At 40.4% G+C, this 247,617-nt stretch overlaps 2 protein-coding genes and 1 pseudogene across 7 annotated transcripts; 2 read left to right on the plus strand and 1 right to left on the minus strand.

The window, feature by feature from the left end:
• Window positions 1–2,013: 2,013 nt before the first annotated feature.
• LOC311618605 (PDZ and LIM domain protein 1-like) lies at window positions 2,014–2,858 on the plus strand (annotated as a pseudogene). Its single transcript has 2 exons — window positions 2,014–2,058; window positions 2,223–2,858. The product of its transcript is annotated as a PDZ and LIM domain protein 1-like (transcript).
• Window positions 2,859–107,611: 104,753 nt separating this feature from the next.
• Window positions 107,612–165,786, plus strand: SACS (sacsin molecular chaperone). 3 transcript variants are annotated; one of them, XM_084879286.1, is made up of 10 exons: window positions 107,612–107,855; window positions 107,957–108,107; window positions 115,269–115,356; window positions 116,668–116,753; window positions 119,954–120,065; window positions 137,999–138,145; window positions 141,586–143,071; window positions 144,207–144,298; window positions 149,210–149,236; window positions 152,907–165,786. In XM_084879286.1, the coding sequence occupies exons 1-10, from the start codon at window positions 107,845–107,847 to the stop codon at window positions 164,462–164,464; spliced, it is 13,758 nt and encodes a 4,585-aa protein (XP_084735412.1). In that variant the 5' UTR covers window positions 107,612–107,844; the 3' UTR covers window positions 164,465–165,786. The 3 variants fall into 3 exon arrangements, with proteins under 3 accessions (XP_084735412.1, XP_084735413.1, XP_084735414.1); XM_084879287.1 differs by lacking the exon at window positions 149,210–149,236; XM_084879288.1 differs by lacking the exons at window positions 107,612–107,855; window positions 107,957–108,107; window positions 115,269–115,356; window positions 119,954–120,065 and having other exon boundaries at window positions 116,666–116,753.
• Window positions 165,787–167,438: 1,652 nt separating this feature from the next.
• On the minus strand, window positions 167,439–243,469 carry SGCG (sarcoglycan gamma). 3 transcript variants are annotated; one of them, XM_084879470.1, is made up of 9 exons: window positions 243,348–243,469; window positions 227,754–227,948; window positions 219,308–219,409; window positions 215,135–215,222; window positions 206,565–206,684; window positions 197,182–197,259; window positions 180,728–180,800; window positions 171,523–171,646; window positions 167,439–168,966 (listed from the first exon to the last, which is right to left on the minus strand). In XM_084879470.1, exons 2-9 carry the CDS (start codon window positions 227,946–227,948, stop codon window positions 168,793–168,795), a joined length of 954 nt encoding a protein of 317 aa, XP_084735596.1. In that variant the 5' UTR covers window positions 243,348–243,469; the 3' UTR covers window positions 167,439–168,792. The 3 variants fall into 3 exon arrangements, with proteins under 3 accessions (XP_084735596.1, XP_084735598.1, XP_084735597.1); XM_084879472.1 differs by lacking the exon at window positions 197,182–197,259 and adding an exon at window positions 242,744–242,931 and having other exon boundaries at window positions 243,348–243,434; XM_084879471.1 differs by lacking the exon at window positions 197,182–197,259.
• Window positions 243,470–247,617: the final 4,148 nt, after the last annotated feature.

Raw genomic sequence — 247,617 nt, forward strand, 5'->3', positions numbered from 1 at the left:
GGCACTCAGGCCCGTGAAAGGTCTGGTTTCAATTTACATGAGAAATATTTGGTTGGCTAGTGTTAACCAAATGGTAAAGGTATATTCCCATTTTTTATTCTCTCATGTTTAGAACAACCATGTAAGCCATGTTTCTGATTATTATTATTATTATTATTATTATTATTATTATTATTATTACCACCACTCATGTAACACTTTATTTAATAGGAAGCCATGTCTAAAGTTTCTTTTTACCCAATAAAATTATACCGAAAAAAACTTCACGTGTTACCAGTTCAAAGTCCATTTACACAATGCTTTGATAGACCAAAACTCATAGCATCATATGAGTTTAGAGTAAGGAAAAGTTTATTGATTGAGAAAGTGCCAACTGTGAAGATGGGAGACATATATATTCCTCAAATCCACTTAATGAAGTATAGAGTTCAGGTTTCTTTTATGTCAAGAAAAAGGGAAATGGGAGGGGCAAAAGTTGAATGACTACTGTAGACATTTAGGCACCAGCAGGGGTCTGAGGTAGATGTGCTAGTTGATGTAAGTCCGATTAAGAGGCTCCTGAAATTTTTGATATATAATACAATGCATATTTCCTTTATTTTCTCAGAAGAGACACTTTCTGTTAAGGGACTATTTTTTAAAAACTCAAGCTGAAAGCAGAATTCCTCTAACAATTAGCATCTCTACATGCAAAACTAAGAAGAAGCTATTAGCCTGAAAGTCATGGGAGCAAAGCAGGCTTGAGCAGCATGGAGTCAAGATGGCCAAGTATTTCACTTTGTTACACATGCACTTTTAGTGACTTTGGTGCTGAGTATGTTTGCTACTAAACCAACTATAAGGTCATCAGCTTGTCTTCATGATCTACTTTACTTCAGATATCAAAAGCTCCTTAATATTTTATTTCCATAGTCAACAGTCTCTCCTCAGCTACCATATCAGTTTCAGTTCAGGTAAAAAAGGCTTAATGCCCAAGCATATAGATGGTTACTTTGGCCATGTTCTTATATAAACAGATGAAGACAGCTGACAACATTAGCCACTTCACCTGTCATCTTGTTTTTCTAGGGCACTTGCTTCCCTGGAAATTACTTATGTTGATCTATTAATCCATGGCAACCACTTAACACAGCTGCACCAAGTGTCTCCAGGATGGTCAGTTGTTTATTCTCCTTTATACTGTTCTATTTTGGGAGTGGTGTGGACTTTTAACTCTGCTCAGTTGAGCTCTTGCCTCCCTCAAGTAACCAATGGTGGCTTGTAAAAGAGTTGGGCACTTGTCCTTGATCTTTAGAAGGAAAAAAATAAATTCTGCTTATTTACCCAAACTGCATTATTCCTCATCTTTAAATTCTAAAAGATTAAAAATAGGAAACATTAATACCATACTGTAGCAATACATGCACTGATTTTAAAAATCCAAAAAGTACAGAAAAACAAAATATAAACGCAAGACTTCATTTTCCTCTTTCTTACCCTGTCCAATGGCTCTTATAGTTCTTGAAAACATTTCTATTTTTGCTCCCGTTGGTTACCTAAATAACTCTATTATGTTTTTGCATTTATTCTTTGACCTGACCAGGCCAGCCAAGGCAGGTGCGATGAGATTGGTCAGGGGCCTGGCCATTGCCCCATGATCACCCCATAGAGGGAGGCCCAGGCTACCAGCTGGCAGGCTGCAGTAGGTGGGCGGAGCCTCCCTCTGTGAGGAAAGCCCTGTCCCGGGTTCTGGGTGCCTGCTGGCTGCCAGAGGGAAGCCCGAGTCCCAAGTACCAAAGGGAAGCAGTGCCAGTAGCTAGGGGAAGGAAGGCCTACTCTTGCACGATTTCGTGCATGGGGCCTCTAGTTTAATAATAAAACATTTTGGCTTGTACTTTATATGTCTTTGCCTTTGCAATTTCATTTTCCTAGTAATTCTTTTCTATTGTATTTTTCAGTAACAGTCTGTAATAGGTTAAAACATTTTTTGAAAGGGACTGTTCTTCCATCACAGATCATTTGAGTTGCCCCAGCATGACCTGGGCTAGAGTCGATCCTGGCTTCATGATACTGGAAAGAGTACTATGTAATGAAGTACTTATGACATTACATCTTCCTAAGTAAACTGGTAGCCTGAGACCTGAGTCTCTACAGATCTCTCTAGGGAAGATGAGGTCCATCTCGTGTCCACAATTATATTCTGGGCTCCAGCTCCCTTTGCTGCCCTGTCTATCTGCTTTCAGTCCTTTGGAAATTTGTTGGAATTTCTCCTCTACTGTTATCCCTCCTCCTTGCTTACTATATTGTATGAGTTTATTCCACCAAGCTCCCCTCTAGTGACAGACAAAAGGAAATGTCATTCATACAAGATGAATTTAGCCTCTGAAACACAAGAGGTCCTGCACATAGGAAGCACCCGCAACCGAAGTGCCCTGCTCTTTGTGCATCACCTGTTTCCGGCTCTGCCTCAGGGTGATCACAAACCAGTACAACAACCAGACTGGCCTCTTCTCATCTGAAAACATCTCCAGCTTCAACAGCACCTTGGAGTCAAAGGCAGCCAGTGTACCAGAGACCAATGGCAGAGCCTTAGAGCATTCTCAGACTTCAAGTGGACTTGTCATCGACAAAGAATCTGGAGTGCACAAGATGCCTCTGAGAAAACAGGAGGTAAGTGAGCTCCTGAAACAGTCTGCTTCATTCTTGGTTTTGCAAGAAATCCTGGAGTCTGAGGAGAAAGGGATCCCAACAAGCCCTTGGGACTCAGAAGTGTTGAGGCTCCCATCACCAAAGTGGCTGCATGGATTGGAAATGCCCAGAAGATGCCCACATGTGACAAATGTGTTTGTGAAGCTGTGGGACTGTCACCACCACTCTGAGTGTTACATATGAACCAGCTGTAGCACAAACCTGTAACAGAAGGGCATGAGGATGCTGGAGGAAGTACTATATAACTAAGTATTTATGACAGACTTACAGTTTTCTAAGTATTTATGAAACCCACCTTTACTTCTACATGCTCCGGAGGAAGTGGGGAAGGGTCTGGGAGAGGGGTGATTGACACAGCTGTCACATAGACAGATTCAATCATTCTTCATTTCTTTGCAAAAGATAAAATCTACTGTAAAAAGCACCCCCAAGAGTGGATCTCACCACCATTAAGCTATGATGTGGTCACTGTTTTCTCCAAGTGAACCAGTAGAGCTGCACCGAGCACTATCCTCCAACTACTCCCTGCTCAACTTGTTCTCTCATGCTCTGGCCTCTTCTCTTGAAGTTCTTGCTTACTTTGGTTTTATCCCTGCTCATTAAAAGTTGCATCCGCCTATGTTTGCTAATTGACTCGCACTGTTGTGTGATGCTTTGATCATAAATGGAAGATTGTTTTGTTCAGTGCCCTTTATCAGCATCACTGTCTCTTCTCTGCACCTCAGTTTTCTCTACTACAAATGGACAGCAGCCAAATTTGAACTAAACCAAATTTAATATGTTTGACATTAATTTTGTTCCACTCAATAAAATTAGAGACTCTAAAGAAAAGACTAATGAAGTTTAACATTATTTTTCCACTGATTGCTTATGCTTAGGTTTATTTATTTATTTATCATTATTGTTGAAAGTATAACATATATCCCCGCTTTTTCCCTCATTGACCCCCTCCAGCCTGCCCCTGTCCTAGGCCTTCACCTCCCCATTGTCTGTGCATACATGGTCTTTGGTAGATTAGCCCCCCCACCCCCACCCCCACTTTTCCTCTGAGATTCCACACTCTGTTCCATGCTTCCATGTATCTGGATCCATTCTGGTCATCAGTTTATTTTGTTCATTAGATTCCACATATGAATGAGATTATGTGATATTTGCCTTACTCTGATTGGCTTATTTCACTTAGCATGATACTCTCCAGGTCCCACCATGCTGTATCAAAGGGTAAGAGATTCTTCTTTTTTACTGTCACATAGTATCCCACGGTGTAAATGTACCACAGCTTTTTTATCCACTCAACTACTGAAAGGCACTTGGGCTGTTTCCAGATCTTAGCTAATGTAAATTGTGCTGTTATGAACATAGGAATGCATACATTCTTTCTGATTGGTGTTTTGGGGTTTCTTAGGATATATTTTTAAATGTGTTATTACTAGGTCAAATGTCAGTTCCATATTTAATTTTTTGAGGTAATTACATACTATTTTCCATAGTGGCTGTATCAGTCTGCATTCCCACCAGCAGTGTACTAGGTTTCCCTTTTTTCCACATATTCATCAGCACTTATCATTTGTTGATTTGTTGATGATTATGCTTAGGTTTAATACAAATATATACATAAATATGCATTTATAGAGTGTTTGGTCATTACTTGTTTTATAAAGTTGGATTTTAATTAATCTTTCTGTGAATCTTGATTTTATTCACTCAATAAAAGTGTTTAGAATTCCTGAATCAATTGGGAAAATCTGGGATTATTTATTTTGTGGATTTATTTATTCATTTTTCCTGTATGTTTTAGTACAGTCCATCTAGAATGTGAATTATGTATTACTTGGTAATTTAAAGTAACCCACCTCCAAAGCCACCTAACACTAGGATAATGTTTTTCAAACCTAACTGCATACTTAAATTACCTGAAGAGCTTTTAAAAATACCCATTCCAAGCTACATTTCTAATGAATGAAATCAGAATCCCTGGGTTGGGACACAGATAAAAGAAAATTAAATGGAAGATTTAATGTTCATAAAGTTTGTGTGAGGCCTAATATTTCCCGATTTTTGTCCATAATTAGCCCAGTTATAAATATTGATGCATCAATAATCTGCTTACTTCTGGCTAACTGATGGAGTCCAACAGGCATATCAATGACAATAGTATCAAAAGTTAGTTTCTCAGCCTTTATTTTACTTTTAATCTTACACCAGACTAGAAAGGTCAAGCAGGAAATACAATAACTATTTTAAAAGCAGAGTAATCTGAGACTTTAGAAGGTGACGTGGCACACCTCTTAACTCCCACCATTTTATTATTTCAATCAATAATAGAGTCTAAAAACCAAACAATAGAACGATGGTGAATATACAAGAAGAGAAATAGAGTTCATTAACTAATCAGGCCAAAGAATAAATATGATTTTGCTGCTTATTAAAAACCCTTCAATGGATTCTTTATGCCTAAAAGGAAAAAACCCAAATTCTTTTGAGTGGCATGAGAGGCCCTTTGTGTGGCACAAGCTCTGGACCCTCTTTACTTCTCCAGCTGTGCTCTTCCAAAGGGCCCTCATGCTCCCTGCTCTCAGCCACGCAAAATGTTTTACAATTCTTCAAAGCCTCTGGCTTTTTCTGCGACCATGCCTTGGATCAAGTGATTTGCTTTTTCTGAAAGGTCCATCTTCCAAACCCTCTTTCCCTTTTTTTCTCCAACTCTGTTGACCAATTTACCTTTAAAGACTGATTCAGTTCAAAGCCACCCCTTCTGAGACCTTCCCTCCTTCCTTCCTGCTTCTAGAGTTCCCTATAAAGCAGTGACAGCCCCCCCCCCCCAAAAAAAGGCCGTGACCACTTCCTAATCAGCCTATCCCCATGGCCTAGAACCGTGGTCAGCAAACTTCAGCTCACGAGCCACATGCAGCTCTTTGGCCCCTTGAGTGTGGATCTTCCACAAAATACCACGGCCTGGGCAAGTCTATTCTGAAGTGGCATTAGAAGAAGTTTAAGTTTAAAAAATTTGGCTCTCAAAAGAAATTTCAATCATTGTACTATTAATATTTGGCTCTGTTGACTAATGAGTTTGCCAACCACTGACCTAGAACAAAGTCTCAGTTGGCATTTAATAAGTGTTTGTCAAACAAATGAAGGCCAGTCATTGTCAGTCTTTGAAATATGTAGAATATACAAGGAAAATACATTATAATTCTTGATAGGGGCTGATATTAGAGACTCTAGCAGATCTCTCTATTACACTTAAGACCTATTAAATTAAACCTTAGTTGCTGCTGCCTGGTCTTTGTTCCCTGAATTGTCAATGGGTCTCAATGGAATAGGGAAGCTAATAAAGTTGGTAGCCACACTGCCATCAACATATTGTTTTGGTAACTTCAAATTTTACTCTTTTCCTCGACAGTGATGATAAAAATTTGAGAAAATAAAAATAATATACAGTAGGAAAAAAGTAGTGGTTCTTTTCTTAGTTGGTTGTTACATTTTTTATGAGTCAAACATTCCAACAAGATCATAATCAAAATTATTATAATTGTCCTTTCAGAGCTATCCAGCTTGACAGTATGTAGCATGTATGTGTTGTGCATGTGAGTAGTATGTACATATGGGTTAAAGTTTGTATGTACTTGTGCATTTAGACACAAACTAAAAGGCAACCTCATGTATAAACAGATTGTACATCTGTGACATGGCCAGTGTTCCAGCTGTTCATGTAAGAAGCATGGGTCAGGATTCCTCTGCACAGATTTGTATTCTGGGCTGCTTATCTGATCCTATTGCTGTGTGCTCTGTGACTGTACACCTGGCTGAGAACAGGATTAGTGTTAATGAGAAACATGCCTGGTTCTCTGCACAAAAGATGATGTGTGAGTGAAGACTGCCAAGTGAAGGTTAAAAGCAAGAATGCAAGAATTGTGCTCAGGAATCCATGCCTGAGATGAGGAGCTTGTGAGTTTACATAGGTTCTATGCAGTTCCAAGTGTCTTGCTCACGTGCAAGATTTTCTTCCTCTTCATTGATCCTTCAACATTTTTTAAAATATATTTTATTGATTTTTTTACAGAGAGGAAGAGAGAGAGAGAGTTAGAAACATCGATGAGAGAGAATCATTGATCAGCTGCCTCCTGCACATCCCCCACTGGGGATGTGCCCACAACCAAGGTACATGCCCTTGACAGGAATCAAACCTGGGACCTTTCAGCCTGCAGGCCGACACTCTATCCACTGAACCAAACCGGTTTCGGCGAGCCTTCAACATTTTAAACAAATATTTTTTTTAAAGGAAGGTCTGACAGGAAATGAGGAACCACAGTGAAAAATGGAGAGTCAACTTGAATTTGGATAAATATTTGTCAGATGGAGAAGAGCTGAGCACAGTAAGCTACTTAAATAATTCTTATTCTCTTAGGCATGAAGAATGATGTGATAGGTAAAGACCATGAATTCTTCCCTGATCACCCTTTCTCCTGATGGTTCCTCCTTTTTTGAATTTGCACTTGAGATTTTAACATGTTATTATTTACCAGTCCTTTAACTGTAACGTGTGTTTTAGTTTCTCCTCCAATAAGAGTGTGATATTCATGAGAATAGAAGAAATATACTATCTTTTTTTTTTGTACCCAACACAGTACTAGACAGGTTAGAAATTGATACAAAGATGTTGATTAGTTTATTATAAGTGCTTAAAAATAAGAAGTAAATGGCTGTCATATAAAAATAAAAGCAATCTGTGAAGAACTTTTCTCTTTCAGTTAGTGGAGACTTTCCACAGATTTTTTTTTTTTTAAAGGAGAAAGGAGGCATGCTGAGTTTTCAATGGAATACTTTATGCCAAGAAGAGAAACATAGAGTATGAGAAAAAACAAAATCTGAAGCCAAACAAAGCTAATATTTTTCAAGTGTTCATTTAATTTTAAAACCACATTATTTTTCATTACTTTTTACCTTTAAAAAGGGATTACTAGAACATCTGCTTAAAATTCAATCCACAAATTAAATTATAAAATAAAGCTGTGTTACACATGCACATTTAGATGTCTTCTGTTTGTGCACAAAGACTGCTAAAGGATGCACTTAAACAGCCTATTGTCTGTGCTTGAGATGCCTTCCAAGAGGATGTTTCATGAAGGATAAAAATCATTCATAATTTCAAAGCAGAGATCATGAATTTTTGCATACTCCTCTTTTGAACAATTTCACTTGAGATTATATGGCAACAATTTGTCTTCAACATTTACTCCTGGCCCAAAGCACAGAGATGTCAATGAACAGACATATTTCATTCCAGGCCTCCATTTGCAGGAATTCTAAGTTTTTCTTCAGAAGTTTGTGTATGTTACCCTAGGATTAACTTTACTTAATCCTGAGTTGAACTTTAATGCCAATTCTTCAATTTGTGCAAAAGCTCACATAGCCCTAACCGGTTTGGCTCGGTGGAAAGAGCGTCGGTCTGCGGATTGAAAGGTCCCAGGTTCAATTCCAATCAAGGGCACTTTGGTTGCGGGCACATTCCCAGTTGGGGTGTGCAGGAGGCAATTGATTAATGTTTCTCTCTCATTGATGTTTCTAACTCTCTCCCTCTCTTCCACTCTGTAAAAAAATCAATAAAATAAAAAATAATGTAAAAAGAAAAGCATATACAAAATCTAAAAAAAAAAAAAAAAAAGAGCTCACATAGAGGATATTGTCTATCATTTCTTCACTTGAAGCAATTCATTGGAATCTCTTTATATAGCAATTAATTTTAGATTTGGTTTCTAGAGAAAAAAATTTAATGTGCATCCTTTTTTTCTGTCTGCTAAGGATATTACATGTTTCTCTTGTTTCCACTTTTGCATTGGCCTCTGGGAAGCTCAAAGCCATGTTTTATACTCAAATATTAAAACTATATTACATGTTAGCAACATTGTATTTACTGATTTTTTTTCCTTTTGACCGTTTGTTCCCATTAGTTTTTTTTTATTAAGCTTATTATGTGCTGTCTATTATAAATTAAAACCATTTTCAAGAAAGGCAAGATTTTTATGAATAATAAAGCTTAACTATATTTTATTGTTCAGCTAAAATTTAGCTGCTAAATTGTCTTTGTTTTATTTCTCTAGAAGAAATGACTGCATTTATTGAGAGAGAGAGAGAGAGAGAGAGAGAGAGAGAAGAGAAGAGAAGAGAAGAGAAGAGAAGAGAAGAGAAGAGAAGAGAAGAGAAGAGAGGAGAGAGAGAGAGCAGTACATTGCAAGAGAGAAGTTTATCCCTCTTAAGACTGCTTGTCCTGGGAGGGCCCATTGGCAGGGCTCTGTCTTTCTGGGATTAGGTCATAATGACCAGGAATATGGCTGTTCCTGGAGTTGGCACAGAATTTGACTTCCTGCATGAGAGAGGAGGTAGTCTTGGGGAAGGCTGTTCACTTTGGATTCCTTAAAAAGCAACAAAAGAAAGGTGTGTTTTCAAGACAGGGTGTAGACAAGGATGGCACATCTGTGTACGGAGACCCCTGTGCACAGACGACTTCATGTCTGTGTAGCTGCTTTCTGGAAGCTTGCGGGTGTGTAAGAGACGCGGGCAGCCAGGTCGCGGCCCTTCTCTTCCATTGGTGCCTGGCAAACAGGCCCAGCAGCACCATGATGAGGAACAACAGGCAATGCCTGTGACAGCACCCACCGAGGCAGAACTGGGTGTAGGGATTCAGCTCCTCCATCATGTGGGCGGCTGTGGGCAGAGGGAGGACCTCAGCTGGGGGCCTGCTGGTTCTTCAGATCTATGTGGGACCTGGACTCCTGTAACACTAGGAGACTTGGGTTCTGGTCCTGGGCCCAGTCTTTAATTCCTGTAATCCCAACCCCTTACTGGGCCTGTTTCTTCCACTGCCTAAAGTGTGTGTGTGTCCTAGGGAACTCCCCAGGGACAAATGTGATCATGAATGGGAAACAAAACAATGTTTTTTGGGGTATTTTACTGTTCTCTAAAAATAAGCTACAGATAATAATTAATTTAACCTTCCCAGCAGTTTGATGAAATAAGGACTGTTTAATTCTTTCTTTTTCACACATGAAGAAACTGAAAAGTTAGGTAACTTGCCCAACATCAGACAACCAGTAATTGGTAGTGTCAGGTTTCTCACAACTCAGAAAAACTGGACTCAGCCCTTCTCCCTGTTTACTAACTGTGTTTCTTAGATGTGACTTAGAGTGTCCTCAGTAATTGCATCCTCCCCAGAGGACTGTGAGCACCACTGGACAGACTGGCAATAAGAGCCGTGAGTGCTGTACCAGTGCCCACAATTACTGCCCACAAAACCCCTCTTGATATAGGTATGGGATAAAGGGACCATGGTTTTGGTCCCTTTTCTGTCATCTGGGTAACTGTGCCCATTCTTATTTTTCATTTCCTTACAACCAATCTACACAAATAAAAGAGAAACATGCAAATGGACCGTACCTCTGCTACACCCACAAATCATGCCCTCTAGCCAATCAGGAGCAAGTATGCAAATTAACCCAACCAAGATGGTGTGCACCCACAGAGGTGGAGCAAGCAGGAGACTTGGGTTGCCCCAGCGATGGAGGAAGCCAAGTTTCCAGTCCACCCTGGCTGGCCCTGGCCTCCGCTCAAAGCTACAAAGTTTCAATTATAAAAGATAAATAAATCCCAGATACTTGCTTTCAGCTGACCCTGGCCTCTACTCAAGGAAGCACTGGGGGGAAGAAAAAAAAAAGAAAGAAAGAGAAAAAAAAAAGAAAAGGAGGGGCCGGGAGCTTGGATCACTGGGAGGGTGATCAGGCCAGGATAGGATGGCAGTTGTGGGTGATCAGGCTGGTGGGGAGGAGAGTGGGGGCCATTGTGGGGTAAGCAGATCAGCAGGGATTCCAGTTGGGAGTGAGCCGGCCATTAGTGGGGGTCAGTTGGAGATGATCAGGACAGTGGAGGAGGGGCAGTTTGGAGTGAGCAGGCCAGCAGGGGAGCAGTTGTGGGTGAGCAGGCCAGTGGGGAGGGAAAATGGGGATGAGCAGGCCAGCACGGGGGGAGCATTTGGGGACAAGCAGGCTGGCAGGCAGAGTGGTTAGGGGCAATCAGGCTCGCAGGCAGGTGAGCAGCTAGAGCCAGCAGTCCCATATTGTGAGAGGATGTCCGACTGCTGGTTTAGGCCCATTCCCTGTAAATCAGCAGTAGGACATTCTTTGAGGGGTTCCAGATTGGAAAGGGTGCAGGCTGGGCTGAGGAACACCTCCCCATGCACAAATTTTATGCACCAGGTCACTATTAGCAATATATTTTGCTACATGTTTGCAGTTAAATTTTCTTAAAAATAAAAATAAAAAATAATAAGAAGAAGAGGCAAATCACTTGCTTCTTCTTGAGGTGAACCATGGTTGTAGTATCCACAATGATCATAGATGCTTGACACCAAGGATTGCTTTGATAATCAGGAAATTTTTCTTACACATTCTCAGTGGCTTCAGTCTCTTAAGTTCTTTGTCCTATTTATTTACTGCATTGCTCTGGAAAGATACACAAATTTATTATATAAGAAAATATAAAAGTACACAGACAGCTGTTAGAATGATCATGGTTAAATAGAGCAAAACATTAAATTAAAAATGTGAATGTGTGAATGTTAGACTGGCCCAGATAATTAGTACTAAGGCAATGTCTCTTGGTGGGCTGGCTTGAATAGGCTCTAGCATTAACCTTTGATGGTGTGCAGAGCTCCTCAGTATACAGCACTGCCCTGAGGACTCCAAGTTGAAGCAGACTATATTTCTGCCAAGAACAGACACAGAAACTCAGTACTTGAACCCAAGGATTGAATTTACAGCTTGGAATACAGATTTCTAGCTACTCTTTTATGGTTCTTTGTCTCAGAGGGCCACTCGCATCAATCATCTTTCATGGTCCTATGCAGTTTTAATAATCACTTAAATGGGATCTTTTATCAGACTCAGGAGAGAAGAACTGTACTACATCAACTATTAGTGGAGGCCAGGGAGCTATCCATGAAAACAAAAGCAGCCAGGTGAACTTTATGAAGACTTCTTGGAGTGATCTCTGTAGGCACTGATATCATCACACTCAGCTCACTCTTGGGCACTGTCTTGTGTATTGCACAGGCCAGCTTCAATTAGTTATGCACTTCTGGGTTCCATGTGTTTCCATTATCTTCTCTCCCTGTGTTGTGTCATTATTCTTTCCTATTACATCACAAACTCCTCTGACTTTTCTTCTGCAATCTTGATGCACAGTGGGGCTCCTGTGTCCAGAGTCGTCTTTTGTCCTTTTTGAGTTGTGAGTGGTATCCGCCCTGCCTGGCTGGGTCTTTGTCAGATTCTCTGGAGAAACCTGGAGTGATACACTTGGCCACCACCACCTGCATCCCTTGAGCAACTCAAGTCCTCAAGCTCTCTGGCCTTAGTTTTCTCATTTCAAAATAAGGGGATTAAAACAGGTTTCTGTTTTGAACAATCTCATTTGAGCTTATTTTAGAACAGTCTGTTATAAAACCACCTCCCTCATAATCCCGACAAAACAAAAACAAAACAAAACAAAGGTGGCTCCTTCCCTCAAATCAAGTCAGCAGCAGCAGCTTTAATGGTACCATTGCGCCCTCTGGTGGTTGTAAGTAAATTCACCAAACTGTTCACGTGTGAAGATAGCGCTCTGGGGCAATGGCAATGGTATGTCTGGCATATATAAATAGCCAAAGTCCAGAAGATCAGTATGTGTATAAATCAACTACTATTTCAGAAAGCACTGAATCACCAAATATTTTGGTTGCTAAGTATCCTAGGTGTGAGAGCTCCTAGGTGTCACCAGGCCATCTTTCCTTGGCTAATAAGAAATGGAGTGTTTTTCTGTTACTTCCAAGAATCTCAGCATGCTGCTGACTCTGAGAATCATCTTCCCTTCCTACTGGAACTGGTACTCAGATGAACCCCAGGTTAGGAGTACGGCCTACTCCACCAGGACACCTAACAGTCTGCTGGAGGGCCTTAATTGAGCCCCCCATTTACTGGTTTGGATACCTCCAGATTCACCTACCATGTCAATAGGAGTGGTTCCACTAATCACTGCAGATCTATGGGAAAGGGTTTCAACTCTGCCATTCACCACTGTGCTTTGTTGGGAAGTTACTTAATCTCTGTTTTCTCAATTGCAAGCCTTACTTAATCCTGAGGTTTGCTATGAGGTACAATGAAATGACCAAAGCAAAATCTCTGGCACTCAATGAATGTTAAGTTCTTTTGTGCACCTCAAGGTATTCAAACATATTTGTGGATTACTTTCATGGAACACAAAACTGGCTTCTAGTCAGGGTCTAAATAACTTCTGTGGGATGGGATGTGGCAGACATATTTCTAGACTGAGAAGAACGGCTACTCAGCCCACTGTGCCCCTATGGCTACCACTAGGAGAGAGAGAAAGGGTTAAAGAACTCTTTGGGATCTTATCATCACCGTAAATTAACATTTATTGATCACTTACTCTTTATCGGACACTGTTATAGATGCTGGGGAACATTAAGAAGAATAAGTAAGGAAACTCCATATTCCAGATCCTCACTTGTAGGGTTCCCTTTGTATATCTGTACTGCTTAGATCCTGGGCCCTGGCTTTTAGTTCTGAAAGATGCTTTAGAAGTAAGACATGTTTTCTGCCACCTAGGGATTTTTATTTTAGCTAGGAGGAAAAGGCAGATATATAAAAAGATAAGAAATAGTCAAGATATCTTCTAAAACATTTTAAATTGTGCCAAACTCATACTATCGAGACATGGAATTTGGCAAGCTTGGGCTCTCATTATGGGTTCTTGTCCTATGAAGTTTGAAAAATAAAATTTGCAGACACAAAATATTTTTTTAAGCAACTGTGCAGAAGTTTATTGCCAGGGTATACAAACTCCCCCTGGGGAAGGTTCCCCAAATGGGAAAAACCTGCTCTCTCTCTCTCTCTCTCTCTCTCTCTCTCTCTCTCTCTCTCTCAAATGGGGGAGGGGAAAATCTATCCTCAGAGTCTCTTTGTCTACTAGTTTATATATGCTGGTAGCTTCTTTGTCTGAACATGATACTTTCTAATTTGACCCTTTCTTAATTTATGATCCATGTGCTCTCCTAATTGGCTACTTTCCTGCATGCTATCAGTTTCAAAGTTTTAAAGCTCACTCAGTGGCCCCTCTTCTTCTTCCCTTATCTTGTAACATTCCTCCACCCTCTGTGAATGTAAGATAAGCAATCTGTAGGCTTGGAGCTCTCTCTGCCTGTAATGCAGTATGTTTTCCTCCCCCCTGGACCCCACTTCCTTAAAACTACCTTTCCTGTCCCTAAAATCCCTTTCAATATAAAAATTTATCACCTTAATCAGTTGTAATTTCAGCATTGTTAAGAACATACACATGGCTGAAACCGGTTTGGCTCAGTGGATAGAGCGTTGGCCTGCTGACTGAAAGGTCCCAGGTTCGATTCCGGTCAAGGGCATGTACACTGGTTGTAGGCACATCCCCCGTAGGGGGTGTGCAAAAGGCAGCTGATCGATGATTCTCTCTCATATATGTTTCTAACTCTCTATCCCTCTCTCTTCCTCTCTGTAAAAAATCAATAAAATATATTAAAAAAAAGAATAAAAAAAAGAACATACACATGGTTGTGCAATCAATGTCCAGAACACTTTTTATCTTGCAAAACTGAAACTTGATATTTATTAAATTACAACTCTTATTCCCCTCTCCCTATGTAGTAGGCAGTTAGACAGGCATGAACAGAATAGGAATGATAGGCCAGGTATCGAATGTCACCAAGGCAGAAAGCCCTGGGTACCTAGCAATGGGCAGAACTGGGAAAACAAGGACCTCACCTAGCATATCATTGATTGATCATGCAGTGTAGACCCACTAACCTTTTCATATTACTGGTCATTAAGTTCAAACCCTCCCCTGACATTCCTCCCCTTACATGTCTCTAGGCAGATGGTAGACCTCCTTAGAGGAGGAACAAGGGGGACAGAGAATAGCCTCATATGACTCATATTACTCTTTGTCCAACTACTCCATTAAATATTAAGCACTCAAGACATGAAGCTCTGACTGGCATCAAAAAATCTTGGGAAGAAAGCCTCAGGTCTGTTGACACAAAGACAGAGTTTTGGTCAAATTAGAGATGACATTTAGGTTTCAGTTTTGTTTCAGCGCCAGGCCCAGAAAAGCAGCACAGCCCTCAAAACCTTTAGGATAGAGCATGGCCGGGCTTTCACTTCCCCTCTCCTTCCCTATCTTCCCAGTGTGTTACCATTAATGTCCTCACTCAATCTCTAAGGGCCCTTCCTTTGTCTCTATAACTTATTTCCTCAGCCTATTTCTTCTACAAATGACTTCTCCTGTAATTTGGTAAATAAATGTCCTCATATAGTTTGAGTCTTGGCTATGAATTCTTTCTTTGCCAGAACTCAAGTACAAAGATTGCTGAACCTAGTTCAGTTTGACTCTACAGTGCTGTTCCAGCCACCATGGGTCTAACATCTGATGCAGCTCCCAATGCCCTAGAACAAAAGTAAAATGGTGTTTGCCAGGGCAAAATGGCTCCAGACCACGGTTCAACAACCTCGGTACTTGAATTCTGAGCTAAGAAAAAATTCAGAGTCGGAAGTCAAATACAAGCAAAAGTTTATTTAAAAAGTCACAGAGGTAGAACCGTGAAGCCAGCTGGGCAGGGTTTAGGAAACAGTTACAAAAGCAAAAGAAGGAGCTTAGGTGAAAAAAAGGCAGAGCTCCCACCTGGGGGAAGAAGGAGAAAAGGCACCTGCAGTCTCCACATAGAGAGTTCCTGACAGTCAGTCCTTATTCACTCTGTAGAGGCAGGGATCTTAGGTAAGGTTCCATGGGAAGATCTTAGTATAATATTCAACAGTTTTCCAGGTGTGTCCTTTCAGGGTCAGGGTCTCCACTGATTGGTTGGTTGGGGCCAAGGCAGCTGGTCTGAGGTCAGCCATGAGGTCACTGGTCTGGTTATGTTGCTTTTTTGGGACTGGAGCTGAAATACAACTGAGGCCTAGATGTTATCTCTAGGAAGGAAAGGTCAGGGGTTTAAACCACACTACCAGCAATATGCTGTGAGAGGGAAAAATCACCCTGGGGTCTAGGTCCCACCCTACAATTGTCCTTTGATAGGCACCTGGGGCTTTCTGCCCTGGTGACCTTCTGTACCTGGCCCATGTCCTTGCTCTGCTCACTTCTGTATTCTTTTGTAAAGGTGCCTATGACACCTTTACAAAAGGACATTTTGTGTCCTCTTTTTGAGGTGGAGGGAGCAACCTTCTCAGACTTGCTCACTGCATCTATAGCACCTGAAGTTCCAGGATAGGGAGCACTTAGAACCAATGCTTCATTCCCTTCTTGAAACTGGAGGACAGCCTTAACAACCTCCTCCTGTTCTTGTTCATCCCTCTCCTTTTTCTCTTGTTCTCTACATTTTAGTATTATACTACTGGTACCTCATCTTTTCTCTGAACCATCAATTTAGTTCATTCCTTATTTTCATCAGAATCAGAGTTATGCAATGACATAATAGCCTATACATATTGTTTTTCTCCCCATTTCCTGACCCTTTACAAAAAGATTCTAATTTTAGTATAGTATAATAATTCAAAGACTTATGCAGTGGCCACCTTTACCCCAAATCTAGCACATAAACTGTCCAAACAGTATTATTACAATAAAACCTCATTTGTTTCTTTTGTCATTGACAGGTATGCATAAGCAGTCCAGTTGGCTAAGATTCATCCTAGAGGACTATCTTTTGGGACCAAGCTTTCAGCACTCATCTTCAAACAAATTAAACTAAACAACCAAGAGACACTAAGCAGCAACCAACAAAGACACTCTTTTATACAGGATTTACAGGCAAGCACAACCCACAGACAAGAGCTTCACACCATACTCCTTGTCTGTCCAGCCACAGAAACCTCAGAATGCCTTGCATTTAAAACCACTGAAGCAGACCAATGTCTCTCATCCCTGAATAGATCAGACTAAGTGCTCAGAGACCAAGCAAGGACCACTGGGAGTCTCTTGCCACCCGGAGCTGATCCGGCTAGTCCAGACTGAGGCAGTAAAATGCCTCCCATGCCATACAGTGTAAATGCTTCCTTACAAATGTGGATGAAAGGGGCCATATGCTACCCTGAAAAGCTCAGGGAAGGCCTGCATGGCAGTCTTGCAAACTCAGAGACCTAAAGTAACTACAGAGGATGGTCTGAAATTAAACTTTAACTAAAAGCAGTTATGGTGGGTAGTCACCTCCTAGGCGGTATCTTCACTGACAAGGTCAACCTTTACCTTAACTGAGCCTATCTGTCTTTTTGCATCTATGCTAACATACCCTTGAAATGTCTGGGTAACTTGTAACTCCCATTTTTCTGGACCTCTTGGGGCACGACCTAATGTGTTTGGGCATCAGGACAGAGACCACAGATCTCTTCATTATTATCATGTTAATTGTCCCTGCACCCACTTAAGTATGAGTCTATCATTTTACTTCTTACCCAATCTCAGAGGCTTCCTGGTTTTGTTTTCTCCTGCCTCTCTAATCAATGGATTTCATCTAACCCACCTACGTTCCCTTCTTTGATTGCAATGTATAAAGATAGATGAGAAATTCTGGAACATTATCTCAATCCATTGAGTTCTGCTTCCCGGCAATTGTCAACAGTTTGGTTCAAATAAACTCACAAAAATTCTTTACAGGTTTGAATGTTTTTATGTTGACACAAAGAAGCCAGACAAGAGGTAGCAAGTACTTCTTGTGCCATACAAAACGCTTGTTTCCTCTTATGAAATGTTTGATTCAATTTAGGTCTCAGGTGAGACCAGGGAGATGGCGGAGGCTGTGGCTGGGACTCAGAACAGGTAAATTCCTGGCAGCTCCGTGAATAAGAGTCTAGGCCTCAGATCCAGGAACCCCCAGTCCAGGCAGCAAGGGGGAGCCCTGGTACTGACCTCAGAGGAATCCCTCACTTATGTCTCTTCATGGTTATCAGACTATGTAATTGGACAGTCAAAGGGTCTGGTCTGGGAAGTTACAGACATAGGGAAGCAGGAGGCTGGTTGGGACTATTGTTTAGGCAACAAGGTTGTTAATCTTTCCATAAATAATTGGCAGTTCTGTTAGGAGCAAAAATAGAATATTGGGGAACAGCTTTGGTTATGGGAAATATTAATCATACTCTGTTAACAATGATTGCCTTGCATTGGCCAAAGAAAGGACATTCAGACCTGACTGGGCGTTGTACACGCCCAGTACCTGGAAGTCAACCTTGGATCTGGGAGTCAATCTTGGAATCCAGTTCAATCTCAGTCAAGACCTGCTTATTATCATGGGCACATTAACAACCTTGTTTCCCAAACAATGGATTTCTGCCCCACAGAGCATAGCCTACTTCCCCACGGAATCCTTGTCTTACACAATGTGAGCACGGGTTTATGGGGTCCTGCAGAACAGATTATTGTGGATGACTGCTGCTCTCCCATACTGCCAGCAGTATTGGAATAAGCACTCATATATGATTCAACCCTATCTCTGCTTAATTGGCTCAAGTAGTGACAGGCAGTATGGACCCATTGATTGTCCAGTTACAGTTTCTTCTAGGATTTTACCATCTATGTTTATCAGGGATATTGGCCTGTAATTCTCTTTCTGTGTAGTGTCTTTAACTGCTTTTAAAATTAAGATAACGCAGGCCTTATAAAAAGAGTTTGGAAGTGTTCCTTTCTCTTGAATTTTTTTTTTGGAATAGTTTGAGGAGTATAGAAATAATCCTCAACGAAATATTATCAAACTGTATCCAGCAACATATTAAAAAGATTATACATCACAACCAAGTGGGATTTAAGTGTGGTACAGTAGTCACAAATCAATAAATATGATACATCACATGAACAAATTAAAAGATAAAAATCACATGATTATATCAATAGACATAGAAAAAGCATTTGACAAAATCCAACACCCATTTTTGACAAAAACTCTCAGCAAAGTGGGAATATGGGAGCATATCTCAACATGATAAAGGCCATATATGACAAACCTACAGCCAACATCATACTCAATGGGCAAAAACTAAAGCCATTTCCCCTACAAACAGGAACAAGACAGTGGGTCCGCTTTTACCACTCTTATTCAACATAGTACTAGAAGTCCTAGCCACAGCTATCAGACAAGAAGAAGAAATAAAAGGTATCCAAATTGGAAAGGAGAAGGCAAAACTGTCATGGTTCATAGACAACATGATACTGTACATAGAAAACCCCAAGTAGTCCACCAAGAACATGCTAGATTTAATAACATAGCAGTATACAAAATTAACATCCAGAAATCTATGACATTTTTATACACCAATAATGAACTCACAGGAAGAGAAACTAAAAAAAATAAAAAATAAAAAATAAAAAAATTTAAAAATCCCATTTACCATTACACCAAAAAAATTTAATATATTTAGGAATAAACTTAACTAAAGTGGCAAAAGTTTTGTACTCAAAAAACTACATGACACTGAGAAAGGAGAGGAAGATATAAACAAGTGGAATAATATATTGTATTCATGGACTGGTAGAATGAACACCATTAAGATGTGCATACCATTCAAAGTAATTTATAGATTCAATGCAATCCCTATTAAAATGCCAATGGCATATTTCACAGATCTAGAACAAACTCTTCAAAAATTAATATGGAATAAAAAAAAAAAAAGACCCAGAATTACTGCAGTAATCTTGAGAAAGAAGAACAAAGTTGGAGGGATCACTATACCAGATACCAAGTTATACTAAAGAGCCTACTAATAGCACAAGAACAGGTAGATAGATCAATGGAACAGAACATACAACCCAGAAATCAACCCAAGACATTATGCTCAATTAATATTACATAAAGGAGCAAGAATATACAGTGAAGCCAAGACCGGTTTGGCTCAGTGGATAGAGCGTCGGTCTGCGGACTGAAAGGTCCCAGGTTCGATTCCGGTCAAGGGCATGTACCTTGGTTGCGGGCACATCCCCAGTGAGGGGTGTGCAAGAGGCAGCTGATCGATGATTCTCTCTCATCGATGTTTCTAATTCTCTATCCCTCTCTCTTCCTCTCTGTAAAAAATCAATAAAAATATATTTTTTAAAAAAATAATATACAGTGGAGTCAAGACAGTCTCTTTAATAAGTGGCGTTGGGAAAATTGGACAGATACATGCATAAAAATAAAACTAGACCACCAACTTACATCATACAGAAAAATAAACTCAAAATGGATAACAAACTTAAATGTAAGATAGGAAACCATAAAAATTCTAGAAGAAACCATAGGCAGCAAAAGTTCATCTCTCACAGTAATGTGTTTACCAATACATCTCTAGGGCAAGGGGAACAAAGGAGTAAATAAATGGGACTTCCTCAAAATAAAAAGCTTCTGCACAACAAAAGAAACCATCAACAAAATGAAAAGGGAACCCACTGTATGCTAGAACATATTTGGCAATGATACATCTGATAAAATGTTACTATCCAAAATATATAAGGAACTCATACAACTTAACAAAAGACAAACAATCCAATTAAAATATGGGCAAAGGACATAGACACTTCTCCAAATAGGACATACAGATGGCCAAGAGACATATGAAAAAATGCACAAAGTCACTGATCATCAGAGAGATGCAAATTAAAATGACAATGAGGTATTACCTCACATCTGTCAGAATGGCTACCATCAACAAATGACAAATGCTGGCAAGAATGTGGAGAAAAGGGAACCCTAGTACACTGCTGGTGGGAATGAAGACTGGTGTAGCAATTATGGAAAACAGTATGGAATTTCCTCAAAAAATTAAATATGGAACTGCCATTTGACCCAGTGATCCCAATTTTAAAAATATATCCTAAGTGACCTAAAACACCAATCAGAAAGAATGTGTGCAACTCTATGTTCATAGCAGCACAATTGATATCAGCTAAGATCTAGAAGCAGCCCAAGTGCCCATCAGTAGATGAGTGGATAAAAAAGCTGTGGCACATCTACACAATCAAATACTATTCAGCAGTGGGGGGGGGGAAAAAAGGGATCTCTTATCCTTTGAGACAGCATGGAGGGACCTGAGAGTATTATGCTAAGCCAAAGAAATAAGCCAGTCAGAGGAAGATAAGTATCACATGATCTCACTCATATGTGGAATCTCATGAACAAAATAAACTCATGAACAAAACAGATCCAGAGGTATAGAAGCATGGAATAGACTGTTGAATCTCAGTAGGAATGAGGAGGAGGATAGATGGGTGAGAAGAGATCAACCTAAGAACTTGTTTGCATATATGCATAACCCATGGACACAGACAATGGGGTGGTGAAGGCCTTGAGGTGAAGCTAGGGGTCAATGGGGGTAAAACTTTCAATAATAAAGATGTAAATAAAAATATAAAACAAAATAAAATGCTTCCCAGAAGAGAGTCTTGGGGTGTTGAATTTTGGTTTCCCATTTGACAGAGAACAGAGGAGATCATAGGAGAGAATGGACCACATTCTATGTCCTATGTTACCCCCTGAAGAAGGTGTTCCTTCTCAGGTATGGGTTTCAAGGATTTACCAGTCCTTACTGTGTAACCCCCTGGGTGTCCAGACTTAATGGATCCTTACTGTGTAGTCCCCTTGGTTTATAGGCTTAACTAATGCTTACTGTGCAACCCCCTTGCATATTTATTCTCCATTGATTTAAAACCTTCTCTGCCTTTGACCCCTCCTTCCCTGTGCTGCAGGGAGAGGCCTCGTGCCTTCTGGGTGTACTCCTATTCTATGTAGGCAGCAGTGCTACCAGTTTACTGATCTTTCTTTCCTACAGAGGTCCTGCTGGAGTAAGAATTGTAGCCTTGCCAGCGGGACCCTTGTAGGTTTTTATAATGTCCTTATTCCTTTTAAAAAAAAATTGCTGTTTAACATATCTGTCTACTGGAGTGTTTAAAAATCAGACATTCCTGTCTAATCCCCTGCCTCATTGGTCCTGGGGAGCCATGTGTAACAGGAGCCTGATTAGAATGGGTAATATTTTCTTCGTCTGTGTTTAAGCAGGTAGTTTACTGGCATCCCCTAAGTTTTGGTAAGGCTCATCAGGACAAAGCCAAAGTTTCCTGCTGTGCTTGCCAGCTTTTTTCAGAATACTTAACACATTTTCTTTGCATCTCAAAATTAAGTACCAGAGCTACAGTATATATACGAAGAAGATCCTTTTATTTTACCCATTCTACAACTGGAATGGAACTAGTCCCCTAATTAGTAAAGAGCCCTAATCAGCCTGACAAACAGTTTTAAGATCTTTGCCTCAATCTGTTTAACATGTAAAACAGATTGAGGCAAAGATTGCTGAAGCCTTTGTTTACATATTAGTAGTCTGCCCTTGAACAGCCTTTGCTGACAATGTCTGTAAAGACAACCTAAGGAAGGAATTTTTTCTGGGTCTTTTAGATAATATCTCTGAAACTTGAGGGGTCCCCAATTGATTTTTCCTCTTGCTGCTCCACAGATGCAACACTCTCCCTGTCTGCATTTTCTACAAGGGGAGTTCAGATATTAATAGAGTTTCCAAAGCCAAGGGGGACACAAAGGTGCAACAGACTGACAAGTTATTGGTGATTTAAATTTGTTTATCTCCTGGCCATGCTCCAGAGGCAGAAAAGCTTAGGATTTTATGTAATGGGTCAAAGTCAAAGTGTGCTGCTTGTCAAGGCATCTCCCAGAAGCAGTGAACTGCTGGTCGTCTCCACTCCTCTTAAGTGTTTTTGGATTCTCTCCCCGTCTGTCTAGAACAACTGTGAGGACCCAGAGCACTGGGGGACCAGCCCTGGATGCACTCCCCAGACTGGTCACAGTTTCATTACAGTTGTATTCTGGAGTCCCTATGAGGCTCCTGAACTTTGGGTTCAACCCTAGAACCTCTGCAAAGCCCCTACTCATGAAAGGATATTCGAGATTCTTGAGCCAGAAGAAGGAATTTGCCTCTTTGATCTTCAGAAGTTGGGTGGGGACCCAAGCCCTCATTTGGTTTTATTTTCAATTTTATGCCCCTATCACAGGCCTACTATGATTTGCCAATTTTTATTATGCTGAAACCCCCTAAACCAGTGGCAAAACAGAATAAGAAATCCCCAAAGGGACTAAACTCTTTGCAATCATCTGAGGAAGTCAAGAACAACTGTGCAGCCAAGAGTTAACTGGTAGTACTCCACCTCAGATCCCAAGTCACAGCACCAAATGTTAGAGGCACCTCACCAGCACCAGAAGTGTTACCAGACAGACCCCTGAGCAAGTGGGAGAGGCTGTTCCCAACCTCGATCCTTGCTTTTCATATAAATGAATTTATATGAGAGACTTGACTGCAATGGGAAAAGCCAATTTATTAAAGCATCTTTATTGGAAAAGCAAAGCAAGAAAACCTATTCATCTGGCATATGAAGTGCAAACAGGCTCTCAGCTACTCTGAAGAGCAAGTTGGGTGGGGGTCTGAGGAATTCTATACCCTCCTGCCTATATGTTTTAAAATTCCTCTGCTGAATATTTTGGTGCAGATTAATTCTCAAGGTCCCTTTTCACTTTGTTGTGAAATTCCCAGAATTCAAGAGAAGCACCTGGTAACTTTATTTAGCCAAGTCTTGAGACTGCTGGCTTCTCTGTTTAGAGTAAAAATGCCATTTTTTCCTTTCCCCCTTCCCTCTCCCTTTCTGCATTCTCTTGTTAGGGAGGTGTTTAACCATTTATTCTCAAGTGCCCTTAGCTGGGGAAAATGATGGCTTGTTGGTTATAAGCTGGCTGCAAATTGTCCACACTCACCGTTTGGCCTTCTTTTAACTTTCTGTTTCAGTTTCCCTACTCCTACTGCCCTGGAATCCTGTCTCAGGACCCCTCAGTCTCTATGAATTTGACTACTCTACCTCATATAAGAGGAATCATATAACATTTGTCCTTAGTGACTGACTTATTTCACTTAGCATAATATTGTGGATGAAAAAATGGAGTTATATTGAAAATAACCTCACAGGATGATCTGATCATAAATTCCTAACTGGATAGATCATAGTCATTCCACAAGCATACAACTTATTTAGTAAAAGGCTTACTTTTGCCATAAATAAACCCTGTCTATTGTTTCTGTGCATCTAGGTTAATGTCTCTTTGAAATGCCTCTTATCAGACCCTTTCTCTAAGGGTGACCACCTCGTGAGGCACAGAATCTCATTAGCTTTCCTGTTTAATCCTCTCTCGCTTCCATGTAATCTTTCTTATTGTTTCCTCCTTAATTTCAAGTACATAAAAGTAAGAACAAAACTGTTAGTCTTGGGACCATTTGGGAACTTATTCCCCAGAAGATGCCATATGCTTGACTCAACTAATCTCATGTAAAAATTCTCTATAGGTTTGGAATTTTCTTACATCGATAGTATCCTCAAGGTTTATTCATGTTGCAGCATGTCAGAATTTCCCTTTTTTAAAATTGATTTTAGAGAGGAAGGGAGAGGGAGAGAAAAATAAAAATATCAATCATTGATCAGCCACCTCCCTCATGTCCCCTACTGAGTCACACCAGCCAGACCTTCTGCATGTCCACTTAGAGAGTGTCTTTGCCCATTTTTTAATTGGATTTTTTATCTTTCTGTTATCATATTGTATGAGTTCCCTATAAATTTTGGAGGTTAACCCCTTATCAGATATATCATTGGCAAATATGTCCTTCCATACAATGGGCTCCCTTTTCATTTTGTTGATGATGGTTTCTTTTGCTGTGCAGAAGCTTTTTATTCTGATGTAGTTCCATTTGTTTATTTTCTCCTGAATTTTCTTTGCCCTAGGAGATGTATCGCAAACATATTGCTATGAAAGATGTATGAGATTTTGCTGACTATGGCATTTTCTAGAATTTTTATGGTTTCCTGACTTACATGTAAGTCTTTTATCCATTTTGAGTTTATTCTTCTGTACGGTACTAGCTTCATTTTTTTTTTCATGATCTGTCCAATTTTTTCAAAGCCTTTTATTAAAGAGACTGTTTTGTCTCCATTTATGCTCTTCCCGCCTTTGTCACATATTAATTCAAAGTAATGGCCAGGGTCGATTTGGGGCATTTCTCTTTTGTTCCATTGATCTATATGCCTGATCTTGTGCCAGTATCAGGCTGTTTTGATTACAATAGCTCTATAGTATAACTTGATATCTGATATTGTGATTCCTCCAAGCTTGCTCTTCTTTCTCAAGATTGCTACAGCTATTCGAGGTCTTTTATGGTTCCATATAAATTTTTGGAGTATTTGTTCTAGATCTATGAAATATGTTATTGGTATTTTAGTAAGGATTTCATTGAATCTGTAGATTGCCTTGGGTAGGACGGACAGTTTAATGATGTTGTTTCTACCAATCCATGAACATGGTGTATTCTCCCTCTTGTATATATCTTCTTCTATCTCTTTTTTAAATGTGCTGTATTTTTCTGAATACAAGTCTTTTACCACCTTGGTGAAGTTTATTCCTAAGTGCCTTAATTTTTTATTGCAATGGTAAATGGGATTGTTTGTTTAGCTTCTCTTTCTGAGAATTTATTATTGGTGTATAAAAAAAGCCCTCAATTGTTTGGATGTTTATTTTTTATCCAGATACATTGGCAAATTCATTTATTAAATCTAGTAGTTATTTGGTGGAGTCTTTAGAGTTTTCTATATACAATGCCATGATATCTGCAAACAATGACTGTTTTACTTCCTCCTTTCCAATTTTGATGCCTTTTATGTCTTCTTGTTTGATCACTGTGGCTATAACTTCCAGTACTATGTCAAATAATAGTGTGAAAGCAGACATCCCTGTATTGTCCCTATTCTTAGGGAAAGTGATTTTAGTTATTGCCCATTAAGTATGAAGTTTGCTATAGATTTATCATATATGGCCTTTATCATATTGAGATATTCTCCCTCTATTTCCACTTTGTTGAAAGTTTTTATCAAAAAAGGGGGGTTAGATTTTATTAAATGTTTTTTCTGCATCAATTGATATTATCGAGTGGTTTTTGTCTTGTGATCTGTTAATGTGCAGTGCCATATTTATTGATTTGTGGATTTTGTACCAGCCTTTCATAGGCAGAATAAATTCCACTTAGTCATGGTGTATGATGTTTTTAATGTATTGCTGTATCCGATTTGCTAAAATTTTGTTGAGGATTTTAGCATCTATGTTCATCAGGGATATTGGCCAGTAGTTCTATTTCTTCCTTGTGTCTTTATCTTGTTTTGGAATTTGGATAAATCTGGCCACATAAAAGACCTTGGAAGTGTTCCGTCTCTTGGATTTTTTTTTTTTTTTTGAATAGTTTGAGGAGAATGGATATTAGGTTTTCTTTGAATACTTGGTAAAACTCCCCTGTGAAGCCATCTGGACCAGGACTTTTTAAAAAAAATAATCTTTATTGTTCAGATTATCACAGTTTTTCTCTTTTTTCCCCATAGCTCCCCTCCACTGGTTCCAACCTCACCCCATTTCCTTACTCCCCCCACCCCACTGTCCTGATCCATAGGTGTATGATTTTTTGTCCAGTCTCTTCCCATATCACCACATCCCTTTCCCCCAAGAATTGTCAATCCACTTCCTTTCTATGCCCCTGATTCTATTATATTCACCAATTTATTCTGTTCATCAGATTTTTTATTCACTTGATTTTTAGATTCACTTGTTAATAGATATGTATTTGTTGTCACTTTGTTGTTCATACTTTTCATCTTTACCTTTTTCTTTCTCTTCATAGAGAATACCCTTCAGCATCCTATCTAATAAAAGAATAATATGCAAATTAACCATCACTCCAACACACAAGATGGCTGCCCCCATGTGGTCAAAGATGGCTGTCCCCATGTGGACACAAGATGGCCACCACAAGATGGCAGTCAGGAGAGGGCAGTTGGGAGGGACCAGGCCCACAAGGGAGGGCAGTTAAGGGGGGCCAGGTTTGCAGGGGAGGGCAGTTGAGGGAGACCAGACTGGCAAGGGAGGGCAGTTAGTGGTGATCAGGCCAGCAGGGGAGGGCAGTTGGGGACAACCATTCCTGGAGGGAAGGACAGTTAGGGGAGACCAGGCTGGCAGGGGAGGGCAGTTAAGGGAAGCAAGGGAGCAGTTAAGCATTGATCAGGCTGGTAGGCAGAAGTGGTTAAGGGAAATCAGGCAGGCAGGCAGGCAAGTGGTTGGGAACCAGTAGTCCAAAATTATGAGAGGGCTCCCAGATTGGAGTGGGTGCAGGCTGCACTCCCCCTCGCACTCCCCTCCCCGCTCCTATACAAATTTCGTCCACTGTGCCTCTAATTCTATCTAATAAAAGAGTAATATGTAAATTAACCATCACTCCATGACAAAAATGGTGTGCCCATAGACACAAGATGGCGGTGCCCAGTCCTCTCAGGCCCAGGGAGGGCTGCCACTGAGAGCAGGCAACATGAGGCCCTGGCTGTTGGCCTGGGAGGCGCCTTCACACCCCTGGTGCCATCCGCTCCTAGCCTTGACCTGGACAGTGGCCTGGGAGGCAGACTGAACCCCTGGTGTAATCCACTCCCAGTCACGACCTGGGCAGTAGCCTAGGAGGTAGCTGAGCACCCCTGGTGTAATCAGCTCCGAGCCAGAACCCAGGCCGTGACCTGGAAGGCGGCAACCCCCCCCCCACGCCCATGATACCAGCCACACACACACCCCTGGAGTGATCAGCACCCAGTTGCAACCTAGGCCATAGACCTGGGAGGTGGCTGCACCCTTTCCCCCATCCCTCCCCATCCTCCTGTCCCCCCATGTGCAATCTGTTCCTAGCCTCGGCCTGGGCTGTGGGTCTGGGAGGCACCTGCAACCGCCTATCCCCACCCTCCCCACCCTCCCATCCACAGCTGGGGGGTGTAGGCCTGAAGGCAGCTGTGCCCCCAAGAGCTATTCCTTCCCTGGGGCACCTGAGGTGTCAGCCTCCAAAGGGCCTGTACCCCATGGAGTGACCCCCCCCTCCCCCCCCCCCCCCACACACACAGCTATAGCTTTGGAATTTCCCTTGTCCTCAACAGAGTGATTAGAGACAGAAAAGGAATAAAAGGAGAAAAGAAAGAAAGGACAAAAGGTGAAACATCAAGAAAAGGAAAGAGAAGGAAAAAAGGAAGAAACAACCACATGATATCACCTTTTCAAGGTCTCATGAAATTCCTGTTTAAGGAGTTTATTTTATGACATTTTTAGTTTGGGTTTACATTTTTACTTGTTTGTCAAGACCACAGCAGGTACATTGTCCAATATGTCAAAGAAAAAAACCCTATCTAATAAAGAGGGAATATGCAGGGGAGGGCATTTGGGGGTGACCGGGCTGTCAGGGGAGGGCAGTTGGAGACTATCGGGACAGCGGGGGAACAGTTAGGCATCAATCAGGCTGGCAGGGAAGTGTTTAGGGGGTGATCAAACTGGCAAGCAAAAGTGGTTAGGGGTAATCAGGCAGGCAGGTGAGCAGTTGGGAGCCAGCAGTGAAAGGGATGTCCAAATGCCTAAACACAGAGGTCCCAGATTGGAGAGGGTGCAGGTTGGGCTGAGGGACACCCCCCTCCAGTGCACGAATTTCATGCACTCGGCCTCTAGTGATATATAATTGCTACTGGAGAATGAGAAAAGCCAGTGTCTTGATTTATTCTGAATTTGAAGGCTTGAGAACAAGTTCAAGTTTCTAAGGGATATCTAAGGCTTGAGAACCAAGAATGTTGATATATGAAAGCCAGAGAATGATAATGGATGTCCACAGAGAACAAATTTGCCCTACTCCAGCTTTTTTATACCATTCAGGGTCTCCAGAGAATAGGTGATGTCTGTCTACCTTGATGCGGACCATCTTGTTTACTCAGACCAATTCAAATGCTAATCTCTTCTCTAAACACCCTGAACAGACATTCCAGAAATTATGTTTAACCAAATACTTGGGTATCCTTTAATCTAGCCAAGTCGGCATATAAAATTAATCATCACAATGATAAATGAGAGTGGTGAAGAGTATAGAGACCTTGCCAGATAAATCTTGATTAAAAGAACTACTCATGGGAGATATAATGTCTGTATTAAAAAATATCAAGGTCTGTTATATAAAAAAGAAATTGGACATGTATGGTTTATTTCATAGGTTACCCCTTAGACATATGGAAAGAATATTGGAATTTAAACAAAAAGAACCAAGTCTTGCCACTACTTACCAGTTGTATGACCTTGGCTAAGCCATGCCACTTCTCTGAATCTCAATTTCCTCATTTGTAAAGAAGCAATAATACGAAGATTAAATAACTATATTTTAGAAAATTATCAAGTGCTAAACAATTTTGGTATGATAAGCTTCAGATTCAAGTCCAAGTTTTTTATTTGTTTTTTAAAAAGAGTGGAAAGGAAAGGGAGAAACACAAAGAAAAACATCAATGTGAGAAAGACTGCTTCAAGGGCTGCAAATTGAGCCTGCAACTGAGGTACATACATTCCCTTGACCAAAATCGAACCTGCAACCCTTTAGTCAGCAGGCTGATGCTCTAACCATTGAGTTAGCTGGCCAGGGTTCAAGTCTAATTAAAAAAAAAAAATAGACTCAAGTCAAAATGGTTGCTCAGGAGGTGATGAGACATGTAAGTTGGTTGAAAATCACTGGGGATCTCTGGCAAAGATGTAGAGAGGTTTCAAGCACCATGTGAGTCCTCAACCCAATTATCATGAAGGTCCCTTTCACTTCAGGCATTCTGTGATTCTGCTAAAGAAGAAAGACAGTACCAACTGTATAAAGAGAAAGCATTGGTTAGACACTGATCTAATCTGTGGTCTTGAATGGAGATTCAGGACACCAGAATGAATAGTCTAAAAAAAGAGCTGTAATATTATCACCCTGGCAACCTTTAGTGTTATTAGACAATGTCAATACTCTTATGTGAGGGTCTCTCTTAAGTCAGAAATACATGCATTGGTGCTTCTGCTATTTCACTTAAAATGTCACCTTTATTTTCAAGACCCAATCCAGGGGGTAAATGTAAGTGAGAGAAGCAGGTTGGATGACAGTGTGGTGCACAGAAGCCAGTACAACTCATTTAAAAAGGAGCAACCACTTCTAAGTAGGGACTAATTATTGACCGTTGGTTATTTGAGAAAACGGGTTATGTATTCCCAGATATTCCAGTTGGCAACAGAATTCAGAAATCTGGAGTATTAGTAAAATATACCAATGTTGACAATATTTTAAATGCTAAAATTATTTATTAGAATACATTTAAATTTGATGAAATACATATTAAATTAATAATATCATATTATAGATGAGGAAAGCAAAACATAGAGTGGTGAGAAACTTGTCCAGCATCAAGTAGATAGGATTTGAACCCAAGTTGGTGATATTTCAATCTGATCTGTCATTAGACCTTTTTGTTTACTTGACCTCCCAATAAAAGAAAAGCATTTTATTTACAAACTGCTTAGATTTTAATAAAATGTTTTTACATACTTCATCTCACATTTTCTCAGAACTAACATTTGCGTTAAGTGGGCTCATGATCATTCCTAAATAATACTAAATAAATACTAATACTTTAAATTCCTTACATCATAGTTGATTTAGCTACACTATAGCATCACTCGTTCCCTGAAAAAAGATAGGCTAAGTGCTCAAAGAAAGGCTACTTTGTATGCAGAGACGCCCCTGCTGCTTAAATTACACGGTGGCTTTTCTCTCTCATATGTATTGAATAATATCAGTGTCATTTTGTGGGAGGACTGCCATGAGTTCAATGGTTTTGGAGAAAATCAACTAGAAAAACTAACTGTCCAATTATGCTGGGAAAGGAGAGCTACAGGAGAATCTTCAAGTTATCATGTGAATGAAATTTGTGTGAGGGGAGATAATAGTTTTTCTCCCTTTAAACAATCTCCAAACCCACACACAAAAAAACACATTTGATATATAGGTATCCCCCCAAAAAAATGTACAAACACACTTTGAATAATTATAAAGCCAGTGTTTATTAAAATACATTTCATTTTTGAAATTGAGCTATCAGCTGTAAAAGTGTGTATACATTTTCTGGGACACACTGTATTTTGAAACAGAGTATGGAACCCAGATTCCTCACAGCTTGCCTAAGGATTTTACCAAATGTTGGTGCCACATTAAGCTGATATCATGTCTGCTTTTCTTATAAAGGAAAATTGTGGCATTTCATATTTTTATACTGGAAAATAAGTGTATATTGAAGTGCATGTGTTGTTTCTGTGTGCCTAACCTGCTCCTATCTAGATTGCACAATGGCCTTTACTTCTGATTTTCTTATCCTGTAAAATCAGGCTAGGGTGGGGCTATGGCTGCCTTAATCTGAGTTACAATGGCATGCGGAAGCTGAAAAATACCTACTATGTCTTCATAACAATATTTGAAATGGATTCAGTTGGGAAAATAGTACTTAAGAAATTTTTTGAAGGCAGGCTAGATTTCTTGACACTAAATTCTATGAAGTGTGTGTGTGTTTGTTGCCATTTTTGGTAAGTAAAGGGATTCTTGAACAAATATTGGCACTATTTCTGAATCATTTGGGCAACTATAGTCTTAGATTTCTTAATACTTGGGGAATAATTTTAAAAGCATTGACAATAACTTTGTTGTTATTTAAGTTTCTTATACCCTTATTCAAATGATTAAATATTATTTAGCCATTAAAAACTATGTACTTAAAGCATATGTAACTCTAGCTGGTTAGTAGATAGAGTATTGACCTGTGGACTGAAGGGTTCTGGGTTAGATTCCAGTCAAGGGCACGTACCTTGGTTACAGGCTCCTCCCCTGCCTGTGCCCTGGTCAGGACTCCTGTAGGAGGGAATCAATCAGTGTGTTTCTCTTGTATCGATGTTTCTATCTTCCCTTCTCTTCCACTCCTTCTAAAAATCAATGGAAAAATATCCTTGGGTGAGGATTAACAACAACAACAACAAAAAGCATATGTAATAACTTGGGGAAATATTTTATAGTAGTCAAAATAATGTCTATTCAAATTTAAATTAAATCAGATCTCTTTTGTTTGCCAGTAACATTGATTTAGCTCACATTAAAGGAGCTTTACCTTCCTTTCAGAAGTCTCATTAGAATCCAACCTTAGAAATTAAAGACAGTCTCTTGGAAATTGAATTTGGAAAATCACTGAGCATAAGGCTCCTCTCTTGGGCTAATAAATTTCCCTTATCCCTGTATTTCTGCTTTATATTCCTCTCTACCATATCATATACCCTCCCCTTAAACATGGTTGTTGCCTTATGATTTTAATTTGCACATAGTCCAAAATGTTTTCTTAGCTTCTATTATATTTTATATCTGTTTATCTCAAATTTATTATTGATTGGCTTCATCTCTCAGTCTCCCAATTTAAATTTAAGTGGATTTGTTCATCTCATCCTTTTGATTCAGACCACAACTTGTAAGTCCTTAGTCAAAGAATGGGCTTCCATCGAGCCTGGTAGCCAGAGAGATCAGGTCACTTTGGTATAAGGTCTGTACATGTAGGCTGGAGGAGTCATAAGTGAGAAACATTATTAATGTATCTACTTAAATACTTAATAAAAATATTTCTGGATAGAATATAGAATTAGGGAAATAAACCAAAATATTAACAGTATATTTCTAAAGTGGTATTACAAAAATTTATTTCTCTTCATTTTTAAAGTGTTGTTTGTTTGTTTGGTTTTTTTTGGGGGGGGGAGCACTAGGCTTATACATTGACTAGAGGCCCGGTGCACAAAATTTGTACATGAGGGTGGGGGTTGTCTCTCAGCCAGGCCTGCACCCTCTTCAATTTGGGACCTCTGGCAATCTGGGTCTGCTGGCTCTTAACCACTCACCTGCCTGCCTGCTTGCCTAATCGCCCCTAACTACTCTGCCTGCCTGATTGCCCCTAACAGTTCTCCACTGCCAGCCTGATCACCCCTAACTGCTCCCTTGCCAGCCTGATCGCCCTTACCCACCTCTGCCTCAGCCCCCACCACCGTGGTTTTGTCTGGAAGGATGACTGGAAGATGTCTAGTCAACCCTGACTAATTAGCATATTACCCTTTTGTAGTATAGATTTTTAAGATTATGATCAATAATAAAACCAAAAAGACACTAGAGAATTCACTATGAAAAGCTGTATATCAAGACAATAAGAAAAGGTCCACAAAATTAACACTTAAAAAGATCATAATTATGTTTTCATCATCCTATGGAGGAAGTTTTTTCTCTTTACTTACCTGTCACTAGTATGTTAATATGACTGTTGATCTAATATTAGATAAGCCTTTTCCACTAGAAAAAGTAGTACAGAGTTCTATAACACTCCAAATTGGCATAGATAAAAATTGATTAGAAGGAGAAAAAAGTCAACTGATTAGTCTGGAATACAAAGCTTAGCCAGAAAGTTGGCAGGACTGCTTGAGTTATCACCAATGGCACACTGGTAAATGTTTAACAACTGAAAGTCCTGTTCATAGCAAGTGCCTATTTTCACAGTGTAAACCCTCCCACCATGGCCAATTTCAAGCTATCAAAGTGATGTCACTGAACGCAGGATTAGGAAGATATGTGCACAGCAGCTTCCAGCATAACATTGAGCTCTGGACAATGAGCAGAAAGCAAAAATGCACAAGACACCAGAACAATGGTGGAGGAGGTTCACTAAACCTCATTGAGGTGCCACCTTCTCCATGAGGTCTGCTAGGTGTTTTGTCCAATCAGACCACAGAAGGTGTAAACTTTACCAAAGAGGATGTTAAACACAAAATTTAATCAGGGTATGCTGCACACTGTTCATGTAGCAGCTGTAGACCTGCATGAGGGATTTAAAAAATTAGCTAAGGGACCGAAACTGGTTTGGCTCAGTGGGTAGAGCATCGGCCTGCGGACTGAAAGATCCCAGGTTCGATTCTGGTCAAAGGCATGTACCTTGGTTGTAGGCACATGCCCAGTAGGGGGTGTGCAAGAGGCAGCTGATCGATGTTTCTCTCACATTGATGTTTTTAACTCTCTATCCTTCTCCCTTCCTTTCTGTAAAATATCAATAAAATGAAAAAATTAAAAAAATAAAGAATTTTCTATTGGAAGAAAGGAGATTCTTATTTAAAATAAAAAAAGAAATAAAGAAAAAAAGAAAGAAAGAAAAGAAAGAAAGAAAGAAAGAAAGAAAGAAAGAAAGAAAGAAAGAAAGAAAGAACTAGCTAAGGGGATAAGTCAAATTTAGGCCCAAGAATGGGGCCTAAATTATCTAATAAAGGATTAATATGCAAATTGACAATACCTCTGCTACACCCACAAATCACACCCACAAGCCAATCAGGAATGAATATGCATATAAACCCAACCAAGCTGGCTGTGGCCACAGAGAGCAGGAGAAAGGCTTGGGTTTCCTTGGCAATGGAAGAAGCCAAGCTTTCCATCTGCCCTTGCCAGACCAGGCATCCACTCCAGGCTACAAAGTTTCAATTATAGAAGGTAAATAAATCCCAACAAAAATGGCTGTGGCCACAGAGCACGCAGGAGGCTTGGCTCCACTCCAGGCTACAAAGTTTCAATTGTAGAAGGTAAATAAATTCCAGATACCAGGAACTCTGCTTGGGTGGCTGGGGTGTGTGGCCAGGCCCCTTGCACAGGCCACCCCATGCCCCAAGGAAGCCCCCACCCTGATCCAGGACACCCTTCAGGGCAAACCAGCTGGCCCCCATCCCCACACATGCACCAGGCCTCTATCCTATCTAATTAAAGAGTAATATGCAAATTGACCATCACTTCAACACAAAAGATGGCTGCCCTCTTATGGTCAAAGATGGCTGTCCCCATCTGGACACAAGATGGCAGTCAGGAGAGAGCAGTTGGGAGGGACCAGGCCTGTAGAGGAGGGCAGTTAGGGGTGACCCAGCCAGCAGGAATTTGGGGGCAAACAGGCTGGCAGGGGATCAGTTAGGCATCAATTATGCTGGCAGGGGAATGGTTAGAGAGTGATCAGGTTGGCAGGCATTAGCGGTTATGGGTAATCAGGAAGGCAGGTAGGCAAGCAGTTGGGAGCCAGCAGTTCTGGATTGTGAGAGGGATAGGTCCTAAGTGGGCAGTTGGACATCCCTTGAGGGATGGGGCCTATACGAGCAGCCGGATATCCCTCAAGGAGTCCCAGATTGAAGAGGGTGCAGCCTGGGCTGAGGGACACTCCCCCGCCCCCTGCCCCCTGTGCACAAATTTTGTACCAGGCCTCTAGTACTTTCTATAAGGTGCAGAGTCTACGTTTGCATGGCCCAGTCTGGCAGTCAAGGTCAAAGAAAAATATGTCTGGATGTGTGAAGACTCTGAACTCAGGTCCTAGTTCATATCTCTTGTTGTTATTCACCCACAGCAAGATGAAAGTTCTCTCCAAAATCGTTGAGATTATGTAATAGTCTTCTTAGTGGGTAAACATAATTTAATTCCAAGAAGGTTGTGAATTACATATAAAAATATTTAAGGGGATTGGTGGGAGGATCCAAGATGGCTGCTCGGGTATACACCTAGCCGCAGCAGCTCACAACAATTTCAAGGGAATACAACTAAAATGTAGAGTGGACATTGCCCAGAGCTACAGGTAGTCGACTGACTGAAAACTCTACAATAGGAAGGAGGGAGAAAACCAGAAGGAAAATCAGAGGAGCTGAAAAAAAGCCTAAGGTACGGAGACATGCTGCGCGCTCGCACGCACGTGCGCGCGGAGAGGTCGCAGCCGGAGAGGAGGAGAGGGCTGGGTGCTGCCCGGCGTTCCCTAGCAGGAAGGAAATAGAACCCCCAGCCTGGGCTGAACCCCCGAACCGGCAGCGCTGAGCCCCAAGTTATGTGCCAGACCCTGGGGACCCAGGCTCCGGCAGGGGGAGACAATCCCGGGGGACGGCGAAATGCGGGGCCCCCGGAGTCGCGCGCACATGGCGCGTAGGGGACTGAATGTTGACTCTGATGCTGGATTACCCTAGCCGGAAGAAACAAAGCCTCCGGCGGCAGCTCTGAGCCTCAGTCCAGACCGCCCCGAACTCCAGGTCTGGGCCAGTCCCTGGGGACCCAGGCTCGGGCAGGGGGAGACGGAGCTGTGAGGTGGAGTCCTGGGAGTGCGGCGAAAGGCCGAGCCCCCGGAGTCGCGCACACTGTGCACAGAGGACAGTCTGTTGACTCTGATCCTGGACTCCCCTAGTGGGAGGGAGAAAGAAAGCTCCAGACTGGAGGAACGCCACGAGGAGCAGGAGCCCCTGCCGGACACCAGCCAGCCGGGCGCGGCAAGGAGCCGGGCGACGGGGCCCCCAGTGGGGGGGGTGCCCCTGAGCCTTCAACTGCTGAGCGCTGGCAACGGAGCCAAGGATGGGGGCTGCTTCCTGGGCGGCGCCGACCCCAGCAACAGGCTGGAGCAGCGCGGGAGCCCGCGGAGAACAAAGGGGTGCCACAGGCCAACCTGCTGAGCTCCCAGGACAAGGAGGAAGAAACCAAAGAAGTTCTCAATGTGAAGAAATCAAGTGAGAGCAAATGATAGTAAAATTACTTAAGAAAGAATACAAAGAAGATCTTGAAAAATCAAAGACTAAGTCAGAACTCAACGCACCAGCCAACATTGCAACATAAATGCATTTTGTTTTTTTTTTAAAAAAGAAAAAAAAAAAGAGAGAAAAAAGGGACAGAATGTTGGAACAGTGGCGACCAGGCCTAGAGTGGCCAGGCACAAGGCAGTGGCAGCTGGGCCCGGAGCAGCAGTGGCCAGGCCCCAGAGCAGCAGCAGCCAGAACAAGAGCATCAACGGCCAGCACTGGAGCAGCCAGACCTGGGGCAGTGGCAGCCAGGCCTGAGGCAGAGGCGGCCAAGCCCAGGGTGGCCAGTCCAGGAACACCCAGACACGGAGTGGCTGGGCCCGGAGAAGCCCAGCCCAGAGTAGCTGGGTTGGGAGGAGCCAGGCCCAGAACAGCAGTAGCCAAGCACGGAGCATCCAGGCTGGGAGCGGCCAGGCTCGGAGCAGCCGGGTCGGGTGCGGCCAGGCCCGGAGCAGCGGTGGCCAGGCTGGGAGCGGCCAGGCCCGGAGCAGCTGGGTCTGGTGTGGCCAGGCCTGGAACAGCGGCTGCCAGGCTAGGAGCGGCCAGGCCTGGAGCAGCAGCTGCCAGGCTGGGAGCAGCCAGGTCCGGAGCAGCCGGGTCTGGTGTGGCCAGGCCCGGAGCAGCGGCTGCCAGGCTGGGAGTGGCCAGGCCCAGAGCAACAGCTGCCAGGCTGGGAGCGGCCAGGCCCGGAGCAGCCGGGTCTGGTGCTGCCAGGCCAGGAGCAGCGGCTGCCAGGCTGGGAGCGGCCAGGCCCGGAGCAGCCGGGTCTGGTGCTGCCAGGCCAGGAGCAGCGGCTGCCAGGCTGGGAGCGGCCAGGCCCGGAGCAGCCGGGTCTGGTGCGGCCAGGCCAGGAGCAGCGGCTGCCAGGCTGGGAGCGGCCAGGCCCGGAGCAGCCGGGTCTGGTGCGGCCAGGCCAGGAGCAGTGGCTGCCAGGCTGGGAGCGGCCAGGCCTGGAGCAGCGGCTGCCAGGCTGGGAGCGGCCAGGCCCGGAGCAGCCGGGTCTGGTGCGGCCAGGCCCGGAGCAGCGGCTGCCAGGCTGGGAGCGGCCAGGCCCGGAGCAGCAGCTGCCAGGCTGGGAGCGGCCAGGCCCGGAGCAGCCGGGTCGGGTGTGGCCAGGCCCGGAGCAGCGGCTGCCAGGCTGGGAGCGGCCAGGCCCGGAGCAGCGGCTGACAGGCTGGGAGCGGCCAGGCCCGGAGCGGCCGGGACCGGAGCAACCGGTCCCAGAGCAGCCGGGTCGGGTGCGGCCAGGCCTGTAGCAGCAACAGCCAAGTCCAGAGCAACTAGGTCGGGAGCGGCAGTGACCAGACCCAGAGCAGCTGGTTGTGGAACGAACCAGAGCAACAGAGGCCAGGCCCGAAGCAGCCAGGCCTGAAACAGCTCGCTCCTCGCCTGTACCTGCCCACGGCTGCCTCTCAGACATGGCTGGAAACTTTTGCGGGAACTTGAGGGTCTGCTGAATCAAGTGATGAAGGCTTAGATCTGGATGTGTTGAGTTAGTATATTGCTGGGGTGTTGATCTGTGAGTGCCTTGGGTGGGGCCTGGATGAGGCTGGTTGACCTATTTGAAAATGTCTTTTGTGTGAAGTGTATCATTGGGCATGTGGAGGTATTATTGATATGAGAAAATGCTAAGTAACAGATTTACTATCTGAAAAGGGATTTACTATCGGGGAAAGGGAGGGAGGAAGAGACTGAACATAAACTGTGCACCTATGGATGAGGACAATGGGGGATGGGGAGGGGGCAGAGGGTGGGTTGGGAACCTGGTGGAGGGGGAAGAAATGAGGAACCTTTGTAATAATATGAACATAAAGATTGATTAAAAAAATAATAATAATAAAAATAAATAAATAAAAATATTTAAGGGGTAAAACCCATATTCCTGTGAGATTTATAATTTAGTGCTGAGAAATAAATTATGTATATTTGTCAACTTAGTTATTTGTAATGTTTAAAAGAAAATGGCATATTGTAGCAACAGATTAACCTTGTGATTCTACTAAAAGTACAATTTTAAATAGCTCATTTTGAGTTGCTATTTTACATTGAAGTTTTACTAAAATGACATGCATTTAAAATAATATACATTTATTTTTGACTTGTAAGAGTTAAGTACTCAAAAATATTTTGTTTATTAAATTGTAGTACCTAAAAGGAAAATTGAATATTTTACAGTTATAAGTAAATGTGAACCATTTGTGTCAATTTAAGTTGTGAAAGTTTCTTTAGTAGAGATTGCTTAAATTTGCTAGTCATGCGCTAGCCAGTTTGGCTCAGTGATAGAGTGTCAGCCTGTGGACTGAAGGATTCTGTGTTTGATTCCTGTCAAGGGCACATGCCCAGAATATTCCTGTCAAGGGCAAATGCCCTCAATCCCCAGTAGGTGGCGTGCAGGAGGCAGCCAGTCAATGATTCTCTCTCATCATTGATGTTTCTATCTCTCTCCCTCTTCCTTACTCTCTGAAATCCTAATATATAAAAAGCAAGGAGCTGTCATGACCAGATGGATGACTGAATAGCAGGCTGAGTGGTGACCAGGCCAGCAGGGGGGTTAGTGAGAGATGACCAAATGACTGAACAGCAGGCTACGTGGGGCTACCAGGTTGACAGGGGGGTTAGTGAGGGACAACCAGGCTGGCAGAGGGGGTCATTTGGGGGTGATCAGGCTGGCGTGGGGGGAATTTAGGGGCGACCAGGTTGGCAGGGGACAGTAAGGAGTGATCAGGCTGGCAGGCAGAGCAGTTAGGAGTGATCAGGTTGGCAGGGGGGGAAGTTAGGGGCAATCATGCAGGCAGGTGAGCAGTTAGGAGTCAGCAGTCCCAGATTGTGAGAGGGATGTCCTAGGATTGGGCCTAAATGGGCATTTGGACATCCCCTGAGGGGTCCCAGATTGGAGAGGGTGCAGGCTAGGCTGAGGGGACCCTCCACCTTTGTGCATGAATTTTGTGCACCGGGCATCTAGTAAATAAATTATATATATATATGGTTTTAAGATATATATATATATATATATATATATATATATATATATATATATATATATCTTAAAACCATTTTGCTAATCATGCTATTCATTTTATAAAGTAATACAATTTGTAAGTTCAATTAAACACTAAAGAAAATTAGATCTTATAATTTGTAACTTTAATAAAGTAAACATTAATTTTTAAAATAAAAATTCACTTTGAGTAGAATTTGGGTGCACAAAAGCCACTCTTAAGAATATCAATATGTCATTGACATCCAAGTCCCATAGGCAATCATTTTCTCTCCTTTTGTTCTTTTCCCCTAGGACTCTGTAGATGCACCCAATTATGTACGTACCACACTCATTGCCTTCTTTCTCATGAGCCCTGTACTTCTCTGGGAAAAGGGTGGGACATTCTTATTTCTCTTTCTATGCCAGGAACAGTGCAGCCTTGGTAATAGGAGGCCATTTTAAGTTAGTTCAGGCTCCTATAACAAATACCAGAGACTGGGTGGCTTAAATAACAGACATTTATTTCTCACAATTCTGAAGGCTGGAAGTCTGAGGTCAGGGTGACAGCCTGGTCAGTTCCTGTTGAAGATGTTCCTTCTGGTTTGCAGAGGCAGCCTTTCTGCTGTGTGCTCACATGGCAGAGAGACCACTTCTTTTGTATCTCTTCTTATAAGAGTACTAATCCAATATGAGAGTTCCACCCTTATGACCTAATAATCTCAAAGGCCTAATGTCTTAATGCCTTTACATTGAAGATTAGGGCTTCAACATATGAATTCAGAGGAGGGACACAAACATTCTATCTATAGAAGGCCACCTCAAGAAATGTTTGCTAGCCCAGCCAGTGTAACTCAGTGGTTGAGTGTCAGTCTATGTACCACGAGGTTCCCAGTTCTATTCCTGGTCAGCGTACATGCCTAGATTTTAGGCAAAATCCCAGGTAGGGGGCATGCAGGAGGCAGTTGATGGATGTTTCTCTCATCAATATTTCCATTCCTGTTTCTCTATAAAAAGAAAGGAATGTTTGCTAAAGGAATAGTGAAGAGAAGACTGAGTTGGGAGAAAAATGCAGCCCCACGGTGAAGCAGGCATGTGGAAGGAAGGCCAGTGTTGGGCTTTCCTGGCCTGGCCTCTCACATGGACTCTCCCAGGCTCCATGTGATTCTGCAGCTGTTTGGAAGTCCTAGAGCTGGGCTCCACAGTTCATAAATACTCTTCTTCACATTCCGAGCACTCAGTCATGGTGAGGTTATACCAACACTTGACAGTCATCATTTGTAGCAGGATTCCCTGAATTATGACCTAAGGCAGCTGCTCCAGGGCCATCAGAAGTCACCATCTCCCTGACAAAATGGCCTTTGTGGAGTAACAGCTGTTCTCTTCATTTTTTTCAGAGAGCATACCAGGCATCAATCTTTGGGCATCTGAGATTTCTTTTTATTAACAAATGGATTTGTTTTAGCTTGGCTGGTTGTGCCTTCTTCAACTCTGATACCACCTTGAAGCACGGTGCCTGGCACCCACCAGTAATAGACATGTAATTCAACATTTGTTGTATAAACAGACGTGAGGATGGATGTATGAGGAAAACATTCCATAAGAGAATGGGTGAATTCTGTAAAAATATTTTGTAGAAGACAGTGGTGAAGGTGGTAACTGACAACTCATTTATCTGTATACAAGAGCACCCTTTCTTCTTAGCTCCCTTATTTGAGGTTTGAGTAAGAGTTACCACCTTCCCCTTTCTTGCCCTGTCCATAGTGACTGGACAAAGTTGGTCCTGAGCTAATCCAGGAGCCTGAATGAGGAGTGTCTGACATTCAATGTGTCAAGTGAAGAGAATAATACTGGCCAAAGAGAAAAACAGAGACAAAAATACAGTCCTTGAAGCATTTCAAGTCCTGGTTTTATAAATTCCTGAAGACAAATTTTCCCTTTTTGATGGTGCTAATAATTATGGCAGACGTTTTGAGTGTCTGGGTTCAAATCCAGACAGCCAGCCCTATGTGAGCTCCTCCCAGGGTGTCTGTCCTCTAGCACAACATGATGGTGATGAACATAGAGCCTATCTCCCCCATTACATAAGGAGCAGGTTCAAACTCCTTAGAGGGGGGTGCTGTGGAATTCCACATATAACCAACCAACCTGGGAAAGGTGGAACGATGCCAAGCTCATAGTGGCCTTGATGTTTGTATTAATTGTTGTTTGCTGCTAAACTTGATGAGAGGGGATTTTTCTTGGTCACCTGCAGGATATTCTGATAGGTGAAGTCAAGCCTGGGGATAAGGTTCACCTGATCCAGAATAAACTAGTGACAGGGAGTCAACTGATATGTCCTAGGCCTGGAAGAGTCCAGATTCTTGTTCTTCACATTTGTATTGATTCAGTTGGCAAATACAATCCATCTCACTTCATAATCATTATTGCTATCATACAACAGGGGATATCTAAAATAGCTAAATATCTTGCTATGCCAGATGTACCACAAAGCTTTTTAGAGACATTAAAAACTGATGCTCCCTTGAATAGAATGGTCACCCTATAGATACTGCTATACCTGGAAAGTTGGGGAGTCTTAGCATCTTCTAATTTATACATGATAAATAAACCTAAATTCCTGGAAATGTGCATTTTTTGAGAATATACATTTTTATTGCTATACTAGAGGTCCGACAAATGAAAATTCATCCAAGAATAGGCCTTCCTTCGCCTGGCTGCCGGCACTGCCTTTGCTCCCACCGGAGCCACCTTTCCACCTTTGCTCTGGCCCAGAACCACCTTTCCACCTTTGCTTCAGCCCTGAGCTGTCTTTCTGCCTTTGCTCTGGACCAGAGCCACCTTCCACCTCTTGCCTAGTCACATCAATTTGCATATTCCCTTCTTATTGGCTGTGGGTGTCGCCATTTTTGTTGTGGAGTTATGGTCAATTTGTATATCCCAGCTTTATTAGATGGGATAATCCTATCTAATAAAAGAGTAATATGCAAATTAATCATCACTACACTACACCCACCAGCCAATCAGAGTGGGTATGCAAATTAACCATCAAAATAAGGTGGTTAATTTGCATAAGCAAGCAGGGCAGGCAGCACCATGGCCCACTTCTGGGGGTACAGGTCCATCGGGAGCAGAGGAGGCCCTGTGGGCAGTGCCAGACACCACCCACAATGTACCAGTCCATCGGCGGAGGAGGCAGGCTGGGTAGTGCTAGACACCACAGGAGGTGTCTAGGTTCATCGCAGGCCCAGGAGGGACAGCGGCCTGCCTAGCCCTTCCTGGGGTCCCTGTCAACATTGGCGCCTGAGGAGGAATGGCCAAGCCAGCCTAGCCGCCCCTGTGGGGTCCTGGAACATCAGTGCCCGGGGAGGCTCTGCTGGGCCAGCCTAGTCGCTCCCATGAGGCCCTGGAAACATTGCAGGCATGGGGTTGCTGAGACCTAGACAGGACCTCTGGCCACAGATTCACAACTCCGGGGAAGCTGAGGGCAGGGATCTGCCTCATCTGCAGAGAGAGAGGTTCTGCAGTGGCCCCAAGACGCAGGTGGGCCCAGCCAGGGATCAAGGGTTATGGAAGGATTCCAGGGCAGCGGGGCAAGGACTCTCACCCCTGAGGCAGGAGGGGGGAATTTGAGGGGTGATGCCACCTCAGTGGAGGGGTGCTACACTGCAGGGAACTGGACTGTCTGATGTGATTCAGAGAAGCTCCCAGTGCTAACAAGCCTTGCTCAGGTGGCCTTCACACTTTAGAGGCAGCGACTCCTGCTCCTGCCTTGGCCCAAAAACAAGCCCACGCTGTCCTGCTCCAGGGCAGAGCACGCCTAGGCGGTGAGTGCTTAGCCATCCACCTGCTCCGGAGAAGCGGGGGCAGTAAAGAATGGGGGCAGGAGACCGGACTGGGGAGAGAAAAGAATGTGGGGTGTCCGCAATGAAGAGGTGCTTGAGAAAGAGGCTCGAAGCCTGACTGGAAGGTTTGTTCTGTTTGCCCCGCGGCTGCCCCTTAGGAAGGGCAGAGAGCATGGCTCTGAGGGCTCCTGTGCACTGAGTCAAGTTCCACAGCCAACTGGAATTGGCCTCAGTGTCCTGGTCTGTAAAATGGATGAAGCGTGTCCCAGTGCCTTCACTGAGCTTTGATGGCCAATTGAGATACTATGTAAGGAAAATGAGGGAATATGTGAGAAATAAAAGGAAAGGCAAACAACACAAAAGAAAGACTGGGAGGAGCCGAAATTGGTTTGGCTCAGTGGTGGAGCGTTGGTCTGCGGACTGAAGGGTCCCAGATTCGATTCCGGTCAGGGGCATGTGCCTTGGTTGTGGGCACATCCCCAGTAGGGGGTGAGCAAGAGGCAGCTGGTCGATGTTTCTCTCCCATCGAGGTTTCTGGCTCTCTATCTCTCTCCCTTTACCTCTGTAAAAAATCAATAAAATATATATTAAAAAAAAAAAAAAAAGACTGGGAGGTACCTGTAAATCCATTGTTACTTAAATAGGGAATATAGTCAATAGTGTTGTAATGACAGTATGATGCCAGGTGGGTACTGGAAATATCAGGGGACACTTTGTAAAGTATATGATTGTCTAACCACTATTCTGTAGCTAATATAAAACCTGAAACCAATACAAAATAATATTTAATGTAAAGAAATGAAAATTGGAGTGAAATTTTTATAAATTTAAAAGTTTAAATAAAAGCTGTAAAGGAAGGAAGGGGAGAATAAAAATAGTGTTTTTCATTTTACCACTTCATTATCTTTTCAGTACATGAAAAAGACAGTTGTCTTTATATGGTGCTTTTATACTTTTCTAAGTCATTATCTCATTTTAATTTCTGGGCAACTTAAAGACAAGATCATTATTCCCTCCACTATTCAAATAAAGGAAATCTTGGTGTCTGGTCCTAATGATTCAATTGTCAAGCCCTTATTGTAAAGCAGGATTAGTAAAATTTCTGTGCAAGGTCATATCTATACTAATAAAGGCCTTGGGTGATCAGGCCAGCAAGGGAGCAGTTAGATGTCAATAAGGCTGGCAAGGGAGCAGTTAGATGTCAATCAGGCTGGCAAGGGAGCTGTTAGGGGGCAATCAGGCAGACAGGTGAACAGTTAGGATTGTGAGAGGGATGTCGAACTTCAGGTTTAGCCCAATTCCTCAGGGATCGGGCCTAAACATGAAGTTGGACATTCCCCAAGGGGTCCCATATTGGAGAGGGTGCAGGCTGGGCTGAGGGATACCCTCCCCAGTGCACAAATTTCGTGCACCAGGCCTCTAGTTGATATATATTTGTTTCAGGTATACAACACAATGATTTGATATTTGTGTATATTATGAAATGATTACCACAGTAAATATAATTTAGTTGGTTCCACACCACACATAGTTACAATTTTTTTTTCTTATTTAAAATTTACTCTCTTAGCAACTTTCAAATATGCAATACAGTGTTATTAACTATAGTCACTATGCTGTACTTTAAATCCCCATGACTTACTTATTTTATAACTGAAAGTTTGTATCTTTTTATCCCCTTCACTCATTTTACCCACCTCTTCCTCCCCTCACACTCCCTTCCTCTGGTAATCATTAATCTGTTCTCTGAATCTATGAACTAAGATTTTTATTTATTTTTTATATTTCACATAAAGTGAGATGATACAGTATCAGTCTGTCTGATTGATTACACTTAACATAATGCCCTCAAGTTTCACCTGTATATCTATATAATAGAGGGATATGCAAATTAGTCAGGACACCATAACATCACAACCAAACATCAGGGTTCTGAGTCTGCATGGCGCCTGGCCAGGGCAAGAAACCTCAGACTGTGTCCCCTACCCTTCAGAGTTTGATGGGGGACCTCAGTGCCAGCTCAGGGGCCCTCAGGCCATGCCCCCCCAGGTAGTGCTTGACAGGTATGTCAGGCCATGCCCCCCACCCAGTGCCTGACCCGGAGACCTCAGGCCATGCTCCCCACCCAGCAGGGCTTGACAGGGGACTTCAGGCTGTGCCCCCAACCCAATGGGGCTTGATGGGGTACCTGAGACAGCCCCCTCCCTTGCCCAGTGCTGGGTTGAGGGACCTGAGGCTGCACCCCCAATCCAGAGGGTCTTAACAGTGGTGGGCCAGGCCGGGTCAGGGTCTCACCCAATGGGGGTGGGGCCAGCCAGGTCCCAAATTGGAGAAGGTGCAGGCCAGGCTGAGGGACATGGCCCTGCGCATGAATTTCATGGACCAGGCCACTAGTAAATTATAATGTTATAAAACATTATATTTTACAAAAAAACAAAACAAAATTTCATGTCATTTACATTACTCTATAAAATATCTAAATTTATAAAAATATTCATAAATAAATTTAAAAATAATTTTATTATAAAACCAGCTTGTACAGCGGCTCCAGAGATACTCGCTAAGTGGTGGAGGAACTTCGTCCCACTGAACTTCCTTTGGCATTTGGGGTTTGGTTTTTTCTTTCTTATTCATCCTGCTCCTTTTAAACAGTCAATGAAAGCCTTTGCTGACTCCGCTGAAGAGCTGCACCGAGGCTGGCCTTTCCGAGGCGGCCCCAACAGGCCTCCGCGTCCTTCCTCGCCGGCCTCAGCCGGAGAAGTCTAGATGGGTGGGGAGGGTCAGCTCCTTCCAGCGACCATTTATTTTATTATTCTTTTTCATTTTAACCATACTGCACATATCAAGGAAAGTGTCTTTAGAAACAAATGCAAACCCTGAAATGTATATTTGGGATTATGATAAGGCAACTGAAGAAATGAACCTCAGGTATCCTGCTTTAAGTTGTGCCCCTCCCCCCCCCCTCCCTCGGAGATGGAGAATCACTCTGGTGGCTCAGTGTACAGATTTGTATATAGTGTCATTTTTACGGAAACCCTTTTGCGTGCATAAGGAATCACTGTGTACAAATTGGCCAAGTGCTTCTGTAGATAATGTCAGTGGAGTAAATATTTGACAGGCCAAAACACACACACACACACACACACAAAAAAAAAAAACAATTTTATTATAAAACTAAATAAGTAAAAAGTAATTATATAGTTTTATAACTTTTATTTAAATATTACTAATTCTTAAACTTTTTACTTTTCAAATATAAAAAACATTTTTAAAACAATTTAATAAATTATGTATTTCTGTCCCTATCTGTCCCTCCATAATTTAACAATCCTATCTAATAAAAGAGTAATATGAAAATTGGCAATACCTTCATGTCACCCACAAGCCATATATGCAAATTAACCCAACAAAAATGGCAGTGGCCATGGAGCAAGCAAGAGGCTTGGGTTTCCCTGGTGATGGCCCTCGTCTCCTCTCAAGGGTACAAAGTTTCATTTATAGAAGATAAATAAATCTCAGATACCAGGGCCTCTGCTTGGGTTACCAGGGGGATGACCAGCCTGCAAACCACCACAGGCCCCTTGTTCAGGCTGCCCCATGCCCCAAGGGAACCCCCACCCTGATCCAGGCACCCTTCAGGGCAAACCAGCTGGCCCTCACCTGTGTAGCAGGCCTCTGTCCTCCTATCTAATAAAAGAGTAATATGCAAATTGACCATCACTCCAACAACAAGATGGCTGCCCCCATGTGGACACAAGATAGTCGCCATACGATGGCCAGCAGGGGAGGGCAGTTGGGGGCAATCAAGTCTGCAGGGAAGGGCAGTTAAGTGTGACCAAGCCGGCAGAGAAGAGAAGTTGGGAGCAACCGGGTCTGCAGGGAAAGGCAGTTGAGGGGGGGGACCCATGCCTGCAGGGGAGGGCAGTTAGGGGCATACAGGCTGGCTGGGGAGCAGTTAGGCATCAATCAGGCTGGCAGGGGAGTGGTTAGATGGTTATCAGGCTGGCAGGCAAAAGTGGTTAGGGGCAATTAGGAAGGCAGGCAGGCAAGCAGTTGGGAGCCAATAGTCCTGGATTGTGAGAGGGATGTTGTAGATTGGAGAGGGTGCAGGCTGGGCTAAGGAACACTCCCCGCCTCCCCCCCTCCCCCCAAAGTATAAATTTCATGCACAGTACATTTCTTTACCTAAATTCCATAAAACCAATTTTCAATTATAACTATATTAACCAAAATAAAAACTAACAATAGGCCTGCTTATAGCAGCCATACCTATGCCTCCTTTGATAAAACTTAACCCACCCAACATTCCCCCCAAATCCCTTACAATCCACAAAACAGTCCATTATACATACCCATTCAACATTTTAAAACATACTAATAAAACATGTTATTACATGTTTACTAATAAAACAAATTCAAAAACATGGGACTAAAGGACCCAGCTATGATACTATCCAAAGCACTCATTACCTTAATTTTTTAAATTTGAATAATCACTTTCCACCTCCTGTAAAGTGTCACTTTACTTCTTTAATACCAAGTCAGAAACCACAGGTCTTATGACAAAATATGGACACTAATAACTAAAAAGAACCCAATAAATTATTAACATGGGGAAAATCTACACTAATAAAAGAGAAAGATGCAAATTGACCAACTCTCTGCTACGCTACCAGCCAATAGGAGTATATATGCAAATTACCTAACAAAGATGGCAATGCCCATAGCAGCCAGGCACTGGCACCAGCAGCCCCAAGCCCCAGATCAGGGACATAAACCCACAGGGAAGCCTGCCATGGTGGCACTGGGGCTGCGGGGAGCAGGAAAGGGGACACAAACCCACAGAGAGGCTGGCACCCAGTAGCTTTAAGGCCCACAGCCAAGGTGCTGAGACTACCTGGGGGGGAGGGGGTGGTTAAGGGGAGCTGCAGAGACACAAACCCACAAGAAACCTGTGGAAAGGGAGATAAACTATCATAACTTTATCTCCCTTTCTACAAGATGAGAAAACTGCCCCTGGTTTATTTAGTGATGTAGCCCACACCTTCTATAAGTACAGGGTATGCTATGACCACTCCCAGGAAGGTCTGGTCAGAATACCGTCTCCAGGGAATAACTACTGTGGCAAATCACCTGAGAGAGGAAACAAGCTTCTGTTGGGTTCATTCTGAAAGTCAGAGAACATGCCACCCCAGCATATGCCGTGTTGGTATATTGATGATCTTGAGCTGCAGATGCTTGAAAAACAGCAAATGCGTGCAGAGGCTTTCACTGAAGTCTCCTGATCTGCCTAAAATCGGACCCCCAAAAGGAGCTTAAATGTCATAGGTCCCATTGAAGGGAGAAGTGTCATCAGGCAGAGAAAAGTGACTCCTGTCACAGGACAGGAGAGTGGAAGATGACATCACACCCAGACTTTGTTACAAACTATTTCCCCCAACCCCCATTCGTCTTTTCTAAAAATCATTTACTCTCCTCTAAGAGGCCTGCATCTCCCGCCCTCTTTCCCTAGGAAGAAGGTATTTAAATCTGCATTCTAAGCCACCTTGAGGAGTTACTCCTTTTTCCCTGGGATCTCCCACATATACACGAGATACACATGTTAATGAACTTTTGTTTTTCTCTTCGTGATCTGTCTTTCATTACAAGGGCCTCCGCTAAGAACTCAGAAAGTTATAGGAAAACTATTTTTTCTCTTCCATAATTCTCTCAGGAAATCAAATCCCCAGCTGAACAATGAGGTTGACTCAAGTACCAAGCAGTCCTGGCTGACAGGAGGGAAGCTTCTAGGGAGAAATCAATGATATTGTCATCAAAGTGGGATGGAGGGTTGCTGGTGGGAGTTCAAAGTGGTTCAACATTTTTGGAGGATGATTTGGCAAATTCGATAGAAATGTTCAAGGTACATCCAAGAGTCTTCTACTAGGAATTGCATCTGCTGAGACAAAGCACAAGTGCATAAGCCCTGATCAGAACCCAGGATGCTACTGTGGACTCCCCTTCCACGATAGAAAAACCTGAGAACAACCTGCATTTTTAGGACAAGGTGGAATCTATATTAATAAAAGGTTAATATGCTAATTAGACTGAACATCTTCTGGACTTCCTTCCAGATGTCCTGGATGTCCTTCCCGACAAAGCCATGTTGGCGGGGCCAAGGCAGAGGAGGTTAGAGGCAATCAGGCAGACAGGAGAGAACAGTTAGGGCAAACAGGCTGTCAAAGGAGAGCAGTTAGGGGAATCAGGCTGGCAGTCAGGTGAGCAATTAGGAGCCAGAGGTCCTGAGAGGTGCCAGATTGGAGAGAGTGAAGGTCGAGCTGAGGGGACCCTCTTTCCATGCACGAATTTCGTGCTCTGGGCCTCTAGTATATACATATGTTTCTACTCCCACAGGGCCACTATGAATTCCAACTCGTTGGATTAAACCCTATCATGACACGATGCAATGACTATCAGACCAGTATATGTCTCCTCTCACCAGTATAATATAACTTTTACTAATAATCTTACTGACAATACCCTAATTTATACCACTCACCCCTTTGTCTTTGTTATGGGCCCCAATCTACTAATAAACCATAGTTCAACTTTTCTAACACAGATTGAAGAAGGAACTTATTTTACATTCTATTGTATATTACCACCCAGATTATTACTTCATTGAACATCAGCACTATTATGATACTTAAAAAAGAAACAATGATCCTAATACCTGTTAATCTCTCCAGGAAATAACAAGACTCATCAGTTATTGAAGACTTAGAAAGAACATTAAGCCAATTATGGCCCAAAAGATTTTTGGGAATACTCATTGCAGCCATTATCTTGACTGTTATTATTCTTACTACTGCCAGTGTCTCTGTGGCGAACCTTTCTAAGTCTGTACAGATGGCCACATTTATAGACAATATGGCCTATAATATAACTAAAAAGTTCACGATACAACAACACATAAATAAAAAAATATTAACTAGACTACAGGCAATAGAGGCAGCCATTAAATATCTTTTAAAAAAAAAAAGTCAAAACACCATAGCATACAGACAAGTACTTAATTACAATTGAAAACATAAGCACATATATGTCACCCCTTTAAAATGAAACAATAGTCACCATCATTAAAATTAATGTTAAAAACATCTATGAAGTCTTTCATAATAACCTTACTAAAAAAAAATAAACATGTTATAAAAACAAATTAAAAAGTCTTTATTTACTATCAATAAATATAAAGAACAAACTACTACTTAAAATACAATAAAAACACATTTCAAATACTAAATAAATCTCACCACATAGTTTTTTAAAATCAATCTATACCTAATCGGATTAGCCATTGCTGTCATTATAAATTCTCTTTGTTTTTCTTATAGTCTACAATAGGGGTGTCAAACTCAATCAGAGAAGGGGCCAAAATCTAAAATCCAGCCTAAATCGTGGGCCGAATGGTTTACTGAACAGTCATAAACTGACAATGTCATAAACTGACAGCGGAGTGCAGTGATGACAGCGCGGTGCAGGCCACATTGCAAGGCCTGGCGGGCTGGATTTGGCCCGCGGGCCTTGTGTTTGACACATGTGGTACAACATCAAAACTCAAACAATGAACACGCTTTGCAGAACCCAACCTTTCAAAACAGAAAGTTCGCTACCTCCTTCTGTCTTCTACAGCCAGCAAAACAAAAAGAGGAGAGATGAGGGGAGATTCTCTGAAAGGTTGGGGGCCTCTGAGGGAACCTTGCTGAAAGCGTCAGCCCCTATCTTGACTTTTCCAAACAAGTTCGATCCCCTTGGGTGTTTTGCTAGAATCTCTATGTTTAGTCTTTAAAGATCTGGCCTTGTAGAAGCATGTGCTTTCTCAAGAATACTTACCCTGCTAATTTTATCTAGAGGTTAATTTTAGTTCAAACTGTTGTTACAATAAAAAACTAACAAGACTATCAGGGCTAAAGTAAACTAGCCCCTTAGCCTCTCTTTCACAGAAATGTATGTCGAAGTAATCTGTCTGTTGGTCAGCCCATTAGTAAGAGATCAATCAAAGGACTTGTATGTATGCATCCTATATAATAAAAGACTAATATGCAAATCGACCAAACAGTGGAATGACCAGTCACTATGACCTGCACTGACCACCAGGGGGTAGACATTCAATGCAGGAGCTGCCCCCTGGTGGTCACTGCACTCCCACAGCGGGAGTGCTGCTCAGCCAGAAACCAGCCTCACAGCTGATGAGTATAGGGGTGATGATGGGAGCCTCTCCTGTCTCGGCAGCAGCGCTAAGGATGTCCGATTATGGCTTAGACCTGCTCCCCTTGAGACATCTCCTGGACTGCAAGAGGGTGCAAGCTGGCTGAGGGACTGTCCCCCTCCCTGAGTGCATGAATTTCATGCACCAGACCTCTAGTATAAGTATAACCACAGGGCACAGATAGTAGGAGGGTGGTGCCATGTGCTAGGGCTGGGGGAAAAGCAGACATATGCAATACTTTCAACACTAAAGAATTTAAATTTTAAAAAAAGCTACTTCTGTAATTTTAGCCATGATATAGAAACAATAATAGTAACATCAAGAACAACAAAACTAATAACAATAATGACAATAACTACCCCAACAACATTAATAGAAGCTTACACAAGCATATGAAAAGGTCAGACCTGGGTTTAAAATCTGGCTCAGCCACTGAACAGCTAGATTACTTAAATTCTCTGTGCAATGTTTTGCTTACTTGTAAAATGGTACTTGTATCTGAGAGTTGTCTACAAGTAAATTTAAATGAAAGTGAATAAATCATTGGCTGATAGGACACTAATAGGTTCTTTCAGGAGCTGCTGCAGCTATTTGGTTGAAAATATTATTGTGGGAAATAATATGTTCTCTATCTTTGTTGATAGCTTGTAGAGGTGCATGATTGACCCACCAAAGGGCCTTCGGACAGGTGTGTGCTGAGCAGAGGAGGAGATGGGTGTAGCCCCAGGTCCTCTTAGGAAGACATGTGCACTCTAGGCCTTGGAATACCAGGTAATATCATCTTTTAAGAGGAGACTGGGAATCAGGAGGAGGAAGAAGTGTATTTTTAGGAGAATGGTGCTGACAAGGAGTCTGTGATCACTAGAACCTAGATAAGATCAGTGGTAGTGAGGAGCTGTTGTAGACTCTGTCTTAGAAGAGGGAGCAGCATCGGAGGGGTAAATAACAGCTAACCCTTGAGGTGCTCACAAAGCACCAGGTCCTGTTCTTCATGCTTTACATGCCTTAAATTGCTTAATCCCCATACTGGCCCTGGAGGCAGAAACCATCCTATCTCCCTGTATCCTGTATTTGTCAAGGTGACTGAATGATAGCACATAGAGGTCAGTGCCATTGAAAGGCATTCCATACTACACAGGGCCACATGGAGAAGCACCAGGATTAGTAGGGAGGCAGAAGGGGCACAGGAGAATGCATGGCTCAGAGCCTTTATTGTGGGTTCTGCACGAAGGGATGCATAGGGCTAGGGAGACAAGTTTGATAAAATTTAGAATTGGATACTTGATATAATTTTGATGGGCTCTGTGTTACAAAGGTGGTATCTAGTTGTCCAGGACCTGGCCTGTGGGTGATTTAGGGCAGGGGAAATATTGGCTTGGTCTGCGAGAGTTAGATAAAGGAGGTAGTTGGGTATATGACTTTGAATTAGTTGGCTTTCATATGAAAGGCACACTCTCAGGCAAGATGTTCAATTATCTACAGGAATTAACTAGCCCTGGGATGGCAGTCTCTCCCTAACCAACTGGTGAGATCCCCAAGAACTCAAGGCATGATAAAAAATAAAAAATAAAAAATGAATACAAAGCCAGAATAAAGAAATTCTAACAGAATGGGTGATAATGTTCATGAGGCCACATAGTTAAGTGATGAAATTTGACAATCAAGGCATAGTTTCTGTGCTTAATCACTATAACTGCCTCCAGTTAATGTTAATCTTTCTCAGAGTTGTTATTTTGGCAAATAGATCTTTACTAACCAGTAAAGTCTATATAATGACATAACAGATAATGGGAGGCAACTTTCCAAGGTTCACATGAAGTCATATCTGCTATTGCAATTTGAGTAAATGAATTTCATTTTCATGATCCAAGAAAAAAATGCAACCATCATGCACCAGGCTGTCTTCCAGAATTCCAAAGGGCACATACGACTCTGGATGTCAGCCTGATTAATGAGGAACAGGTGACATGACAGGCTAGGCCAACTCTTATCTCCCAGGGGAGGGTTAGATTTAGGCTGGCCTGAAGCAGAGATGGTCTTCGATGACTTTCCAAAGTTCACTAGGGGCATCCTATGATTTTTCTAGCTTCCATATCTAATGGATCTATACTTCCCTTCTGCTTTACACAAAAAGAGCCAGCAAATCAATTGTTCAAAGTCTCTATTTTTCATGGCATTGTGAATATCTCTACAACTTGCTTAATTTCTTTTTCAAAGTTTGTCATTAAATGGAAATGCATATTTAGATGAAAATTGCAAATTCATTAAAAAAAAAAGTGTTCTTTTTTGTGAAAAATAAAACATATCATTGTTTTCCTTAATCAAACCATACAAATATTTTTATCTCAAATACTTCTTTCATTTACTCTTATGTAAGAAAAAGACAGACAAAAACAAGTAAACTGCTTAATGTGTGTTGGGGTCTAATTCAGAGCAATTAAGCACACATTTCTTGGGTAGCTGTTATGTGCAAAGTATTGTATTAAAATATCTTATTTTAGTATCTTGTGAATAGATGTATTAGCTCATTTAACTAACATAACAACCGTTAATATTGGTAGGTCAAACTGTGGTAAGTATTGTTTTTGTCTGACAAATCACAGTTCTTATTCCACAAATAATGGAAAACTCACAAAAACTGGCTTTATCCCAATACAATCTCATTGGCCTTCCCACATAAGCAGAGTTTAAAGGTTAGACAGTGACTGACATTCGTTTGGCTGCTCCATGATGTCTTTTGATACTCAGCTCTTTCCAGCTTTCTGCTCTTCGGTCCTCAGTGGGCTGGCTCTTGTCCCCAGGCTACTGCCACCAACTTGCAACCTCTTGTCTAAATTGCACACTGAAAACGCCAGCAGAATCAACTTTGTTTGACCCCTTCCTCTTGGGCAACAACTCTTTATTTTTAGCCCTGAAGATAAAAATGTTATGATGCTCATGAATCTAGGGTATTTGTTACACAAGCTCTTTGGTCCTGTGAGAAGGGAATGAAAGAGGGTAAATTATCTTTTTGTCCTTTAATTGAAAAGTCTATCCTTATGGAGGGTAAAGGCACCATGGGATTATTTCTACATTCACTTTTCAGTCTACTTTTTAAAAAAATTAAATTTCTCTTGATGTACTATTTCTATTCTTTTTAAAAATTATTTTTAAATATATAAAAAAATTTATACTCTGTACCTGCATATCTGATTTTTTTTTTTTTTTTTTTTTTTTTTTGAGAGTGAGGAAGGGAGAGGGATAGAAAGATAAAAACATCCATGAGAGAGAAACATCATTTATCGACTGTCCCCTGCATGACCCCCACTGGGGATTGAACCCAAAACCCAGGTATGTGCCCTGCCAGGGAATCAAACCCATGACCTCTTGGTCTATGCTCAATTGCTGAGCCACACCGGCCTGGCACTGTTTCTGTCCTTAACCAAGTTTTGTTATGGATTGCATTCTATGGGGACAATGAGTGACAAAGTTCCAGTCAGAACTTTTTTTTTTTTTTTTTTTTAATATATTTCATTGATTTTTTTACAGAGAGGAAGAGAGAGGGATAGAGAGTTAGAAACATTGATGAGAGAGAATCATCGATCAGCTGCCTCTTGCACATCCCCTACTGGGAATGTGCCCGCAACCAAGGTACATGCCCTTGACCAGAATCAAACTTGGGACCTTTCAGTCCACAGGCCGATGCTCTATCCACCGAGCCAAACTGGTTTTGGCACAGTCAGAACTTTTGGCAGAAACTGTGACTTCTGGGCTAAAAAGCCAGAAAACAATGTGAGGACACAGACTTGAGCACAGCAACATTAAGCAGCCCCCCAAATCAGTAGCTCAGGAATGTTGTGTTTTGTTTTGTTTGTTTGTTTTTTGTTTGTTTGTTTTTATTTGTGTGTGTGTGTGTGTGTGTGTGTGTGTGTGTGTTTTCATATGTCATCTCGATGAGGCTCCCATCTCCAGTTACTCAATTAAACACTAATCTAAGGGATGTTGGGAAGGTATTTTGAAGATGTGATTAAAGTTGATTTTGAGATTAATTTAGATAATTTAGATGGGACTGCTTCAAACAATTAAAGTCCCCAACCCCTTCTTTTTATTTTTTCCTTTTCTTTTCTAAACTCTATTTTTTTACATTAAAAAAATTTAAAAATTATTTTTCAATTACAATTTATATTCAATATTATTTGGTATTAGTTTCAGGTGTACAGCATAGTGATTAGACAATCATACAGTTTACAAAGTGATCATCCCTGATATTTCCAGTACCCACCTGACACCATAGATAGTTATAGTTATTACAATATTATTGACTACTGGGGGCGGGGGGGGGGGGGGAAGGGAGGGTGTCCTTTAGCCCTGCCTGCATCCTCTCGCAGTCCAGGACCCTTCAAGGGATGTCTGACTGACAGCTTAGGCCTACTCCCTGCGGGGATCAGGCCTACACTGGCAGTCAGATATCCCTCTCTCAATCCAGGACCCCTCAGGGGATGTTGACCTGGTGGCTTAGGCCCACTCTCCATGGGGTTTGAGCCTACATCAGCAGTCAGACATCCCTCTTGCAGTCTGGGACAAAACCCCCCTCTCCAAGTACGCCTCTTGGTTGGGTAATAAGAATCCAAGAAGGTGATCTAGGGTTTTTCCACCTCACTCTTGGAGGAAAAAGTGGAGGCCTGCTGCTGGAAGGGCTAAGAAATGTCATATCCTGCCCTAGCCAGTTTTGCTCTGTGAATAGAGCCTCGGCCTGTGGACCACAGGGTCCAGGATCGATTCTGGTCAAGGGCACATACTAGGTTTCAGGCTCCTCCCTGTCTAGGGCCCATGCAAGAGGCAACCAATCGATGTGTCCCTCTCATATTGATGTTTCTCTTTGTCGTTCCCTCTCTCTTCCACACTGTCTAAAAATCAATGGAAAAATATCCTCAGGTGAGGATAAAAAAAAGAAATCTCATATTCTATGAAAGAGATATCTTGAAAACGCCTAAAGAAAGTTGTCATTTTTTATGGTGAAGAGACTGGAGACCTTTTATTAAAACACCTTGGCAGCTGCAAGGGTTGAGGGCCAACAGCTGCTGCACCAAGCAGTGGCAGCAGCAGTGAGGTGACGGGAGCAGCATCTTCTCCTGATTGTCCGGTCACCTTCTGCAGAGGGAGGCCATCAGTAGGACATCCCCTGAGGGTTCTTGGACTGTGAGAGGGGCAGGCTGGGTTGAGAAACTCTCCCCAGTGCATGAATTTTCATGCATCGTGCCTCTAATCCAATATAAAAAAAGGCTAATATGTAAATTATCCCTTTGTCTGGGAGTTCAACTAGGGGGTGGGGCCAACCGGCCAACTGCCCATGGCCCCTCTCCCTGTCTGGCCCTGCCCCTGATAGAACTCCAGATAGAGGGTGGGATGGGAAAACCCCACGCATGCACGAATTTGTGCATCAGGCCTCTAGTCCTATATAAAAGCACGTAGTATGGCAGAAACTGGTTTGGCTCAGTGGATAGAGCATCGGCTTGCAGATTGAAAGGTCCCAGGTTCAATTCCAGTCAAGAGCATGTACCTTGGTTGCGGGGACATCCCCATGGGAGTGTGTGCAAGAAACAGCTGATTGATGATTCTCTCTTATCGATTTTTCTAACTCTCTATCCCTCTCTCTTCCTCTCTGTAAAAAATCAATAAAATATATTTAAAAAATAAAAAAATGAAAAAATAAATAAAATAAAAGCATAGTATGAAAATTATCCCCTTGACTGGAGTTCTTCTGGGAGTTCGACCGGGAGATGGGCTGGACAGGGGAAGGGAGGAAGGCCCTGGTGCTGGCAGGTGGCTGGGGGAAGGGAGGAAGTACCCAGCTAGCAGCCACAGCTGATAGGAACCCTACCAGTGCATGAATTTTGTGCACCAGGCCTTTAGTATTTAGATATATCTAGAGACCCGGTACATAAAATTCATATACTGGGGGCATCCCTCAGCCCAGCATGTGCCCTCTTGTAGTCTGGGAGCCCTTGGGGGATATCCAACTGATGATTTAGGCCACATGTGTCAAACACAAGGCCCGCGGGCCAAATCCAGCCCGCCAGGCCTTGCAATGTGGCCCGCACCGCGCTGTCATCACTGCACTCCGCTGTCAGTTTATGACATTGTCAGTTTATGACTGTTCAGTAAACCATTCGGCCCGCGATTTAGGCTGGATTTTAGATTTTGGCCCCTTCTCTGATTGAGTTTGACACCCCTAATTTAGGCCCACTCCCCATAGGGAATGGGCCTAAACCAGCAGTCAGACATTCTTAGCACTGCCATGGAGTCAGAAGAGGCTTCTGCCACCACTGCTGTGCTCACCAGTCATGAGCCTGGCTTCTGGCTGAGCAGCGCTCCTCCTGAGAGATGCACTGACCACCAGGGGGCAGCTCCTGTGTTGAGTGTCTGCCCCCTGGTGGTCAGTTTGCATCACAGCAATTGGTTGTTCTACCTTTTGGTTGATTTGCATAGTAGCCTTTTATTATCCTACTAGGGGCCCGTAGCACAATATTCATGCAAGAGTAGGTCTTCCTTCCCCTGGCTTTGCTCCTGGTTGCCTGGGAGCCTGCAAGTCCCCACTTCCAGCTGAAGCACTGCTCCTGTAGCTCCCTCCAACCCACCTTCCCCCCCCCCTCCCACCTCCATAGCAGGCATTCCACCCTGCCTGGCCACTCTGCACCTGCATATGCAAATTAACCCCCCATCTTTGTTGGGTTAGTTTGCATACTCACTCCTGATTGGCTGTGGGTGTAGCAGAGGTATGGTCGATTTACATGTTTGTCTATTATTAGATAAGATATAATAAAGAGGTAATATGCAAATTGACCATCACTTTAACACACAAGATGGCCACCCCATGTGGTCAAAGATAGCTGCCCCCATGTGGACACATGATAACCACCACAAGATGGCCAGCAAGGGAGGGCAGTTGTGGGTGATCCAGCCAGCAGGGGAGGGCAGTTTGGGGGACCCAGGCCTGCAGGGAGAGCAGTTGGGGGTGCCTGGGTTGGCAGAGGAGGGCACTTGGGAATGAGCAGTCCTGCAGGAGAGGACAGTTTGGGGGCAACCTGGCCAGCAGGGGAGGGCAGGCCTGAGGGGAGGGCAGTTGAGTGTGACCAGGCATGCAGAGGAGGACAGTTAGGGGCAATCAAGCCAGAAGGGAAGGGTAGTTAGAGATAAACAGGCTGGCAGGGGAGTGGTTAGGGGGTGAGAAGGCTGGCAAGCAGGAATGATTAAGGGCAATCAAGCAGGCAGGCAGTAAGCGGTTGGGAGCCAGCAGTCCTGGATTGTGATAAGATGTCTGACTTCCCGTTTAGGCCCGATCATAGTGACATGGGAGAGGGGGCAGCACAGGCCCGTCCAGTGCTGTGGCCCCTTTCACAGAGGCAGTGGGAGAGGGGACTGCACGGCCCAGGTCTTAGTGCTGCCCCTTCTTCAGAGGCAGCCACAGATGCAGTGGCATGGGCCCGGTCCTGGCACCACGCCTCCACAGATGCTGAACAGGGTGCAATTTGCTATGCCTCAACCTCCCACAGCCCTTCCCCCAGCCACTAGTGGATGGGGGGCGGGGCCAATGCTAAGAAGCAAGGACCAAGGAACAGCAGTGGTAGCAGCAGCAGGGTGATGGGGATGGCACCTTCCCCTGATTGGCCCAATCACCTCCCACAGAGGGAGCAGGCCTAAGTTGTCAATAGGACATTCCCTGAGGGCTCCTGGACTGTGAAAGAGGGAAGGCCATGCTGAGGCCCCTCCCCCTTAGTGCATGAATTTTCATGCACTGGGCCTCTAGTATAGGATATAAACCATATATATATATATATATATATATATATATATATATATATATATATATATATACTGTTTTTTCCTATAATGCATACCTACAATAGGATTGAATTTATAAATTAGGCACAATAAAATATTAGCATTAATAACTAATAAATGTTATGTGAATGTGGTTTCTCTCTCAAAGTATCATATTGCATTTTTCACTTATGGGAAGCACTTTATGGCTTCTCTTTGGCATATCTAAATTGCCAGCATTGCCTTAACTGGTTTGGCTCAGTGGATAGAGCGTCGACCTGCAGACTGAAAGGTCCCAGGTTCGATTCCAGTCAAGGGCATATACCTTGGTTGCGGGCACATCCACACTAGGAGGCGTGCAAGAGGCAGCTGATTGATGTTTCTCTCTCATCAATGTTTCTAGCTCTCTATCCCTCTCCCTTCCTCTCTGTAAAAAAAATCAATAAAATATATTTAAAATAAATAAATAAATAAATAAATTGCCAGCATTACTATTGAAGTTTGGGGCCATTACTAAGTAAAAGAAGGTTTACTTAAACACAAGTACTATGGCAGCATTGCTACTGATTGGGATTACTGGTTGGGACCTTGGTCCTTTTTCTCAATGCAGAAAAGATGTTATGGTCAACAAAAACGAAAGTAAAGCAAAGTGGCATTTATTGAAGATACATTCCAAATGAGGAGGGGCCAGTCGAGAGACACAATGGATGGCTTACTCACTGGGAAGTAAAAAAAAAAAAAAAAAAGAAGAAGAAGAAGAAGAAGAAGAAGAAGAAGAAGAAGAAGAAGAAGAAGAAGAAGAAGAAGAAGAAGGGCCTTGAAAACAGGTTCACAGGGTTAGCACAGGATGAGTTGCCACTGCTCATATCTCCCCTGGTTGCAAGTCTCAAGGGGTCATGTAGAGGTTGGTGGATACATTCCTGTGGGGAAAGGGAAGGAGAAAGGGAAGGAGAAAGGGAATGGCACAGCCATGGTCCTTGGAGGTAGAGAGTGTGCTGCGTCCTTTATACTGCTTGTTACTGCTTCTGACTGACATAGCAGTATGCACAGTCAGCTGTTAGGAAGCAGCTGGATGGGTCCACACAGTTGTGTTGGGTTCACCTTGTATTGTCAATGTGGTAAAAATTAAACCACCTACAAAGTTCAAACATGGTAGCACTGTGTAGCTATTAGCAATTGCTATGTTCATAGGCTCTTCTTTTTTGGGAGGCAGGAGGTGCTTTTTTAAATCCTCACCAGAGGATATTCTTTTCTACTGATTTTTAGAGAATGGAAGGGAGGGATGGGAGAGAGAAAATCATTGATGTCCTGACCTGGACCAGGGAACACACTTGCAATTCAGGTACATGCCTTTGACCTGGAATCAAACCTGTGACCTTTCAGTGTCCAGAGCCAACGCTCTCCCACTGAGCCTCACCAACCAGGGCTCATAGTCTTTTCTTTTTTAATATATATTTTTTATTGATTTCAGAGAGGGAGAGATACACACATCAATGAGGAGAGAGAATCATTGATTGGTTGCCTCCTACACACCTCCTACTGGGGATCATGTCCGCAAGCTGGGCATGTGCTCCAACCAGGAATCAAACTGTGACCTCTTGGTTCATAGGTCAATGCTCAATCATTGAGCCATGCTGGCTGGGCCTGCAGGCTCTTCTTAAAGCATAAGAAGGGAGAACTGTCCAGCAGAACACTCTGGGGAAGGCTGGTCTGGTCTGAAACATTGATCCCCACTTACAGGCTTATTAAATGAACCCCCTGGCTGATGGCCTTGAAACCTGGCAAAATATATTCCCCCACAGCTTAATGCACTTTTAGGTCTTATTTTGAAACTCTCCTAAAAGATTATGTGTTTGTTTTGCCTCCCTGGCTTTGCTAGTTCTTGGAGAAAGTCTAGGTAAGAGGCCTGGCTGGCTCCCAGATTTTGTTCATATCCCACACATGGCAGCAGTTCCACACACCAGCCCACCCAGACTGGGACCCATCACTATACTCTAATTGTCAGTTGTGCAACCTCAGCACCAAAAGGGCAAGTGCCCTCAGTGAATAGAAAGGCCCAGAAAACAATGAATATAGATGATATAGGGCACAGAGCTGCATGAGACCCAGAGAGGATCACTTGACAGCACCAAAGCAGGAGAGTCAGGACCAAGATTGAGACACTTTTTTGGACTATTAAGTTTATGAGGGGCCCGGTGCATGAAGTTCATGCACTGGGGAGGGATCCCTCAGCCCAGCCTGCCTCCTCTCACATACCAGGAGCCCTCAGGGGATGTCCTATGGATGGCTTAAGCCCACTCCCCATTGGGAGTGCACCTAAGCCGCAGTCTGGCCTCCCTTGGCTTGAGGTGACCGGCCTGATCAGGGGAAGGCACCAGCCCCATCACCCCACTGCTGCAGCCACTGCCAGTCACCACAGCCACCAAGGTATTTTCATCAACATGGACTCCAGTCCCTTCACCATGAAAAAGGACAACTTTCTTTAGGCATTTTCAAGATGTGTCTTTCATAGGATATGACATTTCTTTTTTTTATTTTAATTTTTATCCTCACCTGAGGTTATGTTTCCATTGATATTTTCCCCTTCCTTCCAATCCCAGGCTCAGCCCCTTCTCAAGCCTAAAGCCTCCGCCCCAGGTTTAGGCTTGGGAAGGAGTGTTCCCGCCCCCCCCCCCCCCCCTCAACCCTACCCTCACACCTCCCATCGCAGCCTCGGCCCCTTCTAGGCTTTAGACTTGGGAAGGGGTTCCTTCCCCCACTCCTGGCCCCTTCCCAAGCCTAAAGCCTCTGCCCCAGGTGAGAAGGGGTGTTCTCTCTCCCCCCACCCCTGTACGTACCTCCCATCGCAGCCTCGGCCCCTTCTAAGCCTAAAGCCTCCACCTCTAGTTTAGGCTTGGGAAGGGGTTCCCCAACCAGCACCTCTGATCACAGGCTCGGCCCCTTCCCAAGCCTAAAGCCTCTGCCTGATGGCCGGCTGGGAGTGACCTGGGTGCCTAGGAGGTTCCCAGGACCCAGGTATGTATGCAAATTAACCACCATATTTGTTGGATTAATTTGTATACTCACTATGATTGGCTCTGGGGGTATCGAAGGTATGATCAATTTACATCTTTGCCTATTATTAGGTAAGATGTCTAACAACTTAGTTGATTTCATAGTTTGTGCCTTACCATTCTTGACCAATTCTTTTTGTTGTCTTCCTGGACCTGAGTGAGAACTCTTCAGGTATGCTTACAGGTAAATACCTGGACCAGGTAGGCTCTTGATGATCAAGACAATGCAGGATAATTATGTTCACCAACATTTGGCTATATGTAGAATGGCACCCATATAAGATCTTTTCCTGTGACCAGTGACCACAATGGGGAAACCCAATGGGAATGGTAGGGACACTCTCATAGGAGACATTCACTCTGCAGAGACCTGTACCTCATCATTCATTATCCTTTTTTCTACAGACATGGATGGATTCCTATTCTATCTGCTTTATTAAAAACAATAACTTTTTATCCCCAAAACTATAGAATAAAAATATTAATACAAGATTTTGCTAAAACTCTATGATCTTTCCACCTTAACACTTATTTTGGTTATTTGGAGTTAATTCCTAGACTCTTGGCATGTGCATATACATAGGTTCTAAATAATTGTAATCACAGTACATTTACTTCATTTGTTCTATTTCCCATTTAGCATATTGTAAACATTTTCTTTGTTTCAGGCCCAACTTCATGAAATTCCATTAGATCTCATGCTCAGAAGAGCAGCTTTAATGCTCTGTTGTCACCATCTTGAAGTTCTTAATAATTTTTAACATGATGCCCAACATTTTCATTTGGCACTGGACCTGCAAATTATGTACTTGTTTTAGTTTTTCTTTTTCTTTTGTTTTTATAACTATACTATTTAATAATTTACTCTATGTTTATTTAAGCTATAATGAATATAGATAATCATAAAAATACTAGATGCCTGGTGCATGAAATTCATGCATGGGTAGGGTCCCGAGACCTGTCCAGTAATCAGAACTAATCTGTAGGCTGGTTGGGGGGCGGTGCCAACCTGCTCACCAGCTGGACCCACTCCCTGGCCAGCCATGCCCCCCACAACCTCCAGTTGCCTCCCTCTACAAGGTGACTGGTGGGGAAATCTGGGAGCCATGCTGGCACCAACCTTGGCTGGCCTAGGTCCTGCAGGATGAGGAAAGCTCTTGCATTGAGATTATGCCCCCTGATGGTCATTGTCCATCATAGTGACCGGCCACTCCACTTGTCATTCTGCCATTCAGTCGATTTGCATATTAGGCTTTTACATATAGGATCTTTATGTTTATAGAGTTTTATATTGTTAAATTATTCAGGACTAGAGGCCTGGTGCATGAAATTTGTGCACGGGGGCAGGAGGGAGGTGTCCCTCAGCCCAGATTGCACACTCTCCAATCTGAGACCCCTCAAGGGATGTCCGGTGGGATCGGACCTAAATGGGCAGTCGGACATCCCTCTCACAATCCAAGACTGCTGGCTCCCAACTGCTTGCCTGCCTGCCTTCCTGATTGCCCCTAACCACTTCTGCCTGCCCTAACTGCCCTCCCTTGCAGGTCTAGTCCCCCTAACTGCTCCCCTGCCAGCCTGTATGCCCCTAACTGCCCTCCCTTGCAGGCATGGGTCCCCCTCAACTGCCCTTTCCCTGCAGGCCCAGTTGCCCCCAACTTCCCTCCTCTGCCGGCCTACTCACATCTAACTGCCTCCCCTGAAGACTTGATTGTCCCCAACTGCCCTCCCTTGCAGGCCTGGTCCCTCCCAACTGCCCTCCCCTGCTGGCCATCTTATAGCAGCTATCTTGTGTCCACATAGGGGCAGAATCTTTGACCACATGGGAGTAGCCATCTTGTGTGATAGAGTAATGGTCCATCTGCATATTACTCTTTTATTAGATAGGATAGAGGCCTGGTGCATGGGTTGGGACCAGCTAGTTTGCCCTGAAGGGTGTCCCGGATCAGGGTGGGGGTTCCCTTGGGGCATGTGGCGGCCTGGGTGAGGAATCTGTGGTGGTTTGCAGGACAACCACACCCCCTGGCAACCCAAGTGGAGGCCCTGGTATCTGGAAATTATTTACCTTCTACAATTAAAACTTTGTAACCTGGAGCGGAGCCAAGCCTCCTGCTCACTCCATGGCTGCTGCCATTTCTGTTTGAATTTATTTACCTTCTACAATTGAAAATTTGTATCCTTGAGTGGAGGCCTGAGCCCACCAGGGTGTGTGGAAAGCTTGGCTTCCTCCATTGCTGGGGAAACCCAAGTCTCCCTTCTGGTAGCCATCTTGGTTGGATTTATTTGCATACTCACTCTGATTAGATGGTGGGCATGGCTTGTGGGCATAGTGGAGTGATGGTTAATTTGCATATTACTCTTTTATTAGGTAGGATACTTTCAAGGTACAGTTTTTATGGATCACAGTGTATAGATTTTTATGTCTCATGTTACCATATTCTGATATAATATCTACATTTCTCCATCCATATTGTTTATAAAAAAGGCATTACATAGCCCACTCTTTTAATCCAAAAAGATTAGTCAACTTTTGGCTCTTGAAAAGAGCCATACTCTTGTCTTCTCACATAGCCTGGGATAAAAGATTTGTAGACAAGGATGTGTGAGAAGAGATCCCATAGTGCTTGCTCCTTAACGAGAAGCTTACCTGAAAATTAATCACTCTGGACATGGGTTTCTTCATCTAATGGGGGGATGATACCCACCCTGAAGGATTACGTGTGCAAAGATTAAGAAAAACATTAGAGCCCTGGATGGGCTTAATCTCTGGCCAGGGCTCATACAAGAATTAATCAATGAATATATAAATAAGTGGACAACAAATCAATGTTTCTCTCTCTCTCTAAATCAATTATTTAAAAAAATCCATTAGAATAACTTTGGTATACTTTCTGCTTTTACCCTTTTTCTGAAACTTCTATATTTGTTTAAAGGACACAGCTCCTGACTCATAACTTAGAATGTAAAATGTTTAAATAAAACTTTATGGTTATATAGCTACATAAAATCTATCCAAAATGAGGTCAATGATAGTGAAATGTAACATGAAAAAAAAAGTATCAAAATGAGAGAGAAGTCAATATACTGAATTAGTAGGCTAATCCTGTCTGTATTATAACTGAGCATTAAATTTTGCTCTGAATTTTCCAAGAACAAAGGCAAAAGGGTAAACACATGTGCTCATAGAATCCCCATTGCTCACAAGAAACAGTGCTTCGTCTAGCAGACAACTTTTCTAAGTAATTTGTCACAAGCTTGAGGATAGTGCCTACCTTATATATCCTCTACCTTACTTATCTGATTCACAGGAAGTTGTTCAATAAACAAGTTAAATGAATATTGAACTTTATGCTGCTGACATTGAACACCATAGGAAAGAGCAATAATCTTTTTCCTCCTAATATTTATAGGAGAGCTGAGTCAGGTGCTATGCAAAAAGCATTATATATGTAGGCTTGTTTATTCCACACAAACATTTGATACAGTGTTTACATTTGAAGAAGCTGAAGTATGAAAAGGACAAGTTGTGTTTCCAGGGCCCACAGTGGTGAGTGGGAAGCCAGTACTGGGACACATGTGGCACATTGTCTTGTCCGTTCAGTCACATTGCCTTATATTGCGGTGCAGAGCCCCTTCCAGAGAAGGGACTTGTACCTTCATAAAGCCCTTCATGACTTCTTCATACCTTGTAAATCCTGAGGAATATCTAAAATACTCACCTAAAAATGAATGTGGTTATTCTTATCCCTGCTGGTGAGAATGTCAACTGGTGATGTCTTTCTGGAGGGCAATTTGGCAACTTGTGTAAAATGCTTTAAAAATGTTCATCCTCTTTGGTTCAGTATTCATTCACTTCAAAGAATAATATATGGAAATTACCCTAAATGCATGTGAATATTACAACTACAACTGGATATATCTGGAATGTGCAACAGTCGGGAAGGTGATTTTAAAAGTACATCCTATATAAGAAAAGGCTAATATGCAAAATGTCCCCTTGATTGGGAGTTTGACCCGGAGTTTGGCCAGGGGAGGCCAATCACTCCTTCCCATCAGCCAGCCCCGACCCCAATGGCCTCCCACCCCAATAAGGGGCGGGGCCAGCTGGCCAACATCCCATGTTCCTTCATCCACACCAGCCCAGCCCAATCAGTCCCAATCGGGGTAGGTCAGTTAGACCCCACCCTTGTAAGAATTCATGCACTGGGCTTCTAGTTATCACATAACTGAGATGAAATAATATGCCTCCATTAAAAATTGTCTTTTAAAAGGACACACATATACAGAAAAAATATTCACATTGCTTTGTTATGTGAAAGGAAATGCAGTCTTAACCAAATATGACTCTAATTTTGCAAAATATACATTTTTGGTGGAGTATTAAAACTAATACAAGTTCTAGCCAAAACTGGTTTGGCTCAGTGGATAGAGCGTCAGTCTGCGGACTGAAAGGTCCCAGGTAAGATTCTGGTCAAGGGCATGTACATTGGTTGTGGGCACATCCCGAGTAGGGGTTGTGCAAGAGGCAGCTGGTCGATGTTTCTCTCTCATCAAAGTTTCTAGCTCTCTATCTCTCTCCCTTCCTCTCTGTAAAATATCAATAAAATATATTTTTTTAAAAACTAATACAAGTTCTTTAAAAGTGGATAGAGCATTGGACAGTATATATTAATTTTTAAATTCTATGATCCATTCCATATCATCTGCTTAAGGAAAATAGTTACATGAACATAAAGAGGCAAATTAGAAATTACCTACTATCCATCAAGAAAGGAAGAGTTAAATATAGTGATATCTCCTAATTGTAGGATACTATGAAATAGGAGGAAAGAATTGGGCACTGACACGGAAATATAAGAATATTTATCAAGAGATTATTAGGTGAAAAAGGCAAGCTGCAGAACAGAAAATATAATTTATGATCTTCTGAAGATTCAGTGCAATATGTTGCTATGTTTGTATGAATATACATTATTGAAAAGATCTAGATTTACTCCAGAAGGGGAAATGTGTGATAATGGCTACTTATTTGAAGATGGGAGATGCTGGTCATAAAGGAAGGTTTATTTTAGCTGTTGTGCTTGAATTATTTATAAGAAGAATGTAATTCTATGATATTTATGTAATAAAAATAAACTAATATTTTGAGTATGAAAGAAAAATATATTAAAATATTGAGTGACTGTCTTTAAATTTTATTTTTTTCTTTTATTATAATAATAAAATTATAATGTCATTATAATTTAATATCATTAAATTAGAAACTGTAGTTCTAGTCCTAAAATTCTATATTTGACTAGGGGCCCAGTGCATGAACTCATGCACTTTAAAAGAAACTGTGGGCCACGAAGCTACAGTGGCTACAGGGGTGAGTCTGGGCCTATCCTTCATGCCCCCACCTGGCCCCTCCTGCAGTAGCCCCGTGGTATCTCTGCCAGCAGGTCAGCTCCCTTTATTGCCACTCTCACACACTGACAGTGCCAGCCCCACTCGCACCTGCGAATGGCACGGGGCAATTGGGGCCAGTGCCATCAGTGTGTGTGAGCTGCAAGTACTGTCCCAATTGCCCCTCAGGAGAAGGGGGAGGTGGGGAAGCCCTTAGGGGTGATTGGGGCTGGCAGCCACCACTCACACCCACTGGCGGCGCCGAGCAATTGGGACCAGCACCAGGCACCAGCAGCGAGTGGAGCTGCAGCTCTGCCACTGGCTACAGGTATAAGTGGTGGCTCTGGTGCCAGCAGTGTGCACGAGCAGGGCTGGTGCCAGCAGCAGGGGTGAGTGCCATGGTGCACAGGAGCAAAGAATTTTTAGTTACCACCAGAGGCTCGCCTCGATGACAGTGACCAGTGCCCCGCCTTGGTCTGGCACCCCCAGTTACTTGCTCCAACATCCCACTGAGGCCGATGTCCACCATGTTCTATGCATGTCCCCTGGTGGTCAATGCACATCATAGCAACTGGTTTTTCAGTTGTTCAGTTGTTCTGCCATTCAGTTTATTTGCATATTCAGGTTAGATAGATAGATAGATAGATAGATAGATAATAACCCTTACATATGGTAAGTGTCCAGTAAATACTTTTGATTGAGTATCTCTCCCGAAAATAGGACCTCTGCATTCCATTACTATCTTTTTACACTGCTTAACTTTCTTCAAAACATTTATTTTACCACTTGGCACATATGTTTATTTGAATATTTTTGGTCACCCCATTGGATCGGAAGCACCACATGCAGAGCTCCTGCTACTGGTTTACTGCAACAAATGTGATGCAGCCTTTCACACAGAGGACATACAGCTAATAAATAGATAGTTGTTGATTGCACACATATAAGTTACACTCCCTTAAATATTAACCGTTTTCACTGACTAATATAATTATGGTTGACTTTTATAGATTTTAAATAAACTATTTTTAAAATTTTTCTTTTGAAATGTGGGAACTGGGAGGCTCATTTGAGACAACTCCTAGCTGTATGTATTCTCCTTTGTTTTGTGGCCTCAGGGAACTTAGTAGGGTTGTTGACAATAGCATTCCTTTTTTAGTGAGTTGATGATCCTGTAAAATAGTGTGCTTTTTTAGGTGATCAGGGTGGCTTCATGCATTACCTTAAAAATTGATTATAGCCGAAACCAGTTTGGCTCAATGGATAGAGCGTCAGCTTGGGGACTGAAAGGTCCCGGGTTCGATTTCGGTCAAGGGCATGTACCTCGGTTGCGGGCATATCCCCAGTAGGGGGTGTGCAAGAGGCAGCTGATCGATGACTCTCTCTCATTGGTGTTTCTAACTCTCTATCTCTCTCCCTTCCTCTCTGTACAAAATCAATAAAAATATATTTATAAATAAATAAATAAATAAAAATTGATTATAATATTGCCTACACTGCATCATGTGGCATAATTGTGTACATTGTAATAAAAATGAACAAAGTTTGCAGATTCTTCATTGTAATATTATATTCTGAAGTAAGCACAAAAGGAACACGATTTTGGCTTTGTACAGAAAGTTACTTAAAGAATTTGTGTAGTGGTGGACTTTGTCTATTTGCCTCAGAAGGCCCAGTGGGACATCACGGTACTAGAAAACTGCAGGGAATATTAAGTCAGAGGTGAACTGTAGAGACTGACTTCTCAGGGAACCAATGGCAAGTGTAACTGTAGAGGAGAGAAAAATCCTTTCTCCTCTATCTCCCTAGGTTCTGCAGATGGGAAATTAAACTTACAAACAAACAGATTAACAAGTGAAAATCATACAAATTTCAATAATGTGGGCAATGTGCATATACACCAAACAATGAGTAGTAACTCAAAGGAATGGTTAGAACTTGGGGCTTATATGCAATCTTAACAGAGAACCCTAAGTTTGTATAGATAAGATAAAGGAGAGGGAAGTTAGGCTTTTAGGGTGGCAAACTGTGGAAACATAAATATATGGGAAAATAATAGAAAATAGGATTGTTTTAACAAGGTTCCTATGTAGATTCCTCTGGTAAGAGTCCAGAGTCCTCTCTGGTGATTAAGAAGATGATCAAGAGCTTTTCTGTGTCTACTATGATATAATCCATATGCTAAAGTGGCATATTTTAGAGTGTCCTATTCTGTTCCTCTACATTATAGAGAGAAGCATGAGAACAAAATTAGCCTGAGGAAGAAGTGGGTTCTTTCCAAGTCTCTTCTGTTCAGCTAACATTGGCCATACACCTTCTACATGCCCACCATGGCTAGAAGCTGTGAGGGATTTAAAAGAAATCTACAACACGGCTGATGCGTTAACTGTGCCAGCCCAGTCATACCAAGCAGCCACAATGCTTATGAGGTCATGTTTTATTAGTTGTTACCTGATGCCCTTCGTATTATCATAGTTAAGGGGTTTATCATGAGGGCACATCATGAGTTCATTTTTCTGCTGCTATTAGAAATTAGGGGATTTCTTGAAAGTCTTGAGATGAGGTTACATAGATAGTTTTTAAGGGCAAGTGTCTTGTTTCCATCCCTAAAGTTATACTTCTTAAATTGGGAGAGTGCCCTAAATCAGGAAAAATAACATATAAAACTAATAACCTATAATTTTAACACATATTATATGCCAAGCATAGTGTACTCCCATATTGGAAGATAAAATTCTGTTTTACAGATGAAGAAACTGAAGGTCAATTAGCATAAGCAATTTGCATAGACATTTACTGGTTTATAAAGATTGAATTCATGTCTGCCTTATCAAACTGTCAAAAGCAGTATTGAGATTAAGAGAGTATACAAGTGAGTTAACAGAATCTGTGACAAGGATATTAAAGCTAAGACTCCAGAATTATGGTGGATGCTCAGACTGAGCTGACATCTCTCAGGTTGAACAATGGTATTTCTGAATTGATAAAAATCTGACATTCATACAACTTTGTGGAAGAAGACCATGAAGGACACGTGGTCTCCAGGCGACACTGAAATAAAAGTAAGGCCACATGATGTGGCTGGAAAGGAAGAGTGGGTCACAGTGAGAGCAACAGCTGGGAGTCATCTAAGAGAAGAAGCCAGAGGGTTGGTGGTGCCAGCTCTTTAAAATCCCTAAAGAAGTGGCAAAGACTTAACCCTCTGGCTAAGCCTTTATGGTGCTGGGCAAGGTGGCACTATATAATATTTTCTTACACCATTTTCTCGGGTCAGCTTCAGGTGATATCAAGACTTGTTGACCTCTAACCTGTGTACATAATTAATAATCTTTAACCAAAACAGAAGATTTGTGATTCCCCACTTATCCAGAAGCCATTGGCTTATTAACACTTTTAGGACAAAGTCTAAATCTTTTTATAACAACATTAAAATACCATGAATAGTACCATGAATTTTACTGAATCCATATGGATTATTGAGTATGCCAGTGTATCCGGACAGTGGCAGGGTTCAAGGGCTTTTGGCACACATGAAACCACCTTCAAAATGGGTATAAAGCCATATATCAGCATATGCAAATTATTGTGGCAATAAAAAGGAATATCATGTGCAATGCTCATGAAAGTATTAAAACTTTAAACTCTGCATTACTAGGCTATTTCTGCATAAACTACATTTTACTTTTATGCAGTGGGACTAGGTGTGTAAGAAGATATAACCTTTCTGAAAACAAAATATATGAACTTAAAAGTTGAACAATATAGAATTGGTGCAATAAGTTGTGGTGTAATTGTAAGAAAGATCATTACGCAGATATTAAAAAATATGTTCTTAAAGCAGTGATTCTCAACCTGTGGGTTGTGACCCCTTTGGGGTTTGAAATGACTCTTTCACAAGGGTCGCCTAAGACCACCAGAAAACACAGATATTTACATTATGATTCATAACAGTAACAAAATTACAGTTATTAAGTAGCAATGAAAATAATTTTATGGTTGGGGGGGGGGAGGGTGTCACCACAACATGAGCAACTGTATTAAAGGGTCCAGGCATTAGGAAGGTTGAGAACCACTGTCTTAAAGAGTGAAAGAAAAAAATATTCTCAGTATAATGCTAATTGGGAAAACCAATACAAAACAGATACACATGTATAATATTATATATATATATATATATATATATATATATATATATATATATATATATATATATATATACTAGTGGTCTAGTGCACAAAATTCGTGAACAGAAAGGGGGGTGGGTGACTGTCCCTCAACCCAAACCTGCACGCTCTCCCATCAGGCCTAAACCGGCAATGGGACAGCCCTCTCACAATTTGGGATCGCTGGCTCCTAACTTGGAGCGTCAGTGGGTCTTTATTTTATTTATTTAATTCTTTTTTTAGGGTAAAAGTCTATGATTTTAAATTAAAACTGAAAAACTGTTAGGGACAGGAATGACAGAGGACCATCCTAGGTGGATGGGATCCTGGGGTGGGGAGTGGGGAACACTGTTGACACAGTTGTCAGAATTCAAATGGGGTCTGTGGATTGAACCTTAACACCGTTTGAAAGGAGATTTCCTCACATGGTTGGGAGGAGCATTGTTATGTAGGAGTGTCTGCTTTTGGGAAACACACAAGGGAGTATCCGGGTATCCTGTCATGTGTGGAGCATGCTCTCAAACAGCTCAGACAAAGCCTGGGGAAATGGGCATATGTGTGTGTATAAATGCACACACACACACACACACACACACACACACACACACACAGTCTAACCTTGCTATTTTCACTCCACCTTTGTGCACCCGTGTGCTCGCTAAGATCCGTAACTCCAGAGCCAAGGCCTGCAGAGCCCCCTCGGCCACTGGGCCACGGCCAGGGTGCAGGGACCTGCAGACAGGCCCGGGGCACAGGCCCAGCTGAGGTCCAACAGGTGCGGCTGTTTCCTTGTTTCCGCTCCAGCTCGTGAACCGGGGTCTGTTTTGGGACGGGTTCCTTGGGGCTTTGGCATTCCTGTGCTCCCAGTGGCGTCCACTGTGGGGTGGCCACGCCGACGCTCCGGTGGCTGCGGATTCCCTGAGCCCTAGAGGCCACCGGGGGGAGTCCAGCCCGCCCAGGTCCCGCAGTGCCCAGGGCCACACCCACAAGCGCTGGGGAACTGACAGTCAGGCCCGTGCCACCACGGGTTCTGCATCTTTTTTTTTTTTTTTAATAGTAATTTATTTTATTGATATGGTCTCACATAATTGTCCTTATCCCCCCATTCCCATCCCAACCCCCTCCCTAGATATGCCCCCACCCCCCTGTTGCCCATGGCCACTGGCCCAGGCCCATATGCATGCACACAAGTCCTTTGGTTGAGCTCTTCTGCTTACCCCCAACCTCCCCTACTTTCCTCTGAGGTTTGAGAGTCTGATCGCTGCTTCTCTTCCTCTGGTCTGTTTTCGTTCACCAGTTTAATGTTGTTCATTATTTCCTCTAGGTGTGTGGGATCATGTGATCCAAGAAATACCCTTTATTAACTTTTGGTCGAGAATATGTTTGTATATTTTCAGAAAACAACTCCGAGACCATTTGGAATCCTGTAACAGAGGGGAATAGACAGAAGCGCTCTAGCCATGAAGAGAGAAGAGACACAATTCAGAGATAGAAGATGCTGACGACACCTCAACATACCAGCAGACAGCAGCTGTGTATTGCTCTCTGCATCTTTATTTTTTTTATTATTCTTTAAAAATATATATTTTATTGATTTTTTAACAGAGAGGAAGAGAGAGGAATAGAGAGTTAGAAACATCGATGAGAGAGAATTATCGACCGGGGATGTGCCCGCAGCCAAGGTACATGCCCTTGACTGGAATCAAACCCGGGACCTTTCAGTCTGCAGGCCGACGCTCTATCTATTGAGCCAAACCGGTTTCGGCATCTTTAAACCACCCGTGTTCTCCAGAAAGAAGGGCTTCTCCAGCTCTGGACGCCATTACCCTGGTGGCGTCCGAGGGCCTGGTCGTGATGTCCTCCCTAGTCTATTATAAGTATAGATTATATTTATAAAAAGGTGAAGAGCAGCTATAGTTATTTCAAATGGTAGGATTATAGGTTGTTTAATAAATACATGTTGTTTTTCTAATTAATATAAAACAATAACTGTCATTAAGAAAAAAAAATCCTACATTTTGTCATTTAATTGCAAAAACATCACCAAATGAGTGACAGCATAAGACCAAGGGACTCCGAATAACTAGCTGCACCATGTGGATATAGGTGGAAGGCTAGGTCCAGGACCCATCTTCCTATCTATATATAGTGCCATAGGACACTCATGGAGCATTTTGAAGAACCACCTTTGATGAAAAAAAGAATATCTTTAAGAGAGAGCAAAGAAGCAATTGGAGTCATTTAGGCCTAGGGTATGTATAAAAGCTTGCCTCTGGGTGGTGGCAAAACTGACACAGGGGAATGAGAAGTTAGAGGACATGGAGGTAGGATCATGAAGAGGAGGCCACACCATCGAGTGGTCTACACCTAGGAGGTCTCTAGCCCAGATAGCAGAGCTCCCTCCGTCCTACAGTGGTTTCTTTGTCACCCAAATATGTCTTCTTGCACCAGAGCTGAATGTACTCAGCACTGTGTCACATTCCAAAGGATCTTAAACCTAGCTACAAAGAGGAGAAACAGGCATTTTTTTACTAAAGGTTTTCTCTTGATGAGGATACTGAAGACAGGATTACATTGCACAGCTATGCTTCCCTAGCATGACTTCTGAAAAATTCATTTTCTAAATCTGTTTCCCAAAATGTTCACTCATTATGGAAACACTTCAGCTCTTCTCTCTTCTCCCTCTGACCTTCTCCAACCTCCCCAAGGCCTCTCAGCTGTATGGGTTTCACTTTTCTCAGGGTTCCTTGCTCCTGGAGAACTTGGTCTAGCTTGGTCAGCACTCTTAAACATCATGATCTAATTCTTTCCTAGTCTTTTGCTGCTTACATCTCAACACCCCTACACTCAGCAAAACAAAATGATCTTTTAAGGGACCAGCTTTTCTAGGAAGGTGGGGGAATTATAAGTTCTCACAATTGAGAACATTTGGCCCTATGGGTCTCTAGTAGTTCAAAGTTATGAATAGATACTATGTGAAGTGAATAAGAAAGTATTACTGTTTCAGTCCCTGGCATCTAGCTGAGTTCCAGTGTTCAGTGAATTTGATGACAAGTTAATGATGTGGATAGAATTGAGGCGGCTGCGGGAGGAGACAGGCTCACTTCCATAGGTGCATGTCACCAAGGGCCTACACAACACCATGGTGAGAATCAGTTAAAAGGGCTCCGCAAAACACTATTTCTTTCTGATAAAAATTTGTTATATAGCAATTTTGTTAGAACAAGACATTGCCCTGCTGTCTCCTGGGAAATTATATGTATATCTGAATCTGTGATTCGAGAATGGGAAGGAAACAGCAATGGATTTGGTGCCTGGTAGGGCTATACTACAGAGAGGCAGAGAACTGCCTCTGAAGAGAATGAAAACATTCGGGGCTGTTTTCACCTTCCCCAGAAAAGATCAGGTTAGCTTTTTCAGGTCTGGAGTTTGCTGAGAGGAGTTAGACATTCTTCTCAGCGGTAACTCAACTGGGAGCTTCAGTGTTCCAATTGATCTAGATAAGCCTCGATTCTAGATTTTCGTTGATGAAATAGGCAGTTCTACAGGGTACTCTCATGAGGAATACAATGTACCCAAAGGGAGTAAGGGGAGGACTGTTTACAAAAACAGCTCTCTTGGTATTACACACCACCATTTGTAGGAAATAAGAACATATAATTTTATTTGATTTATTGTTACACTATTTTTCATTCTGAAATTGGCAATAACAGTGACAACATAGAACAATTATAACTGTATAGCATTTCATAGTTTACAAAGCATTTTGAGTGAATGTCTTTTTTTAAATCTTTGGAACCTCATACCCAAATCCAAATAAAACACAAAAAAAAGGTTTGTGAGCCAAACCCTGCAATGCAAACAATGTTATTGTATTTTTGTCAGTGAGTGTGTAGCTGATATTTTTTAATTTAATTTTGGTAAATTATAGAATTTCCAGATTGTGCATTGCCTGATCACAACTCTTTATTTTCCACAAGTTAAATGAGACCCACGATTGGCTTGTCCAAGGTCACACAGCTGGTATTTAATAGGGCCAGTCTTGTTAGCCACTCCTGTGTCCTAAAATTAATCTTTGCAATATGAAGAGAATAGAAAAATGCACTTACTGTTATTTTATCGCATCACCCTGAGCAACAATGCTGCATTTTGCAGCATAACTGAAATATAAGATTGAGGGTAGTTCTATCTCTTTAAGAAGAAAAAGAAAAGGCCACTGAGTGTGTGTGTGGTGGGGGGAGGGGTGTGTGTGAGGAGGAGGGGGAGCACTGCTGATTGCGGCATCAGTGTGTCCAGTCAGCCTGGACCCGGCAGCTGCAGTGGCAGCGACGCTGGGATCTGCTGATGTGACAAAGGAAAACAAAAGCATGGAGACGTGATGCTGACAGTAAGTATTTGAGGATCCAGCTAGATAGCAAATGAGAAGGAAAAATGAAGAAGCCTATGGAAGTGAGAGGGCTCCACGGTGTGATGGGTCATTCAGTCCTGTGTGGGCTGGGCTGGAACCAGGTGGGTCAGTCACTGCAGTTTGTGGAGACCTTTGACCACTTTCCTAAGATGCTGGCCTTTATTAAAGGGTAGAGAATCTTTAACGTGCTGTATAGCAGTGAGTAGTGGGTCCTTTGCAAAATTTACAGGTTGGGCAGGCACCAGCCATGGTGTTATTAGAGATCCACCGGGTCAAGATGGCTTTGTCATTTTAATTTCCACCCTGGGTTGCCCTGTTTACTCACAATGGGTCAGTCTGCTGCTATAAAAGAGACTGTAGGGTTGAGTCCTATAGAAAAAAAAAGTGGATTCTCAAAGTAGCTTATATTTTATTTTGTAGTAATTGTTCTCATTTTAACAGCATGCCCTTAAATGATTCCATATTTTATAATTGCCTCATGTGCTATTATTTGAAAATCCTGATTTTACTTAAGAGCATTTTACTTATTTAATTTTATTCTAAGTGATCAGTAAATTGTTAGAAAAAATATTCCAGTTTTAACAACTAAGTCTCTTGCTTTTTTTTCCTCTCTCTTCTTAAAACAAAGTTGACACCTCAGTGAAGAGTGCTATACAAGTATTTGCTTCTAACATATCAATTGTTTTGGCTTTAATTTTATCCTTTCTATGGATTGAAAGCCTGCTCTGTTTAAGTTAAAGGTGGAAAGCAGGTTAATTCCCAGCACAGCTATCCGGAAGTTATACTGAAGGGGAGCTTTTTATTTCTCCACCAATGCAGACAAAAGCAATTTGTCACATGAAAAGTGTTAACACAAGAAACATTCAAATATGTGAAGAATTGTTTTGAGTTTATTTGAGCCAGGAAGCAGAATCTCAGTGGATTGAGATAATGCTCTGGAGAATGGCAGTTTTTTTTTATACATTATAATCAGAAGAGAAGAGTAAGTGGGTATTAATATTTAAAAACCATTGAAACCTGTACCAAATTTTGTGAGTTTATTTAAGCCTAACTGTCATCATATGCCAGGAAGCAGAACCTAAATGAATTGAGATAATGCTCTGCAGAATGGTGGTTACATCTGTATTTATACACTAGAGACCCGGTGCATGAAATTCGTGCATTAGGGGGTGGTGTCCCTAAGCCCTGCCTGCACCTTCTCCAATCTGGGACCCTTGAAAGATGTCTGACTGCCCGTTTAGATCCAATCCTGGTTGGATAGGGCCTTAATGGGCAATCAGACATCCCTCTCACAATCCAAGACCACTGGCTTCCAACACCTTGCCTGCCTGCCTGCCTAATTGCCTCTAACCACTTCTGCCTACTAGCTTGATCATCCCCTAACCATTCCCCTGACAGTCTTATCTACACCTAACTGCTCCCCTGCCAGTCTGATTGCCCCTAACTGCCCTCCCCTGCCAGCCTGGTTACCCTTAACTGTCATCCCCTGCAGGCCTCCTTGCCCCCAACTGCCCTCCCTTGCCAGCCTGGTTGCCCCTAACTGCCCTCCCCTGCTAGACTGGTCACCCCCAACTGCCCTCCTCTGCCAGCCATCTTGTGGCAGCCATCTTGTGTCTAAGGGGGCAGCCATCTTGTGTGTTGTAGTGATGGTCAATTTGCATATTGCTCTTTTATTAGATAGGATTGCAATCAAAGCAAAGAGATTTGGGTAGGTTACATAAAATACATTGGTGATAGATTATAAAGCAAAGCCGGGAAACCCCTGGGATAGGGTAAAAAGTGGAAAGATGGACATATGCTTCTTTTACATAGATGAATACAGGATAGCTTTACATAATGAACAGTGGACAATTAACTTGATAATAATAACAATGAGGGAATGTTCTGGTGCCATTTGTTGTGCCTGAGGGGTCTAAAAAAAAGGGAAGTTACAAGTTATTTCATCGATATGTTATCTTAGAGGCAAAAAGACAAATGGGCTCAGTAAAGATCTAAGTTGATCTTTGTCAGGAAAATACTGGCCTAAGACATGACTATCCATTATAGCCTGTTTGTAGTTAAATATTTAATTGTCAGACCATCTTTTGTGGTTATTTTAGGTCTTTGAGTTTGTACAACCGCCATGCAGGCCTTCCCTGAACTAGTCACGTTAGTATATGGCCCCTTTCGTCCACATGGGTTACAAGAAATCCATTGGTGATAGTAGAGTGGTGAGAGAAAGCAAAGTGGAGAAACCTCTGTGATTGGATAAAAAGTGAAATAATAGATACATGCTTCTTCTACAAGGTGGATGCAGGATAGTTAACAGTCAACAATGAACTCAATGACAATGAGGGGATTTGTGGTCTCTGCAGAGCTGTGCCTGTGCTTTGTGGAGTTGGAAAAAGAGAAATTACATTGCTTTTGCAAAGGCTTTTGTTAATCAAGTATGTTATCTTAGGTGCAAAAATACAAAGGAACAGGCTTAGTTAGGGGACAGGTGAAGATTAACCTTTGTTAGGAAAAAATACTGCCTTAGGACATGATTACCCATCATAAACTGCTTTTAGTTTAAAAAAAAAAAAAAGTTTTCATTTCAGACCATCTTTTGTGGTTACTTTAGGTTTCTGAGTTTGCAAGGTTGCCATGCAGGCCTTCCTTGAGCTAGTTACCTTAACATGTGTCCCCTTTTCATCACAAAATTAAACTATGAAAAGTAAAATTTTTACACTATTTTTTTAAACTACCCATTGATAACCAAATACATGGTCAATGCATGGTTATTATGTCACAATGGTTTTATTTATGACTAACCAGCTTCCTTTCCCCAATCTTGCCTGGAAGTTTTACTTCATGCATGGACCAATGACATCCAGATCCTTTTCCTTTTTTCCTTTGTGGCTACTCCTTTCATCCTATCTTTACCTTTTTTGGCTTTTGGGATGGCCAATTTCCTCCCTTTGTCTCTAGATCAAGTCTCCTTTAGTATCCCTTTCAAACAAACTCTAGGTAAATATTCCATATTCCCATATTTTTCTTATATCTTGCTTGGTTTGTAAGATCTTTTCCATGATAAATGTTAGATAGACATGAACAGGGCAAGGATGATGGGGTAAGTATAAAAACTCATCAGGGCAGAAAGTCCCTGATGCAAGGGAAAAACTGGGAAAATAAGAATCTCACTCCAGGGTAACCTAACCTTCCCTAGTATATCATTATCATGTAGTTTGGACTCTGAATTTTCATATCGCTCGTCAGGTGGTTAATATTCCCTAACCTTTTCCTTCCTAAAGATAACATCTAGGCCTCAGTTGTATTTCAGTTCCAGGCCCAGAAAAGCCACAAAACCAGACAAGTGATTTGGCCTTGACTTTCTCAAGAACAGCTACATTTACTAATGACCCCCTTCCTTGGCACTGACCAATCAGTGGAGATCATGACCTTGAAAAAGCACACCTGGGAAGTGGATGAATATTCTATTGAGACACTCACCTGAGACCTCCCCTAAGATTTCCACCTTCAAGAGAGGGATAAATAAGCTCAGGACAAAGAACCCAGTGTGCACTCTCCCTCTAAAAGGCACACCCAGGCCATTCCCTTCTCCCTCTCCTTCCCCCATAGGCCTGTATTCCATAACCTATAAGGGATCTCTTTCTCTAGGAAATCAATGAGCATATCCTTGGGTGAAGATTAGAAAGACACACAAATTTTATCTTTGCAGGTATAAATTGAGATTTTAAAGGTAAACCTAAGACAGAGGAGCTTCTATTTCAGTTCTAGCTGCCCCTAAGCCCCTGCCTCCCTCAGTTAGCTCTGCTGGTTGATATACTGCAAGCTGGGGCTAGGTTAACTCAGTTTAATATATGCTATTAAAATATATGTGTCTTTTTATTACCTGGAAATTGGCCAAAGTGACTAAATTATTCACTATTAAATACTTTCTGCATCCATGGCTCTGAATTTGACCAAGTAGCAGAGTCAAAGATGAATAAGACATCCTTAAGGAAGTTTAGTAGAAAATGAATCCTATATAATAAATAAAGAGGTAATATTAAAATTGATCCTCACACACTTATAAGATGGTCACCACAATATGGCTGCCCCCATGATGTCACAAGATAGCCTGCACGGAAGGGCAGTTGGGGATGATGGGGCTGCTAGTGGAACAATTAGGTTGGCAGGGGAGCGGTTAGGGAGTGATCAGGCTGGGCAGGCAGAAGCCTGTTAGGGGCAATCAGGCAGGCGGGCAGGTGAGTGGTTAGGAGCCAGCAGTCCCAGATTGTGAGAGGGATGTCTGACTGCTGGTTTAGGCCCAATCCTGCAGGGGTCCCAGATTGGAGAGGGTGCAGGCTGGGCTAAGGGAGACACCCCACCTCGCCCATGAATTTTGTGCACCAGGCTTCTAGTATTTGAATACCACAGAAGCCACTTAAAACATTGAGGGAATATATTATACATTTTTTAAATTAAATTTGAAATACAATATCTTTTCTCTTGTACATTTTACATGAATATATTTAATTATACACACACCCCTTTAGCTTCAATTTGGTGCTCTATAAAGTGCACTTATGTGCATATTAAGTTACAGGACAAATAGTGGTTGCAATGATCATGATCTTTTCCACAACAGAAGTTCTTGCTGATTCATGTTTGTCTGGAGAGCAAGATGATTATTCTGAGGGTGAGTCCAGTGGAGTCTTTCTGTGGGCCAGAAGTATGTCTGTATTTGGCTTCTTGTTTTCTAATGTTAGAGATATTCAAGGGTAAATTTTTCCTACATCCCAGAGGATTTAGCCATCTATAAACTTGCTTCATCAAACATGATAAAAAGTAACACTGTTGTTTAATTCCTGCATGTAGGTGAATGTGTATCCCATTCCCAGGGGATACATGAAGGTAGTTCTGGCTGTAATTTATGCTATAAATGGCTTAAAAGACTGTTCTAGGAGAACTAAAGCTACTGAAATAGGTAAAGCCTCAAAGGAAGTGCCTCTGAACCCTGTGGCACTAAAAATAGTGAAAGTGGGAGTGACCACCCAAGACATCCTTGCTTTCTCCAGAACACAGTCTCCTTTCTCCATGGGGCAGGGAGTTTTACTAATTCTAAGTCTATACAGAAAGGATGCATTCTGAAATTTAACAAACATCCGTAAACAAAGCAAGGACACCATACATCATATAGAGATTAAACATTTATATAATTTTGTAAGTGATCATCCTGATAAGTACTCACTTGATACCGTATGTAGTTATTATAATACTAGAGGCTAAGTGCACAAATTTGTGCATGGGCGGGGTCCCTTGGCCTGGCCAGCGATCAGAGGCGATGATGGCTGTCTTGACTAGTCCCGATTGGGGCCAATGAGGGCCAGCCCACATTGGGGGAGGGACCGCGGGAGGTTGGCCATCTGAGTGAGGTTGGCTGTGAGAGTGCACTGTCCACCAGGGGGAAGCTCCTGAATTGAGCATTGGCCTCCTGGTGTGCATCATAGCTATCAGTCTGTTGTCTGGTTGTAACAGACACATAGGCTTTTATAAATATTCCAGAGGCCTAGTACATGAAAATTCATGCACTAGAGGAGGGTCCCTCAGCCCAGCCTGCCTCCTCTCACAGTCCAGGAGCCCTCAGGGGTGGGAGGTGACCCGGTGATCAGGGAAAGGTGATGCCCCATCACACCTCTGCTGCTCCCACTGCTGGCAGTGCAAGCCTTGGCCAGCCCTGGTTACCTGAGCCTCAGGCGGCCCTGGGTGCTGCCATCTGAGGCTTGTTTATGCCTCAGGCCAGCACTGAGTGTCTGGGCAGCCACAATCCGAGGCTTGCCTGTGCCTTTGGCGTCAGCTGTGCAGCCACCATCCAAGGCTTGCCTGTGCTTCAGGCCAGCCCTGGACAGCTGGGCAGCTGACATTTTAGGCTTGCCTGCACCTCAGGCTGGCCCTGGGCAGCTGGGCAGCTGCCATCTAGGGTTTGCCTGCACCTTGGGCATTGGCTGGGCAGCTACCATCCAAGGCTTTCCTGCACCTCGGGGGGCTAATGGGACTAGGGGACCCCGGAGGCAGGCAGGCAAAGCATGCCTGCCACCCTGGCAGGGCTGAGGGGACTGGGTGTCTCCAGCTTGTGGCTATAGGTGCCACTATCTTTGAGGGTGTGGCAATCAATTTACATATTTCTTCCTTATTGACTGTGGGCGCCACCATCTTTGTGAGGGTGTGACAGTCAATTAGCATATTTCCTCTTTATTAGGTAGGATTATTAGAGGTCCAGTGCATTGTGTTTGTGCACTGGTGTGGGTGTGGCCTGCAAGAATTGGCCCGCTGTGGGAGCACCACGCATCCCAGTCAGCCAAGCGGCTATGAACCCAGGCCTTTGAGCAGTGATCCCACAGTTGGAGTGCACTGACCACCAGGGGGAAGCTCATGCATTGAGTGTCTGTCCCCTGGTGGTCAGTATGCATTATAGCAACTGGTTGACCAGTCATTTTGATCATTTAGCTGTTTGGTCACTAGGCTTTTATTATATAGGATTGACTATATTACCATTCTGTACTTTCATCCTTGTGATATAACATCAAGGACATCTTGAAGAGGATCGAGTACTAAGGATAGTTCATAATTATATTTTTATCCCATCCCTACATGAAACACCTTTTCATTCTCTCGGGTGACAGCCAGGCATCTGCATGCTAGTTCCCAGGAATTTTGATGTGCCACCCTTCTCCCTGGTGGGGTCTAATTTCTTTCCCCTTAAAGACCCCTTCATCTCACACTCTTCTCCCTGCCTGCCTCTACCAGTGGATGGCTTTGGGTTAAAGGAACATTACCAATTACTTATATAATGGTTATGATTTAAGCCCTGAGTCTCTAGGCTATTTCTACTTCAAGTAGGATAACTCAAAAAAAAAAAAATGTTCCCTTCACGGAGTAAGTGAAGGTGGCATGTTTTGTTCCTGGTCCCTAAATGAGGTTATATATAGTGCCAAATCTGACTATGGGAAAAGTCCAGGTTGCCAAAATAGGATATTTTCTCTGGGAATTTGAAGAGGTTACTAAATGGATACACTTGCTTCTATTAGCGTGGGTGACTGCTTCAGGTTTCAGAGCCAAATGAACAGATCCCACAGCTGGTAAGATAGCTGGCCTAGGCCCATTCCCTAATGGCAATTACAGAGCATTTATTGTTGAGCCCATGCTGCATATGAGGAGAACATGAAGCCATGTGCGGAGAATATCATGAACACATTTTGTGTCACTGTATGTGTTCAAGAATATCACATGAGCAAAAAGAGTGCCTCCAATATTTGCAAAAACTGTCAATAGTTTACTAAGTTCTTTCTGATGTATTGTAGTTCAAGTTGGTCATTATGAAGATCTGCAGGTTTCGCAGACAAGGAACACTGGGCACAGGGAGCTTATGTGATTGTCAAGTTTTGGTCTCCACCATACCACCCTACCCTTAGAATGATATGATGTGGAGGCAGCTTTCTCTCTCTTGGTGAAGGCCTGAGGAGAGAAAGAAACAATATATAAATGCCTAAATTGTGTCAGGTACTTAATAGCAGAGAATATGGTCAGAGGTGGGAGTCAGAGGACCTGTGCTTAAGTCCCAGTATGGCATGTCACTTGACAGTTCTGTATACCAATTTTCTTACCTATAAAATGGAATTAACAATTTCCTAACAATCACTAGGAACTAATGATATCTATGAAATCACATTAGCAAATTAAAAGTACCTTATCTCTACAAAATCTTACTATACTGCATTTTAATTTTACTGTCAGTAACATATTAACTGTATGTAAAATTTAGGATATACTAATGTTCTGGGCCATGTTAATATACTACATTAATACAAAATTATTGTGAATGCAGGAAAATTGCCAAGTCAATCACACCATGATTAATTTTATGTCTTATTCAGGACTGTCATACAATCAGTAAGAAATAAAAATTATTTTTGTGGTTTAAAATAATAAAAATTAAATAGAACTAAATATATATTTAATTATAAGCAGAGATAATATTTTCATATTTAGAATGTTTAATTAATACCTACTTATTAATCATTAGAATATTTAATATCCATTTTTTGGTGTGTGTGTGTGTGTGTGTGTGTGTGTGAAATCACAAATTAGTAAATAAACAAAAGACATAATATTTCTCTTGCCTATATATTTTTTTATCTTGAAATAGCACATGGTAATTATGAGAATAAATAAAATTATATATAGTAAATACTTTGTGAATATTGATGTGTTCTCTACACATTTCCATACTTTTATATTAAAAAACTAGAGGCCCGATGCATGATATTTGTGCAAGAGGTTCAGCCCTCCCCACCAAGGTGGCTTGCCTAGGCCCTTGCAGCCATGGCTTCTTCCAGTCTAATTAGCATATTATGCTTTTATTCTTATAGATGAACCAGCAAATATAAAGCATAGGCAGCACATATGCTTTATTCAATTGGCTGTCCATTCTAATTAGCATATTACACTTTTATTATTATAGATGGACTGGTTTATTAGAACTGGTGGTCGAGAGCCGTGATCAGCAAACTGCAGCTCGCAAGCCAGATGCAGCTCTTTGGCCCCTTGAGTGTGGCTCTTCCACAAAATACCACGGCCTGGGCGAGTCTACTTTGAAGAAGTGGCATTAGAAGAAGTTTAAGTTTAAAAAATTTGGCTCTCAAAAGAAATTTCAATCGTTGTACTATTGATATTTGGCTCTGTTGACTAATGAGTTTGCCGACCACTAGTCTAGAGCTACTGTTGGAGCTGTCACTTTCTATTTTTTTAAAAAATCTTTATTGTTAAAAGTATTACATATGTTCCCCCTTTTCCACATTGATACTTTCTAGTCTGCCCCTGCCCCCACTCCCAAACCCCTTGCCTCAAGCCTCACCACTCTAATGTCTGTGTCCATGGATAAGCACATACGCATACAAGTTCTTTAGTTAATCTTTCTCACCCACACACTCACCCCTGCCTTATTTCTGATATTCTACATTCTCTTCCATGCTTCTGTATCACTGCATCTATTTTGTTTATCAGTTTATTTTGTTCACTAGAGTCCACATATGATAGATCATGTGATACTTGTCTTTCTCTGACTGGCTCATTTGGCTTAGCTTGTGTCACTTTCTTGGTGTAACCTTGCAATGGCACAGTGCTGCAAGAGGCCTGTGATGGAGTGCACACTGTCTCCCTCTACACGGTGACTGCAGAGGTAGAGTTCACAAAGACTGACATCTTGGTGACATCCCTGTAGACTGTTCCTGGGATCTTCTGTAACCTCTTGCCCTGCTCTATACCCCTATAGTCTGGGCAGTTCCTTTAACCTCTTTGAGCTTCAGTCTCAACCTATAAAATATATAAATTATCTAGTCTACCTCTTTTATAAAGTTGTCTTAAGAATCACATGAGACGATGTATGTAATTATAAAGAATGACATGAATGTAAGGTAATATTATTTAGATACCATGTGCAGAATGGATTACAAAGGGTTTACCAGTACCATTTGGATCATTTGAAGACTAAGGAATACTTTGGAAAGTTAGGGAATAAGTTTTCATGGACTCTTTCATAAGGTGTAGGACACATGTCCTGATAATGCTGAGAGAGTGATTGGTGTTTAGGGAAGAAGTAGGTGCTACTTGGGTAGGCATCAAAAAAATAAGAATATGCAGTGACTATGCCAATCTGTTCTCTCCTTGTCTCCTCTCCATTTCCCATGTCCTCTCTTCTTTCTTCCTTTTAAAAACTTTACTACATAGACTCCATATTCCATTCTTAATTATGGCTATTATAACATATGAAAAATATTAAAGACATTTTAATAGTTACCATAATTTTAATATGTTGTATTTATTTACATATTTATTTGTTATTTTTAAATTTTTATCTTTATTGTTAAAGTATTACAGATGTCCCCTTTTCTTTTCCCCATTGACCCCTTCCTCCCCATTCTTGTCCCCTCCCCAGGTCTTCACCTCATTATTATCTGTGTCCATGGATTATGCACATCTACACTAATAAAAGAGTAATATGCAAAATTGACCATACCTTTGTGACACCCACCAACCAATCAGGAGTGAGTATGCAAATTAACCCAACAAAGATAGTGGGTTAATTTGCATGCGCAGGTGCTGAGCGGCCAGGGGCGGGATGTTTGCATCTTTGTCATGGTGATGACGCAGGGATTCCACACCACTCCAGCCACTCTGGGCCTCTTGGCAGCGTGGTAAGGACAAAAGGCGGCTCTGGCCGGAGTGAAGGCGGTGCCAGCAGCCAGAGGAAGGAAGGCCCATTCTTGCACTAATCTTCATGCATCAGGCCTCTAGTATGAATATAAGTTATTTAGTTGATCTCTTCCCACCTACCCCCTTTCCCTCTGAGAATCCTCAGTCTGTTGCATGTTTCCATGCCTCTGGAGGATCTATTGTGTTTGTTAGATCATCAGATTCCACATATTACTGAGATCATGTGATACTTGTCTTTTTCTGACTGGCTAACAATTCAATCAAAAAGTGGGCAGAGGCCCTAAATAGACATTTCTTCAAAGAAGATATACAAATGGCCACGAGACATATAAAAAAATGCTTAATGTCAGTAATTACTAGAGAGATGAAAATCAAAACCACAATGAGATACTACCTCACATCTGTCAGAATGGCTACCATCAATAAATCAACAAACAAGTGCTGGTGAGGTTGTGGAGGAAAAGGCCATTTCACTTAGTATAATACTCTCCAAGTCCCTCCATGCTGTCTCAAAGGTTAAGAGAGCCTTCTTTTTTACACCAGCATAGCATATCATGGTTTAAATGTACAACAGGTTTTTTATCCACTCATCTGCTGATGGGCACTTGAGCTGTTTCCAGATCTTAGCTATGTTAAATAACGCTGCTATCAATATAGGGGTGCCATTCTTTCGAATTGATGTTTCAGGCTTCTTAGGCTATATTGCTAGAAGTGGGATCACTGGGTCAAATGGCAGTTCCATTTCTTATTTTTATCTTTATTTTTTTTTAATATATTTTTATCGATTTTAGAGAGGAAGGGAGAGGGAGAGAGAGAAACATCAATGGTGAGAGAGAATCATTGATCAGCTGCCTGCTGCATGCCCCACATTGGGATCCTGAAACCTGGGGATATGCCCTGACCCAGAATCAAACCATGTCTTCCTGGTTCATCTATAATAATAAAAGAGTAATATGCTAATTAGATCAGACATCCTTCCTGATGACCTTCTGGACCAAGCTGGGGCTGCAAGGGAAGCCCGTGTTCTGGGTTCCAGAGGGAAGCTGGTGCCGGCAGCCAGGGGAAGGAAGGCCTACTTTTGCATGAATTTACTGCAGTGGGCCTCTAGTAGGTCAATAATCAACCAGTGAGCCATGCCAGCTGGGCCATTTTTTGAGGATTCTCTACACTATTTTCTATAGTGGCTGTACCAGTCTGCATTCCCAACAGCAGTGTACTAGGCTTCCTTTTCCTCCACAACCTCACCAGCACTTGTTTGTTGATTTATTGATGGTAGCCATTCTGACAGATGTGAGGTAGTATCTCATTGTGGTTTTGATTTTCATCTCTCTAGTAATTAATGACATTAAGCATTTTTTTATATGTCTCATAGCCATTTGTATATCTTCTTTGAAGAAATGTCTATTTAGGGTAGGGGTGTCGAACTCAATCAGAGAAGGGGCCAAAATCTAAAATCCAGCCTAAATCGCGGGCCGAATGGTTTACTGAACAGTCATAAACTGACAATGTTAACCAGAAATGTGAATTTAAAATGAGTGGAACAATCTTTTCCTTAACAGTGCTGTTAACCAACTCACATGCTATCAAGCAAAACAGTAATATTGGTATCAAGCAAAACAGTAATATTGGAATGTACCTAAAATGCTCATTGTTTTGTTTTCTGGCTAGATGTCTGACACCGTTTTCCCCGGATCAATGAGTCAATGTTCGGTTTTATTTCTTGGGCTGTAGCAACCCGCAAAACAGCATGGAGGTTGTCATCGGTAATGCGTGATCTGTGCTTGTTTTTGTTCAGATTCATTATTGAAAACATCTGTTCACAAAGATAGGTGCACCCGAACATGGATAGAATACGGGCAGCATGAAGTCAGAGCTCTGGCATTGAGTCAGGGGGCAGTAGAGGGTAGAAGTCCTCAATTTCAACATCCTGAAACCTTGATTTCAGGCCACTGTCAGACTGAAGCTCGATTATCTCCATCTGAAGGTGATGGGGCACATTGTTGACATCAACTGTAAAAGGATTGGCAAAGATGTCAAAGCCTGAGTGCTGTGTTCTAAAGTCAGAGAAGCGCCGCTCAAATTCACTTAGTAAACGGCTAACTTTGGTAGCCAGCCGACTGCAAGGAAAAGTACCAGAAATAGTGGTTGAGATACTCAAACAAACGGGAAAGTGGGCAAGATTGTCCTGTTCCAGTTGGGACTTCCATAGTTGAAGTTTACGCTGGAATGCTGTGATCATGTCAGACATCTTCGTGATGACTTGTTTGCGTCCCTGCAGCTTCAGATTCAGTTGGGCGAGATGCTCGCATATGTCACACATCATAGCAAAATCACATAGCCAGGCGGGATCCGACAGTTCAGGCAAGGGCTTTCCTTTACTTCCCATGAAAAGAGCAATTTGTTCTCTGAGCTCAAAAAATCTTTTGAGGACTGCGCTCTTGCTCAGCCATCTTACTTCTGTGTGGTATGGCACGTCTCCATGCTCTGCACCCACCTCCTGTAAAAACTGCTGGAACTGGCGATGATTCAGGCCACGTGCCCGTATAAAGTTAATAGTTTTAATGACTGTGGTCATTATGTCATTCATGTCCAGAACTTTTCCACACATAGCCTCTTGGTGGATAATGCAATGATAAGTAATCAAGGGTGTGTGGCAGTGACTTTTTTGCATTCTTTCCTTCATTAGTCCAACCAAGCCTTTCTTTTCTCCGCACATTAAAGGTGCGCCATCGGTAGTTAGCCCCACCAACTTTTCCCAGGGTAATTTAAAATTATTTATAGATTTCTCCACAGCCTCAAATATATCTCTACCAGTCGTCGTCCCATGCATGGCAGCTACATCCAAAAGTTCCTCAGTGACAGAGAGGTCGGTCTTCGTAGCACGTATAAAGATGGACAGCTGTGCTGTATCAGTGTTGTCTGTGCTTTCATTGATAGCAAGTGAAAAAGCGAGATAACTGCATGCCTGTTCGGCCAGCTGTGATGATAGATTTCCTGAGAGTTCTTGAACTCTATCTGCAATGGTGTTTCTTGACAAACTGACATTTTGAAAACTCTGTATCTGGTCTGGGCATACTTGCTCACACACTTTTAGCATGCATTGCTTCAAAAAGGCACCCTCTGAAAAACACCTTGAAGTACGGGCAATTTCTTCAGCCACTATAAAGCTTGCTTTCACTGCAGCATCATTTTTCGCTGTAGCCTTTGTAAACATTTGCTGCTGTGATTGTAGTTTGCCTTTTAGTTCTTTAACAATTTTATGCTTTTCTTCCAAAGTATATTTGCCATACTTAACATTATGTTTGGTGTCAAAATGACGATATATATTGTACTCTTTCATCGCCGACACTGTCTCATAACACAATATACACACTGGTTTGCCCTCTCTAAGCACAAACATGTATTCATTTTCCCATTTGTCATTAAATTGTCTGCCTTCACCGTCAACTTTTCTTTTCCTGGACATTTTGGGATCAATATTGGCAGTAAAAGATGTAGTTTATCGGAAATCTGCTTTAGAAGGAAAAAGTTGAAAACTGCACAGGGATAGCTTGATTTGGCAGATGGAGTGGAGAAAAAAAAGTCAGTCAATAAATGCCTGGCTGGGTACAGATAGCAGATTCTGTTGCGATTTTTATGCCTGCACTTTATGCCAGGAACTGGCAGCTTCTGCTGTGTATTTTTTATGCCCGCACACTCACTCTCTCCTCTGCTCTGCCACCCGCACAACCACATCGGATGCCGGACTATAGGTCACGCCTCCTGAATCTCGTGTGACTTGTTATCTATGCGCATGCGTAATAGATAGCAAGTACTGCGGCCGGCGAGGCGGCCGGCGAGATCACAAGCCTATGTCACCGCGCGTCATTGTGATGGAACGCAGCGGAGTGCAGTGATGACAGCGCGGTGCGGGCCACATTGCAAGGCCTGGCGGGCCGGATTTGGCCCGCGGGCCTTGTGTTTGACATGTGTGATTTAGGGCCTCTGCCCATTTTTTGATTGGATTGTTTGCCCTCCTTTTGTTGAGTTGTATGAGAACTTTATACATTTTGGAAATTAACCGCTTATCAAATGTATTATTGGCAAATATGTTTTCCCATACAGTGGGTTTCCTTTTTTATTTTTGATTCTTGTTTCTTTTGCTGAGCAGAAGCTTTTCATTTTGATGGAGTCCTATTTGTTTATTTTTCCTTTTGTTTCTCATGCTGTACCAGTGAAATTTTTGCTATGTGAAACCTTCTGTAGTTTTTCAAGTACAAATCTATTATCTCCTTGGTTAAGTTTATTTCTAAGTATCTTAATTTTTGGTTGCAATGGTCAATTGGATTATTTGTTTAGTTTCTCTCTCTAAGAGTTAATTATCTATAATAATGAAAGGGTAATATGTTAATTAGACCAGACAGCCAAATACTTTCTGGATGTCATTCAAGATGTCCTTCTGGACCAAGCCAATGTGGCAGGGGCCAAGGCAGAAGTGGTTAAGGGTGATTAGGCAGGCATGCAAGTGGTTAGGGGCAATCAGGCAGGCAGGTGAATGGTTAGGGCAATCAGGCAGGCAGGCAGAAGTGGTTAGGGGTGATCAGGAAGATAGGTGAGTGGTTAGGCGTGATCAGGCAGGCAGGTGAGCAGTTAGGGGTAATCAGGCAGGCAAGCAGGTGAGCAATTAGAAGCCAGTGGTCTGGGATTGTGAGAGGGATGTCCAACTGCTGGTTTAGGCCCAATCCTGATTGGTCCTAAACAAGCAGTCAGACATCTCCCAAGGGATCCAGATTGGAGAGAGTGCAGGCTGAACTGAAGGGGGACCCCTCCCCTGTGCACAAATTTCATGCCCTGGGCCTCTAGTAAAGTTATAAGTATAGTTTATATTATAATCTCTATATTACTTTTGTTCTCAATTAAACATGAAATCAGGAGCTGATTCTCCAGTTCCAGTTCATTGAGAGAACTTAAAAACAGTTACCTATGCCCTAGTCAGTTTGGTTCAGTGGATAGAGTGTTGGCCTGTGGACCAAAAAGTCTCAGGTTTGATTCTGGTCAAGGGCACGTACATCGGTTGCAGGCTACTCCCTAGCCCAGACCCTGATCAGGACGCATGCAGGAGGCAACCAATCAATGTGTTTCTCTCACATCAATGTTTCTCTCTGTCTTTCCCCCTCTTTTCCACTCTCTCTAAAAATCAATGGAAAAATATCCTTGGGTGAGGATTAACAGCAACAACAACAACAACAACAACAACAACAACAACAACAAAAACCCAGTTACTTAACTTTCAAGTTTCTTTAAAATATTAGCGATTGTACTTCTCTTGTTCTGTCTCCTTCACAGAACTATTAAATGTGATGATGTCTAAGAGAGCACCTTGAAAGTTATAGAGTATATATAATTATGATATTTGTATGAATGGGTAGGAAATTCAATCTCATGTGTCCCTCTGGTTTATCATTGTAAAAGTCTGACATTTTTTGTAGTTTATTTCTTAAAAAGTTAGACTGTTGCATGCACCAAGACACCAATGGTTACTGAGAATATTGCTAGAAAATGAAGACTTTCTGATAGACACAACTTTTCTTCTTTTGCTTTAAAACATGAATTACATCATATGTAAAGTTTTAGGTTTGGATTTAAGGGTCTTGTTCATGAAAAAAAGTCACATGTGTGAAGCACATGCTCCAGTTGGAAGAAACCAATGAGAAGAAATGCAAGCATGAGAAAATGGAAACTAAATTAAGTAGTATGTTTTTTTATTTATAGAGACCACTATTTCTAGTTCCACACGTGCACTTGTTCGTGTGAGGCGAGGGATAAATGCTGTGGTTCAGAAAGCAGTTTATAATTAGAAAGTCACTGGAGTTAAGAACCATGGCTGTCCTTTACAAGGAATGACATTTTCAGTGCATTTACTTCAAGTACATTCCCTACTCCTTCCTTTATCTTTTCTTGGTTTTTCTTTCAGAAGAGCAGAAGTGATGCTGAGATACAGGAATCACCACAGCAAGAAGAAAGGTGCCTGCCAACAAGGATTTTACATCTGCTGAGATGAGGGTGAGAAACACCAACCCCAAGAACACCTACAACGTCTTGCCCCACTACCTTCAAAAAGTAAAGATAGGAGATTCTCACAGGAAAACAGCTTGTTTTTGTTTGGAAAAAAAGCCAAAAATCATTAGCTGTTAGGTACTTTTTGCCTTATGAACTTTGTTGGATCAGGAGACATAACCCACGGAGCAACCTCTTTCAGACTGGAGAGTCATACTTTAAGGAACACGACACAAAATACAACAATGTTTTTGGATATCAGATGATTAATGGACACTGAGGGGGAAAACAGGCTTTTCTCTGGCTTTGCAGAGCTGAATTTGGAGTACGTGTTTAAAGAAAACACAAACAAAAGACAAACAGAAGAAAGAAATTTTCATGGTTTTCACAGACAAATATTCCTGGAGAAGTGATAATGGAGACCAAGGATAATCGGTAAATGAGTTAATGTTTTAAATTAGAGCCAGTTGCATTGAGATTTTAAGGTTTTGTGGTTTTCTCAAATGAGACATAAGTAGACTTTAAAAAATGAAAGGTCTAGAGGTGAAAGAGAATCAACTGTAGATACTTTAGTTCTAATTGGAATTGCGTATGTAACATTTCAAGCCAAGACTGGGAAATCATTGTCCAGGTGCTTTGGATTTTCTGTCTCCTGTGGTGACAGGTGTAATGGACAGTTGACTAGATTACCACCCTTTCTCTTCATTAAATGTATATGTTAATGCCTCTTACTGGACATATGATTATTTGGAAAGTATTAAATAAACAACTATAAAGTACTTAGAAATTTATCAAATAACCTGAGAAAAGAGAGAGCACTCTGCTTTTCCTTCTTAAACTACAATGATAAAAGGTCATGCTTGCTCCTTTTCTCCAATTTAGTTGCTATTTTATAAGAACATATTTCTATTTTACAATCTTGAGGATTTATGTACAAATATAATATACATTTATAATTACCTCTTAAATTTCTATTGCTCTTTTTTTTTTCTCTTAAGCATATGACAAAAGACTTTTTCATTGATTTTTACTGTAATGCTTAAATATAGAATGTCCAATAATTGAAAATTTGGTGCCATAGACACCATGCTGTTATCTAATGATATTAATAGAAAAGATTTTTTTTCCAAATTTGAAACATTTATTGAAAAAACTCAATAATTGTTCTTCTCTTTACATTATGAAAAACATTTATTAGATAGAGAAAGTAAGTATAACTTTTTCAACAGAACTTGCCTCTTAACAAATCAGAATTAATTTTGTAACTCTTATTTAAATATGTGAATGCAATCAGGTATTGATACTACTTAATATGTTTAATTTTTATTGAAAATGGAATATTTTATTTTTCTATATTTTCTAATATTATAAGTATTCTGAGATGAATTTTCTTCCTATTATTGATACTAAATTGTTTCAAGATGAGAGAAATACATTTATGTATTAGCATACATGTTATATCACAGTATTTCTGTGGATATTCTTTTTTATGTTCTTATGTGCACCTATATAATTTCTCTTGGTTTGAAAGTACATATTGTTTTCTCTTGGTTTGAAAGTACATATTGTTTTCAAATTAGAGTTAAACTCATTTTCATTGAACTTACCAGTAGGCTGATTTGTTAGAAATAATTTCATTTATAACTTATTTTAAAGATCAATGATCTATAGAATCATTGGTGCTTACAATAGTATAAATTTTCAACAAAAATCAAATTGAGTTAAAGCATCTAACATGTTGGAAAAACACACATTAGATTGACTTGGCAATCACTAAATGATAAATTCAATTTATAATTAGTAAAATATGTAAATTAATTGAAAGCATCTTTGCAGAGTTTGCCATTACATAAGTTGGGTACCTTAGAATTTCCTCAAAACTTATAATTTACTTAAAGTTAAAATGTCAGTGGCTGGATATAGCAATATTTATGGATACATAGAATAGAGTTCATGGGTTGAGAGTCAAACTATCAACTTAAGACTATTTTTATAAACATACTTTTATTAAGACCATAACCATGTAAAACTTGATTGCTTGGTCTCCCAGTTCCTGGGAGAAGGTGATAAATTTTAAAGGTAAAAAAGATCTAATGTGTGCTTCTTATCTCTGGGTGTTCTGTCCTGAGTTCTCAGGAGTGTGTAGGGCTAGTAGAGGTTTGCTCAGAGTCACAGCATGAACATGCAGGGCCTTCCCAGGGCACTGTCTTTATGTAACTATTTATTTTGGGGGGAGGGGGCACGCTAGATTATCTAACTGATAAGCAAAATAAAAATGTTGCCAAAATAAAGGCAGCTATATTATTAAATATATCATCTGAATGTTTAAGATAAAAGTTGAGACAATCTCTAGTTGAAATCTACTTTGGGATTGGTTCCCTCTCTACTGCTTTCAGGAAGATTCTGGAACATGAGTATGTGACAGTGCAGAGATCACATTCCAGGATATGGAGGGTGAGTCGGATTTGGGGAAACTGCCCCTAGGATGCCAAGAAAATAGTCCTGGGTGTGCTAAGGGGCTTGGTATATTTGGGATGGGTCCAAGCTATAGCAATATCTAAAGACCACTTTAATAGGTCTCATTTAATAGATGAGAAAAACTTAACTTACTAGTATGTGACTTGCTCAAACTCATAGGGTTGCTAAAGAAACAAATTACTCTGACACTTGTAAATAGTAAGAAAGTCTTTATTTGGGACAATTGCAATAGGTATCAAGACCATTGCAGTAGTGAAGAAAAAGCAGACTTAATTCTGAACGCAGCAAAGACAGCTGGGGATTTATAGCCAAGAAGCAGAGTAAGGGGAATCAGTAGATAATGAATTAATAAGAGAAGACATCAAGGGTAGATGACTTCTGACAATATTAGAAAATAATAAAATATTTCAATTGTCAATAAAAATCAAACACAGCCGGGACCGGTTTGGTTCAGTGGATAGAGCATCAGCCTGCGGACTGAAAGGTCCCGGGTTCGATTGGTTGCGGGCACATCCTCAGTGGGGGGGGGTGCAAGAGGCAGCTGGTCGGTGTTTCTCTCTCATCAACGTTTCTAACTCTCTGTCTCTCTCAATTCCTCCCTGTGTAAAATCAATAAAATATATTTTTTAAAAATCAAACACATTAAGTAGTCAATGTTTATATGTATTTATATATTTAAATAACTATCAGTCACAAAATTAATTCTGATTTGTTAAGAGGCAAGTTCTATTAAAAAGTATGCTTTCCCTGTCTAATGAATAAAAAATTGTGAAAGGTAAAGAGAAAAGCAAATAATGAGTTTTTCAATGTTTCAAAATTGCTTAATGTTTCAAATGTTTAAATCAACTTGACAGGCAGGCCAGAATAATCAAGTGACAAAGTCAAGGGATGAATATATCGAGGATATCATACATTGAGGGTGAGGGATCTTGCTAACTTGACTGAGCAAAATTCTTGCTAAAACTGGGTTTGGCAGGTCAAAGATAAAGCCTAAGGACAAGATCCAGTTGAAAAGAGGGCTCAGAGGAGCCTTCTGAACTTTCGTCAAAGAGAGAGTCTTGGTCATTACAAGCCATCAGGATAGGACCTGCATCTCCTGTGTTCTTCCAGTGTCCATCCAATGTGTCTGACTCTACATCTAACCTGAAATTACAGTACGGCACTTTTACTTAAGATTCTCCAGACTTTGTACTTAAAATCATTCATTCATCTGCATGTATTAAGCATTTATTATGGGGGAGGGGAGTGGAGGGTATCCTTGGAATACATCAGGGAATGAAATTGATATAGATACTGACTTGTAAAATTTATATTCTAGCAGGGGAATATAGAAAACAAACAATAAGTATAATCAACAATTAAACTATATGTTACCTTATATAGTGAAACAAAATGAGTGGTAGGCAAGGAGAATGATTTGGGAGTCCAGTGGGTTATACAGGAACATGTGTCACAAGTTTAAACAGCATGATAAAGATAGACCTCATGGAGAAGATGAAATCTGAGCAAACACTTGAAAAAGGTAAGGAAGTCAATCATAAGCTATTATATTTAGGGGAAGAATGTTCTGGACAGTGAAACAGGTGCAAAGCCCCTAGGTGGAAGCTTCTTGGTAACTTTCAAGGATAAGGAGGAGGATGGCATGCTGGAGTGAAGTGAGTGAGGACCAGAGAAGTTGATATGTGGTTGAAGAGGTATCCAGGCACCAAATCACAGAGAAGGAAATTGTAACTATTGCAGGGTTTTAAGGCATGACATGATCTGATTTATGTTTTTTCTTCAGTTAAAATTTTAAAAATTGGAATATAGTTGGCATATAATATCATATTAGTTATATTAATTTCTATTGTATAATATAGTGATTCAATATTTTTATAGTTTACAGTATGATCACCCCACTAATTCTAGTAATCATCTATTAACATTTTTATTTGTAGTTTTTATTGATTTTTTTTTTTTAGAGAGAAAGGAAATATATAGATAGATAGATAGATAGATAGATAGGTCATCTATCTATCATCTATCTACCTATCTTTATATATATCCTTGTGGTGCGTGGGACAACACTTCAACCAATTGAGCTATACCAGCCAGGGTTGATTTAAAGTTTTAAAGGATCCCTCCAGCTTCCATGTAGAGGTGCAAAGGTAGAAGAGGGAAACCTGTTAGGATTGATATAACCACCTAGAGGAGGGTAGCTCTGGCCAGGGTGCTAGTGTGTTACTGGGATTTAGCTTCTGGCTCTGTGGTAGTTCATGTATCAGTTTCTCAGTGAGGCTGTTAGAATATTCTTATTATCTAGCAGTATTGGGATATTGAATGCATGTAAAATGAGTATCAACAAACTGTTTATGATGGGTGCTGTGTCATTTTTCCAACAATAATTAATACCTTGATTATCCAATATCAACTGGGTATCCAATAATTCAATTCTGACATTAATTATCCAGAGTTGGCATGGACCCCATGGGTTAAAGGCTCAGTCCTTCAAGAATGTCCCTACTTAAGGTGCTAGTCACAAATAGGATCCTCAGGTACCCAACTACAAAGTGAGGATTCCCATGACCCCCTCCTTCAGGTTCAATAATTCACTGGAATGACTCAGAACTTAGAAAACTCTTTACTTACAATGACTATCTACACCAATAAAAGAGAAACATGCAAATTGACCATCACTCTGCTATGCCCACCAGCCAATCAGGAGGGAATATGCAAATTAGAAGGACAAAGATGGCATCTGCCCAGCTGCTCAGGCGACGAGTGGCTGGCTGGGACAGGTTGCCTGCTATGAGAGGGAAGGGGGGGCGAAGGGTTCTACAAGAGTGGCACTCCAGCTGCAGCAAAGATGAAGACTGCAGATTCCGGAATCTGCAGTGAAGATGAAGATGGCAGACTCCAGTTGGTGTCTGCAGCAAAGGCAGCAGACTCCAGCTGGAGCAAAGGCCTGGGTCCTGGTGCCAGAGGAAACCGGTGCTAAAAGTCAAGGGAAGGAAGGCCTATTGCTTGAATCTCTTCGTGCAACGGGCCTCTAGTATTATTATAAAGGTTCAGCTCAAAAACAGGAAAATGGTAGAGACACATAGATCAAGATTTGGAGGCAGATGCCAAAACTAGTTTGGCTCAGGTTCGATTCCAGTCAAGGGCATGTACTTTGGTTGCAGGCACATCCCCAATAGGGGGTGTGCAAGAGGCAGCTGGTCAATGATTCTTTCTCATCGATGTTTCTAACTCTATACCTCTCTCTTCCTCTTTGTAAAAAAATCAATAAAATATATTTTTAAAAAAAGATTTGGAGGCAGGGGTCATGCAGGTCAAGATATGGAAGCAGGGATCTTGCAGAGCTTCTATGCCCTCTCCAGGTTTACCAACTTCTAAGCACTTCGATGTGTTCACCAATCTGAACAGCTCCCTTAGCATCATTTCAGAATTTCTCTCAGTTTCATTACTTAAGAATGTTTGATTAAATTGTTAAAACCATTGGTGATTGAACTCCATGTTTAGCCCCTCTCCTCTACCTGAAGATCAGAGAGTGGGGCTGAAAGATCTAGCCCTCTAACCTGAAGGTAGGGCCCTTTGGTGACCAACCGCCATCTTGAGACTATCTAAGAGCTCTGCCATTAGTTATCTCATTAGCATGCAAAGATACTCCCACCATTCAAATTCCAAGAGTTTTAGGAACTCTGTGTCAGGACATGAAGACAGAGATCAAATATATGTAATTTTATTATACCACATTAGTAGTAACAAAGATTCAGATAAGAGAGCAGAGTCTAGTCTTCAGGAGAACAGGCAGAGGAGCTGAGTCCAAGTGTATGAAAAGTAAGCCCAGACAGAGAAGAGCAGGTGGGCAACAGAGAAGGCCAAGAAAATCAGGCAGCCCTGTCCTTCTGTTCCTTCTGTGAGGGACATGACTGAATTTAGGCTTGGAGCCATGAAATCTACTCTGAGCAGCCCAGAAATAGAACCAGAATGACAGGCATCCAAAGAAAGAACAAGTAGATTTGAAAGTATTCCACATCTCCTAGGTTTCTGTAGCTCATAAGGTCAGTTAATATTTGCACCCATATCTCCATGGTTTCAACCCTTCACTTACTTGAGAAGACCTAACCCTCATGCTCCTCTCTTCCACTTAAATTCTTCCCAGGCTATTTCTGGGCATCATCAGGGCAGTGACATCTCGGAAGGGTTCAGAAATTAATTTGCTCATGTTTTCCCTACTTGAGCCTCTTGGTCAAGGGGACTTATCATGGCTTCTGCAGCTGGTGCCTCTGTCAGATATTATCCTTTCCATCCAACACACCCCTTGAGTCCAAAGCAATGCTGCAACTTGTGGATGGGGTGGTAAGAGAAGATGAATAGCTTCTCCTCAGGCCCATGCTGATATTGTTTTGTAGGATGGAGACTGTGCTGCATGGACTTAGTCCTATCCAATATTTCATGAATACTGTGGCTTCACCTTTTGTCCTCTTAGGCTCAAAACCTGTCTCATGTTCTGTTCCTTCTATTGTCTTCTCTCAGTCTCTCCTCATTTCCTTAAATACCTCTGGATGTAAACAAAAGAGGCATTCTCAACAAATATTCTCCCAGCTCCTTTAAGAGCAAACAAATTGTGTAATTGAAGGAGTATAAACTTTTGAGTCAGACTTACTTGGGTTGAATCTTAGCTTTGCTATTTACCAGTCACTTGGCCTTGAATAAGTTACTCGTTTTTCATAGGATGGCAAATCATGCCTATAATTACATAAGATTAGAGATCATGAATGTAAGACACTTCGTATAGAACTGACACAGAATACACACCTCAAAGGAAACCATTTTTATTAGTCCATTCTCCAAAAACTAGCACAAAGTCTGGCCATCCTTTGATAACTTCCACTTCCACATCTCAAAGTATCTGTCATCATGTAATTGTTACAGGAAAGGTGCTGCCCGCCACTCTCCCAGCTTCATGAGGAGTTGCGAACTTGTCTGTTGGTTGGTTATGGGGATTTTTCTTCCTGCCACTACTGTCCCCTCAATTTGTCCAGTATGCCATGATCTGTCTTTGGGAGAGGCTTGTTGAGTTTCTTTGGCCATCATATAGGAAATATAAGATGCAGAGAAGAGTTTGGGGAGAATCCTGGTGAATATCACACAGTATCTTTACAAAACGAATAATCAAAAGTTGACAGGATGACTCCTGGTAATTGGTGGTCTCCAAAAGTGGCAGTGAAAAGACCAGCTCGGTTTTCCTGTAGCTCCTTCCACAGGCTCCTGAGAAAGGGCAAATTCAGCCCACATGTGAGATGCTCAGTTCTTCTGTGAAGTATTAGCAACTTTGTTCTGTTCTGCAACAGGTGTCTCACTATCAGTGCTGTTAGCTTCAGAGGGGCAAGAAATCCATCTTCAATGTGTTGAGTAAGGAATTTAGTGACATAGGGGAAGAAAATACATTGATTAGTGCTTGTAGTATTTTTCTGCCTATAAGGCATACTGCCTCTTTTTACAATAGTGAGTTTGATTTACCCTTACCTTCATGGATAGGTGATCATGCCTCATTAAGTGGTCTATCACTTAGGGTTCCTACAGACATACTTGTTTTAAATCTTAGCTTTTCTGTTTACCAGTCATGTGGCCTTGAATAAGTTACTTTTTTTTCATAATATGGGAAAAATCAGCTTAGGATAACCAAAGGGATTATACAAAGTGTGAAAAGGAACCGTGAGAAATCACTAAGGAACCTGGAGCTAAAAATAGTGGCTTTTATTACTTCTCAAGACCCAAGGAACTAGGGCTAGGAGAAATTGTCTGACATTTGATGGACAAAGGGTAATACTGTAAAGCAAGACTTCTTGAGAAGGGCTGTAGCCTTTGATTGAAGTATACAGTCAGGCCCTGGTAAGACTGTGTGATGGATGTTGGGGGAAGAAATTCTCTGACCTCACTCTCATCCCTTCTTTGCACCTTCTGAATATTCACTAGGGAAATCTTTCTATTCTTCTGGCTGGGGATTGACTGATGCTAGAAGCCCAATAGTGTTATTAAATTCTTCCCACTTCTGGTGTGATATATATATATATATATATATATATATATATATATATATATATATATATATATATTAGAGGCCTGGTGCACGAAATTCATGCATGGGCGGGGGGGTGTTCCTCAGCCCAGCCTGCACCATCTCCAATCTGGGAACCCTTGAGGGATGTACAACTGCCCTACCTGGATTGAACATAAACGGACAGTTGGACATCCCTCTCACAATCCAGGACTGCTGGCTCCCCACTCTGTCTCTGTATTTTCTATAAAATGTTCCAAGAGACATGTGCTGACTTATTAAACAAAGGAATAACAATGTTCCAAGAGACAATGCTTAATCAAAGGTCATTATAAACTGAAAAGGAATTTAAAAACCATATGTGGTTTTATTATTCCCTGAAATGGTAAATGCAGCTCAAGATGTGTCACTGGGTCCCTTTGGATTATTCAGTTGATATCTGACAGCATGACTACTTAAGGCACTTCTGGTTAATTTTGCTATGGCAAAGCTATTTTGAATAATCTTGGATTTTTGGCAACCAAACAACTATTTCTCATTAAAATTAACAGTAGATTCAAAAGCATCATGTAAATTTTGTACAATGCGATTTTTTCGTAACTATTATAGCACTTTAGGGAATGCATAATGCCCTCTTTGGTAGAAAGCACAGAAATGTTATTTCAGAAATATGACTTCATTTCCCAAAGCATGTTTAATGTAACTAAAAATAAAAGTTAAGCAATTGTGTCTATTTAGCCTAGAGGAAGGAATGTTGTGTCATTTATCTGACTGATTGCTGATTGAATGTGGGATAAAATCTGCCTGGGTCACCACATTTCTGTTTGAAGTGCTGGTCTTCCTTTTAAAAATCTCAGTAATATTTATTCTATATTACTCTATGCTAGATTCTTAAGATGCAAGTAAGAATGCAAAGTGCTCCCTTTGCAATGACTTAACATTAATTATAATTAATAAAATGTGATACATGCTGTAATACTAATGTAAATATACAATGTAGAAGTTGTATAGAGAATGGCACCTGGAAAAGTTGAAGAATCTGGGGAAGTGGTGATTCAGGAATTGGGACTTTGGAATTTATCCGATGAAGAGGACTACAGGTAGATGAGGATGAGGCAGGTACAGTGCATGGGGACAGCTAAAGCAATATGTAGTTGTATTCCAGTCCTTTCCAATCCCTACAATGGACTCGTTTTTGTATTTGTAAAATCTATCTAAGATAATGATAAAGTGCCAGTTCAACCCAATGTAAAAATTCTTCAATCTTAATTGGGCTGCCTTTATTCTGATCCATTCTCAGACCCACACATCATTTCAACTACAGTCAGGAAGCACAGATCAAGGCTGAGAGTTAACTTCCCCTGAAACAATACTTCATGATTTTATGAAACCTAATAGCATGTCTTGGATCATAAAGAGACTATAATTTGTTCCTTCTGGAGAATGTTTGCCAGGGATGTAAAGACCAAAGTCTAACAAATTGTTATTCCTTTGTTTAATAAGTCAGCACAAGGCGTTTATCTTGAAAATGAAATATAAGGATTTTGTATGCATGCTATTCAGTGAAGCCTTAAAGAATGAATTAAAACCATAAGCCAGGTAGAGAAGGAAAAAAGATCTCCAATGGAGAGGAAACAGCACCTGCAAAATCATGGCTTCAAAAAATTGCAGTAGAGCTGAGGATAAAATTCATGTAAAGGCATAGAAAACATGATGTTAGAGGAGTCTGTAGGAATATGGTCATGAAGTCTCCTCTATGCCACATATGGAGTTCTTTGAAGGGGCTGAGGAGCCATTTCCAGATTTCAATTAGGTAAGTGATAAGGCTTACATTATACAAATAATCCTCAAGTGGCAGGACTGAAGATTTTTTGGAAGGAGGCAAGACTTGAAAATAAGAACAAGAACAAGAAAAATGGTATCTGTGGGATTAAGTTAAAAGCTTCAAGAAGGAAATCCTATGTATCACATAGTGCCCATAGGATTTGACCATTGACCACTAGTAGGCCATTGTTGAGTTAGTTCTGTGCTCCAGAACCTACAAGAATTTCCCAATGACTGTAGGATCAAGTTCAATTTATTCTGCATAGCATTCAAGACCCATCACAATTTAGCCCCCGTCAGCCTTGTCAGATTCTTCTGAGGTCCAAATACAATCTGTCTCCATGACCAGTTGAAAATATGTAATATTTATGGGGTACTTCCTATGTGCCATGCACCCTACTAAAAGCCTTATATGATTTATCAATAGCTTTGATCTTCTCAACAACCCCTCCACGTACATAAAACCTCAATTTTCAGGCAGGGAAAATGAAACTAAACACCTTCCTTGTAGATCCACAGCTTTAACTGGGAGAGCCCAAGTTTGGACTCTAAAGCCCAAGCACTATTAAATATTAAGCTACAATATTTACAAAATACAACTTCATATTGCGTTAGCTATCTCCCTGTACTGCCTTGTCCTCATCTACCTGTGGTCCTCTTCATCAGATAAATCCCAAAGTCCCAACCCCTGAATCACCACTTCCCCAGATTCTTCAACTTTTCCAGGTGCCATTCTCTATATAAACAAATGTCACCAGAAAGAATAACATTATTTTTTGCTTCTGTTGTGTTGAGTCCAGCTTGTGCAATAAAACAATTTTCTTTGCCCATCTTTACAACTGAAATAGGCTCAAAGGGTGGTTGTAGAGACTCTTCATTTCTTACGAGTTTGAACTTACTCTAAAAGAAGGGACCGATATTTTGGTTTTTTGCTGTTAAGCGTTTACATTTCTTTTTTTTTTTTTAAATATATTTTATTGATTTTTTACAGATAGGAAGAGAGAGGAATAGAGGGTTAGAAACATCGATGAGAGAGAATCATCGATCAGCTGCCTCTTGCACACCCCCTACTGGGGATGTGCCCGCAACCAAGGTACATGCCCTTGATTGGAATCAAACCTGGGACCTTTCAGTCCATAGGCAAACGCTCTACCACTGAGCCAAACCGGTTTCGGCAGCTAAACATTTCTTAAAACTTTTTCACACTTTCTTCTTAACCTAAATAGTGGTAAACGTTCATGAACGAAGATATTTACTGAAGTTTCTGAACTTCTAAAAAATTAAAATACTCATGTAAATATCAATAGGGTTAAGTAGCCTAAGATATTTCTTCTCAATAGAATATTAGGCAGTTATTAGAAATGAGATTTGTATAGTGATAAAGATGCTAAAGATACTATGTACCCATAGTGTAATTCCATTATATTTAAAAAAAAAACAAAAAACGTATTAATGTCAATTTATAAAAGTGTGGTTTTTTGTTTTTGTTTTTTTGTATTGTGGTGTTAGAATTATGAATAATGTTAGAGCTTCTTTCTACTTTTCTATATTTTTCAGATATTTATTCATTCCTCTTTTCTCCCTCTTACCCTCTCCCTTCCTCTCTCTGTCCCTGCTTCCCTCTGTTTTTCCCTCTCTTACTTCCTTCCTATTTACTGAGCACCTATTCTACATTAGGGCCTCTTTCTGGCCCTGGAAAGCCATAGTAAACAAAATATACACCAATTCCAAATTTGATTTTGTGGAGGGTTGAGGAATGGATTGGATAGGGGATAAGTAGAAGATGTAGAACAAGTAAGGGGCATTGGTACCAAATTCAGGTCAAAGATGGTGGAAGCATGAACTACACCAGTTGCTCTGCCCTGTTTCTTCTCACATAAGCTCTTTCTGGGTAATTTCATCTTCCTGTGTTTCATTCAGGCCTCTGCTCAAATGTAACTTCTTAGAAAAGAGTTCTAACTCCTTTACTCTCTTACCTTGCCCTGCCCCCCCCCCCTTTTATTGTTAAGTGTTATATATGCCTCCTTCCTCCCCTCTCCGTTGACCCTCCCCCTGGCCACTCCCACCCCTGAGGGCAAGCTCCTCAGCCCCAGTGTCTGAGTCCATTGGTTATGCTAATTACATGCATACAAGTCCTTTGGTTGATCTCTAACCCCCACTCCCCAGCCTTCTCTCTGAGGTTAGACAGTCTGTTCAGTGCTATCTTGTCTCTGGATCTATTTTTGTTCATCAGTTTATGTTAATCATTATATTCCACATATGGGTGAGATCATGTGATATTTATCTTGCTTTTACTGGCTTATTTCGCTTAGCATAATGCTCTCCAGGTCCATCCATGTTGTTGCAAATGGTAAGAGTTCCTTCATTTTTACAGCAGCATAGTATTCCATTGTGTACCACAGTTTTCTAATCCACTCATCTGCTGATGGGCACTTAGGCTGTTTCCAAATCTTAGCTATGGTAAATTGTGCTGCTATGAACATAGGGTGCATATACCCTTTCTGATTGGTGCTTCTGGTTTCTTGGGATATAGTCCTTTTTTAAATAGTACTTTCCCTGCCTGGCTCCATACAATGAACTGATATATTATTGGTCCATGTGTTTATACATGTCTTTCTTCCCTAGTGTGTAAGCATGAGATAGAGGGCTTTGCTTTGTTCATGTTGTGTTCCTATTATTTAGAAATGTATCCATCTGGGACACAGGAAAGGTTTAATAAATATTACCTGAATGATTAAACAATTGATTACTGAATCTATTTCTTCAGGTTTGACACCTGATTTGTAGTTCCAGATTTGAAGTTCCCATGCCAACTAACCCTTTAAAATGAATCCTGAGTGTACGTTGAATTCAGATGTTCAAGCTTCTTATGATCAGCCTCCTTCCCCAACCAGATTTGCTTCTTGTGAAATCCTCTCCATTAAGGTCATTTCTTGGTCTCTCAAGTCTTCAACTGAACACCTATGTTTTGTTTTGTTTTTGTCCCTAAGAGTGATGGGAAATCTAGGGCCTCATTCATATCCAAGGAGAGTGAATAAGGAAGCAAGTAGATTTGGGGATTGTCTAAGGAGTTAAGTGTGAAAGATTTCTCCTGGGGTAGGTATGCTGTGACGCTATAGCAAGGAGTGACAGCTCATATTCTTTCCACTTGTTGATATTCAAATGCATTTGTTTGTGCAGTCTTGTCTGATTAAAGAAGAAAATGTTTGTTCATGAGGTTTTCTGGCCTAATATTTTTGTTTAAATAGCATATTCTTTTATTGATTTAATGTGATTATTTGTTCTAAGTAGGAAAGACCTGCATGACTTAAAGCATTCTTCCTTTTAAATATGTTTAGAAGAAAGGGATGAACACTGTAGGGCAGTCGTTTTCAACCTTTCTAATGCTGCAACCCTTTAATACTGTTCCTCATGTTGTGGTGATCCCCAACCATAAAATTATTTTCGTTGCTACTTCATAACTGTAATTTTGCTACTGTTATGAATCATAATGTAAATATCTGTGTTTTCTGATGGTCTTAGGCGACCCTACTAGCAGTTCTCAACCTGTCATGTCCCACAGGTTGAGAACCACTGCTGTAGAGTCTAAGACCATTGGAAAATACACATATTTACATTATGATCCATAACAGTAGCAAAATTACAGCTATGAAGTAGCAACAAACATAATTTCATGGCTGGGGGTCACCACAACATGAGGAACTGTATTAAAGGGTCACAGCATTAGAAAGGTTGAGAACCACTGCTGTAGGGGCATTCTGTATATTTATTACCGATAATGCGTTCTGAGTAATATTTTTTGTGGAGGTGGGGGAGAAGAGGGAATTGAAAAACAGTAGTAATTAATACCATTTTGGGGTAAACATTAAAATGTAATTCTATTTAAGATATAATCAAAACAAGAAGCACACAAATTTACTTGTTCACAACACAGCCTTTGAATTGTTTTAATAGATGTTGCCATTATTTTTGGCAATGTGTGTCATTCATACCTATGAGAAATAAGCCAGAGGAAAGGACATTTTCTGAAACTTCATCAAACCACATACACTTCTAAATTACAAGGCAATATTAGTTACTCCGGGGTGATCCATAAACTCTAAGGCTCAAGTTTCTGATTTCAAAGAGCAGGTGTGATAGAAAAATTTAGGGTACTGACAGTATAATATTGCTAAAATAAATCACATATGTATATTTTTACACGTCATAGGATATGTTTATGTTTATTCTCATCTATTACTTTCCTTCAGGCATTCCTTTCTTCAGCAAACTGAGTCATTGATCCTACTTTTGTGTCTTAAATACTAACAGGAAATGAAACCATGGAAGACTCTATTTTATTAATATATTGTTATTGTTTTCGGAGAGGAAGGGATTTGGAGAGATAGAAACATAATAAGAGAGAATCATTGATCAGCTGCCTCCTGCATGCCCCTTACTGCGGCTGGAGCCTGCGACGCGGGCATGCGCCCTGGACCTGAATCAAACCCGGGCTCTGTGTGCTGAGCCAGCCCGGCTGGGGCCACTGCAGACATTAGTGTTCTGCAGTCACAGCGCTCCCCTCCTTACTTCTTGTTCCGGACGCCTCCGGAGATTAAACGTCGTCAGCATTGGAGGAGAGCAGGCACCAAGTTCTGCCTTTCATAAAACTGTTAAACTCGTCAGGGAAAAACATCTCTAAGTGCCCAGACCCACGTTCGGGGCGCTGCTGGGGCAGGGCGGGCGGGCCGGGCGGGGCGCTGCGGGCCGGGCGGGGCGGGGCGGGGCGGGGCGGGGGCTCGGCTAACGGTCCTGCGGGCGGGCGCGTGCCCGCGGCTCCTCCGCGGCCTGAGCCCCGGGAGCGCGCGCCCCTCCTGCGCTCCGCCCGCGGGGCCGCGGCTCCTCGGTGCTTCCCCCGCGGCTCCGGCGGCCGCCCGGGCTCTGCGGCGGGGCGCCCGGCTGCGGATGAGGATCCGGCCTTCCGGGCCTCTGGGCGCCGCGGGGCCGGCGGGGACCGGGCTCCGGGCACCGGGGCGGGCGCGGGCCCGCGGGGGCGCGGACGATGGGGGACAGGTAACCCCGCCGCGGGGGCGCGGGCCGCCCCGGGGAGAGGGCGGGCGGCTGGGCGGGCGCGGGCCCACGTGGACCCCACTGAGCCGCTTTGCCTCCGCCAGGTGGCTGCGGGTGACCGTGCTCCCCGGCTGCGCCGGCTGCCGGACCCTGGCCGCGCCGGAGGCCTGGACGGTGCGCGACCTCAAGGACAGCATCGCGGCGGAGACCGGCTTCCCGGCGCCGGAGCAGCGGCTGTGGCTCGGGGACCGCGAGGTAGGCCGCCCCCCGCCCCCTCGGGAGGGCGCTGTTTAGGGGCACAGGCTTCCGCGGGTCCGTATGACCCCGGCGGGTCTGTTCTCTCGTCCTGGAAGACAGGAAGCGGTCCCCCTGCAAAGACTGCTTTGCAAATAACTGAGCAAAATGACACGGGTGTGTTCCTCTCACGGTGACTTTTATGGATTTACCATTTCAACTTGGCAGTCCCCCTCCTCCATTTTGTCTGAATCTTCACTTCCTGAAATTAAGATACTTATTTAAAAAAATGTTTTTTATTGATTTTAGAGGGGGAGGGAAAAGGGAAAGAGAGAGAGAGACAGAAACATCAGTGATAAGAGAATCATTGATTGGCCGCCTCCTGCACGCCCCGCAATGGGGGCTCAGCCTGCAGCCTGGGCCTGTGCCCTGACTGGAATCAAACCTAAACCTCCTGGTTCTTAGTTCCAGGCTTAACCACTGAGCACACTGGCTGGCCAAGATACTTTTTTTGATGGGCATTATAACCAGAGGATTTTTGTTGTTTCTGTGTTTAGAGACATCATCATTGAAGTAACTTAATCATTACTTATTTTTTTCTGTTACACATTCAACATTGGTAAATATCTTAACCTTTTTATGGCTTAGAAGTTTCCCCCCAGTTTTGAATCACAGAAAATTACACTGAAAGGATCTTCAGACATACTTTCATGTAGAAGCTATTAGTTTGAGGAGTACTTTTTTTAAAAAATATATATTTTATTGATTTTTGTACAGAGGAAGGGAGAGAGAGAGTTAGAAACATCAATGAGAGAGAGTCATCGATCAGCTGCCTCTTGCACACCCCCTACTGGGGATATGCCCGCAACCACGGTACATGTCCTTGACCGGAATCGAACCCCGGGGCCCTTCAGTCCCCAAGCCGATGCTCTATCCATTGAGCCAAACCGGTCCCAGCTTGAGGAGTACTTTTATATTAAAACTTCTAAGGTATAAATGAATGGTTTAGCAGATCAAAACTATGGAAAATAGGAGTATTTCATATTGTTAAATATATCCTTTAAGGTTGGTGAAACTAAGGGAAGAGTTACATGGAGACATATTGCTGAAAATTAACATTTATTTATGCTAATAAGTATCTTCACTTTTTTTTTTTCTATGATAAAAAAAACCTCCACATCATTTTCAGGATTTAAAGGAGATGATAAAGAGTTGAACAAATATGCAGGGAATACTTAAGCCTACAGAATGCCATTTTTAGTATTAGATTTCCTTATATTCCAATATAATAAAAGCACAATATGCAAATTGACCAAATGGTGGAACAATCGGTTTGGGGGTGGGGGTGCTGGCGAGCAGGTGGTGCCAGGCCAATCAAAGCACATGCCAGCAGGCAGAGGGAGGGGACAGCGAACAGGGGGCAGTGGCAGAGGGGTGATCGGGGCGGGGCAGGGCTGGCTACTCAGTGGCTGGCACTGTCCCCTGATTGGCCTATCTGGTTGCCTCTCACAGAGGGAGGCCAGACTGTGGCTTGGGCTCTCTCTCCATGGGGAGTGGGCCTAAGCTCTCAGTGGTACATACTGTGAGAGGATGCAGGCTGGGCTGAGGGTGCATGAATTTTCCTGCACCAGGCCTCTAGTCCTATATAATAAAAGCCTAATATGCAAATCAACCAAACAGCGGAATGACTGGTGGAACGACCAGTTGCCATGATGTGCACTGACCATCAGGGTGCAGATGTTCAACACAGGAGCTGCCCCCAGCCTGCAGGCTCCAGGCCATCCAAGGTGGGTGCGAGCAGGGCCCCCCAATCACACCACCAATCACCCCACAAATCGTCCCTAATCACCTGCCAGACCTAAGACCCTACCCATGCATGAATTTCATGCACTGGGCCTCTAGTCTAGTATAAATATTGGGGAAGTACTTGGTACCTGTGATTTTAATTCCTCAATGTAATCTTGACCTTCTGTGTACCTGGGGCCAGTCACTGGTCACATGTCCACGTAGACCCAGATTTCCTGTTAGCCTGTTCTTATGTTGCTCCATGGATCAGCCCTCTTTTCCAGTTCCCCAAGGTCTTAGTTGGTATACAGACAGTGACTTTGGATGGAATTGAGGAGCAAAGCTCATCATTCTCACTTCTTTTTCTGTGCCTACTCCTATCTTTTAACCATTCCATGTATATTCTGCTGGTTCTATACCCACTTCTTTGGTTACTCCTCTGGTTCTGCTTTGCCCATTTGTCCCCTAGATGTGGTTATACCCAAAGGCTCGGTTGTGGCTCAGACTTGCCATTGGAAATGTATTTGGAGGTGTCTGCAAAGTATTGGTATGGGATGGTAAACATTTCAGTGATGTGTAGAGGTTTCAGATTGAGTAGTGATTGGTGGAGAGGGTCCAATTAGGAAACTTATGCTAATAATGAGGTAGTGAGGTTCTAGACCAGTGATTGTCAAACTGCAGCTCAAGAGCCGCGGTTTGCCGCTCTGTTGACTAATGGGTTTGCTGACCACTGCCTTAGGGAAAAACACTTAAAAAAACATTTTAATAATGTACTAATGTCTTTAATCTGAAGTCAAAACTTGCCTTATGCAGTGGTTGGCAAACTCAGTCAACAGAGGGGCAAACCGTGGCTCACGAGCTGCAGTTTGCCAACCACTGTTCTAGACTATGATTGTACTGGTTACACTGAAAGAAAAGGTTGTATAGGAAAATTTTAAAAATATAAAATTATGGCAGTTTGGTACAAAATTGGGGGGGTGGGGGTCGCGAGCAGTGTGGGGAGGAGGTGTGATGTAGAATAAGGCAGAAGGATTTGCCAAGGATGTTCAGAAGCTTTGAGTGAGATCAGGAAAATATTGGTTCGGTTAGCAGACATAAACAGGTACAGAAGATACCTAATTTTGGAGGAAAGGCGGTAACCAGTTTGCTTTTGTATACAGTTCAGCTGATGGCAGGACATAAACGAGACATCTAGGTAAAAGCAAAAACACGTAGGTGATATAGATAGATCCTACTGTCAGTGGGTTACAGGGGCAAATTAATTACCATGTTAGAATCTGCTTTCCTGTTTCTACTGGGAATGGGATAAATGAATTCTAACCAATTCTACGATCTCTGCTACATAAGAGTCTAACTAGAGTATATTCAACAGGCAGATGTAAGTCTGAAGCTCAAGGGATAGATGTCAGGGCTAGAGGTACAATTTTGGGAGGTAACTTTTTCAGCATATTTCTTTTTCTGTACTTTATAAATACATTGGGAATATTATTAACATTTATTGAGCTACTGACTGTGTTCCACACACCGTTCTAGATATTTTGTATGTATATCATCTCACTTACTACTGAAAACAAGCTCATGAGTTCATTATTACTACTCCATTTTGTAGACTAGTAAAGCCAAGATTCAGAGAGAAGTATCATACTAGGACTGGAACCCATGTCTGTCTGATTCCAAAGTCTGGACTTTTTACTCTGCCACACCACAGAGAATCTGTCAGGGTGTCGATAAATTTAAAAAAAGCTAAATGTGAAGTTCTTTAAAACAGAGAGAGCTTAAACCATTAAAATGAACTTGAAAGTCAAGGATGGAGTTCCCCCCGAAAACAAGCAGAGGGCACAATTCTCTTGTGATTCAGAGGTGATAGGCTTGTGACCTTTACCAAAATGATGAACTTAGTAAGGCTAACATGTGCCATTAAAGGGCACCTTTATAAAAGTACATCTTTCACAGAGGTGGTTTTACAATATTTTCCTTTTTAATTTAATGCTGTTTATAACCTTTTAGATTTGAATTATTGACAAGAATTCTAAATATTTTAGGGTAGGCAGAAAACAAAAGCTGTTGACAACTCCTTGTCACCCACTTCGGTTGGTATTGGACATAGTTAGCAGTAGGTACTTATGCCTTAGTCTTTCTGGGTCACCTAGCATCCTCTGTTTACTTGTTTCTTTTGCTTTTCCTGGCCTGGAAGCGGCGTTTCTAACTTCTCTACCTCCTGTCCCAGGCAGAAACTGAAGCTATTTGTTATAGCTGTGCATCTTTCTGGTTCGTTTTCCTGATCCATACCAAATGTGTTTGCGTCTCAAGCCAGGTTTGAAGGATCACTTCACTTTCTTCTCTTTTGATCAAAAATGTCCTCCTCCCTGTCAGCTTTTAAATCTGGAAAACCTCCTCGTGTCCTTGACGACTGAACAAAGGAAGAAGTGTTGGGAGATCCAGATTACAATTAAAATTGTATTGTTTGCTTAATAATTTGAAATTAGTTTCATAGTAAGTGAAAATGAGAGACTCGGAGATTTTTAAGGGAGGCTGAAATCCAGATGTTAAAATTATTTTATAATTACTATTTTAAAGACAAATATAAAGACTGAAATGGGCTACTTTTTTGAAATATATTTTTTAAAATTGATTTTAGAGAGGAAGGAAGACAGAGAGAGATAGAGGAAATCATTAATTGGCTGCCTCCTGTACACCCCACCTTGGGACTCGAGCCCACAATCTGGGCATGTGCCCCTGAATGGGAATCAAACCATGACCTCTTGGTTCAGAGATCAGTGCTTAATGATTGAGCCATACTGGCCAGGCTGAAATGGACTACTACTGAGCTTTTATTGCCTCTGGAGGTGAATAGGACCAATGTTGTTTGGTTGGAGCAATTAAGGTCCAAAAAAGAATGAGGCCGGAGCAAAATCCTCAAATCTTGGCACGCTCTGAAGGAGAAAGCAGATTGCACTGCTCAAGTTATCTGCACTGCTTGCTTTCTCTTTGGGAGAATCACTACCTTGTAAATAAGTCACTGATAACATCTGCCAAAAGCATTCATTGTCAAACTCACATAGCCAGTTACATCTGGTTTTATTAATGTGGTGCTAATCTGTGTCTTCTTCCTCTTCAAGTTCCCTTTAAGACCTGGAAGCTTTTTCATGCATTATGGATCTCCTTCCTCCCTCTCTAACCCCTCCCTCGCTCCCTCCCTCCTTCCCTTTCTCCCTCCCTTCCTCCCTTCCTCTCTCCCTCCCTCCCTCCTTCCCTCCCTCCCTCCCTCCCTTCTTCCCTCCCTCCTTCCCTTTCTTCTTTGCCTTCCCTCTTGCTTTTCTTCCTTTAAATGTACCTTGGCCATACTGAATTGAACTAGTAATCCTTGGCTCATACATGGCTCTCTTTTAATAGGTATTTAATTAACTAATAATAGAATGAATAATGACATCACCCAACTGGAGAACTAGAACACTGTTGATAGTTTATATTTACCTTTATGCTTATCCCCAGCCTATATACATGTGTCTCTTCCCTTACCCACACACATATATATACACACTAGAGGCCCAGTGCATGTGAATTCATGCACTAGTGGGGTCTGGCCACCTGCCCCGATCAGGGCCAAGATCAGGCCAGGCTGGCTGGGGGAGTGGCCATAGCTGGTTGGCTAGCCGGCCTCACCCCCTGGTTGAACTCCTGGTTGAGGGGACAACTTGCATATTAGCCTTTTATTATATAGGATGTTTATGTATATATGTGTATGTATGTGTCTATGTGTAACCTAAATATATAACGTAGGTAATATACTGTTTATTTTTAGTTACTTATGAACTTTATAAGTATATTATTCTATATGTAGAAACCTGGAATTAACTTTTTACTCTGAATATTATATTATGAATATTCACCCAAATTTATGTACAGTTTTCTTAGTTCATTTTTTATTGTTGTGTAATATTTCATTGTATCAATATGCCATAAAATTTGGATAGCTTCTAAATTTTTATTTTAAAACAATACTGCTATAATTATTCTTATCCATATTTCCTGTTCAAGGAGTTTTTACAGGCTTGCTTTAAGATTCAGTGGGGATATGTACAGAAAGTGCTTCATAAACTGGGAACTGTAACACATTCAGATTTGTATGTTAGAGATGGGGACTAGAATAAAGATGATGTACGGAAAGTAAGAAGACCATATGGGATTGTTATGCAAATTTGAGATGCGGAGGGTCTGAACAATTGGACGTAGAGAACAAGTTAGCTATGAGAAAAGCTGGGGACGGACATGCTGGTACCCAGAAAGTAAGTAATTTGACTGTGGTTTGGTGAGAGAGAGGACTTTTCCCCCAGCTTTCCAATTATAGTGAGTAAAAAAATGAGCAATAAGTGATGGAAGGAAAGCTAGTGATGTCACCTTTTGATAGGTTGAGCTCTAGGGATCCTGGAAGATATCAGTGTGAAATGGCTAGTAATACTGAATTTTTGACAAGGTAAATTGTGTCCTTCACACTTTGTCAAGGAAGTAAAAGGGACAGTGGTGGTTCCTCAGGTGAGCTTTTGAGGAATGTTTTGCAGACTGCTGACCTGTAAGGAGTCATTCCATAGCAACACTTAAGAGTGGACCGGCAGGGACAAGGTTTATCTGGCTTTGGATTATTTACTTTATTTTCCAAAAAAGGCTCTGTTACACTGCTCCTGTGGCTTATAATCACACATATTGAACCTTACCCTTATGAGAATCAGAACAAACACCAAAAGGAAAATAAACATCAAGGTGTTTTTTAGGAAAGCCAATTTCAGGAAAATTGTAGACCAAAGCAGCTTCAGAAGTTGGAGTTCTTATTTACCCCTTCCTTTTACACCATACCTTTATTGTAGTAACATCTGTAGCAGTGTTTTCCAAAGTATATTTCTGGAAACAATATCCTAGAAAATAAATGAAAAAGAAACCAATGCTAAATTTGTGAAATACTGCTTAGTGTAATCCTTTCTAAGAAAGTTACAATATATATTAACATGCTAAATGCCCTAAACCCCAAATTATTCCAATTAATTTAAAACATTTTTTTTTTGTCCTCTACTATCTGTTGACATCTCATAGAGCTGTGCTCTGAGCAACTTTGGAACTGCTAATTAAAAGAATGACTTTGTTTATGATTCTCATTATTATATAACATTTAAATTATTTTAAAAGCAGAAATATGTGCATCTTTATCTATCTTTGAAATTTTTAAATAAATTTTTTTACTAAATTTTTATTCTTTGAAACATTCACTTCTCCAGAGCAACTTAGTTCCTATAAGAACAGTTAACAAGCATTATATCTTAAGTGAAAAAAAATTATGGTAAAGTTTTGAATTTACAGTATTAGGAACTATTCTGCTTTTCATACATTTTATTTTATTTTTTTCAGTTACCTGACTGGATCAAGATTGGAGAACTGACTTCCAAAAATTGTCATCTTTTTGTAAACCTTCAATCAAAAGGCTTAAAAGGGGGAGGTATGACATTGACTTTACCAGGATATTTTGCCCTTTTTGGTTAAAAAAAGATTATGTTTTAAAAGTGAAATGAAAGTATATAACATTGGAATGTGATGAGTGTATATCAGGGCCAGAGGAAAACAAAAGCAAATGGAGCTAGTGAGTCATAAAAATATGTGGGATATTTTAGCCTGTGAAACAGTTGGGGTTTGTCTTAGTGCATAGTTGTACAAACATGATGCAAATAAATTTATAGTGATGATCCTGTTTCTTAAGCACAGATTTTTTTTTTTTTTTACTTACATACAGTTTTTTTTGTTCTGAAAAATTTTGCATCTTAGAAATTGCTTTCCTCCCCCCATTTCTCCCTGTCACCTATCTGAAGGAAACCTGGTCAGCCAATTCTAAGAATCTCTTAGAATTGCTTAAGGGTATTTGACTGGACAGCCATTTAGACAACAATTGTGCTGAATTTCAGAACAATCAGATCATTAGTTGAGATTGAGAATATTAAGAATGTCATTATCAGCACCATTAGCTCTGGCTTATAATTTTGCAGCAAAGCACCATTTATTTCAGTTGTTTTGGAAAACATCAACCTTTCCCCCCATGCTCTTTATTTTTTAATTAATAATATTTTGTGACATTTAGTATATTTTTAACATGTTTTTAAAACTTAATATGTAGCTAAGGAAAAATCTTGAGATTTGATAAAATTGAATCTGCTTTACTTTTTTTTTTTTTTTTTAATCCACACTTGAAAATATGTTTTCATTGATTTCTTTTTATGGGGCAGGGAGAAAGAGGGAGAGAGAAAGAAGCATCAATGTGAGAGAGAAGCATTGATTTGTTGCCTCTGTCAACTGGGGATCGAATGCACAACCTAGGTATGTGCCCTGACCAGAAATCAAACCCACAACCTTTTGGTGTACAGTAGGGGTGTCGAACTCAATCAGAGAAGGGGCCAAAATCTAAAATCCAGCCTAAATCGCGGGCCGAATGGTTTACTGAACAGTCATAAACTGACAATGTCATAAACTGACAGCGGAGTGCAGTGATGACAGCGCGGTGCGGGCCACATTGCAAGGCCTGGCGGGCTGGATTTGGCCCGCGGGCCTTGTGTTTGACACATGTGGTGTACAGGATGATGCTCAATCAACTGAGCCACACCAGCCAGGGCAGAATCTGCTTTACTCTACTGAATCTGTTTACTAGGTAGAGTTTCATAACCAAGAGCTGCAGTAAAACATGATGTTTTTAACTTGTAGAATTTTACTGTCTTGAAACCAAATAACACATTGGTAACAGGCCATGGGATTTTTATTTTAGGTAGATTTGGTCAAACAACTCCACCACTTGTTGATTTTCTCAAGGACATTTTAAGAAGATATCCAGAAGGAGGACAGATTCTTAAGGTAGGGCATGTGTTGTGTGAATTTACTTTGCTAAAAATGAGGGGGAGTAAAATTACTTAGAAGTCTTGTTAGTGTTTATATGTTTTGGAATTTTGTCTAGATTTGAATGGCTATACTTACTACCCTCTGCACCTGCAGTGCATTCATGGAATGGTGTAGGCTGAGAACACAATCTATATAAATACGTGGGGTTTCAGAGCAAAAGGGACCCACTAAGTTGCTGTAATCAAGCAGTGCTACTCTAGGAACACTTTCTGGTAACTGTATATAATTCTATAATGTAATTTTGTGAATTGCATGTGAAACACTGTATAGTGGCATTACAAATCTGCCAACCGACCAACCACACAAGCAAAATAATACAGAATCTACATAAGGGGCCACAGACATGTGCTCATTTGACTCCTGGTTTTAGAGTTTGTTTTTAGGAAGACTAATTATTTCAGTTATTTAAAGATATTTATGATGTATTCTTTTAGTTTGAATACACTCATAAAAAATTAAGTAACCATAAAAGAAAGCAATATGGAAGATATTGCAAAGATTAGATTTTGTGTTTAAACTTAGCAAGAAATCTCCTTAGTTGTAAAAGATCAGTTATTATGCATTTTCCTTCTCATTAATTTATTTAGTGTTTATTACCAATTTTTTAGTCCTCATATTTTCTAGTTTAGATGGTAAAGTTTTAGAAAATAAGGACTAGGTTAATAGTCATACTCAGATAGATGCTGGAAGAGGATTGCTGCACCTTCAGTGATTTTAATAATGACATATATTCTTTCAGAATAGGAATCATGATTCACAGAGTTAATTTGCAAACCATTTTTATATTGACATATTAGGAAAGTGAAAGGAAGAGTTTGTTTATTGGGTTGTAATGGGGGTAGAGAGGCAGAGAACAAATTTAAATTTGAAGGTTTAGTTGATGGTAACAGGAGTCTTATCAATTCAAAAGTGAGTGATAAATCCTTTCAGGAAACAAGGCCACAGGAATGAGTGAGCTCTTTGTTTTTTTTGTGTTGTTTTTTGTTTGTTTGTTTGTTTTTTAATATATTTTTATTTATTTTTTACAGAGAGGAAGGGAGAGGGATAGAGAGTTAGAAATATCTATGAGAGAGAAACATCGATCAGCTGCCTCCTGCACACCCGCTACCAGGGATGCCCACAACCAAGGTTCATGCCCTTGACCAGAATCGAACCTGGGACCTTTCAGTCCATAGGCCAACGCTCTATCTATCCCCTGAGCCAAACCAGTTTCGGCATGAGTGAGCTCTTTGGACATTCCTATAGCTAGCAAGCAACTGATATTTACTCCTTCCTCTTTGCTTACTGTATAGATTTATGTGCGAGCCAGCTGAATTTAATCTTTGTTCCTTAGAAGTTTTAGTAGAATTCAACCATTTTAGATTTAATTGGAATCTTAGACTTATGCCTTTTGTGATGTTTGCTGGAAGGTCCAGATATTTTAATGAATCGCCCAAGATTCCATGCAGATTGACATATTTATTGCCGCTGCTTCTTAGAATCAGTTTGAGAGAGATCCCCTGAGAAAAAGCATCCCATCCTGTTTTTTGTTCAACTTGAGGCTGATAGTTGGAGCCTGGGAGTTGGGACTTTATCTCCAGTTTTCTTCATCTCTACTTCCTAAAATGCACATAAATAAAAAATAGATATCCAAATGAAAGCAAGATCCAACCTCTGAAGTGCTCTCATTTTGAAAATTAACATTATATTTTGCTCCCTTTTAATTTTTATTTCTCCTTTATATCATAATAGCCTAATGTGAATAAGATTACTAATTTCAGGGATTCTGTGAGACTAAATAGTGTAGGAACTAGTTTAAAAATTCTATGAGAAATAGCAGTTGTGTGAACAGGAGTAATTTGTAGTGAATAAGCAGGTAGATAAGGGCATGTTTGGGGTTGAACAGCAGGTGGGTAAGACTTCCCAACCTCTTGGTGTGTACCCAGTGAACTGCACGTCTTACCTAATCTCAGAGCTAGCTCTTTAGATCTGTGCTAGTCCCTTACTTAGGCTTAGAGTTGCCTCTTCTCATGTGGGCACTGTCACCTTTTTATTCTGATAAAGGCTTTGCTGTTGGCATTGCTGTCTTCAGTTCTTGCCCATTCCCTTGACCTCACCCCAGGTTTAGTAATACCAAGGTGCCAGAAAAGTTAAAATATAGTTCTTCCCAATGTTAGAGGTTTGTGAGTGTAAAAATACAAGATGGGTTACTGTGTTTCTAAAGACCCATCCATTTAAAATGTAACCACCTGATTTGGTTTGGCCTAAATCACAGCTCACCCAGGTAATTGTTACATGTTGACTTTTCTATAGTTTAGATAAGGTCCAAAATAAACTAGGGATAATATCTTTGAAGTTCATTTCAAGTTCTAATGATTATGGGATTGGCTCTAGAAGTTGGACTCTTATTTTAGAGTGTGGAGCTCCCAACATGATTTTGGTAGGTGTGCCGAAGTGGTTATTGAGACTGGGGATTTTATTGAGGCTACTGATGGGTGTAAATCTTGTAGTTTGTCCTTTCCTTTCTCACATTGCAGTGGTTTGATTACCCACTCACCCATCAACTTACTTATTCACTAAACAATATTACTATCTTTTTTTTTTAATGAAAGGAATAAGTCAGTGCTGACCTTCAAAAAACTTTCATCTTAATATAGGAAAAAGACATGCTAATACCTCAAATTTTCAAGATGCAACATACTGTACATAAACTGATTTTTTTTTTCTAAGAGAAAGGTAAGTTTGGTAAGCAAATGATAAATAAAGATCTTTTTAGGTAACTGCTTGAGAATGGGCATTTATGCCAAATGGCAAAACAGTCTGTGCAGGTTGGAACTTGAGTAATTTCTTTTGTATGAAGGCTTTGGGTAGGTTGTAAATAAGAGGCAGAGTTGTAAATAGTCACAGGATTTGTGTTGCAAGCTAAGAGCAGAAAGTTAAAAAAGGCATTGTAAGTATGTGTAATTGAAGAAGGACTCATGGTCTTTTCAACCATACTCATATGTGTGTGACAGTTACTTTCAGTAGTATCATCACCAGATCTTAACGATAATGATGCAAGCAGTGGGTTTTCTTTATTTAAATGAAATTGTTTTTTAAATATTGTAGGTAAATATAAAGATGGGCAGTAGATTACTGTATTATGAAATATTATTTTTGGTGTATATTTTGATTAGGAATTAATTCAGAACGCAGAAGATGCTGGTGCCACAGAAGTAAAATTTTTGTATGATGAAACTCAATATGGAACAGAAACTCTTTGGTCAAAAGATATGGCACAATATCAGGGTAAGAGTCAATATTTAGGAATAAGTTTTTACTAACAGGTGATTTTTAGTGACTTATAATACTCTGTTTAATGAACAGTCTAATTACCACTTATACTTCACTTCTTGGTATATTTCATTCCACTTCAGATGGTTTTCTTTGCTTTCAGTGGGCAGGAATCTCTGCTAGTTGGTATTTCTAAAGAACAAAGAAAAAAATCTCAGCTCAAATTAACAAGCAGTATAAATTCAGTTGGCTCTTGAACAATACAGGTTTAAACTGCACAGGTCTACTTATATGCAGATCCTTTTTAATTAATATATAGTTTTCACTCTGTGTCCCTGGGTTTCACATCCTCAGGTTCAAGCAATTGTGGGTTAAAAATAATAATTTTGATCCACAGGTAGGAATATATGAATACTGGATACATTGTTCTATATTATTTTATATAAAGGACTTGGGCATCTTTTTTGGTGTCTGTGGGTTGTCTTGATACTGAGGAACCATTGAAGTTTTTGGGGAGTCAAAAGTAATTTTCAACTGGATGCACTGGCGCCCCTAATCTCCACCAACTAACATAAGCCTCTTGTTCTATTAAGTCACTTCTGAGTATCTTATATATTTAGCAACACAAAAATACACCTTTTCCATATATTAGGTCTAGTAATAATTAATGTCGTTTTCTAATACTTTTTTTAAATCGAATTTATTTAAACAATACAACAAAATTTAATCAACAATATAGTTGCCGTTGTTTTCTACTACTTGTGCCCAACGCTCAGGAAGCATTTTAATCCCTCTGTTGTAAAATTCTTGTGATTTTGATGCAAAAAATTCGGTCAATGCATTTTTGAGGCATTCTTCATTATTAAATTTTTTTCCAGGAAGAAAGTTTTGCAAAGAACGAAACAAATGGTAATCGGAAGGGGCAATATCAGGAGAATATGCAGGTTGAGGGAGAACTTCCTATTCCAACTGGCGCAGTTTTTCAGCAGTGATTCTTTTTTAATACTCTCCACCTTGCTTTTCTCCTTTAACTGTGAGCACATAGTAGAAATCCCGCCATGTTGGGGTGTAGGCCTAATCAGTCTTTTTTATTTTTTTTATTTTTTATTTTTAAATCAATCTTTATTGTTCATATTATTACAAAGGTTCCTCATTTCTTCCCCCTCCACCAGGTTCCCACCCCACCCTCCACCCCCTCCCCATCCCCCATTGTCCTCATCCATAGGTGCAGTTTATGTTCAGTCTCTTCCTCCCTCCCTTTCCCTGATAGTAAATCCCTTTTCAGATAGTAAATCAGTTACTTAGCATTTTCTCATATCAATAATACCTCCACATGCCCAATGATACATTTCACACAAAAGACATTTCCAAATAGGTCAACCAGCCTCATCCAGGCCCCACCCAAGGCACTCACAGATCAACACCCCAGCCCTATACTAACTCAACACATCCAGATCTAAGCCTTCATCACTTGATTCAGCAGACCCTCAAGTTCCCACAAAAGTTTCCAGCCATGTCTGAGAGGCAGCCATGGGGCAGGGGCAGGCGAGGAGCGAGCTGTTCCGGGCCTGGCTGCTCCGGGCCTGGCCTCTGTTGCTCTGGTTCGTTCCACAACCATCTGCTCTGGGTCTGGTCACTGCCGCAGCAGTGATTCTTGCAGTATGCGGTCGTGCGTTATCGTGGTGAAGAATTGCGCCCTTCCGATTAATCAGCGCGGGTTCTTTTTCTCATAAAGCTTGGGCTAACCTTTCCAATTGGGCACTATATACTGCACTTGTAATGGTTTGGTTAGATGGTAAAAGTTCATAATGAAAAATTCCTTTAAAATTCCACCAAACACACATCACTTTTTTCGCATGCAAGTCAGGTTTTGGCATGGGCTGCGGAGCCTCATTTTTGTCCAACCATTGAGGCCCCCTTTTCAAATTAACATACAGCACCCATTCTTCATCTCCGGTAACAATTTGCTCTAAAAACGGCAAACAGTTTTGATGAGAGGGGAGCGAACTGCAAATTGTGACTCTTTGATTACGGTTGTTGTCAGTCAACTCATGAGGAACCCATTTTCCAAACTTTTGGACTTTGCCAAGTGCACGCAATTGATTGGAAATTGTTTTTTGTGAACAATTTAAAGTTGTCGCAAGCTCTTGTTGGGTAATTTGAGGATTTTGCACCAAAAGAGCTTGAAGAGCTTCTTGATCAAAATTGGACACACAGCCTCTACCACTCTTGTCATCTAACAAAAAATTTCCCTCGCGAAATTTCTCAAACCAACGCTGGCATTTTCTGGTGCTAACTGCATCTTGACCAAGAGCACTACAGATGTTTTTTGCAGCCTCACTTGCTTTTCTTCCTAATTGGAACTCGTAAAGCATGCAGTGCCGAATATGCTCTTCATCAGCCATCTTCTTAGCCCTAGTTTTGCAACAAAAACCAAACCAAACACAAACTTTTTCAAGCAAAACTTGTTAATTGCACTTCACACGTTCTGTAGATACCACGTGTTTGAAGGTTATGTCAATACAAGTCAACGCCAAGCAAGATTTTAAACGAATGTTTAAAAACGACATTAATTATTACTAGACCCGTGTGTGTGTGTGTGTGTGTGTGTGTGTGTGTGTGTGTGTGTATCACTTCTCTACATTTCGAAAGTAGAGGCTTCTGCTTGTAGGATACCCTTGAAATGTTTTGAAGTGAGTTGGAAAGAAATTTTGAAGGAGAGAAAAGAATAAGAAAAACAAAAGACAGTAGGAGAACTATAACCAATAGATTCTAATATCTCCAGTTGTACTTTTTGAAGTGTTTTTGTTCGTTTTTTTAATTCATGATTTTCAGTGCAGCTTTAAAGTCAATAGGATGATTGCAAATGACTATATATTACATAGAAAGTTATTGAGAAAAAAGAGGATCAATTCAGACCTTTTCCTGAACACATTTTTAAAGAGATGTAAGTCATTTATTTTTTTAAAAATATGTTTTGTGGTTCAGGAGGGTAATCAACATTGTTAAATATTTAAACATTAAATATTTAGTATTTCTTATACCTAATAGATTCATTCTTAGATTAAATTTGTGATATGAGAGCTGCATCTTTTTATTCTATAAAGAGATGTGGTGAAACATAATACATCAGTCCTAACTCCTGCCATATTTGTGATCTTGGTCATGTCATTTCACCTCCATTGGTCATGAGAGGATTGAGCCAGTAAGATTTCTTGGGTCTAAGATTCTATGGTTTAATGTAACCATTGTTAAAAAAAATACTGAATGTGGTGATGAGGGGTGTTTGCTTAAGTCCTGATCCTGTACAGTGAGGGCACTGGTATGTAGAGTGGCAGCTCTGATCCTCAAATTTACACCCCCAACAGCCTCCTCCCACTGGCCTGATCACTCACAACTGCCCTCCCCTCTTGGCCCCTAACCACCTCTACCTCGGCCTTGCCACCATGGCTTTATGCAAAAGAACATCCAGAAGGTCTTCTGGAAAAGTCTCCCAGTCAAATTAGCATATTACCCTTTTATTAGTATATGTATATATTTTGCTTCTAGCCTTGACTTTTATTTAAACATATTTGAAACAAATATTTTTACTTAACTGAGTTTGTATATAAGTATACTTGGAGATAGGCTATTTATTTATTTTAATCCTCATTTGAGGATATCTATATATTTCTAGAGAGGAAGGGAGAGAAAGAGAAACATTGATATAAGAGAGAAACATCAATTGGTTGCCTCCTATATGTGCCCCAACTGGAGTTTGAACCTGCAGTCTAGGTATGTGTCCTGAACGGGAATTGAACCTGAGACCTTTTGGTGTATGGGATGCCACTCCAACCCCTGAAAAACCTGGCCAGGGCTAAAGATAGGCTTTTAAAAGTCATACCGGATTAGCTAATTTAAAATAAACTTGGGCACATAAAAGTAGAAATAATCTTTGATATCTTTATTTAACAAATATTTATTGAGGGCCTTACACACTTGCATTTTTAAGAATGTTTTTCTCTTGCCCTAGCTGGTTTTGCTCAGTGGATAGAGCGTCGGCCTGTAGACTGAAAGGTCCTGGGTTCAATTCTGGCCAAGGGCACAAGCCTGAGTTGTGGGCTTGATCCCCAGTAGGGGACATGCAGGAGGCATCTGATCATTGATTCTCTCTCATCATTGATGTTTCTATCACTCTCTCTCCATTCCTCTCTAAAAATCAATAAAATATATATTTTTTTAAAAGAATGTTTTTCTCTTATATTCAGATAAGTATGCTGTCTTTGGTGGCGTAATCTTAGATTACAGAATTTCCTCCTTTATTAATATCTAGTTTTGTAAATGAGAACTCTTTAGTTCAACTTGTTTTTGTTTCTTTTTTACATAATCATGACAAAAAGCTCAATTTGCTACATCAGTTACAGAAGAATAATAGATCTTACCCAGTTTCACATTTTACTAAGGATTTCAAGGATATGGTTAATTAAGAGACAGACACATGTAAAGGCAGCAAGGAGATGTCTTGGATTTCTAGCACCTCCTTCTTGGTTCTTTCATGCTGTGTGAGGACACACCATGGCCTAAGTTGAACACAAGTGACCTCTGAGTGATGCCAGCAGGCCTTTAGGTACCCAAACCAAGTTATTTTAGTCATGAAAAATGTTCGTGTTTTTCTCTGATAATTATATAGTTTGGGATATTTTCAGGAAATTATGCCTTCTAAATCTATAAATTCCAGGTTTATTTTCAATAAGCAACCTTCTAAAAACATTCACTAGATTGCGTCTTTTCTGCTTATAAATATTGTTATTGTGTTTGCCTAGAAATCTGTCAGCAGAGTGTTTATAAGGAGATTTTGGCTTGGGTATTCTCTTTAAGAGGAGAAAATAGAGTACAGCCTGCTGCTTGCTAACCCTTTCCTCCCCAGATAATCCTTTGTTTTTTTTCCTTGGGGGTTTATTCTTTTTTCATATCACTCAGAACCAAGAGCACACCCCTTTTTATTTTATTTTATTTAAAAAAAACAATTTTAAATATAATACTGTTACATGCAATAAACATTAATATTTCAAGAAAAATTATTTTAAGTATAATAATATTACATGCAATAAAATGAATATTTTAATAAAAATTATTTAAAAAATAATGTTACATGCAATGAACTTAAGTATTTCAAAAAATGTTAGGAGGGATGAGGACACATATGCAATACCTTAATCAATAAAAATAATAAATGAAAAATGATTTAGCATAATAATATTACTCATAATAAAAATTAATATATCAAGAAAAAATATTTTAAATATAATAACACTACTAAAACTGTACTAACATAGTATAATGTCACCAAAGTTATAGGAAATATTAAAAATCTGCAATAACAGTATTACTTCTATTATATTCAAAAATATTTTTTCCTCTGGCTATATTTTGGTTCATTAGTTTATGTTGTTCATTATATTCCACAAATGAGTGAGATCATGAGATATCTTTCTCTGACTGGCTTATTTCGCTTAGAATAATGCTCTCCAGATCCATCCATGCTGTTGCAAATGGTAAGAGTTCCTTCTTTTTTACAGCAGCATAGTATTCCCTTGTGTAGATGTACCACAGTGTTTTAATCCACTAATCTGCTGATGGGCTGTTTCCAAATATTAGCTATTATAACTTGTGCTGCTATGAAGATATATCCTTTCTGATTGGTGTTTCTAATTTCTTGGGATATATTCCTAGAAGTGGGTCAAATGGGAGCACCATTTTTAATTTTTTGAGGAAACTCCATACTGTCTGCACCAGTCTGCATTCCCACCAGCAGTGAAGGAAGGTTCCTTTTTCTCCTCATCCTCACCAGCACTTGTCATTCTTTGATTGTTGATAATAGCCATTCTGACAGGTGTGAGATGGTACTTCATTGTCATTTTGATTTGCATCTTTTGGATGATTAGTGACTTTGAGCATGTTTTCATATGTCTCTCAGCCTTCTGGAGGTCCTCTGTCTAAAAGTGTCTATTTAAGTCTTTTTCCCATTTTTTATTGCATCGTTTATCTTTTATTAAGTTGTATGAGTTCCCTGTAAATGTTGGAGATTAAACCCTTATTGGAGATAAAATTGGCAAATATGTTCTCCCATGCGGTGGGTTTTCTTGTTTTGTTGATGGTTTCTTTTGCTGTGCAGAAGATTTTTATTTGATATAGTCTCATTTGTTATTCTCTTGTTAGGAGCTGTATCAGTAAAAATATTGCTATGATATAGGTCTGATATTTTGCTGCCTGTAGATTCTTCTAAGATTTTTATAGTTTCTCGTCTTATATTTAAGTCCTTTATCCAGTTTAAGTTTATTTTTGTGTATGGTATAACTTAGAGGTCTGGTTTAATTTTTTTGCATGTATTTGTCCAGTTTTTCCAACACCATTTATTGAAGAAACTGTCTTGACTCCATTGTACAATATGCTCTCGACTCCTTTGTCAAATATTAGTTGAGCATAATGGCTTGAGTTGACTTCTGGGTTCTCTATTGTGTCAAATTGATCTATATGTCTCTTCTTGTGCAAATATCAGGCTGTTTTGAAAACAGTGGCTTTGTAATATTCTATCTAATAAAAGAGTAATATGCAAATTGAACATCACTCCAACATACAAGATGGCCACCCCCATCTGGTCAAAGATGGCTGCTCCCATGTGGACACAAAATGGCCACCAAAAGATGGCCTGCAGGGGAGGGCAGTTGCGGGTTCCAGGTCTTTAGGGAAGGGCAGTTGAGGGGGGACTAGGCTGGCAAGGGAGAGCAGTTAGGTGTTACCGGGCCAACAGGAGAGGGCATTTAGAGGCAACCAGGCCTCCAGAGGAGGACAGTTAAGGGCAACCAGGCTGGCAGGGGAGGGCAGTTAGGGGCAATCGGGCCAGCAGGGGAGCAGTTAAGTGTCAATCAGACTGGTAGGGAGTGGTTAGGGGGTGATCAGGCTGGCAGGCAGAAGTGGTTAGGGGCAATGAGGCAAGCAGGAAGGCAAGCGGTTGGGAACCAGCATTCCTGGATTGTGAGAGAGATGTCAGACATCCCTCAAGGGGTCCCAGATTGGAGAGGGTGCAGGCTGGGCTGAGGGACACACACCTCACTTGTGCATGACTTTTGTGCACTGGGCCTCTAGTAGTTTAATATCTGGTATTGTGATCCTTCCAACTCTGTTCTTTTTTCTCAGGATTGCTACAGCTATTCAGGGTATTTTTTTTTATTCCAGATGAATTTTTGGAAAATTTGTTCTAGGGCTATGAAATATTCTCTTGGTATTTAAATGGGGTTTGTATTGAATCTATAAATTGCTTTGGGTAGTATGATGTTGATTCTACCAATCCTTGAAAATGGTATAGTCTTCCATTTGTTTATATCTTCCTCTATCTCTTTTTTCAGTGTCCTGTAGTTTTCCAAATATAGGTCTTTTACCTCCTTAGTTAAGTTTATTCCTAAGTATCTTAATTTTTTGTTTCAATGATAAATGGGATTGTTTTTTAGTTACTCTTTCTGTGAGTTCATTTATTGGTGTATAAAAAAGCCTTAGATTTCTGGGTGTTAATTTTGTATCTTGCTACATTGCCAAATTCATTTATTAAGTCTAGTCATTTTTTAAAAATGTATTTTATTGATTTTTTTTACAGAGAGGAAGAGAGAGAGATAGAGAACTAGAAACGTTGATGAGAGAAAAACATCTACCAGCTGCCTCCTGCACACCCTCTACCGGGGATGTGCCCGCAACCAATGTACATGCCCTTGACCGGAATTGAACCTTGGACCCTTCAGTCCGCAGACCGACACTCTACCACTGAGCCAAACCAGTTTCGGCAAGCCTAGTCATTTTTTGATGGAGTCTTTAAGGTTTTCTATATCATCAATAGCAGTTTTACTTCTTCTTTTCCAATTTGTATGCATTTTATTTTTTCTTCTTGTCTGATTGCTATGGATATCACTTCTAGTACTATGTCAAACAGGAGTGGTGCAAGTGGGCATCCCTGTCTTATTCCTGTGCTTAGGGAAAATGGTTCGTTTTTGCCCATTGAGTATGATGTTGGCTGTATATTTGTCATATATGGCCTGTTTCATGTTGAGAAATGCTCCCTCTATTCCCACTTTGCTGAGACTTTTTATCAAAAATGGGTGTTGTATTTTGTCAAGTGCTTTTTCTGCATCTATTGATATGATCATGTGATTTTTGCTTTATAGTTTGTTTATGTGATGTATTATGTTTATTGATTTGCAAATATTTTACCAGACTTCCATCCCTGGGATAAATCCCACTTGGTCATGGTGTATCATCTTTCTAATGTAAGCTGGATCTAATTTGGGAGAATCCTATTGAAGATTTTAGCATCTATGTTCATCAGGCATATTGGCCTTTAATTCTGTTTCTTTCTACTGTCTCTATCTGGTTTTGGAATTAGGATAATGATGGCCTCATAAAAAGAATTTGGAAGTGTTCCTTCCTCTTGGATTTTCTGAAATAATTTGAGGGATATAGGTGTTAGTTTTATCTGTTTCATCCACATTGTCCAGCTTGTTGGCATATAGTTGTTCATAGTATTTTTTTTACAATCCTTTGTATTTCTGTGGTGTCAGAGGTTACTCCTCCTCTTTTGTTTCTGATTTTATTTATTTGGATCCTCTTTGTTTCTTGATGAGTCCGGTTAATGGTTTATCAATTTTGTTTATCCTTTCAAAGAACTAGCAATTGGTTTCATTGATTTTTTTTTTTTTGTCTCTGTGTTATTTATTTTTGCTCTAATTTTTTTTTAAATCAATCTTTATTGTTCATATTATTACAAAGGTTCCTCATTTCTTCCCCCCTCCACCAGGTTCCCACCCCACTCTCTGCCCCCTCCCCATTCCCCATTGTCCTCATCCATAGGTGCACAGTTTATGTTCAGCCTCTTCCTCCCTCCCTTTCCCCGATAGTAAATCCCTTTTCAGATAGTAAATCAGTTACTTAGCATTTTCTCATATCAATAATACCTCCACATGCCCAATGATACACTTCACACAAAAGACATTTTCAAATAGGTCAACCAGCCTCATCCAGGCCCCACCCAAGGCACTCACAGATCAACACCCCAGCAATATACTAACTCAACACATCCAGATCTAAGCCTTCATCTCTTGATTCAGCAGACCCTCAAGTTCCCACAAAAGTTTCCAGCCATGTCTGAGAGGCAGCCATGGGGCAGGGGCAGGCGAGGAGCGAGCTGTTCCGGGCCTGGCTGCTCCGGGCCTGGCCTCCGTTGCTCTGGTTCGTTCCACAACCAGCTGCTCCGGGTCTGGTCACTGCCGCTCCCGACCTAGTTGCTCTGGACTTGGCTGCTGCTGCTCCGGGCCTGGCCGCACCAGACCCGGCTGCTCTGGGCCCGGCTGCTCCGGGCCTGGTCGCTCCCAGCCTGGCAGCTGCTGCTCCGGGCCTGGCCGCTCCCAGCCTGGGAGCCGCTGCTCCGGGCCTGGCCGCTCCCAGCCTGGCAGCTGCTGCTCCGGGGCTGGCCGCACCCGACCCGGCTGCTCCGGGCCTGGCCGCTCCCAGCCTGGCAGCTGCTGCTCCGGGCCTGGCCGCACCCGACCCGGCTGCTCTGGGCCCGGCTGCCCCGGGCCCAGCTGCTCCGAGCCTGGCCGCTCCTAGCCTGGATGCTCTGGGCTTGGCTACTGCTGTTCTGGGCCTGGCTGCTTCCAACCTGGCTGCTCTGGGCCTGGCTTCTCTGGGTCTGGGTGTTCCTGGACTGGTCACCCTGGGCTTGGCCGCCTCCACCTCAGGCCTGGCTGCCACTGCCCCAGGTCTGGCTGCTCCAGTGCTGGCTGTTGATGCTCTGGTTCTGGCTGCTGCTGCTCTGGGGCCTGGCCGTTGCTGCTCCGGGCCCGGCTGCCACTGCCTTGTGCCTGGCCACTCTAGGCCTGGCCGCCGCTGTTCCAACATTCTGTCCTTTTTTTTTTTTTTTTTTTTTTTTTAAACGCATTTATGTTGCAATGTTGGCTGGTGAGTTGAGTTCTGACTTAGTCTTTGATTTTTCAAGATCTTCTTTGTATTCTTTCTTAAGTAATTTTACTATCTTTTGCTCTCACTTGATTTCTTCACATTGAGAACTTCTTTGGTTTCTTCCTCCTTGTCCTGGGAGCTCAGCAGCTTGGCCTGTGGCACCCCTTTGTTCTCTGCGGGCTCCTGCGCTGCTTCAGCCTGTTGCCGGGGTCGGCTCCGCCCAGGAAGCAGCCCCCGGCCTTGGCTCCATTGCCCGCGCTCAGCGGTCGAAGGCTCAGGGGCACCCCCCACCGGGGGCCCCGTCGCCCGGCTCCTTGCTGGCGCCCGGCTGGCCAGTGTCTGGCAGGGGCTCCTGCTCCTCGTCGCATTTCTCCATTCTGGAGCTTTTTTTCTCCTTCCCGCTATGGGAGTCTAGGATCAGAGTCAACAGACTGTCCTCTGCACGCAATGTACGCGTCTGCGCGCAGTGTGCGCGACTCCGGGGGCTCCGCTTTTCGCCGCTCCCCTGGGATTCCGCCTCACAGCCCCGTCTCCCCCTGCCTGAGCCTGGGTCCCCAGGGTCTGGCCTAGGACTGGGGTTCAGAGCAGTCGAAACTGGGGCCCAACACGGCCGGGGCTCCTGTTTCCTTCCCTCCAGGGCAATCCCGCATCAGAGTCAACATTCCTTCCCTTGCAAGCAATGTGCGTGACTCCGGGGGCTCGGCCTTTCGCCGCTCTCCCAGGACTCCACTTCACTGCCCCGTCTCCCTCTGCTTGTGCTTGGGTCCCCAGGGATTGGCCTAGAACTGGGGTTCAGAGCAGTTCAGACTGAGGCTCAGTGCCGCCGGAGGCTTTGTTTCTTCCGGCTAGGGTAATCCAGCATCAGAGTCAACATTCCGTCCTCTGCGTGCAATGTGCGCGCGACTCCGGGGGCCTTGCTTTTCGCTGCTCCCCTGGGATTCCGCCTCACAGCCCCGTCTCCCCCTGCCGGAGCCTGGGTCCCCAGGGTCTGGCCCATAACTTGGGTCTCAGCGCTGCCGGTTCGGGGGTTCAGCCCAGGTGGGGTTTTTTATTTCCTTCCTGCTGGGGAACACCAGGCAGCACCCAGCCCTCTCCTCCTCTCCGGCTGCGACCTCTCTGCGCGCGCGCGTGCGTGCGGGCGCGCAATATGTCTCCGTACCTTAGGCTTTTTTTCAGCTCCTCTGATTTTCCTTCTGGTTTTCTCTTTCCTTCTTGTTGTAGAATTTTCAGTCAGTCGACTACCTGTAGCTCTGGTAGTCGACTCTACATTTTAGTTGTATTCCATTGAAATTGTTGTGTGCTGCTGCGGTTAGATGTCTACCCGAGCAGCCATCTTGGATCCTCCTGCTTTTCTATTTTTGCTCTAATTTTTATTATTTCCTTTCTTCTACTTATTCTGGGCTTTTTTTGTTGGTATCCTTCTAGTTCTTTAAGTTGTAGTATTAAATAGTTTATTGCTAGTATTTTAATTTTTTTTTTTTTTTGAGATAGGCCTGTAGTGCTATGAATTTCCCTCTCAGGACTCCTTTTGCTGTGAACCAGAGATTTGAGGTTGTTGTGTGTTCATTTTCATTTGTTTATAGGAAGTTTTTTGGTTTTTTTAAAATATATTTTATTGATTTTTTACAGAGAGGAAGAGAGAGATAGAGAATTAGAAACATCGATGAGAGAGAATCATCGATCAGCTGCTTCTTGCACACTCCCTACTAGGGATGTGCCAGCAACCAAGGTACATGCCCTTGACCGGAATTGAACCTGGAACCTTTCAGTCCACAGGCCGACGCTCTATCCACTGATCCAAACCAGTTTCGGCTATAGGAAGTTTTTTCTTTCTTTCTTGATCTCATTGGTAACCTGTTCATTGTTTAATAGCATGCTATTTAGGTTCCATGTGTTTGAATGTTTTGGTTATTTTTACTATAGTTGATTTCTAATTTCATTCCACTGTGATCTGAGAAGATGCTCAATATGATTTAAATCTTGAACTTAGCCGAAACCGGTGTGGCTCAGTGGATAGAGCGTCGGCTTGGGGACTGAAGGGACCCGGGTTCGATTCTGGTCAAGGGCACGTACCTTGGTTGCGGGCACATCCCCAGTAGGGGGTGTGCAAGAGGCAGCTGGTCGATGTTTCTCTCTCATCGACGTTTCTAGCTCTCTATCTCTCTCCCTCCCTCTCTGTAAAAAAATCAATAAAATATATATATTAAAAAATAAATAAATAAATAAAAATAAATCTTGAACTTATAGAGACTTTTGTGTCCTAACCTGTGGTCTATCTTTGTGAATGATCCATGTGCACTTGAGAAGACTGTATATTCTGCTGCTTTGGGGTGAAATGATCTATAAATGTCTATAAGTTAATCTGAACCAGTGTGTCCTTTAGAGTCTCTGTTTCCTTGTTAAGTTTTTTTTTCGTTTTTTTTTTTTTTTTTCTGGAAGATCTATCCTGTGAAGTCAGAGGGGTGTTAACGCCTCCTACTACGGCTGTGTTGTTGTTGATCTCTCTATTAAAGTCCTAGAAGTTGTTTTATATATTTAGGTGCTCCGATGTTGGGTGCATGTATGTTTACCAGGGTTCTGCCTTCACAGTTCCAATCCTCTTGTTGGATTGATCCCTTTAGTATTATGTAGTAACCTTTGTTGTCCCTTGTGATGGCCTTCATTTTAAAGTCTATGTTGTCAGATATAAGTATTGCTACTCCAGCATTTTTTCTTTTCCATTTGCATGGAAATTTTTTTTTCCCATTCCTTCACTTTCATCCTGTGTATGTCTTATTTTGAGGTGAGTCTCTTGTAAACAGCATATGGTTGGGTCATGTTTTTGAATCCATTCTGCTACCCTACACCTTTTGATTGGAGCATTTAATCCATTTACGTTAGTTATTGATAGGTACTGATTTATTGCCACTAAATTTTTGTATGGCTAGGTTTCTCTCTCTGTTTTTCTGCTCATTACAGCAGTCCCTTTTAGCATTTCTTGTAATGCCGGTTTGGTGGTGATGTACTCATTTAGCCTTTTCTGGTCTGGAAAGCTCTTTATTTGACTCTCTGTTTTGAATAAAGTTCCTTGCTAAATATAGAAATCTTGGTCTCAGATCCTCGCTTTCCATTACATTAAGTACTTCATGCCATTTCCTCTGGCCTGTAGAGTTTCTGATGAGAAATCAGGTGTCAGCCTTATGGGAACTCCTTTGTAGGAAACAGTTTTCTTTTCTCTTGCTGCCTTTAAGATACTCTCATTATCTTTAATTTTTGGCATTTTAATTATGATGTGTCTGGGCATGGGCCTGTTTGGGTTCTTCTTGTTTGGGTATCTCTGTGCTTCCTTAACTTGTGTGAGCTTTTCCTTAACCAGGTTAGGGAAGTTTTCGGCCATTATTTCTTCAAACACCTTATCTATGTCTTTCTCCCTTTCTGCCTCTTCTGGCATACCTGCTATTCTAGTATTGTTAAATTTTCATTGTCCCACAGCTCCCTTAAGCTGTATTCCTGTTTTTTAATTTTTTTTTTCTTTCTGGTTTTCTGATTGAGTGATATTTTCAACTCTGTCTTCCAATTCACTGATTTAATCCTCAGGTTCCCCTAATCTGCTGTGTTTTCCTTCCAATGTGTTCTTTATTGGTGTTATGTCATTCTTTATCTCAGACTGTTCTTTTTTCATGCTCTATCCTTTTTCGTGCTGTTGAGCATTTTTACCATCATTACTCTGAATTCTGATTCAGGTAAATTTTTTATCTCTGCTTCATTTATATCTTCTACTGGAGAATCCTCTTATTCTTTCATTTGTCGGATTGTTTCTTTGTCTCATTTTGGCTTTCTGTTTGGGTTTGTGACTATGAATTAGATAGATCTCTAGATCTCTTAATCGCTAGTGCAGGACAGTGTTAAAGACTGTTTCTGACTAATTAGATCAGGCTTAAACTCAAAGCCCCCAGGGTCATTTCTGCCTATAGACTGATAGGATTCCGACCTGAGTTGCCCTCACGCAATTGTCCCCAGGTGTGGTGAGAGTTTTATTCAACAGGGTGGGGCAGTTACTGTCTGGAGGCTGATTGTTATTTTTAATCTCTTAAATGGCTGCAGGGCAAGGTATTTTCTAATAGGATGTGTCACCTATCTTCCCCCAAGGCAAGGCAGATGTCTATGTGGGAAAGATGTCCTCCATTGCATGAGGTAGTGACTCAGCCCTGGAAACTTAGGATGGGTGTCTGCCTTCTGAGCTCTATCCCTCCAGTCTCCAGTCCTGGCTTCTGCCTTCATAGTTCCAATCCAATTTACTCTCACTTTGCCAGAGCCCCAGTTGGATGGCTCCACAGGGAATTTTGTTCATTGGCCCTTTAAGAGGGTGCCAGAATTCCAGCCATTTCTCCATGGGAGAAAGTATGCCACTTCTTTTCACAGCCCGATATTATGTGGGTACTCTCCTCCGTTCTGGGGCTCTCTGCTGGGGGGCCCAGCTTGGGGATTAGGTCCCAGAGTTCTCAGTGGCAACCCCCACAACTGAGATATCTTTCCGGGACTTCAGTTATTATCTATGGGTGTCTGGCCAGCCCTTTCACACCTCTTCCCCCACTACCAGTCTCTATGCAGTTTTCACTTTTGGTCCTCAAGTGTCAGGGTTCTCTCCTGAGAGTTTTCCGTTGATTATTCAGGAAGGTTTTTTTTTGTACTTTAGTTGTAAGATCAGTTTGTTCCTGGGAGCATCCACTTGCTCTGCCACCATTTTTATTCTCCGAGCACACCCTTTTTATTAGGATAAATGTGGAATATTTTAAATTGATCTCAGGGATAGAGGCAGAGATTCAGTGAGACTCAAGTAGATTGGAGCAAAGACAAAATATCCAGCTTCCCTCTTCATTCCAGGATGAGTAAGATCGGAATTATACCTTGATTAAAAACCTTAAACAATATCTAGATTTTACCTGCTAGATGCAGAAACCAGTTAAGAAGGCTATGTCTATCTGCCTCTCACCCAGGTCTCTGTTTGCTGAAGAGGGCTTGTGTATGTGCATTGCCTGGTGATGACAATGACAAACCAGGGTGTGAGAAGAGCTCTGACAGCCACAGATAGGACAGTTACACTTACAGAGTATTTTTCACCTGTTCCTTCTTTCTAGAGTTGCACTGATGTGTAGGATAGGGAACAGTAGTTTTGACACTTCAAAAAAACTGTGGAGGGTGGGGGTGGGATGTGAGGAGGAAATTCTTTATTATAGGAAATACTTTTTTATTTGAAAAAAAAGCAAGCATCTATTATTTTGTAATTTAACAAGTGTTTTATAAAAGTAGTCAGGCATTAAAAGGTTGCTGCCCAGTTTTCTAGTTAACACCAGGAAGGAAGGGGTGTGCTTCGTGGCTGGATTTCTAATTCCCTTCCGTGGATCTCATAGCTATGCTATTTTTTTCTAGATTCTGGCAAGAGGTTCATTTTCAGCCCTAGTGTTCAGTGTTGTGAGTTTTTGTGGTTGGTCTTTGTTTCTTTGTTGTCTTATGTATTTTTATATTTTATTTTATTTTATTTATTTATTTTTTATTTATTTTTTTAATATATTTTATTGATTTTTTTTTTTTTTTGCCCCCCTCCCTCCCTTCCAGACATCCCCTCCCTCCCCAGAGTTTTGTATCCATTGGTTGTTCTTATATGCATGTATAAAAGTCCTTCGGTTGATCTGCAGAACCAGGCCATGCTTGCTAGATGCCATTTTTAAACCAGCTCGAATTAGCTGTTGCATTTATTTTATCAATATTTCTATAATGTTTATTTTGTTAATGATAAACACTAACATTATCATATACTACTAATAATATAACAGTAATAATATCTGACTTTTTTATGTGTCTTCGCAATGCTGCATATTGTACCGAGTCCCTCATCTGTATTGTCTCATTTGATCCTCAGCACTTTGCTTTGTGGGCATATACTGTTCTCATCCTTATTTTACATGTGAGGAAACTGAGCCTTAATGGCTTTAGTTTTGCCTGAAGTGATAACATAGACTGGGTCTGATATTCAAACTTACCTGGCTCTAGAATCCACTTTAATAACTTTTTTCTTTTTTTGTCCTTCTCAAAAAAGCCTCAACAGTCTTAGCTATTTTCATATTCCTACTTTGACTATTTTACAAATAGCAGTCACACCATTTTTGTAAAACAACTATGTTGGGCCCACATCCACATATCTGTGCTTGATTTTATAATCACATGAGAAGAGGCTTCTGGGATGCTGGGATGTTCTCTATGATTAATTTGGATGAATGTTACACAGGTTTATTCACTTTGTAAGAATACATCAAACTGTACACTTAAAACTTGGTACTTTATTGTAGGTATAGGCTCTGGCAAAATTAGGTTATACTTCAGTAATATTTTCAAAGAAAAGTATTTATTATTTTAAAGTATGATAAGTTACTATAGTTGAATATATTCAAAGAATATTAGAGATTCTGAATATAAATCTAAAAAAGTAGAGTTCTAAAAATATTTTGTGCAGAATTATAATTAAAACTTTTTAAAGGAACTACTTTAGAGACAGGGTGATATTCTTCTGATGTGCTTACTTAAAAATGTGTCAAATTAAGGACTTTTTAAATTATATAAGTAGTGCCTTGTGTAGAAAAATATAGAAGCTGCCAAAACAAATACTTACAAGATGATTATTGGATTATTGCTCACTTTTTTAAATAATCTACACTAATAAAAGAGAAATATGCAAATTGACCATCATTTCACAATGCCCACCAGCCAATCAGGACTGAGTATGCAAATTAATCTGACAAATATGGTGGTGGCTCTGTCCCCCAGCCTCTCTGGGCAGTATGCATGCAGGCGCAGAGAGGCCGGGTGGGGCGGAACATAGGCTATTAGGAGGAGGGTGGGGGCAGAAGGAGCTATAGGAGCGGTGCTCTGGCTGGAGTGAAGACTGAAGGCAGCTGCCAGGTGGCTCCCAACAAAAACTGTGGAGGGTGGGGTGGGATGTGAGGAGGAAATTCTTTATTATAGGAAATACTTTTTTGTGCAAATGTCAGCAGGACGGATTCAGATCCGAGCTGGCAAGGGTATCTCACTGCCTGCCCGGAGGGCCAATCGGGTCTTGCCCCTTTCCCCCACCGGCCTCGGGATGAGCACCAGACACAGGGCTCATGACTGGTGAGCACCGCTGTGGCAGCATGAGCCTCTCCCTATCAGGATTGACTGGGCGCAAGCCCATGGCAGGCACAGCAGGGCCTGGATGAGCAGGAGTGGCAGACGGCATTGAACTGCCAGTTTCCACCCGATCCCTGCAGGCCACCCCAAAGGACCCTACCTATGCATGAATTTGCACACCGGTTTTAATATTAATTTTAATACGGTTTCTTCAAATACCAGTAGAAAGTCTCCTTAGTTTATTTATAAATAATCTCGCTTGCAAAAAATAACTAATATGCTATTGAGAAACATACTTACAAAGTGATAAATTTCCTTGTTTGCCCTGTATTTTGAGTGTTTACATAAGTACCATAATACCCTTAATTTTTTCCTTAAAAATATTTTTATTGATTTCAGAGAAGAGAGAGGGAGAGAGAGACAGAAACATCAATGATGAGAATAATGGATAGGCTGCCTGCCCCTGCACACCCCACACTGGTGATCAAGCCCACAACCTGGGCATATGCCCTGACTGGGAATTGAATCATAAATTCCTGGTTCATAGGTTGATGCTAAACCACTGAACCACGCCACCTGAGCTAATTTTTCCTTTTTGAATTTTTGGTCAACAGTGCTATATTCCTTCTGCTGGTAATTTTTACCATTAATTTGTTCTTTATTTTTATTCTGAAAACAGTTGGCATTATAGTGCAGAATTCAATCATACCATTCACTTTTCATCTTCCCATCAAATAAGCAACTTTATATGGAGGAATTTCTTAAAAGAGCTGAATACCTTAGCATACTTCTTTCTGATATGTGCATGTGCATTTAACATTCAGGCTCAGCTCTCTATGTGTACAACAATGCCGTTTTCACCCCAGAGGACTGGCATGGTATTCAAGAAATAGCAAGAAGCAGGAAGAAGGATGACCCTTTGAAGGTTGGAAGATTTGGAATTGGCTTCAATTCTGTCTATCACATAACGGGTATAGTATTCGATTTCAATCTTGATATTGAAAATCGTTTTAGCCTGTAGTGTGTCATTTATTTGGTTAACTTCAGAGATGATACTGTTTTAAAAAGTATTTTTTTCCATTTATTTTTCTGTCAGTGGTAAGTGTGTCAATGAAATATCTGTTTTGAGTTTTCAGAAATTACCATGGTAACTATATCAAAGCTTCATCATATGATGCTAAAAGTTAATGTCATTATAATACAGTGTGTAATCAGTGTAATATATTAAGTCATTTTATATGGGGTTTGAAATGTAACTCTTGATATGCTTACATAAAATTGTTACTCTGAAATACTTTACACTGGAAATGTTTTGAGTCAGGCAAACCAATTCTCACATACTCTTATACATATTTTTAAATACCAGGAGGTTAACGAGGAAAATGTAATATTTAATGGTATCAAATAACTGACGGAATAAAGATCTTTGAGGTGATTCTGGTTTCTCTACATTTTTCTCATAAAATTTTTGCTCTTAAACCTATGAGTATTTTAAAGATTACTTTGAAATCATGGTTTGTAGTTACAACAGGAAATACATGAACTTAGGATAGACATCTCTAAGAGTATATAGCTATTCTTCCAGAATAAAAGCTCTCAATATTTACTATAGTTTGTAATCATATATATTATATATATATATATATATATATATATACATACATATATATATATATATATATATGGAATTGGCCCTCATTATACTTTAGTTTCAAATTCTTTTTGCATTTTGAACTTGCAGGAGGAAAGATTGACTTAGCAGAGATATAACTATAGTTAGAATGATAACATACTATATCATCAAAACTGGGACACTCGTGATATTATTATTAACTGGCCTAAACTTTAATGGCCTCTGATGCATGGGACATAAGGTCACCTTCATTATAACCCAATTTTAGTAAGCCTATATTTTTGTATTGCATTTACCTTGTTATATATTGTATAATATTGTATTAAGTCATATTACTCATATAATAAAATTAATTCATAAATTACAATTTTATATTACTACTAAAGGCCCAGAGCATGAAATTCGTGCACTGGAGGGGGGTACTCTCAGCTCAGCCTGCAATCTGGGACCCCTTGGGGGATGTCCAGCTGCTGGTTTAGGCCTGATCCTGGGAATAATCCTGGACTACTGGCTCCTAATCACTCACCTGCCTGCCTGCCTGGTTGCCCCTAACTGCTCCCCCCTGCTGACCTGATTGCCCCTCATTGCCTCTGCATGCCAGCCTGGTCACCCCCAACTCCTCCTTCCCTGCCAGCCTGGTTGCTCCTAACTCTCTTCCCCCCCACCCCCCCACTCTGGCCTGGTCACCTCTTACTGCCTTCCCTGCCAGCCTGGTCGCCCCCAACTGCCTCCCTCTGCCAACCTGTTTGCCTCTAACTGTCCCCTCCTGCCAGCCTGGCTGCCACCCCAAATGCCCCCAACCACCAGCCTAGTCACTCACTGCCCCCCCCTGCCAGCCTAATCACCCCCAACTGCCTTCCCTGCCAGCCTGGTCATCTCCAGCCTCACCCACCCCCACCCCACCCCTCACCCCCCCACCCCCCCACCCCCGTCGCCACCAGCCTGGTTGCCCCATGCAGCCTGCTCTTCAGTCATTTGGTCATAACTCACTAACCCCCCTGCCGACCTGGTCGCCCCACACAACCTGTTTGTTCAGTCATTTGGTTGTCCCTCACTAGCCCCCCTACTGGCCTCTTGTGAGAGTGTGATGATCGATTTGCATATTACCTCTTTATTATATAGGGTTACACATGTCTATTAATGTTTATGTGTTAAACTATTTGAATATTATCCCTCAGATCAGTTTTTAAGTATGGGGCACATATGTGAATGGCATAAGTGTGGAGACTGTTGTACAAAAATGAATTGGTTAGTCAGAGGCTGGCAGACTGCCAATATCTGCATCTCCCTCAGATTTGTTCCCCATTAGAAAATAACCACATTTATGTGCAGTAGTATTAACTGGAGTACTGTTCTCTAATCTAAGGATCTGTGAAGGTCATGGGTCATACTGTAAAATGTCAGGCATAATTTTAATAATGGGAGTGTACATAGTCTATGGATGAGGGTGTCACAGACCACACTTTTGATTGATTTAACAGCTAGGTTTGTGGATATAACATTTCCTGCTTTAAATACTGAGAGTTTAGGAGTTGGTGGTTGTGACAACTGAGCCTGCAGTTGATGACAATAAATATTAAAGGTGGACTTCATTGGAGTTGCATCACGCATGGAGGTTAGGTGCTCAGCCAGCCTGAGAGGCAGACACCAGGTCACCTCGGGCTGTCCCTAAAGGCATCAGGTTGAAGGATTTTTCACATACGGCAGTTCTGACATGTCTGATTGTTCTGCCAGTGTTTACATATCACTTTGCTTCTGGTTAAAGAACAGGTGAAGCAGATCAATTTAGTGATCATGCTATACAAAAAAAAATGTGTCTGGAAGCCGTACCCTTAGATTCAGTGTGGTGAGATGCTCCCAACCTGAGTGACACATCTATTGTGAGGAGCATAGGGATGCACATCAACCAAGGGAACGCATTTCAACACTCACTGAAGGTCAGATGCTTACTGAGTAATTTGGTGGCAGGATTTTTCCTGATATTTCTTGCCTCCTCCCTTCAGAGAATCTACCATTAAAGTTTTCATTTTGAGCATAGATGCAACTCTGTTCTGTTTAATTGGGTTTACATGGCTGTGGGGTTGAGTGTAGATATCCAATGACTTTACATATTTTAATTGTTTAATAAGTGTTGGAAGATATATCTTAGGTTTTCATAATAATCATGTAAAATCTTTATGCTGTTACTTATTGAATCAAGAGAGAAATCATTTTTCATGTTCAAAGAATTATATATTTGTGCTAAATTTAATTTTTTTCTTTAGATAAATCTATTTGGAGTCACTCTATGCCTTATGCTTTTTCATGTGTAATATTTTTATTTAAATTAAAATTTGAAAACTTAGTTAAATTTTTAAATTTTATTTTATTGTTTAAAGTATTACAAATAGTAGTACGTATGTCTCCTTTTTTCCCCTCCATTGACCTCTCCCTGGCCTCCCTTACCCCCTCCCAGCATATGCCATTTCTCCCCCTTCACGCCACCCCGGCCCACCGCCCCAGTGTCTGTGTCCATTGGTTATGCTTATATGCTTTGCCTGTGTATCTATTTATGTTGTTCTTTATTATCCATAAATGAGTGAGATCATGTGTTATTTATCTTTCACCGACTGGCTTATTTCACTTAGCATAATGCTCTCCAGTTCCATTCATGTTGTTGGAAATGTAATATTTTTATAATAATTATGCATTGTAAGTATAATTACAACTTTCCATTAATCTTCAGAGTTGATCATGACTGCTTAATTTTTATTTATTTGTTTGTTTGTTTGTTTACAGATGTTCCTTGTATTTTTAGTGGTGACCAGATTGGGATGTTGGATCCTCACCAAACACTTTTTGGTCCACACGAATCAGGTCAATGTTGGAATCTCAAAGATGACAGCAAAGAAATTAGTGAACTTTCAGACCAGTTTGCGCCATTTATTGGCATTTTTGGAAGCACCAAGGAAATGTTTATAAAAGGCCATTTTCCAGGAACATTTTTCCGTTTTCCTCTTCGCCTGCAGCCTTCCCAGCTTAGTAGTAACCTCTACAATAAGCAAAAGGTTCTTGAGTTGTTTGAATCTTTTAGGGCAGATGCAGACACAGTGCTGTTGTTTCTGAAGAGTGTGCAGGATGTCTCCTTACATGTCCGAGAAACTGATGGAACAGAGAAACTAGTGTTTAGAGTGACTGCTAGTGAGAATAAGGCCCTAAAACAGGAACGGCCAAATTCTGTCAAGATTCTGGAAACTGCTATAAGTAACTATTGTAAAAAGATTCCAAGCAATAGCATAACCTGTGTGACATATCATATAAATATAGTTTTAGAAGACGAGAGTATGAAGGACACACAAAAGACATCTTGGTTGGTGTGTAACAGTGTGGGTGGGCGAGGAATTAGTAGTAAACTTGACTCTTTAGCGGATGAATTGAAATTCATCCCAACCATTGGAATAGCTATGTCTTTATCAAACCGAGATGATGAAGAAAAAGGAGCAACATCTGATTTCTCAGGAAAAGCGTTTTGTTTTCTTCCCTTGCCTCCTGGCGAGGAGAGTAAAACGGGCCTTCCCGTTCACATCAGTGGGTTCTTTGGCCTGACTGACAATCGCAGAAGCATAAAATGGAGAGAGTTGGACCAGTGGAGAGATCCGGCTGCCCTGTGGAATGAATTTCTGATCATGAATGTTGTCCCTAAAGCCTATGCTACTCTGATCTTAGATTCTATTAAACGCCTGGAGTCAAAGAGGAGCTCCGATTTTCCCTTGTCAGTTGACATAATCTATAAACTTTGGCCTGATGTGAACAAAGTCAAGGTGCACTGGCAACCGGTGTTAGAGCCTCTGTTCAGTGAGCTGTTCCAGAATGCGGTTATTTATTCTATTAGCAATCACTGGGTCAAGTTGGAGCAGGCTTACTTCTCAGAACTTGATGAAAGTTTGGAACACACAAAGACTGTGCTCAACTACCTCCATAGCTCAGGAAAGCAGATTGTCAAGGTACCAGCGAATCTGGCTGCAGCCGTGCAGCTCACTGCCTCCAGTGAGAAACCTGTGCGGAAGGTGACCCCGGCGTGGGTGCGGCAGGTGCTGAGGAAGTCTGCACACCTGGGCAGCGCTGAAGAAAAGCTTCACCTCTTAGAATTTGTGCTGTCTGACCAAGCTTATAGTGAACTGCTTGGGTTGGAGCTGCTACCTTTACAAAATGGAAATTTTATTCCCTTCTCCTCATCTGTATCAGATCAAGATGTTATTTATATTACCTCAGAAGACTATCCAAGGTATAGAACACACTTTAAAAAATATGGATTTACTCTTAGAGACTCCTGTCCCTGCTCACATTTACAGTCCTTTATTATGAAATGCATCCATTATCGATGTAGATTTTATAAGGAAGACTTTTGCAGAAATATAGTACTTTTAAAAATATGATTGGATAAATTTTTACATCCTAAAGTGAAACTATTCACTTTTATCAGTTAAATTATCTGAAGCCTGGCCAGGTAGCTCATTTGGTTAGAGCATCATCCCCGTATGCCAAGGTTGTTTATTTGATCCCTGGTCAAGGCATATGAAAGAATCTACCAATGAATGCATAAATAAGTGTAATAACTAGATGTTTCTTTCTCTTTCCCCACACCTTCCTCTCTCTAAAATCAATTTTTTAAAAAGTTATCTTAGCAATTTTTTTCAAAAATTTTAATAACAAAATGGTTATTAAGTCAAATAATAACTGATTTGTCAATGAATTATTTTATGAAATTTAAATGAATTAAAGTACAGTTAAATAATTATAGCTAAGGATGTACATTGGCATTTCAGAAGATAAAATTAATTTTATTAGATCTTTATAGAGTATTTTTGGGTATGCATATGGTGCATGATGCCCTCATGGTTTATAGTGAAGGCTCATTAATATTTGATCAAAAGTATTGCTGTGTGATTTGATATGTGCATTTATATAAAATAATACATTTAATTGGCTTGAAGTTATTTAATTATTTTAGAATTGCAGTGGTGCCTCACACAACGAACTTAATTCGTTCCAGGAGCAAGCTTGTTATGCGAAAAGTTCGTTATGTGAAACGTGTTTTCCCATAACAATACATGTTAAAAAAAATAATTCGTTCTGTAGCATAAAATATGCTAAGATGACATAAAAAAAAATATGCTAAGATGACATATTTTTATTTAGATACATCTAAAAACATAATTTTTTTTTAAAAAAAAACACACATTTTTTTAATTTTAAGACAGACTAAGTAGAGTCTACCGAATCTTGCACATCTTCATCCATTTTCTGCTTTTTGGCCAATGGTTTCATGAAAATCCTGTCCAAAGTTCGCTGTGCGAGGCGTTCATTATGCGAGGCACCACTGTGTTAGAAGATTATAATGTGGTCCTTTTGCTTTTTAGGTCCCTTTTCCCAGGTCTTGAAGGAAGATTTATTTTGGATAACTTGAAACCTCATCTTCTAGCTGCTTTAAAGGAAGCTGCCCAAACCCGAGGTATTATAATCTAGCTTTTAAAAATAAACCTATTTATAAAAAACTAGAGACCCAATGCATAAATTCGTGCATGAGTGGGGTCTGGTCGGCCTGGCCCCAGTCAGGGCGGATTGGGGCTGGGCCTGTTGGGAGGAGGAAATGGTGGGACGTTGGCCGGCCAGCCTGCCCCAATTGGGGCCGATCTGGGCCAGGCTGGCTGGGGGAAGGGGCCACAGGTGATTGGCTGGTGGGACCCACCCCCAGTTGAGGTTAGGGGGCTGATTGGGGGTAGGGCTGGCCATGGGGAGGGGCTGTGGGCAGTGGACCAGCCAGCTCCAGCCCCAAGTGGTGTGAGGGGTGTAGACTGGGGTCAGCGGCCTGGGGGAGGGACCATGAGTGTTTGCCCGGAGGCCCTGCCCCTGATCAGGGTGGGAGGGACCTATCTAGAGAGGGACCTGGTAGGGGGAGGATCTGGCCATCCTCATCCCCTGTTGGTGTAGGGGGTGTGATCAGGGATGGAACAGCCAGGGAGAGGGGCTGCAGGAGGTTGCCAGCCAGCCCCACCCCCTGTTGGGGTGGGGAGCGATCAGGGTCAAGGCCAACCAGGGAAATGCAGACAGATAAAATGAACTCACAACAATGTCAGGGAAAGGGACTCCTAGGGCCCTAGCAAAGGATAGATATCCTTTATTAAAAATTCTTTTTAGGAAAAGACAGAATAGTTTGGGGTAAAATTATTATGGTTCTAAGTTTGATATTATCTTGCAACTTTTGTAAGCATCTTTTCCCTTCTAAGAATATTGCCTAAACTTTTTTAAAGTTAGATATTATCTTGAAAATTCTGGTTTCATTTTACTGGTTAAGGTTATAAAGCATATTATTTGTGATGTGTCTTTTATAGCATACTAGAGGCCTGGTGCACAAAATTCGTGCACTGGGGGGAAGGAGGAGTCCCTCAGCCCGGCCTGCGCCCTCTCGCAGTCCAGCAGCATTTGGGGGATGTCTGATTGCTGAGGACTGTGAGGAGCAGACCTAAGCCAGCAGTCGGATATCCTTAGCACTGCTGTGGAGGTGGGAGAGGCTCCTGCCACCGCCACTGTGCTCGCCAGAGCCATGAGCCTGGCTTCTGGCTGAGTGGCACTCTCCCTGTGGGAGTGCAGTTACCAAGGGGTAACTCCTGTGTTTAGCATCTGCCCCCTGGTGATCAGTGTGTGTCATAGTGACCAGTTATCTGCCATTTGGTAGATTTGAATATTATCCTTTTATTATATAGGATGCTATTTTCAAAGGAAATGACAGAAAGAAAAGTTGTAATGATTGTACATCTTAATTCATTTCAATATAAACTAAAGGAATTGGAATGGGGGAGGCAAATTAAGGGTGGAGTCGAAGTGAGACTAAAGGAAAATGAATATGTGAAAACTGTTAGCCATAAGGAATCTGTAACTATGAGGTAGCAACTGTGACATTGATGGGAATTGTCATCTTCAAGTAGCTTTTTTGGGAGTCTGAATATGCATTCCTATAACTCTGCCATTGTTTGCTCCAAAGTTTTACAAGTTGTTATTTTTCAAATTTGTTACTATATTCTGGTATAAAAACTTTACATTGAAATATAATATGCATACAAAAAAGTATACATATTATAAATGTAAGCTTAATGAAATTTTGCAAACTGAAAACACCTAGATAAAAAAAACAAGATCACCAACACCCAGAAACTCCTCCTATGCCTTTTTCAGTTCTGCTCACTCAGGGGTAACCATGATCCTGCTTTTAATCACACTGACTAATTCAGCTAGTTGTCCTATCTATAAAAGGAATCAAGCAGTATGTACTCTTTGTATCTGCTTCTATTTAATATTTGTGACATCATCAAAGTTTTTGCATGGAGTAATAGATCTTCCTTTATTATTGCTATGGTATTTCATTGTGCAATGTATTACATTCTTTTGAAGAGAATATTTTTGTTAATGGCCAATAGTTTCTGAGGTGGATATGAATTTAGAAATCTGCCAAAAGTTATTAAGAGCTAGTCAGGTAGAAAGGATACAAGGCCAACAGAATAATACTGTGCTTTTACTCAAAGATTTTTAAATGTCCAATGGCACAAAGAATGGAAACCACTTGCTTTTCTAGTCGTAGGTGGATGGGGTGCCTGTTGTTATATTTTTAGGGATGTGTTAAAATATATATAATAACTTAGGTAATTTGACATCTTTATAGAATTGAGTCTTCCCACTTTGTATGTCTTCATTTTCTCATCTACTGTGGATTCTGATTTTCTGTTTTGGGATTATTTCATTCACAGTGTATTTTGTCTCTGACTGTTGGTTAATGTTCTTTGGACTCTTATACTAGATAGGATGTCTTCACTGTTTTGTCATTCATAATGTGTGGCTTAGTTCTCCAGGAATTGGCTTTATGTTCACTTTTTTAAAACCTTGATTTGAGTGTTAGGCTACCATTCTTATGATTATTTAATAATCTTTTTCAATATTTTTATTTGGCTAAATGGGTGACAGGTAACTGTGTCCTGGGCATCTTCCTTGTTATTTTTATACTAGAGGCCCAGTGCAAGAAATCCGTGCATTGGGGGAGTGTTCCCCAGCCCAGCCTGTACCCTGTCCAATCTGGGACCCCTCAGGGAATGTCCATCTGCCAGTTTAAACCAGTAGTCAGACATACTTCTCACAGAGACTGCTAGCTCCCAACCGGTTGCCTGCCTGCCTGCCTGATTGACCCTAACCGCCTCTGCCTGCCAGCCTGATTACCACCTAATCCCTCTCCTGCCAGCCCAATCACCTCCAACTGCCCTCCCCTGCCAGCGCAGTCACCCCTGATAGCCCTCTTTTTCCGGCCCTGTCTCCCCCAACTACCCTCCCCTGCCAACCCAGTTTCCCCCAACTGTCCTCCCCTGCCAGCCTGGTTGTCCCTAACTGCTCTCCCCTGCTGGCCTGGTCACCCCTAACCACCACTGCCTTGGCCCCACACCATGGGCTTTGTCCAGATGGACATCCGATAGGATGTCCGAAGATGCCAGGTCTATCTGGTCTAATTAGCATATTATCCTTTTATTAGTATAGATGTGATGATATCCTGTATAATATAGGATCATTAGTTTAAAAAAAAATTTTATTTTGTTCCAGTCAAAACTTACTTTATTGCCATGAACAATTTTAATATTTTGGGAGCACTATAATAGAGGGGTTGGTGTGGACCCCAAAAAATGTCCCTGACTTTCCTTTTCTGAGATCTGAGTTAGTAAAGATACACAGAAAGAGGTCCAGCAGATGTAAAAATCACCAGTGTGTTACTGATAATTCTGGTGTTGGAGATCATGACTCATGTGAGGCAGTGGGCTTCTATAATTCAACTCCAGAATTAAACCGATTAGCACAGCCATCTAGTCTCAGGCAGCACTAAATACCACAGGCTTCTTTATGGAGGACCTGCCCTCAGAAGGAAACTTCTGAGCAGGCATAGATTCTCTCTGTTTACTTACCAATCAGACATGCCATGCCACTTGCTGGAGTGGTACAAAAGGAGGGATTAGTGAATGTGGGAGAGGGAAGCTAAAAGTATTATATTTACGGAGCTCCCTTCTTATGGTAGGAAACATCACAAATATTGGACATTTTTTGTTCTAATGATTATGCAGTTATTTTTGTTGACACAAAGCACTGTGGACTTCTGCTTACTGATTATCAGTAAAAAACTGGCCAGTTTTGAAAGCAGTGCTGCATAAAATTAAAACCTGTTTTTTTTTTCTCTGCAATAGGTACTTCTCTAATTCTATAGCTCAAACAAAATCTGTCTCATTATTTTGATAGTTTTACCTTTTACTTGCATCACATTAAAAGTTGTAGGCTAAATATTAAGTTATTGCTTGTATTTCCCCCCAAACTCTACTGCTCTTTTCCCTTTAGCAATTAGGTAAGCATATTTTAGTCTTCCTCATTTTGGGGAAAACAAAACAAACCTTGACTTTGATTTCCTTTCTTACATTCTGTCATAGTCCAGCTTCTAGAAGGAGCAGTGTATACTTATGGTCTATGTAGTAGTCTCCTTTATCCATGGTTTTGTTTTACATCGTTTCAGTTACCTATGGTTCAGTAGCCACCTCAGTTATCAGATAGACTATCACAGTGCTGTGTTCAAGTAACCCTTATTCTGCTCTATAATGGCCACACAGCACAAGAGTAGTGATGCTGGCAAGTCAAGCCAGTGGTCGGATGTCCCTCTCACAATCCAGAACCGCTGACTTCTAACCGCTCACCTGCCTGCCTGCTGATCACCCCTAACCACTCTGCCTGCCTGCCTGATCGCCTCTAATAGCCTCTGCCTGCCTGATTGTCCTTAACCCCTCCTCTGCCTGCCTGTTTGATGCTCCTAACTGCTCCCCTGCCATCCTGATAGCCCCTAGCCGCTCTCTCCTGCTGGCCTGATGGCCCCTAACCACCTCTGCCTTGGCCCCACACCGTGGCTTTGTCCAGAAGGACATCCGGAAAGATGTCTGGAAGATGTTGGGTCTATCCGGTCTAATTAGCATATTATCCTTTTATTAATATAGATGTGATGATGGCCTGTACAGAAAGCCCATTGGGAGTTTATTAAATGACTTTATTTCTGTTGTTAAAACGTAATTTGGACATATAAAGTACATATTCCTTTCTTTGCTTTCATTCTCAACTAAGATTTTCTGACCATGTATAGCTGAGATTTACTTTGCATTAAAAATATATCTTTAAATCTAAAATGTAAAATTTGCTATGTTTGGGATTTCGTTTATGGCTTTTGTTTTACATAATGATATATTAAAACAGTGTTAATACAAAACAGTATTATCTTAAGATACAGACTAATTTCTGTAGTCTTCATGTGAAAATTGTGACGATTCTTTTTTTAAGAAAAGATTTAATTACATTCTAGCACAACAACTTCTCTGGGGATATTCAGGTATGATAACTGACTAAATGTTGTGTTCATTTGTAGTCTGATGTTTTTGTTCATTTGATTCTTTAAATCATATTTTTTCATTTACCTAAGTAGACAGAAATTATGTCAACACTTTTTTTTTCTAGTGGTAATGACTATTAAAGGAGAGAGGAAACTATACTGATATAGGTATGGTTATATATACCACAATAAAACCATAAGTAAATGGCTTGGATTCATTCATTTCATAAAAACATTTAGTTTTAAATGAAAGAATTATGCGGAAATATATATTTCAAGTTGTGATGTTTAGTGGGAAAGTACAAGAGTGAACATACCTCTGTTATATGATACCCATAAATACTGAGATTATAAAGGGTTAAGGAGCATCAATTCTGGATCGGTAAAGGGAGGGAACCTTACACTTAATGTCCTGAAGGGGGGAATAGCAGAGGAAATTACAGTGGCTAAGACAGCTTTATTAGGAGCAATTGGCTGATGGCTCTTACAATGCCTCATGTGTCATTTTGTTGACTGTCATTTTTAAAAAATAAAGGATTTTTTACTTAACCTGTATTATTTTTCTCTTAGTTCATTTTTTACTTGGAAAATTAGAGGATACAAGATTTGCCTTACAGAAATTTTTGGTAAAAAATGCGTTTGGAGTCAATCTATTATTTGAAGCAGGCTATAACTATATAACAATTAATTTAGAAAATAAGCTGTTGTTAAACTGATAATTCTTACAAAGATTAAATTTGGTTTCTAGCTTGTATTAAAAAGTAGCTTAGCATTTACAACTATTATTATTATATATTTTTAAACTTTAATATATCATTTTTAAGGTGTAATCAGAGGAAAACAAAATCTCATAGGAGTGGGCTGCATACATAGTTCTCACCTACCCATGGGCTCCGGTTATGTGAGTGAGCTCCCAGTTGTTGCTGTACTTCTATTCGAGACAGAAAGAAGGAAGGCAGCCGTAGTGTGCTGATTTACTAAGATTTGACCCCTGGTGCTGTTTTCTTTAACCACCTCCATGTGCTTCCTCCACATCGGAGTGGAAGTTTCCGCTGGGCCCACCGGGTGTGCCGTGCTGCCCCTACTCTGGTGCAGTGCCAGGTGCTCAGTAGGCAGGAGCTTTCCTTTCCTTCTTTGGTTTGGTCTTTTCCTTTTTGTTTTTTTGAAGATTTGACTTCAAACAGCTAGATTTGACCTACTGTTTACCATTTAATCGAACCTTCACTTTACCTCCTGTGTGTTTAAAAGAGATTTGGGTATCTCTACACAGTGGAGCATTGTTAGAACTCATCAGTGATCAAAGCTGCCATTGCCACTTTCTCTACAAAATAAGTATAAAAAACTTGCTGTACTTATAGCCTTGGGTCATCAGAGTAGTCAGCTGGCTGCAACTCTGAAAGAATCTAGTCAGGTGTAGTAAACTCCTAGCTCATAAAAGTAGTAAGGACTGAGATTTTTCTGATTAAGTAAATTTTGGGGTTTATAGTATTCTGTTTCCATCCATGTTAAAAATCATTTTCAAAATTAGTATTGAGCGTAAACACATAAATAAACATATACAACAAAAAACACATAAATAAACAACAAATAACATCAGTACTTTGATGTTATTGCTTTAAATTGAAAAGTAGTTTAAACAGAAATTACTCTTAGAGGAGTTCTTTCTAAATTAAATAATCATATATAATAATAGTTTAAATATAAGTTTTCTGTCTCTAGGAACACTTTCAGATCTGTATAGTTAACTACTTTTGACAGTACTGATAAATTTAAAGGCAAACCCACAAACGTAAGTCATTTATTACAAAGCTAAAAATTATTTTGCTGATACTGTTAGAGGTGCTTTGTAATTTCATTGACTTTCTAAACCAGGACATGAAGACTTTTTTCTGGTTAACATTTACAATTTAGAGTTAAAAACTTTATAAAGGCTTAAATATAAAATAAATAAAAATTAGAACATCAGATTGAATTGACTTAGGTACTTAGAATTGTGTCTTACTACATTTTCTCTCTCCTTTATTTTCTATTATGTGTTTTAGTTCAGCATGACTGGTGTGTTAATCGCATGTGTGGGGTGTGTTTTTTGTTGGCATTTTGTTTATATGTTAATATTATATAATGTTTCTGATGGTAGGCATGTCTTTTACAAATTGTCAAATTTCATGCATGGATATTGGATAGAATTATTTGTAAAAATGCATTACTTGGCAATTAATAACCTAGAACATAGTGTGGTGAATGTTTAATTTTTTTGTTTTCTGAGTGTTATGAACTTTAACTTTTAACTCATTTTTGTATCTTTGGTGTTATATTTTTGCATTTCCTATGATTTGGATATTCTATTTTGTTAATTCAGTAAGCATTTGTTTAAAACATTATTGTTAAAAATTATTTATAAAAATTATATTTTAATGGGACTTATCAACCAAGGAGGCTATATTAATCAGATTCTTGATAAAACTTTATTTCTCAAATATTACTACTTGATTTACCCTAAATCATACGATGTAGAAACTGAAAATATTCAGAATTTGGGAATTTATAGCTTCCAAAAGTTGTAAGACTGTGCCGTTGCTTAAACTTCCATGGCAGTAATTTTAAAATGTCTATTGTAACATGAAAGGTAACTTTTTGGACAAAGGAAAATTTGTCCTCCTGATGTGTAAGCCTGTGAAATAAAGGTGTTAAAATATGATGATATATAGAAATTTCAAGGTGCTTGATCTGTGCCCTCTTTTACATCTTTTTTCAAAATTAGTCTTTCAAGAGTCAAGAAATTATATGTACACAGGGAGAAAATGATGTTAGTTTTCCATAGGACTGAATTTAAGATATTTCTTATTTCCCTGAATAAGCAAATATATATCTATAGGTAAATAGTGTTATTTCAAAATTTTGTTCCTTCTGGTGTTATAAATACTTTGAAACACAAAATACACTTAGAAATGTTAATTTCTAGACCAGTGGTTAAAGTTATGAATATGCTCCTTACTTCGGCATGTATATATAGAACAGTCTTGAGACCTAGAACCTCATCCTCATTCTTTTTCTAGATGAGAGCATGCAAGTCCCAGAAAGCTTAAGTGACCGTGTGTTTGAAGGAAACTAAGTTTCCTGGCTATCTCAGCCTCAGAGAATGTTGGTCTTACTTCATTGCAACATTTTTGTTCTTACTTCAGGCTCTTCTTGTTATCTGTACAGCCATGTGGCTCCTCAGACATGTAAAAAAAACCTCATTTTGTGGTTGTTTATAAATTACTTATCTACCCTTAAATAAAATGGTGCTTACTTAAACTTTAACACTTTTCTTTGGTACTTTTATTTATGAAAAATAACCATGAAAAATTGTTTTCCGTGTTGATTCCATTTGTAGAACGTAGGATAATTTTTAAAACACACATAAATACATTTTACATATTTATTTAAAATAAGCACTTTCCAGAGAAAATTATTTCTCTCTTAGATTATTATACAATAAATATGGATTTATGGTTAGATTCTCTATTATTAAAAATGTATTATAAGCCCTGTTATGCCGAATTTTTGCATTTTTACAGTGGACCTAAATCTCTCAAAATGACTGGCACTGTCTAATCTGCGGGAATAGAAAGCTAAATAAGTTATAGTGGAATTATATATTTATAACGTGTCTTTATATGATTTACAGGAAGACCATGTACTCAGCTGCAGCTTCTAAATCCAGAACGATTTGCACGTCTAATCAAAGAAGTAATGAATACGTTCTGGCCTGGCAGAGAGCTGATCGTTCAATGGTATCCATTTGATGAAGACAAAAACCATCCATCTGTTTCATGGCTTAAAATGGTTTGGAGGAATCTCTACATACATTTTTCAGAGGATTTGACTTTATTTGATGAGATGCCACTCATCCCCAGAACTACACTAGAAGAAGGTCAGACGTGTGTGGAACTCATTAGACTCAGGATTCCGTCATTAGTCATTTTAGATAACGAATCTGAAGCACAACTTCCAGAATTTTTAGCTGACATTGTACAGAAACTTGGAGGGATTGTCCTTAAGAAATTAGATGCCTCCATAAAACACCCACTTGTTAAAAATTACATTCATTCACCATTACCAAGTGCTGTTTTGCAGATAATGGAGAAGATGCCATTGCAGAAATTATGTAATCAAATAGCTTCACTGCTTCCGACACACAAAGATGCCCTGAGGAAGTTCCTAGCCACTTTAACTGATAGCAGTGAAAAGGAAAAAAGAATAATTCAGGAATTGGCAATATTTAAACGAATTAACAATTCATCTGCTCAGGGAATTTCCTCTTATACAAAACTGAAAGGTTGTAAAGTCTTGCACCATGCTGCCAAACTTCCTCCAGATCTGCGGCTCTCTGTTTCAGTAATAGATAGTAATGATGAAGCTACTATTCGCTTGGCAAACATGTTGAAAATAGAGAAGTTAAAGACCCCTAGCTTCTTAAAGCTTGTTTTAAAAGATATCGAAAATGGATTTTATTCACATGTAGAGATAACACACCTTATGTTATGGGTCCTTGAGAATCTGTCCTCTCTTAAAAATGAGAATCCAAAAGTACTTGATTGGTTAATGCCATTAAAATTCATTCAGATTTCACAGGAAAGAATGGTATCAGCCAGTGAACTCTTTGATCCAGATATAGAAGTACTAAAAGATCTCTTTTATAGTGAAGAAGAAACTTGCTTCCCACCTTCAGTTTTCACCTCACCAGATATTCTTCACTCTTTAAGACAGATTGGTTTAAAAAACGAAGCCAGTCTCAAAGAGAAAGATGTTGTACAAGTGGCAAAAAAAATTGAAGCCTTACAGGTCAATGCTTGTCCAAATGAGGACATTCTCACAAAGAAAGCCAAAACACTCTTATTGGTTTTAAATAGGAATCATACACTGTTGCAGTCATCTGAAGGAATGATGACACTGAAGAAAATAAAATGGGTCCCAGCTTGCAAGAAAAGGCCTCCAAATTATCCAGGTTCTTTAGTATGGAAAGGGGATCTCTGTAGTCTTTGTGCACCACCAGATATGTGTGATGCAGCCCATGCAATTCTAGTTGGCTCAGCACTTCCTCTTGTTGAAAGTATCCATGTAAACTTGGAAAAAGCTCTAGGTATCTTCACAAAACCTAGCATTAGTGCTGTCTTGGAACACTTTAAAATTGTTGTTGAGTGGTATACTTCGAAAACTTTTAGTGATGAAGACTACTACCAATTCCAACATATTTTGCTTGAAATTTATGGATTCATGCATGATCATTTAAATCAAGGGAAAGATGCGTTTAGAGCCTTAAAATTTCCCTGGGTTTGGACTGGCAAAAAATTTTGTCCCCTCGCCCAAGCTGTTATAAAACCATTCCATGATCTTGACCTTCAACCTTATTTGCATAATGTGCCCAAAACCATGGCAAAATTCCACCAACTGTTTAAGGTCTGTGGTTCAATAGAGGAGCTAACATCAGATCATATATCCATGGTTATTCAGAAGGTATATCTCAAAAGTGATCAAGATCTCAGTGAACAAGAAAGCAAACAAAATCTTCATCTTATGTTGAATATTATCAGATGGCTATATAGCAATCAGATTCCAGTAAGCCCCAACACACCAGTTCCTATACATCATAACAGAAACCCTTCTAAACTAATCATGAAGTCAATTCATGAATGCTGTTATTGTGACATCAAAGTTGATGACCTTAATGACTTATTGGAAGATTCTGTGGAACCAATCATTTTGGTACATGAGGACATACCCATGAAAACTGCAGAATGGCTGAAAGTTCCATGCCTTAGTACGAGATTGATCAACCCTGAAAACATGGGATTTGAACAGTCTGGACAAAGAGAACCACTTACTGTAAGAATTAAAAATATTTTGGAAGAATATCCTTCAGTGTCAGATATTTTTAAAGAACTACTTCAAAATGCAGATGATGCAAATGCAACAGAATGCAGTTTCATGATTGACATGAGAAGAAATATGGATATTAGAGAGAATCTCCTGGACCCAGGGATGGCAGCATGTCATGGACCTGCTTTGTGGTCATTCAATAATTCTGAATTCTCAGATTCAGATTTTGTTAACATAACTAGGTTAGGGGAATCTTTAAAAAGAGGAGAAGTAGACAAAGTTGGTAAATTTGGCCTTGGATTTAATTCTGTGTACCATATTACTGACATTCCTATCATTATGAGTCGAGAATTCATGATAATGTTTGATCCAAACATAAACCATATCAGTAAACACATTAAAGACAGATCTAATCCAGGGATCAAAATTAATTGGAGTAAACAACAGAAAAGACTTAGGAAGTTTCCTAATCAGTTCAAACCATTTATAGACGTTTTTGGCTGTCAGTTACCCTTGACTGTAGAAACACCTTATAGCTACAGTGGAACTCTTTTCCGCCTGTCCTTTAGAACTCAGCAGGAAGCGAAAGTGAGTGAAGTTAGTAATACCTGTTATAATACAGCAGATATTTACTCTCTTGTGGATGAATTTAGTTTGTGTGGACACAGGCTTATCATTTTCACTCAGAGTGTAAACTCAATGTATTTGAAGTACTTGAAAATTGAGGAAAGCAATCCCAGCTTAGCACAAGATACAATAATAATTAAAAAAAATATATGCTCTTCCAAAGCATTGAATGCACCTATCTTAAGTGTTTTAAAAGAAGCTGCTGAGCTTATGAAAACTTGCAGCAGCAGCAGCAATAAAAAGCCTCCTACTGATGCACCAAAGTCATCTTGCATTCTTCAGATCACAGTTGAAGAATTTCACCATGTGTTCAGAAGGATTGCTGATTTACATTCACCTCTTTTTAGAGGTCCAGATGATGACCCAGCTGCTCTCTTTGAAATGGCTAAATCTGGCCAATCAAAAAAGCCATCGGACGAGTTGTCACAAAAAACAGTAGAATGCACCACGTGGCTTATATGTACCTGCATGGATACAGGAGAGGCTCTGAAGTTTTCCCTGAGTGAAAGTGGAAGAAGGCTAGGACTGGTTCCTTGTGGTGCAGTAGGAGTTCTGCTGTCTGAAGTCCAGGACCAGAAGTGGACTGTGAAACCACACATTGGAGAGGTGTTTTGCTATTTGCCTTTACGAATAAAAACAGGATTGCCAGTCCACATCAATGGGTGTTTTGCTGTAACTTCCAATAGAAAAGAAATCTGGAAGACAGATACAAAAGGACGATGGAATACCACCTTCATGAGACACGTTATTGTGAAAGCTTACTTAGAGGCACTCAGTGTCCTACGTAACCTGGCCACCAGTGGGGAGTTAATGGATTATACTTACTATGCAGTGTGGCCTGATCCTGATACAGTTCATGATGATTTTTCTGTAATTTGTCAAGGATTTTATGAAGATATAGCTCATGGAAAAGGGAAAGAATTGACCAGAGTCTTCTCTGATGGAACTACATGGGTTTCCATGAAGAATGTGAGATTTCTAGATGACTCTATACTTAAAAGAAGAGATGTTGGTCCAGCAGCCTTCAAGATATTTTTAAAATACCTCAAGAAGACTGGGTCAAAAGACCTTTGTGCTGTTGAACTTCCTGCTTCAGTAAAATTAGGATTTGAAGAAGCTGGCTGTAAACAGATACTGCTTGAGAATACATTTTCAGAGAAACAGTTTTTTTCAGAAGTATTTTTTCCAAACATTCAAGAAATTGAAGCAGAACTCAGAGATCCTTTAATGAATTTTGTTTTAAATGAAAAAATTGAGGAATTCTCAGGAATTCTTCGTGTTACTCCATGTATTCCTTGCTCTTTAGAGGGACATCCTTTGGTTTTACCATCAAGATTAATTCATCCTGAAGGAAGAGTTGCAAAGTTATTTGATACTAAAGATGGACGATTTCCTTATGGTTCTACTCAGGATTATCTTAATCCTATTATTTTGATTAAGCTAGTTCAGTTAGGTATGGCAAAAGATGATATTTTATGGGATGACATGCTAGAACGTACAGAATCAGTAACAGAAATCAATAAAAGTGATCATGCTGCTGCTTGTCTAAGAAGTAGTATCCTATTAAGTCTTATTGATGAAAAGCTGAAAATAAGGGATCCTAGAGCAAAGGATTTTGCTGCAAAGTATCAAACAATCCCCTTCCTTCCATTTCTAACAAAACCAGCAGGTTTTTCTTTGGACTGGAAAGGTAACAGTTTTAAGCCTGAAACCATGTTTGCAGCAACTGACCTTTACACAGCTGAGCATCAAGATATAGTTTGTCTTTTGCAGCCAATTCTAAATGAAAACTCACATTCCTTCAGAGGTTGTGGTTCAGTGCCATTGGCTGTTAAGGAGTTTTTGGGACTACTAAGGAAGCCAACGGTTGATCTGGTTGTAAACCAATTGAAAGAAGTTGCAAAATCAGTTAATGATGGAGTTACATTATACCAAGAGAATATCACCAATGCTTGCTACAAATATCTTCATGAAGCAATGATGCAAAATGAAACCATTAAGTTATCAATTGTTGAAAAGTTAAAAACCTTTAGCTTCATTCTAGTTGAGAATACATATGTTGATTCAGAGAAAGTTTCTTTTCATTTGAATTTTGAAGCAGCGCCATACCTTTATCAGTTGCCTAATAAATATAAAAATAATTTCCGTGAACTTTTTGAAAGTGTGGGTGTAAGACAGTCATTTACTGTTGAAGATTTTGCCCTTGTTTTGGAATCCATTGATCAAAAAAGGGGAACAAAGCAAATAACGGAAGAGACTTTTCAGCTTTGCCGGCGAATAATTAGTGAAGGAATATGGAGTGTCATTAGAGAAAAGAAACAAGAATTTTGTGAGAAAAATTATGGCAAAATATTATTGCCAGATACTAATCTTAAACTTCTTCCTGCTAAATCTTTATGCTACAATGATTGTCCTTGGATAAAAGTAAAGGATACCACTGTAAAATATTGTCATGCTGATATACCCAGGGAAGTAGCTGTAAAACTAGGAGCAGTACCAAAACGGCATAAAGCCTTAGAAAGATATGCATCTAATATCTGTTTTACAACACTTGGTTCAGAATTTGGACAGAAAGAAAAACTCACCAGCAGAATTAAGAGTATCCTTAATGCCTATCCTTCAGAAAAGGAGATGTTGAAAGAACTTCTTCAAAATGCTGATGATGCAAAGGCCACAGAAATCTGTTTTGTGTTTGATCCTAGACAACATCCAGTAGATAGAATATTTGATGATAAGTGGGCCCCATTGCAGGGGCCAGCACTTTGTGTGTATAACAACCAACCTTTTACAGACGATGATGTCAGAGGAATTCAGAATCTTGGAAAAGGCACCAAAGAAGGAAATCCTTATAAAACTGGACAGTATGGAATAGGATTCAATTCTGTGTATCATATTACAGACTGTCCTTCTTTTATTTCTGGCAATGATATCCTGTGTATTTTTGATCCTCATGCCAGATACGCACCAGGAGCCACATCCATTAGTCCCGGACGTATGTTTAGAGATTTGGATGCAGATTTTAGGACACAGTTCTCAGATGTCCTGGATCTTTATTTGGGAACCCACTTTAAACTGGATAATTGCACAATGTTTAGATTTCCTCTTCGTAATGCAGAAATGGCAAAAATTTCAGAAATTTCTTCAGTTCCATCATCAGACAGAATGGTCCAGAATCTTTTGGACAAATTGCGGTCAGATGGGGCAGAACTTTTAATGTTTCTTAATCACATGGAAAAAATTTCTATTTGTGAAATAGATAAAACTACTGGAGCTCTAAATGTGCTGTATTCCGTAAAGGGCAAAATCACTGATGGAGACAGATTGAAAAGGAAACAATTTCATGCATCTGTAATTGACAGTGTTACTAAAAAGAGGCAGCTCAAAGACATACCAGTTCAACAGATCACCTATACAATGGATACTGAGGACTCTGAAGGAAATCTTACTACATGGCTAATTTGTAATAGATCAGGTTTTTCAAGTATGGAGAAAGTATCTAAGAGCGTTATATCAGCTCACAAGAACCAAGATATTACTCTCTTCCCTCGTGGTGGAGTAGCTGCTTGCATTACTCACAACTATAAAAAACCCCACAGGGCCTTCTGTTTTTTGCCTCTCTCTTTAGAGACGGGATTACCATTTCATATGAATGGCCACTTTGCTCTAGATTCAGCCAGAAGAAATCTGTGGCGTGATGATAATGGAGTTGGTGTTCGAAGTGACTGGAATAACAGCTTAATGACAGCATTAATAGCTCCAGCATATGTGGAATTACTAATCCAGTTAAAAAAGCGCTATTTCCCTGGTTCTGATCCAACATTATCAGTTTTACAGAACACGTCTATTCATGTTGTAAAGGACACTTTAAAGAAGTTTTTATCATTTTTCCCAGTTAACAGGCTTGATCTACAACCAGATTTATATTGTCTAGTGAAAGCACTTTATGGTTGCATTCATGAAGATATGAAACGTCTTTTACCTGTTGTACGGGCTCCAAATATTGATGGCTCTGATTTGCATTCTGCGGTTATAATTACTTGGATTAATATGTCTACTTCAAATAAAACTAGACCGTTTTTTGACAATTTACTACAGGATGAATTACAACACCTTAAAAATGCAGATTATAATATCACTACACGGAAAACCGTAGCAGAGAATGTCTATAGACTGAAGCACCTACTTTTAGAAATTGGTTTCAACTTGGTGTACAACTGTGATGAAACAGCTAATCTGTTCCACTGTCTTGTAGATGCAGATATTCCTGTTAGTTATGTAACTCCTGCTGATGTTAGGTCTTTCTTAATGACATTTTCCTCTCCTGATACTAATTGCCATATTGGGAAGCTGCCTTGTCGACTCCAGCAGACTAACCTAAAACTTTTTCATAGTTTAAAACTTTTAGTTGATTATTGTTTTAAGGATGCAGAAGAAAATGAGATGGAAGTGGAGGGACTTCCCCTTCTCATTACACTGGACAGTGTTTTGCAAACTTTTGATGCAAAACGACCCAAGTTTCTAACAACATACCATGAATTGATTCCATCACGCAAAGATTTGTTCATGAATACATTATATTTGAAATACGGTAATATTTTATTGAACTGTAAAGTTGCAAAAGTGTTTGACATTTCCAGCTTTGCTGATTTGTTGTCCTCTGTATTGCCTCGTGAGTATAAGACCAAAAACTGTACGAAGTGGAAAGATAATTTTGCAAGCGAGTCCTGGCTTAAGAATGCATGGCATTTTATCAGTGAATCTGTAAATGTGAAAGAAGAACAAGAAGAAACAAAACCAACATTTGACATTGTTGTTGATATCCTAAAAGACTGGGCATTGCTTCCAGGAACAAAGTTTACTGTTTCAGCCAATCAGCTTGTAGTTCCTGAAGGGGATGTTCTGCTTCCTCTAAGCCTCATGCACATTGCAGTTTTTCCAAATGCCCAAAGTGATAAAGTCTTTCATGCTCTCATGAAAGCTGGCTGTATTCAGCTTGCCTTGAACAAAATATGTTCAAAAGATAGTGCATTTGTTCCTCTGTTGTCATGTCACACGGCAAACATAGACAGCCCCACAAGCATTTTGAGGGCTGTACATTATATGGTTCAAACTTCTACATTTAGAGCTGAAAAATTAGTAGAAAATGACTTTGAAGCACTTTTGATGTATTTCAACTGCAATTTGAGTCACTTGATATCCCAAGATGACATAAAAATTTTAAAGTCACTTCCATGCTACAAATCCATCAGTGGTCGCTACATGAGCATTGCAAAATTTGGAACATGCTATGTACTTACAAAAAGTATTCCTTCAGCTGAAGTGGAAAAGTGGACACAATCATCATCATCTGCATTTCTTGAAGAAAAAATACACTTAAAAGAACTATATGAGGTGCTTGGTTGTGTACCTATAGATGATCTAGAGGTATATTTGAAACACCTCTTACCAAGAATTGAAAATCTCTCATATGATGCAAAATTAGAACATTTAATCTATCTTAAGAATAGATTATCAAATATTGAGGAATTGTCAGAGATCAAAGAACAGCTTTTTGAAAAACTGGAAAGTTTATTGATAATCTATGATGCCAACAGTCGACTAAAGCAAGCAAAGCATTTCTATGATAGAACTGTGAGGGTTTTTGAAGTTATGCTTCCCGAAAATTTGTTTATTCCTAAGGACTTCTTTAAAAAATTGGAACAACTTATAAAACCCAAAAATCAAGTTGCATTTATGACCTCCTGGGTGGAATTCTTAAGAAACATTGGACTGAAATACATGCTTTCTCAGCAGCAGTTGTTACAGTTTGCTAAGGAAATCTCTGTGAGAGCTAATACAGAAAACTGGTCTAAAGAAACTTTGCAAAATACAGTTGATATACTTCTCCATCATATATTCCAAGAACGAATGGACTTGTTATCTGGAAACTTTTTGAAAGAACTGTCTTTAATACCATTCTTATGTCCCGAGAGGGCCCCTGCTGAATTCATTAGATTTCATCCTCAATATCAAGAGGTAAATGGAACACTTCCTCTTATAAAGTTCAGTGGAGCACAAGTGAATCCAAAATTCAAGCAATGTGATGTACTTCAGTTGTTATGGACATCCTGCCCTATTCTTCCAGATAAAGCCACACCTTTGAGTATCAAAGAACAAGAAGGTAGTGACCTTGGTCCCCAAGAACAGCTTGAACAAGTCTTGAGTATGCTTAATGTTAACCTGGACCCCCCTCTTGATAAGGTCATTAATAACTGCAGAAACATATGCAACATTACAACTTTGGATGAAGAAATGGTGAAAACGAGAGCAAAGGTCTTAAGGAGCATATATGAATTTCTCAGTACAGAAAAAAGGGAGTTTCGTTTTCAGCTGCGGGGGGTTGCTTTTGTGATGGTAGAAGATGGTTGGAAACTTCTGAAGCCTGAAGAGGTGGTGATAAATCTAGAATATGAATCTGATTTTAAACCTTATTTGTACAAACTACCTTTAGAACTTGGTACCTTTCATCAGTTGTTCAAACATTTAGGTACTGAAGATATTATTTCAACTAAGCAATATGTTGAAGTGTTGAGCCGCATATTCAAAAGTTCTGAAGGAAAACAATTAGATCCTAATGAAATGCGTACAGTTAAAAGAGTAGTTTCTGGCTTGTTCAAGAGTTTACAAAATGATTCAGTGAAGGTGAGGAGTGATCTGGAGAATGTACGCGATCTTGCCCTTCATCTTCCAAGCCAGGATGGTAGATTGGTCAAGTCCAGCATCTTAGTGTTTGATGATGCACCACATTACAAAAGTAGAATCCAGGGGAATATTGGTGTGCAAATGTTGGTTGATCTTAGCCAGTGCTACTTAGGGAAAGACCACGGATTTCATACTAAGTTGATAATGCTTTTTCCTCAAAAACTCAGACCTCGTTTATTGAGCAGTATTCTTGAAGAGCAGTTAGATGAGGAGACCCCCAAAGTTTGTCAGTTTGGAGCCTTGTGTTCTCTTCAGGGAAGACTGCAGTTACTCTTGTCTTCTGAACAATTCATTACAGGACTAATTAGAATCATGAAGCATGAAAATGATAATGCTTTCCTGGCCAATGAAGAAAAAGCCATAAGACTTTGCAAAGCGCTAAGAGAAGGATTGAAAGTGTCCTGTTTTGAAAAGCTTCAAACAACATTAAGAGTTAAAGGTTTTAATCCTATTCCCCACAGTAAAAGTGAAACTTTTGCTTTTTTGAAGAGATTTGGTAATGCTGTCATCCTGCTCTACATACAACATTCAGACAGTAAAGACATTAATTTCCTATTAGCATTAGCAATGACGCTTAAATCAGCCACTGACAATTTGATTTCTGACACTTCATATTTAATTGCTATGCTAGGATGCAATGATATTTACAGAATCAGTGAGAAACTTGACAGTTTAGGAGTAAAATATGACTCTTCAGAACCATCAAAACTTGAGCTTCCAATGCCGGGCACTCCAATACCTGCTGAAATTCATTATACTTTGCTTATGGATCCAATGAATGTTTTCTACCCAGGAGAATATGTTGGGTACCTTGTTGATGCTGAAGGTGGTGATATCTATGGATCATACCAGCCAACATACACATATGCAATTATTGTACAAGAAGTTGAAAGAGAAGATGCTGACAATTCTAGTTTTCTAGGAAAGATCTATCAGATTGATATTGGTTATAGTGAATATAAAATAGTTAGCTCTCTTGATCTTTATAAGTTTTCAAGGCCTGAGGAAAGCTCTCAAAGCAGAGACAGTGCCCCTTCTACACCAACCAGCCCTACAGACTTCCTAGCACCTGGTGTACGAAACATCCCTCCTCTTTTCTCTGGTAAAGAAAGCCACAAGACCTCTTCAAAACACCATTCCCCCAAAAAGCTTAAGGTGAATTCTTTACCAGAGATTTTAAAAGAAGTGACAACAGTGGTGGAGCAAGCTTGGAAGCTTCCAGAATCTGAAAGAAAAAAGATTATTAGACGGTTATATTTGAAATGGCATCCTGACAAAAATCCAGAGAATCATGACATTGCTAATGAAGTTTTTAAACATTTGCAGAATGAAATTAACAGATTAGAGAAACAGGCTTTTGTAGATCAAAATGCAGACAGAGCCTCAAGGCGGACATTTTCAACCTCAGCAGCCCGATTTCAGTCAGACAAGTACTCATTTCAAAGATTTTATACTTCATGGAATCAAGAAGCAACAAGCCATAAATCTGAAAGGCAACAACAAAATAAAGAAAAATGCCCACCCTCAGCTGGACAGACTTACTCTCAACGGTTCTTTGTTCCTCCCACTTTCAAGTCAGTTGGTAATCCAGTTGAAGCACGTAGGTGGTTGAGACAAGCTAGAGCAAATTTTTCAGCTGCCAGGAATGACCTTCATAAAAATGCCAACGAATGGGTATGCTTTAAATGTTACCTTTCTACCAAATTAGCTTTGATTGCTGCTGACTATGCTGTGAGGGGAAAGTCTGATAAAGATGTAAAGCCAACTGCACTTGCACAAAAAATAGAGGAATATAGTCAGCAACTTGAAGGACTCACAAATGATGTCCATACTTTGGAAGCTTATGGTGTGGACAGTTTAAAAACAAGATATCCTGACTTGCTTCCTTTCCCACAGATTCCAAATGACAGGTTCACTTCTGAGGTTGCTATGAGGGTAATGGAATGTACTGCCTGTATCATAATAAAACTTGAAAATTTTATACAACAAAAATTGTGAAAGTATTTAAAAAAAAAAAAAGTAGAGCTACATCATGAATGAATTGCTATCCTTCCTGACTTCATTGCCACTTATTGAGGAATTGTAGATTGTTTGAGAAGAATTTTGGAGTTCTTAGGAATATCAATATTCATAGAAGATTTTGACAGAATCTAAAAGAAAATTATTTTTAAGATGATGGTGAACTGAAAAATTGCTAGATGTATTTGAATGACTAGGATCGTACCATATAGAACTGCACTTTACATCATCAAAGCTTAGCAGTTTGTTAGAAAAGAATATGTCTGTTTAGGATGAATTTTATGTTTTTAACATATTTTGCAAAAGTTACTTTTGAAGGGGCTAATGAAACACTGGAATATCATTACTTTAAACAAAAAAGGGGAATTAAGTCTTGGAATTTTATCCTTTATTTAAATGGATCCTCTTGGATGTGCTGTTTTCTTATCAGCTGGATCTGATTATGAATTTGTTGCAATTTTACATCCTAAATACTCAGTACATTTGAAAAACGGTACCATATTCTAATCCTGAATATTACTTGATTTAGAATAGGCAGATAGTACTTCTAGGGTTCACTGAGTGCATATTGCATCTGTATTCTAAAAGTTTTTTACACCTTATGTTTACAGGTTTCCTCTTTCATGAAGATAGCATATGGGAAACTCAAAATTGTGGCAGTTCTTATCACCAGATGTTATTATATTGCTTCCAAGAACTGCTTACCAAAACATTTATCAACTGGTAGATTTGTTTTAAGTTTGTACGTATTTTCCACAAATGCCATAATTTATGTAGTGTGGTTGAATAGGATGCAATCTTTTGTTGTCTAAAGGTGCTGCAGTTAAAAATCTTATGTCTTGGATTTTACTTTGAAAAACATTGAAAAAAATGTATTGTGACAATATTCAGTAGTTTATAAAAGAGTAATTATCAGCTTGTATTTTCCCTATGAGTGATTCTAAACTGACAGCTAAATTATTTTTGAATGTCCTACCATAGGTATTTACTTAACATATTTCTTTTGGCGAATGTAAAAGAAAGGTAACAATTAGTTTAAGTATGTGTGCTGGCTATAAATGATGCTAAATATAATATTTTGTGCAATTAAAGACTTATAGAACATTAAAACGTTTTTACTTTTATTGGTAATAAGGAATGCACCGCAACAATTCTATTGTTTCTGGTTGTGAAGCCCTGTAATTATTTCTGCTGTTATATTAAGTGCCATAATTTTAATAAAGCAAATGTATATATGAAATCATTGTGACTGGTATTTTCTGAGAAATAGTTCATTGAAAATCAAACTTAATATATCCCTATATTAAGTTTTGATATGTGTATTATGTATATGAGTTTATAGGAAATATTACAATTAAGTTTCCCTATATTTTTATCCTAGAATTTTAGTAGGTTTCTTTTGTATGATTGAATATAAAGTACTAGGTTTATAAGGTTGTTATTGAGTAAAAAGTTTATTTTACTTTATATTTTAGGAAATAAGATTAGTTGTTTTATATAGTATATTTAGATGGGGCAAAAGTAGGTTTAGAGTTGTGAATATGTAAAAGTTTATTCTGTATTATTATTTATTAATAGTATTATTTTCCATAAAAACAACTATAAAGCTACTTTTGCCCCACCTATATATTTATGGATTTGGAAATAGATACTTTAAATATGGTTCTTCTGTAGGTAGTGGCTGAATTGATATTTTCCTTATCTCAAGAGAGGGGTTCATGTTTGGGGCTAATTCACACTTGAGCCCTCACAGGTAGGAAATGTTCATCTTTATATCTGAGATGCAAGTCTTCAAAGTTAGACAGAGCAATGCTGCAAGTTCTGTCTTCTAGGACTACCCAGATTCTGGATCTTCAGCTTTCTGGGCGTTTTTAAAGAAGTATTTGCTACTTTGGAATTCAGTTTCAGCACTTAGAATGTATTTTATTGCTTTAAGGTATTAAAACTTACACAGGAAACCTTGTCTGGCCTTTATGATAGTTGATCCAGTTGGAGTTTTATGGGGATTCTTTTTTTAGACTTTCTTTTAAAAAATATTTATTGTTGATAGTATTTTAGAGATCTGCCATTCTACACCCACTCTTCACCCAACCCAAACCCCTACACACCCCTTAATGTCTTCACTAACCTATTGCCCGTGTCCCTGTATACTTTCTTTTTTTAAAAATTACAGGGTCAGCCCTAGCCTGTGTGACTCAGTTGGTTGGGTGGGTGGTTGGGTGGGTGTCCTGTGCACCAAAAGGTTGCCAGTTTGATTCCTAGTCAGCACACATGCCCAGGTTGTGGGCTCAATCCCTGGTAGAGGGCATGTAGGAGGCAGCTGAAAGATGTTTTGATCTACATCTGTGTTTCTCTTCCTCTCCTCTCTAAAAATCAATTTAAAAATTTGAAATAAAGTTACAGGTTCACAAACCTTTGTATGAAACCCTTGGATTAAGTTTTAGGATGTTTTTAATGTAGCATTCTCATCAGGGTTGATGCTTTTGCAGTGAAATCTGTGAATGTTCACACCAAATTGAATACATAGATCAGATAAATAGCCTCATCTAAATTTAGGTCAGGTTTTGCTACTGACATTTGGGAAATTTTCATTTGGGGAGCATTTAGAATTTGAAATTCAAGGCAAGAAATTTTAGGCCTTAACTAATTAAGATTTTTCTTTCTTTTCCTCTGTTATGCTTTTTTGTATTAAAAGAGAAATGGAAACTCAACCTGTACAGTAGCTGCTCCTGAGTAGCATGCAGTGTAGAACGGTTGGAACAGGCTTCTGCCCTTGAGCAGGTTCTGCCAGGTTGGAGAGGGAAGAAAGTTTCCTGGGCAGAAGGGCTGCATTGTTCATAGCCTCCATGAGAAAACTAGTGAACACCTGCACAGTCCAATTAGTTAAACACCAAGCTGGAGGGGGAGTGTGGTGTGCTGAGAGCCCAGGAATGTTGTTGGTAAATGTTCAAATTGTGTTTAATAAAGTTGTTTCCAGGTCTGATTGGGGATGGGTGGGATTTTCTTCTATCTGTGCAAGTTTGCTGTACTTTTTTTTTTTTTTTAGATGTTAAGAATTTGTAGTGCTGGTAGAAAATAAGAAATAGAAAAGATTTTAACTAGTCATGTATTAATCAGGGGTTGCAATCGATACTAAATATTATTTCACAAACCAAGAGTCTGATTTTATAAAGTTACTAGAGGCCCAGCGCACAAAATTCATGCACAGGTAGGGTCCCTAGGCCTGGCTGGTCATCAGGGCCAATCGGGGCCTTCAAGCTGCCACCCTGGGCCTCCCTTCATTCCACACTGCCCCCTGGTGGTCAGCACATATCATAGTGAGCGATTGGTCTCACAGTTGACAATTTGCATATTAGGCATATATTAGGCATTGTGTATATGTAAGTACACAGGATGGACAGTTATGAGTCCTACCACCTACTAGCTGTTTATGACAAAACACATTTGGACTTCAGTTCTTTCACTTGTCAAAGGAGTATTATTCCATCTACACATTTATGTAGATTGGTATTTTGGATGGAATGAAACAACATACCAAAGTTTTTCCATGTGAAAACAGCTGTTCAAATGTAGGGTCACAATTTAATTTCCAGTAGATATTGTATGACCTAGTGATTTGTTCTACCTGAACCATTTTTATCACCAGTAACTTGGGGAAAATAATACATACCTCAAAGAGTTGTGAGGATTAAAGAAAATAAGATGCTCAAACTGTGAAGTTTAGGGGAAAATGTAAGTTGATTTTTATTGCTCGTTGACTATAAAGAAAGCATGATTAATTTTGTATGATTTATTCCTTTGACTACATATTGAAAATCAGATCAACCTTAAAGCCCATTTAAAATATGAACATTTTCTTGCAAAATAAAGAGAGGACTCACAGGTTTGAGTAATATAATGAAAATACATCATAGAACTTTGGGTCATCTTAGTATTGACTAATGCTACTTTTAAGGGGAGTTAGATAGCCACAACTGGACATCATAAATTAACTCCACACAGCAATTCACTATTTCATTGTAGATTGACATGTACAAGAAAGGGAAAGAAAATTCACGAGATTCTTATAAAATCAACCTAGTAACATTCTTTTGTCATTTCTTTGGCTTTTGCATCTACCACCCACACAACATTCATCTGAACTCTTTCATTGGCACAGTTTTCTTTCCGAGTTCTTTTTGAAAGTGTGTCCTACTTCCATCCACCACCTCAGTTTTCCAGGGTGTCAAGTTGCTCTAAGTGTGAAGGTTAGAAGTCTTTAAAGTTCACTGAAACAAGGCAGATTCTCCATGGAAGGTGTGGGTGGTTTAGGTACAGATGTGACTGTGTTCATGACATGTGGTACTTGTGCCAGCCACAGACAGGTAAAGCTTCCCATCTGGACACACACAAATTTCATAGAGTCTTTGAGAGCTGCCAGCAGGACCCTGAGTCCCCTGAACCAACTTGGGTAAACATACAGTTTCAGTATCAAGCACAAGCTGTTTGGGAGAAAATGAGAGATTAATTGGTAAGGAGGAATGAACATGATAAGCATAAAATTCATATTCTCAAAATTCTCTAAACATTAGTTTTTCTCAGCATAGAAAATGAAATAAGCACCTGCTTTTACTTGTTATAATTATCTGAATTTTTATAGCCTATTTCTATTTTACATTCAGGCAAAGTGTTAATAATTCTCCAATTTGGAGTGAAATCATATTTACTTTCATCCATTGTACAAGTTGAGCTAGGAAAATTTATAATGCTACACTCACAAAAATGCCTTTCAGAATTACCTGACAAAAGCAAAACTAGAATTCTTTTGCTGATTCACATATATCTTGTGATCCACTTTGACAGCTCCTCCCTATTAGGATAAATTGCAAGCCACAGAAATAGATTAAATATTTTTTACCTGTGAATGTTGGAATTTCTCCTGATTTTATTTCCTTGAAAGGTAATTACATTTATCCTATTAGCTATCAACTATTTCTCTAGCTTTAAACATATTTGAAACTCCTGCCTTCTATTAGATGCAAAAAAGCAGTAGATAGTGATAAAAGCCAACTAAAATAAAAGCTACTGAATTTTGTGTTTCTATTATAGTTAAACTGAAATGCAAGCAAATGGCCATTGGTTGAGATTTGGAAAAGTTTTTGATAATGAAGGCAATAAGAATTGTCGCACTGAGCTGAGACCGGTTTGGCTTGGGGACTGAAGGGTCCGGGTTTGATTCTGGTCAAGGGCATGTACCTTGGTTGCGGGCATATCCCCAGTAGGGGGTGTGCAAGAGGCAGCTGATTGATGACTCTCTCTCATCGATGTTTCTAACTCTCTATCTCTCTCCCTTCTTCTCTGTACAAAAATCAATAAAATATATTTTTAAAAAAAGAAAAAAGAAAAAAAGAATTGTCGCACTGAGCTGCAAACCGTACCTATCCTAGGGTGCTCACCTCTTAGGAGGAATTAAAGCATGTTGTGGGTAGGCATAATGATCTTTTTTGCCAACAAATTTAGAACCTTTATTTTATTTGGCTCTCATCCTTGAACTCCAGTCTTTTAATAAATTGATGTTTGCAGGTGTCCTTCCTCCTGGGACGCTGACTGCTGCCATGTGAAGCAGGGGTGAAACAGTATTAGTGTCATTACAGGAAAAGCTTTACCCTTATGGACTGGGACTCCTAGAATAAAAGTAATAAAATGTATATTTTTTAAAAGCAGAACCTATTTAATAGGTTATTGCCCAATGCTTTGGATTCTGTGGATATTTGCTTTTTCCCATGTGTGTTTGATTTTTTTTCTAGTTTGTCTGCCTTGCCTCTCTCCTTTCTTTTTTTTTTTTTTTCTTTTTTTTTCTTCTTTTTTTTTATGGATAATTGGTCAATTTTTTTCTAGCAAACTCTAGTCACTGGTAGTTCATGTACATCTTCATTGTTCATCTTATGCTTTTGAGGGACAATATTTTGTGGGAGGTCACACATTGCTTCACTCTGAACTGGCCCCTAGTAATAAGGGAGAGGAGCTTTAATTATGACTCAGACTGCTAAAATTGACAATTTATGGGGAGGGGGAGAATCATGTTATTTAAAAATTACAGTCCATATAAATGTTTTCAAGTTAATGCATTTTAAGAATATAATAACATCACAAATTAGTAATAAGATTCCAAATGTCTTGATTTCCATTTTTGCATTTATCTGTTAATGGCATCATAACTTTTTAAGTTAAAACTTGCAGGAGCTTTGCCAACGACTTTTAATTCCATTCACTGCCTATCAGCTGGGTCCTGTCTACATTAATAAGCTGGCCATTTGTTGCCTCAACAACCTTCTTCTTAATATTACATAATTTCAAAATGTTGCCACCCATATTACCATATTGGTGTTTTATAACCCTGTGACATAGTTAAGCAAATATTTTGCCTATTTGACAAATGAGAACATAGGGCACAGTGAGGCCTGTTCTCTTTCCTGAATTCAAATAGGTAATCTGTGAACTGACCTAGCACTAGAACAATCCATGTTGAGTAGCATGTGCTCCATTGCCTTGCTGTAACTGTGGCCTCTATCAGTAATGTTTTATTTCTGGACTTGAAGTTTCAGATTTTATCCTTATTGTAACTGACTTTTAAAGATCATATTTTCACTTAAACATAATTTGTCATAAGGAAGCCCAGTGCTGTAACAGATAATGGTTGTCACTTACAGGTACCTTCCAGTGACCATATTGAGAAAAGTTGAATCACTAGGAAATAGAAAAGTTGATATTCTCTGTAAAATCTGAAAGTCTGTAGTATTTTTTCAAAGCTGAAAATAGCAAGAGACTAGATGGCACAAATACCAGTCAAAGAAAGCTTCTGGATCCAATATGGAATTATTTTAAACTTTCTTGGACCTTCTTTCAATGCTAAATTAACATTTGTCTTTTTTTCACATTTTTTACTCTATGCTTTTCGTAACATTTCTTTACAAACTGCCATAAATTTAATATACTGATACCTTATGGACATGAGTATTGTCAAGACATGCAGTAGGAGCTTGATCAATTAAACTCACCATTCCATCATAACTATGAAAAATGATGTCCATTTGAGAAAGGGCCTTGACTTTCCCAGCATGAGCTTTAATATGAACCCCCTTTGGGGCATCCATGCTTAGACTTCGTGTGGGAGATTCTAATCTGAAATGAAAAATAAATCAAGGAAAAAATAGTATTTTAAAAAGCCACTCCAAGAATGCCTCAATGAACAGCTTAGCACAGAAGATATAATCAGTAAGATATATATATAGTACTTTCACATCATTCTTGAATGCTAATAAAATGTACATTATTCATTTTAAAATCCAGAAATAACGTGTAGTAAAGAAATTCACTTCCTATCTGTGAGAGTCTATTGAAATAGTATCCTGTAAAAACAGATAAAACAGTAGAGAGCCCTAACCCAATGCAATAACTTCAGATGGCATGGTTAAGCACTCTGGCATTCCACACCAGAAGAAAATGCTATTTGTGAATAACTAATTTTTTTTATTTTTTTATTTTTTTTATTTTTTTTATTTAGCTAAGGCACAAACTTGTCTGGAAAAAAACAGACAAATTTAAGGGCAACATGTGCATCTGCTACATGTTCAAAAACAAGAATGTAAGTTAGGCATTCAGATTTGATTGCTTTAAAAAAAATTAGAAAAGTTACAGGGCAGATACAAAGATTTCTTTTGGAAAAATATTGAATTGATGAAGTTAATAACACAGGATGGAAACTGACCTCGGCTGGCTTGATAGTATACTCATAAAATTTATCAGAATATCTCTGTGATTAAGTCAAACATAATACAGAAATTCTAGTAATATATGTACCAGAAAAAATTCTCCTACTTTTCTCTGCCTGCGAAACACTGAATTTCCACCTGATGGCACAATGTGAATACTTGAAAGATTTTTCAGTTGTTCCAACCCAACCCAACTCCAAAGTTCGAAAGGCTAATTGATTGACATGTTTAAAGGTCTATGAGAGGGAGAACAGAATAGAAAATGGTCTGCATATCTCCAGGAGTGTAAGATTAGAGTGCAGGTGGATCACTGAGAGAAAAAAAGAAGTGATGAAGAAAAGAGAAGTACCCTTTTGTATAAAATACAAATATACTATTGGAATAAATATTTAGGGGCGGAGGCTTTAGGCTTGGGGAGGTGCGGGGGGGGGGGGGGAGGGGAGGAGGCGGGGAACCCCTTCCCAAGCCTAAACCTGGGGCGGAGGCTTTAGGCTTGGGAAGGGGCTGAGCTTGGGATCAGAGGGAAGGGAAAATATCAGTGGAAACATATCCTCAGGTGAGAATAAAAAGAAAAACAAAGAAAGAAATGTCATATCCTATGAAAGACACATCTTGAGAATGCTTAAAGAAAGTTGTCATGTTTTCATGGTTAAGGGACTGGAGTCTGTGTTGATGAAAAAACCTTGGCAGCTATGGTGACTGGCAGTGGCTGCAGCAGTGAGGTGATGGTCTGGTGCTTTCCACTGATCAGACCGGTCACCTCAAGCAATGGGAGGCCAGGCTGCAGCTTAGATCCACTCCCAATGGGGAGCGGGCTTAAGCCATCCTTAGGACATCCCCTGAGGGCTCCCAGTATGTGAAAGTGGGAAGGCTGGGCTCAGGGACCTCTCCCCAGTGCATGAATTTCGTGCACTGGGCCCCTAGTACGTATGTGTATGTGTATCTATATATATAAAGAGCCAGGGGCCGTCACATCTGAAACAACGGAACAAACAACCTAACAGGCTTAGTGGGGTGACAAGGCCAGCAGGCGGTTAGTGAGGGATGACCAAATGACTAAAAAAGCAGGCTGTGTGGGGTGACCAAACAACTGAACACCAGCCTGTATGAGGCTACCAGGCCAGCAGGGGGGTTAGTGAGGGATGACCAAAGGACCAAACAGCAGGCTGCATGAGGTGACCAGGCTGGCGGGGGGGGGGGGGGGGTGGTCAGTGAGGAGTGATTAAGCTGGCAGAGGGGACAGTGAGGGGCGACCAGACCAGCAGGGGAGGCATTTGGGTATGACAAGGCTGGTGGGGGGTGTGAGGGACGACTAAGCCAGAAGGGGGGGGGGGGGCAATTAAGGGTGACCAGGCCAGCAGGGGGGACAGTTGGTGGTGACCAGGTTGGCAAGGGGCCGTGAAGGATGACCTGGCCCGCAGAAGGGGGAAGTGAGGGGCAACCAGGCCAGCAGGGTGAGGGCAGTTGGGGCGGCCAGGCTGGTGGGGGCATAGTTAAGGGCGATCAGGTTGGCAGGCGGAGGCAGTTAAGGGTGATGATCAGGCATGCAGGCAGGTGAGCCAGCGGTCCTATATTGTGAAAGGGGTGTCCAACTGCCGGTTTAGGACCGATCCCCAGGATCTGACCTAAACAGGCAGGCAGACATCCCCCATGGGGTCCCAGATTAGAGAGGGTGCAGGCTGGGCTAAGGGACCTCCCATCCCATGCATAAATTTTGTGCAATAGGCCTCTAATATAAAGAATAAATATCTAGATGAAGTAGGTGATTTTATGTAAAAATATAGAAAAGTTTGAGAGCATTATTCTAAGTGTTATGAGACAGTTACAAAAAGACACATACTCTGTGATTCCACTTTATGAGGTACCTAGAATAGTCACTTTCATAAAGACAGAACATAGAATGGTGTTTGTCAGGGACTGGGGGAGGAGATGGATAAACTTTTTAATGGGCCCTGGCTGGGCAGCTCAGTTGGTTAGAGCATCATCCTGATACATCAAAGTTCCATGGTTGTGGGTTCAATCCCCAGTTGGGGCACATACAAGAATCAAGCAATGAATGCATAAATAAGTAGAACAACAAATCTCTCTTTCTCTCTTTCAAATCAAGTAATAAAAAAAAGTTGTTTAATGGAGACGATTTCAGTTTTACAAAATGAAAAGTTCTAGAGATGATGGTTGCACAGCAATGTGAAAAGTTCTAGTGATGATGGTTGCACAGCAATGTGAATGTTCTTAATACTTCTGAACTGTACACTTAAAGGTATTTAAGTTAGTAAATTTTGTGTTATATGTATTTTACCACACTTAAGCTATACTGTATATACATCATCATTTTTCCAACATTTTTTTGCAAATATGAATTTATCATGCATTTGATTTATTTCATATTGCTCTTTCTCTAATATTACCCAATGATACTTTTTTCAATTGATTTGTAGACAGAGTGGAAGTGGAGAGAAGGGGAGAGAAACATGGATTGGTTGCCTCCTGCTCCCACCCTGACTGGAGATTGAACTGCAACCGAGTTACATTCCTTTGATCAGAAATCCAACTTGTGACACTAACCACTGAGCAAACTAGCCAGAGCTACAGTACATGTATTTTATTAAATGTTTTATAAATTGATGTTTTCAAGAATTTTTTTTTAAATTTCAAGCTCACAAAGACACCATTTCTTTCACTAAAGGAGCAAATATTTTGCCCTGTTTACAGCTGTATTGGAGATGGGTAGCATAACAAGAAAATATCAATTTTTTCTGTTAAAAATTGTAAACAGAGGAGGATCCAAGATGGCTGCTCGGGTATACACCTAGCCGCAGCAGCTCACAACAATTTCAAAGGAATACAACTAAAATGTAGAGTGGACATTGCCCAGAGCTACAGGTAGTCGACTGACTGAAAACTCTACAATAGGAAGGAGGGAGAAAACCAGAAGGAAAATCAGAGGAGCTGAAAAAAAGCCTAAGGTACGGAGACATGCTGCGTGCTCGCACGCACGCGCGCGCAGAGAGGTCGCAGCCAGAGAGGAGGAGAGGGCTGGGTGCTGCCTGGCGTTCCCTAGCAGGAAGGAAATAGAACCCCCAGCCTGGGCTGAACCCCCGAACCGGCAGCGCTGAGCCCCAAGTTATGTGCCAGACCCTGGGGACCCAGGCTCCGGCAGGGGGAGACAATCCCGGGGGACGGCGAAATGCGGGGCCCCCGGAGTCGCGCGCACATGGCGCGTAGGGGACTGAATGTTGACTCTGATGCTGGATTACCCTAGCCAGAAGAAACAAAGCCTCCGGCGGCAGCTCTGAGCCTCAGTCCAGACCTCCCCGAACTCCAGGTCTGGGCCAGTCCCTGGGGACCCAGGCTCGGGCAGGGGGAGACGGGGCTGTGAGGTGGAGTCCTGGGAGCGCGGCGAAAGGCCGAGCCCCCGGAGTCGCGCACACTGTGCGCAGAGGACAGTCTGTTGACTCTGATCCTGGACTTCCCTAGTGGGAGGGAGAAAGAAAGCTCCAGACTGGAGGAACGCCACGAGGAGCAGGAGCCCCTGCCGGACACCGGCCAGCTGGGCGCCAGCAAGGAGCCGGGCGACGGGGCCCCCAGTGGGGGGGGTGCCCCTGAGCCTTCGACTGCTGAGCGCTGGCAACGGAGCCAAGGATGGGGGCTGCTTCCTGGGCGGCGCCGACCCCAGCAACAGGCTGGAGCAGCGCGGGAGCCCGCGGAGAACAAAGGGGTGCCACAGGCCAACCTGCTGAGCTCCCAGGACAAGGAGGAAGAAACCAAAGAAGTTCTCAATGTGAAGAAATCAAGTGAGAGCAAATGATAGTAAAATTACTTAAGAAAGAATACAAAGAAGATCTTGAAAAATCAAAGACTAAGTCAGAACTCAACGCACCAGCCAACATTGCAACATAAATGCGTTTTGTTGTTTTTTTTTAAAAAAAGAAAAAAAAAAAGAAGAGAAAAAAGGGACAGAATGTTGGAACAGCGGCGACCAGGCCTAGAGTGGCCAGGCACAAGGCAGTGGCAGCTGGGCCCGGAGCAGCAGTGGCCAGGCCCCAGAACAGCAGCAGCCAGAACAAGAGCATCAACGGCCAGCACTGGAGCAGCCAGATCTGGGGCAGTGGCAGCCAGGCCTGAGGCAGAGGCGGCCAAGCCCAGGGTGGCCAGTCCAGGAACACCCAGACACGGAGTGGCTGGGCCCGGAGAAGCCCGGCCCAGAGCAGCCGGGTTGGGAGCAGCCAGGCCCAGAACAGCAGTAGACAACCACGAAGAATCCAGGCTGGGAGCGGCCAGGCCCGGAGCAGCTGGGTCTGGTGTGGCCAGGCCTGGAGCAGTGGCTGCCAGGCTAGGAGCGGCCAGGCCCAGAGCAGCAGCTGCCAGGCTGGGAGCAGCCAGGTCCGGAGCAGCCGGGTCTGGTGTGGCCAGGCCCGGAGCAGCGGCTGCCAGGCTGGGAGCGGCCAGGCCCGGAGCAGCAGCTGCCAGGCTGGGAGCGGCCAGGCCCGGAGCAGCCGGGTCTGGTGCGGCCAGGCCCGGAGCAGCGGCTGCCAGGCTGGGAGCGGCCAGGCCCGGAGCAGCCGGGTCTGGTGCGGCCAGGCCCGGAGCAGCGGCTGCCAGGCTGGGAGCGGCCAGGCCCGGAGCAGCCGGGTCTGGTGCGGCCAGGCCCGGAGCAGCGGCTGCCAGGCTGGGAGCGGCCAGGCCCGGAGCAGCGGCTGCCAGGCTGGGAGCAGCCAGGCCCGGAGCGGCCGGGACCGGAGCAACCGGTCCCAGAGCAGCCGGGTCGGGTGCGGCCAGGCCTGTAGCAGCAACAGCCAAGTCCAGAGCAACTAGGTCGGGAGCGGCAGTGACCAGACCCGGAGCAGCTGGTTGTGGAACGAACCAGAGCAACAGAGGCCAGGCCCGGAGCAGCCAGGCCCGAAACAGCTCGCTCCTCGCCTGTACCTGCCCACGGCTGCCTCTCAGACATGGCTGGAAACTTTTGCGGGAACTTGAGGGTCTGCTGAATCAAGTGATGAAGGCTTAGATCTGGATGTGTTGAGTTAGTATAGCGCTGGGGTGTTGATCTGTAAGTGCCTTGGGTGGGGCCTGGATGAGGCTGGTTGACCTATTTGGAAATGTCTTTTGTGTGAAGTGTATCATTGGGCATGTGGAGGTATTATTGATATGAGATAATGCTAAGTAACAGATTTACTATCTGAAAAGGGATTTACTATCGGGGAAAGGGAGGGAGGAAGAGACTGAACATAAACTGTGCACCTATGGATGAGGACAATGGGGGATGGGGAGGGGGCGGAGGGTGGGGTGGGAACCTGGTGGAGGGGGGAAGAAATGAGGAACCTTTGTAATAATATGAACAATAAAGATTGATTAAAAAAAAAAAATTGTAAACAATTTCAGGAAACTCATGCTAATACTTTTCATGGAAAAACGATGGCTCTGTGAAACACACAAATCATAAGCCCACAGCTTATGAACTAAATGAACTAAAATTTGAGGCATAAGTTGATATTCCTGGGTCTCCAAGAGAAGAAAGGGCAGTCCAGTCAGATGGGACAACCTGTATAAAAGGATGGAGTGGGGTGGATGGCAGCATTGAAATCTGGGAGGACAGATCAGGCAGGGGGTGCTGTGAGGGCTCAAGGCTGGACAGCCATCAGGAAGAGCTGATAACTATGGAAGAAATTGAAGCAATCATCAAAAAGCTTCCAGCAAACAAAATCCTGGGACCAGACGGCTTCACTGGGAAGTTTTACCAAACATTCAAAGGAGAACTAAAACCTATCCTCCTCAGACTATTCCAAAAAATTCAAGAGGAAGGAATACTCCCAATCTCATTCTATGAAGCTACAATAGAATTACCCTAATACTTAAACCTGATAAAGACAACACAAAGAAAGAGAATTGCAGGCCAATATCCCTCATGAACATAGATGCCAAAATCCTCAACAAAATTCTAGCATTACATCAGAAAGATCATACACCATGACCAAGGAGGATTTATTCTAGGGATGCAAGGATGGTACAGTATCCACAAATCAACAACAAATGTGATAATCACATAAATAAATTGAAAGATAAAAATCACATAGTAATATCAATTGATGCAGAAAAGGCATTTGACAAAATCCAACACCCTTTTTTGATTTAAAAAAAAACAAAAAACAAAAAAAACCCTCAGCAAAGTGTGAATAAAGGGACCATACCTCAACATAATAAAAGTCTCATATGAGAAACCTATAGCTATCATCATCTCAATGTGCAAAAACTAAAAAAGAAAAAAAAGAAAGAAAGAAATCACCTAAGAAAAGGAACAAGACAGGGGTGCCAACATTCACCATTCCTGTTCGATATAGTACTGGAAGTGCTAGCCATAGCGATTAGACAAGAAGAAATAAGTTACCCAAATTAGAAAAGAAGAAGTAAGACTGTCATTATTCAGAGATGACATAACACTATACATAGAAGACCCTAAAGACTCCATCAAAAATTATTAAACTTAATAAATTAATTTGGCAGAATTCAAAATTAAACCCCAGAAATCTATGGCTTTTTTTTTATACCAATAATAAACTCAGAGGAAGAGAAACTGAAAGAAAAATCTCATTTACCATTGCACAAAAAAAAAAAATGAAGATACCTAGGAATAAACTTAACTAAGGAGGTAAAAGACCAATATGCAGAAAAACTCAGGACATTGAAAAAAGAGAAAGAGGAAGACATAAAAAGATAGAAAAACATACCGTATTTATGGATTGATAGAATCAACATCATTAAAATGTCCATACTACCCAAAGCAATCTATAGATTCAATGAACTCCCCATTAAAATACCAACAGCATATTTCAAAGATCTAGAAGGAACTCTCCATAAATTCATCTGGAATAATAATAATAAAAAAGACCTTGAATAGCTGCAGCAATCCTAAGGAAGAAGAATAAAGTAAGAGGGATCTCAATACCATATGTCAAGCTATATTACAAGCCACTGTTCTCAAAACTGTCTGGTACTGGCATAAGAACAGACATATAGACCAATGGAATAGGGTAAAGAACCCAGAAATCAACCCAAACAACTATGTTCAATTAATATTTGACAAAGGAGGCAAGAGCATACAATGGAGTCAAGACATTCTCTTCAATAAATGGTGTTGGGAAAATTGGACAGATACATGCAAAAAAGAAACCTAAACCACCAATTTAAACCATACCCAAAAATAAACTCAAAATGAATAAAGGACTTAAACATAAAATGGGAAACCATGAAAATATTAGAGAAATCCACAGGGAGGAAAATCTCAGACATATGCCAAAGCTATATCCTCACCAATACAGCTGCTAGGGCAATGGAAACTAAAGAGTTAATAAACAAACGGGATTACATCAAAATAAAAAACTTCTGAACAGCAAAAGAAAGCATCAACAAAACAACAGAAAGCATCAACAAAACAACATATTTGCAAATGTTATCTCAGATAAGGGTTTAATCACCAACATTTACAGGGAACTAATACAACTTAATAAAAGGAAGATAATCCAATAAAAAAAAATTGGCAACAGACCTAAATAGACACTTTTCAAAAGAGGACATATAGAAGACCAAGAGACATATGAAAACATGCCCAAAGTCACTAATCATCTGAAAGATGCAAATCAAAATGACAATGGGGTACCATCTCACACCTTTCAGAATGGCTATCATCAACAAATCATCAAATGACAAGTGCTGATGGAGAAAAAGGAACCCTTATGCACTGCTCATGGAAATAAAGACTGGTGCAGTCACTCTGGAGAACAGTATGGAGTTTCCTCAAAAACTAAAAATGGAACTCCCATTTGACCCCACCCAGTGATCCCACTTCTAGGAATATATCCCAAGAAACTAGAAACACCAATCAGAAAGTATATATGCACTCCTATGTTCATAGCAGCACAATATGCAATAGGTGATATTTGGAAACAGCCTAAGTGCCCATCAGCAGATGAGTGGATTAGAAAACTGTGGTACTTCTACACAATACTATGCTGCTGTAAAAAGGAAGAAACTCCTACCATTTGTAATAACATGGATGGACCTGGAGAGCATAATGCTAAGCAAAATAAGTCAGTCAGAAAAAGGTAAATATCACATGATCTCACTCATTTGTGGAATATAATGAACAACATAGACTGATGAACAAAAACAGATCCAGAAACAGAGAAGCATCGATCAGACCGTCAAACCTCAAAGGGAAGGGGGAGACATCAATCAAAGGACTTGTCTGCATGTATATAAGCATACCCAATGGACACAGACATTCGGGGTAGACACAGAGGTGAGGGCACGAGTGCAGGGCTGTGGCAGGCTGTGAGAGGGGATAAGGACACATGTGTAATATCTTAATCAATGAAGAATAAAACTCTCGTGGGCAAAAGAAATCAATCTCGTTACAATTGCTAAAATATTATTCTAGCACGTAGCCAGGTGTCTTCTATAAATGAGTATGTTTATATTTGAACAACATTTTTACCTCAACTCCTGAAATGGGTCAGCTGTTATGAGGGGTGTTTCTACTGAATGTTCAAAAAGAGCTCCTTCAGGCCCTAAACAAAAAACAAAGATTCATCATCTTACAAAAGTAAAATTAGTGACACATCAAACAGAATATTTAGACTATACAAAAGCACAAGTAAGTTCTGATCTTTGTTGCTGAATTTGTGCAGATGTTTGAATTGCAGGAAAAAAAGAATAGGCATGTCCTGGCCAGTTGCTCAATTGGTTGGAGCATTTCCCCAAAGAATGGAAGGTTTGGGGGTTGATTCCTGGTCAGGGCACACACGTAGGTTGTGGTTTTGATCCCCAGTTGGTGGGATATGTATGAGAAACAACCAATCAATGTTTCTCTCTCTCTCTCTCTCTCTCTCTCTCTCTCTCTCTCTCTCTCTCTCTCTCTCTCTCTCTCTCTCTCTCCCCCTCTCTCCCTGCCCCCCTCTAAAATCCATAAAAACATATCCTCCAGGACCTTGAACCTTCAGGAGCGAGATGGTGAGTGTGTGGAGGCTGAGTGTCCCCAAAGAGACAGAATTCTCTTCCTCTGAACCCCAGTGGGGGGTCAGACTTGCTCAAATCTCAGCATTTCTCCAGGACCAACCCACCCACTCACATTCACCTGTCACCCAGCTGCCTTCTGGTTCCAAGGCTGCACCTCTTCACTGGACTGGTGAGGGGGTTGTCAGTGTTTTGCTTCTGGGCCTACTTTCATCTGTGTATTTGAAACCTTCCATTGTGATGGGCTACTCCCTGGCTGTGGTCCTCAGTCTCCAGTGGCCATGGGGCTTTGCAGAAGTTGTTACTATATTCAAAAGGATGCATTGCAAAAAGCTCCCAAGGCAGGCCTTTTGGCAATTTCACCTCTCAGCTTTCACCTTTGCTGATCTTTGTTATTTCAACTATCACAATGTGGGCATCTGCAAAGATGTTGCCATGCTGTGGAAGCTCTGACCTTCTTGACTTAATACCTGGAAAATTGATTGTACACCTCTTTCCCTATGCTCTGTCATGCCATTAATCTCACAATAAGAAAGAAATAACATAGAAGTCCACTGGTGAGATAAACCTTTTCTAATCACCTGGCTAGTTTTAGAATTTAGTCTGTGAGGAAAAGATTTAAGAGGAATTATAACCAAGAAATTGTGAGAGTGAGTTATTGTAGTTCCACATCCTGGCGAGTGAATGAGGTTGTCCTCCAGTTTCTCAAGAGACTCACAATATAACTGAATATTATATATGAGCTTTCACATTTTAATTTACCAAACTCTTAAAAGGAATTAAGCTTTATTACTATCAATACCTTATCAAACATCTACATTTGCCTTGGGAGTTATGGAGAAAGGGAAAAACTATCCTATATAATAAAAAACCAGTGACCATAAGCATAATGACCGGAATGACCTCTCGACCAGTCACTGAGGTGGGGGACCAGCGAGGGGAGCCAGGGGGGCCGGCAGTGGAGGTGGGGCAGGACCCAGGGCCAGCAAGGGAACTGGCTAGCTGGTGGGCGTGGTGGGGCGGGACCAGGGACTGCCAAGTGAGCCGAAGATGAGCCTGATAACAGGCTGGGCCTGGGGACCCTACCCACTCATGTTTTCATGTGCTGAGCCTCTAGTTAATTCATAAGTAAAGATTACATCAGCTTAGCCAGCATTTAATGTTTGAAAACTTCCCCCCTTTGTTCAGGTAATACCAGTCACTGATGGTTATATGTCTTTGGGAAACTTTAAAGTTAGGAAATGCTAATATTTCACATTACTAATTTCTAAATCCTGGGAAAAAGAGCCTGGAGAACTTCTGAATATAGAGAAGTTCCAGGCAGGGAAGAAGTACCCATGTAGAGGTATCAAAATATTACATACACATTCTAAACTGAGACTTACTCCTCAACTGTGTTCATTTTACTTGTCCCAAAATAATACCCACAAAATATAAAGTTAAATAATAAATTGTTATTTTTCCCACTGTGAGAATCTTTAATATGAAATTTATTCTATGAAAATACAGGGTGTGTGTTTTTTAAGATTCTGTAATAAAAAAAGAAAAACACCAAAAAATTATATCCTTCAGTGTGGATTAAAAAAATAGGCACATCTGCTCTCTTGCTTTTCCAAGGATACCACAATTTCAGTAAGTTCCTATAGACATATGCATTTAAACCAATTCAAAATATGCAGGCTTATTATTATTATCCCAACCAGTAATCAAACCCACAACTTTTCAGTGTTCCAATTCACTAAGCCATCTGGCCAGGGCTCAGACTTATTTTAAATGTGGGAAATGATATAAGCCCTTAAATTGAAAAAGAAGTAATTACAGTTGAAAACTGCATGTCTGTATCCTTTAGGTAATAGTCGTTTGACTCATTCTCTAGATTTTATGTGTAAAAATTGTATCTTATGTCATTTGTTTCTTAAAACACATCAAGAAATTAGAGGAAAAATAGAAAATTTTAAATATTGAAAATTGACTTTCTAATTTCTAGGAGTCATGTTGTTTCACTAGTCTGAGAATTGAATTATACACAAGACATGGTGTGAGTGGAGGCGAAGAAATGCAAAGATGACAATGACATGTTCTTCGATATACCTAATTAGTTTGATATTCAGAACTTTACAGGACAGGTGAGATTATTTTACTGAGGAGGAAATTGAGGAATAGAAAGGTTAAGTTTCCTAAAGTTACACAGTTAAAGGGCAGGACTGTGATTTGAATTCAAAACCCATACTTTTCATCTATTTGCTATAAGATTTGTCATACATAATTAACAAATACTATATAATAGAAAGCAATGTGCCAGTAGGAGTGTGCAACTAAGTTATTTTGGGTATCATCAGCAGGGGATCATTACTTTAAGACAGGGAAGACTTTCTATAGTAAAATGCAATTGCCTTGAACCTTAAAATAAATAGACATTTGTAACTATATGGAGGTGATAGACAATAATTTTCAAGGAAAGCAGTAGTGCAGGAGCAGAAAAATGTGACCAGTGTATAGGAATGAATGAATAATCCAATTACTAGAAAAATAAAGAAGTCAACATAGAAATATTTAAAACTAGATGCCTGATGCATGAATTCGTGCTCAGGTGGAGTGCCTCTGGGTGGCCTGAAGGGATCAGGCCTAAACCCGCAATCCAATGTCACCCGCAGCTCCTACCTGCCACTCCTACTCATCCTGGCCCCACTGTGCCTGCTGGGGGGTGGCGACCAATCAATCCTGATCAGAAGAGGCTCATGCTGCCTCAGCAGTGCTCACCAATCATGAGCCCTCTGTCTGGTGCCCTGCTAAGGACAGTGGCCTGCAGGATTGGGCTGAAACTGGCACTCCAACACCTCCCAAGAGGTCATAAATTTTGAGAGGGCGCAGGTCAGGCTGAGTGATCCGACCAGTGCATGATCAGGCTGGAGAGGGACCATGGAAGGGCTTCAGGGCGTGTCCAGTCCATCTCACTAAGTCCTGATCAGCTGGAGCCCAACAGCAAGCTAACCTACCAGTTGGAGCATCTTCCCCAGAGGGTCAGTGCACATCATAGTGACTGGTCAACCAGTTGACTGTCTGCTGCCTGGTGGTCAGTGCATGTCATAGCAAGCAGTTGAGCAGCCTTAGCATATCATTAGCATATAACACTTTGATTGGTTGTTCGGTTGTTCTGCTGTTTGGTCTATTTGCATATTACCCTTTTATTAAGTATACTAATAAAAAGGTAATATGCTAATTATACCAGATAGAATGGATGTCCTTCCAGACAATGCCACAGTGGCAGAGCCAAGGTAGAGCCAGTTAGAGGCGATCAGGCAGTCAGGGGAAAGCAATTAGGGGCAGTCAGGCTGGCAGGGGAGCAGTTAGGAACATCAGGCAGGAGGGCAAAGTGGTTAGGGGTGATCAGGCAGGCAGGCAGATGAGCGGTTAGGAACCAGAGGGATGTCCGACTGCCAGTTTAGGCCCTATCCCGCAATTAGACATCCCCTGAGGGCTCCTGGATTGGAGAGGGTGCAGGCCGGGCCAAGGGACCCCCCCCCCCCATGCATAAATTTCATGCACAAGGCCTCTAGTATAGGATATTGTAGGCATACACACAGATTTAAGTACACCACTTTGCCTATACATACTCATCATGATTTACCTAGGTCCCTGTTCCTTTCCTGAACTGTGCCTCATTCTTAGGGTTCACCCCTGTTTTAGGATCTGTCTCTGGTTTAGGTCCCTCTCCAGACTTGGGGTCTGCAACTGCAAAAAACTTGTTCCTCTCCCTCTTAGTCCCAAAAAGAGTCCAACAGATATTTTCACATTTTGCAGAATTTCCTCTTTAGGGAATACTGAAAATGATTAAATGTTTATTTTTTAATTTACTCACGTACTAGTTTTGATACTTACCATTGAAAACCTGGTGAAAGTTTCCCAGACACCAAGTTGAGCAAAGTCAGCAGTCTTTCCTGATTTAACAGTTCACATTTTCTCCACAACAATACTACCTGTATTAGTTTTGTCATTATAATTACTGCTTTTCTAGTAATTTTGTTTAAATATAAAGACATAACAAATGCACAATTCTCATTTAAGAAATAAAAGTATGTGGCAAATAAGAAAATTGAATTAAATTAGCAAAAAATGAAAATTCGAAATAACAAATCAGATGTGATAACATGATCAACACAAAAACTGTAATCAGCTGAAATAAAGGAATACAAAAGCAAAGGTTAAAATTGTATGAAAATAATATTATAATTCATGCAAATTATATTTAGATAAGAACAGATCCTCATATATGCTATAATATAACATACTCCTTAAAATACCACCTAAATGCCCAGGTGGCATAGCTCAGTGGTTGAGTGTCAACCTATGAACCAGGAGGGCATAGTTCAATTCCCAGTCAGGGCACATGCGAGTTGCAGGTTAGATCCCTGTTGTGGGCCATGCAGAAGGCAGCTGATCAATGATTCTCTCATCATTAATGTTTCTATCTCTCCCTCTCCCTCTCCCTTCTTCTCTGAAATAAAAAATAAATACCATCTAAGTGAACCTCAACAATAATGGTAACCATTGTGTAAAGGAAGACTATTTTAAGCGTCCTTTCTAAAACAAAGAAACTATAATGTATTTTGATTTTAATTTTAATTTTAATTTTAGCACAGCTTCAATTCTTTTTCCTCTAAGAAGTGTAATTATTCTAATAGTGCCAGTGGGACTATTTACAAGAAAATATAACTCCATAATTAGACTTAAATGCATGCCAATTACCTTCTAATGACCAGAGTCAATGATAGAGTGACCTCATAATGACAATGTACTGTTGACAGATATAAAGTCTACAAATATGCATTATCTTCTAATAAGAGGAGAAATTTCTCTATCATTGAAATTGTTAATGCCCAAATTATATGAACTTGATTATGTCATTACTCTATCCACAAAGTAAATATGCCTTAGAACTTATTTACATATAATAAAATAGATGTTTCCTAAATGGTTTCATAAAATGTTTCTCAATAAATGGTTGTTGATCTTCAATTAATTATATTTCTTTATGTTTTTATTCATATTTAATATCCCCAACCAAGACTATATATAAAAATATAAGTGATGTAACATCTGCTCCTTTTGGAAAATAGAGATATTATTTAAAATTATATAAATTATAAGGGGAAAAATTCCACTATAAAATTTTGTCACATAAATCATGTAGTAAAATGACCTTGTCTAGTATGACCCTCTATAAGTATTATATATACCAAAAAAAGTCCCGGCTTATAATATTAACCTTTTTTAAGAATATATCATCAAGATCAGACATGGTAAATGATGTGGTCATTTCTACTATCAGTAGTATTTGAATGGCACCATTCTTTTCTGGATCCTACAACAATTTATGATAAATGACACTCATGTGAGGAACTTTTGTCAGATTTTGGTACAAGAGGATTGAAATAGTGGTAAAGCAGTTGAAAAGTTCATGGGATAGAGCCCAGAAATCATGGAGGTCATAGACAGAGCCCAAAAACTAGAAGGGAAATTTTCCAAGTTGCTCCATTCTTTCTAACATACTGCTACTCCTGGATTCTTCAGTTACAAAAATGCAGAGTTCAATATTAATACCTCTGTTCAAACAATGAATAACACATGTCCAGACATATATTTGATTTTTGTATTTATATTGATAACTATTTATTAAGATTAATTCCACATATCCATTGAGTATTTATAAACTGAAATGGGCATTTTAATAGGGGGGAAATTCTGTTGCTCCCCTTTACAGTCAAACTTCCAAACTATGTTTGTACTACCTCCTAGTCTATTCACTCTGCCACCATTACAAATTGTCCTTTGCTTAAAACTCCAATGAAGCCGAAACCGGTTTGGCTCAGTGGTAGAGCATCGGTCTGTGGACTGAAAGGTCCCAGGTTCGATTCCAGTCAAGGGCATGTACCTTGGTTGTGGGCACATCCCCAGTGGGGGTATGCAAGAGGCAGCTGGTAGATGTTTCTCTCTCATCGACGTTTCTAGCTTTCTATCTCTCTCCCTTCCTCTCTGTAAAAAATCAATAAAATATATATATTTTTTTTTAAAAAAAACTCCAATGAAAATGCTCTTGTTAATATAATAATGACATCCATGATAATAAATCCAAGAGTCCTCACCTTTCCTGGATCTCAAATTCTGGGAACACAGTGTCTCTCTTGGGACTAAGAAAAAGACCATTCTGACATCCCTCCCACTACATTGTCTGTCAAAAACTCTCTTTTGGTGACTACTCTCCCTTTAGATGTGCTCTAATGTTGGCATCTCTGAGTTCACTTGATTGATGATGTCCTCATGTGTATCTCTATTCTAGATTGCTGCTCTGAACAATAGGTACCTCACTTATCCAACAGCAGGCTTAATATATTCACTTGGCTTGTTCACAGATATCTTCTATTTATATATCTAAAATATTAACTGTTAATTCTCTCTGCCTTACAAACGTATTCTTCTCCTCCTCAGTCATCTCCATTACCCAGAGAGTAATGACATCATCCAGATAGAAATATAATCTTTTCCTCTTTGATTCTCTCCCTGGATACCTGACACCCATTTGATTTATGTGTCTCTATATGTTAATTCTTAGTTTGGAGTCATTAGCTTCCCCCTATGACCGTCTAGGCCACATCAACATCATTTATTGCCTGTACTATATCTCCCATTGGATCTTACTGCTTCCATTCTTTCCTCTAAACCACACATGTCAAACACAAGGCCCGCAGGCCAAATCCGGCCCGCCAGGCCTTGCAATGTGGCCCGCACCGCGCTGTCATCACTGCACTCTGCTGCGTTCCATCACAATGACGCACGGTGACATAGGAGGCTTGTGATCTCACCGGCCGCCTCGCCGGCCGACGTACTTGCTATCTATTATGCATGCGCATAGATAACAAGTCACGCGAGATTCAGGAGGCGTGACCTATAGTCCGGCATCCAATGTGGTTGTGTGGGTGGCAGAGCAGAGGAGAGAGTGAGTGTGCGGGCATAAAAAATACACAGCAGAAGCTGCCAGTTCCTGGCATAAAATGCAGGCATAAAAATCGCAACAGATCTGCTATCTGTACCCAGCCAGGCATTTATTGACTGACTTTTTTTTTCTCCACTCCATCTGCCAAATCAAGCTATCCCTGTGCAGTTTTCAACTTTTTCCTTCTAACGCAGATTTCCAATAAACTACATCTTTTACTGCCAATATTGATCCCAAAATGTCCAGGAAAAGAAAAGTTGACGGTGAAGGCAGACAATTTAATGACAAATGGGAAAATGAATACATGTTTGTGCTTAGAGAGGGCAAACCAGTGTGTATATTGTGTTATGAGACAGTGTCGGCGATGAAAGAGTACAATATATATCGTCATTTTGACACCAAACATAATGTTAAGTATGGCAAATATACTTTGGAAGAAAAGCATAAAATTGTTAAAGAACTAAAAGGCAAACTACAATCACAGCAGCAAATGTTTACAAAGGCTACAGCGAAAAATGATGCTGCAGTGAAAGCAAGCTTTATAGTGGCTGAAGAAATTGCCCGTACTTCAAGGTGTTTTTCAGAGGGTGCCTTTTTGAAGCAATGCATGCTAAAAGTGTGTGAGCAAGTATGCCCAGACCAGATACAGAGTTTTCAAAATGTCAGTTTGTCAAGAAACACCATTGCAGATAGAATTCAAGAACTCTCAGGAAATCTATCATCACAGCTGGCCGAACAGGCATGCAGTTATCTCGCTTTTTCACTTGCTATCGATGAAAGCACAGACAACACTGATACAGCGCAGCTGTCCATCTGTATACGTGCTGCGAAGACCAACCCCTCTGTCACTGAGGAACTTTTGGATGTAGCTTCCATGCATGGGATGACGACTGGTAGAGATATATTTGAGGCTGTGGAGAAATCTATAAATAATTTTAAATTACCCTGGGAAAAGTTGGTGGGGCTAACTACCGATGGCGCACCTTTAATGTGCGGAGAAAAGAAAGGCTTGGTTGGACTAATGAAGGAAAGAATGCAAAAAAGTCACTGCCACACACCCTTGATTACTTATCATTGCATTATCCACCAAGAGGCTATGTGTGGAAAAGTTCTGGACATGAATGACATAATGACCACAGTCATTAAAACTATTAACTTTATACGGGCACGTGGCCTGAATCATCGCCAGTTCCAGCAGTTTTTACAGGAGGTGGGTGCAGAGCATGGAGACGTGCCATACCACACAGAAGTAAGATGGCTGAGCAAGAGCGCAGTCCTCAAAAGATTTTTTGAGCTCAGAGAACAAATTGCTCTTTTCATGGAAAGTAAAGGAAAGCCCTTGCCTGAACTGTCGGATCCTGCCTGGCTATGTGATTTTGCTATGATGTGTGACATATGCGAGCATCTCGCCCAACTGAATCTGAAGCTGCAGGGACGCAAACAAGTCATCACGAAGATGTCTGACATGATCACAGCATTCCAGCATAAACTTCAACTATGGAAGTCCCAACTGGAACAGGACAATCTTGCCCACTTTCCCGTTTGTTTGAGTATCTCAACCACTATTTCTGGTACTTTTCCTTGCAGTCGGCTGGCTACCAAAGTTAGCCGTTTACTAAGTGAATTTGAGCGGCGCTTCTCTGACTTTAGAACACAGCACTCAGGCTTTGACATCTTTGCCAATCCTTTTACAGTTGATGTCAACAATGTGCCCCATCACCTTCAGATGGAGATAATCGAGCTTCAGTCTGACAGTGGCCTGAAATCAAGGTTTCAGGATGTTGAAATTGAGGACTTCTACCCTCTACTGCCCCCTGACTCAATGCCAGAGCTCCGACTTCATGCTGCCCGTATTCTATCCATGTTCGGGAGCACCTATCTTTGTGAACAGATGTTTTCAATAATGAATCTGAACAAAAACAAGCACAGATCACGCATTACCGATGACAACCTCCATGCTGTTTTGCGGGTTGCTACAGCCCAAGAAATAAAACCGAACATTGACTCATTGATCCGGGGAAAACGGTGTCAGACATCTAGCCAGAAAACAAAACAATGAGCATTTTAGGTACATTCCAATATTACTGTTTTGCTTGATACCAATATTACTGTTTTGCCTGATAGCATGTGAGTTGGTTAACAGCACTGTTAAGGAAAAGATTGTTCCACTCATTTTAAATTCACATTTCTGGTTAACATTGTCAGTTTATGACTGTTCAGTAAACCATTCGGCCCGCGATTTAGGCTGGATTTTAGATTTTGGCCCCTTCTCTGATTGAGTTCGACACCCCTATTCTAAACAATATATTCTCCCTTGCAATAGTCATATTGATCTTGAAATGTATAACAAGCCAAGGAGTATCATGTTCCAGACAATCCAATGTCTTTCTTTGCCCTAAAACAAAATCTAGCTTCTTATATCGGCCTACCAGTACCTGAATAATCTGGGCTCTTTGTATCTCCTGTTACACCAGGCTTATTTAAGACTCAAATTTAATAAGACTAAAAGATAAAAATTATGAAATAATATGACCCAGATAAACCCAAAGAGAACAATCATCAAAACAATTGTGAATGTCTTAAACTCTTCACTAAAAATAAGTTTATTTGATTGGGTTAAAAAGTAAATTAGAGTTAACTGACACTTATAAGAGCAATGCAAGTAATTTAATATTAGGTGTATTTTGTCTGGAAGGTTAACTTAAAGAGGCCAGGTCACCAAAGGCCATCAAGGTTCTCTTGCTGGAAGTCATTGCACAGGGAAGTGATGCTTGGAATTGATGGAACTATTATGCAACTAAAAGGGGAATAGAAGCAAAGCTGGAGTGAAATATTACTGGATTAGCCACTGAATTAGTAAACCTATCCTACCTCCAGACTTCTCACAGGAGATAATTATATCCTTTTAGTTTAAGCCATTTTTAATTTGGTCTTTTATTCCTTTCAGCTGAAAGGTTTTTAACTGATGGACCAGGCCATCAACTGTACATAGAGCTACATCAAAAAGTGTTCGGAGATGCATGTACTGTATATATGGCTTAAATGGTATGGTGATTTATAAGCACCTTCTAGATAAGCACCTTCCAGATATCTGCCTTCATGTCTTTTTAAGGTACCTGGTCTTATCATCTTTGTTTATGTTTATATCTTCTGTTATTAAATTCTATTTTCCAACTCCTTTTTTGTCAATGGCTTTGAGGGTGACTTACGCATTTTTACACCATCACTTTTCACTTTGTGTAATCCTGTTTAGCTTGCAGAAGGGTAAAAATAAATTGACTGGCTTATCCCTAGATCTTGTTTTCTTCATTAGTGATAAGAAAATGGATCCTATTACAGGATCCTATTTCTCTTACTAAATATTGGGGAATGGACCCAGCCTAACAAATAATTGCCAAGGAACTAAAATACATTTGAAGCAGCCAAGCTAACAATTTATCACCTGCCAGAAGTGAGTCCTGGCAATGAAATAGAATTTTTTTTAAAGATGATATTCAGATGCTATTTCAATAATGTGTTCTGTAACTGGGGTTAGTAAAACAGGCATGCTAATTTTGGTTACTTGGTGACCAATTCTATTTATAAGAAGGAAAATGAGACTGTTTGAAAGCCTAGGTCAATTTCTAAGTTGGTCAAATTGTTAAATCTCCATAATTTTTATTTAAAAATGATTCTTCAGTTAACTAAAGTCTATATAAAAATGGCTTAAGAGTTAGAGATTTCATCTTATTCTTTGATTACTTAAGACAAAGATAATGTCAAGAAAACAGTTCTTTATCTGAGTCAAGATCAGAATTTAGTGCAAGTCAGAAATTTGGTGTGTACCAGCTTAAAGAAAGAGTCACTTCATTTCTCCTCTTAGATTCCATATTTGTGGCAGTTGTTCAAGTAACCAGAGGGGAGAAAAGAGAAGAAAAGCATTTAATTCTCTTTGCCATTCCCAGAGTGAAGCTGGCTGTTATCATTCTTCTTTCCTTGTCTGATCCAATAAACTCGAAAGGCTACTATAGTCAGTCCATTTAAAATAGAAACCAAGCTTTATAGTTAGTGGTGGAAAAAAAAGTTTTAGTTGGAATTTACTTTGAAAAATTAAAGTTTATCATATGTAATACTTTAATCAATAAAGAATTAAAAAAATATTATAATAGCTATGTACAGGCCATGGCAGGTACTTGAAATATCAGAGGATCACCCTGTAAAGTATATGATTGTCTTACCACTATGTTGTAAACCTGAACCTAATACGGAATAATAGTGAGTGTGAAAAAGAAATAATTGAAAAGAAATTGGAAAATTGTATCCTATATAATAAAAAGGTAATATGCAAATTGACTCTCATGCCCTCCCATAAGATGGCAGTCCCCATGTGTTCAAAGATGGCTGCCACAAGATGGCCGGCAGGGAAGGGTAGTTGTGGGTGATCACACCAGCAGAGGAGGGCAGCTTGGGGTGACTGGGCCTGTAGGTTAGGGAGGGCAGTTGTGGGGGACCAGGCCTGCAGGGGAGGGAAATTAAAGGTGATCAGGACAGCAGGAGAGGGCAGTTGGGTGCAACCAGGCTGGCAGTGGAGGACAGTTGGGGGTTACTGGGCCAGCAGGGGAGGGCAGTTTGGGGTTACTGGGACAGGAGGGGAGGGCAGTTGGGGGAAATTAGGCCCGCAGGGGAGCAGTTAGGTGTCAATTAGGCTGGCAGGGGAGTGGTAAGGCATTGATCAGTCTGGGAGGGGAGTGGTTAGGGGGTGATCAGGCTGGCAGGCAGGCAAGCAGTTGGGAGACAGCAGTCCCAGATTGTGAGAGGTATGTTCCACTGCTGGCTTAGGCCCCATCTCACAGGGATCAGGCCTAAACAAGCTGTCGGACATCTCTTGAGGAGTCCCAGATTGGACAGGATGTAGGTACACCGTCCCCCCTCCAATGAACAAATTTTGTGCACAGGGCTTCTAGTGTTATATGTTTTTCATCACAATTTAAAAAAAAAATTAAATATATATTTTTATTGATTTCAGAGAGAAAGGGTGAGGGAGAGAAAGATAGAAACATCAATGATGAGAATGATTGATCACTGCCTCTTGCACACTTGGGATTGAGCCCACAACCTGGGCATGTGCTCTTGACTGGAATCGAATCCAGGACCCTTCAGTCCACTGGATGATGCTCTATCCACTGAGCCAAACCAGCTAGGACTGAAAATATTCTTATTGTATTTTATATTTCACAGAACTTAGTCATCATTGTAACAACTATAAAATCATCCTATATAATAAAAAACTAATATGCAAATCAATCGAATGGTGGAACAACCGGTTGCTATGATGTGCACTGACCACCAGGGGGTAGATGCTCATGCAGGAGCTTCTTCCAGTCTGCAGGTCCCAGGCCTGCCAGCACCGCCCACCCCCCATCACCCTGCCAGTTGCCCCACAGATTGGCCCTGATTGCCAGCCAGGCCTAGGGACCCTGCCTGTGCACAAATTTCATGCACCAGGCCTCTAGTATGAAATAAAGAATCAAGTTTTGTTTATGGTGCAATTTTTCCAACATAGTTGAAATTGTGTAATGACTGTATTAGTTTTCTATTTCTATGATATAAAATTATGACAAACTCAGCAGCTTAAAATAATAGTCACCTGTGAGCTTTCACTTCTGTAGGTCAGAAGTTTTGACCAGTGGGTTTGTTTAGTGTTTATGTTTGGGTTTCTTAAAGCCAAAATCCAGTTGTCAACCAGGCAGGACTCTTTCTGGAGGCTCTGGGAAAGAATCTGCTCCCAAATTTAGGTTGCTGGCAAGCCACAGTTCCTCATGATCTTATGGCGGAGGTCCCATTTTCTTGCTATCAGAAGAGGGTCTCTCTCAGCTTCTAGAAGCCACAAAATTCCTATCACATGGTCCCCACCATCTTCATATAACAACAGAGCAACAAATCCTTCTTGCACTTTCAATTTATCTGACTTTCCCTGCTATTACCAGCCAAAGAAAACTCTCTTGAATATTTTTTAGAGATCTCTTGAGATTAAATTAGGCCCACCCAGATGATTTCCCTTTTGCCATATAAATAATGTAATAATTAAAATTATATATCATCATATTTACAGATTCCATCTAGATGTGGAGATGAGAGAATTTTACAAGGGCAAATGTCACTGGGGATCATCTTTAGAATTCTGCCTATCACAGTGATACAATATGACATTATTCACCCAATAACTAACATTTGCAATAAAGCCATAAGAATACTCAAATTGAGGGAATTGTCAGTCTTCCTGAGGGTGAATATCTTAATCTTATGAAAATAAAATTATTGATCTTTTAAGTACCTAACAGGTCATCATTTTTATTCATTTTCATTTCTGCAGTTGCTGGCAAGTCTGACTTTTCAGGTCTTCTTTTGTTACTGGATTTGTTAGAACCCAGTATTGCTCCATCATTTTGACTCTCAAAATCCTGCTCCTTTGGCAAAACTTGAAATTTAATTTCACAATCAATTTTTATTTGCTTTACTTGATTCTGTACAGTGTCATCCATTCAATAAGAAATCACTGGGTAAAGATGCTTGAAGGGTCCTATGAAACACTCAAGGGCGAAAGACTCACTCCCCTACTTTCCAAGACCAGCTCAATTTTATCTTTCCTGGAGGAAACTTCTTTGAGCTACTCTTGTCTCTCCATCACTCTCCAACACAACTGATCCCTTCTTCAGGCTCTTCCTGTAGCCCTTAGCCCAAACACCTATTATCGTCTTTAGAAGACTGTGTCTAACAAATTAATGCTTTATATATCAGCTGAAATGTACACATCACTTAAAAGGGAACATGTCTTATTTTGTATTGTACAATAGATATTTAGCTTACTAATACATTGTAAACATTAAATAAATGTTAATAAATTCTAGAGAAATACATTAGTATAGGTTTAGGATAGACGAGTGGTTCTCAACTAGAGGTAATTTTACCTCTTCCTCCATACCCTCTAAAAATAACTTTTGGCAATGCGTGTAGCCATCTTTGTTGTCACAGCTCATGGGGGGTGAGGGGAAGAGGAATGCTATTGAACCTATGGATAAAGGTCAGGGATGTTGCTAAATGTCCTGCACTGCTCCCTACTCACACCAAAAATATTCCTCAGTCCATAATCTTAATAGTGTTAAGATTGAGCTCTGGTAAGATGATTCATTTGGTTGAAGCCAACATCTGGTACACCAAAAAGGTTGCAGGTTTGATTCCCAGTTGGGGCATGTATGGGAGGCAACCAATCGATATCTATCTATCTATCTATCTATCTATCTATCATCTATCATCTATCTATCTGTCTGTCTGTCTATCTATCATCTCTATCTCTATCTCTCCATTCTCTCTCTAAAAATCAATAAATATATCCTTGGGTGAGGATTTTTTAAAAATCCGCAGTGTTATCGTTGAGAACTAGGTAATATATATAGATCCGTGGGTAGAGAAAAAAAAAAAAGGAAAGAAGTTAGAATTGCAGAATTGTGAGATTTCTTGCATTTCTTTGATCATAAGTTGGAAAACTAACAAGAGTCAAATCCTGGGTCAGAATTTTACTGTTCATACACTCAACACTCAATGGTATAAATGACAAAGAAAATATATACTAGTAGTAGTTTCAGATGCAATATATTTGATCAGATTAGTTTCACTGGAGAGAAGAGGAGTTTGGAATAAATTTGTGCTTGAGACAAAAAATAAATACATACCGTAAATAAACCTATGACAGAGAAGAAGAATATGACATCTTTAAAAAGGATAACTTAAATGTATGTGCCACATAGTGTGTCTATATGTTGCTAACATGTAGCTTCTCCCACTGACACTGGTCAAATTAGTGTAGAACAGAGGTTCTCAGCATGTGGTCCTTGGCACTGCAGCATCAGCTAAGAAAGGCAGAATCTCATGTCCCATTTCAGACCTACTGAATCAGAAACTCTGGGGTTGAAGCCCAGCAACATATATTTTAACAAGCCCTACAGGTAATTCTGGTATATGCATGTAGGTAATAAATAACTGCTTATTGATTTTTCTCACCAGTTCTAATTGATACCATGGCTTGAAAGGAGCTCTGGGTTAGGAAAAAGTTCACTTCATTAATGTCTTATATAGGATGGCTTGGGTTTGAAGCAACCTAAACTGCTTCTTAGACTATTTGTCCTACATATTTTATTACCCTGCAGTGCAATTATACTCTACTAACACTTTTGCTGTCCTTTGCATACATTAATCAAGCAACACTAGTACAGTTGACATTATAAATCTGCTTTTAAAAGTGAGAAAACAACCAAAGCAGAATTAGTAATTTGCCTGCGGTCATGCAGCTAGTAATTGTTCAGATGGGACTAGAAGCTAGATCTTCAAAGCCAATATAATCTGTACTGCACAACAGTGCCATTGGGGCTAGAGTGATCCACGAATATGGAAGGGATATTTCGCAGGGCTGCTGGCAGAAGGGAACTCTAAAAATCAACCCACACATGGACTGGGCGCAAAAAAGCACCCTGAAATTTTACCAATGTGCAGCTGCTTAGTGCCAGGGGGGAAAAGACTGCACACACTTGTGCACAGCACCAGAGGGTAAAAGTCGTGATTTTGCACACTTACTCTGGCTCTTTTTTTCTCTTTAAATTCTTGTTTTTGATTATTAAGCCTCAGTACATAGAATCACCCAATTGGGGACACTCTTACAGACTGCAGGGGCAAGTTGTTTCTGTGGAACCTGGGGATGAGAGGGGAAAGTAATGATAAGAGAACCAGCTCTGGGGCAGTCCATTTTCCCAAACCAGTATTAAGTAGGACAAGGAAAACAAAATTTAAATACTGGCTAGAGAGGACTGATAGCCCAGAGGTCACTCCAGAAACACTGCCACCCAGGGGTTGAATCACAAATTGACTCTTGTGTAAACATAAATAAAGGGGTCTAAGAAACAAATAAGTACTACCTGTTTGAAAATTAGGACTGTGGCTTACAACACAGAGGAGCAGTGGAACACAGGGACCTTCAACACTGTCCTGATTACCTACAGGAAACAGGCGTGCCAAACAGAACAATAGAGGAAGTGAATGACTTTCACTACTGCACATTTTAATTTTTTACCTTTTAGTTAAGAAACATTTTTTTCTTTTTTCTTCACTTGATTTTATCTTTTTAATTATTGTATTTTATTTTTAATCAGTATTATTACTACTACTATTTTACCTTTTTTTTTTAAGGTGTCATTTTATTTTCTCTTTATTTTATTTTATTTTATTTTATTTTATTTTATTTTGAGATTAGTGTTCTACATTCTATTTTTCCTTCAGCATCATTTTACTCTATCTAAACTTTACCCTTATGCCAACACAATCTTCCTCACTTTTCCCATTTTGTTGGCCAGTTTCTCTTACTATATTTCTGCTTTAGATTTTTGCTATTCCTTCTTTTTATCCCCTTTTAAAATTTGATCCTACTTATATATCAAATTTCTGATCCCTGGCTCTACATACCCCATACACACCTCTCTCTTCTCTTTCTTCACTATCCAAATTTTTTTCTCTCTCCTCCCCCCCCCCTTTTTTTTGTTTTGTTTGTTTTTTGTTGTTGTTTTCGTGTTTTATTTTTGTTCTAGGTTTTTTATTTTGTTTTGTTTTGTTTTGCTCTCTCTCCTATTGTTTTTTCCTTGATTGTTGATTAGATTGGCGTTTTTGTCCTGGTTTGTGATATTGTTTCTCTTTTTTTGTTTTTTGTTTTTTTATTCTGCTTTTCCTCTTCTCCCTTGTTATTACCATGTTTCCCCAAAAATAAGACATCCTCCGAAAATAAGACCTAGCGTATGGAAAGATAAGACATCCTCTGAAAATAAAGACCTAGCACAACTTTGGGAGAAAAAAATTAATATAAGACACTATCTTATTTTCGGGGAAACAGGGTAGTTGTTGATTGTAGTTTGCATTCACCATTGGGTATTTATTGTTTGCATTTTTTGGAATTAGTGGTTGTTCTATTGGAGTTTTCTCCCATATAGTTTTTACCCTTCTTTTTTACTCTCTTTCTCTTCTTTCTTATTGTTTCCCTTTTATCAATATCATTTTTGCACTCCATTTTTTTCTTATCCCCTAGTTCTCTTTTGTCTGGTGGTCACTATTATTTGGGGTTATTAGTAACATGAATACATTTGTGCTCAGTGCCTTGTGTGTTGTATTTTGTGCCTTTAAATCAGAGGTTCCCAAACTTGTTTGTGCCGTAGACCCCTTGCCATGTTTTTTCGGTTTTGGGTAGACCCCCTACTTACCTGATATTGATTTTTTTGTAAATTTCTAACTGTAGTGAAGTTTAGTGTTAAAATTTAATAAAAAATAATGTACCTACTTTTCTCCGGCATTCTCAAACAAAATAACACTGATTCACTATAATTTGTATGATAAACTACCAGTTTATATTTTTTTAAATATTTTCTCAGCACTTTCCTATTCAAGATTCAGGAAACGAATGAACGTATTTTTCTCACATTCATATTTATAGAGTGACGGATTGAACAAGTCGGTGCAAGTTCGCGAAGCTTTGAGACAAAAATTGGCAAGAATGTTTACTGCGCGTATGCTTGTAACAAGATGATACTGGTATATCATTATGTGCAAGTTTTTATCCTACAACTTACACAATTTTATAAACATATATAATAAATTTTTTACTTCATAGGTACTTTTATAATTTATATGTTTTTATATTATAAGATAATATGATGTAAGTAAATAGGTACTATCAGTGTATGTTGAGATCCACTATCGTGGACTCCCATTTTCATTTCATGGACCCCCAAATTTTTTTTTCGGTGATGTAGACCCCTTGCAGGTTGTCATAGACCCCTGGGGGTCGATATAGACCACTTTGGGAATCACTGCTTTAAATCAATGCAGGAAAGACAGAGCTACATAACCAGACACCCAGAGAAAAAAGATCATGGGGAGACAAAGAAACAGCCTGCAAATGAAAGAAAAGTAGGTATCACCAGAAAAGGAAGTAAACGAAATGGAGGCAAGCAACCTATTAGAGAAAAAAATTCAGAGAAATAGACATACTGTCACTGAAAAGAATGGAAGACAACTTCAACTATATGTGTAAAAACCAAAAGGAAATAAGGAAGAACTAGGAAGAAATGAAAAAGGACATTGCTGCTATAAAGAATTCAATAAAAAGCATTAACAATAGACTAGAAGAAGCAGAGGACCACATGAGCTAGAAGAAAGGTAGGAAAAAATACATAAGCAGAGCAGCATCTAGAAAAAACAAAAAACAGAAGAAGAGCTTAAGGGAACTTTGGGACAACATAAAATGAAACAACATCTGCATAATAGGGGTGCCAGAAGGAGAGGAAACAGCAAGGAATAGAAAATCTGTTTGAAGAAATATTGACAGAAAACTTTCCCGATATCAGGAAGAAAAAGCTCACACAAATCCAAAAGGCTTACAGAGTCCCAAACACAATGAACCCCCAAAGACCAACAACAAGGCACATTATAATTAAATTGGCAAACACCAATGACAAAGTAAGAATCTTAAAAGCAGCCAGAGAGAGACAGAAAGTTACCTACAAAGGATCCCCCATCAGACTAGTGACTGATTTCTCATAAGAAACACATCAGGCCAGAAGGGAATGGAATGAAATATACAAAGTCATGCAAAGGAAGGGTCTGAATCCAAGAATACTGTACCAGCAAGGCTATCAATCAAAATTTAGGATGAACTTAGGAGCTTCACAGACTAAAAGGGACTAAGGGAGTTTATTATCACTAAACTAGCAATGCAAGAAATGCTAAAAGATCTGCTGTAAAAAGAAGAAATAGGAAACGAAGAAGGAACACAGGCATAACAAATAAAAATGGCGATAAATAAGTACCTATCAATAATAACTTTAAATATAAATTGATTCAATGCCCCAATAAAAAGACATAGAGTATCTGAGTGGATAAGAAAACATGACCTACATATCTGCTGTCTACAGGAAACCCACCTCAGATAAAAGGACTCACACAGACTGATGATGAAGGGATGGTAAACGTCTTTCAGGCAAATGGAAACAAACAAAGCAGAAAAAGCTGGGAAGCAATACTTATATCTGACAAATTAGATCTCAAAGTGAAGGACATAACAAGAGATAAGGAAGGCCACTTCATAATACTAAAGGAAGCAATCTAACAAGAAGAAATAACTCTGGTAAACATACATGCACCCAATACAGGAGCATCCAAATACATTAAAAAAAAAAAAAAAAAAAAAAAAAAAAAAAAAAAAACTTATGGATACTATCAAGGGAGAGATTGAAAGCAATATAGTCATAGTAGGGGACTTTATTTATTTATTTATTTATTTATTTTGTCTCTTAATAGTTCTTTATTTTTTTTAAATAAATTTTTATTGTTCATATTATTACAAATGTTCCTTTCCCCCCCCTTTTCACCCCACCCTCTGTCCTTTCCCCACCCCCATTGTCCTCATCCATAGGTGCACAATTTATGTTCAGTCTCTTCCCACATCTCCCTCTCCCCTTTTCCCCAAGAATCATCAGTTCACTCCCCTTCCATACCTCTGATTCTATTATATTCAACAGTTAATATTGTTCATCAGGTTTTTTTTTTTAGTTTCCTTGGTTTTTAGATTCACTTGTTGATAGTTACGTATTTGTTGTTCATAATTTTTATCTTTATTTACTTTCTCTTCTGAAAGAACCCCCTTCAGCAATTCATATAATTCTGGTTTGGTGGTGATGAACTCCTTTAGCTTTTTTTTATTAGTGAAGCTCTTTATCTGACCTTCGAATCTGAGTGATAGCTTTGCTGGATAGATTATCTTTGGCTGTAGGTTCTTACTATTCATCACCTTGAATATTTCTTGCCATTCCTGTCTGGCATGCATGGTTTCTGTTGAGAAATCAGCTGACAATCGTATAGGTGTTCCTTTATAGGTAATTACCTGCTTAGCTCTTGCTGCTTTTAATATTCTCTCTTTGTCTTTTGCTCTTGGAATCTTAATTATGATTTGTCTTGGTGTGGTCCTCTTTGGATTCCTTTTATTTGGAGTTCTGTGTGCTTCCTGGACTTGTAAGTCCAATTCTTTCCCCAGGTGGGGGAAGTTTTCTGTCACTATTTCTTTCAGTATGTTTTCGATATCTTGCTCTCTTTCATCTTCTGGGACCCCCATAATTCTGATGTTGGATCGTTTGAAGTTATCCCAGAGGTTTCTTACATCATCTTCAATTTTCTGGATTCTCTTGCCTTCTAGCTTCTGCAGAGGAGTGTCTTCTGGCTCTTTATGTTCCAAATCTTTGACTTGATTCTTGCGATCTTCTATTCTGTTTTTAGGACTCTGTAAAATATTTTTTATTTCAGACAATGTATTCTTTATTTCTTGTTGATCCCTTATCATTTCTTGTTGATCCCTTTTCATATCCTCATAGGTCTCATTTATTTTATCGGCCCTTTCTAGGAGACTCTTGAAAAACCTTATAAGTGTGGTTTTGAACTCTATATCCAGTCGCTTTTTGTCCTCCATTTCTTTCATTTGTGATCTATATGGTTTAGGCATTTTCGCAGGCAGCTTTCCTGATGGGGCGGGGTTTCAGGGTGGAGCCTACAGCCTTGGCTTCCGTCAGCCCCGCCCTATGCAACTCCTGAGACTCGGGGTCCTTCAGTACTTGTTGCAAGCGCCTCTGAGAGAAAGGTGCCCTCGATTTTCGCCTGCTGCCAAACTGTCTGCGCTCTCCCCCAATGAGTTCGGTATTGGGGTTCAGTTCAGTTGGAAGTGGAGTTGGAGGTGGTGTTCAGAGCAGTCTGGAGCCCCTGTCTCCTTCCTGTCAGGGCAATCCCGCGGCACAGCCGGCCGGCCCTTCTCTGCATGCACTGTGCGCCTCCGGGACCTCCTCTCGCCGTTCCCTGGAGTTCCGCCTTACAGCCCAGCTCCCTATGGGTGAACCTGGGTCCCCAGGGTCTGGCCTAGAATTGGTTTTCAGAGCAGTTGGAGCTGGGCCCAGCACAATAGGAGCTTTTCTCTGCTTCCCGCTTGGGAACGCCAGCCAGGCACTCGGCCTCCCTCCTCTCCGGCTCCGTCCTCTCCGCGCGCCACGTGTCTCCGTACCTTAGGCTTTTACAGCTCCTCCGCGCTTCCTTCTGGTTTTCTCCTTGCTTCTTGTTGTAGGATTTCCAGTCAGTCGACTTTCCTGTAGTTCTGGGTAATGTCCATTTTATATTTTAGTTGTATTTTTTGAAATTGTTGTGTGCGGCTGCAGCTAGTTGCCTACCCAAGCAGCCATCTTGGATTCTCTTCATAGTAGGGGACTTTAATACTCCACTATCACCATTGGACAAATCTTCTAAATAAAAAATCAGCAAAGAAACATCAATCCTAAATGACTCAATAGATCAGATGAAATTAATTGACATCTTCAGAACATTTTATCCCAAAGCCACAGTATATACATTCTTCTCCAGTGCACATGGGTAATTTTCAAAGATAGACCATATATTGGGTTAAGTCTCTTCAAATTCAAGAAAATAGAAATCATATCAAGCAACTTCTCAGCTCACAATGACATAAAACTAGAAATCAACTACCATAAAAACATTTAAAAAATCAAATACCTGGAGGCTAAATAGCATTGCTATTAAACAATGACTGGGTTACTAGAGAGACAAGAAGAAATAAAAAGCATCATGGCAACAAACGACAATGAAAACACAAAAATTCAAAATCAATGGGACACAGTGAAAGCAGTCTTGAGAGGGAAGTTCATAGCTCTACAAGCCTCCTGCGGTAAACAAGAAACAATGGTAATAAATTACCTAATGCTACAACTCAAATAGTTAGAAAGAGAGCAAAGGAAAAGCCCAGCATAAGCTGAAGGAAAGAAATAATAAAGACCAGAGCACGGATAAATGAAATAGAGACAAAAAGAAAAAAAATACAAAAGATCAATAAAACCAAGAGCTGGTTCTTTGAAAGGATAAAAAAAGATTGATAAAACTCTAGCCAGGCTCACCAAGAAGCAAAGAGAGAGAACCCAAATAAACAAAATTAGAAATGAAAGAGGTGAAATAACAACTGATCCCACAAAAATACAAATGATTATGAAAAATATTATACTATGAACAACTATATTCCAACAAAAAGGACAACCTAGATGAAATGGATATATTATTAGAAAAATATAAGCTCCCAAAACTCAACCAAGAAGAATAAATAAACCTGAGTAGGCCAATAACTACTGAAGAAATTGAAGCAGCAATCAAAAATCTTCCAATAAACAAAAGCCCTGGTCCAGACAGCTTCACAGGGAACTTCTACCAAGCTTTCAAAAAAGAACTATTGATAAAACCTATCCTCCTCAGACTATTCAAAAAATTCAAGAGGAAGGCACTCTTACAAGCTCTTCTATGAACCCTGCATTATCCTAATCCCAAAACCAGATAAAGACACCACAAAGAAGAACTACAGGCCAATATATCTGATGAACATAGATGCTAAAATCCTCAACAAAATTCTAGCAAATCAAAGTCAGAAATACATTAGAAAGATCATACAACATGACCAAGTAAGATTTATTCCAAGGATGCAAGGATGGTAAAATATCCGCAAATCAATAAATGTGACACATCACATAAACAAACCAAGAGACAAAAATCACATAACCATATCAATCGATGCAGAAAAAGCATTTGATAAAATTGAACATTCTTTCTTGATAAAAAACTATTAGCAAAGTGGGAATAAAGGGATCATACTTCAATATAATAAAAGCCCCCATATGACAAACCTAGAGCCAACATCATACTCAATGGACAAAAACTAAACCCATTTCCCCTAAGAACAGGAATAAGACAAGGATGCCCACTCTCACCACTCCTTTTTGACATAGTACTAGAACTAGCCATTGAGATTAGACAAGAAGAAGAAATAAAATGCATCTAAATTGGAAAAGAAGAAGTAAAAATATCCTTATTTGCAGATGATATAACATTATACATAGGAAACACCAATGACGCCATTAAAAAAATGACTAGACCTAATAAATGAATTTGGCAATGTAGCAGGATACAAAATTAACACCCAAAAATATGAGGCCTTTTTATACACCAATAATGAACTCACAGAAAGAGAAATGAAATAAAATCCCATTTACCATTGTACCAAAAAAACTAAGATACCTAGGAATAACTTAAGCAAGGTCTCAAAAGACCTGTATTCAGAAAACTACAGGACATTGAATAAAGAAGACATAAACAAATTGAAGAACATACCATGTTCATGGATTGGTAGAATCAACATCTTTAAAATATCCATACTACCTAAAGCAATCTATAGATTCAATGCAATACCTATTAAAATACCAATGGCATATTTCAAAGATATAGAACACACTCTCCAAAATTCATATGGAATAAAAAAGACCCCAAATATCCACAGCTGTCTTGAGAAAGAAGAACAAAGTTGGAGGGATCATAATACCAGACATTCAACTATATTATCAAGTGACAGTTTCTCAATACTGCCTGGTACTGGCACAAGAACAAACATATGGAACAATGGAACAGAATAGAGGACCCAGAAATTGACCCAAGCCATTATATTCAATTAATATTTGATAAAGGAGTCAAGAGCATACAGTGGAGTCAAAACAGCCTTTTTAATAAATGGTGCTGGGAAATTTGGTCAGATACATGCAATAAAATGAAACTAGATCACCAATTCACACCATACACATACACACACACACACACACAAAAAAAAAAAAAAAAAAAAAAAAAACACACCTCAAAATGGCTAAAGGACTTGAATGCAAGATGGGAAACCATAAAAATTCTACAAGACTCCATAGGAAGCAAAATTCCAGACATATGTCATAGCAATATCTTTACAGACACAAATCCTAGGGCAAGAGAGACTAAGGAAAAAATAAACAAATGGGACTACATCAAAATAAAAAGCTTCTGCACAGCAAAAGAAACCATCAATAAAACAATAAGAAAGCCCACTGCATGGGAGAACATATTTGCTATTGATTTTTTCCAATAAGGGTTTAATCTCCAACATTTACAGGGAAATCCTACAACTTAACTAAAGGAACATAAATGACCCAATCAAAAAATGAGCCAAGGACCTAAATAGACACTTTCCCAAATAGAACATTCAGAAAGCCAAGAGACACATGAAAACATGCTTAAAGTCACTAATCACCTGAGAAATGCAAATCAAAACAACAATGAGGTACCACCTCATACCTGTCAGATTGGCTATCATCAACAAATCAACAAATAACAAGTGCTGGAGAGGATGCAGAGAAAAAGGAACCCTCATGCCCTGCTGGTGGGTATGCAGACTGGTGCAACCACTGTGGAGAACAGTATGGAATTTCCTCAAAAAACTGAAAATGGAACTCCCATTTGACCCAGTAATCCCACTCCTAGGAATATATCCCAAGAAACTAGAAACACCAATTAGAAAGGATATATGCACCCCTATGTTCATAGCAGCACAATTCACCATAGCTAAGATTTGGAAACAGCCTAAATGCCCATCAGCAGATGAGTGGATTAGAAAACTATGGTACATCTATACAATGGAATACTACACTGCTATAAAAAGAAGGAATTCTTACCATTTGCAGCAGCATGGAAGGACCTGGAGAGCATTATGCTAAGTGAAATGAGCCAGGCAGTGAAAGAAAAATACATGATCTCACTCATTTATGGATAATAAAGAACATTATAACCTGATGAACAAAAAGATAGATACAGAGGCAGAGAAGCATCAAACAGACTGTCAAATTACAGTGGGAAGGCTGGGGAGTGTTTGTGGGGGGCAGTAAGAGATCAACCAAATGACTTTTATGCATAAATATAAGCATAACCAATGCATAAGCAAAGACACTGGGGAAGTGGGGTGAGGGCATGTGCTGGGGGTAGGGAATGCCACTGGAAGGTCAATGGGGGGAAAAAGGAGACATATTTACTGCTATTTGTAATATTATAAACAATAAAATAAATTTTTAAAAAAACATTAAAAAGATACAAAATTTCAGCTATAAATTAAAATCACGAGATGTAATATATACCATAGTTCTATAGTCAATAATACTGCATTGTATGTTTGAAAGTTGTTTTTGAGAACATTTTAAAAGTTCTCATCACAAGAAAAAATTTATAAGTATGTGTGATGATGGATATTAAGTAGACTTATTGTGGTGGTCATTTCACAATATATACAAACCTGGAATCATTATGTTACACACCTGAGACTAATTTAATGTTACATGTCAATTATATCTCAATTAAAATAAAAAGAGTTACTACATACCAGTTACTCGAAGCCTATCTGTACCAACCACAACTTCGCTTTCATCAACAGTAAACAGTGGTTTGCTTCCTTTGGAATTGATCTGAAACTGTTGACTCTGGACTTCTACCATTTTGGGACCTGAAGGATTAATTGGAACAGTATTATAAAGAGTTTACTACATGTAGTGTCATGATCACTATTTTTACACATTACATCTCATCCAGCATTAGCAAATTATTTATTATTTAGAATTTTTTAACTAATAGGTTTTTTATTTTATGAGTTTTTAAGTTCTAAGCCTAAAGCTATTATATTATTACAATTAATTCCTGTCAAACCTATGCTAATATTTATCAAATATATGTATTTATAAATTATTTAAAAGTTAATTTTTAGTTTTTTTGAAATCTGCCAAAAACAATTTAATTCTGCCATTCATATTATTTAAATCTGCATTCTTTTGAGTATTAACCAAATAAGAATTTTGTATTATGAAATGTGAGATTTATGACAGACAATCTTTTTAAAAAAAATACATTTTATTGATTTTTATAGAGAGGAAGAGACAGGGATAGAGAGTTAGAAACATGGATGAAAATCATCGATCAGCCGCCTCCTGTACACCCCCTACTGGAGAAGTGCCCGCAACCAAGGTACATGCCCCTGACCGAAATCGAACCTGGGACCCCTCAATCCGAAGGCTGACGCTCTATCCACTGAGCCAAACCGGTTTCAGCATGGAAGACAATCTTATAAATGGCTCACTTTAATGGTGAAAGTTAACCCAGAAAATGACACACTCAGACTATCTTATCTGCCCTTATCCTCAGAAAATGTCTTCACCTCTTATTCCATGGAAAAAACAGACATCAATATGGAAGAATTACCTCAAATTTTTGTCTTCTTCACTCCTTCTTTCTTTTTATTTCAGTGACAAAGGCATCACTTTCTCCTCCAAGTTTAATTCCCTCATGTGTGCTTTAGATCCATTGCATTTCAAATCATTACTGTATTCAGCAAACATTTAACCAATGGGCCAGGCACTGGGGATGCTGGTATCCTCTTGTAGTGAATAAGATCATGTATTCATCCTTATATTTCATAATTTCACTTTGTATTTTCAATTTTCTAACCCTGGCAGCATAATGAGTTAATCTTTTTAGAACACAGCTTTCACCATTTGCTTACAGAATTACAAGTGTTTTCCTAGTTCTTTGGCATGTTAGCTTTATATTCCTATCTAGAAAAGTAAATTTATTGAGAAAATGAATAGCTTATACTTTTTGTTTATGTGTCCCTGTGTTCCTTATTAAAGTTGATGGATACATGCTAGAAATTAAGTAGAAGCTTTTCAATTAATACATGAATCCATTTTGGACATGGTTACCAATGTATTCTTATATTGTTTTATTAATTTGTACCCCAAAACCCTTCACTGATATTTCATTTAAGTGTGTGTGTGTGTGTGACTTATAAAGTGAATTCATTTTTTTCCTCTTTTATCTTCTTTCTCTGAATGAAGCCTGCCTTAATTTTTTTTGATAGTTACCTGTATAGTTGCCTGCATTTTTGCTCTTTTGAGCTTTCACTCAGACTCAATGACCCAGTGATTCAGTGTCATTTTCTAGGTCACTGATATAACTTATGTGTAAACACTGATTTGCATTAAAAGGTGAATATATAGTTATCTTGAATATACAGTGATCTGAGTTTAAAATTAAGAAGAAAAAAAACTTGAAATAATTTATCCAATAAGAGTTCAAAGAGTTTTGCTCGCTGAAGATTCATATAACAATTTTAGGAGGCTTTATTAAGTAAAAGGTGTTAAAGACTTTTTTCTGTAAGCATTGTTTTGTATACATTGATGAAATCTTCAAAAATGAATTTAGCTATATCATTTTCCTTATTAATAAACCATATAAGCATTTGCTTGAATAAAAGAAAATGCAGTTCTGTTCAACACAAACTTATTGTATTTTTTTTTTATGCTCAAGGTCCTGTGCTATAAAAATTAAAGATATACCAGGGTATAAGTGAGTGAGATGTAGCTCACAGTTTATAAAAGAAAAAAGCACATAAGTTTAGTTCCAGAACAATTTGATAGATGCCACGATACCAGCATGGACAGGGTTCAATGAGAACCTTGACAAATAATTCATGGTCCACCCTGGGGGTCAGAAACAGAATGCTGGGGAGATGATATCTGAATGGACCTTGAGGAAACATCTTATGGTCCCCTGCTGAGGGAGAAGGAGGCACTCCAGTAAAGGGTACTATTTAATAAAGATACAGTGGTGAATAAAGTTTCATTTTCACTTTATTAAAAATATACAAACATTGAATGTTAAATTTAAATGTTTTCCACTTCAGAAGAAATTATTCTCCAAAGATAACAAGCCCAAAATCACAGGGATAATAATCTCTGAAAATAATTAAGTTTGTAATTGATCTTTTAACTTCTATTAATAATCTATTAGTTTTTTAAAATACATATTTTATTGATTTTTATAGACAGAAAGGGAGAAGGATAGAGAGTCGGAAACATTGATGAGAGAGAAACATTCAGCTGCCTCCTGCACACTCCCTACTGGGTGTGTGCCTGCAACCAAGGTACATGCCCTGGACCAGAATCAAACCCGGGACCCTTGAGTTTGCAGGCCGACACTCTGTCCACTGAGCCAAACCAGTTTGGGCAATCTACTAGTTTTTATAACTTAGTTGGACATGGATTATAACTGAGCAAGTAATCTGTTGTAGAAAAGGTCTTTAAGAAATAGAATTTAAATTCTATCTTGGTGATAAGTAAAACAACAATCTGGTAAAATTACAAAGAAGGAAATAAATAAAACATACAGGAAATAAATAAAGGAAGGTTTTATGATCTGATGAATTTGTGAAATTGGCTTAGGGTTTGTCTAGTGAAAATACAACCAAATTCTTCCTGTCATACAATATGCCTCATTAACAGTCTTCCCCATTCCACTATGATTGCTTGAATTTAAGATACCATCATTTAAAAACAAATATCAAACCCCATAAACCCATTTGAGTACAATTTGCATACTTCTGAGGTGTCTCAATTTTTAGCTAATGAGAATGTGTTTCTGTTATTTTAAATCAAAAGAAAATTAACTGTAGTGACCAGAGCTGAATTTATAAGGTAAGATTCCATTATTGTTGCTTATGATTTGATATCTTTTAGTTCAACTAGGTAAAATACATAGTGATAGAAGATTATTTGACTTTGGGTGGTTGGCACATAATGCAAAATGAAGATTATGTATATCATAGAAATATACACTTGATACATATATACATTTATTAGCAAATATTACCCAAATAACGTTAATAAAAAGAGAAAAAAAAACATAAAGAGAGGTTTCTGGATTGTATGGACATCAAAGGAAGGGGCTATCACTACTTGCTCCTGGGAGAGGTGCAGAAAATGTAACTAAGACCTTGCCTATACAAAAAGAAATTGATAGCCGGTTTGAAATGAAATTGCCATGGCCTAGAGCAAAGAATATCCTTACATGATATTATTCTACAATGTCATTATAATTTTTCCAAGATTTGTGTTACCCCCATTACCTATAATAGTATCTCACACCCTTGGGGATCAATAAAAACTCATCTTTTTGGTACTTGGAGACAAAGGTAGCACATCCCTTGATATTTTAGAATTATAACAGCATAATATACAATTATCCCAGACAAACTTACAAACTAATTCTTTGAATGTCTGGCAGCAATTTAAAAAGGACATGAAAGGATTTACTCCCTTCCATTGTATAGAGGGCCCCCTGGGAAGGCACCTGAGCATTCTATATTGGCCCCTCTTGCCCTTTTGGCCAAGAGGGATCCTCTTCTCACAATCCAATTGCCTTGCCCACAGCTGTTGCCTGAGCTTTCTGTTCATGCTGAGGTTGAACTCTCATGATGGCTGGTTCTAAGGATCTGTCCCTCGCTCAGTGGGGTGAGCTGGGCATTCCCTGGAGAAGAAACCTGGGTTTCACAAGATATGTGATTAGTGTTGTGGCCCGCCAGCAGGAGAGGGGATCTCAAGGCAGGTGCTAGGCATGGAGGCCACAGGGGCAAAGGCTGCAAAGAAGACAGAACTGAACCTCACATCATCCTGCTTGGCCCCAGAGGATGGCTGGTTAGCCAGAGATGGGTAAGATTCCTCAGGAAAGGAACAACCTAAGACAGGCACAGTCTCAGAGGGGCCAGCAGGAGAGAACTTTGGGGTCAACAGAAATGGGGCACAGACCCTCACTCCCCAATTTTGCATGGGCCTGAACCCTCACCCTTTCTGAGAGAGGTCTCCTGCCCCCATGGCTGCTTAACTTCCCATGCCCAGCTCAAATTGGGACCCAGGTAACAGACAGAGACTTGGCTGACAGCAAGTCTTGTTGCCCTCTCACTGCAACAAGACTTGTTTGAATTATCTTGTACTTTTGGTGTGAGGAAGTGGGTTTTTGATATCTAGATCCAGCCTAGCACCAGGAATGCTCAGGACCTACTCAAGAAGGCAAATAAGCCGTACTGGTTTGGCTCAGTGGTAGAGCGTCGGTCTGTGGACTGAAAGGTCCCGGGTTCGATTCCGGTCAGGGGCATGTAAGTTGGTTGTGGGCACATGCCCGGTGGAGGGTGTGCAAGAGGTAGCTGGTCGGTGTTTCTCTCTCATCGACATTTCTGGCTATCTATCTCTCTCCCTTCCTCTCTGTAAAAAATCAATAAAAATATATTTTTAAAAAAATATTTAAATAAAAAAAGAAGAATACCATGTAAGAAAAAATATCCTGTAAGTAAATTACATCTAGAAAATTTTTACTTTAGAAAATTAATTTTCATTTGTAATGCTAATAACAAGACACCCATGTAAAACATGCATGGTATCAAAACAAGCCAAAGGAAAATTGTTTGAGCAAAAAATGAAAAAGGATCACAAGTCAAATTTATAGAAAAGATTCCTTTATTAACTTTTGGTCAAGAACATGTTTGTATATTTTCAGAAAACAACTCTGAGACCATGTGGATTCCTGCAACAGAGAGGAATTGACAGGACTACTCCAGCCATGAAGACAGAAGAGAAGCAGTCCAGAGATGGAAAACACTGATGACGCCTTGCCATACTAGCAGTCAGCAGCTGTGCATCACTGCAGGTTGCCCAGGACCAAACCAGGGAGAGTAAGACCTGCATTGCCACCATTTGTCCACCATCCAGAACTGAAATATCATTCCTGACATGTACACATTGGAACTGTTTGACATTGAAATTGGGACTCAAAAGACCTGTTGGCCCAGAAAGATATTCACTACAGACTGATTCATTTGCCTCTCAGCATAACCATTATTGCTTGTCTCATTTTTGGTTCTTATAAGTGTATTTGTAGTAGCACATGATCTCACTCATCTAGGAGAAATGATGAACAACATAGACTGATGAACAAGAAGAGACCCAGAGACAAGGAAGCATGGATCAGACTGTTGGACCTCAGAGGAAAGGTGGGGAAGGGTGGGAATTTGGGGGAGAGATCAACCAAAGGACTGTGTGCATGCATATGAGCCTAACCAGTGGTCATGGACAACATGTGGGGGCATTCGTGGGGAGGGGATTGGGATGGGAATGGGGGGGATGAGGACAAATGTGATGCCTTAATAAATAAAGAACTTTTAAAAAAGAGAAAAAACATATTTCAAAGATTCGAAATGCTAGCTATTAGTGCTTGCTTTTCAGTGCTTTGATTTCTTTTGGAATTTAAGACTTTGGTTTTGACTTTACTGATTGCCAATTTTTTCAGTTGTTTAATGATAAATAATTATTCATGTAATCAAATGGGGTTAATTTTACTAGTTCATATAAGCTACATTTTAATATCTGGATTGGCTAAATTTAACTTCTTTTAGAAAATATAAGGCTGGAATGACTTTATTAGAAGTCATCTACTGAAAATAATCTTGGATTTGGTGAACTGAGTTATATTCTTTAGCTCAGGATTTTCAATATAAGAGGCCTTCCAACCAAATCTATAATAATAAAAGCATAATATGATAATTAAATCAGATGTCCTTCTGGACATCTTTTTGGACGACCTTTTAGACAAAGCCACAGCAGTAGAGGCCAAGCCCCTTACATGAATTTTGTGCAATGGACCTTTAGTATTTAATGGAAATCACTAATTTTAGTGATTAGGCATGAAACTAAGGTTAAAAGTCAAGATCTGAGGCTAACATGTTAAACCAAAGTAATTCCAATGGGAAACTCCCTCCCCACCCACCCATTGTAACTGTATTTGCAACAGCTATAACAGTTACTGGCATGCCACAATTTAAGGAAATCTGGTTAGAGAAAGGGAAGGCTAGTGGAAACACTCCTGGCTGAGAGAAAGAAGTCCTGAGGTCATTCTTAGTTTGGCTTTTCTGCTAACTAGCTGTTCATTTTTTAGCAAATTAGCTTTTTTAGTGCTTCAGTTTTGTTCGTTTTTGTTTTATCCATGAAATTGGTAACAGATTTATTATCTCTAATTCCCTTGAATGATATATGAAAATCCACATTTAACCAAAAATTAAGTGAGGAAATGAGAATCTGTTTTAAATTGTTTTTAAGAATATAAAAGGAATTATTTACTTTGGGGATTTCTAGTAACAACACTTACATGTTTTTAATTACTTGGCAGTATATAGAAACTGGTACATAGACATTTGACAAATGTTTGTTGAATAAATGACAAAAGGGAAATACCTCAAACATTTTAAAGCTAGACATTTAAAGAATTTTAAGAAAAGATTGTAAATGATAAATTATAATACTATATAATTAATGGAGAACATATGACTTGACTTAGACAAGTTTTAAGAACATGTATGCCCAATAAACTCAAGTTCATCTCTAGATACACTGAGAATTTCTTTGGACTTAGTGATCAAACAAACTTATAAGCAAAAGTGAAATAAAATTAATTTTTTGGAATAAGTTATAAAGATTAAAACAATATAAAATATGAAGTTCTTGTATTAGTATAATAAAAAGGAATCATCAGGTTTACATATGGCTGTAGTTTCCAATGTAACATTAGTCTGTTTTGTGAAAACAGCCATTTAAAAGAAGAAACACTGGGTGGTTTTTGTGTGCTTTTTCCGCTTCTTGTGGTGAGCAGGCTTTACGTCAACTGAGTCCTGAGGGCTTTGGGTCTTGCAGATTGAAGACTTAATTCCAAGGTCATAGCAGAACATGTGAAGTTCATTGCCAGGACTGTGATGGTATATGAAGGGAGTGTGGAAGGGGCATACAGGACCTTAAACAATATCCTCAGCATGGATGTGTTCATTGAGGACATCAACAGATGTACAATAGATACTATGAGAAGCCTTGCCACAGAAGGAAGAGGTAGAACTATGAAACCTGTGGGAGGATCTACACCTTGGAAATCACTTGCAAGATCAACTTTTTGATGTGAGAGGGATCCATGGAAGGGCTGCTGAGGATTGCAGATAGTAGGCTCAGTGTGAAAACCCCTATCCAGTTGTGTCTCCACTACTTTTCTTTCTGCAACTCCATTTTCTCTTACAATTTCTTGCAATAAACTCAATCATATATATAAAAACATTAAATAAATAAATTATAAATACTAAATAAGTAAGTAAGTAAGTAAGTAAGTAAGTAAATAAGTAAATAAATAAAGACACAAAGTAAACCAGCTTGTGTTGGCAGTAAACCTTTCATCTATTTTCCCATAATCAAAAGGACCATCTTATTTCTTAAATTTGCCAAACATATAGAATGCTGATAGTGTAGAGAATATATACATTTTTCTTTTACAAGCTGGCTTACCATTTTGTTATTTCTTTCATACATTTTTGCCTGAATCTTGTTTCTCACCATGCAAATTTTTATGTGACTTCACTCCCATGTGACCTTATTCTCTGGTCTTTTCTGGTTGGATAGATTTGCATTAGCCTGCCCAAGAGCATTCGGTTGAAGATAAGTATTGAATTTATAATTAATGAAATTGAAGACTAAGTTGGTTGGTGTTGAGAACTACAACTAATCAAATGAGAAACTAGAGAGGTCCCGGAGGTCATATAAAGTTTGAACAGATGCAATTGTAATACCCAAGGGAAAGAGAGGCAAATATACACTGGGAAGGAGGGGTATATGGCAGAGAGGGGGAGAGAGACATGTAGGGAGGAGGTAGGGAGAGAGGGAGAGAATGAGGAAGAGAGAAAAAACTAATACTTTGGGGTCTCAGCCTCTGGTCTCTGTTTTTTTAGGCCAACTACTTTGGTTAGTTTTCTTTTGTCTCTGTGAGATTCTTCTGTAACCTGTAATAATCATTATGTTTCTTGTGGTACTTTGAATACTCCTCTACTTCTTGGAATCAAAATAACTTCAATTAAAATACTTCAGACTATTGTCCCTTGATGCTACTTATTCTCTGTGGTCAGCACAACATGATATTTTTCTAAATTCATACACTGATTATTCATAAATAACTTTGAATTCTTTAGAAGAAAAAAACAAATTCATTAGTTCAGCACACTATGGACCACATATATGCAAAGCACTGAGATGAAGCCTGACTTACCCACTTTTAATCTCCCAGTGACCTCCCCTTCAGAGTTCTGTGCATTTACAGTCACATTCTGAGTAGACTGTAGAAGCAGAGATGAGTCCTAGAAAAGGATTTAAGAAATTAGCCAAATGAATATTACTTACAATAATTATAACTTTATATTTGTCTATAAATGTAAGATTTATATAAAATAATTTCTCCATTATCACAGATTTATGTTTAGGACATGATATATTTTAAGAAGATAAATCAGAGAATGGTTAGCTCTTCTATAAGAAATACCATGTTACTTTTATTTTATTTATTTATTTTAAAAAATATTTTTATTGATTTTAGCAAGGAAAGGAGAGGACAAGAAAGATAAAAATGTCAATGATAAGAGAAAAATCATTGATTGGCTGCCTCCTGCATGTCCTCTACTGGGGATCAAGCCTGCAACCCCGGCATGTGCCCTTGACTGGAATCAAACCCGGGACCTTCAGTACACAAGCCAATGCTCTATCTACTGAGCTAAACTGGCTCGGGCAGTACCATGCTACTTTTAAAATGCAAAGGCTTCTTTGCAAAAGAGCTTTTCAACTTTGTTGGATGACCATTTTTTATGTCTTTGTTGGAAGATAAATGATTAGTGCTCCATGGTTCACTGAGAGGGAACCAATATTCCAAAATTGTGGGGGGGAAATTTGATTTTTCAGAAGTAAAGAATTATAAAAGTGCTTTGTAACTCTATGTATAAGGGAAGAAATTCTCCAACTTGTTTGTGAAAGCAGATGGATTTATCAGCCTCTCATACTTTATCCAATGATGTAACCTTAATATTTGTTCAATTGTTATAAATAAATAGAGGCCCAGTGCACAAAATTCGTGCACATGAGGGGGTGTGGGGGCTCACCCAGCCTGCACCCTCTCCAACCTGGGACCCGTCGAGGGATGATGACTGCCTATTTAGGCACTTTCCCACCAGGATCGGGCCTAAATGAGCAGTCAGACATCACCCTCACAATCTAGGACTGCTGGCTCCCAACTGCTCACCTGCCTGACTTCCTGATTGCCCCTAACTGCTTCTGCCTGCCAGCCTGATCACCCCCTAAACCACTCCCATGCCAGCCTGGTTGATATCTAACTACTCCCCTGCCAGCCTGTTTGTCCCCAACTTTCCTCCTCTGCTGGCCTGGTCACCCCTAACTGCCCTCCTCTGCAGACTTGATTGCCCCCAACTTCCCTCCCTTGCAGGCCTGGTCCCTCCCAAGTGCCCTCCCCTGCTGGCCTGATCACCCACAACTGCCCTCCCTTGCAGGCCATCTTGTGGTGGTCATCTTGTGTCCACATGGGGGCAGTCATTTTTGACTACATGGAGGCAGCCTTCTTGTGTGTTGGAGTGATGGTCAATTTGTATATTACTCTTTTATTAGATAGGATAGAGGCCTGGTATACTGGTGGTGTTGGCTGGTTTGCCCTGAAAGGTGTCCTGAATCAGGGTGAGGGTTCCCTAGGGACATAGGGCTGCCTGGAAGAGGGGCCTGTGGTGGTTTACAGGCCAGCCACACCCATCGGCAACCCAAGGGAAGTCCCTGGTATCTGGGATTTACTTATTTTCTATAATTGAAACTTTGTAGCCTTGAATGGAGACCAAGGCAGGCCAGGGCTATGAGAGCTATGCTTCCTCCATCACCAGGGGCAACTTAAGCCTCCTGCTCTCTCCAGCTTCGTGGCTGCCACCATTTTTGTTGGAATTTATTTATCTTCTATAATTGAAACTTTGTAGCCTGAAGTAAAGGCCTGAGCTGGCCAGGGTGTGCGAAAAGCTTGGCTTCCTCCATTGCCAGGGAAACCCAAGCCTCCTGCTTGCTCCGTGGCCGCAGCCATCTTGGTTGGGTTAATTTGAATACTCACTCCTGATTGGCTTGATGGCGTGGCTTGTGGGTGTAGCAGAGTGGTGGTTATTTTGTGCATTACTCTATTATTAGATAGGATAAAAAGTTTTCTCAGCCCAGCAATACAAATTAATTTTGCAAATTCATAAGGCAATTTCTGTAAGTTTATGAAAAATTACTTCCTAGATTCATCTTTGAAAAGAAACTACTGATGTGTCCTGTGCTCTCTAGGATCTCTCCTTTGCAGTCAGTATTTCTGTGTAAGTTTTACACCATATTATTTTGCCGTTGTTAGTAGAGCTTGGTGATTGCTCTGATGTGTAGTTTAGGAGTGCTTATCTCTTTTACAAGATCAAGTGTTTCTCAGTTGTTGACTTTTTGTTTTCTTTCTAATTGCTCTAGAATAGTTGGTACAACCCTGCATGTCGTGGATACTGACATATTTTTTCATATCTAGAAAGATGGGAGAAAAATTACTTATAATTTACATGTTGCAGTTAGACAAAGTTTTAACATTTTATTTAGTTAATACCACCTAATCAGGGTGTGTAGAAAGCCAAGCTGTCTACACACCCTGGCTGGCCCAGGCCTCCACTCAAGAATACCAAGTTTCAGTTATAGAAGATAAATCCTAAGAAAAATGGCAGCAGCCACAGAGCTAGAGAGAGCAGGCTAGGGTTGCCCCTGGCGACAGAGGAATCCAAGCTTTCCACCTGCCCTGCCTGGCCTCGGCCTCCACTCCAGGCTACAAAGTTTCAATTATATTAGGTGAATAAACCCCAACAGAAATGGCTGCCACCACAGAGCAAGCAGAAGGTTTGGCTTCGCTCCAGGCTACAAAGTTTCAATTGTAGAAGATAACTATATCCCAGATACTAGGGCCTCTGCTTGGGTCGCCGGGGGGCATGGCCAGCCTGCAAACCACCATAGGCTCCTCACCCAGGCCACCCCATGCCTCAAGGGAACCCCCACCCTGATCTGGGACACCCTTCAGGGCAATCAGCTGACCCCATCCATGCACCAGGCCTCTATCCTATCTAATAAAAGAATAATATGCAGATTGACCCTCAATCCAATACACAAGATCAAAATGGCTGCCCCATGTGGTCAAAAATGACTACCCACCACAAGATGTCCAGCAGGGGAGGGGAGTTGGGAGGGACCAGGCCTGCACGGAAGGACAGTTGGGGACAATCAAGTCTGCAGGGGAGGGCAGTTAGGGGTGACCAGGTGGCAGAGGAGAGAATTTGGGGGCAAATGGGCTGGCAAGGGAGCAGTTAGACATCAACCAGGCTGGCAGGGGAGTAGTTAAGAGGTGATCAGGCTGGCAGGCAGAAGCAGTTAGGGGCAATCAGGAAGGCAGGCAGGTGAGCAGTTGGGAGCCAGCAGTCCTGGATTGTGAGAGGGATGTTTGACTGCCCGTTTAGGCCCAATCCCACCATGGGATCGGGTCTAAAAGGGCATTTGGACAACCCATGAGGGATCCCAGATTGGAGAGCGTGAAGGCTGGGCTGAGAGACACTCCCCTCTTGGCGCTCCCCCTTTTACCCCTCCCCCCAACCCCGTGCACGAATTTAATGCATCGGCCCTCTAGTATGCTAATGATATGTTAAGGCCACTCAACTGCTTGCTATGATGTGCACTGACTATCAGAGGGGAGACAGTCGACTGGTTGACCAGTCACTATGATGTGCATTGACCACCAGAGGGCAGATGCTCCAACTGGTAGCTTAGCTTACTACTGGGGTCAGGCCAATGGGGACTGACTGAGAGGGGCCGGACATACCCTGCAGCCCTCCCCAGGTCCCTCCCTGGCTGGCCAACCTCCTGCATCCCTCCCTGGCCCAGATCGTGCACCAGTGGGGTCCCTGGGCCTGGCCTGTGCCCTCTCACAATCTGGGACCCCTCAGGGGATGTTGGAGTGTTGGTTTCATTCCAATCCCACAGGCCAGGATGAGGGATCCCATTGGTGCATGAATTCATGCACTGGGCCTCTAGTACTGTGTTTCCCCGAAAATAAGACATCCTCTGAAAATAAGACCTAGTGCATGGAAAAATAAGACATCCCCTGAAAATAAGACCTAGCGCATCTTTGGGAGCAAAAATTAATATAAGACACTATCTTATTTTCAGGGAAACAGGGTATTAGATATAAGTTCCACAGCCTTAGAGCAAATCCATTAATAAAGAGTGTATCATGAATATATGTACATGTATACATTTTAAAAACTCTCCTCAGAAATTTCTGTGCTTAACCATTATTTGTTTTTCATAAAACACAAATGATTTAAATGTTTCATCGTTATCTTACCACTCTGGAGCGTATTTCTTTGGCATACAATGGAAATAAAAATTCTGATTCCCCTTCCAGGCGAAGCCCATCTTTCGTAACATGCAAGTGACCCATTCCTATCTGTTAAAAAGATGAGACAATAGAGATTTTGTTATGGTTTTCTTTTAAGATCAGCTTAAATTACATATGCATTTTCATGAATTTCCCATTAGCACTTTTCTGTATTTCTCTCAAATACTTATTTAAAAGCTTAGTCATTTTTATTTAATATGCAGCATTTTATTGTCTTGTATAAATACAAAGGCCCATTTAGGAACTACATATAAGATTTAAAGAATCTTTTTACCATAAATACCTAAGAGCTTACCATTATGTAAGAAATTTTTAAATGTTTTAAATTTTGATGCAAAAAAAAACAACTCTTTTGAGGTGTAGAGTTCTAGGAGTTTTAACACATGTAACCACAACACAATCAGGATATAGAACAATTCTATCACCACCACACCCCAAAACAAATACTTTTTAAATGAAGGCTTCAAGTGTATCAAGTTCACAAAATAGCCAATATTTATTGGGCATTTCTTAACTAAAAAGCAATATAGGAGGAAGTGGAGATCTATTTAAGGTGTCCACTCTTCAGGAGTTTTCAATGTTAAAGAAGTATCAGAAATAATAGAAAACTTAATTCTGTAGATAACATACCACCATCATGCTACTAAATCTTGTGGACATTTTAAAACTTCATTTCCTTTACATTCGCATCAGCATTCAATTCTGGATCTATTTCTCTTTGAAATACTATCCTCATTTGATGACCACCATCCCATGCTCTCTTAGCTTTTCTTCTACTTCAGGAAACACTTTTCCCCCTTATTATACATTCATACATTAAGCTGACTTTCTCAAGCTTAATCCTAGGTACTTTCCCTGTGTTCCCTCTCTGGCCACACTCTTGGCTTCCTCTGGCATCTCTCTTCTGATGCTCCATACCCGTATATATGGCTGCCAATCAGACCTCTCCTTTAATTTAGGTCTTGGAAGCACCTAAATTAAACTCATTGAATCTTTATTTTCCCTCTCTTCCTCCAAAATAGACATAGATTTAAAAGGGAAGGAGGGGTGGCAGCAGAAGAGCCAAGAGAATGAAACAAAATCATTTTATACAGTAACGGGAGATTGATTTCTAGGACAGAGATATGTTTCTCTGAACTGATGCCATAGACTTCTCTGGTAGACAAGACCATTCACAAAAACCAAATTCAATGTGTGATTACATAATCTGCATGGTTCTCTATCTGAGGACTATCTTTATGGTACTCTTCCCAAAGTTAGGTCTGGGAGCCGGGGTTTTCCTGCTGTGCTCGATGGGAGCACCTCATGCTGCGGGGCTTGGGCTGACCACCACCACAGGCAGGGCAGCCCTCTGCAGTCTCTCTTACAGGCGTGATTCAGTGTGCAGTTAGTTTGAGGAAAGGGCTCAGAGTCTCAAAGGCTGATAACAGTCTCTCACAGGATCCAACTATGCATTTGCAAAGTATGATTTACAAAATTAAACCAACATTAGGAATATTATAAGATCCATCATGTGTGGATAAGTAATGCAAGCCCTGACTATCGCTTTTATATTTTCTTCTACAGTAAAACCTCGATATAGTGGACTAATTCAGGTGAGGGGGTGTCTATTAAAGCTGAAAGTCCATTATATAGTAAAGCAGGTTTTCTGAATGGGTTTGTTAAAAATTTGACAAATTAGTTTACCTGTTTTTACATATGTAAATATATTTGTGTAATTATAATTAACTATGCATGAAAAGTTTAATTTCACAGAAAAGTTTTCTAAATGTATTAATGTAATTTTAAATTTATCCTGAATAAGTCTAGTAAAAGTGTGCATTCAATTAAATCACCACAATTAAATGCACATGACTTGGGTACGGCTTGGTGCGTGTGGGATCATCTGCTAGCAGGTGTTCAAACCAACCCCCCTCGGGAGATACTCTACCTGAGCAGGGCGATTGGCAGCACCTGATTCCAGTGCAGATGAGTCTCCTGACATAGACTGCCTATATTTTTCTTCAGGGTGCGGTTCATTTTCTATTTTCCCTAAAGATTAGGAGTGTATGAAGAGTGGAATTTGTATGTCATACCCAAGACTGAGGAAACCTGTTGAGTGACTTTGGAGGTAAAAGCTGGTCCTGAGGCAGCCACGGCATCACTTGCCTGGTTTTGCTACTTTTCTGGGCCTGGAGCTGAAATACAACTGAGGCCTAGATGTTACCTTGGGAGGAGGCGGCAGGGAGCAGCAGTGGGTAGGTGCCCAACCTTGCCACCACCCAGACTAGCCACAGTTGGGCCTGAATAGATGTGAGAGTGACCCAAGGACACAACCCCAGGTTCACTCATCTAAGTACACAGCAGCAGCAGGTAGAGCCTTAGCTCACCTGCAACAGACAACACCTGGCCATGGGCCTAAGGGAACAGCAGCAGGACCCCATCCATCTGCAGCTGACAGCCACGGGACCCCTCATATGGGCACAAAAAGCCTCTGCTACTGCCACAGCCACTCCCTGGCACAGCTCCACCTTGAAAGGTTTACAAGGTCCTCTTTGGGAGGAGGCTGCAGGGAGCAGCAGTGGCAAGGTGCCAAGCCTTGCCACCATCTGGATGCACCATGCCCTGGTCCCACAGAGATCACAACCCAGGCCCACACGCCTGTAACAGATACCAGTGGGACCTCTGTAGAACACAGGGGAAATCCCCTCTTTCCCACTGGTGAAACAGCTGCTTTTGACATGACCTGAGGTGCCCTTAGGCAAGGGGGTACACCCCATGGCAGAAAAATCTGTGCCCCTGAGGTAACAGAGAGGAGGTGCCAGAAAACCAGAGCTGAGGCATTAGAAGGAGAGAGAGTGCCTGTCCCCTCCCCTACAAGCCACTAGCACCACACAAAACAGGAGTCTGATCAAACTATTCTGTCCGGCCAAGACCAGGATACCCCCGCAGAGCCCAGTACCATAAAAAAAGGGAATATAGCTTACAGAAGGGACAATCAAGGTATGAGACACAAGGCAGACCCAGCTTCTGGGCTAAGGAGTCCCCAACCACTGGATTATTAAGGGCTTCAACCCCTCGGACCTCAATCAAGTGGGCCAGAAAGGGACAGTAACTCATTGACCTGCACCAGAGAAGCTTCCAGGAGGCCTAGGATAGACACACCATGAGACCAGATTCAACAACAGAGCAAAATCCAAGGAGCTCCACAAATAGCAGACCCAATGATTTTCCAGTGTGTGTCTGTGTGTATGAGGTTTTGTTTTTTGGTCTGGGTGTGTGTGAATGAATATTGTTGGTTTTATTTTTTGTTGTTTATTTGCTTTCTTTTATTTTCTTTTCTCTCTCTCTCTCTCTCCCTCTCTCTCTCTCTCTCTCTCTCCATATATCTAATTTCTCATCCCTTTGATTCTATTCTACTTTTACCTATTCTTATTGTGATTAATTTTCCTTATTTTATTTTGATTTTCTCATTATTTCCATCTTAAATTATCTATCTATATTCTTTATTTATTATCATTACATTTTAAATTCATTATTATTTCACTTATTTTCTGTTTCCTTTTCTTTTTTCCTCCTATACCAGTTCTTTTAGAATCCTCCTTATATACACTAATAAAAGAGAAACATGCAAATTGACTGTACCTCTGCTATGCCCACAAGCCACGCCCATAAGCCAATCAGGAGCAAATATGAATATAAATCCAACCAAGATGGCTGCAGCCACAAAGCAAGCAGGAGGTTTGGGTTTCCCTGGCAATGGAGGAAGCCAAGCTTCCCGCCCACTCTGGCCGGCCCTGGCCTCCGCTCAAGGCTAAAAAGTTTCAATTATAGAAGATAAATAAAAACCAACAAAAATGGTAGCAGCCACTGAGCTGGAGAGAGCAGGAGGCTTGGATTTCCCCTGGTGATGGAGGAAACGAAGCTTCCTGGAAGGTCCTGGCCTCTGCTCCAGGCTACAAAGTTTCAATTATAGAAAATGAATAAATCCCAGATATCAGGGTCTCCTCTTGGGTCACCAGGGGGGCATGGCCAGCCTGCAAACCACCACAGGCCCCTGGTCCAGGCAGCCCCATGCCCCACAGGAACCCCCACCCTGATCTGGGATACCCTTCAGGGCAAACCAGCTGGACCCCCCCTGTGCACCAGGCCTCTATCCTATATAATTAAGGAGTTATATGCAAATTTACCATCACTCCAATACACAAGATGACTGCCCCCATGTGGCCAAAGATGGATGCCCCCATGTGGACACAAGATAGCCGCCATTAGATGGCCAGCAGGGGAAGGCAGTTGAGAGGGACCAGGCCTGAAAGGGAGGGCAGTTGGGGGCGAACAAGCCTGCAGGGAAGGGCAGTTTGGGAGGGTGGGGAGAACCCCAGGACTGCAGGGGAGGGCAGTTAGGGGTGACCAGGCCTGTAGGGGAGGGCAGTTAGGGGCAATCAGGCTGGCAGGGGAGCAGTTAGGCACCAATCAGGCTGGCAGGGAAGTGATTAGGGGGTGATCAGGTTGGCAGGCAGGTGAGCAGTTGGGAGCCAGCAGTCCTGGATTGTGAGAGGGATCTCAGATTCGAGAGGGTGCAGGCTGGGCTGAGGGACCACTCCCCCACCCCACCCAGTGCACAAATTTTGTGATTTTGTGCACTGGGCCTCTAGTTTATTTATTTAAAAAAAAAAATAAGTTCCGTCATTTCGATGTATGTACATATGTCCTTTATGTTTTTTATTATTTATTTGCCACAAGTAAAGGTCAGGAATTGTTATCTTTTTATTTTATTTCATTTTATTTTATTTTATTGACTCACTTTATTACTGCTGTGTATGTGCTTCATGTGAGTGATGTAGGTGCTTTGTAGATGGATTCCGACTTATGGCAAAAATCATGTTATGTTGGACTGTAGGAATGGATCTCCAATGTAACCCGAGAATCTACTGTATGTGGAATCTATTGAACAAACTAAACTAACAAACAAAATAGATCCAGAGACACATGCAATAGACTGAAAATTTTCAAAGGGAAGTGGTGGGGGAGGGGTGGTGGGGAGAATAGATCAACTAAAGAACTTATATACATATATGCATAACCCATGGACACAGACAATAGTGGGGTAAAGAGCCAGGAGTAGGAAGGAGGGGGAGAAGGGGGACATCTGTAATACTTTCAACAATAAAGATAAAATTTTTAAAAAGGAATAATTTACTTTATAATGAAATAATTTCCCAGGTAGTGAGTGGTTAAAATAGACATTATTAGATTAGGCTAAGTTATTTATCTTGCTGCTGTTTACTCAGTTATTTAAAAAATATCAATTAAATATTTCTCTAATAATTAATGACTAAGAATATAGATCATCAGGTAAGTTCATTTAGGTATTTTAGAGTTTTTAATTTTTGCTTTTCTTTCTTTTTTGGGGGAGGAGGGTGTTAATATCCAATAAAAGAAATGAAACACATTTTGAATAATGGAGTAACACTATACTAATTTTCTATTGCCATGTAAGAAATTTTCACAAATGTAGTAGCTTATGATACCTATTTCCTATCTCAGTTTCCATGGGTCAGGAATTTGGTTAATGCTCTGTGTCTCATACAGTTGATATATCAGTGAGGATGGGTTCCTTTCTGGAGTTTGGGGTGTTTTTGTTGTTGTTGTTATTGTTGTTTTCAAGCTTTTGTGGTGGTTGATAGTTCCTGTGAGAGTAGGAGTGAGGTCTCCATTTTCCTTCTGGCTGTCAGTCAGGGCACACTGTCAGCTCCTAGGGGCCACCCGCAGTTCCTTGCCAAGTGGCGCCCTCATAGACCCTCATAACAAGGCATCTCATGCCTTCAAGGCTTCTGGGAGAATCTCTCATCAAAGATCTTAAGGTCATTTACCTAATTAAATCAGGTCCACTCAGGATAATTTCCCTTTGATTAATTAAAACCCAACTGATTTGGAACCTTAATTATATCTGCAAAGTCCCTTCACCTCTGTTATTCAATGTAATCCAATCCCATCACTTTTGCCAAGTTCTGTTGGCTAATCACAGGTACTACCCATACTCAAGGAAAGGGGATTATACCGGACAACACCAGAGATGGAGGTCATGGGAAAAGACTTCTTAGAATTTTGCCTATCACAGCATTAACCAGGTAGTTTTTTTAAAAAGTAAAATTAATATATTTAATAATACAAAGACATTTTAGTAATTGTCATTATTATCATTAAATTTGATTTTTGTTTTCATAGTATACTCTAGATATCATGAAAACCCAAAGCAACAAAATTAAGTTGATGAATTTTGATCCTCCCAAATAAGACATGATGGAAGAGACTATTAAAATCTAGCTGATGCAAGAGACTATTAAAATCTAGCTGTCCCCTGCCCATGCAGGGCTATGAGATGGCTTCCTCTTCCTCCCAGGCCCTTCTGAGGGTCTTACTGGCAGTACAGTTTCTCTCTTAGCATTCTGCTAACCAAGGGATGACCACAGGTTGATACAGGGTCCTCTAGTCAGGAGACTTCCCTGAAAGATTCCATAACTTATAATTTGAGGAGTTCAACCTTGATTCAGTCTCCAAAAAAATAAGGTATTTAAATTTAGACATAAAAGGCAAGTGATATACCAAACATGCATACCATATACTGTACTGCATTTATAAAGAGAAACTGTCCTATGGAACTAACCATTATTGTTATACTGTAAAAATATTGTTGCCATAAGTTTTAAAGAAAAAAAAATCACAATTTAAATATATTTATGTGTAATGTTTATATATAGTTTATAATATATTATATACTTATATTAAATATTTTAAATGCATCTATGTTAAATATATTAACACACATTTCAAGCTATATTTTGATTGGATTAGTATTTTACCTCTTTGAATGTGTGAAAATATAAATATTTATTATGCTAACAACAACAAAAATGTGTCTACTGCCTATAAAATTATGGCTGAAAATAAATTATTGCATAGAAAGTGAAGGATACTAATTAATAGAAGGTATTTCAGACTGAATGCTAAAACTATTGTTCTTGGAAAAAACCATGCCTATATCACACCTTCAAAATAAATGTAAGGAGCAGATTAACCTAAATATGGTATCCACTGTAGCATTTTTTTCTCACTATAATTATTTACATTCTACATTATATAGATGTTTTTTAAAAAAATACACAATTTATTGCATGTCATAATGTACATTTTTTAAATGAGAAAGTACCATCTGAATGGTAAATATTTATAAATTAATGAGATTAGAAAAATATAACAAAATTTTACCAATTAAAGAATTAAAAAATTATTAAGCTATCATGACTCAACCAACCATAAACTCAAGATTATTACAATTTTCCCCCATGTAAAGATAATTACTAATAAAATTATAATAAACAAAGCACAACAAAGCATGTAGTTTACACTGAAGTTATTTAAAAGGGTAAAAAGGGAAAGTGTTACATGTATTTTTGCTACTGAAAATACTAATACATATAGGAAACAAAGATTAATTACACTAAGAAAACTTCTACCAATACAATATGGATCAAGTGATGGTGCAAACATAACCAAAACATGCCAACCAGCAATCCTATATAATAAAGAGGTAATATGCAAATTGACCGTCACACCATCACAAGATGGCTGCCTACAACCAGGCTGGCTGGGGGTTTAGTAAGGGACTGCCAAACAATGGAACAGCAGGCTGTATGGGGCGACCAGGCTGGCAGGGCATTAATGAGGGATAACCAAATGACTGAACAGCAGGCTGCGTGGGGTGACCAGGCCGGCAGGGGGGTTAGTGAGGAATGACCAAAAGACTGAACAAGTAGATTGCATGAGGTGACCAGGGGGGTAGTCGGGGGTGACCAGGCTGGCAGGGGTGATGCAGCTGGGTGTGACCAGGCTGGCAGGGGGTGCACTATGGGGCAATCAGGTCAGTTGGGGGGGAGGGGGCATTTAGGAGTGACCTGACTGGCAGGTGTTGCAGTTGGGGGTGACCAGGCCAGCCAGGGGGGCAGTTAGGGGTGATCAGGCAGGCAGACAGGTGAGCAGTTAAGAGCCAGCCATCCCAGATTGTGAGAGGGATGTCCAATTGCCAGTTTAGGTCTAATCCCCAGGTCCCGTATTGGAAAGGGTACAGGCTGTGCTGAGGGAATCCCCCTCCTCATGCACAAATTTTGTGCACTGGCCTCTAGTAAATAATGGATAGACAGAGAGATGATAGATGATAGGTGATATGATAGATAGATGATAGATAGATGATAGATAGATGATAGATAGATAGATACAATAGATAGATAGATAGATGATAGATAATAGATGATAGATAGATGATAGATAGATAGATAGATAGATAGATAGATAGATAGATAGATGATAGATGATAGATAGATAGAAAGATAGATAAAAATAAATAAATACTTACTGGGGAAAACCACATGACTTTAAGAATCCAAATTGCAAGAGCAAAATTCACAAGAAGGATTATGAGTAAAAGAAGAACAAATAAGTAGAGGCAACGCTTTCTCCAACCATAAATGCCAATTTTGTAGACACACTGGTTCTCTGGCCGCTCTATGTGGGTGCCTTCTGTGGCTGTAGTGTACTGTTCACGTACCATCTGCCGTCGGGTGGGATCAGGGTGTGAGAAGAGTGGGGGAAGGAAGATGGACAAAGGGAAAGAGAAGTGAGGGTAGGAGAGCAGGGTAGAGAAGTGAGAGGGAAGGAGACAGGAAGAAAAGGAGGGATAGACAGAAAGGAAGAACTTATTTGTCAATACTGATTTATTATGATTCCAACAAAATATTTTTATCCCAATAATAAATTTCCAAAATTAATTATTTTTTAAAGTAGAATACAATATTACTTTGAAATAGGTCACTATATTTCATCCACAGAATGATATTTAATTTGTCATGCAAAATGTTTTAGATGTGACATACCCATTTCAAATCCAATGGCCATATTTTCAGATTTTAATCAATAGGTTCAATATACAGTATATACAGCTCTCAAAATTCTGCAGGATTAAACTTTTAATTGAATTATCAACTTAAAATAATCAAATTACCAAGTCCTTAAAAGATTTGGTGAGAGGAAAATCAAGTTGGCACCTATATGTCTTCTAAAAAATAGAATCCAGAAGATGGCTGCTGACAGGACAGCAGGCTGCAGGATAGTGTGTGAGTGAGAGGATGAAAGCAGAGTGTGTAGACATGCCGTGAGTGTCTGTATTTGTGGGAGAGGAACAGCTATGTTCCACAGGACTGATGGGAACTGGTGGACTGGGCTCCCCTGGCCCAGCAGCTTCTACTGCTGCTGAAATCTCTCCTGGAGCAGCCATCTTTAAGGGGAGACCAGCTGCGATTGGAAGCCCAGCCTTACCTTCAACCTGAGAGACCTCGGATACCTCCCAGGACCCTACAGCCACAATGCCCAAGGGACAGCTGCCTCAGCTGCAAACCAATAAACACTGGGACTCCAGCCTTCCCAACTGTGGATGCCTGAAAAGTCTGTCCAGGGGGAGACAACGCAGCTCTGAATACGTGTATGGGCCCTGCGCCTTCTCACAGAGCAGGCAGAAGGAACAGCTGGATTGAACACCCACCCAGAATTGGTGAATTAAACACGGCTGGTGAGGCAGTCTGTGCACAGAAAGGTCAGATATTGCCTATATCAGTGGTTCTCAACCTTTCTAATGCTGCGACCCTTTAATACAGTTCCTCTTGTTGGTGGTGACCCCAAACCATAAAATTATTTTTGTTGCTACTTCATAACTGTAGTTTTGCTACTGTTAATGAATCGTAATGTAAATATCTGTGTTTTCCGATAGTCTTAGGCTCTACAACAGTGATTCTCAACCTGTGGGACTCACAGGTTGAGGCCCGGACAGGGGATCCAGAGGTTGAGAACCACTGCTGTAGAGCCTAAGACCACCTGAAAACACAGATATTTATATTACGATTCATTAACAATAGCAAAATTACAGTTATGAAGTAGCAACAAAAATAATTTTATGGTTGGGGGTTCACCACAACATGAGGAACTGTATTAAAGGATCATGGCATTAGAGAGGTTGAGAACCACTGTCCTAGAGAAAAGTGAGATCTGGGATCCAGGCTGGAGGCAGAAATGCGCACAGCAGGGACTAGAGTCTAAGAGGAACACTGCCCCAACAAAATCCATGGCTGCTGGGGTCAGTGTAGCCCTAGAATGTGGAAGGAGGTCCACAGGGCTGCTGTCAGAAGGGGACCCTAGATATTAGCCCACAGCTGGGTGGGTCCAGAAAGGCAGCTTGAAATTCTATACTGGCTGCACAGTGCCAGGGGAAAAAGAAGCGAGTACGCTTTGGCTTTTTTCCTTTCTAACTCGTTGCTTTTGCTTGCTAAGTCCATAGGCTCTTCCAATTAAAAACATTCACTGAGACTGCAGGGGGAAGTTATTTTTGTGGAAACTGGGGATCAGAGTGGGGAGAGACAAACAGGAAACCAGCTCTGGGGCAGTCTGTCCCTCCAACCCAGTATTAAGTGCAGCAGGGATAGAACAATCTAAACACTGGGTAGAGGGGCCTTTTAGCCCTATAGATTAATACAGAAACACCACCACACAGGGGTTGTATCAGAAATTCAGTCTTATGTAAATACAACTAAAGGTAGGCTGAGAAACAATGAAAGCAGAGAACTTGAAAACAGGATTGTGGCTTATGACACAGAGGAGCGGTGCATCAAAGGGAGCTTCAATACTGTGCTATCTGATAGAAAACAGATGTGCCAAGCAGAACAGTAGAGAAAGTGAATGACCTTCACTACTTCACTTTTTTATTTTACTTAAGAAACCAAATTTTCTCATTTGATTTTACTTTTTTTATTATTATACTTGAGGCCCAGTGCACAACATTCCTGTACAGGGGGAGGGTGGTCCCTAAGCCCAGCCTACACCCTCTCCAATCTGGGATATCCCTCTCACAATCCAGGATTGCTGGTTCCCAACCAATCACTTGCCTGCCTGCCTGATTGCCCCTAACAACTTCTGCCTGCCAGCCTGATCACTCCCTAACTGCCGCATGATTGCCCCTAACTGCCCTCTCCTGCTGGCCTGGTTATACTTATTTGTCCTCCCCTGCATGCCTGGTAGCCCCCAACTGCCCTTCCCTGCTGGCCCGGTCACCCTAGCTACTCTATCCTGCAGGCATGCCCCCCCAACTGCTCTCCCCTGCAGGCTTGGTCACCCCCAACTGCCCACCGCTGCTGGCCTGGTCACCCCTAACTGCCTGCCCTGCAGGCCTGGTCCCCCAACTGCCCTCTCCTGTAGGCCTGGTCACCCCCAACTGTCCTCCCCTGCAGGCCTGGGTATCCCACAACTGTCCTCCCCAACAGGCTTCATTGCTCCCAACTGCACCCCCTTTCAGGTCTTTTCCCTCCCAACTTCCCTCCCGTGCTGGCCTGGTCACCCACAACTGCCCTACCCTGCCACCCATCTTGTGGTGGCCATCTTGTGTCCACATGGGGGTGGCCATCTTTGGCCACATGGGGGAGGTCATCTTGTGTGTTGTAGTGATGGTCAATTTGCATATTATTTCTTTATTATATAGGATTTTTTATTTTTAATTATTATTATTACTACTAGAGGCCCAATGCACAGATTTGTGAACCATTGGGGTCCCTCCGCCTGTCCTGTGCCCTCTTGCAATTTGGGGCCCCTCATGGACCTGCAGGCCAATCCAAGGGACCACATTGGTGCACAAATCCATGCACCAAGCCTCTAGTATGCATATAAAATTTTTGGTTAATCTCTTCCTGCACTCACCTCTCCCCTCTCCCCTCTGAGATTCATCAGTCTGTTCCATGTTTCTATGCCTATGTGGTGAGTGTCTTCCTCATGGTGGTCAGTGTGTGTCAGGGCTACTGGTTGAATGGTTTAGCAATTGCATATATATATATATATATATATATATATATATATATATATAAAATTTTACTTTTTATTTTATTTTAGGATTAGTGTTCTACATTTTATTTTAATTTTAGCATTATTTTACTCTATCTCAATTTTTCTTTTATGCCAACACTCTTCCTCAATTTTCCCCTTTATCGTCTGGTTTCTGTTACCCTGTACCTATTTTAGTTTTTCTCTATCTTTTCTTTTTACTGTCTGTTAAAAATTAATCTTATTAATATATCTAATTTCCTCTCCTCTGCTCTAAGTCCATGCACACTTATCTCTTCATTTTCTTCACTATCCAATTTTTTTTCTTTCTTCATCTGTTCTCCCAACACACACCTTTTTTTATTTATTTCTGTCTTGTTTGTTTGATTGTTGGTTAGTTTTCTTTCTTTCTTTCTTTCTATTTTTTTTTTTTTTTTTGCTTCTGTTTTTCCTCTCCTCACTGTTCTTTTCTTCTACTAATAGTTTAATTAATTCCAATCACCAACTCATGCCTATCTACTCTCTATTTTCCTTTTCCAATAGTAAACAAATATATAGATAGATTAAAGAATATATATATATATATATATATATATATATATATATATATGTGTGTGTGTGTGTGTGTGTGTGTGTGTGTGTGTGTTTCCCCAAAAATAAGACAGTGTCTTATATTAAGTTTTGCTCCCAAAGATGCGCTAGATCTTATTTTCAGGGGATGTCTTATTTTTCCATGAAGAAGAATACGGTACACATTTATTGTTAAATGAAAAAAAGGAAATTTATTACCTGTATATGGTACGGCAGTACGGTAGTTGTCAACACAAACCAGACAAACTGTGAATCCTACAGTATCAAGAATTTACTCATTTATTCAATGGCAATCATGTCATCATCTTCTGGAACATCATCATAACAATCCAATTCCTGAATTTCCTGGTGAATTTCTTGTGACTCCATTTCTTTCAGAATCAGTGGACCAAATCTCTCATGTTTAGCCTAGGGGGGGAGGGGGGGCCTTACTTTCGGGGGAATGCCTTATATTTCACTCAGAAGGAAACCTGTAAGTAGGTCTTATTTTCGGAGGATTTCTTATTTTGGGGAAAACATGGTAGTTTTGGAGGTCAGAAGTCTGAAAATGGGTTTTGAAGGCTGAAAATCAGTGTGAGCAGGATTGCATTCTTTTTGAAGGGTCTAGAGGAGAATCTGTTCTTTCCCTTTTCTAGCTTCTAGATGTTCCCTCATTCCTTGACTCCAGTCTCTATTTCTTTTGTCATATCTCTTTCTCTGTCACATCTCCTGCCTACCTCCATAAGGATCCTTGTGATTACATTAAAACAATCATCCTATCTCAGAAATCTTAGCAGCCGCATCTGCAAAAATCTTTTTACCATGTAAGGTCTTGGGAATTAGGGCAGGGACATCTTTGGGGGCTAATATACCATTTATCATGGAAAGCTTTTTTGTTCACACATAAAATTGATAAAGCTTTAACATCATTTTATCATGGTTTACAGGAGGGCTGGTAGCAATTCTGTTATGAGGATAGCCCTTAATTCCCCCAGATCCAGCCCTGTGACACTGTTTTGTTTATGTAATTGTTCACTTGCCTATTGACTCCCTCTTTAGGATGTAATTCCATGTGACTCTTATTCATTACTGTGTCCCTAAAATAGTGCAACTGAGAAAATATAGGCACACAGAAAAAGTCTTAAGTGGATGAATGAATGAACAAATAAATGAACTATTGGCATTGACACACACTAATTGAATCAGGAATGATGCTAGAAAATGGAACTAAATAGATTGTATAAGTTCTGTGGGGTATTAAATAAAATGTTCTATGACTCATGAACATGGTTAAGCCATTAAGAAAAGATTCAGTACTCATCATCTAAGTCCAGCACTTTTAAACAGCGGTTGTAGATAAGGACCTAACCCCTAACGGGACGCAGGCTAAGTAGAGAAAAATAAAATATGCTATTTATGTTGAAGTATTTTCAGAAAGAAATGCTGGGAAGAGGACTAATAATATTTTAAATATTGAAATAATGTTAATGAGGATAAACTACCCTGTTAAAAAAACGTCTTAAAGGGGGCAAGTCCCTACCTTAACTGGCAAGGCACATCCAGTGGTCCACCAAGGACAGTGGCTATGTTTTTACGCCCATGTGCCTCTCACCAGGTGCCTCACAAATACTTAAAGTTCCAGCCCCATTTCTCCATTCCTTTTTAGACCAAATCTCCAGTGAGTTAAAACACTTCTCTGTCTCTCTAGATCTGCGTTCTCTGTTTTCTCTAGAACCCAATTCCAAACAAGCTTTCACAACTACCACTCCATTGAACTTGTTCTTGAAAGCTCACCAATGACCTCCATGTTGCTAAAGAAAATGTGCACTCACAGACCTAGAGTCAGCATCACCAAATAGTCATTGCCTCCTCTTGAAACAGTGTTTCTGCTTTGTTTCCAGAACCCCCACTTGGCTTTTTTTTTCACTGAAATGGCTGCTACTTCTCATTCTTATTTGCTGTTTCCTCCTCACCTCTCTGCCCCAGGCTCAGCCCTTGGAGTTCTCCTTTTTCTATGTATTTATCCCTAATTGTGGAGGCCTCTTTAAGCTGAGGGATTACTAGACTTCTATACCCATTTGGGAATATCATACTTCATATGTCCCAAACTGTGACCTCATTCCCCAACCTGTTCCTTGTTAAATTTTTCCCATCTCTCTAAATGGCAACTCCATAGAACCTGAAAACATCCTATGGATTTCTATTTCACTCAGTAAAATCCCAATCCCTACCTTAACTGGAAGAGCACATCCTGTCTTCTTTTGTGGTCACTCTCTCCCTTATTCCTTTTCCTCCAGTCACACTGGTCTTATCTATATATATTCCAGGTGTAACTATCTCAGGAAACTTCGTAGTTAAAATTCACCCTCTATCTGGAAGGTCTTATCCCAGATAACTGCATGGATCCCCCTTTACATTACTCAACTCTCTGCTCAAAGATCACTTATCAATAGAGCTCTCCCTTACCATCTTATGTATATAACTAGAGGCCTGGTGCACAAAATTCATACATGGGTAGGGTCCCTAGGCCTGGCCAGCAATCAGGGCTGAACAGGGCCTTCAGGCTGCTGGCCAGGGCCTCCCTTCCCTGGCTGCTGGCCAGACCCTCCCTTCATTTCGTGCCACCCCATGGTGGTTAGTACACATCATAATGAGCAATCAAACTCCCGGTTTCCCGGTCAAACTCCCGAGGGGACACCTTGCATATTAGCCTTTTATATATATACACGATAGCCCACTTACACAACAGCATATCTTTCTAGGCTCCTTCCTGCTTTATTCTTCGCCATAGCATTTAACACCAAGTGGCATACTATAAATTTTGCTTATTTTATTGTAAATGGTCACTGCATCTCATATAAACACCAAACTGTTTTTGTTATTTGTTGTATCTCCAGCTCTGAGAAGAGTACCTGGCACATAGTATGTGTTTGATAAATATTTGCTGAATAAATTAAATACAAATGTTGAATGGAAAAATATTCAGATAATGCTATTTAAATTTACAATAAGCAATAAAATATATTGAGAGTTGTTACTTCAGAGCTTCTCCAACTGTTTATAAATAGTAAGTTGAAACCCACTCAAAATGGAGGGTGTTTAGTGCAATTAGTCAGTTGTTTACTGCGAAGATTCTGTAATATAATCAGCTGAGGTTCTACCAGGGAAGAGGAACATAGCAAATGTGCTTTACTTAGTTTATGAGTCATCCCACATCTATGCACCTTCTTTGCTGGAACAAAACCTTTGTTATTTCTTCAGCAATTTTTTAAACCCAAATCTTTAAAACTCTTAGCTTGGCCTTCAAAGCTGTTTATAGACTACTAAATGGCCATTCTGGAGTTACAACTAAAACATAGACCAATCAACCTGAATGAACTACTGCAGCCTAACTGAACAGAAGTCTTATAACCAAGAATTTACAATAATAATAATAATAATAATAATAATAATAATAATAAAGCTACATAGAGACTGGTTGGCAGGGCAGAGACACAAACTGGTAGCTAAGATTCAAAAGGGATATCTCGACAGCAAAGGTTCCCCTACAAAGCATGGGATGTAAACCCCACACTGGGCTCCATAGTCCAGACCACCAGAGCTGGGAAGAGATGCCCATATAATATCTAACTGTGAAAGTCAGCAGGGACTCTGTATGCCAGAGAGTCTGCTAGAAGTACAGCACCCTCTTAAAGCCAACACAAAAAATCTTTTCATAGCAACTCACCCTGTGTTCTGGCAGAGAAAACTAGAGTAATACTACATAATAAAAGAGTAATATGCAAATTAACCATCACTTTGCTACACCCACAAGCCATGCCCACCAGCCAATCACAGTGAATATGCAAATAAACCCTATCCAAGATGGCTCCTGCCACAGAGAGCAGAAGGGAGCTTGGGTTTCCCAGGCAACGGAGGAAGCCAAACTTTCCACCTGCCCTTGCCAGCCTCCACTCAAGGCTACAAAGTTTTAATTATAAAAGGTAAACAAATCCAAACAGAAATGGCAGCAGCCAGGAAGCAAGCAGAAGGTTTGGCTCCACTCCAAGCTACAAAGTTTCAATTGTAGAAGGTAAATAAATTCCGGATACCAAGGCCTTCGCTTGGGTCACCAGGGAGCGTGGCTGGCCTGAAAAGCACCACAGGCCCCTCTCTCAGGAAACCCCATGCCCCAAGGGCAACCCCACCCTGATCTGAGACACCCTTCAGGGCAACCAGCTGACCCCCACCCATGAACCAGGCCTCTATCCTATCTAATAAAAGAGTAATATGCAGATTGACCATCACTCCAACACACAAGATAGCTTCCCCTGTGTGGTCAAAGATCCTACCCCTATGTGGACACAAGATGGCCACCACAAAATGGCCAGCAGGGGAGGGAAGTTAGGGCTGACCAGGCAGGCAGAGGAAGGAAGTTGGGGGCAAACAGGCTGGCTGGGGAGAAGTTAGACATCAATCAGGCTGTCAAGGGAGTGGTTAAGGGGTGATCATGCTGGCAGGCAATCAGGAAAGCAGGCAGGTGAGCAGTTGGGATCCAGTAGTCCTGGATTGTGAGAGGGTTGTCTGACTGCCCAGAGGGATTGGGCCTAAACAGGCAGTCAGACATCCCTTGAGCGGTCCCAGATTGGAGAGGGTGCAGGCTGGGCTGAGGGACACCACCCCCCCCCCCATGCACAAATTTCATGCACCGGGCCTCTAGTATAAAATAAGACTGGGGTTGGTGGCTTTGGGAAGAGAACTGAAGGGACAGCCACCAGGATCTTTGTGCTGAGTCCCTCTCCCACACCGGATATGCCATCTTTCCTGGAAAGAGCATGACCTTCATTATGGCATCACTCTGGGAGAATGCAATTTTCCCACCCTCTGTTTTCCCTGTCATCCCACTCTGCAGAGCCCACTCCCTGCTGAGGAGTGAATTGTCTGGGTTGAGGAAAGAAGTTCTGGGAGACTAAGGGTATGCAGTACCTGAGGTGTGTGACTGTGAAGCAGCAGTCATTTCCCTCATAATCCTGTTAAACTGAGATCTGCTGGATTCACCTCTAGGCAATGAGTGGTCCCACCCTCCTGAATCCTGGTGGCCTATCCCTAAAGGATGAGGTCTAAGAAGAATCTTGACAGACTGAGTTGTGTGGCTCTGGGGCAGGGGCCACTCCTCTCACCTTCTGTCACACCTGACCGGTACCTTCCCCTGAAATAGATCCACTAGCCCTACCCTCCCAAACTCCAGAGGCTCAGCCTGCTCAAATTGGGCTCTTGGAAGAATCCAGGACAGACTAACTTGTGTGGCTCTAAGATGGCGCCATTGTTGCCTTGCACAACAGGCAAGATATAGAGCCCTCTCTTCACACAGCCAGCTCTTGGTTTGTTTGGGCCTTATAAACTCTGCTGGCCACATTCTGATGACACCCTGAGACTCTGTCACACTAAAAGGGTCTGTAGGCACCTGGCAGGTGGTAACTAGATTTGGTATCACATGAGATTTTGGTGAGTGGCCTCAGTTTTAGCACTAGCACCAACTTTGAACCTGTATCAATCTTATGAACAGCACTCACTGAGAACCTTCCTCATGCAACTCAAGTACTGCCAGAGGTTCTTTCAGTGATTGAATCTAACAGGCAGCTGGCAGGCAGAGGCAGATGGAAGCAGATATTTATGTTCCTTGGGACTATTGCTAGTGGAATTTGGCCTTGGTGTGTAGCTTGGTTCTGTGCACACACAGACCTAGCCAAGGTAGCCATAAAGTGTGGATTGATTTGTAGTTTCAAACAGATTGCTCAGGCCAGGCATAGGCAGCATATAAAATTGATCTGCACCAGAGGCCCTTCCAAGAGGCCATCTTACCAAGACTATGAGACATAGTAAATCTACCTAATACATAGAAACAAACACAGGTCTTGAACAAAGATGGCTGCATAGGTAAATGCAGAGCGAACATAATCCAGAACCACCAGAAAGCTGGTTGAGTGGAAGCTCTACCAACTAGAAAGAAAGAGAAAAGGATGCTGAGCCTCAGGAGCTGTGGAGGTACAGAGATCTGTGAGCACAGAAAGGGCAAATAGCTCAATATGCTGCTGGCTTACTCTCGACATGCAGAGAAGGCGGGCAGTTAATGCATGGCTAGCTTTCTCGTTAGGGAGGAAAACAAAACCTCCTGATTGCACTGGTAGCCAGCTCCAGCTGGGGAGAAATTGGAATGTCTGGCAGCGGGCAAAACTCAAGAGCAGCCTTCTCTGAGAGGTGTGTATGGCCAGCAGCCATTGCTGCGGAACTCGGAGAACAGGGCCCTCTTAAGGCGGGGCTGATGGGAAACTAAAGCTTGTTTGCTCCACCCTGAGGCTCCGCCCCATCCAAGCTGAGCACAGAAGCCCTCCTAGTGAAGACACTGCTGATCCTCACAGCCAATTGGCTTGGAGATCAACTCTCCCCAGTGATACCAACAACAAGCAAGGCTTAACTACAACAAGACTGCACACATAGCCCACAAAGGACTGAACCAAAAGGGTCCACCACTGGTAACTGGGGAGGCTGAGCTACTGGGCCCTGCTAGGACACCTAGCATGCAAAGCCACTCCAACTCAGGGAAGTAGCTAAAATGCAGAGACAAAGAGGCAGGCCTCAACTGAAGGAAATGTAGGAAAGAAAAAGACTGGATATAGAGTTCAAAACCACAGTTATAAGGTTTTTAAAGAATTTCCTAGAAAAGGCCAATAAATTAAACAAGACCCTTGAGGTTATGAAAAGGGATCAACTAGAAATTAAGCACACACTGACTGAAATAAAATATATTATATAGAAACCTAAAGGCAGACTAGAGGATCGCAAGAATCAAGTCAAAGATTTGGAATACAAAAAGCCAAAAGACACTCCTCTGGAGAAGCAAGAAGAAAAGAGAATACAAAAAGGAGAAGATAGTGTAAGAAGCCTCTGGGACAACTTCAAGTGTACCAACATCAGAATTATAAACACAAAACTTCCCCCACCTGGTGAAAGAAATAGACTTAACAAGTATAGGAAGCCCACAGAACCCCAAACAAAAGGAATCCAAAGAGGACCACACCAAGACACATCATAATTAAAATGCCAAGAGCAAAAGACAAAGAGAAAATATTAAAAGCAGCAAGAGAAAAGCAGTTAGTTACCGATAAGGGAGCACCCATACAATTGTCAGCTGATTTCTCAACAGAAACTATGCAGGCCAGACGGGAATGGCAAGAAATATTCAAAGTGATGAACAGCAAGAAACTACAACCAAGATTACCCAGCAAAAGCTATCATTCAGAAATGAAAGCCAGATAAAGAGCTTCAAAAATAAAAAAAAGCTAAAGGAGTTCATCACCGCCAAACCAGAATTATATGAAATGCTGAAAGGTATTCTTTAAGAAGAGGAAGAAGAAGATAAAGATAAAAATTATGAACAACAAATACGTACCGTATTTTCTGGTGTATAAGATGACTTTTGAAACGAAAAAAACCCTGCTCAGATTAGCCAGAGTCAGAGAGGCGGTCTATTAAAAAAAGAACTGGTGTTGCCTCGGAAGTGGGGGGTAGTCTTATACAGCGAATATAGGCCTAAACCTAGGTTTTAACTGTAAAATTAGGGGGTCGTCTTATACGCCGGAAAATACAGTAACTATCAAGAAGTGAATCTAAAAACCAAGGGAATAAAAAATATGATGAACAGTATTAACTGGTGAATATAATAGAATCAGGGGTATAGAAAGGGAGTGGACTGACGATTCTCGGGGGAAAGTGAAATGGGGGTGCAGGAAGAGACTGAACAAAAATTGTACACCTATGGATGAGGACAGTGGGAGGGGGGTAAGGGCAGAGGGTGGGGTAGGAACCTGGTGGAGGGGAGCTATGGAAAGAAAAAAAGAGGAACAATTGTAATAATCTGAGCAATAAAGATTTATTAAATTAAAAAAATATATATGCATATTGAGATGACTCATAGTTCCATGTCACCCACCACTAATTCTCTGACACCTCTCCCCTATCTTATTCTCTAGCCATAGAGGGGTGTCCCTTATGACCAACCTACAGGGGAGGAAAAAAAAAAAACAAGGGTGGTTTGTTTCCATGTTGGTGCAAGTCACAAAAGGCCTGTAATCTAGTTTATTAAGTCTTGGAGTTTTATAACTAAAGCTGAAGTTTTCAGTCAAACCAACTATAATCCCCCTTTCCTTCCCTCAAAACCTCAATTTTCCCAGTCTTTAAAAATAATAAATAAATAATAAATCCTAACTATTAAAAACACTTACACAAAATTAAAAGCAAATTTTAAGAAAAAACATATACATTTATCAACCAATCTGCTTCTTTTTTATTTGCAATGATTTAAAACAAAAAGAAATTCTTAAAGTATATATAATTAGTTTTCTTATCAAATGCAGTATATGTGCAATTTTCTGATTGTTTTGACAGTTTTTAAAAAAAGTTTCAGAGAACTTCAGCACCATGTTTCACTTCTACCCTTGTAGTCAGTATCAAAATGTGATGATTTAAAGTGATTTGCAAATGTATGAAGAAAACCCATTCAAATCATTCCAATAGGGGACAGCACACTTTTATGTTCCACTGAGATTAACACCTTAGTATATTTTACATAAAATTTTCATTAAGATCTAACAGGTTTTGAAACTTTAGCAGTCATTTGATTTTTTTTTCTTCTTCATAAATACCATTAAGACTTTTCTTTCAGTCAGTTGACGAGAATGTCAGGGAAGGTTTTCTATTTGTATTCTGGAATGCACATTTTCCTCCTCAGCAGCCATCATATATGTGGAGAATGTTCTCTGCTGGAGCAGAAATAGTCTCAGCCTACAATTTTCTGCCTAGATAGGGCCCATGTGCTTTCTTAGGTAGTCTGGAGAAGCAGGTTACAAATCCTAACCAGTCACCATTCTGAGGTTCTTTTCTGACCTCCCTATTAATGAGGATGGGAATAAAAGGTTATATATTGCCTTGCTGTTGATGATGATGGTGGTGTTGATAGTGGTGGTTATGATGAAGAGGAAAAAGAAGAGGAGGAAGGGGAGCTGCTGTTTACCAAGAAGAGAGACATTTTCTAAATGTTTATATGAACTGAATTTGATACTCACAATAACCTTAGGAGGTAGGTACTCATTATCCTCCTTTTTACAAATGAGGAAACTGAGACAGAGAACAATTAATTCACACAAAGTCATATATCTAGAAAGTGGCAGTCTGACTCCACAGCCTAAAGTTGTAATCACTTCCTCTTCATGCTTTTCAGATGTTTCACAAGTAAAACTAATTGAGAAGGCTTACAATAGAGTTAAAAGTCATAAAGGTGAGGTTAGGTTTTAAGGTGTCCATCTTCATAACGATGACTTTCTCCTAGTTCTCTCTTGTGTTTCATTTCCCAGTACTCAGCTGAGGCAATTTTTTTACTTTTTATACCTCGCCCTGTCTCCCTTCTCTGATGCCTCTAATCCACTCTCCATGGCAACCTGAATGACTGTCCAAAAATAAATTCATGCTATTTTCTGTTGTAAATATTCAAATGGATCCCCACTGCCTTAGGCTGGTGCACAAATTCATTTGGGCATAAAAGAGATGTTCTTGAAATCCCTGGTCTCATTTCTTGTCAGTGATACACTGCACAACGGTTATACTGAAGTTATGCTGAGAGTTTGAGGGATTTTGAGAGAAATGTTTATATATTTTCAAATTATTAAATTTACTAAATACTCCTGTATCAATTTTCACATAAAATTATCTATAGCATAACATGTAAAATTAAAAATGAAGTTTGAGTCTGAAATGGTAAATATATGGGGGTAATTCTTCAATACTCATGAAAACATTATAGAATTATCAGTCTCTGTGGTTGTTCCAGAGAGTGATAAAGCTAGACAAGTGCTGACCAGGCCAAAAAAAAAAAAAAAAAAAAAAAAAAAGAGGAGAAAGAATACTAGTAGAAGCAGGTTCTCAGGACAGAGGCAGGCTCTGAAGAAATGAAAAAGTAGAAAAAAATCATACTCAAGATTGTAGATTTTTCCATCTTACTAGGAAGCCACAGCAATGGTGGACTTAGTTGAAAAGCAGCAAGGAATTGCAATAAGCCAAGTAGAACAGGGAGCAGAGGAGAACCACAGGTCTTACAAAGTATTCAAGATTAAATCAAATCATAATTTCACATTATTATTTGATTTTCATATATTACACAATATGAATTTAATTTAATAAATAAAAGTATATATAATATATATATAATATATATATATATTATATATATATTTTAATATATTTTATTGATTTTACATAGAGAGGAATTGAGAGGGATAGAAACGTCAATGAGAGAGAAACATCGACCAACTGCCTCTTGTACACCCCCTACTGGGGATGTTCCCACAACCAATGTACATGCCCTTGACCGGAATCGAACCCGGGACCTTTCAGTCCACAGGCCGACGTTCTATCCACTGAGCCAAACCGGTTTCAGCTAAAAGTATATTTTTTAAAGGACAATATGAAGCAATATTAATTTCAACATTTCAACTGCAAGCTTAGTCAACATCTTTTGGAAACTTTTTCATTTGAGTTGCAAAGAAAACTTTAAATTCTAGAACCTATAAAACCAACACTAACTTGAGCCATTAGTTTTGAAACTTCATAAGTGTGCCTCTTTATACCCATCTCCATAAAATGTTCCCAAGAAAATAAGCAAAAGATAAATATAGTGCATTTTGTAGTTCATTGTGAGGTAGTAAGTTATTTTCCTGCTGACAAATCTTTCAGCCAGATGAGTTATATTTCCCCTTATTATCTTTCTGTATGTCTTCCTTTAAAAACTTGTTTTTTGATTGCCCCATATTAACTTAGGGAACACAAAGAAAGAACTGACAATTTTAGTAAGCCACAGCATGGCACAAGTTTATCTTTTACTCTACTTACATTTTCTTTTATGAGATATATATTATGAACAACAATTTATTCCTTTCCATATTTGGGGGAGAAATCATCATCTTTTTTTCATTCCAAGAATAGTTAGGAAGTTGAAGTTGATGTTTTGCTTATTTCCAATTTATCAAATGACTTTTGTCTTCATTAATATTAGTCTGTTTTTAATGTCTATAACAAAACTATAGACAAAATGTAAAGCCAATGTAATTTTATCAAAAAATTTAAGAGTAGAATTAGGAATAGGTGATCTAAAGACAATATTTTATCTAGATTAACCAGAGTATACAATTTAATGCTTGATAATATATAAATAAGCTATCATGGTATTCTATAAATTTAAATATTAGGAATATAAATTATACTAAAATGCATAGTATATTAGTAAACAGAGTAACTGAAATGAGATTAAATAGAAGTTAACCACATTTTATTGATGCTTAATAATCATTTGAAATGAATTTAATCAAGATTTTAAATTTAATTTATTAATTATTATGTCACCTATTGAGGAAAAAAACCAAGAAGCCTCGCCTCTATTTGGTTTTTAATTGTACATTGTAATTATATAAAATACAAGTAAAAAATTATTGCTTACCTTAGATTGCTTGTAACCAGTTCAAGCTCTACCAGAGACAGAATGTTTCAAACATTCCAATTGCAGGAGAGTGAACAATTCAGGCTTCACCAATTATGCCTGGAAGAAAAGGCTCTCAAGTGTTTGGCCTGTCTCATGTTTCATCTCCTCCTATTAGCAGCAGGCATGTATCTAATTTTACTCAGTGACATAAACCAGCTTAACATTGTTTGGGCACCAATTCCAGGACATAGCTCTAAGTATGCCAAAAAAAAAAAAAAAATCTTACAAAACCAACATTTAAACCCTAAATCATAATATTAGACAACTTTCTAAAGTAAACTTTAACTCAAATGAATAGCAAAAAGTTTCTGAGATCATTTCCAATGAAATATAATGTTGAAAAAAATCTGAAAAATCACTTCAAATTAACATACAACATTTAAAACTTACACCTTTGTTAGTATTAAAGGTATACTATTCTTATCCAATTGATCTGTGCATCATGTTACTCTTTAAAAATGACTTTCTTTAAGTCTCTTTTTAAGTGAAAAACTCTCATATTTGAAGAGAAAACTTTCAATAATGATAATAATAAAGACATAGAAGAAAAACACAATTAAAATTATGTGTCCTTTTCTAGTAAACTACATTTATATTACGTCTAACAAATTAGATGAATGTAACAATGTGATCTTGGTGTCTTACCTTTATTAAAAATAAAAGCAAATTATTCAATTTTTATAAAGTGTTCTTGAAGAATATAATTTACTGAATTTTTAAATAATCTTAAATTTATTTTGTATCATATATATATATATATATATATATATATATATATATATATATATATATAACACACACACCCTGGTTAGTAGATTGTCTTAAAAACAAACTAAATTATATATTTGAAATTAATATTTTAGTACTAAACCTTGAATATGAGAAACAATGTAATGATATTCCATATGCTTAATTTTTATTTTATTTTATTCTCAGGAGACCTTTTCTCTTGTTCTATTTCTTCAGACTGATTTTGAAATTTAATGTTTCTTACACAATATCTCCAGGCCTTGAAAACTGGTACAGTTTCAACAATCAGACATATATTTATATAATGTTAAAATATTTCATGAATTCGCTGTACATTACTATCATGGCAATTCAAGTAGACAAATTATAGCACAGCCATCAATTCTTTTTTTAAAAAATAAATCTTTATTGCTCAGATTATTACAATTGTTTCTCCTTTTTCCCCCCATAGCTCCCTTCCACCCGTTCCCCCCACCCCCGCCCTTACTCTCCCCCCCCCCTCCCCGCCATTGTCCTCATCCACAGGTGTACAATTTTAATCCAGTCTCTTCCTGCACCCCCCACATCCTTTTCGCTCTGATAATTATCAATCCACTCCCTTTCTTTGCCCCTGATTCTATTATATTCACCACTTTGTTCTGTTCCTCAGATTTTTAATTCATTTGATTTTTAGATTCACTTCTTGATAGATATGTATTTGTTGATCATAATTTTTATCTTTTTTCTTCTTCTTCCTCTTCTTAAAGAATACCTTTCAGTGCTTCATATAATACTGGTTTGGTGATGATGAACTCCTTTAGCTTTTTCTTATCTGTGAAGTTCTTTATCTGCCCTTCAATTCTGAATGATAACTTTGCTGGGTAGAGTAATCTTGGTTGTAGGTTCTTGCTATTCATCACTTTGAATATTTCTTGCCACTCCCTTCTGGCCTGCATAGTTTCTGTTGAGAAACCAGCTGATAATCATATGGGTGTTCCCTTATGGATAACTGTTTTTCTCTTGCTGCTTGTAAGATTCTTTCTTTGTCTTTTGCCCTTGGCATTTTAATTAAGATGTGTCTTTGTGTGGTCCTCTTTGGATTCCTTTTGTTTGGGGTTCTGTGCACTTCCTGGACTTATAAGTTTATTTCTTTCATCAGGTAGGGGAAGTTTTCTGATATTATTTTTCAGTATCTTGCACTCTCTCTTCTTCTGGCACCCACATATTCTGATGTTGGTACACTTGAAGTTGTCCCAGAGGCTCCTTACACTATCTTCAACTTTCTGGATTATCTTTTCTTCTTGCTTCTCCAGAGGAGTGTCTGTTGGCTCTTTGTATTCCAAATCTTTGACTTGATTCTTGTGTTCCTCCAGTCTGCTGTTGGATCTCTGTATAATATTTTTTATTTTCGTCAGTGTTTGTTTAATTTCTAGTTGGATCTCATTAAATTCATTGGCCTTTTCTAGGAAATTCTTGAAAAACCTTATAACTGTGGTTTTGAATTCTATATCCAGTCTTTTGTTCTCCTCCATCTCTTTCGTTTGAGATCTATTTCCTTGTCTCGGCATTTTCGTTGCTTCCCAGAGTTGGTAGGATGGCTTTGTGTGTTTGGTGTCCTTTATGTCCCAATAGGTCAGCCTCCCCAGTTACCTGAGGTAGACACTCTTGATACTCCCCTTTGTGGACTGCGTATATCACCTTGTTGTAGTTAAGTCTTGATTGTTATTGGTATCACTGGGAGGAATTGACTTCCAGACCCATTGGATGTGAGTATCAGCTGTATCTACTCTGGGATACCTTATGTATTGGAGACAGTCTTATAGGATCAGACTTGCAAAATTGCAAAAGCCTCTGTGCTCAGCTTGGATGGGGCGGAGTCTCAAGGCTGAGCTGACAGTCTTGGCTTCCTGTCAGCTCTGCTCTTGTGTGCGAGCCTCAGACCTCTGCCTTCCGTGGCTCCCCTGGGAGACTTTCCACCTGACAGTCCAGAATCCCCTTGTAAGAGCATGGGTGCCCCAGGGGCTCGCCCAGAATGGGGTTGGGTCTCTGTAGTCTGGAGCTTCTGACTCCTTCTGCTATGAAGCAGCTGCAGCAATCCGAGGTCAGACCTCTCTGCACACACTCACTCACACGCTGTGGCTCCCTGCTCCCCCAAGTCTCCAAGTCTCTGAATCTCCAGGTACTTTTCTCTACAGTCCAGATTCCACCCGTATGAGCCTGGGTCCACGTGGTTTCGACCAGGGTTGGGGTTTAGTGCAGTCAGAACTGGGGTTCAGTGCAGTTGGGGCTTCCTTTCCCCTCCTGCCAGCCAGGCACTCTGCCACCCTTCCTCTCTGCACACAAGCGTCTCCCTACCTCAGCACTTTGCGGCTCCCCTGATCTGTGAGCCTCTCTCCTTCTCTCTAGTTGTAGATTTCCCACTCCGCCAGCTTTCCTGTAGTTTTGGATGATGTCCGTTCTGTCTTTTAGTTATTGTTTTGAAATTGTTGTGCAAGGCGGCAGCTTAGGTGCTTACCTAGGCCACCATCTTGGTTTCTCCTCAAATGTCCCAAGCTTTTTTGTCCCCTCATCTACAATGGGCACATGGGCTATTTCCAAATATGAGATATAGGGGTGCATATGTTCTTTCTCATTGGAGTTTTTGAGTTATTTAGGATATATTTCCAGAAGTGGAGTCACAGTCTCAAATAGAAGTTCCATTTTTATTTTTGAGAAAAATTCCATACTACCGTGTTTCCCCGAAAATAAGACATCCTCCGAAAATAAGACCTAGTGCATGGAAAGATAAGACATACCCTGAAAATAAGACCTAGCGCAACTTTGGGAGAAAAAATTAATATAAGACACTGTCTTATTTTTGGGGAAACAGGGTATTTCTTCACAGTGGCTGCACCAATTTGCATTCCCACCAGCAGTGAAATAGTATTCCCTTTCTCCACATCCTTGCCAGAACATGTTTGTTGAATTTTTTATGATAACCATTTTGACAGGTGTGAGGAGATATCGCATTGTGGTTTTAATTTGCATTTCTCTGATGATTAGTGACTTTAAGCATTTTTTCATGTCTCTTGGCCATTTGCATGTACTTTTTAGAATCTATTCGGTCTTCTGCTCATTTTTTAACTGAATTGTTTCTCTTCTTTTTGTTGAGTAGTATGAGTACTTTATATATTTTGGATATTAACCCCTTATCAGATGTATTATTGGCAAACATGTTGTCCCATTAAGTGTATTCCCTTTTAAATTTGATGGTGTTTCTTTTGCTGTGAAGACATTTTTATTTTTTGTAGTCACATTTGTTTATGTTCTCTTTAGTTTCTTTTGCTCATGGAGATGTATCCATAAACATATTGCTACATGAGATGGCTGAGATTTTACTGCCTATATTCTCCTCTAAGATTTTTATGGTTTCATGCCTTACATTTAAGTATTTTATCCATTTTGAGTTTTTTCTTCTGTATACTGTAAGTTGGTGGTCTAGTTTCATCTTTTGGCATGT

The sequence above is a fragment of the Pipistrellus hanaki genome (assembly GCF_964339955.1).
Source record: "Pipistrellus hanaki genome assembly, chromosome: 3".
Taxonomy (NCBI): domain Eukaryota; kingdom Metazoa; phylum Chordata; class Mammalia; order Chiroptera; family Vespertilionidae; genus Pipistrellus; species Pipistrellus hanaki.

Bases quoted from the DNA above. Each gene is read 5' to 3' on its own strand.
- SACS (XM_084879286.1), top strand. The intron at 115,357-116,667 runs GTATGACATTGA...TTTTTATTTTAG, and splicing joins AAAAGGCTTAAAAGGGGGAG to GTAGATTTGGTCAAACAACT. The intron at 143,072-144,206 runs GTATAGAACACA...TTTGCTTTTTAG, and splicing joins ACCTCAGAAGACTATCCAAG to GTCCCTTTTCCCAGGTCTTG.
- SGCG (XM_084879470.1), bottom strand. From the start codon at position 227,948: ATGGTACGTGAACAGTACACTACAGCCACAGAAGGCACCCACATAGAG. The intron at 206,685-215,134 runs GTAAGTCAGGCT...TTAATCCTTCAG, and splicing joins CACTGGGAGATTAAAAGTGG to GTCCCAAAATGGTAGAAGTC. The intron at 171,647-180,727 runs GTAAAAATGTTG...TTTTCATTTCAG, and splicing joins GACCCATTTCAGGAGTTGAG to ATTAGAATCTCCCACACGAA.